The sequence below is a fragment of the Stegodyphus dumicola genome, chromosome 1 (assembly GCF_044657685.1).
Source record: "Stegodyphus dumicola isolate Sdum_Otavi_A_Nest chromosome 1, ASM4465768v1".
NCBI lineage: Eukaryota > Metazoa > Arthropoda > Arachnida > Araneae > Eresidae > Stegodyphus > Stegodyphus dumicola.
Window position 1 is genome coordinate 231746611 of NC_140768.1, and position 288358 is coordinate 232034968.

The 288358-nt window shown below is 33.7% G+C and overlaps 1 protein-coding gene and 1 long non-coding RNA gene across 6 annotated transcripts; both read left to right on the forward strand.

Annotated features, from left to right (window-relative positions):
- The first annotated feature begins 86512 nt into the window (after positions 1–86512).
- Positions 86513–194054, forward strand: LOC118201006 (uncharacterized). 4 transcript variants are annotated; one of them, XM_035373019.2, is made up of 14 exons: positions 86513–86624; positions 109943–110076; positions 121959–122959; positions 126732–126962; positions 139038–139251; positions 151994–152130; positions 156926–157102; positions 162046–162236; positions 163431–163502; positions 164971–165116; positions 176383–176477; positions 176590–176789; positions 177544–177719; positions 189570–194054. In XM_035373019.2, exons 2-14 carry the CDS (start codon positions 110058–110060, stop codon positions 189590–189592), a joined length of 2682 nt encoding a protein of 893 aa, XP_035228910.1. In that variant the 5' UTR covers positions 86513–86624; positions 109943–110057; the 3' UTR covers positions 189593–194054. The 4 variants fall into 4 exon arrangements, with proteins under 4 accessions (XP_035228910.1, XP_035228931.1, XP_035228924.1 ...); XM_035373040.2 differs by having other exon boundaries at positions 162046–162224; XM_035373033.2 differs by having other exon boundaries at positions 151997–152130.
- Positions 194055–251773: 57719 nt separating this feature from the next.
- Positions 251774–261994, forward strand: LOC146999510 (uncharacterized). Of its 2 annotated transcripts, XR_015043801.1 has the most exons (4): positions 252528–252619; positions 254970–255042; positions 255374–255463; positions 261814–261991. It is a non-coding gene; the product is annotated as an uncharacterized LOC146999510 (long non-coding RNA). The 2 variants fall into 2 exon arrangements; XR_015043800.1 differs by lacking the exon at positions 254970–255042 and having other exon boundaries at positions 251774–252619; positions 261814–261994.
- Positions 261995–288358: the final 26364 nt, after the last annotated feature.

Here is a 288358-nt window from a genome sequence, read left to right on the forward strand (position 1 = left end):
AATTACTACAAACACACCTACAGATATATTGATGACCTTATTACAATTAATAATTTTGATAAAATTGAACACTCCGAGATTTATCCGAATTGTCTTACACTTAATAAAACTAATAATTCACAAAATAGCATAGACTTTCTAGATCTTCAAATCATTAACTACAAAAAAATTTTACTTTTCGACAAAACAAGAAACTTCAATTTCAGTACTAACAAATTAATAAATTGGAACTCCAACATATCCAAAAAAGTAATTAACAATACTATAATTAATCAAATACAACGAATTAAAATTATATGGACAGATACAATAGATTTACAACGCGAAATTTTGCTCCTTATTAAAATTCTCAAAAATAATCTAATACCCATTCAATTTATCAACCATTGCCTTAAAAGAGCAGGCGTTAAATACTCACCCTAAATCATGTAACTGATAGGGATATGATAATTTGTTCCTAAACCTGAGAAGGCGGTATAAGTTGGATGACTATCAGTTGAAGGATTTGTATATAGTGTAATTACTCAATTGTATATATTGTAAAAACCTAATTGTCTTCAGACTCATGCTGTTACTATACTGTTACTAAAAAAATGGGCCTATTTCATGACTTTAGTCTGTCTAATAGCTCTTGGACAGTGAAAAATTCCTTTTTTCCTTTCTTAAATTCTTAATCATTGCGACACGACAATTAGCCAGAAATTAATTAATTTCCATTCACTAGTATTTTCAAAAAAAATCTTAACAGACATTCTCCCTCAAATAAGAACTCCACATAATACATCCCTCAAGAATTCCGAGTCCAACCCACTACCATAAATTACTTCACCCAAGTCTTACCGACTGATATTATTCAAAGCCCCCACTGCCGCTAAGAATTTTCGGACACCCAACACTTATGAGTCAGACATGAAGAGAATACTTTGCCAACTCCCCCACTAGAAAGAATGTAAGTTACTTAATACCTTTTCTGGCCTTTATATCTTCATGTACATTCACTGTTCTTATTATATATTATTTTTTACATTTTTTTATATTACTTTATATTGTCTTTGATTTGTTTTTACAAACTTTGCATTATTTATCTTATTTTGTAATCTTCTATGTTTATTTCAACTTTACTTTGAATTCGATTTCATAATAACAATTTCCAATGTTTAATTTTTACAAATAATATAGAACTCAAAAGCATAAACATGAAGGAGTCGGGGACGGTTACTCGGGTTATATCGGCTTTCTCTACAGATTTTGCTTTTTACTCCAAATTGAATTTCCAATGTTTAATTTTTAAAAATAATATAGAACTCAAATGCATAAACATGAAGGTGTCGGGGACGGTTACTCGGGTTATATCGAATTTCTCTACAGATTTTGCTTTTTACTCCAAATTGAATTGACTAAATTGCTTCATAAGAATAAGTTCTTTGAGTATAAGCATTGGATCATAATCCCTTCTATTCGCGGAGATATTTGGCCTGACTAGAATTGCCGGTTCGGCTTTAACTTATAACTCGAGTAAAGACGAAACACCTTCGTATTTACGTATTTTTATCAATTATTGTTCGTTGAATGGGAGTTGGTTTGTTCCCATTGAAAAGTCAATTAATTTCCGATCAATGACAATGATTACATGGTTTTAATTTTCCTTTTACAATTGAAATTTTATTCTTCATGATGATTTAACTCTAGTCCCCATTATTAACATTTTGCATTTTGCTAAACATTATTAACATTATTAACCAAAAACATTATTAACATTTTGCTTTCAAATTACTTCAAAACATATTTCGAAATATAACTTACCAGTATGGATTCACTCTTTTAAAATAATTCTACTTTAATTAAACATAGGAGATAATATAATCAATTAATCAATATTGTTTAGGAAATAAATTATATATATATATAATCGTTTATTGCAATGCATGGTCGGAAACGCTTTCCTGGCGCTATAGTGACGAGAGACAACACAAGAAAAATAGGGTACGAACAGTGTAAAGATATTTCTTTATTATTCTTAGCGCAGCGAAAACTAAGAAATAAGAACAAAAACATTGGATTGTCATCAAAGAAAGTATTCGAAAGTTCCTTAGGAAAGTATCCTAAACATGGGTTTGGTAGGGGTAGTCCAGTGCATTGTTCAGCAAGATCACGAGACCTCACTTGCATTATCACTTCCGCTCGGGGTAATTCAACACATTCGTGCACGAAACCCCTGTTAGAAGTCCAACAGGAACTTGTGGCACATATCGTGGCAGCTGCTGGGAAAGTCCTGAGGATGCACAGTATTTTCCAGAACATCTTATGGTCGATGTGCGAGAGATGTGATACCTGCATCAGGGTGCAGGTCGTAATTTCGAACACCTTCTTTGAGGTCCATAAGTGTCTAATTTTGTTCCTATTTTTTAATTTCTCTTGTGCTAAGCATAATTGGTGTCCGTTCTTTCTTGTGTTTTGTGTTGTTTGTACCGGCCAGGAAAGTTGTTTCGGCCCTGTTTTGCCATTTCATTTTTCCTCGATGTCGTCTCTCTCATATATGTGCATAATTACTTATGACTCAAGTGTTGCTACTATATGATGAAATTTACAAACACGGTGTTTACAATGCTACATATTCCCATCCGAAAATATCTTTTTTTTTTCCTCTTGCCCTTCAAATAAGAAATGTGTGTCCTTCATTGTAAAATCTCCTGGAACTTTAATACTTCTTTTTTCGAGGACAATGTAGAAAATATTTCAGTATAGGCAGCTGTCAATATTCAAACATTACATTGTGAAAGCCATTAAAGTGATTTCGGCCATTAGCCGAAACGCTCAGAAAGGCTTAATTCGCATAAGGATTTAGGAAATACATTTTGAAAAACTTAGCAAATTTTCCTTCAATAAATTTAATGGAACAGGCAAAAGAAATTACAGGGAACAATAAATATAGGAGAAAACTGATATTTCTTTTCCTAATTTGTTTTACTGTGTTTGATTTCTTTCTTTCTTCCTGTATAAATAATTAAAACTTAAAGAATGTAACTGAAGAATGAGAATAAAATTTTCAATTGAAAACAAATGGTGGCAAAACTCCTAGTGCTGCTCTGCTGGACGACGAAATAGACCAGCAATATTTTCCGAATTTGGAATAACAAGAGAAAATTTGAAACCTGTGCAGCCAGCGATGCAAAGGGATTCTTCTGAGAGAAAGATGACTTAAATGAGGAAACTCGGAGATAATGTAATGATGTGTAAGGTTACCTCTACTGGGATAATAATAAGAAAAGGTTAAAATACAAAATACGTAAGTAAATTATACAAAAATTGAAGAAATTTAAAATATCTAGCAAGCGTAAGAAATAGTAATTGATTCAAAACCTAAATGAATCTAAAGCTCTCAAACTTATACTCGTTTAAATACAGGTTTTTCTGATTCAGAAAGAACGTTACGTGTATATCTTCTAAGATGCTTTTTCCATCCTTTTTTTTTTTTTTTGTAGTTGTTTCATTTTTGATTTCAGTTTCCTTTTTTTCTCCTATTTTGCAATTTTCCCCATTGTTTCCCTCTGTTTTTAAGCCACCTGTTTATTATTACTATTATTATTATTACAACTTATGTAAAAATTAAGTAAGGAAAAGTAAGGCACTGAAACTTTGCAAATTATCACACTCTACGTGAGATTCATGGTGGTCGCTTATTGCATACAAATCACGCCAAATTCTTTAACTTCTCTGCTTGGCTTTAGGTCCTTATAACGAAAACAACAAATTCGCCCTTTGTAGAAAAATATTCTGTCAGGCAATAAATCTACGGGGAGATTTTTCCCTATGAAACTGAGCCCAAAGTGTTATATAGTATCTAAATATTAAAGTGTTGTACATGTTAAACGTGATCGTCGTTGCATTACTTTCACTTTTTTACTACTGAAATAAAGATATACTGATTATTTTGTAGATTGGAAAACCCTCCTTGTGATCATGAAAAGGAGCAAAAACTGGAAACCGATAGAGAACTAGAAAAGAAGCGAGAACCGGAAAAGATGCAAGAACTGGAAAAGAAACAAGAACTGAATAAAAAGGAAGAACCGGAAAAGAAGGAGAAACTGCAAAAGAAGGAGAAACTGGAAAAGAAGCAAGAACTGGAAAAGAAACAAGAACTGAATAAAAAGGAAGAACCGGAAAAGAAGGAGAAACTGGAAAAGAAGCAAGAACTGAAAAACAAGAAAAAACTGGAATTGATACAAAAACTAGAAAACAAGCAAGAAGTGAAAAAGAAGCAAAAGCTGGAAAAGATACAAAAACTAGAAAAGAAGCAAGAACCGGAGAAGATACAAGAACTGGAAAAGAAGCAAGAACTGAAAACGAAGCAAGAGCAGGAAGCGAAGCAAAAAATGGAAAAGAAGCAAGAACTGAAAATGAAACAAGAGCAGAAAAAGAAGCAAAAACTGGAAAAGAAGGAAGAACTGAAAAACAAACAAAAACTGGAGAAGCAACAGAAACTAGAAAAGAAGCAAGAACTGAAAAAGAAGCAAACACTGGAATGGATTCAAAAACTAGAAAAGAAAGAAGAACTGAAAAACAAGAAAAAACTGGAAGAGATACAAAAACTAGAAAAGAAAGAAGAACTGAAAATGGAGAAACTACTAGAAGAGATGCAAAAACAAGTGAACAAAGAAGAACTGAAAAGGCAGAAGGAACTGGAAAAAATGCAAAAACTAAAAAACAAAGAAGAACTGAAAAAGCAAAAAAAGAAGCAAAAAGTGGAAAAAAAGGAAGAACTGAAAAACAAACAAAACTGGAGAAGCAACAGAAACTAGAAAAGAAGCAAGAACTGAAAAAGAAGCAAACACTGGAATGGATTCAAAAACTAGAAAAGAAAGAAGAACTGAAAAACAAGAAAAAACTGGAAGAGATACAAAAACTAGAAAAGAAAGAAGAACTGAAAATAGAGAAACAACAGGAAGAGATACAAAAACAAGTGAACAAAGAAGAACTGAAAAGGCAGAAGAAACTGGAAAAAATGCAAAAACTAAAAAACAAAGAAGAACTGAAAAAGAAGAAGAAACTGGAAAAAATGCAAAAAATGGAAAAGAAGCAAGAGCCGGAAAAGATGCCAGAACTGGAAAGATAGATGAGTCAGAAAAGACGCAATACCTGGAAAAGAAGCAAAAAACGGAAAATAATCCAAATCTGCAAAACCAGCAGGAACCGGAAAAGAACTGTCAAACCCGAAAAGGAAACCGGATGAACTGCGAAAAGAGCCAGAACTGGATAACGACTGTAGAACGATTGATTTAATGACCAAACGAAGCAAGACCCGAAAAAGAAAAATAGAACAAATAAATCATATACCACTGCAAATAATACCACTGCAAGCATTAAATATCAACGTCAAAAGAATAAACACCTTTCTTCAAGGAAGCTTTGCAATACATTGTCATAAGCCAGAAGGTATAGAAAAAATCAGCTATAACCTCATTGCCAAAACAGTTGCAAAAGATATAGTTAACGTAAAACTTCCGGAAGCCACAATACCAAAATGCACAATTCATAATACTCCAAAAAATTTCAACTCTGATGAACTGATTCAAATTATAGCCCAAGAAACATAATCAAATATTTCCCACCTAAGACCTTTATTTAAACTGAATTATCAAAATAATATCGATAAATGGATCATAAAATGTCACGGTCAAACTTTCCAAAATTTTATGAGTAAAAAACAAATATATATTGGATGGCGCACCAATAAAATAACCGAGTTTATCGGTGTACGCAGATGTCAAGTCTATCAGGATTTCTCTCATAAGACAAACCAACCAAAATGCTCATTCTACGGCGGAAAATATGTTTCTTGCTGTTATTCCCAAACTCCGTACTGCATAATCTGTTGGATTAACAATAAAAAGTATGAAACAAAATTTGACTGTAAACATCCAGCTTTAGCTATTTCCTGGTCCACATATCAAACAGAAGTTAGACGAGTAAAATCCAATACATATTATCAACAATAATGCAAGATCCTGCAGACTATCTATAGACCCTTTCCATCAATAAAAAGAATAACAATGGCATCCGCTTTCTCAAAATAAATCTTCAAAGAGCAAAGACCGCCACCGACCAACTATGTCAGTATCAAGTAGATTATCTGGCAGATTTTATTATAAATCAAGAACATTATTGCATCACTGGCAAATTAGGAAGAAGTCCAAATAACTGGGCAATTATTCAACGTCATGCTTCAACGGGTGTTTTATCTCCTCGTACAGCCATATTCATTCCAAACAATAAATGGAATTCTACAATAATTATTAATACTCGAGATATAATCACAATTTCAATCAATACTAATGCATCTCAGCTTCTTATTACTAGTATCTATATATCTCCGTCAAAAATCCAAATCAAACCTTATCCATACTAAATGAAATCTTACAACAATAATAATAGTCCGCATGTTTTTTGTGGAGACTTTAACTCGCAAAGTACTTAATGGGGATACTTACAAACCGATCACAGAGGAAGAATACTTGAAGAATTTTTAAATGCAAACAATCTCATTCTACATAATCATTTTACTGACCGACCTACCTTTGATAATACCTACAATAATTATTGGACTGATCTTCTTATTTCTACAACACATCTTGATAATAAAATTAACAACAGATCAATACTAGATGAACATACCGAATCTTATAACAAATATATCTCTTTTGATATAACTGAATATACGTCCTTTACTGCACTTACCAGATTTAAAATCAATAATAACAAAAAAAAAGAAATTTCAACAAAAGTTCAATCCAATTTCAAATGACTTTCTAAATGCTATTATTCTGTGTACAACCAAAACAGAACTTAATAATATTACCAAGGAACTTATCAGAAAGTTTCAAGATACCTACGAACGTACCTTCTTCAAAAGATCATCAATACCCATTATAAAAATCAACTGGTGACGAAAGAACTCCGCTAAGTCAAACACAAAACACGAGCATTACGAAGAAAACTGAAATCATCGCAAACTAATGAAGAACGACTCAACCTACTTCAAAAATACAAAAAACGAAAAGCCCCATATAAAAAGCAAATAATGTCTGCAAAGCTTTAAGCATGGTGCAACTATTGTTCAAACAACCAGTATACGTATGGCTCATTGTACAAAATTGAAACCAACAAAATCTTCCACCCAACGCAACTTACAGTCACTAATAGGGGAAATAATGATAAAAATGTTACGAAGATCACTTTAGAAAACATTCTAGATGTTATTCTACCAAAAGAAAACATATATGATGATTTAACTGAACAAAGATTAATTCGTTGTAATCTACTTCCAAGAAAATGATAACACATTTACAGCCATGGAACTCAATCTATTTATTAAAAAACTCAATAACGAAAATGCTCCTGGACCAGATAGAATCTGCTATCAAATTATACATAAAAGTAATCCTAAGCTAATTCTAATCTGCAATAAATGTCTCCAACTTGGTATTTTTCAAGACTGCTATAAAACAAGACAAAACATACTCTTCCTCAAAAAGAACAAAGCTCATGAAAATCCTAATTCCTATCGGCCAATTAACCTTCTACCATCCCTTGGAGAAAATCTGAAAGTTGTATTATAGGAAGACTTGAATACCATTTTCACCATCATAAATTCATTAATGAAAATCAGTGTGGATTTAGGCAGCAAAAATCTACCATTCATGCAACCAGTGCAGTCCTAAACCAAATCCATGTTAATAAAATCAATAACCTACACTCCGCAATAATCAGCTTAGGTCTCAAATCAGCCTTTGATTCATTATGGCGGCCCTCAATTAAAGAAGCACTTAGAAATATTGAATGTACTTATAATATCTATTAAATTATCAATAATTTCCTTGATAATCGGCATAGTCTCATTTTATATAATAATTCTTTAATCAGAAGAAAACAAGTTCGTGGAGGTTCACAAGGCGCATGTATAAGCGCAGAATTATGGAATATTACATTTAATAAAATTATAAAAAGTGCTTGGCTTCCTTTTGCTAAAATTACTGCTTTCGCCGATGATGTCGCATTTGTTATGAGTGGAAGGTCCCATTTAATCCTTCGAAGAAATTGTCAAGAAATAATAGCCATATTCCAGCAAGAATGCAAGAAAATTAAACTTGAAATTTCATCCTCCAAATCTAGAATCATGACAAATAATAAACCTGGACAAAATCTTACTAAGCAACTTTCTGTTAAAATAAATGGCGAAAAAAATCAAGCATACTAAATTCTTTTCTATTACTTTTAGATCTTCCCGTTGCTTCAAAAACTACCTTATATTCACCTAACTGATTTTCTCATCAATTCGTCGACACATTCTTTTGTGACTTTTAAAGGTCATAGATTTATTGTTAGGTAACAGAATTTCAAATTTAAAGGATGGTGGCAATTCATATCGGCCATCGGAAAGAAAATTTAATATCTCTTTGAATTGCTTAACTGTGTTGGTGTGAGCAAGTTCTAGTTTAACATCTTCGGTTGGGTCTGTTATGTCAATGGCATCTAAATTCCAGAGTTCGGTTACACAAGATTAGAGGAATGCAACGACACTATATTGTTGAACAAATTATTTTCCAGTAATGCTAGAATAGTAGCTGAAGTAGATTTTTCAGATAAGCTGTTTACTTTACCAATCACAGTGTATCCGAATTCAGTCGCCACTACAGACACACCCGAGTGCAGTTTCAGAGAGCTGCCAGCAATAATGTCCCCGATGGCATCTGCTCCTAAAAGTAATTCAATGTTATATTCCTTAGCTTGCAAATCAGACAAGGTGATATTTCTACCTTTTAATTTAGGGTATTGTGATCAACTATTTTTGGAACAGATTCGCATATTTTGTTATGAGTAAGTACTTCAAAGTTATGTTCATACGTTCCCTCAAAATTTCTTAAATTAACATCAAACACTAAATGGCAATTAGGACTTGTCTCTCTCTCCCCAAGAATGGTTTGTTTCTATTTGGGACGCAGTTGCAAAAACGTGATGACCCTTTCTGAAAGATAAGATTATGTGAACTACTGTCGAAAATCGTACGAACTGTAAGTTGTGTACCTTCGAAAACTATTTTTAAATCAAATGTTTGCAAATACACATTTTTATTAACAGTTGGCTGATTAGACAATGCATTACTTGAAAAAACAGTACTTTCAGTTTCATTTCGCTTTACAGTTTCGCTATTAGAGCACATATTGGTATAGTGAAATTTATACACATGTTAAACATTTTACTTTTTTTCTGAAGGCCTGTGAGCTATGTCCAACTCGTAGGCGGCGAAAATAGACAGGCGTTTGCACCAAAGGCTTTAGTTTATCTTCTAAACACATTTTGCGAGCAGAAAAACATTCGGCAGAATTGTGGGATTTCTAACAAAAAATACAACCTAAATTCCGCCTACCTGTATTGCCTTGGAAATTTACGAAGGCAGCAGCTGTAGAGCAATAGGGAACATCAGAATGTGGACGTGAATGAGCAGAAAGGGAAGCTCCCGACCCGGCTACGTGCGAGCTTAATCCTTTCCTCCCTTTGCACTTGGTTTCGAAGAAAGCACAAACGTTTATCCAAAGAGCGCGCACTATCTTGCTGGGACGAAGCATCATCCATTGAACAGTTTCTGGTAAGCAGGACTCAACAAGTGGCTCCAAAAATTCAGCAAACTCTTCCTTAGTTCTACCTTTGAGCTTTCGAGGGCCATGAGCTTGCTCTCAAGTAAATCATAAAGTTCAGCTAAATCTCATTTAATCCGACCAGCAGCATTTTTCGTTACTATGGAAAATGGATCCCGTACATAAATCTGAACCAAACCATCATTAAATCAAACCATCTTTAAAACTTTCGTTTTCAATCTTCTGAGCTATATCTGGGCGACTAATATCTGTAACCTAAATGCGATTTTATTCTAAATCTGCACCCTAAATACGACTGAGCTATTTCTGTACCCTAAACGCGACTTTCGTTTTGCTTTCAAAATTTTGGTATCCGTACTTAACGAAAAATAAAATCGCGGACTCTATGTTCTCGAGATTCAATATATTGCAACCCACTAGGTTACAAAGTGCACGTTACAGTTGAAATAATCGGAGCACGGATCATTCAATGTCGAGATCTTTTTCGATATTTCACACAAGTGGAAATGTTACATTACTCTAATTTATACATAGACATAAAAAGGGATTTCCCCGTTTTGTTCGCAGAAAAGAAAAAAATGATAATAATGAAAACTAATCGAGTCACAAGCCTCTCTCCTTCTGTCGAATCCTCCGAGCAGATCATCCGTAATTATGGCAAAGCACACGAGAGCTATCTGCCTAAAGGGAGGGATGCCTTCGTGGAGGACTTTCTAAGGGAAACTGGCTCGTATGCACGTTACACATGGGGAAAACCACGAAAACGCCCATGCAGCCATCCCGTTCGCGGGATTTGAACCTTTAAATTTGCATCCGAGTTTTTATTTTAAATTAATTTTACGAAACACTCGTTGAAGTAGCACTCGTTCATAGTAATCTCATTCCTAAATATTTTATTTCTAAATCTTTGCTTCTGTCAAATTTTTCCTATTCACCACTGCATCGATACTGAAGGTAGCTTTTCTTATTTGTTTCCGCTCGACCACAATGTTTAGTGACTGAATTTCACTGACAGTTTTAGTTGAAATGGGAAGGAATAAAAATAATGCTTTAAAACTGCAATACGAGAGGAGGAAACTGGAAAGTGTAATAGTACTAGCTATTTCACTTTGTAAGAAAATTTTATCCCGGAATAAAACTACATCAATTTTCTACACAATTCCTGCTCGCTCTGCCACTTAGAATTTTGCATAAAAAATTCAGGTTTGCTGAATTATGCAATAAATAACTGCACCGGGATCCTGAATTTGGGAATAGTAAAGCATTCTTAAAGAAATTTAGTAGGAGTTTCATCTGTAAATTCAATGTCAGCGAAAATGTCAAAAATACGCTAGTAAACGGAAGTAGGCCGTTTGCAACACATCTCCCAAGGAATCTTTCACTGTTTATTCGGCTTCCCTCTTTCATGTAATTTTATTCAGACTTATGTTCATCCCATCATCTCTAATCTACACAGTTTAATTTTTCAGCGTCAATAAGCAAGGAAGAACAAGCACGGAGTCTAAATCGTGGGAGTGGAGAGTTCAAAATTAAGCAACTTTTATAGCAATTTATTGTCTGCCTTCTTCCTTTTCGCCATCGACACAACAGCTGGTTCACTGGGTTACGTGCTCATTAGCCTTCTTAATCCCCGTAAATGGAACAATAAAAAACTGGAGCTTGGTGCAATGTCCTCCGGGAAAGAACGTTTCGCAATAAAACGTTCAAATTGCTGAAATTTTTACTTCATGAAGCCGGTCTGGTTTACCCATATTTTTGAGAAAAATTTCCTTAGATAAGAATTTCGGAAGTTTCTTATAAGTTCACACATGTAACACTAAAAGGAGAAATGTCGGCACTCACCTTTCCAAAAAGTTCGGATATATGTTACATAAAATTAGTAATCACGGAAAAACATTTTCTCCACACCAAGACATTACAAAACCACCGCTTTACATCTAAGAAGCAATGCAGTTTCATTCAAAAAAGTAAAACAATTAAACTTAGAAACTAAATGTGTCCTGAGCAAGAAAGAGACAAACTTTTATACCGTATAGGCGGACGAGAAAACTGGTATGCAATAAGCGGGCAATACTTTCTATATATAGAGTACAAGATTTGTTTATTTAATATTAAAATACAATGCGTCTACGCTGTCTTCAGAAATTCCCTGTGTTGCCATCTACGGCTTTATATTCTTCGACTACAGATATTCACGGACACTTTACTTAAATTACCGTATTGGGTTTGGGGTGAGCATGGATATAATAACTATAAAAATATGCATTCTCAGAAATAAAAGCAATGCAATTGTAGAGCCATATACTAAGGCAAAAGTTTTGTTATTAACTGCAAAGGAAAATTAAATATTTATATTAAAATATCAAACGTGTGGATGTTGATGTAAACAGCGGCATAAAATCTTGTTTATAAAAACCTATAATATTGATAATTTCCTATAAAGGAACACTACTAATATAGTAGTGTCGTTTCGATGACATCGATTTATTGCATCATCATCTAGTTTCTGATAAAGTTCAGTTGAAGTGGAAAAATTAGAACACCATGAAATGAAAAAGAACAATGCCTGGTTTCCTATTTGTGAATTTCGATATGAGAAATGAAAATTAAATGTTAATTTTATCGGAGTCAGAGAAATGTTTAGCATTTTCTTAAATTCTTGACACTTCATTCGATCTTATCAAATCTATTTCAAAAAATTTTAATGAAATAATATAAGTTCCCATACAAAAGTTTTAAAAAAGATCATTAAAGGAAAAATAATTAAAAACATGCATTTTCGACTGGTAAGCAATCTCTTTCTTTCATGATTCGGCTTATTATGAAAAATGAAAACAAATTTAAACTATTTAACAGTACCTTAATAAACGTAAAAATTTAAAATATCGACTTAGTAGCCTAAACGATAAAATGAATTTAACAAATATTAATTCTCCTTTTCTACAAACATTTATAAAATAGCATCTCTGAAGGCTACTAATTTTTCCAAGAGCACTCGATACGTATAATTCTAATGTTGATCTTTGCAAGGCTCCTCTCTAAATGCGCTGTGGCTCTAAAAATATTTATTAAGTATTACGAAACCCATATTAATTTGGATATCAGACTTGCAAGTCAAGAAATACTCTTGTGAAACTGAAAGAGCCCTTTCCTGAAGAAACACTTTCATACCAAAAATCTTTTCGTATATTTCCGAAATTACTTAACTTATTGGTAAAATGTTTGCGAGTCGTTTGACACAAGGGACTGTTTAAATGATTAAATGCATTCTTGCACTGTTTACGAATTCTGCTTGTACAGATTGGATATTATACATACAACAATAGCTAATAACAGTTAATAAAGGAAATTTACCATTTCAAATATAAAAGTCAAAACATTCTCAACCTCGCCTGTAGCCTAATCACCTCCTCCGTAATTACACGTAATTTGGTGTCATCTCTTTTTGCGATTGAATCATTCTCTTTTTGCGATTGAATTCTCTACAATAGCTTTTTTTTGTTAATTTTGCAGTTGTTTCGCATATTGTACTTATTACCCCAAAATGGACGTTTATCTTGAACGGGATATCAGTCTCGAAACGACAGTTTGATTCGAAACATTTAAATGCGCTGTATCAGTTTTCAGATTATTCCCACCAAATATTATCGCACTGTATTTTATTTAAAGGAATTCAATAAGAAGAATCTGCGTGGATGTATGTAGGTTTTCCGCACTGTGAAGAAACAACTGTTCCGATAACCATCAGATTTAGAGTAGCGCTGCCCTTCACCCCAGCAAGGCCCCATGGAAAGCCGAATTTGGAATTATTACCTATTTCATATTTTGTAAAACAAATTTTTTATTAACAAACCCAGCGAGCAGTGGCAACACTGTACCGAATAAAACATTTTTATTTCCAGCACGCGAGACCGTTTATCGGATATTCTAAATTTATGCTGCTGTGAAATATATTGTAATTTTGTAGTTGAATCCAATTTTAGGTGGTTTAAGAGGCAAAAAGTATCATATTTAATAAATAAAGTAAACGCACAGAGTGTTAATATTAAGAAGGCAAAATAAGTTTTTAAAGCCATCTTAGTAAGAAAACTGAGCGTTGAGGTGATTAGCTGAAAAACGACTGAAAAGAAAAATGAAAAAAAAAAAAAAAATATATGCCACCAGTTAAGACTGCATCGCGATTTTTAAACGCATGTTTTTTTATTTTTTTTTTTTTTTTGCAATTTAAAAGTAAGGTATTTCTATTAAAAAAAATTAGCTAAATATTAAGCTAGCCCAAAGGCTGCAGAGAAATTATTAACGCGAAGTTCACTGAATCATATACGAGGAGGACAAGTACTATTGCCAAGAATATACAACAATAACGACAGACTGCTATCGTAGAATTCGAACTGGTAATGTGTCCTTCAGCAAGCCGTACACGTTCTAATCTAAAACCTCCCTTAATACTATTTTTTTCTACCTCATTTAAATACGCACGAACTAAGGTTTACATTTTGACAGGGAAGAGGTAAGAGAGAACTCACAGTAAAGATGCGTAACCATAAAATACCTGGTAAATTAAAATGAATAAATATTTTACAACTTTCATCTATTTTACCGAATCCCATGTCGACAAAGTGACTATATCTAACAGATTATGTTCTATCGTTTACAGATTAGGTCAAAAGTTTTCTTTGATGTAGAAAAAATTAGCTCTTGATTTAATGATTGACTTCAGTTTTTTCTTCTTTCCGAGAATCTGACAATTTCCATTTTCAGACAGCCATTTGGGTTCAGAATTACATTGGATTGCCCATGCCACCAGATCTGTAATAAAAGTTTCCCGGAAAATTACGTTTGTTTCAACGATATTATATCTTGCCAATTTATATACATCCAGCTTCATTTATTTCACGCTCTGATATAACTTCCGAGAAGTGAGTATCTAACTGCTACTGTTGATTTCATGAGTAAATACGTTTAGGTCATATTTTGAGCTTGCTTTATTTCATGCTCTAAAGCCAATATACCAAAATATGAAAATGATGGAAGATTTTTCATCACCCAGTCCAATTAAACCAGTTATTACATTTTCTGTAAATGGTTACAAAGAAGTTATCTTTCGATTCTTGTCCTTCATTCGCTCGTTGCTTTCTACATTTCTTTAACTCATACAGATATTAATTTAAAGTGACCGCAACATATATTAAAAAATCGAGCGCATACGTCAATGAATATTTTGAACGATACTTTTATATATTAACGTGTAATCTTAAAATATGGGCAGACAATGACCAATGTTTAGAAGAAAAAAATAAATGTAAAAGCCAGCCGTATTTACACGTAAATCATGTAAGAACCTGCCAAAAAGTACTAGCGGTATTTTTTAACAATGATCACTGTCTTTTCCACGCCGTTGTGGAAGGTACGGCGGTTTCAGAGGCAAACATTAAAACAGTTTTCGAGTTTTAGTGAATATTTAGTTGTCATGCAATTACCAAAACCGTTAGGTTTGTTAGGTAAACATTTAAATTTTCTTTCTTTGCAGTCAAAGTGAAATGGGCCAAATGTTATGCATACAGTTTTATTCTCTTATTAAGTTGCTTGCCATTGACATTAGCGGAATGATTGCTGAGGATATGTTTTGGATGCCAAGTTCTTGCTATTGCAAATCGAGCCCTTCAAATACGCCATGGAAACATTTCATTGCAATGGACATCTAAGTGTAAACAAGCCAACCACTGTACTGTTTCGAAAACTTGTTTTACAATTTGTGTTTGCAGGCTCTCAGTAATGTATTGTTGCGTGCGTACGAGTTCGTTATGAAATGAATGCACAAGTCCGATGAAAAATGAACAAAAATTTATTATTATCACAACAAAAATGCTTACATTTTCTCAAATTATCATTCAGTATTACAATATCTCACAGTAGTTATCTTTTAACTACTCAAATGTCCAGTAGAACGTAATTCAAAACAGCTAAAGAACGCTAATCCGCGAATTCGCTACAATCAACAAGAGTAGTTTTCTAAACAACAACAAACTTAGTAACTACTGCGAACTGAGATGTTTGCCTCCTTTTATAAGATTTTAAAATCACGCGCTAGAATTTTCCAGTACTTTCTCGAAATCAAAAAGAGATATTTATTTATTTAATGCACGCGCTCTTGTATTTTCAATTTTCCTGCTTAGCTTTCTTTTAATATTCGTCACGCGCTGCACTGCGCGAGAAATAAAACCATTTAATTTATAACTGAACTAACATTAGCTTTTTAAATACCAAATTCGTAACACTGCCCCCTTCCCAAGGACTGCACGTCCCGGGCAGTACAATCCCTGGACAGGAAGCTAAACTTACAACTGTGGCATACATGCATTAATAAGCATTACATTACAATAATGAACAACATGAACAATAAATGCAATAAATAAAACAAATCAAATGCTATCAAATACAAATCAAATACTAAATACAAATCAAATCAAATATACATTTAAAAACAAAAAGGACCATGGTCTTATACTATTTACAATTATTTACATTACGTACTATGGCCATAGTAATGAGCTAACCTGTCGTAATGAACGACTTTAGAGTTCGAAGGTTTTTTAGGTTTAGAGTTCGAAGACTTACGAATCCGAACCACGATGTCATTCAGCCTATTTAGGACTGTGTACGGGCCATCCCAAGGTGACTGTAATTTCGGACAAAGTCCTTTCCGTCGAGTCGGATTCCACAACCACACCTTGTCTCCTTCGTGGAATTGATGTTCAGTAACTCTTGTGTCGTAGCGGGTCTTAATCTTCTCTGTCGCCAATTTGACTCTCTCTCGTGCAAAGTTGTGCATCACTTCAAACCGCGCCTGGAGATCTTGAATATATTCCTCAGACGATGAAGGAGAATCCGGAGGGCGTCCAAACAATAGATCACAAGGCAGACGAAGGTCACGACCGAAGACCATCTGTGATGGGGAATAGCCGGTAGTCTCGTGAACAGCACTGCGGTAAGCCAGTAAAAAGAGTGGTAATTTCTTGTCCCAGTCCTGCTGGCTTCTGGAAACCACTAATGAGAGGTTATTAAGGATGGTTCGATTGAACCTCTCTACCATGCCGTCCGACTGGGGATGTAATGGCGTCGTTTGGGTTTTGTCAATGCCGAGTAGTTTGCATAGTTCTTTGATTACTACCGAGGTAAAATTCCTTCCCTGATCGGAATGTAACTGAAGAGGCACCCCGAACCTGGAAATCCAGTGCTGTATCATCACCTCAGCTACTGTAACAGCCTCTTGATCAGGAATAGGATACGCTTCAGGCCACTTGGTGAAGTAATCAATGACAACGAGTATGTATTTGTTACCATCAGCAGTTCGTGGCAGAGGTCCCACGTCTTCCCATCATCCGACTCGAATTTCCGGTATAAGACGCCGTTTCGAATGTGAAGTGAATCCCAGAGTGCCCAGTATTGTTTTGTTGTAGGACTACAGATAGAAATGTCCTGCCATGTAGGTTTTCTGTTTGATGAGTCTATTAAATCAAGTATGGGTTTAATGTCACGGTCTTCCAGCTGGTCTTTCCTGACTTCATCATCACTCCACGGGTCTCGATCAGCCGATGTTGATGTTGTAATTTGTCTTGCGACCGGAGTCAGCAGCTCGTATTTCGCTTCCACCCTGGAACAATATCGGCAGCTTTCTGGCAAAGGTCTTCTAGACAGGGCGTCGGCGTTCCCGTGTGATGATCCCTTTCGATGACGGATAGTGATGTCATATTCTTGCAGTCTCTGTATCCACCTGGCTATTTGACCCTCAAGATTCTTAAAATTTAAAAGCCAGGCTAATGATGCATGGTCCGTGCGGAGGAGGAGTTTTCTGCCGTATAGATAATGATGAAAATGTTCTACAGCTTTGACTATGGCGAGCAACTCTTTCCTGGTGACACAGTAATTCCTCTCCGGTTTAGACCAGCACTTGCTCCAGTACGCTACTACACGTTCTTGGCCGTCTATTTCTTAGGACAAAACCGCACCGACACTGTCATTGCTCGCGTCCGTGTCGAGAATAAATGGTCTGTCGAGCTGAGGATACGTCAGGATTGGAGCAGATGTTAAAGCTTCCTTTAAGTTGTTAAATGCATCCTCGCATTCTTTTGTCCACAAGAACGTTTGCTTGCTCTCTGTCAGCTTGTGAAGGGGTCTTGCGATGGAAGAAAAGTCCTTCACGAATCTCCTATAGTAGGTGCAAAGCCCTAGGAAGCTTCTCAGCTGATGGACATTTTCGGGACGTGTCCTGGATTTAACCGCTGATATCTTTTCAGGATCCGTGCGTACACCTTCTGCAGAGATGACATGTCCCAGATAAGTCACTTCCTTTCGGAACAATTTGCATTTAGCGGGGCTCAGCTTCAGATTGGCTTTTTTCAGTTTCTGAAGCACCTTCCTAAAATTTTCTAAATGTTCTTCAAAACTCTTTCCGACGATGATGATGTCGTCCAGGTATATCAGGCAGGCTTCGTAGGAAAGGCCTTTCAAAACAGTCTCCATAAGACGTTCGAATGTTGCCGGCGCATTACACAGTCCAAACGGCATCGCCTTTAATTGCCAAAGCCCTTGTCCCGTAGTAAATGCCGTCTTTTCTCGGTCATCAGGGTGTATTTCTACCTGCCAATACCCACTCTTTAAATCAAGTGTTGAGAACCACTTGCTTCCAGAAAGAGTGTCCAAAATGTCGTCAATTCTAGGAAGAGGGTAACTGTCTTTCTTCGTAACCTCATTCAACCGGCGATAGTCAACGCAAAATCTTGTTGAGCCGTCTTTCTTTCTGACAAGAACGATGGGAGATGCCCATGGACTTGCTGAAGGCTCGATAACATCGCTTTCTTCCATATCCTTTAAAAGTGTTCGTACCTCTTCCTGTTTAGCAAACGGTAGGCGTCTTGGATGTTGCTTGATCGGGTGATGATCGCCTGTATCGATTCTATGTTGCGTCAAACTAGTTCGACCCACGTCAGAAGACGAGCGGGAGAAAACAACTTGAAGATCTTTAATGACGCGATCGGCAGCATTCTTCTCTTCATCGTTTAATTGCGCATTCTGCAATAACTCCGATGTAATGCTCTCTGAGGACACGGGTTCTGGGATGTTGCTCTTTCTTTCAACGCTGGTTACTGGAGTACATGCTGCAACCACGTCGCCTTTCTTAATAACTCTCGCCTTCTCAGTTACATTGGCAACTCTCACAGGAATAACCATTCTCGATAAGTCGACGAGTGTTGAGGCTACTAGTACTCCTTTCGGGGTATTAGAGTTATTGGGATATTCTATGATGCCGTAGCGAAAATCTCTGTTTTCGGCTATAGATCCAGGGAGTAAAATTTCTGTTCTTGCCGGTATTGTGATATTGTCTTGTGCTATGATTCTGTGGACAGATTTAACTTCTTCATTATTAATTCCAAATAACGTTATGTCCTCAGACGCAGAATGCAATTCATTATTTTTAAAGTCCAAGGAAAAATTATATTTCCTTAAAAAGTCTAATCCGGGTATGCAAGGATCTGTAACGTCTGCTACATATGCTATGTGATGGTAAGCGGCACTTCCAAACCTGATATTAACGTTCACTTTCCCCGCGATATCGATCTTCTCACCGGACACAGTCTGGAGGGTAACGCAGGGCGGCGTCCAGATAAGTTTGCTTCCCAATTGTTGAGCCAAATCTTTTCGGATGATGGTAACGTTGGCTCCTGTATCTATTGTCATATTGCAGGGAACTCCATTAATATGTCCTATTACAAAAAGTCCATTACTGCCGCCTCTCACTGCAGAAATCTGAAGCGCTTTAAACTGGGGCTTTTCATTATCTGGCAACCTCCGCCCCACGAGATGGCCACTAATTAGTTTCCCTGCTGCTTGCTAGGAGCGGTCTTAACATCCGTGCCCTGGGGTGTTCTGAAGTTTCGTCGTATGTGTCCTTCAGCACCGCAGTTCCAGCACTTAACGGTCGGTTTCTTATCACCAATATTCCGTCTCAAGGCGTTGAGTTGTCTAGTTAAATCGTCTAGACGAGCAGTGACTTGATTCTCTGGCTGCTGGACTTGAGCAGCTCTCACGGGGTGGCGGTCTCGACGAGTGGCTTGCTGGGCTGCCTCGAATTTCATGGCGTACACTAAAGCACTTTTCAAATCTTTAACATCCGCCATTCGTAGAGCCTTCTGTATTTCGGGATCCCGGATGCCATCGATAAAGTACTGCAGGGACAGGATTTCCCTCGTTTCTCTCGGGCACTCCGTAAAGGCGAGGTGGGACAGCTTTTCAACATCTGTGGCGAGTTCCTGGAGTGATTCGGTGGGCTTCTGTTGACGGGATTTTAATTGAAGCCTGCTGTAGTCTTTTAAACATTTCTCGCCAAAGCGCAGTTCCAATGCGCCGGATAAAGCTTCGAAGTCAAGTCTTTGGTTTTCTGGAAGCGTCTGCAGGATATCTGCTGCGTCTGCTCTCAGAGAAGCGGCGAGATGGCAGGCCTTAGTTTGGGAATCCCATCCATTCGCATCCTAAACGATAGAAAATTGTGTTTTATACACTTGCCAGGATGTATTCCCATCATATGTGGATATCTTCAGAGATGGACGAGCAGGCATCGGTAAGAATTTAAAACCCTCAGAATTGCTTCTTTCGTTCGCTATGCTCTTCTTTAAAGTGTCAACTTCTTTCGCAACGGCTGAAACCCTATCATCAATTTGTTGCTCGACGGCAGAAACTCGCTCTTCTATATGGTCTTTTACAGAAGGAACTCTTTCTTCTATTTCTTCTTTCACCGAAGAAACTCTTTCTTCAATTTGACCTTTTACGGAAGAAACCTTTTCTTCAATTTGCCCAACTTTATTTTCAACCACATCTATTCTGCCTTCCATAGCATCGAATTTGGTTTCCATTATGCAGGCAATTTCTCTTTTCATTTCGTATTGACTTTTTTCAATCTTTACTTGTACGGCTTTTATTTCGTCTTTAAAAGTTAATTGACCAGCTTGAATGGCCTTTATCTCTTCCTTAACGGATTCTTGTCCCGCTTCAATCCTTTCCTGATTAGATTTCATATCTTCTTTCAACGAGGTAAAGGCTGAGATCAACTGCCTTAATTGCTCTTCCATCGCTCTTGTTATTGGCATTCAAATCCCACTTCTGACACCAAAAATTGTTGCGTGCGTACGAGTTCGTTATGAAATGAATGCACAAGTCCGATGAAAAATGAACAAAAATTTATTATTATCACAACAAAAATGCTTACATTTTCTCAAATTATCATGCAGTATTACAATATCTCACAGTAGTTATCTTTTAACTACTCAAATGTCCAATAGAACGTAATTCAAAACAGCTAAAGAACGCTAATCCGCGAATTCGCTACAATCAACAAGAGCAGTTTTCTAAACAACAACAAACTAAGCAACTACTTCGAACTGAGACGTTTTCCTCCTTTTATAAGATTTTAAAATCACGCGCTAGAATTTTCCAGTACTTTCTCGAAATCAAAAAGAGATATTTATTTATTTAATGCACGCCATCTTGTATTTTCAATTTTCCTGCTTAGCTTTCTTTTAATATTCGTCACTCCCTGCACTGCGCGAGAAATAAAACCATTTAATTTATAATTGAAGTAACATTAGCTTTTTAAATACCAAATTCGTAACAGTATCTTTGCTAACATTTCTACATAGAATTTATTCTATTTTGACATATTTATAGATTTTTGAACTAATAAATTGTCTTCGCCGCAAAAGTTCTCAGTTTAGTTACCAACTTTCTGTCTTTGTGTAGCAATTATTGCCTTAACGTCTTTATTTGGGAGCATATTTTATTTAGTTTTTTATTATTACCTCATATCTATTTTTCATTTCGTATACATGTAAATATGCTACTTCACAAAAATGTAAATATGTTAGTCAGTTTATAAAAAAAAATTATGCTTGAAAATTCGTTGCTATGTATTTTTATGCCGCGATGTTTCGATAAATTTTGGTTATAGTATTAGACGATCGCGTTTAGAATATACATGATTTGCTGAAAGAAAGAAATCAACTATAACTTAAGGCACATTTTTCTTTTTGTCACTTTTCTTTCCTGTATACCTTTTACTTTGAACATCGCTATAATCCCTACATATATCACACTCTACCTGGAACTCTATTACGGAACAGATAAGAGCAAAGAAACATTTATTTCCTCTCAACATTAGTGTAAAACTAAAGTACCAAAGTATAATACTTTGGTCAATTTACTGACTTGAGAAAATGTCAGCATAATCGACCTTGCCTATAACGATCTCACCTTAGTTGAGCAGTCTCGCGACATATTTATATAAATATTCAAAAAGGATGCTTCAATGTCATAAATGCTACCTTCGAACCATATATACCAAAATCATTCCAAAACTTTGACGAATAATTTCATATACTGGTCATGATTTTAATATAATTACATCACTTTACCATCATGATTATAACGTAAATCCTACGATAATCGTAATCCTGCTTTATTTCGCCTACTCACCACAAAAAACTTGAAAATATTTTCCGCTTAGCGGTTTTCTGGCATGGAGATAGGAAAGCCGGTTTCCACAACCTTCGTATTCGTCCTCGAATCTTAGGATTCTAGCTTCGGTGCTCGACAAGTGTTTAGTCTGTCTGTGCCACACAGGCAATTCTGGTGTTTGGTTTGATTTAGTTGATTATAACGAAGCACACTTGCGCTATCTGCCTAGGATGAAGGATGCCTTCGTGGAGAACATTCTAAGGGAATCTGGCTAATATACACGTTACACATAGGAAAAACTCCGAAACCTCCCATGCAGTCAACCTATTCGCCTAGAATCGAAACCAGTTTGAAACTACCAGTGCTCAGCGATTTTACCCCTCCGCCACTGTTGGGCGACAACTGCTGTCGAGCCGAAATTCTTCTAGAGAGCGTGATCTTAGGTCTTGGGAATGTGGGAGAAAGTTGTAGAGTACGTGGATAAAAATCAACGCGCGAAAATGTTGCAACTAGTCGTGCATCCTTGACACGGAGGAAGAAACAAACCTCCTTCGACAGTTTTTTAAACGATCTGCGGGTGAAAATGAGCAGAGCATGACGAAAAAAGCGAAGACCAGAGACAAAAATTAAGCGCTTCCGTAGGCACTTCACTTTTTCTTTTAATTATGTTTTTATAGAATATGTATTTGTTATTTATAAATAATTGTTTCTTCTTGTTTTTGAATAAGAAAATACATATTTCTTATTCGAAAACACTTAACAAAAACAACTGAGGTCGTGATTTGAGAGCTGGCACAGATTAATGGCATTTCGAATTATTTCAATGGGGAAAATTGCTTTGAGATACGAGCAAGGTTACGAAACGAATTAAACTCGTATGTCGAGGTACCACTGTACGTAATTATATAATAGTTAGCAAGCAGATAGTAATAAATAATTTTTAAAGTCTGATGCTATCAATATATAAATTATGTTGACTAGTATAATTAATTTAGAATTATGCGCCTACATATAATAAGATGATGTATTTTACTACAGATACGTATTAATATATACATATATAAGTCTGTGCATATATATGAAATCATAATTCGATTTAAACCAGTTAACAGTTAGAATTACTGAACAACCATGAAAGATTCCTCAAGAATGAAATATGGTGTAACAATGAACACTTAGTTTAGAAATTAGATTCTATTGTATATTGTTGTAAAAGCCATTGTAAGAGTGAAAATTCTTCATTCTGCCTTAATGCAATTTTTTGCGTTTAATGCGTTGTTTGGAGATTTTATGATCCAGAATTATATTAATGTGATATATTAATACTGCATTTGTAGATAAACGTTTTTGAGAAACGAGTCAAAGCGATTGATTTTTTGTGAAAATTTGGATTTATCCTTATTTTATTGACGTGCACCAGCACTGAATTGAGAATGGCTTGTGCTATGCTTCGATGGATGAAAAAGCGTTTGTAAGTAATGAATATTATGAAAGTTTCAGCATATTTAAATGAGTAGTATTAAAAGTATATATTTACTAATACCATATATTAATACTTTATGGTAAATTTTTCATTATAAATCTCATCATAGTTTCATTTCTCATTCTATTGCATTTCTATAGCGGAACCTAAATTTTTTGGTTTACATATTGTAGATTGCATCAGTTTTGCCGCGCAATTTATTCCTCGGTATGTTACTTGTAGTGTTATTAGAAATTCCATTATTTCTGTCTTTTTTCTGCAATTGGTAGAATCTGATTAGGAAATTTATGTTTTTCTTTCAAGATGTATATGAAATTGGTTATATCAAGTGTTAAATAAACGTTGTTATTCGGGCAATAGCGTTAGCTTTATCCAGATTGATAAATGCATTTCTTATTTCTTAAAATCTCAAGACATAAAGACACACTCGGATAGGACAGGACAGGACAGGAACAAGTACAGGGGGCACCACGCCATCGCCATTGACAAAAATGGTATAGCCCCCATGTACTAGCTCTCTGGACACAGGGGACCTGATTACAGTAAACATAGGACATAGCACTAACAACGTTTAGGACATAGCGCAACTTACTGTTACAACATACTTCAACACATAGGACATAGCATTATCATAATATTACAGATTATTTACAATGCAAGAAGTTATGTTCATAGGACATAGCATTATCATACTATTACAGATTATTTACAATGCAAAACGTTATGTTCATACGACATAGCATTATCATAATATTACAGATTATTTACAATGCAAGAAGTTATGTTCATACGACATAGCATTATCATACTATTACACACTCGGATAGTAGATTCACTCACTTTACGTTTTTTAAGGGTTATATATATATACATTTAGGGCGTGTTCAAAACAACCATTGACGGGTAGTCTTGGCGTAATTCGGATTCATACCAAGATTATCCATTTCTCAAGGCAATAATTTTTGTTATTTTTGCTAAACCGTTTACGAAAATATAATTTTCCGAATGCTGAACTCTTATGCATGAAAAGGCAGATTTTAAGATATTTGTTTTGCAATTTGATGCAAAATTCGTATTTTTAAAACACTGATGTATATGTTCTTATTTTAAAACTCGGCCAGTATATAACATTAAATACCATTCTTGTGTTATCACCATTTATACATGTCGCTTGCTGTACAGCCTGCTGAATACATTTTACTTTCTAGCTATCTACAATTACATCGTGTTGTTTCGGTATGAACAGGGGCGAAGTTTTCATTACTTAGATACATTTAAAGATAATTAATTAAATTTTTCTGATTTTGATATCTATAATAGATAGACAGGATTACTGATAAAAAATTTAAGAAAATAGTAAATGAAGAAGTAAATAGAAAAATTTCGTTCAGGTATTGTGAGATACCAATATAAACTTCATACATTTTACTAGGGGGGTGTTGCCAAAGCAAAATCTTTACTATATATGTCTACCAGTTCTATGTATACAGTGTGTTGCTCAAAGTAAACTTCCTGCATTGTGAAGAGTACTTAATGCGTTCTTGCGAAGCTTGTTTTCTCGTACAAGCTCTGCCTCTTCGAACCGAAATTGTTCGTAATCTGCAGCGTCTTGAGTTGTTTATGCAGGTTCTTGAGCTGTTCTGGTATTTCCTGTCGAATCTTACGGTGACGCGGAGAGTCTTGTATCCTTCGTTTACTTGCAACGTATCTTCATCGCGCAACTTATCTTCATCGCTTCTCTTCATCGCGCATATTCTGTTGACGTTCCACTTATCTAATGGGCCTCCGTTTCGCTTCGGCTTCCCTTTCCGAAGCACGCAGTGTTTCTTGGTTTTCTGAATGTCTTTTGTGTGTTCTACTAGTTTCTGATACAGTTTTAGCACGCGAAGTTTCTTGAGTTGCTGCTTGTCTGCTGGAACTCCTATTCGTTTCTTCTTCACTTTCTTGAATGTGTAAGCTTTCTTGTCACTATGCTTGCCTGCTGAGTTTCTAGTTGTATTTTCATTCATTTTTGAAGCTCGCAAGTTTTCTTGTACTTGCCTGCTGAGTTTCCCAGTGTTTCTTACTTCATTTTTATGTAGCTCGCTGTAACATTTGTGCTGTCTTCTTGCGTTCAGGCATTTTAGTAAATTAAAAAAAAAATTATGTAACTGTAGTAAAGTAACATTGCATCTAAATTACGTTAAATACCTACAGAAGTTTAAACTTCTACTCAGAAAGGAACTATACAATAAAAGAAATTAAATTTTTGTAAATAAAATTAGAATAGCATAAACTGCATAGAAACATTTCATTATGAAGAAAATGTATTCATTCTTTCCAAGCAACCAGCGATTCGTAAATAAATTTTTCTTGCCAACTCAGGAAACAAAGACCTTTGACACTTCAGGTAATACATTAGAGTTTATGATTTAAATTTATTTCAATATAACAAAATTTCAAAATCTCAATAAAGGAATTAACGTAGCGATAGCATATCGTGTCACGTATCCAAAAGTGAAACATAAAAGTTGCCAAAAGCAGCTATTCATTTAAAATACTGATATTAACGAAAGATTTTCGACATACAATGACGTTATATTCAGTTTCCTTTAAAAACATTAAGCTTCATTTAAACAAAAGGAAATTAAATTCAGACATTTTTCCTAGCTTTCAAGCTTTTATTGTATTTTAAAATCTTCTTTTTGTCACAATTGCGCAAGTTTTTCTCGGCGTCATTAGGAGCCGTAGGTCGAAATCATTTAAGAATCATTCCTGTAAATAATGATCATATGATAAATTGCAATACATATTCGATTGTTTTATTGAGAATTTGAGTACAATTCTTTATACATCAGCTATTATGCCCCTTTATGTAACGACAAAGATTATTTTCAATGATTATCCGATGAGAATAATTCTTTACAATGATTATTCGATGACAATGATTATTTGCAACGAATATTAAAAGCTGATGACTATGATTACTTAAATAGAATATGCATGTCATTCGATGACAGCGATTATTTCCAAAGAATCTTCGATCATGTCACTATTGTATATCGCTATACCCCTGGGTTTGGGGCCGGTTGGGAATTGTACTACGGCCCTGTAATTAAGCGTTTTAAATGACGTCAAAAAGTCACCGATCCAGATATTTTACTAGTAACTGCTGTGTATTGTGATCGAAACCGTTATTTAAATCTTCTGAATAAAATTTGGGATAATTCATTTTACATCAGAGAATAAAGCAATTTGTAACACGAATTTCAACAAAACTACATGCATCGAATAACAAGAATTATATAAACGGAAGTATCAGTACAACAAATCGCTCTTTGCAGCTCCGCTTTAGTCCGACACTTGTTTTTCAGCTATCGTATCTACCCATTTGAAGATACCATGTGAAGAATACTTTTTTTAAGTGTGTAAATTAATTACATGTATGTTATGTATATATATGGAGATATTTTTTGAATTAGGAAAGCACCAACTTCTTTTAACGAAAACAACCGAGACATTATCTCCAGTCCAATTTAATTTTTCATCTAAATCATTTCTTAATTACAAAAGTTAATATTAATTTTCTTTGCAAAGGAGACTAGGTGTTGCTGGAAACAAATGAAATACCAAACATTATTAAATTTATTGAAGTCAACAGCAGAAAACTGTTAAACATTTAATAGATCACTTCAATGAAATGTAGTTGCATTTAAACGTATTAAATTGTTTTCAGCAGATGTAATAATCAGGAACATAGGAAGATCCGAAGAGATATTGTGCGTTTAAATACTTTTTTTGTTTTCGCTAATTTTTTTATACATTTCAGTTAACGTGTAAATCTGAGTTTTGAACGCATGGCCCGTTAAGTGAAGAAGTCTGTAGGAAGGCAATTTTTAATCCTGTGCGGAAATTGTCCAAATGAATGATCAGTCATCGACTCAGCATACGCAGCCATCAGGTTGAGATCCCAAACATTGATTAATTGCGCTCGACTGGAAATTTCATCAGCATGGTCAACGGAAGCCACCGTTTAAAAAATTTTCTTGTTCTTAAATATATGCTTATTCACTTTTGTAATATGATTAGATACTTATAATCACAGTTCCTTCACTTTCAATAATATATTTCATAAATTGTTGAAGTGCAGACACACACTTCATATTGTAGAAACACGTTTCTCTGGAATTTTTGATGCAAATCCTGGTTATTTTTTCTAAGAAGGGAAAGTAAGGGAGAGTGCCATTTATAAAGCTTAGGTTTTCCAGATTTGCAGGTTCTTCGCGCTCGCATTTTACGTGCTTCTTAAGAATCTCTGGTAATAAAATGGGAACTTTCCATGACTTGTTGCCAATCTAATTGGAGAAAAAAATTTATTCTTTATAGGGATACTTGCGGGAGGTAACCGTCGAGCAATCTTCTTGTATCTGTCTCGTCCCATCCTGTTTGTTATTTTATTAAAACGTGTTTGGAAAATTTTTTCCTGATTGCATGGTTTGATTTGAGATGATAGATGTCAATCAGACCTTTTAATATGGCATCCTGAGCTGTTGGTGCCAGCAGCTTCATTTCCTTTTATACCTGTATATTCTCATAATGGAATTTAGGCTAATAAGAGGAATATTCATTTCCATATTTATTGTTTTTAAAAGATTTTGAATAAGTAAAGATATTTTCTTCGTGGAACATTGAGCGTTTAAAAATCTTTGACAATCTGTAAAAATGCTCGCAAACTGTAACTTACTACTTTTGACAAAAAACGTATAAGTAATCATTTATTAAATTAATGAATTCAAACATATGAACATATATATTTAACAAAATAAAAATATTTCAGCGCAAATAATTATCGACGTATATTTGAAGAAGAAGAAGGAGAAACAGGAATATACTACAGCGATCAACTACTAGAAGAATTGGATCCCCAATGTTTAAGATTGCAATACGTGTCGGAGACGTAAGTCTTTTCGGAAAAAATAATAAAACAAAACATAATGTTTCAGGTCCAGTTTAATTATATTTTTAATAATTTTTTGACAAAAACGCTGGTCTGGAAAATAATACGTTTTCGGATTTATAATGCTTAATGTTTTTTTCATTCCTTCATTACAAAAATATATTATAAATGTTTAAGATGGAAAATCCTATTGTGAAGAATTCAAATTTATTGTCATACCTTTTGATTATGAGGAAACGTTATTGCATTAACTAATGAAATATCTAAACAGAAAGCTAATATACAAAATACACGTGTTTAAACGGCCAGTTTGTAAAATTTGTGAATGAGAAGTTGTTATGAAGTTAGTTGTTGAATGTCAAATAGTTGATATAATTAGAGTAACAAAGACAAAAAGGACTTTATGTTTATAAATAATAATATATATGTATGTAAAACAAATTACGTAAACACTGAAATCCATCCTATACTCTATTCGGAACAAATCTAATATAAATTGTTCTCTTCATCTGTTTCTGTTAGACTATATATTTCTAGATTTACAGAGATTTAGAATATTATTTAGCTCGAGTTTTGAGAATGTACTCATCAAACATAATAAAAATTTCCAGATTCCAACTTTTCATTGTAATTATTTTTTTAATATATAATATTAAATAATTTTGAATTAATAGAAAATTAAAAAATAAAAATTAATTAATTAAAATATATTTATGTAGATATATATATCCCCATCACATGATTTACATAAAGATGATGACCTAGTTAAGTGGGAATTTAAATTTCCTGAATCAAATATTTCTCTTACTAAGCCACAATGTTGTCGAACTATGCACATTTTTTCTATCTCTGTCACCGCTGACACGAAGTCGTGCTACTTTCTTCCTATTCCAACAATATGAGAAATATAAATATTCTAGAAATAGGTAGGTTTAGAATTTCAAATGAATTGGGGCCGCAAATGTGAATTGAAATAAATCTGAATATTTTACCTTATTCATCTGCCAAATTTGCTCTGTATTATAGATCAATATGTGCGATCAGAATTCCTAACATTAATTCACACACACACACATATACATATATATCTATATATATACGTTTATCGTATATATGTTATGGTGAAACGCCCAAATCTGGAGAATGTCGACTTTCACCGGTGAATGTCAACATTCACATAGTCGCTTGTTGTATGTCCGAAATATTTTCCAAATACTCTTATTTCTGACTTACACCGGTAAATGTCAACATTCACCATCTACTAATGGTGAAAGTTGAACACATAAGAATATTATATTTTCTCCGTAATTCGGTCACGAAAAAACGCACTTAAATTAAGAACTTAAGAATATAAGAACTTAAAACACACTGTACATTCAAAATGAGAAAGGAAAATAATAGAAGTTTAAAACTTACAAAATTACGTGATTCAAATCTTATTTATTGCAAAAACTTAAACTCTTATGACACTTTCAATTGCACAAAAGGCCCTTGCTTTTACGACAGCATTTATTTGTGGAACACTTCCTTTTGCAATGACAGCGTGTACATATACTCCTCTCTTTTTAACCTACACCAGAACACATCCGTGAGTGTCGACATACACCGGTGAGGGTCCGAATGTACAAGAATGTAATGCAATATTCGATCTTTCACCGACGTATTTGGTGAATGTTGACATTCTCCGGTGAAAGTCGACATTCTCCAATTTCGGTCTTTCACAGTAACATATATATATATATATATATATATATATATAAAGATTTTATTTATATATATATATATATATATATATATATGATTTTCCTTTTACAATTGAAATTTTATTCTTCATGATGATTTAACTCTAGTCCCCGTTAAAACATTATTAACATTTTGCTTTCAAATTACTTCAAAACATCTTTCGAAATATAACTTACCAGTATGGATTCACTCTTTTAAAATAATTCTACTTTAATTAAACTTAGGAGATAATATAATCAATTAATCAATATTGTTTAGGAAATAAATTATTATTAACTAACTTTGCAGCAATTGCGCAAGTAATTGTAACTTCTTTTCGCACTTAATGAATTTAAGATCATACAACATTGGATATGCTAAATAGCAGGTATTAGCGCTATTTATCTCTTGCCTAATGTACCCACTTTATATATTACCACCATTCTTCTTTCTTAATATTTTAATTTTTAAGTTTTATAAAGTTCTTATGCAAAAACTTTACTGTATTGAAGGTTAGCAGCCTCCTTACTTTTATATCTTGCTAGTTTATCTGAAATTGAAATCATTTAATGTCATTCCACTAGATGAAAAACTTGAAAATTTAACGCCATGCCTGCTACAGATAAACCCAAAATACAATTTTTATGAAAAACATTTAACTGTATTTACATGATTACATGCGGCACTTGACATATAAAATATATAGGACAGACTAAAAACAATCTTAACTTTCGAATCAATAACCATAGAGCTTAAATCAAAACATTCAACGCACAAAAAATAGCATTAAAATAAGTACACCATCACAACTCAATACAGCAGAATTAGAGCACTTTAAACACCATGACTTCAACTCTATTCAACTTCAGATACTAGATATAATACCCAATCACAAAACACGAATTTTTCAGGAATCTCTCTATATACTAAAACAACGTTCACTTTATCCATATGGACTTAACACTTATATACATAGTCATAGAGATACTTCTAAGAAGTCTATTTTCAGCCAATTTAAGCACTACAGCAACAAAACGCAGAGAGGAATAAGAGGAAGCAAAATAAAAAATAATGCGAGATTTTTATCCACTTTGGATACATTTGCATTGAAAAAACAATTGAAATGTTTCTTTGACTCAGACAACTTTCCCAAGAAACTTCTCAACTGTTACACTCCTGTACTAATAAATTCCTTATCAAACTAAAAAAATTCATTCAATAAAGCTACGACGACACACAAATCATTAAAGACATGATTCTCGATTTTAGTTTTTTCGGACTCTCTAATAGTCTCACTCAACGCAAAATTTATTTTAAAGTCAATTTTCTACATCCGCAGTTTGACAATATTCATTTCTCAAGAATCATCAGAGATTGTAAAGATTACTTCCCCGCAGTTGATACATTAACTATGGTTGCATTTAAATATCAAAGGACCTTAAGCAACTTGCTGACTAACCACCATGAAATAGATGAAACAGCAGAATGACATTGTAAGACACCAATTTACAGCAATTACGTGGATTCTCATCACCAGCGCATAATTACTGGCAACCTGAATATCATACAGAACCATCAACTTAAAACACTAATGAGTTATGGTACAAAATTTAGACCAGTCAGAAACATGACTACAAATTTCTGTTACAAGACTTTCGAAAACAACATCAACAAAGTTATAGTTAAAGCAAGCTATCAACTGAATTTACCCATAGATACCTTATAAAAATGGAAAGCCAAAATTCTTCAACGCATATCCACCGAAATCAGTCACCTCAAGTTTAAAAGTACACTGAATTGGTCGCAACTTACATCAGATATCAAAAAATTAAAACAGCTCTTTACTATTACAAAAATAGTTAAACAACTAATAACTTTAGCATTATATGAAAACAATTCTACGCAGAAATTATTCATAAAGAACTTCTCAACGCGACTACTTATCAATTAGCCAACCTTACAGAAACATCTATAATAAACAGGTTTAAAACTTTTCATAAGAAACTCAATATTACTTTCAATGCAAACTACAACAGATTTACTAATCTTTATGCGATTCCCAAATTCCATAAAACACAATTAAAATTCAGATTTATTGCTAATGGAACTAATAAATTACAAGAAAAATGTAGACTATTATTTTTCAATTCAACTTAATAAAATCTGTAAATTTATTTTCAATGATTGTAACACTAATCATAACAATCCTGGATCATTCATAATAACACTCCTGTTATTAATACTATTCAAACCATTAACATCCAAAACATTAATTGCTATGACTTTGAAAACTTATATACCTCACTTCCTCTAGAAGAAATCTATACCAGTCTACTTGATCTAACTAAACTCTTCCCTGATATGCTCAATATCATGACTCTTGACAAATGGGAAACCTACCTAAAATGCACACTTTTTCATAACTACATCAAGTTTCAAAATCAAATTTTTAAACAAGTCAGAGGATTGCCAATGGGCTTACATTCCAGCACCTCGATCTGTAATATCTTTTTATTTGTCAAAGACTTTAACTTCCAAAAAAATCTACAACCACAAGAGTTAAATTACTACAAACACACCTACAGATATATTGATGACCTTATTACAATTAATAATTTTGATAAAATTGAACACTCCGAGATTTATCCGAATTGTCTTACACTTAATAAAACTAATAATTCACAAAATAGCATAGACTTTCTAGATCTTCAAATCATTAACTACAAAAAAATTTTACTTTTCGACAAAACAAGAAACTTCAATTTCAGTACTAACAAATTAATAAATTGGAACTCCAACATATCCAAAAAAGTAATTAACAATACTATAATTAATCAAATACAACGAATTAAAATTATATGGACAGATACAATAGATTTACAACGCGAAATTTTGCTCCTTATTAAAATTCTCAAAAATAATCTAATACCCATTCAATTTATCAACCATTGCCTTAAAAGAGCAGGCGTTAAATACTCACCCTAAATCATGTAACTGATAGGGATATGATAATTTGTTCCTAAACCTGAGAAGGCGGTATAAGTTGGATGACTATCAGTTGAAGGATTTGTATATAGTGTAATTACTCAATTGTATATATTGTAAAAACCTAATTGTCTTCAGACTCATGCTGTTACTATACTGTTACTAAAAAAATGGGCCTATTTCATGACTTTAGTCTGTCTAATAGCTCTTGGACAGTGAAAAATTCCTTTTTTCCTTTCTTAAATTCTTAATCATTGCGACACGACAATTAGCCAGAAATTAATTAATTTCCATTCACTAGTATTTTCAAAAAAAATCTTAACAGACATTCTCCCTCAAATAAGAACTCCACATAATACATCCCTCAAGAATTCCGAGTCCAACCCACTACCATAAATTACTTCACCCAAGTCTTACCGACTGATATTATTCAAAGCCCCCACTGCCGCTAAGAATTTTCGGACACCCAACACTTATGAGTCAGACATGAAGAGAATACTTTGCCAACTCCCCCACTAGAAAGAATGTAAGTTACTTAATACCTTTTCTGGCCTTTATATCTTCATGTACATTCACTGTTCTTATTATATATTATTTTTTACATTTTTTTATATTACTTTATATTGTCTTTGATTTGTTTTTACAAACTTTGCATTATTTATCTTATTTTGTAATCTTCTATGTTTATTTCAACTTTACTTTGAATTCGATTTCATAATAACAATTTCCAATGTTTAATTTTTACAAATAATATAGAACTCAAAAGCATAAACATGAAGTAGTCGGGGACGGTTACTCGGGTTATATCGGCTTTCTCTACAGATTTTGCTTTTTACTCCAAATTGAATTTCCAATGTTTAATTTTTAAAAATAATATAGAACTCAAATGCATAAACATGAAGGTGTCGGGGACGGTTACTCGGGTTATATCGAATTTCTCTACAGATTTTGCTTTTTACTCCAAATTGAATTGACTAAATTGCTTCATAAGAATAAGTTCTTTGAGTATAAGCATTGGATCATAATCCCTTCTATTCGCGGAGATATTTGGCCTGACTAGAATTGCCGGTTCGGCTTTAACTTATAACTCGAGTAAAGACGAAACACCTTCGTATTTACGTATTTTTATCAATTATTGTTCGTTGAATGGGAGTTGGTTTGTTCCCATTGAAAAGTCAATTAATTTCCGATCAATGACAATGATTACATGGTTTTAATTTTCCTTTTACAATTGAAATTTTATTCTTCATGATGATTTAACTCTAGTCCCCATTATTAACATTTTGCATTTTGCTAAACATTATTAACATTATTAACCAAAAACATTATTAACATTTTGCTTTCAAATTACTTCAAAACATATTTCGAAATATAACTTACCAGTATGGATTCACTCTTTTAAAATAATTCTACTTTAATTAAACATAGGAGATAATATAATCAATTAATCAATATTGTTTAGGAAATAAATTATATATATATATAATCGTTTATTGCAATGCATGGTCGGAAACGCTTTCCTGGCGCTATAGTGACGAGAGACAACACAAGAAAAATAGGGTACGAACAGTGTAAAGATATTTCTTTATTATTCTTAGCGCAGCGAAAACTAAGAAATAAGAACAAAAACATTGGATTGTCATCAAAGAAAGTATTCGAAAGTTCCTTAGGAAAGTATCCTAAACATGGGTTTGGTAGGGGTAGTCCAGTGCATTGTTCAGCAAGATCACGAGACCTCACTTGCATTATCACTTCCGCTCGGGGTAATTCAACACATTCGTGCACGAAACCCCTGTTAGAAGTCCAACAGGAACTTGTGGCACATATCGTGGCAGCTGCTGGGAAAGTCCTGAGGATGCACAGTATTTTCCAGAACATCTTATGGTCGATGTGCGAGAGATGTGATACCTGCATCAGGGTGCAGGTCGTAATTTCGAACACCTTCTTTGAGGTCCATAAGTGTCTAATTTTGTTCCTATTTTTTAATTTCTCTTGTGCTAAGCATAATTGGTGTCCGTTCTTTCTTGTGTTTTGTGTTGTTTGTACCGGCCAGGAAAGTTGTTTCGGCCCTGTTTTGCCATTTCATTTTTCCTCGATGTCGTCTCTCTCATATATGTGCATAATTACTTATGACTCAAGTGTTGCTACTATATGATGAAATTTACAAACACGGTGTTTACAATGCTACATATTCCCATCCGAAAATATCTTTTTTTTTTCCTCTTGCCCTTCAAATAAGAAATGTGTGTCCTTCATTGTAAAATCTCCTGGAACTTTAATACTTCTTTTTTCGAGGACAATGTAGAAAATATTTCAGTATAGGCAGCTGTCAATATTTAAACATTACATTGTGAAAGCCATTAAAGTGATTTCGGCCATTAGCCGAAACGCTCAGAAAGGCTTAATTCGCATAAGGATTTAGGAAATACATTTTGAAAAACTTAGCAAATTTTCCTTCAATAAATTTAATGGAACAGGCAAAAGAAATTACAGGGAACAATAAATATAGGAGAAAACTGATATTTCTTTTCCTAATTTGTTTTACTGTGTTTGATTTCTTTCTTTCTTCCTGTATAAATAATTAAAACTTAAAGAATGTAACTGAAGAATGAGAATAAAATTTTCAATTGAAAACAAATGGTGGCAAAACTCCTAGTGCTGCTCTGCTGGACGACGAAATAGACCAGCAATATTTTCCGAATTTGGAATAACAAGAGAAAATTTGAAACCTGTGCAGCCAGCGATACAAAGGGATTCTTCTGAGAGAAAGATGACTTAAATGAGGAAACTCGGAGATAATGTAATGATGTGTAAGGTTACCTCTACTGGAATAATAATAAGAAAAGGTTAAAATACAAAATACTTAAGTAAATTATACAAAAATTGAAGAAATTTAAAATATCTAGCAAGCGTAAGAAATAGTAATTGATTCAAAACCTAAATGAATCTAAAGCTCTCAAACTTATACTCGTTTAAATACAGGTTTTTCTGATTCAGAAAGAACGTTACGTGTATATCTTCTAAGATGCTTTTTCCATCCTTTTTTTTTTTTTTTTTTGTAGTTGTTTCATTTTTGATTTCAGTTTCCTTTCTTTCTCCTATTTTGCAATTTTCCCCATTGTTTCCCTCTGTTTTTAAGCCACCTGTTTATTATTACTATTATTATTATTACAACTTATGTAAAAATTAAGTAAGGAAAAGTAAGGCACTGAAACTTTGCAAATTATCACACTCTACGTGAGATTCATGGTGGTCGCTTATTGCATACAAATCACGCCAAATTCTTTAACTTCTCTGCTTGGCTTTAGGTCCTTATAACGAAAACAACAAATTCGCCCTTTGTAGAAAAATATTCTGTCAGGCAATAAATCTACGGGGAGATTTTTCCCTATGAAACTGAGCCCAAAGTGTTATATAGTATCTAAATATTAAAGTGTTGTACATGTTAAACGTGATCGTCGTTGCATTACTTTCACTTTTTTACTACTGAAATAAAGATATACTGATTATTTTGTAGATTGGAAAACCCTCCTTGTGATCATGAAAAGGAGCAAAAACTGGAAACCGAGAGAGAACTAGAAAAGAAGCGAGAACCGGAAAAGATGCAAGAACTGGAAAAGAAACAAGAACTGAATAAAAAGGAAGAACTGGAAAAGAAGGAGAAACTGCAAAAGAAGGAGAAACTGGAAAAGAAGCAAGAACTGGAAAAGAAACAAGAACTGAATAAAAAGGAAGAACCGGAAAAGAAGGAGAAACTGGAAAAGAAGCAAGAACTGAAAAACAAGAAAAAACTGGAATTGATACAAAAACTAGAAAAGAAGCAAGAAGTGAAAAAGAAGCAAAAACTGGAAAAGATACAAAAACTAGAAAAGAAGCAAGAACCGGAGAAGATACAAGAACTGGAAAAGAAGCAAGAACTGAAAACGAAGCAAGAGCAGGAAGCGAAGCAAAAAATGGAAAAGAAGCAAGAACTGAAAATGAAACAAGAGCAGAAAAAGAAGCAAAAACTGGAAAAGAAGGAAGAACTGAAAAACAAACAAAAACTGGAGAAGCAACAGAAACTAGAAAAGAAGCAAGAACTGAAAAAGAAGCAAACACTGGAATGGATTCAAAAACTAGAAAAGAAAGAAGAACTGAAAAACAAGAAAAAACTGGAAGAGATACAAAAACTAGAAAAGAAAGAAGAACTGAAAATGGAGAAACTACTAGAAGAGATGCAAAAACAAGTGAACAAAGAAGAACTGAAAAGGCAGAAGGAACTGGAAAAAATGCAAAAACTAAAAAACAAAGAAGAACTGAAAAAGCAAAAAAAGAAGCAAAAAGTGGAAAAAAAGGAAGAACTGAAAAACAAACAAAAACTGGAGAAGCAACAGAAACTAGAAAAGAAGCAAGAACTGAAAAAGAAGCAAACACTGGAATGGATTCAAAAACTAGAAAAGAAAGAAGAACTGAAAAACAAGAAAAAACTGGAAGAGATACAAAAACTAGAAAAGAAAGAAGAACTGAAAATAGAGAAACAACAGGAAGAGATACAAAAACAAGTGAACAAAGAAGAACTGAAAAGGCAGAAGAAACTGGAAAAAATGCAAAAACTAAAAAACAAAGAAGAACTGAAAAAGAAGAAGAAACTGGAAAAAATGCAAAAAATGGAAAAGAAGCAAGAGCCGGAAAAGATGCCAGAACTGGAAAGATAGATGAGTCAGAAAAGACGCAATACCTGGAAAAGAAGCAAAAAACGGAAAATAATCCAAATCTGCAAAACCAGCAGGAACCGGAAAAGAACTGTCAAACCCGAAAAGGAAACCGGATGAACTGCGAAAAGAGCCAGAACTGGATAACGACTGTAGAACGATTGATTTAATGACCAAACGAAGCAAGACCCGAAAAAGAAAAATAGAACAAATAAATCATATACCACTGCAAATAATACCACTGCAAGCATTAAATATCAACGTCAAAAGAATAAACACCTTTCTTCAAGGAAGCTTTGCAATACATTGTCATAAGCCAGAAGGTATAGAAAAAATCAGCTATAACCTCATTGCCAAAACAGTTGCAAAAGATATAGTTAACGTAAAACTTCCGGAAGCCACAATACCAAAATGCACAATTCATAATACTCCAAAAAATTTCAACTCTGATGAACTGATTCAAATTATAGCCCAAGAAACATAATCAAATATTTCCCACCTAAGACCTTTATTTAAACTGAATTATCAAAATAATATCGATAAATGGATCATAAAATGTCACGGTCAAACTTTCCAAAATTTTATGAGTAAAAAACAAATATATATTGGATGGCGCACCAATAAAATAACCGAGTTTATCGGTGTACGCAGATGTCAAGTCTATCAGGATTTCTCTCATAAGACAAACCAACCAAAATGCTCATTCTACGGCGGAAAATATGTTTCTTGCTGTTATTCCCAAACTCCGTACTGCATAATCTGTTGGATTAACAATAAAAAGTATGAAACAAAATTTGACTGTAAACATCCAGCTTTAGCTATTTCCTGGTCCACATATCAAACAGAAGTTAGACGAGTAAAGTCCAATACATATTATCAACAATAATGCAAGATCCTGCAGACTATCTATAGACCCTTTCCATCAATAAAAAGAATAACAATGGCATCCGCTTTCTCAAAATAAATCTTCAAAGAGCAAAGACCGCCACCGACCAACTATGTCAGTATCAAGTAGATTATCTGGCAGATTTTATTATAAATCAAGAACATTATTGCATCACTGGCAAATTAGGAAGAAGTCCAAATAACTGGGCAATTATTCAACGTCATGCTTCAACGGGTGTTTTATCTCCTCGTACAGCCATATTCATTCCAAACAATAAATGGAATTCTACAATAATTATTAATACTCGAGATATAATCACAATTTCAATCAATACTAATGCATCTCAGCTTCTTATTACTAGTATCTATATATCTCCGTCAAAAATCCAAATCAAACCTTATCCATACTAAATGAAATCTTACAACAATAATAATAGTCCGCATGTTTTTTGTGGAGACTTTAACTCGCAAAGTACTTAATGGGGATACTTACAAACCGATCACAGAGGAAGAATACTTGAAGAATTTTTAAATGCAAACAATCTCATTCTACATAATCATTTTACTGACCGACCTACCTTTGATAATACCTACAATAATTATTGGACTGATCTTCTTATTTCTACAACACATCTTGATAATAAAATTAACAACAGATCAATACTAGATGAACATACCGAATCTTATAACAAATATATCTCTTTTGATATAACTGAATATACGTCCTTTACTGCACTTACCAGATTTAAAATCAATAATAACAAAAAAAAAGAAATTTCAACAAAAGTTCAATCCAATTTCAAATGACTTTCTAAATGCTATTATTCTGTGTACAACCAAAACAGAACTTAATAATATTACCAAGGAACTTATCAGAAAGTTTCAAGATACCTACGAACGTACCTTCTTCAAAAGATCATCAATACCCATTATAAAAATCAACTGGTGACGAAAGAACTCCGCTAAGTCAAACACAAAACACGAGCATTACGAAGAAAACTGAAATCATCGCAAACTAATGAAGAACGACTCAACCTACTTCAAAAATACAAAAAACGAAAAGCCCCATATAAAAAGCAAATAATGTCTGCAAAGCTTTAAGCATGGTGCAACTATTGTTCAAACAACCAGTATACGTATGGCTCATTGTACAAAATTGAAACCAACAAAATCTTCCACCCAACGCAACTTACAGTCACTAATAGGGGAAATAATGATAAAAATGTTACGAAGATCACTTTAGAAAACATTCTAGATGTTATTCTACCAAAAGAAAACATATATGATGATTTAACTGAACAAAGATTAATTCGTTGTAATCTACTTCCAAGAAAATGATAACACATTTACAGCCATGGAACTCAATCTATTTATTAAAAAACTCAATAACGAAAATGCTCCTGGACCAGATAGAATCTGCTATCAAATTATACATAAAAGTAATCCTAAGCTAATTCTAATCTGCAATAAATGTCTCCAACTTGGTATTTTTCAAGACTGCTATAAAACAAGACAAAACATACTCTTCCTCAAAAAGAACAAAGCTCATGAAAATCCTAATTCCTATCGGCCAATTAACCTTCTACCATCCCTTGGAGAAAATCTGAAAGTTGTATTATAGGAAGACTTGAATACCATTTTCACCATCATAAATTCATTAATGAAAATCAGTGTGGATTTAGGCAGCAAAAATCTACCATTCATGCAACCAGTGCAGTCCTAAACCAAATCCATGTTAATAAAATCAATAACCTACACTCCGCAATAATCAGCTTAGGTCTCAAATCAGCCTTTGATTCATTATGGCGGCCCTCAATTAAAGAAGCACTTAGAAATATTGAATGTACTTATAATATCTATTAAATTATCAATAATTTCCTTGATAATCGGCATAGTCTCATTTTATATAATAATTCTTTAATCAGAAGAAAACAAGTTCGTGGAGGTTCACAAGGCGCATGTATAAGCGCAGAATTATGGAATATTACATTTAATAAAATTATAAAAAGTGCTTGGCTTCCTTTTGCTAAAATTACTGCTTTCGCCGATGATGTCGCATTTGTTATGAGTGGAAGGTCCCATTTAATCCTTCGAAGAAATTGTCAAGAAATAATAGCCATATTCCAGCAAGAATGCAAGAAAATTAAACTTGAAATTTCATCCTCCAAATCTAGAATCATGACAAATAATAAACCTGGACAAAATCTTACTAAGCAACTTTCTGTTAAAATAAATGGCGAAAAAAATCAAGCATACTAAATTCTTTTCTATTACTTTTAGATCTTCCCGTTGCTTCAAAAACTACCTTATATTCACCTAACTGATTTTCTCATCAATTCGTCGACACATTCTTTTGTGACTTTTAAAGGTCATAGATTTATTGTTAGGTAACAGAATTTCAAATTTAAAGGATGGTGGCAATTCATATCGGCCATCGGAAAGAAAATTTAATATCTCTTTGAATTGCTTAACTGTGTTGGTGTGAGCAAGTTCTAGTTTAACATCTTCGGTTGGGTCTGTTATGTCAATGGCATCTAAATTCCAGAGTTCGGTTACACAAGATTAGAGGAATGCAACGACACTATATTGTTGAACAAATTATTTTCCAGTAATGCTAGAATAGTAGCTGAAGTAGATTTTTCAGATAAGCTGTTTACTTTACCAATCACAGTGTATCCGAATTCAGTCGCCACTACAGACACACCCGAGTGCAGTTTCAGAGAGCTGCCAGCAATAATGTCCCCGATGGCATCTGCTCCTAAAAGTAATTCAATGTTATATTCCTTAGCTTGCAAATCAGACAAGGTGATATTTCTACCTTTTAATTTAGGGTATTGTGATCAACTATTTTTGGAACAGATTCGCATATTTTGTTATGAGTAAGTACTTCAAAGTTATGTTCATACGTTCCCTCAAAATTTCTTAAATTAACATCAAACACTAAATGGCAATTAGGACTTGTCTCTCTCTCCCCAAGAATGGTTTGTTTCTATTTGGGACGCAGTTGCAAAAACGTGATGACCCTTTCTGAAAGATAAGATTATGTGAACTACTGTCGAAAATCGTACGAACTGTAAGTTGTGTACCTTCGAAAACTATTTTTAAATCAAATGTTTGCAAATACACATTTTTATTAACAGTTGGCTGATTAGACAATGCATTACTTGAAAAAACAGTACTTTCAGTTTCATTTCGCTTTACAGTTTCGCTATTAGAGCACATATTGGTATAGTGAAATTTATACACATGTTAAACATTTTACTTTTTTTCTGAAGGCCTGTGAGCTATGTCCAACTCGTAGGCGGCGAAAATAGACAGGCGTTTGCACCAAAGGCTTTAGTTTATCTTCTAAACACATTTTGCGAGCAGAAAAACATTCGGCAGAATTGTGGGATTTCTAACAAAAAATACAACCTAAATTCCGCCTACCTGTATTGCCTTGGAAATTTACGATGGCAGCAGCTGTAGAGCAATAGGGAACATCAGAATGTGGACGTGAATGAGCAGAAAGGGAAGCTCCCGACCCGGCTACGTGCGAGCTTAATCCTTTCCTCCCTTTGCACTTGGTTTCGAAGAAAGCACAAACGTTTATCCAAAGAGCGCGCACTATCTTGCTGGGACGAAGCATCATCCATTGAACAGTTTCTGGTAAGCAGGACTCAACAAGTGGCTCCAAAAATTCAGCAAACTCTTCCTTAGTTCTACCTTTGAGCTTTCGAGGGCCATGAGCTTGCTCTCAAGTAAATCATAAAGTTCAGCTAAATCTCATTTAATCCGACCAGCAGCATTTTTCGTTACTATGGAAAATGGATCCCGTACATAAATCTGAACCAAACCATCATTAAATCAAACCATCTTTAAAACTTTCGTTTTCAATCTTCTGAGCTATATCTGGGCGACTAATATCTGTAACCTAAATGCGATTTTATTCTAAATCTGCACCCTAAATACGACTGAGCTATTTCTGTACCCTAAACGCGACTTTCGTTTTGCTTTCAAAATTTTGGTATCCGTACTTAACGAAAAATAAAATCGCGGACTCTATGTTCTCGAGATTCAATATATTGCAACCCACTAGGTTACAAAGTGCACGTTACAGTTGAAATAATCGGAGCACGGATCATTCAATGTCGAGATCTTTTTCGATATTTCACACAAGTGGAAATGTTACATTACTCTAATTTATACATAGACATAAAAAGGGATTTCCCCGTTTTGTTCGCAGAAAAGAAAAAAATGATAATAATGAAAACTAATCGAGTCACAAGCCTCTCTCCTTCTGTCGAATCCTCCGAGCAGATCATCCGTAATTATGGCAAAGCACACGAGAGCTATCTGCCTAAAGGGAGGGATGCCTTCGTGGAGGACTTTCTAAGGGAAACTGGCTCGTATGCACGTTACACATGGGGAAAACCACGAAAACGCCCATGCAGCCAGCCCGTTCGCGGGATTTGAACCTTTAAATTTGCATCCGAGTTTTTATTTTAAATTAATTTTACGAAACACTCGTTGAAGTAGCACTCGTTCATAGTAATCTCATTCCTAAATATTTTATTTCTAAATCTTTGCTTCTGTCAAATTTTTCCTATTCACCACTGCATCGATACTGAAGGTAGCTTTTCTTATTTGTTTCCGCTCGACCACAATGTTTAGTGACTGAATTTCACTGACAGTTTTAGTTGAAATGGGAAGGAATAAAAATAATGCTTTAAAACTGCAATACGAGAGGAGGAAACTGGAAAGTGTAATAGTACTAGCTATTTCACTTTGTAAGAAAATTTTATCCCGGAATAAAACTACATCAATTTTCTACACAATTCCTGCTCGCTCTGCCACTTAGAATTTTGCATAAAAAATTCAGGTTTGCTGAATTATGCAATAAATAACTGCACCGGGATCCTGAATTTGGGAATAGTAAAGCATTCTTAAAGAAATTTAGTAGGAGTTTCATCTGTAAATTCAATGTCAGCGAAAATGTCAAAAATACGCTAGTAAACGGAAGTAGGCCGTTTGCAACACATCTCCCAAGGAATCTTTCACTGTTTATTCGGCTTCCCTCTTTCATGTAATTTTATTCAGACTTATGTTCATCCCATCATCTCTAATCTACACAGTTTAATTTTTCAGCGTCAATAAGCAAGGAAGAACAAGCACGGAGTCTAAATCGTGGGAGTGGAGAGTTCAAAATTAAGCAACTTTTATAGCAATTTATTGTCTGCCTTCTTCCTTTTCGCCATCGACACAACAGCTGGTTCACTGGGTTACGTGCTCATTAGCCTTCTTAATCCCCGTAAATGGAACAATAAAAAACTGGAGCTTGGTGCAATGTCCTCCGGGAAAGAACGTTTCGCAATAAAACGTTCAAATTGCTGAATTTTTTACTTCATGAAGCCGGTCTGGTTTACCCATATTTTTACCATATATAAAAATTTCCTTAGATAAGAATTTCGGAAGTTTCTTATAAGTTCACACATGTAACACTAAAAGGAGAAATGTCGGCACTCACCTTTCCAAAAAGTTCGGATATATGTTACATAAAATTAGTAATCACGGAAAAACATTTTCTCCACACCAAGACATTACAAAACCACCGCTTTACATCTAAGAAGCAATGCAGTTTCATTCAAAAAAGTAAAACAATTAAACTTAGAAACTAAATGTGTCCTGAGCAAGAAAGAGACAAACTTTTATACCGTATAGGCGGACGAGAAAACTGGTATGCAATAAGCGGGCAATACTTTCTATATATAGAGTACAAGATTTGTTTATTTAATATTAAAATACAATGCGTCTACGCTGTCTTCAGAAATTCCCTGTGTTGCCATCTACGGCTTTATATTCTTCGACTACAGATATTCACGGACACTTTACTTAAATTACCGTATTGGGTTTGGGGTGAGCATGGATATAATAACTATAAAAATATGCATTCTCAGAAATAAAAGCAATGCAATTGTAGAGCCATATACTAAGGCAAAAGTTTTGTTATTAACTGCAAAGGAAAATTAAATATTTATATTAAAATATCAAACGTGTGGATGTTGATGTAAACAGCGGCATAAAATCTTGTTTATAAAAACCTATAATATTGATAATTTCCTATAAAGGAACACTACTAATATAGTAGTGTCGTTTCGATGACATCGATTTATTGCATCATCATCTAGTTTCTGATAAAGTTCAGTTGAAGTGGAAAAATTAGAACACCATGAAATGAAAAAGAACAATGCCTGGTTTCCTATTTGTGAATTTTGATATGAGAAATGAAAATTAAATGTTAATTTTATCGGAGTCAGAGAAATGTTTAGCATTTTCTTAAATTCTTGACACTTCATTCGATCTTATCAAATCTATTTCAAAAAATTTTAATGAAATAATATAAGTTCCCATACAAAAGTTTTAAAAAAGATCATTAAAGGAAAAATAATTAAAAACATGCATTTTCGACTGGTAAGCAATCTCTTTCTTTCATGATTCGGCTTATTATGAAAAATGAAAACAAATTTAAACTATTTAACAGTACCTTAATAAACGTAAAAATTTAAAATATCGACTTAGTAGCCTAAACGATAAAATGAATTTAACAAATATTAATTCTCCTTTTCTACAAACATTTATAAAATAGCATCTCTGAAGGCTACTAATTTTTCCAAGAGCACTCGATACGTATAATTCTAATGTTGATCTTTGCAAGGCTCCTCTCTAAATGCGCTGTGGCTCTAAAAATATTTATTAAGTATTACGAAACCCATATTAATTTGGATATCAGACTTGTAAGTCAAGAAATACTCTTGTGAAACTGAAAGAGCCCTTTCCTGAAGAAACACTTTCATACCAAAAATCTTTTCGTATATTTCCGAAATTACTTAACTTATTGGTAAAATGTTTGCGAGTCGTTTGACACAAGGGACTGTTTAAATGATTAAATGCATTCTTGCACTGTTTACGAATTCTGCTTGTACAGATTGGATATTATACATACAACAATAGCTAATAACCGTTAATAAAGGAAATTTACCATTTCAAATATAAAAGTCAAAACATTCTCAACCTCGCCTGTAGCCTAATCACCTCCTCCGTAATTACACGTAATTTGGTGTCATCTCTTTTTGCGATTGAATCATTCTCTTTTTGCGATTGAATTCTCTACAATAGCTTTTTTTTGTTAATTTTGCAGTTGTTTCGCATATTGTACTTATTACCCCAAAATGGACGTTTATCTTGAACGGGATATCAGTCTCGAAACGACAGTTTGATTCGAAACATTTAAATGCGCTGTATCAGTTTTCAGATTATTCCCACCAAATATTATCGCACTGTATTTTATTTAAAGGAATTCAATAAGAAGAATCTGCGTGGATGTATGTAGGTTTTCTGCACTGTGAAGAAACAACTGTTCCGATAACCATCAGATTTAGAGTAGCGCTGCCCTTCACCCCAGCAAGGCCCCATGGAAAGCCGAATTTGGAATTATTACCTATTTCATATTTTGTAAAACAAATTTTTTATTAACAAACCCAGCGAGCAGTGGCAACACTGTACCGAATAAAACATTTTTATTTCCAGCACGCGAGACCGTTTATCGGATATTCTAAATTTATGCTGCTGTGAAATATATTGTAATTTTGTAGTTGAATCCAATTTTAGGTGGTTTAAGAGGCAAAAAGTATCATATTTAATAAATAAAGTAAACGCACAGAGTGTTAATATTAAGAAGGCAAAATAAGTTTTTAAAGCCATCTTAGTAAGAAAACTGAGCGTTGAGGTGATTAGCTGAAAAACGACTGAATAGAAAAATGAAAAAAAAAAAATATATATATATATATATGCCACCAGTTAAGACTGCATCGCGATTTTTAAACGCATGTTTTTTTATTTTTTTTTTTTTTTTGCAATTTAAAAGTAAGGTATTTCTATTAAAAAAAATTAGCTAAATATTAAGCTAGCCCAAAGGCTGCAGAGAAATTATTAACGCGAAGTTCACTGAATCATATACGAGGAGGACAAGTACTATTGCCAAGAATATACAACAATAACGACAGACTGCTATCGTAGAATTCGAACTGGTAATGTGTCCTTCAGCAAGCCGTACACGTTCTAATCTAAAACCTCCCTTAATACTACCTTTTTCTACCTCATTTAAATACGCACGAACTAAGGTTTACATTTTGACAGGGAAGAGGTAAGAGAGAACTCACAGTAAAGATGCGTAACCATAAAATACCTGGTAAATTAAAATGAATAAATATTTTACAACTTTCATCTATTTTACCGAATCCCATGTCGACAAAGTGACTATATCTAACAGATTATGTTCTATCGTTTACAGATTAGGTCAAAAGTTTTCTTTGATGTAGAAAAAATTAGCTCTTGATTTAATGATTGACTTCAGTTTTTTCTTCTTTCCGAGAATCTGACAATTTCCATTTTCAGACAGCCATTTGGGTTCAGAATTACATTGGATTGCCCATGCCACCAGATCTGTAATAAAAGTTTCCCGGAAAATTACGTTTGTTTCAACGATATTATATCTCGCCAATTTATATACATCCAGCTTCATTTATTTCACGCTCTGATATAACTTCCGAGAAGTGAGTATCTAACTGCTACTGTTGATTTCATGAGTAAATACGTTTAGGTCATATTTTGAGCTTGCTTTATTTCATGCTCTAAAGCCAATATACCAAAATATGAAAATGATGGAAGATTTTTCATCACCCAGTCCAATTAAACCAGTTATTACATTTTCTGTAAATGGTTACAAAGAAGTTATCTTTCGATTCTTGTCCTTCATTCGCTCGTTGCTTTCTACATTTCTTTAACTCATACAGATATTAATTTAAAGTGACCGCAACATATATTAAAAAATCGAGCGCATACGTCAATGAATATTTTGAACGATACTTTTATATATTAACGTGTAATCTTAAAATATGGGCAGACAATGACCAATGTTTAGAAGAAAAAAATAAATGTAAAAGCCAGCCGTATTTACACGTAAATCATGTAAGAACCTGCCAAAAAGTACTAGCGGTATTTTTTAACAATGATCACTGTCTTTTCCACGCCGTTGTGGAAGGTACGGCGGTTTCAGAGCCAAACATTAAAACAGTTTTCGAGTTTTAGTGAATATTTAGTTGTCATGCAATTACCAAAACCGTTAGGTTTGTTAGGTAAACATTTAAATTTTCTTTCTTTGCAGTCAAAGTGAAATGGGCCAAATGTTATGCATACAGTTTTATTCTCTTATTAAGTTGCTTGCCATTGACATTAGCGGAATGATTGCTGAGGATATGTTTTGGATGCCAAGTTCTTGCTATTGCAAATCGAGCCCTTCAAATACGCCATGGAAACATTTCATTGCAATGGACATCTAAGTGTAAACAAGCCAACCACTGTACTGTTTCGAAAACTTGTTTTACAATTTGTGTTTGCAGGCTCTCAGTAATGTATTGTTGCGTGCGTACGAGTTCGTTATGAAATGAATGCACAAGTCCGATGAAAAATGAACAAAAATTTATTATTATCACAACAAAAATGCTTACATTTTCTCAAATTATCATTCAGTATTACAATATCTCACAGTAGTTATCTTTTAACTACTCAAATGTCCAGTAGAACGTAATTCAAAACAGCTAAAGAACGCTAATCCGCGAATTCGCTACAATCAACAAGAGTAGTTTTCTAAACAACAACAAACTTAGTAACTACTGCGAACTGAGATGTTTGCCTCCTTTTATAAGATTTTAAAATCACGCGCTAGAATTTTCCAGTACTTTCTCGAAATCAAAAAGAGATATTTATTTATTTAATGCACGCGCTCTTGTATTTTCAATTTTCCTGCTTAGCTTTCTTTTAATATTCGTCACGCGCTGCACTGCGCGAGAAATAAAACCATTTAATTTATAACTGAACTAACATTAGCTTTTTAAATACCAAATTCGTAACACTGCCCCCTTCCCAAGGACTGCACGTCCCGGGCAGTACAATCCCTGGACAGGAAGCTAAACTTACAACTGTGGCATACATGCATTAATAAGCATTACATTACAATAATGAACAACATGAACAATAAATGCAATAAATAAAACAAATCAAATGCTATCAAATACAAATCAAATACTAAATACAAATCAAATCAAATATACATTTAAAAACAAAAAGGACCATGGTCTTATACTATTTACAATTATTTACATTACGTACTATGGCCATAGTAATGAGCTAACCTGTCGTAATGAACGACTTTAGAGTTCGAAGGTTTTTTAGGTTTAGAGTTCGAAGACTTACGAATCCGAACCACGATGTCATTCAGCCTATTTAGGACTGTGTACGGGCCATCCCAAGGTGACTGTAATTTCGGACAAAGTCCTTTCCGTCGAGTCGGATTCCACAACCACACCTTGTCTCCTTCGTGGAATTGATGTTCAGTAACTCTTGTGTCGTAGCGGGTCTTAATCTTCTCTGTCGCCAATTTGACTCTCTCTCGTGCAAAGTTGTGCATCACTTCAAACCGCGCCTGGAGATCTTGAATATATTCCTCAGACGATGAAGGAGAATCCGGAGGGCGTCCAAACAATAGATCACAAGGCAGACGAAGGTCACGACCGAAGACCATCTGTGATGGGGAATAGCCGGTAGTCTCGTGAACAGCACTGCGGTAAGCCAGTAAAAAGAGTGGTAATTTCTTGTCCCAGTCCTGCTGGCTTCTGGAAACCACTAATGAGAGGTTATTAAGGATGGTTCGATTGAACCTCTCTACCATGCCGTCCGACTGGGGATGTAATGGCGTCGTTTGGGTTTTGTCAATGCCGAGTAGTTTGCATAGTTCTTTGATTACTACCGAGGTAAAATTCCTTCCCTGATCGGAATGTAACTGAAGAGGCACCCCGAACCTGGAAATCCAGTGCTGTATCATCACCTCAGCTACTGTAACAGCCTCTTGATCAGGAATAGGATACGCTTCAGGCCACTTGGTGAAGTAATCAATGACAACGAGTATGTATTTGTTACCATCAGCAGTTCGTGGCAGAGGTCCCACGTCTTCCCATCATCCGACTCGAATTTCCGGTATAAGACGCCGTTTCGAATGTGAAGTGAATCCCAGAGTGCCCAGTATTGTTTTGTTGTAGGACTACAGATAGAAATGTCCTGCCATGTAGGTTTTCTGTTTGATGAGTCTATTAAATCAAGTATGGGTTTAATGTCACGGTCTTCCAGCTGGTCTTTCCTGACTTCATCATCACTCCACGGGTCTCGATCAGCCGATGTTGATGTTGTAATTTGTCTTGCGACCGGAGTCAGCAGCTCGTATTTCGCTTCCACCCTGGAACAATATCGGCAGCTTTCTGGCAAAGGTCTTCTAGACAGGGCGTCGGCGTTCCCGTGTGATGATCCCTTTCGATGACGGATAGTGATGTCATATTCTTGCAGTCTCTGTATCCACCTGGCTATTTGACCCTCAAGATTCTTAAAATTTAAAAGCCAGGCTAATGATGCATGGTCCGTGCGGAGGAGGAGTTTTCTGCCGTATAGATAATGATGAAAATGTTCTACAGCTTTGACTATGGCGAGCAACTCTTTCCTGGTGACACAGTAATTCCTCTCCGGTTTAGACCAGCACTTGCTCCAGTACGCTACTACACGTTCTTGGCCGTCTATTTCTTAGGACAAAACCGCACCGACACTGTCATTGCTCGCGTCCGTGTCGAGAATAAATGGTCTGTCGAGCTGAGGATACGTCAGGATTGGAGCAGATGTTAAAGCTTCCTTTAAGTTGTTAAATGCATCCTCGCATTCTTTTGTCCACAAGAACGTTTGCTTGCTCTCTGTCAGCTTGTGAAGGGGTCTTGCGATGGAAGAAAAGTCCTTCACGAATCTCCTATAGTAGGTGCAAAGCCCTAGGAAGCTTCTCAGCTGATGGACATTTTCGGGACGTGTCCTGGATTTAACCGCTGATATCTTTTCAGGATCCGTGCGTACACCTTCTGCAGAGATGACATGTCCCAGATAAGTCACTTCCTTTCGGAACAATTTGCATTTAGCGGGGCTCAGCTTCAGATTGGCTTTTTTCAGTTTCTGAAGCACCTTCCTAAAATTTTCTAAATGTTCTTCAAAACTCTTTCCGACGATGATGATGTCGTCCAGGTATATCAGGCAGGCTTCGTAGGAAAGGCCTTTCAAAACAGTCTCCATAAGACGTTCGAATGTTGCCGGCGCATTACACAGTCCAAACGGCATCGCCTTGAATTGCCAAAGCCCTTGTCCCGTAGTAAATGCCGTCTTTTCTCGGTCATCAGGGTGTATTTCTACCTGCCAATACCCACTCTTTAAATCAAGTGTTGAGAACCACTTGCTTCCAGAAAGAGTGTCCAAAATGTCGTCAATTCTAGGAAGAGGGTAACTGTCTTTCTTCGTAACCTCATTCAACCGGCGATAGTCAACGCAAAATCTTGTTGAGCCGTCTTTCTTTCTGACAAGAACGATGGGAGATGCCCATGGACTTGCTGAAGGCTCGATAACATCGCTTTCTTCCATATCCTTTAAAAGTGTTCGTACCTCTTCCTGTTTAGCAAACGGTAGGCGTCTTGGATGTTGCTTGATCGGGTGATGATCGCCTGTATCGATTCTATGTTGCGTCAAACTAGTTCGACCCACGTCAGAAGACGAGCGGGAGAAAACAACTTGAAGATCTTTAATGACGCGATCGGCAGCATTCTTCTCTTCATCGTTTAATTGCGCATTCTGCAATAACTCCGATGTAATGCTCTCTGAGGACACGGGTTCTGGGATGTTGCTCTTTCTTTCAACGCTGGTTACTGGAGTACATGCTGCAACCACGTCGCCTTTCTTAATAACTCTCGCCTTCTCAGTTACATTGGCAACTCTCACAGGAATAACCATTCTCGATAAGTCGACGAGTGTTGAGGCTACTAGTACTCCTTTCGGGGTATTAGAGTTATTGGGATATTCTATGATGCCGTAGCGAAAATCTCTGTTTTCGGCTATAGATCCAGGGAGTAAAATTTCTGTTCTTGCCGGTATTGTGATATTGTCTTGTGCTATGATTCTGTGGACAGATTTAACTTCTTCATTATTAATTCCAAATAACGTTATGTCCTCAGACGCAGAATGCAATTCATTATTTTTAAAGTCCAAGGAAAAATTATATTTCCTTAAAAAGTCTAATCCGGGTATGCAAGGATCTGTAACGTCTGCTACATATGCTATGTGATGGTAAGCGGCACTTCCAAACCTGATATTAACGTTCACTTTCCCCGCGATATCGATCTTCTCACCGGACACAGTCTGGAGGGTAACGCAGGGCGGCGTCCAGATAAGTTTGCTTCCCAATTGTTGAGCCAAATCTTTTCGGATGATGGTAACGTTGGCTCCTGTATCTATTGTCATATTGCAGGGAACTCCATTAATATGTCCTATTACAAAAAGTCCATTACTGCCGCCTCTCACTGCAGAAATCTGAAGCGCTTTAAACTGGGGCTTTTCATTATCTGGCAACCTCCGCCCCACGAGATGGCCACTAATTAGTTTCCCTGCTGCTTGCTAGGAGCGGTCTTAACATCCGTGCCCTGGGGTGTTCTGAAGTTTCGTCGTATGTGTCCTTCAGCACCGCAGTTCCAGCACTTAACGGTCGGTTTCTTATCACCAATATTCCGTCTCAAGGCGTTGAGTTGTCTAGTTAAATCGTCTAGACGAGCAGTGACTTGATTCTCTGGCTGCTGGACTTGAGCAGCTCTCACGGGGTGGCGGTCTCGACGAGTGGCTTGCTGGGCTGCCTCGAATTTCATGGCGTACACTAAAGCACTTTTCAAATCTTTAACATCCGCCATTCGTAGAGCCTTCTGTATTTCGGGATCCCGGATGCCATCGATAAAGTACTGCAGGGACAGGATTTCCCTCGTTTCTCTCGGGCACTCCGTAAAGGCGAGGTGGGACAGCTTTTCAACATCTGTGGCGAGTTCCTGGAGTGATTCGGTGGGCTTCTGTTGACGGGATTTTAATTGAAGCCTGCTGTAGTCTTTTAAACATTTCTCGCCAAAGCGCAGTTCCAATGCGCCGGATAAAGCTTCGAAGTCAAGTCTTTGGTTTTCTGGAAGCGTCTGCAGGATATCTGCTGCGTCTGCTCTCAGAGAAGCGGCGAGATGGCAGGCCTTAGTTTGGGAATCCCATCCATTCGCATCCTAAACGATAGAAAATTGTGTTTTATACACTTGCCAGGATGTATTCCCATCATATGTGGATATCTTCAGAGATGGACGAGCAGGCATCGGTAAGAATTTAAAACCCTCAGAATTGCTTCTTTCGTTCGCTATGCTCTTCTTTAAAGTGTCAACTTCTTTCGCAACGGCTGAAACCCTATCATCAATTTGTTGCTCGACGGCAGAAACTCGCTCTTCTATATGGTCTTTTACAGAAGGAACTCTTTCTTCTATTTCTTCTTTCACCGAAGAAACTCTTTCTTCAATTTGACCTTTTACGGAAGAAACCTTTTCTTCAATTTGCCCAACTTTATTTTCAACCACATCTATTCTGCCTTCCATAGCATCGAATTTGGTTTCCATTATGCAGGCAATTTCTCTTTTCATTTCGTATTGACTTTTTTCAATCTTTACTTGTACGGCTTTTATTTCGTCTTTAAAAGTTAATTGACCAGCTTGAATGGCCTTTATCTCTTCCTTAACGGATTCTTGTCCCGCTTCAATCCTTTCCTGATTAGATTTCATATCTTCTTTCAACGAGGTAAAGGCTGAGATCAACTGCCTTAATTGCTCTTCCATCGCTCTTGTTATTGGCATTCAAATCCCACTTCTGACACCAAAAATTGTTGCGTGCGTACGAGTTCGTTATGAAATGAATGCACAAGTCCGATGAAAAATGAACAAAAATTTATTATTATCACAACAAAAATGCTTACATTTTCTCAAATTATCATGCAGTATTACAATATCTCACAGTAGTTATCTTTTAACTACTCAAATGTCCAATAGAACGTAATTCAAAACAGCTAAAGAACGCTAATCCGCGAATTCGCTACAATCAACAAGAGCAGTTTTCTAAACAACAACAAACTAAGCAACTACTTCGAACTGAGACGTTTTCCTCCTTTTATAAGATTTTAAAATCACGCGCTAGAATTTTCCAGTACTTTCTCGAAATCAAAAAGAGATATTTATTTATTTAATGCACGCCATCTTGTATTTTCAATTTTCCTGCTTAGCTTTCTTTTAATATTCGTCACTCCCTGCACTGCGCGAGAAATAAAACCATTTAATTTATAATTGAAGTAACATTAGCTTTTTAAATACCAAATTCGTAACAGTATCTTTGCTAACATTTCTACATAGAATTTATTCTATTTTGACATATTTATAGATTTTTGAACTAATAAATTGTCTTCGCCGCAAAAGTTCTCAGTTTAGTTACCAACTTTCTGTCTTTGTGTAGCAATTATTGCCTTAACGTCTTTATTTGGGAGCATATTTTATTTAGTTTTTTATTATTACCTCATATCTATTTTTCATTTCGTATACATGTAAATATGCTACTTCACAAAAATGTAAATATGTTAGTCAGTTTATAAAAAAAAATTATGCTTGAAAATTCGTTGCTATGTATTTTTATGCCGCGATGTTTCGATAAATTTTGGTTATAGTATTAGACGATCGCGTTTAGAATATACATGATTTGCTGAAAGAAAGAAATCAACTATAACTTAAGGCACATTTTTCTTTTTGTCACTTTTCTTTCCTGTATACCTTTTACTTTGAACATCGCTATAATCCCTACATATATCACACTCTACCTGGAACTCTATTACGGAACAGATAAGAGCAAAGAAACATTTATTTCCTCTCAACATTAGTGTAAAACTAAAGTACCAAAGTATAATACTTTGGTCAATTTACTGACTTGAGAAAATGTCAGCATAATCGACCTTGCCTATAACGATCTCACCTTAGTTGAGCAGTCTCGCGACATATTTATATAAATATTCAAAAAGGATGCTTCAATGTCATAAATGCTACCTTCGAACCATATATACCAAAATCATTCCAAAACTTTGACGAATAATTTCATATACTGGTCATGATTTTAATATAATTACATCACTTTACCATCATGATTATAACGTAAATCCTACGATAATCGTAATCCTGCTTTATTTCGCCTACTCACCACAAAAAACTTGAAAATATTTTCCGCTTAGCGGTTTTCTGGCATGGAGATAGGAAAGCCGGTTTCCACAACCTTCGTATTCGTCCTCGAATCTTAGGATTCTAGCTTCGGTGCTCGACAAGTGTTTAGTCTGTCTGTGCCACACAGGCAATTCTGGTGTTTGGTTTGATTTAGTTGATTATAACGAAGCACACTTGCGCTATCTGCCTAGGATGAAGGATGCCTTCGTGGAGAACATTCTAAGGGAATCTGGCTAATATACACGTTACACATAGGAAAAACTCCGAAACCTCCCATGCAGTCAACCTATTCGCCTAGAATCGAAACCAGTTTGAAACTACCAGTGCTCAGCGATTTTACCCCTCCGCCACTGTTGGGCGACAACTGCTGTCGAGCCGAAATTCTTCTAGAGAGCGTGATCTTAGGTCTTGGGAATGTGGGAGAAAGTTGTAGAGTACGTGGATAAAAATCAACGCGCGAAAATGTTGCAACTAGTCGTGCATCCTTGACACGGAGGAAGAAACAAACCTCCTTCGACAGTTTTTTAAACGATCTGCGGGTGAAAATGAGCAGAGCATGACGAAAAAAGCGAAGACCAGAGACAAAAATTAAGCGCTTCCGTAGGCACTTCACTTTTTCTTTTAATTATGTTTTTATAGAATATGTATTTGTTATTTATAAATAATTGTTTCTTCTTGTTTTTGAATAAGAAAATACATATTTCTTATTCGAAAACACTTAACAAAAACAACTGAGGTCGTGATTTGAGAGCTGGCACAGATTAATGGCATTTCGAATTATTTCAATGGGGAAAATTGCTTTGAGATACGAGCAAGGTTACGAAACGAATTAAACTCGTATGTCGAGGTACCACTGTACGTAATTATATAATAGTTAGCAAGCAGATAGTAATAAATAATTTTTAAAGTCTGATGCTATCAATATATAAATTATGTTGACTAGTATAATTAATTTAGAATTATGCGCCTACATATAATAAGATGATGTATTTTACTACAGATACGTATTAATATATACATATATAAGTCTGTGCATATATATGAAATCATAATTCGATTTAAACCAGTTAACAGTTAGAATTACTGAACAACCATGAAAGATTCCTCAAGAATGAAATATGGTGTAACAATGAACACTTAGTTTAGAAATTAGATTCTATTGTATATTGTTGTAAAAGCCATTGTAAGAGTGAAAATTCTTCATTCTGCCTTAATGCAATTTTTTGCGTTTAATGCGTTGTTTGGAGATTTTATGATCCAGAATTATATTAATGTGATATATTAATACTGCATTTGTAGATAAACGTTTTTGAGAAACGAGTCAAAGCGATTGATTTTTTGTGAAAATTTGGATTTATCCTTATTTTATTGACGTGCACCAGCACTGAATTGAGAATGGCTTGTGCTATGCTTCGATGGATGAAAAAGCGTTTGTAAGTAATGAATATTATGAAAGTTTCAGCATATTTAAATGAGTAGTATTAAAAGTATATATTTACTAATACCATATATTAATACTTTATGGTAAATTTTTCATTATAAATCTCATCATAGTTTCATTTCTCATTCTATTGCATTTCTATAGCGGAACCTAAATTTTTTGGTTTACATATTGTAGATTGCATCAGTTTTGCCGCGCAATTTATTCCTCGGTATGTTACTTGTAGTGTTATTAGAAATTCCATTATTTCTGTCTTTTTTCTGCAATTGGTAGAATCTGATTAGGAAATTTATGTTTTTCTTTCAAGATGTATATGAAATTGGTTATATCAAGTGTTAAATAAACGTTGTTATTCGGGCAATAGCGTTAGCTTTATCCAGATTGATAAATGCATTTCTTATTTCTTAAAATCTCAAGACATAAAGACACACTCGGATAGGACAGGAACAAGTACAGGGGGCACCACGCCATCGCCATTGACAAAAATGGTATAGCCCCCATGTACTAGCTCTCTGGACACAGGGGACCTGATTACAGTAAACATAGGACATAGCACTAACAACGTTTAGGACATAGCGCAACTTACTGTTACAACATACTTCAACACATAGGACATAGCATTATCATAATATTACAGATTATTTACAATGCAAGAAGTTATGTTCATAGGACATAGCATTATCATACTATTACAGATTATTTACAATGCAAAACGTTATGTTCATACGACATAGCATTATCATAATATTACAGATTATTTACAATGCAAGAAGTTATGTTCATACGACATAGCATTATCATACTATTACACACTCGGATAGTAGATTCACTCACTTTACGTTTTATAAGGGTTATATATATATACATTTAGGGCGTGTTCAAAACAACCATTGACGGGTAGTCTTGGCGTAATTCGGATTCATACCAAGATTATCCATTTCTCAAGGCAATAATTTTTGTTATTTTTGCTAAACCGTTTACGAAAATATAATTTTCCGAATGCTGAACTCTTATGCATGAAAAGGCAGATTTTAAGATATTTGTTTTGCAATTTGATGCAAAATTCGTATTTTTAAAACACTGATGTATATGTTCTTATTTTAAAACTCGGCCAGTATATAACATTAAATACCATTCTTGTGTTATCACCATTTATACATGTCGCTTGCTGTACAGCCTGCTGAATACATTTTACTTTCTAGCTATCTACAATTACATCGTGTTGTTTCGGTATGAACAGGGGCGAAGTTTTCATTACTTAGATACATTTAAAGATAATTAATTAAATTTTTCTGATTTTGATATCTATAATAGATAGACAGGATTACTGATAAAAATTTTAAGAAAATAGTAAATGAAGAAGTAAATAGAAAAATTTCGTTCAGGTATTGTGAGATACCAATATAAACTTCATACATTTTACTAGGGGGGTGTTGCCAAAGCAAAATCTTTACTATATATGTCTACCAGTTCTATGTATACAGTGTGTTGCTCAAAGTAAACTTCCTGCATTGTGAAGAGTACTTAATGCGTTCTTGCGAAGCTTGTTTTCTCGTACAAGCTCTGCCTCTTCGAACCGAAATTGTTCGTAATCTGCAGCGTCTTGAGTTGTTTATGCAGGTTCTTGAGCTGTTCTGGTATTTCCTGTCGAATCTTACGGTGACGCGGAGAGTCTTGTATCCTTCGTTTACTTGCAACGTATCTTCATCGCGCAACTTATCTTCATCGCTTCTCTTCATCGCGCATATTCTGTTGACGTTCCACTTATCTAATGGGCCTCCGTTTCGCTTCGGCTTCCCTTTCCGAAGCACGCAGTGTTTCTTGGTTTTCTGAATGTCTTTTGTGTGTTCTACTAGTTTCTGATACAGTTTTAGCACGCGAAGTTTCTTGAGTTGCTGCTTGTCTGCTGGAACTCCTATTCGTTTCTTCTTCACTTTCTTGAATGTGTAAGCTTTCTTGTCACTATGCTTGCCTGCTGAGTTTCTAGTTGTATTTTCATTCATTTTTGAAGCTCGCAAGTTTTCTTGTACTTGCCTGCTGAGTTTCCCAGTGTTTCTTACTTCATTTTTACGTAGCTCGCTGTAACATTTGTGCTGTCTTCTTGCGTTCAGGCATTTTAGTAAATTAAAAAAAAAATTATTTAACTGTAGTAAAGTAACATTGCATCTAAATTACGTTAAATACCTACAGAAGTTTAAACTTCTACTCAGAAAGGAACTATACAATAAAAGAAATTAAATTTTTATAAATAAAATTAGAATAGCATAAACTGCATAGAAACATTTCATTATGAAGAAAATGTATTCATTCTTTCCAAGCAACCAGCGATTCGTAAATAAATTTTTCTTGCCGACTCAGGAAACAAAGACCTTTGACACTTCAGGTAATACATTAGAGTTTATGATTTAAATTTATTTCAATATAACAAAATTTCAAAATCTCAATAAAGGAATTAACGTAGCGATAGCATATCGTGTCACGTATCCAAAGGTGAAACATAAAAGTTGCCAAAAGCAGCTATTCATTTAAAATACTGATATTAACGAAAGATTTTCGACATACAATGACGTTATATTCAGTTTCCTTTAAAAACATTAAGCTTCATTTAAACAAAAGGAAATTAAATTCAGACATTTTTCCTAGCTTTCAAGCTTTTATTGTGTTTTAAAATCTTCTTTTTGTCACAGTTGCGCAAGTTTTTCTCGGCGTCATTAGGAGCCGTAGGTCGAAATCATTTAAGAATCATTCCTGTAAATAATGATCATATGATAAATTGCAATACATATTCGATTGTTTTATTGAGAATTTGAGTACAATTCTTTATACATCAGCTATTACGCCACTTTATGTAACGACAAAGATTATTTTCAATGATTATCCGATGAGAATAATTCTTTACAATGATTATTCGATGACAATGATTATTTGCAACGAATATTAAAAGCTGATGACTATGATTACTTAAATAGAATATGCATGTCATTCGATGACAGCGATTATTTCCAAAGAATCTTCGATCATGTCACTATTGTATATCGCTATACCCCTGGGTTTGGGGCCGGTTGGGAATTGTACTACGGCCCTGTAATTAAGCGTTTTAAATGACGTCAAAAAGTCACTGATCCAGATATTTTACTAGTAACTGCTGTGTATTGTGATCGAAACCGTTATTTAAATCTTCTGAATAAAATTTGGGATAATTCATTTTACATCAGAGAATAAAGCAATTTGTAACACGAATTTCAACAAAACTACATGCATCGAATAACAAGAATTATATAAACGGAAGTATCAGTACAACAAATCGCTCTTTGCAGCTCCGCTTTAGTCCGACACTTGTTTTTCAGCTATCGTATCTACCCATTTGAAGATACCATGTGAAGAATACTTTTTTTAAGTGTGTAAATTAATTACATGTATGTTATGTATATATATGGAGATATTTTTTGAATTAGGAAAGCACCAACTTCTTTTAACGAAAACAACCGAGACATTATCTCCAGTCCAATTTAATTTTTCATCTAAATCATTTCTTAATTACAAAAGTTAATATTAATTTTCTTTGCAAAGGAGACTAGGTGTTGCTGGAAACAAATGAAATACCAAACATTATTAAATTTATTGAAGTCAACAGCAGAAAACTGTTAAACATTTAATAGATCACTTCAATGAAATGTAGTTGCATTTAAACGTATTAAATTGTTTTCAGCAGATGTAATAATCAGGAACATAGGAAGATCCGAAGAGATATTGTGCGTTTAAATACTTTTTTTGTTTTCGCTAATTTTTTTATACATTTCAGTTAACGTGTAAATCTGTGTTTTGAACGCATGGCCCGTTAAGTGAAGAAGTCTGTAGGAAGGCAATTTTTAATCCTGTGCGGAAATTGTCCAAATGAATGATCAGTCATCGACTCAGCATACGCAGCCATCAGGTTGAGATCCCAAACATTGATTAATTGCGCTCGACTGGAAATTTCATCAGCATGGTCAACGGAAGCCACCGTTTAAAAAATTTTCTTGTTCTTAAATATATGCTTATTCACTTTTGTAATATGATTAGATACTTATAATCACAGTTCCTTCACTTTCAATAATATATTTCATAAATTGTTGAAGTGCAGACACACACTTCATATTGTAGAAACACGTTTCTCTGGAATTTTTGATGCAAATCCTGGTTATTTTTTCTAAGAAGGGAAAGTAAGGGAGAGTGCCATTTATAAAGCTTAGGTTTTCCAGATTTGCAGGTTTTTCACGCTCGCATTTTACGTGCTTCTTAAGAATCTCTGGTAATAAAATGGGAACTTTCCATGACTTGTTGCCAATCTAATTGGAGAAAAAAATTTATTCTTTATAGGGATACTTGCGGGAGGTAACCGTCGAGCAATCTTCTTGTATCTGTCTCGTCCCATCCTGTTTGTTATTTTATTAAAACGTGTTTGGAAAATTTTTTCCTGATTGCATGGTTTGATTTGAGATGATAGATGACAATCAGACCTTTTAATATGGCATCCTGAGCTGTTGGTGCCAGCAGCTTCATTTCCTATTATACCTGTATATTCTCATAATGGAATTTAGGCTAATAAGAGGAATATTCATTTCCATATTTATTGTTTTTAAAAGATTTTGAATAAGTAAAGATATTTTCTTCGTGGAACATTGAGCGTTTAAAAATCTTTGACAATCTGTAAAAATGCTCGCAAACTGTAACTTACTACTTTTGACAAAAAACGTATAAGTAATCATTTATTAAATTAATGAATTCAAACATATGAACATATATATTTAACAAAATAAAAATATTTCAGCGCAAATAATTATCGACGTATATTTGAAGAAGAAGAAGAAGAAGCAGGAATATACTACAGCGATCAACTACTAGAAGAATTGGATCCCCAATGTTTAAGATTGCAATACGTGTCGGAGACGTAAGTCTTTTCGGAAAAAATAATAAAACAAAACATAATGTTTCAGGTCCAGTTTAATTATACCTTTAATAATTTTTTGACAAAAACGCTGGTCTGGAAAATAATACGTTTTCAGATTTATAATTAATTAACTTAATGTTTTTTTCATTCCTTCATTACAAAAATATATTATAAATGTTTAAGATGGAAAATCCTATTGTGCAGAATTCAAATTTATTGTCATACCTTTTGATTATGAGGAAACGTTATTGCATTAACTAATGAAATATCTAAACAGAAAGCTAATATACAAAATACACGTGTTTAAACGGCCAGTTTGTAAAATTTGTGAATGAGAAGTTGTTATGAAGTTAGTTGTTGAATGTCAAATAGTTGATATAATTAGAGTAACAAAGACAAAAAGGACTTTATGTTTATAAATAATAATATATATGTATGTAAAACAAATTACGTAAACACTGAAATCCATCCTATACTCTATTCGGAACAAATCTAATATAAATTGTTCTCTTCATCTGTTTCTGTTAGACTATATATTTCTAGATTTACAGAGATTTAGAATATTATTTAGCTCGAGTTTTGAGAATGTACTCATCAAACATAATAAAAATTTCCAGATTCCAACTTTTCATTGTAATTATTTTTTTAATATATAATATTAAATAATTTTGAATTAATAGAAAATTAAAAAATAAAAATTAATTAATTAAAATATATTTATGTAGATATATATATCCCCATCACATGATTTACATAAAGATGATGACCTAGCTAAGTGGGAATTTAAATTTCCTGAATCAAATATTTCTCTTACTAAGCCACAATGTTGTCGAACTATGCACATTTTTTCTATCTCTGTCACCGCTGACACGAAGTCGTGCTACTTTCTTCCTATTCCAACAATATGAGAAATATAAATATTCTAGAAATAGGTAGGTTTAGAATTTCAAATGAATTGGGGCCGCAAATGTGAATTGAAATAAATCTGAATATTTTACCTTATTCATCTGCCAAATTTGCTCTGTATTATAGATCAATATGTGCGATCAGAATTCCTAACATTAATTCACACACACACACATATACATATATATCTATATATATACGTTTATCGTATATATGTTATGGTGAAACGCCGAAATCTGGAGAATGTCGACTTTCACCGGTGAATGTCAACATTCACATAGTCGCTTGTTGTATGTCCGAAATATTTTCCAAATACTCTTATTTCTGACTTACACCGGTAAATGTCAACATTCACCATCTACTAATGGTGAATGTTGAACACATAAGAATATTATATTTTCTCCGTAATTCGGTCACGAAAAAACGCACTTAAATTAAGAACTTAAGAATATAAGAACTTAAAACACACTGTACATTCAAAATGAGAAAGGAAAATAATAGAAGTTTAAAACTTACAAAATTACGTGATTCAAATCTTATTTATTGCAAAAACTTAAACTCTTATGACACTTTCAATTGCACAAGAGGCCCTTGCTTTTACGACAGCATTTATTTGTGGAACACTTCCTTTTGCAATGACAGCGTGTACATATACTCCTCTCTTTTCAACCTACACCAGAACACATCCGTGAGTGTCGACATACACCGGTGAGGGTCCGAATGTACAAGAATGTAATGCAATATTCGATCTTTCACCGACGTATTTGGTGAATGTTGACATTCTCCGGTGAAAGTCGACATTCTCCAATTTCGGTCTTTCACAGTAACATATATATATATATATATATATATATATATGATTTTCCTTTTACAATTGAAATTTTATTCTTCATGATGATTTAACTCTAGTCCCCGTTAAAACATTATTAACATTTTGCTTTCAAATTACTTCAAAACATCTTTCGAAATATAACTTACCAGTATGGATTCACTCTTTTAAAATAATTCTACTTTAATTAAACTTAGGAGATAATATAATCAATTAATCAATATTGTTTAGGAAATAAATTATTATTAACTAACTTTGCAGCAATTGCGCAAGTAATTGTAACTTCTTTTCGCACTTAATGAATTTAAGATCATACAACATTGGATATGCTAAATAGCAGCTATTAGCGCTATTTATCTTTTGCCTAATGTACCCACTTTATATATTACCACCATTCTTCTTTCTTAATATTTTAATTTTTAAGTTTTATAAAGTTCTTATACAAAAACTTTACTGTATTGAAGGTTAGCAGCCTCCTTACTTTTATATCTTGCTAGTTTATCTGAAATTGAAATCATTTAATGTCATTCCACTAGATGAAAAACTTGAAAATTTAACGCCATGCCTGCTACAGATAAACCCAAAATACAATTTTTATGAAAAACATTTAACTGTATTTACATGATTACATGCGGCACTTGACATATAAAATATATAGGACAGACTAAAAACAATCTTAACTTTCGAATCAATAACCATAGAGCTTAAATCAAAACATTCAACGCACAAAAAATAGCATTAAAATAAGTACATCATCACAACTCAATACAGCAGAATTAGAGCACTTTAAACACCATGACTTCAACTCTATTCAACTTCAGATACTAGATATAATACCCAATCACAAAACACGAATTTTTCAGGAATCTCTCTATATACTAAAACAACGTTCACTTTATCCATATGGACTTAACACTTATATACATAGTCATAGAGATACTTCTAAGAAGTCTATTTTCAGCCAATTTAAGCACTACAGCAACAAAACGCAGAGAGGAATAAGAGGAAGCAAAATAAAAAATAATGCGAGATTTTTATCCACTTTGGATACATTTGCATTGAAAAAACAATTGAAATGTTTCTTTGACTCAGACAACTTTCCCAAGAAACTTCTCAACTGTTACACTCCTGTACTAATAAATTCCTTATCAAACTAAAAAAATTCATTCAATAAAGCTACGACGACACACAAATCATTAAAGACATGATTCTCGATTTTAGTTTTTTCGGACTCTCTAATAGTCTCACTCAACGCAAAATTTATTTTAAAGTCAATTTTCTACATCCGCAGTTTGACAATATTCATTTCTCAAGAATCATCAGAGATTGTAAAGATTACTTCCCCGCAGTTGATACATTAACTATGGTTGCATTTAAATATCAAAGGACCTTAAGCAACTTGCTGACTAACCACCATGAAATAGATGAAACAGCAGAATGACATTGTAAGACACCAATTTACAGCAATTACGTGGATTCTCATCACCAGCGCATAATTACTGGCAACCTGAATATCATACAGAACCATCAACTTAAAACACTAATGAGTTATGGTACAAAATTTAGACCAGTCAGAAACATGACTACAAATTTCTGTTACAAGACTTTCGAAAACAACATCAACAAAGTTATAGTTAAAGCAAGCTATCAACTGAATTTACCCATAGATACCTTATAAAAATGGAAAGCCAAAATTCTTCAACGCATATCCACCGAAATCAGTCACCTCAAGTTTAAAAGTACACTGAATTGGTCGCAACTTACATCAGATATTAAAAAATTAAAACAGCTCTTTACTATTACAAAAATAGTTAAACAACTAATAACTTTAGCATTATATGAAAACAATTCTACGCAGAAATTATTCATAAAGAACTTCTCAACGCGACTACTTATCAATTAGCCAACCTTACAGAAACATCTATAATAAACAGGTTTAAAACTTTTCATAAGAAACTCAATATTACTTTCAATGCAAACTACAACAGATTTACTAATCTTTATGCGATTCCCAAATTCCATAAAACACAATTAAAATTCAGATTTATTGCTAATGGAACTAATAAATTACAAGAAAAATGTAGACTATTATTTTTCAATTCAACTTAATAAAATCTGTAAATTTATTTTCAATGATTGTAACACTAATCATAACAATCCTGGATCATTCATAATAACACTCCTGTCATTAATACTATTCAAACCATTAACATCCAAAACATTAATTGCTATGACTTTGAAAACTTATATACCTCACTTCCTCTAGAAGAAATCTATACCAGTCTACTTGATCTAACTAAACTCTTCCCTGATATGCTCAATATCATGACTCTTGACAAATGGGAAACCTACCTAAAATGCACACTTTTTCATAACTACATCAAGTTTCAAAATCAAATTTTTAAACAAGTCAGAGGATTGCCAATGGGCTTACATTCCAGCACCTCGATCTGTAATATCTTTTTATTTGTCAAAGACTTTAACTTCCAAAAAAATCTACAACCACAAGAGTTAAATTACTACAAACACACCTACAGATATATTGATGACCTTATTACAATTAATAATTTTGATAAAATTGAACACTCCGAGATTTATCCGAATTGTCTTACACTTAATAAAACTAATAATTCACAAAATAGCATAGACTTTCTAGATCTTCAAATCATTAACTACAAAAAAATTTTACTTTTTGACAAAACAAGAAACTTCAATTTCAGTACTAACAAATTAATAAATTGGAACTCCAACATATCCAAAAAAGTAATTAACAATACTATAATTAATCAAATACAACGAATTAAAATTATATGGACAGATACAATAGATTTACAACGCGAAATTTTGCTCCTTATTAAAATTCTCAAAAATAATCTAATACCCATTCAATTTATCAACCATTGCCTTAAAAGAGCAGGCGTTAAATACTCACCCTAAATCATGTAACTGATAGGGATATGATAATTTGTTCCTAAACCTGAGAAGGCGGTATAAGTTGGATGACTATCAGTTGAAGGATTTGTATATAGTGTAATTACTCAATTGTATATATTGTAAAAACCTAATTGTCTTCAGACTCATGCTGTTACTATACTGTTACTAAAAAAATGGGCCTATTTCATGACTTTAGTCTGTCTAATAGCTCTTGGACAGTGAAAAATTCCTTTTTTCCTTTCTTAAATTCTTAATCATTGCGACACGACAATTAGCCAGAAATTAATTAATTTCCATTCACTAGTATTTTCAAAAAAATCTTAACAGACATTCTCCCTCAAATAAGAACTCCACATAATACATCCCTCAAGAATTCCGAGTCCAACCCACTACCATAAATTACTTCACCCAAGTCTTACCGACTGATATTATTCAAAGCCCCCACTGCCGCTAAGAATTTTCGGACACCCAACACTTATGAGTCAGACATGAAGAGAATACTTTGCCAACTCCCCCACTAGAAAGAATGTAAGTTACTTAATACCTTTTCTGGCCTTTATATCTTCATGTACATTCACTGTTCTTATTATATATTATTTTTTACATTTTTTTATATTACTTTATATTGTCTTTGATTTGTTTTTACAAACTTTGCATTATTTATCTTATTTTGTAATCTTCTATGTTTATTTCAACTTTACTTTGAATTCGATTTCATAATAACAATTTCCAATGTTTAATTTTTACAAATAATATAGAACTCAAAAGCATAAACATGAAGGAGTCGGGGACGGTTACTCGGGTTATATCGGCTTTCTCTACAGATTTTGCTTTTTACTCCAAATTGAATTTCCAATGTTTAATTTTTAAAAATAATATAGAACTCAAATGCATAAACATGAAGGTGTCGGGGACGGTTACTCGGGTTATATCGAATTTCTCTACAGATTTTGCTTTTTACTCCAAATTGAATTGACTAAATTGCTTCATAAGAATAAGTTCTTTGAGTATAAGCATTGGATCATAATCCCTTCTATTCGCGGAGATATTTGGCCTGACTAGAATTGCCGGTTCGGCTTTAACTTATAACTCGAGTAAAGACGAAACACCTTCGTATTTACGTATTTTTATCAATTATTGTTCGTTGAATGGGAGTTGGTTTGTTCCCATTGAAAAGTCAATTAATTTCCGATTAATGACAATGATTACATGGTTTTAATTTTCCTTTTACAATTGAAATTTTATTCTTCATGATGATTTAACTCTAGTCCCCATTATTAACATTTTGCATTTTGCTAAACATTATTAACATTATTAACCAAAAACATTATTAACAGTTTGCTTTCAAATTACTTCAAAACATATTTCGAAATATAACTTACCAGTATGGATTCACTCTTTTAAAATAATTCTACTTTAATTAAACATAGGAGATAATATAATCAATTAATCAATATTGTTTAGGAAATAAATTATATATATATATAATCGTTTATTGCAATGCATGGTCGGAAACGCTTTCCTGGCGCTATAGTGACGAGAGACAACACAAGAAAAATAGGGTACGAACAGTGTAAAGATATTTCTTTATTATTCTTAGCGCAGCGAAAACTAAGAAATAAGAACAAAAACATTGGATTGTCATCAAAGAAAGTATTCGAAAGTTCCTTAGGAAAGTATCCTAAACATGGGTTTGGTAGGGGTAGTCCAGTGCATTGTTCAGCAAGATCACGAGACCTCACTTGCATTATCACTTCCGCTCGGGGTAATTCAACACATTCGTGCACGAAACCCCTGTTAGAAGTCCAACAGGAACTTGTGGCACATATCGTGGTAGCTGCTGGGAAAGTCCTGAGGATGCACAGTATTTTCCAGAACATCTTATGGTCGATGTGTGAGAGATGTGATACCTGCATCAGGGTGCAGGTCGTAATTTCGAACACCTTCTTTGAGGTCCATAAGTGTCTAATTTTGTTCCTATTTTTTAATTTCTCTTGTGCTAAGCATAATTGGTGTCCGTTCTTTCTTGTGTTTTGTGTTGTTTGTACCGGCCAGGAAAGTTGTTTCGGCCCTGTTTTGCCATTTCATTTTTCCTCGATGTCGTCTCTCTCATATATGTGCATAATTACTTATGACTCAAGTGTTGCTACTATATGATGAAATTTACAAGCACGGTGTTTACAATGCTACATATTCCCATCCGAAAATATCTTTTTTTTTCCTCTTGCCCTTCAAATAAGAAATGTGTGTCCTTCATTGTAAAATCTCCTGGAACTTTAATACTTCTTTTTTCGAGGACAATGGAGAAAATATTTCAGTATAGGCAGCTGTCAATATTCAAACATTACATTGTGAAAGCCATTAAAGTGATTTCGGCCATTAGCCGAAACGCTCAGAAAGGCTTAATTCGCATAAGGATTTAGGAAATACATTTTGAAAAACTTAGCAAATTTTCCTTCAATAAATTTAATGGAACAGGCAAAAGAAATTACAGGGAACAATAAATATAGGAGAAAACAGATATTTCTTTTCCTAATTTGAGTCCTGCAAGAAACTTTTAAGGATTTCAAAATCATTTGGATTATAGTATTTTTTCACCTGGTCGGGACTTGCTTTACAGATTTCCCCTCTCTCGTTCTTAAGATATAAGACTACTCCTTTGATTTCCTGAATTACATAGGGGCCTTCAAACTTTGGAGCTAGCTTTGCCGTAAAATTGTCTGGGGCACTTGATAAAGAAAATTTCCGCTTCAATACTTTATCCCCAACTTTAAAATCTGCTTCACGGCGTTTTCTATCGTAATATAGTTTCTGCCTATTTCTTGCCGTATCCGAGCTTTTAAGCGCCTGATCAATCAACTTTTGCACATCTTTTTTTTTAAAACTCCTGCTCTCTTTGTTGCACAAAGAATAATTTATCTAAAGGCGTAATTAATTTTCGGCCTAAGAATAATTCTGCTGAAGTTTTTCCCGTAGTATCATGATGTGCCGTTCTTAAAGCATAAGCTAATTCATTTATGTAGCCATCCCAGCGCTTGTGATGTGTGCTCACGTAACTGCGAATTATTTTTACTATGTTTTTATTAACTCTTTCTGCTATGTTAGCCTGTGGTCTATACGGAACCATTTTGATATGGCGTATGCCAAGTCCATTGCATATGTTTTCAAATATTTGACTAATGAATTGTTTTCCGTTATCGCTAATGACTTGCACCGTATTTTAAAATGTACCGTATTTTAAAATACGGTGCACCGTATTTTAAAATGTATCTGTGTAAGAATGCATCTGCGACTGTTTTGGCTGACGCGCGTTTAAGAGGAACAATTTCTATCCATTTTGAAAAATGATCTACTATTACTAAAAGAAAACGATTTTTATTTAACTCGCTCTGGGGGAACGGACCAAGAAGATCTATGCCTAAAATTTCATTCGGAAATGTAGCGCGAATGCTATTTAAGTACCCGGCCGGGCTGTAATTAATATCATTTATTAACTGACATTGATTGCAGGACCTGACATACGCCGTTACTATTTTGTATAATTGCGAGAAATATACCGCCTCGCGTACCCTTTTTAAAGTCTTTCTGACCCCTAGGTGGCCCGCTGTTTTTGCTTCGTGCAACTCCTTCAAAATGCTTAATCGAAGCGAGGCTGGGATGACTGGCTTATACTCAAGATTTTCGTTTGTTGTTTTCGTATAGAATAATAAATTATCTATTCTTTCACAGTTTTTTGCTCTATTTCTTATCGCATCGATATCTGTATGCTCAAAGCTTTCGGGGTCTTTCAAATAAGCATAGATATTTCCAAATTCAGGATCAGCTTTCAGTTCAGTAATAACCGTATCTCTAGAATCTAAAATTTTTGAAGTCAACACAGCGCATTTAAGTTCATTTCCTTCATCGTCCAGTTTTATACGAGAAAATGCGTCAGCTACATTGTTTTCCTTACCCGGTTTCTATTTTATTGTGATATTATATTCTTGGAGTATTAAAGCCCATCTTATTAACCTGGGCGCTAGGTTTTTCCCCGAGTAAAGTCTACCAACAGCCACATGATCCGAAAAGACTGTTACTGGCAATTTGCCGAAATAAACTCGAAATTTGTGTACAGCCATTAATACGGCTAATGTTTCTCTTTCTGTAGCTGTATAATTCCTTTGTGTCTGATTCAACGTTTTACTAAAAAATGCCAGCGGATGGTTATTTTGCATAAGAACCGCACCCACCGCATAGTCTGACGCATCTGCTGCAATTTCCAGGTTTTCGTCCCCCTCAGGGAATTTTAAAACAGGGGCATTAATAAGCGCTTCTTTTAATCTTTCAAAAGCTGTGTTAGCTTCCGCTGTCCACGTAAATTTCCCCTTTTTTCTTTTGATTACTAAGAGTGGTTCAACAATATTAGCGAAATCTTTTATGAAAGATCGATAGTAAGAACATAACCCAAGGAAGGAAGAAAGTTTCTTGGCGGTGTTGGGCGGTGGGAAATTCTTAATAGCTTTTATTTTTGAATCTTGCGTTTCTATACCCTTTTGCGAAATTTTATAACCGAGATATTTAAGTTTCTTAGTTGCGAACTTGCATTTTGAGGCGTTAATTGTAAGACCGGCCTCTTTTAATAATTTAAAAACTTGTTCTAAATCATTAATATGTTGTTCCAACGTACTACTCGTTATAATTATATCATCTAGATAAATTAAAGTTGACTTTCCTAGGACAGGCTTTAGAACAATGTCCATAGTTCTCTGGAATGTTGATGGGGCCCCACACAACCCAAAAGGCATGCGTAAAAATGCATAAGTGCCCGATTTTGTTATAAACGCAGTTTTATGTATATCTTTGGGTCTCATAGCTATTTGATAGTAGCCAGACGTTAAGTCCAAAGTAGACATATATCTTGTCGATTTGATCTGTCTAATGATCTCGTCTATAACCGGCAAAGGGTAAACTGGAAATTTGGTAATATTATTTAGTTTTCTGTAATCAATAGCAAACCTCCAAGCCCTTTTATCCGAAGGAGGAAACTCGTTCTTTTTCCTACATAGTACGACTGGACTCGCGTACTCACTATTTATGGGCGTTATTATTTTATTCTTTAACATCTCCTGAATATGTTCTTCGATGATTAAGTCTTTTTGTTTGTCATAACGGTATGGTTTAGTCCTACACGGTTTTTCGGCATTTAATTGAATCTTGTGCGTCACTATTTGGCAGTTTCCTGGTTTTTCTGAAAACAAATGAGAAAAATTACTCACCACTTGCTGTATTGCTTTACTTTCATGGTCATTCAGATGGCTAAGTTCCAATTGCGGTGTCTCCACAGGTTCCACCACCCTCTGGTCCATCTCCAACACCACGGAACTATCTTGAAAATTTAATTTGGCCCTCGCGGCCCTTAAAAACTCCATACCTAAAATAAGAGAGTATTGCAGATCTTTCACCACAAAAATTAATACTTTGAGACTTTCCTCTTTTACCTGTAAGTTTAATGATAATTTCCCGATGCAGTGACATGTTTTTCCTTGCGCCGCTATAATTCCCGTATTTCTGGTTTTAAATAATCGTATCCTATAAAAATTCTTTTTGAAGAAATTTTCACTCATAAAATTTCCTTCTGCTCCTGTATCGATGAGGGCTTCTACTGGTACATCGCCAACAAGGACTTGTATAATTGGTAGCTGTGAGTTTTTTACGATGACCGTATTTAAATGTCTATTTGAGGGTTTTTTTTAAACTTCCGGGGTCTGGACCCTCCCTTTCACAGGCCCCTCTACTCGTTTAAAGCTTTCCTTTCAATCTGTGTCTTCTGGGTACGCGGATGCTTATTTTCAAATTTTCTTTTTGGGCCTTGACCTTCGAGTTTCGATGCGTTAGCTTGATAGCTTTTTCCCCCATAAGAGCGATTTCCATTTCTGGTTTCCTCCTTTGAAGATTTCCTTCGGGTAGTTTGAGAATATGTTTCCCCTCTCGCTTTTTCCTCTATTCTGCGATTTTGAAACTTCACCGCCAATTCGAAAAGTTCCTGCAATGTGCTTGGGTTTCTAATTTCAAAGTAGTCTTGAACAGCGGGTAACAATCTTGGTAATATTATTTCAATAATCTCCGCATCGGGTTTCTTTCCATACAGCATATCCGTTAGCTTGATTTTTCGTAGAATAAAGTCCGTCAATTCTGCTGTATCTTGTTGATAGAAACTATATAGTTCGGCTTCCAGCCGTGCGCGATCTTTCACTATGGGGAAGGCCTTTACTAACGATTTTTTGAAATTTTCAAATATATATGTCTGGCTTCCAACTTCCCCTAATAAAAATTTGCCTATGTTTTTCCACCATAGCGCGGCCTGTCCTCTTAGTGCTGATGAGGCGATGGCAACTTTTTGTCTTTCGGGAACAGGGTAGAGCTGAAAGTGGTTTTCTAGACCTTCTAGAAATACCGCCACCGAATTTTTTCCGTCGAAATGGACGTTTGGCTTGATTGACGCTCTCAAAGTCTGGACCAGGTATCCAAATCCTTCTAACTGGCTTGTCATTTCTTGGTGTTGTCCAGCGGCTTCCATCCAGTTTTCGGCCATTTCAGTTCGATAATTGTTCAGGCGCCAATGTAACGTTGCGCGCCTCCAACTTGCACGCAACCAAGGGGGGACTGTGAAAACAGGATAAAACACAGAGTCTTGTAAAGGGTTTAAGTCCCTTTTTATTCAACGTAATAAATTACAATTGCGTGCTCTTAACGCTTACAGACGGCGCCAACTCGGCGGTCAAATAAAAATAATAACCTGAAAAGAACTTAAAGACAAGACTCTAACTACGAGGCTCTCTAAAATAACTAACTCACCGCGTTTTACAATACCGCTGCTAATTCAGCAGACTTGAAGCTCACTTGAACGATTAACACTACTTCTCGCCAAGCACATAGGCCGAAACGCGGGGTTCTTCAATTTCTCGCTAACTACCTCCGCGCTCGTGAAGTAAGAATATCACACACCGAACTCGTTTCCATCCTATTTAAATCATAATACTTCCGCTGATAATTTGAATCCTTGCGCGTTCTACTCAAATTTACATATTCTGGCATTGGCAGTTCTAGGGGAAAATAAGGCTTGACAGGAAAGATAGTTTAAACTTAAAATAAATGTTAGTTAAAACAAATATAAACCCTATAAGCATTTAGCTGGCCCTAGACAAAATTTGAATTGGGGTCTTACAGATTGCTTCTAATGAAATCTTACGTAATGTCACTTAATCTTTTTTAATAAGTAGAATGCAATAATATTTATGTAATAAGATTTTTTTTTTATATCGTGGTATAATAAAAGTATATAAAAAATATACAATTAATTGTTATAAATCAACCTTTAAAAATTTAATTATTTTTATTTTGAATTTTTTTTTCGGAAAATTGATTAACATCTTTGCAAACGTACGGCTAACGACTTGTGTCAAAAGCCAGGCATTTGTAAATAAGTAAATAGATATATCATCTCAGACTAGCCGTTCGAGAATATCTTTTTTTTTTTTTTTTTTTTTTTTTTTTAACCCTACAGCAAGCATTGCTAAGGACCTCAGACTTTCCTGTCGTAAAAAATTTCTTAAATAATTAACTGGTTTTTAAATCTCTCTCTTGTTGCGTTACTTACTGGTAGAGTTAAGTAAATTTTTAGCATTGCTTCAGTATTAAGAAAAGAAGATGCAGTGTTGTTAGTTATTAGAAAATGGTGCATATCAATTATGTTTTGGCAATTTTTTCCCCGCCATTAAAAGAAATTGCGGCAGCTCATCGTCTAGTTATTCAACAACAATGCTATTTCAGTTTTTGTCGTCAATTTTTTTTTCTATAATCTGACACATTCTTTAAATCTTGAAACCCTGCCAAACACTATTGAAACATGTTGTTTTTTTAAATATTTTTTGTATTTCACATCAATTTCGTTACAGAATTTGTCACAAATCACAAAGAATGTACTTATTTGAAAATCTTCTTGACAAATGAAAATGATTTCTTCATTTGTTTGAATTTCACTAGAAAGTTATTTCCGTTTTTTTTAGGCCTTTCTAATATGCTAGCGTAAATTTGAATCCGCTATTACTAATGCTTCATTTTCAGTATCTTTATGTTTATCCCTAAATCATTGATATATATATTACTAGCAGCTTTGCTGCCAGCCTTCGTCTGGCTTTTAAATGTACCGGAAAAATGGCTGAAGGGAACACCAAACGTTAAATTTAAAACCTGCGTACAATTTTACTCTGCAGAACAACTTCATAAAATAAAGTTATTACGTATACCAAAATTACAATGAAATAAGCAATATCCCTTAATACAAATATCAATTATCCTAATAAATAAATTAACCAACTTCCCTTTGCAAAATCTTAAGAACTCAAATGGTATAAAGGAGATTAAGAACTTCGTTTCCTAAAAAAATCACTCAAAACTTTTCAGTATCTTAAAAGCAGTGAAATGAGCAATAAATAACATAAAAGAATACAAAAAATAAAAAATTCTGAAAAGCAAAGTATAATTAATGATATTTTATCTTATATTTTCAAGAGAAAAAAATTACAATGAAACAAGCTATGTCCCTTAATACAAATATTAATTATCCTAATAAAAATGAATCAACTTTCCGTTGAAGGAAAAAAATCATGGAAAACTTTTCTATAGCTTACAAACAGTGAAATAAGCAAAAAATAACATAAAAGCAACTCAAACAACGTAAAATTTCGAGCAGAATTTTACTCTGCAGAACAACTTTTTCAAAAAAAAAAAAAAATCAGTAAAAATGCATTATATATATATATATATATATATATAAATGACAATGAAATATGCCAATCTCTTAAAAACAGTGACATAAGAAATACGATGAAAAATTGTTGCCAAACCCATATTTCTAAAAGAATGAAACTATTCAAAATGATGCGATTTCATCAGAAATCTATCAACAACAATTAAGACAGGAAAATTGTTACCAAAATCACATTTTTAAAGATGTGAGATGTGAGAAGTGTACTCGGAAGCTTCATTTAAAAAATTCTTTAAAAATACAAAATATTATTATTTTTCCAAAATTCTTTTTGTAAAAGCAGTCGCAAGGATAAAAGTTTAACGTGTCCAAAAATCAAAGAAAAATAAACTGTTCATTTTTAAAAATAAACTATTTTAGAAAAAGTGCCGTTGAAAAGTGTTAAGCTCCCTTTATTAAATAAATTCGTATTGAATCGATTTATTGAAACACGAAATTTATTTTAAGTTCGTAAAATAGCTAAGTGCCTACGTTTCATGACGATGTGAAAGTGGAGTGTGTAGAGTAAAATCTCGCTTTCCTATAGCCCAATATGTCTCAAAATGACGCGATTTCGTCACTAAACATAAAATTAAAAAAATTCGAATTCGAATTTCGAAAAAATCGCTTCGAGGTGCACTGGCTCTTTTCTAGATGCACCTATGTGTACCAAATTTCGTAATCGTGGGTCTATTAGCTTACGCGCAGCGCGAACGAAAGACACACACACAGAGACAGACTCTTTCTTTTATTATATGTAGAGACGATGAGTTTTGACTACAAAGCTAAGTAATGCAGGTCATTAAATTATTACTAGGATCTTGTATAAATTTGTTGGGTGAATTCATCCTTGTCAGTATTTCATCCCAAATAACAGTCATTATAGAACCATGGAGGTAGGAAGTAAAAGAAGAGCCCCTAACCGGTTCCATTCCCCTTGCACTGCTTTGAAGCAGTGGTAGTCCCCTCTTTGGAGACCACACATGCAGTGACTATGGGTTTTGACATAATTGGATGTAAACATTTTGTAATTGCATCGTAAATGTACGTATGAAATATATATATTTTCTTTTTATAGAATATTTCAGTAAGTGTGTTAAAAGAATGCATTTTCAAACAACATTTCGCTCTGAACGGAAATTAAATGCAGAATTTAAATGCTTTTCCCAGAATACTTTTCTGGGAACAGTTTATTTTGAATGGAATATTTTCACAAATTTTCCTTATTTACCTAAAAAAAAAAAAAAAAAAAAAAAAAAAAAAAAAAAAAAAAAAAAAAAAAAAAAAAAAAAAAAAAATTAAGGTGATTCGATTTTATTCGTTTAAGGGTTACAAAAATTAAGATCAAAGTTTATTGTCTTATTAATATCAAAATTACGCATTATTTCTTCTCTATTTACAGAGCTTCTTCCTGAAATGCTTTCTCAAATGTGAGGTGATTTTTTAGCATTTGAGGCATCTTTTAAATCAAAAATCGGAGTCAGTTTATAATTAATGCTCTGTTCGGTTCATTTAAATTAGAGCACCTTTTACTTTATTAGTAAAATACATTAAACATTGGTACTGATTACCATGTACTTAACTTTCTATGAATATTCCTGAAAGAGAATAAAAAATGGATATTTTTAAATATTGTTTAAAACTTGTAATTGAGTTATTCTAAAATGTAAGGGAATAATAATAATTCTTTTAATACTTATCAAATTTTTTTAGTCTTAATTTCAACAATACATGTTCCAAAAATTCTTCTTGATTATTTCTTTAAGTTACGCATTTGTTTTTAAGTTTTGTCTTTAAGTTACGCATAGAATTTGCTTTACAACACTTTTCAACATATTGCTTTCCAGTACGAGCAATTCATGCTTAAACAGTTTTATAAACGTATTTGTCAACAGAATTTCATTTTATGTTAACAACTAAATCAAAATCGTAAAAACAACCTTGTATTTAGCATAAGTATATTGAAGCACTCAATCGATTTCTAGGGCAGCTAAAGGTCCCTCCTCATCAGGAGAAAGAAATACCTAGAAAGAAGAAAAATAAAGGAGAAGGAGTCTCAGAAACACGAGGTCCTTATCAGCACTGCACGTGGTTATAACAAGAGTTACACTGGCCGCCTACTTTTCCTGAGCCAGGCTATCTGATCAAACATGTAACACAAAGGACAAAAAAATTAGCGAAGTTAAAAATAGGGAGCGAGGGGCAACTGCACCTTCACGCTCAAAATCTGAACTTCGAATAATGGAAAGCAACCACTGAACGGATTTTTATACCCTCTGGTAGTACCAAACGCGAGTAGGTAACGCCATCTATCAGCAAAAATAGTAACTGAATTAAGATAGTAGAATTTTAAAGGCATTAGGAAGGACTGGATTGGACTTGAAATCATTAACTAAGTATACTAAATCTTTGTGAATATGAAAAGCCTCAAGAAAATCCAATTTACGTATGGAAGAAGCCTTTTGGATAATTTTTGCAGACCCAAAGTCAAAATTATGGTTAAATGTTCAACTGTGATGCTCTATTGAAGACTTGTTAATTTCGCCTTTTCTGACATAAGATAAATGTTCCTTGATACGAAACTTCAACGCTCTTTTTGTTTGGCCAAAATATCTTAAACCACACTGACACGATATACTATAAATTCCCCAAGAATTCAAGACAGAAACGCAATCTTTTAGAATCGAAGGGTGAATTTTATTAATAGGGCAGAAACCGACTTGAAAATTGAATTTCTGGAGAATCCGTGCAACTTTATAGCTAACAGAAGGATAAAATGGAAGCACGACAAGGTCATTAATATTATTTCTAACAGTGGAATGTCTTCTTTGATGGGAATCTGAAAATTTTTTAACGGCTTTATCAATAATCACGGGAGAAAATCCACGGTCAATCGCAACTGCTCTCAAATAATTAAGTTCATTGGTAAGCAAAGATTCAGAGGAATAAACTTTAAGCGCACGGAATACATATTAGTAAAAAGAAGCCATTTTTTGCTTAACAGGGTGGCATGACTTGGCATGAGGTGGTAAACAAACTGCAAAGTGTTATTAGTTAATTAGGTGGCGGATTGTATCCTTTTGCGTTTCGGAAATTTTGGAGAATTTAAAGGCTTTCTCTATAGGGGCGATGATTTGAGGAATTGAAGGTTTAGATGTCTTTGAAAAGTTGAAATTACATTTTAATACTCGTACTTTTAACTGATCCTCCGAAAGATTCCTATTGGAGATATTAACGATGGGGTTAACGTTTACAGTGCGAAGATAGGTGGACTATTTGACTAGATAGGTGGGACTATTTGACTGGTGTGTGAGCTTAAGGAATTTAGAACTAAGCACATTTTTATGCCTTTGACAAACGGTATCTGTTCTAGACCAGGATGTATGTTCAAATGAGGAACGATTTTCAATTGAATTAGGAATTTTTAAATGGAGGTAATATAATTCAAATTCAAATTTAGATAAACGTTTGCGCGTGTCCCTTATAATATGACGAAGAAGTGCCAATTTGAATTTATGCAAAATTTTTGAAACGTGAACGGAAGCTTTAAGGCTACATTTCACATGTATAAATTTGGGAATGATATTTTGATGTTTGCATTTAAGTAGAAACTGTAGATGGTTCAAGAATTTTATACGTTTAAGGCGTAACTTACAAAATCGGTTCCTGTCAGTGGACATATTGTGAAAAGGGTACAAGCAAGAAACCAGTGAACAAAAGAAATATAATTCCGAAAATCCAAAAAAGGAATTACTTATAACATGAAAAACCAATAAGTAATGAAGACAATTTTCATCAACATATGACAAAAACATTTCAAAAGGAGAGAAACATCCAATACTGAAAACCAATAGCCACGTGGAAAGAAGCAACGAAAGTCAAAATCGCGCACGTGGTATTTGGTCCTTTCAGGGTGGGAGAAGGTAATTATATTTAAACAAAAAGAATATCTCGAAGATTTTTATATCTCGATGAGATTTTCTCTAAGGCCTGAGAGAGTTTCTGTATGCTCATTGCATTCTTAGAACGACGGGTCCGTGACACTTAGCCGAAAACCACTTAGCCGATGGGACACTTAACCGACACCAGTTAGCCGACAGGACATTTAGCCGACACGGACACTTAGCCTACAGGACATTTAGCCGACACGGACACTTAGTCGACAGATCATTTAGCCGACACGGACAGTTAGCCGACAAGACATTTAGCCGACAAGGACAGTTAGCCGACAGGACATTTAGCTGACACGAACAGTTAGCCGACACAGAGAGTTAGCCCACAGGACGTTTAGCCGACAGGACATTTAGCCGACAAGGACACTTAGCCGACAGGACATTTAGCAGACACGGACAGTTAGCCGACACAGAGAGTTAGCTGTCAAGATATTTAGAGCTAAGGGACACTTACCTGTCAAGACATTTAGTCAACAGGTTACTAAGCCGACAGTTTTTTTCAAGCGTAATTCTTGTATAAATTTCTTTACTTTAGTAAACGGTTTAACTGACACGTACCCAAAAATTATTTAAACTATGAATTACAAAATTTCTCGACTACTCCACAAGTTCAATATATAAGTCGGAGAATAAACGTTTTTCACCTATCAGTAAAATTCATTTTTCGATTCTTAAAGATCTCATATGTGCTATTAATTATTGTGTTAATTTAGCATTGTTTGATATGTATCGTGCTGTTTGGTGTACATTGGCCAAATTGAAAAAGCGCTGAAATTTCTCGAAAATGAATAAAACAAAACCTTAAAGAATATTTTACTTCTAAATTAAACATTATGCACTAGTTTAGGGCTATAAACATTCACCTAAGTAAGTATTTTAAGCGAGAGGCGGGGTTAATAAAATGTTACAGAATTTTTATCTCAAGAATGGTGGCATGAACTGCAAATTATAGAGGTCATATATAATTTATACCTTTGCTTGTCTTAAAAATTCACTTTTTTAAAATTGTTTTTAATAACAAAATAAAATATATTTGCTAAACTAACCCTCACCACTATATGTTTCCATAAAAAGTATAATTCAAGGATAACAATAATTTTTATTGCATTGCATTTTGCGCATTTTTTTCCAGCGTAATTCTTGTATAAATTTCTTCCCTTTAGTAAAACGGTAAAAATTCTAAACGCAAAACTTATGAACTTATTTTTGTGTACAAATAAAGTAAAATTAAATAATACTGATAGCATATGATGCTTTGAAACAAATAAGGTAAAATTAAACAAGATCTGATAATTTTCTTTGGTTTTATGAGCATTGTCAAGCAGTAGTTTTTTAAATTATTATAACATAACAAGACGAGATCATTTATTTGATTATATGATCATTAATTATTAACATTACAAGATGATTATTTATTTTAGCAATTCATAAAATTCGGAGAATAAACGTTTTGAGTGTAATGAGGGAAAAAAAAAGATAAACTCTGGAAGCACTCAGCAATATAATTTTATATTACGCCCAAAGGAGCGTTTTTGTAACGCTTTGCGTATTACCTTTATTTATTAAACATCATGTTCTTCGCAAGTAAACCACATAAAATTCAATTCAAGAACAATATAAAAAAATATTTGAAAAGGACATATCTTTAGAATTTCCGCGTTGGAGATAAAAATGTTACTTTCTGTACAGGGTTGCCATTGCTTGCTTTGAACTCGTTGAGTTTGCTAATCAAAACTTTTTTAAAGTTACAAAATATGAAATGGATTAAAACAAATTCGAAATTAGGCCTTGCAGGTGCCCATGTTCGGGTGGAGGATTACGTTATTCAAAATTTTATGGTTCTAAATTCTGTTAATTTTTTCACAGTGCGAGAGAAACATACATGCATTCATCCAGATTATTCATTATTTAATTTCTTTAAATATAATACAGGGCGATAATATTTGGTAGCAACAGTTTGCAAAGTGAAACGGACATTTATAGTGAAACAAATCAAAATACTGTTTCGAAACTAATAGCTTTTCTGAGTTGCCGCCTCTTTGGGCTGATAAAATAAATTAACAATAAATAAGAAAACTTATGAAGAACTAGACATAAATTTAAAAAAATAATCACTATAAAATACTAGCACAATTAATTATTACAGTCAAATACAATTTTTAACTTTATAATAAATGCATAAAAATTATTAAAGTGTTAAAAGTGTTAATCACTATGATGTATTATGAAATATTATTGAAATAAAACTTCTTTGTATAATATTATGCTTTAATATTCAGATATAATTTTAAAAAAGCAGTACAAATAAGAATTTTAAGCAAAAACTTTCAAAAATCCCTTTTTTCAATTTTAGTATATTTTACTTATTTATACCAATAAAAGCATAAAAATTGTAAGAGAAAATTTTTTGCTTGAATTTTTCTATTAGTTTAGATTTAAAATATTATTTTTTAAAAGAAGGAGATACAAATTTCCTTACAGCATAGGAAAAGCTACAAAAATATCCAGACCTGAAAGCATGCAACAGCTTTATAATTATTTAGAACATAAATTATGCTGATAAACATGCTAAATTTTTAAAAATCTATCTCAGTTTCAAAAATAAAGATATCTAAAAATTCTAATTTGTGAAATGAGGTGCTATCACCAGCTTTTTCTTGAAAAGTACACGCGCTACATATTCCTCCGGATATGGGCAAGGTGACAGCCGGCAATACGCCAAGGCAAGGGAGAAAACCCATTTGGGTTGGTCTATTTCTTATAAGGTCCATGGATACATATCAAACAATGCTAAATTAACACAATAATTAAAAGTATATATGAGATCTTTAAGAATCGAAAAATGAATTTTACTGATAGTGAAAAAGTAACTTAAATATTGAACTTATGGTGTGGCGTGGTGGTGTATTTAATTATGGCACAGCACACTAGGGCTATCTGCCTAAGGGGAGTGATGCCTTCGTGGAGGACTTTCTAAGGGAAACTGGCTCGTATACACATGGGCAAAACCACGAAAACACCCATGCAGCCAGCCCGTTCGCGGGATTCGAACCTCAGACCGAATTACCAGTGTTTAGCGACTTTACCGCTCGGCCGCTGGTGGGCCTCCTTGAACTTATGGAGAAGTCGAGAAATTTTGTAATTGATAGTAAGTTTGAATAATTATTGGGCACGTGTGAGCTAAACGTTACTGTTAAATGTTGTGTCCTGCGGATTAAATGTGTTGACAGTTAAGTGTCCCGTAGCTAAATGTCTTGACGGCTAACTCTCTGTTTCAGCAAAATGTCCTGTCGGCTAAATGTCCTGTCAGCTAAGTATCCTTGTCGGCTAAGTGTCTTGTCGGCTAACTGTTCGTGTCGGCTAAATGACCTGTCAGTTAAGTGTCCGTGTCGGCTAAATGGCCTTTCGGCTAAGTGTCCGTGTCGGTTAAATGTCCTGTCGGCTATATGTCCTGTCGGTTAAGTGTCCCTGTGGGCTAAATGTCCTGTCGGCTAAATGTCTTGTCGGCTAACTGGTGTCGGTTAAGTGTCCTGTCGGCTAAGTGGTTGTCGGCTAAGTGTCCGCGACCGTAGAACGACATAGAAAGGACTGAAACGAATATAAAAGAGGGAGACACCACAGTCTTGTACAATGAGAGAGTATAATCTTCTACGTAGATTCTCATGGACTATACAAGATACGTTTTTTCATCGTCAAGGTTCACCTGATCAGATTTCTCAGTAATATTTCCAACAGAGTTTCAGCCCGCGTTTCAGTCCGAAGTGAACTGAGATATGGGAACCAATTTCCCTTAGATTTGTCTTTCATTTCTCATGAAAGCCCGAAATATAACATTTCTCAATGTATGCTACCCAGGTTCCCTTTGGAAGAATAAATGGAATTTCTTTGAGGACTACCCTGAAAGAAAAAGACACAGAAAGAGACATACCGAGCTGTGTCTTTACAAAATGTTAGAAAGGTTAAAAAATGATACTTACTATAACCATATTTAATGTTATTACATTGATTATTATAACCATGAATCACAGATTTTCGTTTTCTGACTGAAATTTTTTTCTTCTTCTCCCGAACAATTTTTCGCGTAGGCGAACTCTAATTTCCTTCAGACTTTAGGAGAAAAACAAAAACCAGGCCATGTTTTTCCAACCCGAATGATCTTTAGGATTTTTGCCGAAAGAGGTAATTATGTTTATGATTCTTTATTCATCAACACACACACGTACACAGAGAAGTAATCCATATTCGACCAACCGTTTACAAAAGTACTTCAATGGAGTTTATTTGAAGAGCAGTTAATCCTGCGTGATGTATCAGAATGGAAAGCTTTAAAGCATGCATAGACCTACGCAGACCACTTTCTAAGGCACTCAACTCATAGCCTACACAAACAATCCTTGAACACAGAACTCGGCTGCTTGTGGACCTACTCTACAGAGAGAGAGATGATACCCGTTTGGTTTACAGAAATGCCCTAATGGAATTTCTTTGAAGAATAACCAATCCACCCTGAAACTGAATGGACCTGCTGAAATTGTAGAAGAGCTCAATGGGTAAGACACAGAAATAAATGTACCTAGGTGTGCTCAATGGGTAAGCCTTAGAAAGAGACATACGGAGGTGTGTCTTTCGGAGTAATGTAATATATCAGGGGTGACTAAACTTCATGTCAGTAGCAAATGCATATTGGAATTCAGGAAAGCTACAACTAGATTTTCCAAAAGCAACATCATATTTACATAATTTTAAAAGTAATGAAACAGATTTCAATCGGGAAAAAATATCTGATTCTATATAATTATTTAATGATAACTTGCCTTCAACGTGTGATGATTTCTCGTCTTTTTTTTTTTTTTTTTTTTTTTTGTCTGATTACATCATGGTTCGGTAAAAAGTACTCTTTGTCAGTTTTTAAATATTCCGACACAACCGCAATAACTTTTCGTAAAAGTTGATTTATCATAGTATTGTAATGATCATGAGATTTCTATTACTTTTAAAATCTGCACTACGGGACTCAAATCATCCTTTTGTTTATATAAAATTATCCCGAAATTCGCCTGCCGGAATTCTCGAAATTTTCCTAAGGTAACTTCGTTTCTAAGTTGTCACCATCGTCATATTTATTAGAAATTTTCAGAGCTTTCCATTGTCATAAATTTCGCATCGGCTCTGACGTCCAATCGACATCTAAATTGTTTAAAACTTGCATCAAATTAAGTATAATATTAAACGTTTCTGATACATTATATGCGTTTTCCGTTCCTCTCACAGACCATCCTAATTTCCTGCTGCTAATTATTGAGAAATTCGGCAGACTTTTTTCGTAAAGCATCCACAAGCATCCCTTTATCAGTTCATAAAAAAGGCATTCACAAGGAATTTTAGCTTCTAAAGGTTTTCTTTGAAAACTTTTTTTGAAGTAACCAGCACACTATTTTAATTTATTTTTTAATGTTTTATTTTTAATGTCTTAACTTTCTTAAGTAACAAGAAATAAAATTATTATATTTGGACATTCATAAGCTTAAGTTTACAAATAACTTTCTAAAAGGAAATGAATAGCATTAACGACTTTCTTTTGAACATAAAAAAAAAGTATCACAATAAACCTGACGGTTATCGGCCGATCAGTTTTTAGAGACATTAAGATTTTTTGGAAGCCGAAGAGATGAAAAATGAGCAATTGCCTTCCCCGGGAAGCGAACCACGGACCTCTGGAATAACGGCCCAGCGTGCAGGACCACAACACCACGATGGCAAGCTAGGAAAGTGGGAGAAATACCTTATAAGTTTGCTACCAGCGCTAGGAAAAATCTATGAAAGGATTATTTTATTACGCATGCAACCTTATCTTAATTTACTACCACCTGAACAATTTGGTTTTTAAGCCAAGCTTTCGACGACCAAGCAACTAGTGCGAGATTACGGAGTTTGCAGGCTCAGCGCTCCATAATAAACAGTGTGTTGCTCTCCTCATTCTGGACGTGGAGAAAGCTTTTGACCACGTCTGGCATGAGGGACTTATCTCAAAATTTCCTGTCACTTTCATAGAGAGCTATTAATTACGATACATTCATTCATCACGAACAGGGATTTTTTTGTTTGTGTAAATGGTGCTGGCTCCTACAAAAGATTTTCAGAAATACCCCACAACAACTCTAATTTGGCTTGCAATGCAGATGACACCGTGTTAGCTATAAAATCTGCAAATGTAAATCACGCAGTCAAAAAACTTCAAGATCTTATTCCTTCTATTGAACAGTGGTGTGCACAATAGAAAATCCAAATGTCTCAAAGTCTCAAAGTCACAGCTCTTGATCATTCGGAAACGCAAAAGGAACGCTCCGATCAAAAAACAAATTTCTTTATTCAACGAAATTGTTCCAATAGTTTTCAAAGACAAATAAATACCTTGGTGTTTCATTTACTTGGACACATCATGTTAATAATGAGGGTGACAGGACGCTTAGAATCCTCAAATGCTTACACCCAATTATTGGGAAATACTCTTCACTGGACCCGAACAAGAAGAGACTTATTTACCTTTCCGTTATCAGACCAGTCATGACTCACGCTTTGCCGGCATGGACAACTATCTCCGATAAGGAACTTAAGAAGCTTAAAGTGAGGCAAAACAGATATCTTCGCATTATTACAAATGCCATTTCTATGTGCGTAACAAATGTCTTCACGACGACCATAAGATCGAACAGTCGGCGAAGTTTCTCAGAAAACTGAATGAACGCTGCTATCAGGAAGCACAAGAATGTAATATAATGAAGCACTTTGAACTTTTCAGCTAGGAGATTCTTCATGAGGACCGCCATCTTCGTCCTTTGGCAGCTTTCATGCTTACCGATAACCAAAATCTTCCTACATAAAACTCTATTGCGCTTTCGCATCTGTGCTCTGTCCAAAATCTCTGCTGAATATGTGTTTATAGCATGATTTTGACTTCATCCTCATCACTCATTTAATGAAAAGCAAATGGTTGTAAATATTGTGTATATAGTCTTTCAGTCTGTGAGAAAAATTTTTATTTTATGTATTTTATCTTGTCTCCAGGACTCACTTCGGCATTTTTTTCCTTGCATGGCTGCATGAAACAACCAAATGAAGATAGCTGGTATACAACTTGCAGTTTTGCAAGCTAGACGCTTCGGCAACGGCAAACGGAACGGAACGAATACTAAAGAAATTTTAGTTTACCATATTCCATACATATATTTTATTTGCATAAAAGCCATACCATAAGAGCCTATTGTATGCAAAAAATTTCAGTCTAAGTTTAACTATTATGCTTTTAATATTATGCGTTGTCATCTACATTATTTTCGATTTAGTATTAACTGATTGCTTTCATATTATTTAATTATAAGTTTATCTTTGATGTGATTATAATTATGAACAGTCATCAGTATTTTTTATGGGAAATGATTATTAATTTACTATCGTATTCCCGTCATTTTCGATTTGGCGCCATGTCACGGTTATTAACAGCGCCATGCTACTTTAATTACTTTTTCAACAAAAACATTTTGTGACAATTTCTTATTCTTCATATTTCATCATCATTTTAAATTTCTGTTGTTATATTCGTTTATTTTTCTATTTTATTGTAAAAATTAAAAAGTGGAAACTTGTTTGGTAACTTTGAAGTTTAATAAGGGAAGTATATGATTTTGGGAAGGGAGGGGGCTTTTATTCAGAATGGCAATGGTCGGCGCGTGATTTTGAAGTTAAACGGGATGCCTTCTAAGAGAATGGGTAATGTCGCAATAAATACTACTTCCTCCTCTCAAATTTGTTCCTAATACTTAAGGATCATTCATAGTAACCATACAATACGGAAATCAAATAAATTTCATGCACGGATGTCAAAAATGTGCGCGACGAAAAATGCGATGTATTTTCCAGTGCTGTACAGGCGCAGTGTGTGCTAATTCATGTAATCGTAGCCGCGGGGCAAAATATCGGTCCCCATATAAACAAATACACTTGCTTTAAATATCTTAGGCGTAATGCATCTGAGGAGTTATTATTATATAAGCGTGTCTTGAATTACATTACTAGAACCTATTCCTCGTTCAAATTTCCCAGTCTTGCACTGTGCAAATGGCGCGTCTTTTAAGAATTAATGGGAAATAAGGTATTCGTGGCAGAGGAATCGAAACTTTTTTTTGTTTATAATCATTACCTAGTATTTATATTCGAATATTTATAACTTTGAAGATGGTGGGTTGTTTTCATATTACTAATTTGTCTTGCGATTTGTTGTGAAATTTTTTGATTGCTGTTTGTTTACATTTTAAGAAATATGACATAGTCGCATTTGCGATGTATCGCGACAAGAAATTAATTTTTATCCAAATTAAAGCCCATATTTTATTATTTCTGTGATTTCATTGTACTGCCATGCATTATTTAAAATCACTGCTTTTGTATTGGCAGAACTGTAATTAAGAAAGTATATTAATGTTGTTTATCCTTTTGATTTCATACTTTCAAATTGATAACATTATTTTTCTTGAGAACTACTTTATAATATTAATCTGTTTCATTTTTATTTTATCAGGCCTTTTTCTTCGTGTGCATTATCTTTGATATAAAGGATTATGTATTCTATAGTCATTATACATCAGTGCATTAATTTTTGTATCTTCTCCAATATAATTAAGTAAAATTTCATGCTTATTGATACTGCACGAGTTTTAATGTTTTTATAAGTGTTTTACTTGTATGCAAGGTAAGTTGATGTTTGCAATGCATATTTAATTTTAAAAAAATAATTATAAGTGACATCTGTGGATTCTTATGAATTTTGTATTTGGAAGTTTTACAGATCGTTTTTAGCAATTACTTTGTTTTTAAATTATTAAAACTGAAATTTAAGTATGAATTTGAGATGGATATTGAAGTATCATTCTAAAGTTACATGTTAGAAGTAATTACATATTCTTACAGCAGTGGAGAAATGCATTAAAATCTGAATTGTGTTGTAAATTTGAATGCATGGTTATTTTCCTCCCTTAATGTGTATTTTGTTTCACCAAAGAGTGAATGCTTATTCCATTTCAAAAACAAAGGCTTTAATTTTGTATTAAACTGTTTCTTTCCTGTGTTTACATATTAGCAATCATTATTGCTTGCACACTTATCTTCCATGATATAGGCAATTCATTTTCTTATGTGCATATGTAGATTCTTTGGAATAGGTTGCCATGGTGAAGAGTTTATAAACTGTTTAGGTTAAAATTTTTCTGTTGTTTTTGTTGTACTAAATTAGGTATGGTACTTTGCTGTTATTGGGGCTGAATTCAGGAGTGCAAAATACATACATACGTACATCCGATTGCAATAACAGAAAAGTACCTGAGATCTTATATTTATCTGAACAGAAGATAATAAAATCTCAGTAAGATTTGTTGTTTTAAGGCAGAGTTGGTAATTATAAAAAAACAGGTTATTTCTAATGCAATTAATGATTAAGACTGTAGAGTGTTGTATGATAAGTACAAAATAAAGAGAAGCCATCATAAATTATCACTGGATGTTATTACGTGAATATAAAATATATTTTGATTGTCCTTTTTTTAATATGTACATTTGTACAATATGCCATCATATCAGTGGCCAGTAAGGAAACATGAATGTAATTATATTTTAGTCTATAATTGGATAATTGCTTTTCAAGTATTGTTATTTTTTATTCTAAATTAATATTGCCAAATAAGTTGCATTATCCTGGTAAAGCACATCTACTTGTTATGCGGATGCAATTTAATTTTCTTTGTTATATTAATAGCTTTCAAATTTATACCATGATATAAAAATTAGTATAGGAGTTTTAATGATGTGGTACATTACGAGAGAATTTCACTCATGTATTTAAAAATAGGGATTTTGATGTAGGAAATAACACGTTAGTTGTTATGTATTTAAAATTATCTGTTAGTTAAATGATAAATACAGTAACAAGTAAGTACAGAATTAAGTCGGGTATCATTTATAAGTCAGGTAAATCTTACAGGCTGTTAGTGATTTAATGTAAGAACTAAGACATTTATCATGTTTATGTATTTGACTCTTAGCTGGTAGAGCTCTCAATAGTGGCAGAGCTAAGGAGGCAAGAGGGTTATCTGTCCCTAGGCGCACCATCCGAGGGATACCAAATTTATGTTATGAAATTTTAGGATGAAATGTTCTTGGCAAACAGGAAGGGGGCATGAAATCATCAGCTGCCTTAGCATTTTCAAAGCACTGGAAATAGTACCTATGGCTCAGGCTATCAATAATTGGTAATCGTGGTAAGCTTTGAGCGAGATATATAAACAGATCGTATAAAATACCCTAAAATTTATTATTTTTTAAATGTGTTAATGTACAAAGATATTTTCTATCACATTGACTGAAGATATCAAAGAAACTGTTATTAACAACGTAATCTGTCTGTCTTATTTAGAAATTAAATTTTTAATTTCTTATTTTTGAAGGATTTATAGTATTTTAGATATCTATTATAATAAGCATAGATATGTATAGGATTTCTGTCAAATCAGTTTTGGTAACTTCCTAGCTGACAAATTTTTTCATACTTTTAACCACTTTAGAAAGCCATCTCAGAAAAACATATATATATATATAATAAAATTAAACGGAAAAGCTGGAACTTAAATGATAGATTATAAATTTTGCCCTGAAGGCTTTCAATATTATTTAGTAAATGAAGTAATTATATATATATAATTTATCATTAGAAAACTTTTGAGTACCACCTCCAAGGAACAGAAATTCAGTTGAAACCATAAATTATTATAATAAATATGTTTTTATACAGTATTTTAATTAGTATTTTAAATTATAAATATATATATATATATAAAGACATAAAGTAAGAAATTTAAAACTAATGTTTTAAAAAAAATTATTTTGTAATTTTATATACACTCACTTCCAAAAGTTAAGCACGGAGAGGAAAATAATAATTTCCGGAAGCCAATCAGAATTGAAGAGGATGCAATTTGCTGCAGAGGTGGATGGAAGTATGCAAATATGTTAGGTAACTAACAGCCAATCGCGCTTTCATGTCAAGAAATGTGCAAAATCACCAGTTTATAAGAAGCCAGCTTTATGAAGGGTTACAGAAGTTGATTGTAAGTGCTAATGGAAGGTGTTTAAAACTTTCATACAATTTGTTTTCAAGATATACGTGTTTCTATGACTTCCAGAAGACGAATGGAAGATTCTGAGCGCTGCCGTGCTGTGGGGCACATTGAAGCAGGGCAGTCGATCACAGATGTTGCTCTTTTCTTCCGTGTTCATCATTCTGTAATGTCACATTTATGGAAACAATTCCAAACCACACAGACAGTTGTTCAAAGAACCGTAGCCAGTCGCCCAAGGGTTACAACCCCCGCGAAAGATCGATATATTACTATTGTAGCCAAGCGGAATCACAGAGCGACCTCCACACGTGTGACATCTATGGTTACAGCGTCCATTCGTAAGGCGATATCTGCAGCTACTATATGCCGAAGAGTACATATGAGTGGACTGTATACCCGGGTACCTCGAGTTTTTGTTCCTCTATTCGTCCAATCAAAAAAAAAGAAAAAAATACGACGGGTGGTGCTGGGAAAATGTCAATTGGAATGTGTTTGACTGGGGCAATGTCATGTTTATTGATGAGTCAAGATTTGCTCTGGAGCCAGACGACAAGCGTATAAGAATATGGCGTGAACAACGAACACGCAATCAGTCCCGAAACATCACTGAACATCACGCATTCCGAGGTAGAAGCATTATGGCTTGGGCAGGGATTTCATTAGGATACCGTACCGACCTGCACACCTTTAAATGGGGTTGTTTGACGGCTGTCCGGTATTGAGATGAAGTCTTAGAACCCATTGTGAGATTGTACGCTGCAGCGGTTGGCCTTACTTTAGTTTTAATGGACAATAACGCATGTCCCCATAGAGCTGACATCATCGATGACTACCTGGAGAGTGAAGGGATTGTGCGTATGGTGTGGCCAGCATATTCGCCCGACCTTAATCCCATTGAAAATCTTTGGGATGCTCTTGGCCGTGCTGTATCTTCACGTTTCCCACCTCCAGCCGCTCTTATTGAGCTGGAAACTGCTCTACAAGAATGGTGATTGCTTAATTCTGCAATTGTTGACCACCTAATTGAAAGCATGGTCACAAGATGTAAACTTTGTATACAGATGAGGGAGATCATATACCCTATTAATGTTCTTTTTTTTTTTCATTTTATGCTGTTTATTTTCACTTTATACATAATTCTGTTTAAGTCTCCAGTATGTCATTATCTGATAACTTACAAAAATTTAATATTTTTCATTTCTGTATTTAATTGTTGATTTTGTTTTATGCATTAATATATATGCTACTTGCCTGCCGAATTTTGTGTCAATCAAAGCAGTACAGTCAAAAGTCTTTAATCCGGACTCGTCGGGACTTCGGCGATTCCTGATTATCAATTTTTCCGGATTATAGATCATCAGTTTAAATCTGGTAAGATTGCATGCAGAAATTATAAAATTAAAAATATGAAACCATAATTTATGAAATTAAAGAGCAATTATGATCTAAAGGGTATCAAAATTTACAAAAATAAGCTTAATATTTATTTGTTTACTTTATTAAACGTTTCTTTCAACGCGCGCATGCGTAAAGCATACATTACGCATAGTTGAAATTAGAAAATTGCAACCAGAAAACTGTTTGATGGGTACTCGTGATATTTATAATGACGAGGAATTTGATTTAAATCATATCAAAGATGGAATACATCGAGATGAAATACTACATTTAGTAAGGAATTATAAGCTGAATAAAATAAAAACATCTGCCCTGAAGATAAGGATAGTACCGACAGATCAACTTCCATTTCATTGCACACCACGACATTCCCTCCCCAGCAGAGCAGCGTGAAATTGATAAACAGATTTCGGAATGGTTAGAGAAACAAAGGATATGCCCTTATCCATTTTTTTTTTTTTTTTTTTTTTTTTTTTTTTGCGGCCATTCCACTTTTTGTTTGATGGACATCAAAACATACTTTTGCTTTGTAGATCCTTTACATATTAGTAAATATGTATCGGAAATTCTATTTGACATAATCGAAAGTTCAAGCTTACTTTTATAAAATTGCTGTAACAGTCTGCAAAAAATAATTAGCCGGATCCAATTCGAAGATTAAGGAACAACGCAATCTGCAACATTAACTGAAATAGATAATTTTAGCTTTGCTTATACCGTCCGTTATAAAATAAGCGCGCATGCGTAAACGTATTATGTGCATGCGCTCATGCATATGCACATGCGGGAAAGCATTATGCGTTGATGCATGCGCAGAAAGTTTGTACCTTTGAGGTCTGAATTATAGATCATTCCGGATTATGGGTGTCCGAATTAACGACTTTTGACTGTATTTGTTGATTTTTTTTGCATTTTACATCTTTGTGCTTAACTTTTGAAAGTGAGTGTATATAAAATTCCAATGACTAAGTAAGAGTAAAGTAAATAGTAAATTCAAGGCCTGTAGATATATATAACATTTAAATTTTAACTATGCATTCTTTACCTGTTGGTGGGTATTACTGTGTTTATTTAACTTTACTAATCTTCAACCTTCCAGCACATGCACATGTGCAACAGTTATGACAAATTGAGGTTTTAATGCACATTTTTCGCGTATCAAAGTTGAGACGTCTGAAAGTAATTTCTATTCATCCTTTCAACCCTTCCCCACATCATGGAGTGTGTGAACAGGAAGTTATTTGACTTCTTTTTTAACTGGGCTTTTGTGCTACATAGCAGCTTTTTCATAAAATTTATGACACATGCTTGGTCGTGTTTTAAAATTCGGAAAATATTTTTTCCTCAAATATTTTGTAATTTTGTGTTATTAATTGCCATGTATTATTTTAATTTGAATAAATTTGGCTCTGTAAATTTTATATCGGTTTTCATGGCAAAAAAAAATATGGGCAACCAGCTGATTTTGCTCGGATTCTTCAAGAATTATCTGATGAAGAAAGGAAGACAAGGAAACCTTTGGATGGGAGAACAAGAGCGATTTACATTTTTTATTTTCTTTCCATTCATTATTTTCTTTTATTTTTATTTTTTAGAAATAAATAAAAACACTAAAGTTAGTTTAAAATGCATTTTTGTAACCAGTAAGAAGTGAATTTCCTTGCAAAAGTAAGTAATGCTAAACTTAAATTTTTTCCTACCAAGGTGTTTTCCTTTTTTATTGTCTATACTTGTCTTTGGTGACTATTAAAATTAGCTTCGATTTTAAAATATAATTAAATAATAAATTAAAAATTTTCTTTAATGAAATACATCATTTCATTTCCATCTCACTAACATAAGAACTTAAAAATAATTTACTTATACAGTCAAAAGTCATTAATCCGGACTCGTTGGGACTTCGGAGATTCCGGATTATAGATCATCAGTTTAAATCAGGTAAGATGGCATGCAGAAATTATAAAATTAAAGATATGAAACCGTAATTTATGAAATAAAGAACGATTATGATTTAAAGGGTATCAAAATTAACAAAAAAGAAAAAAAAAGCTTAATATTTATTTGTTTACTTATTTGTTACATTTCTTTCAATGTAAGTTGTTTAAGTTGCTTCGTTTTTTATGTAATAATACTTTCTCTTTAATTCTATAAACAGACATAATTTCTTGTTCAGTTACGAAGTTCCGCTGTTCAAGTCCTATAATTGCTGTGTCGAGAATACCGACTAATTTGTCAATCGAAATTTTTTCGTTTTCAATAACATCTGTGTCACTTTCTTCGCTATTGGAAGCAAATTATAATGACGAGGAATTTGATTTAAATCATATCAAAGACGGAGTACATCGAGATGAAATACTACATTTAGTAAGGAATTATAAGCCAAATGAAATAAAAACATCTGCCCTGAAGCTAAGGATAGTGCTGACTGATCAATTTTCAATTCATTGCGCGCTGCGTCGTTTCCATCCCCCCGCAGAGCAGCGTAAAATTGATAGACAGATATTTCGGAATGATTAGACAATCAAAGGATATGCCTTTATCCATTTTTTGCAGCAATTCCACTTTCTGTTTAATAAACTTCGAAACATACTTTCGCTTTGTAGATCCTTTACATATTAGTAAATATATATCGAAAATTCTATTTGACATAATCGAAAGTTCAAGCTTACTTTTATAAAATTGCTCTAACGGTCTGCAAAAAATAATAAGCCGGATCCAATTCGAAGATTACGGAACAACGCAATCTGCAACATTAACTGAATTAGATAATTTTAGCTTAGCTTATACCGTCCGTTATACATTAAACGCTCATGCGCACACGCATATTCGCAGGCGTAAAGGTCTTATGCGGATGTGTAAGCGCCTATGCACGCGGCGCATGCGCAGAAAGTTTGTAGCTTTGAGGTCCGGATTATGGGTTTCCGAATTAATGACTTTTGACTGTATTTGAATGTGATATCATTTGTATTTTACAATAATAAGATTAATATTTTATTTCTTAAATTTATTATGAATGTTCACTAATTTCTGTCGTTTTTCGTGCCAAAAACAGTAAAATAACGGATGTCGTAAAAAATACGACGTGCGCTTGCTCATGTAAAATTGCCAAGTGCACGTGCTGGAAGGTTAAATTCAGATAAACAATACTGAATATGTTTAGAATGTTTGTATTTCATTATTTAAAATGTGTTAATTAAATCACTGTAGAACGTGCATAGTAAATATATGTTTTATTTATTATAATTATTTTATATTTATTGTAATTATATCATATTTATTATAAATGTTTATTTGTTCATTTAAATTTTCTACTGATCGAAAAATAAATTTGTGGAGTCTTTGGATCATATTGGAATTTTTACAAAATGGCTTTTGAATAATTTTAGATTTGAATGGCAATATGATAACAGTTTATAGTTTAGACACAATAACACGCCGAATTAATACTAATTCAGAAGTCAAACAACAAAAATCAGCGTTATACCTACAAAATTTTCACAGGACTAGTTTCGATGGTTTTACCGAACCATCATCTTCAGCTACAAAACCGCAAATGAACAAGATATATTTTAACTGCTTGATTAATAATGTTGGGTGAAAAGCCCCTGTCAATAGGTACTGCTTTTAAATAATTTAGTTCTTCATCAAAGGCTAGTTTGGAGGAGCAAACTTGAAGAGCACGGAAAACATAGGAATAAAATGAAGCTAACTTTTGTTTAGTCGGATGACATGATTTAAAGTGTGGTGGAAGGCAAACTGATGAAGGTTTACGGTAAACTGTAGTACTGAAGTTGGATGTGTTACGTGTAACCAGAATGTCGACAAACGGAAGAGAATTGCAAGTCTCAAGTTCAAAAGTGAACTGAATAGCAGGATCAATAGAATTCATTGTTGAAAGAACTTTATTTAAATCATCTTTATTACCTTCAAACAGGGTAAAAGTATCGTCTACATAGCGGAACCATGCCGGGAAGTTTAAAGTTTCAAACAATTTTGATTCATAATAATGCATGTAGATATCAGCCAGGATGGGACTGAGGGGGCTTCCCATGGCTAATCCCTCAGTTTGCTTGTAATATTTATTTTGGAAAACAAAATGTGTTTGTTTCAAACAGAGTTGAGTGAGAGAAATTAGCTCATCAATTTCGATGCAAGAGAAATGAAATTCGCGAAGTCTGGTTTCTAGACATCTTAATGCACCCTCCACTGGGACATTGGTGAATAATGATTTTACATCAAAAGAAACCATGAGTAAATTACTAGGAGAAATGTTTTTAACCTTTTTTACAAACTCTATTGAATTTTTTATGGTGTAAATGTTATTGTCTAATAGAGTGGAAAATCTAGAAACTAAATATTTAGCTAAAGGATACGAGGCAGTACCTAAATTTGATACAATAGGGCGGAAAGGAATACCACTTTTATGAATTTTGGGAAGAGCATATAATCTGGCACAATTCGCAACAGATGGGATAAGCGAATGTTTTAAGTTGCTTGAAATGATTTGCGAAGATTTGATCGCAGTTTTTATTTTGGATAAGTCCGAAGGTGAAGGATCTTTAGGGATCGGATTATATGGTCCTCCGTTTAAGAGTTTAGAACATATCTTGTTCATTTGCGGTTTTGCAGCTGAAGATGATGGTTCGGTAAAACCATCGAAACTAGTCCTGTGAAAATTTTGTAGGTATAACGCTGATTTTTGTTGTTTGACTTCTGAATTAGTTTATAGTTTGTTTCCAAAAACTTTTCTGAGCTGACGTTCGTAATTGAAAAATATCAAAGTTTTAATTCATCCTTTGAAATTTCAGTAGGAAATTTTACTGAAATTTAATGAAATTCAAATGCAGTTCACATAAGATGCATAAAAATAATTGAAGTTATTTTTTTTTCTTTTCTGTGGGTTGAAAGGAAATACAAGGTAGTTATAATTGAAATAACCTTACTCAGACTGTAGAGTCATTGGGATTTTTATGAAGCAGTAGTCATGAAAAATAAGCAATGTCCTTGGACCTATCAAATACGTGCTGAGTGTGCTGACCATTACTCCTTGAAGGCATGCTAAGAATGCGGGAGAAATACTTTAAATATTCCTTTTTAAAGGGCAACTGGGGATTAGGAGACCCAGTTGCCAAATCCTGGTGGTAGAGAATCATCATCCACCACCTTCTTTAGTTCGGGTGCCACTGTAGAGTCATTAGGATTTTTATGAAGCAGGAGTCATGAAAAATGAGCAGTGCCCTTGCTGGGACTCAAATCTCAGATCTCTCAAACATGTGCTGACCATTACACCACAAAGGCATGCTAAGAAGGCGACCTTATAGGAGAACACAGAGCTCATTTTGGTTCACTATTTTATTGAAACTTTGTATAATATGTTACATGGACCATTGAAAGGGGAAAAAAAATGCATAAATAATAGTTGAAATTTTGACCATTGCAAGAGCACTTTTCATGTAAAAGAAAAATGAAAGGATGTTATGCAAATTAGGAACTCTTTCAAATGGCTGTAGTCAGTGCTGTAAAATTATTCTTCATTATGCCTGACAAGAAAGATCGAGCTTCACTAGTCAGGTTGTTTTATCAGAAATACAGAACAGTAAAAGCTTGAGTATTCAGAAACCTTGGGAAATGTCATTCCGGATAGCTGAATGTATAAAAAACGGAATTCATATTAGAAAAGTCTAATGCAAATTATAAAAACAGTCATCTTATTTGTTATCAGTTTGAATATCAAAAGCCCACTCTTAAAAATTAAGATTTAAAGAAAAAACTGTATTTCAGTCTTACAAAAGCCAACCTATTTCGTAGGTCTCATCCCATTATGAAATCTTGCCGAACATGAAAGTTGGTAGAGATGTCACCAGTTAGTTAAGCAGAAGTATAAATGAAATACAGTACAAAGTCTTTAATCCGTACCTCAAAGCTACAAACTTTCTGCACATGCGTAGCGTTTATACATGCGCATAATACGTTTACGCATGCACGTTTAATAAGCTAAGCTAAAATTATCTAATTATCTATTTCAGTTAATGTTGCAGATTGCATTGTTCCTTGGATCTGGCTTATTATTTTTTGCAGACTGTTACAGCAATTTTATAAAAAGTAAGCTTGAATTTTCGATTATGTCAAAAAGAGTGTCAAATTCTGGAGCTGCCACAGGATCTACAAAGCGAAAGCATGTTTCGATGTCCATCAAACAAAAAGTGTTATTGCTGCAAAAAATGGATAAAGGCGTGAAGAAAGTGACAGAGAGTTAGTGAAAACGAAAAAAAATTTCGATTGATAAATTATTATTAAAAATCAGTATTCTCGGCACAGCAATTACAGGATTTGAACAGCGGAACTTTGTAACTGAACAAGAAATTATGTCTGTTTATAGAATTAAAGAGAAAGTTAGCACATAATATGAAGCAACTTATACAACTTGCATTGAAAGAAATGTTTAATAAAGTAAACAAATAAATATTAAGCTTTTTTTATTGTAAATTTTGATACCCTTTAGACCATAAATGCTCTTTATTTCATAAATTATGGTTTCATATTTTTAATTGTATAATTTCTGCATGCCATCTTACCAGTTTTAAATTGATGATTTGTAATCCAGAAAAACCCCTAATCCGGAATCGCCGAAGTCCCGACGAGTCCGGTTTAAAGACTTTGTACTGTATTGTTCTTTATTTAATTTAGTTAGATAATAAAAAGATACAAATTACAGATATAGCATATAAAAAACTTAAATCACATATCATAATTTTTCATGTTACGTTGCCATTGTTTACATATTTTTGGTCATGGCTTTCTTTGATGCTTGCTTTCCTGTAAGTTTGAAAATATTTCACTTCATACAGTCATAAATATTAATTTTTTTTAAATGCTAGAAGAAAATAGAACTGAAATCATTCTTTTTAAAAATTAAAGTTTATAGAGAGGTAATCGAATTTGAAGTTAATTGGTAAATACATATTTACGGGTACTCCTTGGCGATTTTTGGTGGTACAGGGATACCGAGTTTCTGCAATTCTTTGACTTAAGCCAAAATAACAGGACAAAGAATTGCACATACTCGGTATCCATGTACACATCGACCTATTTTCACTTCAAAAAGCATCAGAGAATTGCTCAAACTTACCATTGCACACTCCCTTGACTTTGTCCATGTACACATCGAACTATATTCACTTAAAAAGTCAAAGGAGCAGCCTACAAAAAAAAATATATATATATATATATATATATATATATATAATCTCAATAAACTACATTTTAAATCAAACAATGAAGTAACATAAAAAAGGAAATTCATCTTTGCACTACACAAAGGAAATCTCCACTAACCTTATTTACGAATTAACATGTCTTCAATCAAACAAAACTCCTTAACAGCATCCAAAAACTTCCTAAAATTATCTGAACTAGAATCTGTATACTGGCGTCGCCACGTAAATTCACAAAATAGGAGTAAAAAATGTCCTCCGTAGCACCGTTATCGCCCGAGGTTTGACCATACACATTTCCTTGCTACAAACAGGGCACATAATAATGGCTACTAAGTAAACTTTCATTTACACATCACTCAAGTAATGCTCTTTTCCCCTTTCTTTCCAAATCGTACTACAACTTCAAATTAATCTTACCACATTCAGCCATTTTACCGTCTAAACCACAAAACAAGCAGTATACTTCATAACCATCACAACACCACAAGCTCTTATAAATTTACCACAATCATGCAACTGATTACGTCATAATAGCATTTCCATAACCTTCAACTACTCAGGCTACCGTAAATGAAACAACAACTTTGCGAGTTGTTGTTTCAAGGTAATACAAGGTGTAGCCTACTCTCTATAACCAGGAAATTAAAATGAACTTATTTATTATTATTATTACTTGTGTTGTGACACCATACTTAATCATTATTGGCATTAAATCATACTATTCAGCTAGACTTTGTATAGCTAAATTATATGTATATTAATAGTATTTTGAGCTCTATTATGTCATTACAAATCTCTTGTGTGTTAAATGTTTCCCTGAAGATTGTTTTCTAAAATTCTAAAATATTCGAGTTAGTTCAATGCCGGATAGTTGGGCTTTTGGTGTGATAGTTTAGTAATAGTTTCTGTGAGAATAGCAATGTTTGAAACACTTGTGGAAAAACAGCTGTATAAAAAATATTAAAAAAAAGTACTTTTCCGTCATATTGGTGCCACAAAAAACACTTAAAAGGTGTAGTAACATGCCGAAGATAGCAACAATGGATCTGCCAAGTCATGTCTCTTTTATAAGTGAAATTCAGCCAAATATTCACGTGCTCTGAGTTGCAGCCTTTTTTAAGAACTGCACAAAAAATAATGTGATAGATGACGTTCTCCGTATACACTATTTGACTAGAAGTATTTTTTATAGTTTGAAAAAAAAAAAAAAGAAAGGAAATGGATTTTAGAATCTGGTATTTACCTGAAGTTGAAGAGGAGGTAGTAAAATTGCTACAGTATAAAGGTGGTCGTGGTAGGTGAAGATTTTGTAAAAGTAATCATGAAATGGTGTTATGTTTTACCAATTATGGTACACCAAAATGCCTTGCAACCTTAGATCGTGCTGAGAAAAAACAGATGCCAGATCTCACGCTTGGTTTGAAGCATCGCACCAAAATTTCCTTATAACCATAAAACTTATCTACTGTTGGTGCCCATGAACTGACCTTAGTTGAGTTTTGTAATCTGCAATTAAAAATTAACCACAATACCGTTAGCAAGTGGAACAGTTATATGCGGTAGGTTTGCGCTAACACTTTGTTGTGTAGACCTAAAGTTAAAATTGATGGAAATGACAGAATAGTGGAGGTTGGTGAAAGTCTTTTTATGAGAAGAAAAAGTAATGGTGGATGTGTTTTTCTTCCACAGTGGATTTTTGGAGGCACGTGTGCAGAAACAAAATGTTTTCTTGTAGCTGTTTCAGATTGCTTTGTTAAAACTTGACTTGGCACGACTGAAAAAAATGTCACAGAGGGTAATACATACAATTTTTTTAATTTCTGGAAAGCATACAAAACAGAGGATTTAAAAGAAACAGGCATTGATCATCTTGCTGTTAACTACAGATACAGTTTCGTAGACCGAAACACTGGATATCACATGCAAACAGTTGAAAGAATGTGGGGCAGTACAAAATGGCATAATAAATGCCAACGTGGCACCTCATGCCACCATCTGGAATCAGACTTAGAGTTTATGTTGCAACAATTACATAAAAAAAAAAAAAAAAAAAAAAAAAAATTTAAATGTTGCTAGACATCTCTAAATTCATAGACCTTGTTCAAATTTAAATTGTATTTCATTTAGAATGTGTTTAAAATTTATTAATTCTGTTATGTAAAAAATATCTTATGTTTTTTGTGACACCTGCATAATGGTACAAAAAACACAAAAACTATATACTAATTTGAACAGAATGGGCTGTTGGGTTACTGCTATTAAAAAAGACAAAAACAGATTTATTTGATGAAAATGTGAATGAAGTCACTGGTGTAATTTACAAAGCATGCTATTCCCAACATTTCTCAACAAGTTCTCAGGCAGGGTCACAATATTAGTCTATCCTTCGTTCTACATTATGAAAAGTTTTGAATTAAAGTAGTAACTATGCAAGATTCACATAGTGCAAAGGCTGTGCCCTTAAAATCCACATCAGTGCAGTGATATTGCTTGCTGATTTCTTGTTAGATTAGCCAATGGTAATGCATTGCGTTGGAACATTTTGTGGTTAATCTAGGCATATTGTGCCTTAGCCAAAGCAGTGAATACTCAGAATTGTCACGTAATGGATACTGTAAACCCCGATGTTGTGCATAAACAGACTCAGCGTTATTAGTATGTAACTGTAGGTTATTCCTGCCCACCTTTTTTTGAGGAGAATACATTTCCAGGACCCTTAATAGGTGAATTGTTACTACAAACTCTGGCTGCAGCAAGTCATTCCTGCTTTACAAGCGTAAGAATGTTTAGAGACTATTGTTTTCATGCAAGATGATGCAGCACTCCATATTAGCAGACTGAGAGTGACAGTAGCTTTAAGAAATTTTTCGAATGCCTCGTTCTCTGGACTTGAATCTTTGCAAGTTTTGGTTGTGGGGACTCCTAAATATTGCATCTGTGAAGGAAGCATATGGACTATGCCTGAACTGAAAGCAACATTCTGTGTTACAGCAATTGTTATATTGTATATTTCAGTGTTATAGTGTAACGCTGTGTATTCTAGCAGTTTCGCAAGAAAACCTTCGGCACTACTGTTGAACATTGCTGTAACATGCTTTCAACATGTGATTGAGGCAAACATAATGAGCATTGAACTGATGTTATGATTAAAAATATTTTTATTTTTCCAATTTTTGTTTCTTGTTCTTTATGTCCTATATTTTTTCATCTGCTGGTTGAAATTTGAACTGTTATTTTTGTATAAAAGTTCAAAGTTTTTCTTCTCTGTAGTCCATATATTGCAAGTACAGTACAAAGTCTGAAATCTGGAGTGATCTAAAATCTGAATCACTGACAACCTATTTTTTTTTTTTTTTTTTTTTTTTTTAATTTTAAAATACTTACGCTTACACATTTGATATTTTTTCATAATAAAACATGTTGAGAGTCCTGATTCTTAATTTCAATTCAGCACTGTCGCCAGCCTTGCGAATTATTATTGATTTTTTTTTGCTTTCATCATTGCATGACTGACAACACATTGCAGTTTCAGAAATAACTCACACAGTGATGTCTAAGCATTTTAAAAAATGTTTTTCATTTTTAAAATGTAATGTCTAAGTATTTTAATGTTAGTAATTGAATACCGAAGAGCGTGGTAACCTTTTATATTGATATTAGCTTGACGATGATTACAGACTTCAGCCAACTCAGTTGACAAGAAGAAATTTTTTTTCCATATGCAAAAAATAGATTTTTAAAGTGATACTCATGGGCCAAAAGATTACATTTAGTGCTGTTAAAATTGAGAATAACTTTTTTTTATTAAGCCCAGGACTGGTGCACCAGGCTTGTGAATGCACCTGATGGCAGAATTTTGACAGAATTTTTTTTTTTTTCATATGCAAAAAAATAGATTTTGTAAGTGATACTCATGGACCAAAAGATTACATTTAGTGCTGTTTAAATTGAGAATAATTTTTTTTTATTAAGCCCAGGACTGATTCACCAGGCTGGTGTGAATGCACCTGGTAGCAGAATTTATTGCAGGCAAAATTTTTAGAATTCAGAGAAGGACAAAACAATAAAATAATGGGATGGTAAAATGCTTAGAATTTAAGGAAGGTACTAGTAAGCAAAATTTTAGAATTTGGGGAGGTGCTTAGCAGCAGAATTTCGAACCCGCAGAGACTGTACCAAGCCGCAAAATGTCTAGCAGCAGTTCTGGAGAAGCCTTTATTTAGTATGTGAATTTATTTGGGACACAGATAATTATAACAAATAACTAATATAATTCAGGCTTAATTTAATCAGCATGGGATAGAAACAAGACAAAATTTAATGGAACTGCAGGTGTTTAGATTTGAAGGATTTCGGATATTGCAAATAAAAAGCAAAAATTTCCAGTTAATGGAATTAGTGAAGAAATGTAATAATATAATAAATGAAGATGACAAAGCAGTTTTTAATTTTAAATTTTAATGACAACACCCTAATCATTAGTCTAATGAATGGCAAAATCCTAACAATCCTAAAGCCTAACAAATGGCAATCATAAATCCTAACAATATTAGTGAAGAAAGTGACAGGGAGGTTCCTGAGAATGAAAAAATCTTGATTGACAACTTAACAGTAGTTTCAACGCGAATTACAGGACTTAAACATGTAACTTTGTAACTAATTATGTCTATGTATGGAATTAAAGAAAAAATGTTAGCACAAAGAAAAAGGAAACAAATTAAACAACTTGCATCGAAAGAGGTGTTTAATACAGCAAAGAAATAAATACTTTTCTTTTTTGTAAATTTTGATTCTCATAGGGTCATATATGTTTTATTATTTCATAAATCACTATTTTATATTATTAATTTTATAATTTTCACATATCATTTTACTAGATTTAATCTGATAATCTAATATCCACAATTATCAGAGTTCCAATGAGTCTGGATCTCTTACTTTGTACTGTACTAAGTTTCAGTGAAATATGTCATTGTGAACAACCTTTACATAAGTTTGAATAGGGTCACTTTAATTATAATCTCTCTATATGATTAAAGGTACGTAAGATATTTGATTATGATGGTTTAAATGTTACTAATTATAAAAGGCAAGCTCTAATTCATTTTGCATGATAAAAAGCAGTGATAAAAACCTTTTATCAACTGGCTGGTGTTCATACTGTATTGTAAATAGGCTAGTTTGAGTTTCCTTTAATAACTTATAGCTTTCTTTTTGATAATGCTGTATTGATATACAAATATAAGATCATTTCCCATATCGGATAATGTAACATTCTTGAAATTGTTTTACATAAAGGAAAATATATATATATATATATATACAAGGCTTCACATGTATGAGCTTGATATGTTGAATATATTCCTGAGGTAAAGGGCCATAGTTAAGATACTGATTTACAAAACTGAAGATATGTTAGTAAGGTAATGTAATTTTTTCTATATTATAGACGTAACTGATGTTAATTATATTTCATATAAAGTAGATTTGACGTAAATATTTTTAAGTAATAACCTCATAATTCAATATTTTCCTTTAAAAGTTATTTAAACAAAAAGGTAATTTCATCTTCTTTTGTGTTTTGTTTATATGGTTCTAGTTTGTGTTGCATAAAATAGGAACATACACATATTAAACCAGGATCTTGTCTCCACCCCAAAAGAAACTGAAAAAAAGGGGAGATATTCTAAAAATTCTCATTGATTTTGCTGTTAATAATAATTAAGGTTTAGAGATATGACCAAATTAATATAATTAAATATTTATCAATTAATAGTCAAGTATATGAATAAAATGTAGAAATGAAGAATTCTGTTTTTTTTTTTTTTTTTTTTTTTTTTTTTTTCAGACATAGAAGAATTCTTTTGATGTTTCATTCCATCATATTTATATCCTCCCATCATAAAAATTAATTTTGAAATATAAAAATCATTTCGTCTTGCTCAAATAAATTATAATTTAATGAACTGTAATTTTAAATGAAAATAATTAGTTTTTTCATTTTTATTTCTCTAATTAAGTAATGATTAGAATAAAAATTACTTCAGCAAGTTAAATATTTTAATAGAAAACTTTTAATTGAAAATTGGAATTGAATGAAATATTCTGGTTTCCTTTGCAACAGTTGGTTTTTATTTTATTGTGACACTTCACTTTCTTTAATCTGATCTCTGTTGACATAGATATATTATGATGAGACACTGTCTATAGTGTCTAATCACAGTGATGATTGGTCGTACAAATTAGCACAGCATATTTTGTTAATTGAGGATTCTAAATGATATCATTAGTCAAGAAGAAGGTGCAACAAAGACCCAATGTTCTGATTTCTTAAAGAAAGGAACACAAAATTACAGTGTGAAATAAAACATATTTTGTTCCTGTTTCTAATTTTAATTTTTAAAATTTAAAATTGAAAGAATGAATAAAATGCTAAATGTTTTAAATACTATAGAAAGATTTGAAGTTTCCTTGAAAGTGACAGCCAGGGATAGTCTCTTTTTGTGTCTGCAGAAATCAGGCTCTGACTGTATAAAATGCCATACCTTGAGTTAATGATGAATAAATATATTTTCTTTTAATGCAGAAATTGAGGCATAAGTCATAATTTATTGTAATATATTGTTTAAATGTTAAGTTGTGTTTGTAAGGTTGATATGATTTTTAGAAGCGCATGCATGTTAAATGGGTATGGTTTTTAAAAAGGTTTTGTAAGAAAAAGGCCTTTTATTCAGGTAGTATGGTAGTACCTCCTATAAGGTGACTCATCCGAACAATGCACAATTCTGTTGGTCATTTTAAATAGGGACCTTAATGTATTTACCTCTTAATTAAGGTACACACTATTTAAGGCATACTGAAAATCAGCTTTTCAAAAATAAGATAGAAGTAGAAAAATAAATAAAAATAGAAATACTCTTTCTTAGTAATCTTTCGAGATTTCAAAGGCAAATTTGTGCTCAGTGAAAGATAGTTTTGTGACAAAGGAACAATAAAATAAAAGGGTAATCCTTTTCTTGAAAACTGCTTTTCAGTTGGGAAAAAGCAAGTTGTGGTGGAATCAAACGTATATTTCACATTCATAGAATTCAAAATCCAGTGATTCTTGCTACAGTTCTCAGTAGATGAAAGAAACAGTATCAGCAAGTTGTGAAGCAATCCAAGTTAGGACCAATGGAAAAGAAAATATGGCGAGATGATTAGGCCACCTGCTGAAGAATAGGAATCGCAGAATGTGTTAAGAGTGAAAACCTCTATTATTATTAGCTATTGCTAGGACTGGGGAGCCAAAGAAGTGCAGTTTTGTACTTGTGTGTTATTTTGTTATGTGTTTGTATCATGTGTTATAGTATTACTCATGTACATGCGTTATTTATCATGGCTTCAAAAAGGAAAAGATAAGCATTAAAATAGATGGTTGATTAAATTTACCTCTTAATAACTGAAACAAATATGCAAAGTATAATGTTAGAATGACAGTAACAGAAACTGAGATGCTTAGTTTGAGAAATTTAGAGCAGACATTTCGTAAAAACCAAGTAAGTCATGAGCAAAAGAATAGAGTAGAAATAAAATTGCTTTGGATTACTAATATAAATGAACATTCCAAGAATGTAAAATTTAGAAAAACTGACACATGTGAAATTGATACATTAGTATTCTACTGGCTTTGTTCTGTAAGAGCAAACAATATTTCTGTAAGTAGAGTATTATTGCAAGAAAAGGAAAAAGAAGTTACAGAAAGTCTTGGACTACAGAACTCCAAAGCATTAATTGGTTGGTTAGACGAATTTAAGCAAAGACATAATATTACTTTTGAGACTATCTGTGGTAAAGAAAAATCAGTAGATGTGCAATATGTAACAGATGATATAAAAAAGTTAAATAAGTTTGTAAAGGACATGTGGCTAAAAACATCTACAGTGCAAATTAAACTGGATTGTTTTATCAAATCTTGCCAAATAAAACTCTATGCTTCAAAGGAGATAAGTGCTGTGGTGGTAAAAGCTCCAAGAATTTTCTCACTGTATTAATTTGTTGTAACATGGAATGAGAGTTTGAACAACCACTTGTAACTGGAAAGTCCAAAAAACTGAGATGCTTCAAACAGATCAGTCCATTGGTATCACAATAAAAAATCATGGATGATGCAAAGTATAATGTTAGAATGACAGTGCTGTTGATAAGACAGTGGAAAAAAAAAATCATTCTTTTATTTACTTATTCTTTTAGCCTTTCATGCATTAGCATTCTGTTACTGACAAAACTTCAAAAGTATATTCTAGGCTGGATAACTATATGTGGCATTGTGGTTAAAATTTTCTTTAATTCTCTCTCCTAAACTAGAAAGAGAGAAATTGTGGTGGAATTGTTTTGCAGAAGTTAAAACTTACAATTAAATGGTAACCTATTTTTATTCCTGTGGTTTGGTCAAATTTTTGGCATTTGAGCTTAATTTATTAAATAAATTTTAAAAAACAAACTAATTGTAAAGCAGTTTTAAATTATCATTAAGCATGCGAGTGTAAAATTTTAAATTAAGCAAAAAAGCAAAGGTGAAGGTCCGTCTTTTAAATGATCTTCCACAAAGACATCACTCCCTTTAGGCAAAGAGCACTCATGTGCTTTGCCAAATCAAAATTAACAAAATCTGAGACTTCAGCATGGCTAATCTTAACATTTTTCTTTCCTCGTTGTCCTCAGGATCACTGCAGTTTTTATTGTTCAAATCTATGCCATGAATGATTTCTTTATAACTTGGAAAATTTAGTTCACTGTTTTCATTAATTTATTTCAAAATGTCATCCTTTTATTTTTTTAAATATGCTTATGAATTATTTGTTAGTTAATGTTGCTTTCATTTTTAACACACGCAAACCACATTTTATGCCAGAATGTGCATTGGGAAGAGAGCGAATGACCCATTACTGATGAGAAAGCCTAAAAGTTAAACCACTGATAAAATTCATGAATGTTACCAATTTTTGCTGTACTTTTTTCTGGTATTTACACATTAACATGACCACCTTGGCATTATTTGGCAATTTTTTACAGATGAAAAGGAAAATGTTACTTATCGAGTGCAAGTGGGGGATTTCCATGACCTTTTTTTTTAGAAAGCTTTTCAAACTATTGATATTTATTGTAAATCAGTAAATATTATCGACATATGAAAATAAAGCATACTTTAGCAATTTAAAATACAAATTTGAATTATTAAACAATGATTATGCATTAAAAAAATTAAGCACATTTTTCTTGAAATCTTTCTGTATTTTTTTTTGCACTATTCTTCTCCTAAAGTACACAGCAATCTGTTTTTGCTTAAAAAAATCCAAGTATTGCGGAGACTTGGCTTCATGCAAACCTCAGCAACAGCGGCTATTGAAAAAACCCATTTCCTCGTTGTTACCTTTAGAAAAATTTCACCAAAATTCTGTATTCTTGCAGAAGCTAAAAAAAAATAGTTTGAAAAGCTAATTTCTCCCATTGCTGACAAATTTCACAAGCTCATATTTTAAAACTAACTTAAAAGTAAAAAATATCACAATTTGTTTATTAAATTAAAAACTGTTGGAACTTGAGATACAAAAGAGAACACACATGAAAATGAAGGCATTGCTTAACTGAATGACTAGTATGTGCATGGTTGTCAGAGTTTACACACTCAGGAAATTTGAACACTTCTAAAGTGGTTATGTTTATCAATATTTAATTAAATATTTTAAATTCTTTCTTCTTTTGCTAATTTCACTTTATAATTTTGTTAAACTTTAATGCTGAGAAAATCTTCAGGTAAGGAAGAAAAATTTTATTTATCGAAGTACTTTTAGGTAACTTTAAATTACATACTGATGTGTAGATAAACTTGGTAATAACCATTTATAGGTATAAAACAAAATTAAATAGTAATAGTTTTGATATCGAATCATTGTGATTGGTTAAATCATTTATGTAAGCACTTGCACTAGCAGGGTTATGTAATGTGGTATAGCATAGATTAATTTGGAAATGATGCAGTTGAGAGGGATTTAATATAAGCAGTTACTATTTTTTGAACAGAAGAGGGAAAGAGCTAAATAAAAAAGTAATGTTTAAGAATTGTTGCAAATTACAAGTAGAATTTTGATTTATGTATTTATTTATCTTGTATATAATTTTTACTTTTTGAAAAGAAAGCGTCCTTTATTAGGATTATTCAAAATGCATTGAGATTTTTCATAATAGCAGTATTAATCTAAAATTAAAATATGTATAATTTTATGTATTTGCTGCATGCTGAATTTTGCTTTCAGCTGGTGTAGGTGGTTTATCTTATGATGTTTTATATAAATTAAACCAATTATCTTATTATGTTGACTTTATTATAATCTATACTTATCTATCAGTGTGCAAACTGGTTAAAGTGCAGATTTCTTGTGTTTGAGAGAGAGCTTTTGGTGCTTTTTTTAACCTCCCACTTGCTTACATTATTTATCAGCTTTAGCTTTGACAAGCTGTATTTACTCTGCCAAATACTTAGGATGGATTCAAAACTTATTTAGGTGTATGCTAATTCCGTTTCACATTTTAATTTGACAGCATCTTGTTCTGCATTTTAACTGCTACAACTGCTACAAGTTGCAGAGATTTGTCAGTGTTTTATTTGGTACTCTTCTGTTATTGGGACTGGATTCAGAAATGCATGTATGTATTGTGTACATATATATATATATATGTATAGATGTATGTGTTCATGTATGTGTATACGCACATACATGCACACGTCATACATAGGCATATTTCTGAATCCGGTCCCCTTTTATTTTTTCAGTTATATGTAGTTGTTTAGTTGACATATTAATAAATATATCTTACTTTAAAACTTCAATTTGATTTGGCGTTATGGTAGTATAAAGGTAAAATGGAGTACAGTTCATTGTTTATCTTTAATAGTTTGGCTTTCAAGTGGTTTGGCCTTTTTAAAGTAATATAGAACCATACAAATTTTATTAAAATATAGAAATAAATTCCTATTTGAGAAAGGAATATATTTAAAGCTATTCCTTAAAATTTTCTTTTAAATGGAAAAATTGTATAAACTCCCCCTCCCCCTACTAATAAAAGAAACCAGCTCTCAGTTCACTTTTCACTTGAACCATAAGTAACTGTATGTCAAAGAGAAATCTTGTACTTTTATTTACATATTCTAGTGTTAAAAAATCTGATATGCATTTTTTTTTATAATAAAGATTAGTAGCTTTTGCAGTAAGTTTTGTATAGTTTCAAAAAGCTGTCATGCAGTTGCAAACTTTTTTTTCATTAGGCTACAGAATATCTTCCAGATATGTGCCTTGATTTTTCAAAACACTGTGCAAATCCTAGAAGAGAAACATTTTGAACATCAACTGAAAGCACGCAATTCCCGAAACTATTTAATTATGGAGCAAATTACAGTGGGTAAGAAATTGTCTAATATTCAGATTTATAAATTATTTTATTTTGTACAACTGACCTAAGAAATGCCTTTCGGAAAACTTTTGTATCTGAAATAGTCTTTTTCTTTATTTTGGTGTTCATTATATATAAACATGATTAAAATATATTAACCGAGTTACAAAGTGCAGTGGATGCAGTTTCAGAACCACTTCTAGTCACATTTGTGCCTTTCCAATAATGCTAAAATGATAAAATTTATGATAGAGAGATGTTTCCGCAGGACAACAAGCAAGAGCAGCTTAAGATTTTTTCTGAATGAATTGGTTTCAGTTCAGTTTATCCATATCAATTAAATGTTTCATCTATTTAAATATATTAAAAAAATATTAGTACAGTCAAAAGTCGTTAGTCCGGACTCGTCGGGACTTCGGCGATTCCGGATTTTCGATTTTTCCGGATTATAGATCATCAGTTTAAATCTGGTAAGATGGCATGCAGAAATTACAAAATTAAAAATATGAAACCATAATTTATGAAATAAAGAACAATTATGATCTAAAGGGTATCAAAATTTACAAAAAGAAAAAGCTTAATATTTATTTGTTTACTTTATTAAACATTTCTTTCAATGTCAATTGTTTAATTTGCTCCATTTCATGTGATAATACTTTCTCTTTAATTCTATTAAACAGACATAATTCCTTGTTTAGTTACGAAGTTCCGCTGTTTAAGTTCTATAATTGCTGTGTCGAGAGTACCGACTAATTTGTCAATCGAAATTTTTTCGTTTTCAGTTACCTTTGAGTCACTTTCTTCACTATCGGAGACGAATTATAATGACGAGGAACTTGATTTAAATCATATCAAAGACGGAGTACATCAAGATGAAATACTACACTTAGTAAGGAATTATAAGCCAAATAAAATAAAAACATCTGCCCTGAAGATAAGGATAGTGCTGACAGATCAACTTCCAATCCGTGGCGTGAAATTGATAAACAGATTTCGGATTTCAAAACATACTTTCGCTTTGCAGATACAAATTACATTTTAGTAAATATATATCGGAAATTCTATTTGACATAATCGAAAGTTCAAGCTTACTTTTATGAAATTGCTCTAACAGTCCGCAAAAAATAATAAGCCGGATCCAATTCAAAGATTAAGGAACAACGCAATCTGCAACATTAACTGAATTAAATAATTTTTGCTTAGATTATACCGTCCGTTACACATTAAACGCGCATGCGCAAAAACATATTCGCAGCCGTAAAGGTCTTATGCGCACTCGTAAACGCCTGTGCGCATGCGTGAACGCGACGCATGCGCAGAAAGTTTGCAGCTTTGAGGGCCGGATTATAGATCATTCTGGATTATGGGTGTCCGAATTAACTACTTTTGACTGTATAACCAAACTTATCGTAAACAAAAGACTCACTTGGCCTTTTTAATTAGTTTTAATGAACAAAACAATTAAGATAAAACATTACAATTAAGGGCATTATAATTATGCATTTAAGTTACAAAGTAAATCTCGAGGAAACAGCATGCTTAGTTCTTGACTCTAGTATACCGACTGAAAGCTATTGTCCTTTTTTTGGCCGGTGTTTCTTCCGGCGGCCGCTAGGTGACGCTTATTGAGCCATGGGCTTAGAGACTCCCCCTCTGGCTCGTACGACGTCTCGGCAAAGAGCCAGAAATAGGTTTCTTTGGACTGCAAATAGGATGTAACTTCACTCATACTCTGTCACCTGGTTCATAAGAAGCCTTTTGACGTCAACGACCATAATATTTTTTTTGCTTGTCATATTCTTCATTCAATTGGGATGATTCATCAGCAACATTGCATCAGAATGATTCCCTTCAAGCTTTATTGAATCAAGATGATTCATGGCACAGCATAGAATTAGGATGATTTATATAAAACTTCATAGAATGAAGATGATTCCCTCCATACTTCATTGAATCGAGATGATTCTTTTCAAACTTCTTTAAATCAGGATGGTTCATCAACAGCATAGAATTGGGATGATTCTCTTCAGACCTCATTGAATCAGGATGATTCATTCAAACATTTCTGAATCGGGATGATTCACTTCAAACTTTGTTGAATCGGGGCGATTCTTTTCAAACTTCATTGAATCTGATGATTCTTTTCAAATTTCATTGAATCAGGAGGATTCTTTTCATACTTTCATTGAATCAGAATGATTCATCAAACAGCATAGAATCAGGATGATTCTCTTCATACTTCATGGAATCGGTATGATTCACTCAAAATTCCATATAATCAGGAGGATTCTCTTCACACTTTACTGAATTGGGATGATTCTTTCCAAAACCCCATAGAATCAGAATGATTCTTTTCATACTTCTTGGAATCGGGATGATTCACTTGCAACTTCATTGAATTGGGATGATTCCTCACACGGCATATAATCAGGATGATTCTCCTCATACTTCATTGAATCGGGATGATTCTTTTCAAACTTCTTTAAATCAGGATGGTTCATCAACAGCATAGAATTGGGATGATTCTCTTCAGACCTCATTGAATCAGGATGATTCATTCAAACATTTCTGTATCGGGATGATTCACTTCAAACTTTGTTGAATCGGGGCGATTCTTTTCAAACTTCATTGAATCTGATGATTCTTTTCAAATTTCATTGAATCAGGAGGATTCTTTTCATACTTTCATTGAATCAGAATGATTCATCAAACAGCATAGAATCAGGATTATTCTCTTCATACTTCATGGAATCGGTATGATTCACTCAAAATTCCATATAATCAGGATGATTCTCTTCACACTTTACTGAATTGGGATGATTCTTTCCAAAACCCCATAGAATCAGGATGATTCTCTTCATACTTCTTGGAATCGGGATGATTCACTTGCAACTTCATTGAATTGGGATGTTTCCTCACACGGCATATAATCAGAATGATTCTCCTCGTACTTCATGGAATCGGGATGATTCACTCAAAACTTCAGAGAATCGTTCACTTGAAACTTCATTGAATCAGGATGATTCATTCAACAGCCCAGAATCAGGATGATTCTTTTCAAACCTTTAATGAATTTGGATGATTCATTCAACAATACAGAATCGGATGATTCATTCAACAATACAGATTCAGGATGATTCTCTTCATACTTTACTGAATTGGGATGATTCATTCAACAGTATAGAATCAGGATGATTCTAAAAAAGTTCACTACATGGGGTTGGCTCTCCCCCTGGTTCGACGCAATTCTCTTGAATTTTTGCAATAAGCGATTTAGTTGAGTACGCCGTTTTGTAGGCAGATGTTTACCTTCGTCACTTTGAAGATTCACTAAAGTGGATGTTTCAAAACTTAAGCTTAATTGGAAACTTATAGAATTTTTGTCTACGTGTGTAGTTAGCTCTTTGAGTTGAATCACTTTCAAATTATCTGAGAATGGCACAACCAGTTCTGTGACTAACACTTGTACATGCTTTTTTCTGGTTAGTCCCTAAAATTCACATTATTGTACTTTCAATGTCTGTTGAAAAGTTCAATATTTGTTTGAAGAAAAATTATATATTTAGAAATTTCATGAATTTCTTAATTACCCTTAACAATTATATAATATTTGAAAAACAACATCGAACAAAATCATTAACTTTGTAATGATTACTTTGTAAACGAAACTAACATTTTACAAAGATTGCTACACTTGCCAATGGACAATAAAATGCACAAATTTAGTAAACATAAAATCCCCGAAAATAGAATTTAACTTTGATGAATGTTCTACAGTCAAAAGTCGTTAATCCGGACTCGTCGGGACTTCGGCGATTCCGGATTATCGATTTTTCCAGATTTATAGATCATCAGTTTAAATCTGGTAAGATGGCATGCAGAAATTACAAAATTAAAAATATGAAACCGTAATTTATGAAATAAAGAACAATTATGATCTAAAGGGTATCAAAATTTACAAAAAGAAAAAGCTTAATATTTATTTGTTTACTTTATTAAACATTTCCTTCAATGTAAGTTGCTTCGTTTCATGTAATAACACTTTCTCTTTAATTCTATTAAACAGACATAATTTCTTGTTTAGTTACAAAGTTCCGCTGTTCAAGTCCTATAATTGCTGTGTTGAGAATACCGACTAATTTGTCAATCGAAATGTTTTTGTTTTCAATAACCTCTGGGTCACTTTCTTCACTATCGGAAGGGAATTATAATGAGGAGGAACTTGATTTAAATCATATCAAAGACGGAGTATATCGAGATGAAATACTACACTTAGTACCGAATTATAAACCAAATAAAATAAAAACATCTGCTCTGAAGATAAGGATAGTGCTGACAGATCAACTTCCAATCCGCAGCGTGAAATTGATAAACAGATTTCGGATTTCAAAACATACTTTCGCTTTGTAGATACAAATTACCTAATAGTAAATATATATCGGAAATTCTATTTGACATAATCTTTCTAATCTATCATAATCTAATAATGATGTTTCTGCCCCCCCCTCTACTGCAGAGCAGCGTGAAATTGATAAACAGATTTCGGATTTCAAAACATACTTTCGCTTTGTAGTAAATATATATCGGAAATTCTATTTGACATAATCGAAAGTTCAAGCTTACTTTTATAAAATTGCTCTAACAGTCTGCAAAAAATAATAAGCCGGATCCAATTCGAAGATTAAGGAACAACGCTATCTGCAACATTAACTGAATTAGATAACTTTAGCTTAGCGTATAATTCCGTTACACATTAAACGCACATGCGCACAAACATATTCGCAGTTGTAAGGGTCTTATGCGCTCTTGTAAACGCCTGTGCGCATGCGTGAACGCGACGCATGCGCAGAAAGTTTGTAGCTTTGAGGTCCGGATTATGGGTGTCCGAATTAACGACTTTTGACTGTATTAGTAATGCCTATGATGTCTACCAAATTCTAAGTGCTTTAAGAAATTAATTTTCGTCTATAGTTTTCTTTGGAAAACACAATTAGATGTATAAGTTGCTCTCAGATATTATGAAATAATAATTTAAAAATTTGATAAACACACAATTCCAAAATGCAGGGAGTTTTAGAATACCTTTTCAGAATACTGGCAACTAAAGTATTAATTCAGAAGAAGTATTCTTATTGAATAAAAACAAAACATTAGTGGCATGGTTTATATAATATACTAGATAAAACCCTTTTCACTTTTTAATCATTTCTATTCTCAAAGAGGACAAAAAGTATCCATTAATATTATTCATAAAATAAAGTAAAACAAAGCACACAACTCATTCATTGATAGCTATACAGTTATAAAATCTTAAAAGAATTATGCACACCGGAAACATATATCAATCAGAATAAAAATAACATTTTGCCACGTAAACAATTTTCGTTCAGAACCGAAACAAAATTTTACTTGTGTTGGCTTCGAATGAAAACAAAATTAATCTTCAATTAGAACATAGAATTAAAACTCTGGAAATTAAAATAGAAATCAATTAGTTAAACAATGTAAGACAATATAAATTCTTAAAGTGCAACATATTTAAAACGAAACACCTAGAGCTTATATATACTTTATATATGATTTTGTTTCATTTTTAACGACACATTCCATTCCATATTATTAAAGTATTAACAACATTATAATTAGAATTTTATATTGCTTAAGTGAAAATCTGTTATAATCTTATTAAGTTAAATGCTTATTAAGTAAAAATCTCTTATCTGTTATCTTCAGCAGAAGGGGGGGGAGATGAAACCAGTACTTCATACGTTTTCCAAAATTAATTTCGGGTGAAGATGAAACCGATACTTTATTCAATTTCAAAATAATCTTCGAGTGAGGGCTTTGCTGGTGGAAGTAGTACCTAAAACCTGGAAAAGAATATGAGTCAATGGCCTGGAGTCTAAACTAAACATTGTTTTTCTCAACTGGATAAATCATTCGAGCCCCACGTTGGGTGCCAAATATAACCAAACTTACCATAAACAAAAGACTCACTTGACCATTTTAAATAGTTTTAATTAACAAAACACAATTAAGGACATTATAATTACACATTTAAGTTACAAAGTAAATCCCGGGGAAACAGCATGCGTAGTTCTTGACTCCAGTACACAGACTGAAAGCTATTGTCTTTTTTTGGCCGATGTTTCTTTCGGCAGCCGCTAGGTGGCACTCGTTGAGCTGTGGGGTTACATTAGGAGTATTAGTGTAACTCTTCATTAATATCTGGCCATTAAAAAGGCTTATTGAAATTTTTGCTGATTCTGAATTATAGAAAACTCAGAAACTTCTGACTGAATTGGAATTCGGTGACAGGAAAGCATTCTGTCATTTAATTCCAATATTATCATATTCATTCTTTTGGAGAACTTGTAGTTAAGTGATTTAAAAGGCATCCTTAACTTTTTGTTTTGTTGCTGTTGTTTACATTTTACTGGCATCGAGTAACAGGGCTATATTTCTGATTTGAAACAATGTTTCAGGCAGCAAAAGGATTTAAGAAAGAGGATTTGTTGTATGTTGTAGAAGAAATTGGTGTGAAAATACTTCAGAAGATCGCAATAATGGAACTGAAAGAAATTATATTGCTGAGTAAACAGTATTTGGAAGATCCACAGTTCGTTACAGATTTTTTGCTAACGATTGCTAGTGAACGAAGACAAAAACAAATAGAATATGAAGAACAGGAAAAGTTAAGGCGACACAAACTGGCATTGGCGTGAATTCATGCAAAATCGCCAATGGCAGGTGAGTCTCAAAACTCTGTTACCTCTCACCAGTTCTAAAAAGAAAAATCAATTTACCAAAATTAGAGTTTAGGCAGTTTAGTCTCTGCCATTCGGGAGTCAATTCCAACAAATTCATGATGATGAAGACATTGCAAATGAAATTAAATTTTAGTACCTTGTTCAGGCTACTGTAAGTGGATTCAGAGCACGAGAAGTTGTAGAAAGCTTTCTGCCAACTATGCCAAAGCAGTTGATAGTCTAAAAACTTGGTTTGGAAGAGATGAACTTTTGGTAGAGGTTTATGTTTGAGAATTGTTAACACTGCTAATTTTGGTCTACAAGTATGGAAAAAAAAAAAAAAAAACCTGTGACATTTCTATGTGATAAACTCAAATCATATTATCTTAGAGCATTAGAGACACTGGGAGTGACTACTGTCAAATGTGCTTCACTACTTTATCGTATGGTTGGATCTTCTTTAAGAAAAGAGGAGGCATTTGACCGCAGGAAGAGTGCTTACGGCTGCCAGTTTACTTACTACATCTTCAATGGATGTGAAGAGAATTTTTTTTTCCGTGGAAAAACCCAAGCAGAGACTGTTTTTCTGCTCAAAACACGAGCAGAGTATTTTAGAGATAAGCAATGCTGTTTAGCATGCGTGACAGATGGACATCCAGTTCATAAGTGCAGAGTGCTTCTGAAATGTGTAGTATGTTTTTTAGTATGTGGTAAAAACATGTGCCACTTATATGTGATACTTTAGATCAGGAGTGGCCAACCTTTACGGGAAGACTGCCTCTAAAAAAGTAAGTTGTGCATGCCACTTCCAAGTTTTCCAACATATTAAAAAATATAAAAAGGTAAAAAAATGTTATTTATAGGCTGATTATTGGATTTTAATGCAAAAACCACATTTTTATTATGTTAGTCTGAGTAGCAAACAGTTAAAAAATAATATAATAAATAAAACGAACGTACAAACTAGGGTTTTATTGTTGTTAAACATTTGGTACTCTTCTGTTTTGCCGGCGCAGGCGATGAAATCGCCAATAATGGTACAACTGATGCCAAACGGAATATCCTCGCTTGTAACCTTTTACACCTCATTTTTCAAAACAAGTCGCAGACATTTCTTATCAGATTGATTGTTTCTTTCAATACTGGCATATAATTACATAGAATTTTTACCAGATAGTTGAGTTTTATGCTGTAAGGCCACTCGCAGTAATTAAGTCAACTAAGATGTCATCACACCGCTCACCCGAAGGCGAAAGTATAAAAAAGGCAAAGTCAAGGGTTAAATTCATCAATTCTAATGAGAATGCTCAAGCAAAATAAAGCACTGCGGTTTTACATAAGCTATTCGTATGAATTGAAGTAATTCTTATATTTAAACTTGTATTCCAAATTAAGATTTAACTTGAAATTAATGTAGATAATTACTGAATTAGATTTTTGTAGCGTAGTTTACGTGAGATGAGATCACTTGTGGTAATGTGATTCGAACCGGCGAATCAGAATGTTGAACTATGAAAGCATAGTAAATTCTTAAACTAATGTTATTTTACAAATTTATTGTCTTTATTTATTGGCGTTTTACAAAATTTTAAACAATATTAAAATTTTTATGCCTTCAACATTAAAAATTCTTAGAACTAGCATTTATTAAAATTTTTTATGTGTATACTGTATGTTGTCACCAATAAAGTCTTCTTGGCGAGATTTGCGGCGGCGAAACGGAAAAGTACCAAACATTTTTAAAGGTTCAGTCAGTTAGGTTATGTATAAAATAAAAATGAATAATTTGAAAGACTTAATTATTAATAACTATTAAGCAGTCGATACATACTTAATGTAGTTTTTGAATATGTAGTTTTCTTTTAACAAGTCATGTATATTAGGATTAGTTCTTGAAGATGCTAACAAAATGTTATAGTTGCATATCAGTTAATCCTGAACTATATTTTGATTTTATTGTGTTCATAATAGAAAACATTTTATTCACATAATATGTTGATCCAAACCTACAGCAGTATTGTGATGGAGTGTCGCTATAGTGAAATAAACTTAAAGTAAAATTCAAAGAGCTAAATATATATATATATATATACGGAGTTGACTCTTGACGGAGTTGACACAGACGATATTATTATTTTTTTCAAAAAGTCCGAGTGTGTAGTAGCCTGAGTCAAGGAACTAACTTTAGTGAAAGAGTGTAAGATTCCATGGAGACTTGTCTCAGGTCTATTTGAAGGCTGCCGAATAAATCTACACTGTTTCTATGATGCCAGTGAAGTTTCCTCTGCTGCTTGTATTTTCTTACGTTCTGACTTTAATGAGAAGATTTCAGTCAAGTTAGTAACGAGTAAGTCAAGCGTGGCAAATACCAAAGAGATTATAATTCCTAGATTAGAACTGTTGGGAGCATTGATCTGATCAAGACAATAAGGTCAGGTAGTAGAAAGACTTGAATTGAAAGACAATACAATGTATTTTTGGACTGCTTCAACTGTTCCTTTAACTTGAATCAAAAGAGAGAGTTCTTGAAATACATTTGTAAGAAACAGAGTCATAGAAATAAGAAAGAATACCTACCCGAATGACTGGCATTTTGTGCCAGGGTATATGAATCTAGCAGGTTTGCCTTCAGGAGGTTGTGGTGCTAAGAATTTATTGAAAAGCTAATGGTGGGAAGGTCCAGAATGATTATGGAAGTCACAGGAATTCTGGCCGTCAAGAGAAAAACCAAGTCATTGATGAAAATTTGGTTGAATCGGAGGAGAGAAGAACGATAGTCAGTAATGTGGAGCATAGATCAGTTAACTTCACTGACAATTTACTTTATTTCTCGAAATATAAGAAGATTCTTTGAATGCTTACCTGGATACTTCGTTTCATTAAAAACTGCCGACAAAAAGAAAAATTTAAGAAAACTAAGCTGAGCTTAAAACTGCTTGCTAAAATTAATTCAGCAGGAAAGTTTTGCCGGAAGAAAAATGAAAATCTTGAAAAACATGCAGACTTTCAGAGATGAAAATGATATTGTTCGATATAGAACAAAGCTTCTTTTGGGAGATGAAGAGGAAAATTTCAAGTGCCTCATTTTATTGGCCAGAAGCCATGAGATTATTCATCGATTGGTAAGGCAGAAGCATTGTGAACTACAACATGCACGACTTCCAACTCTGATTGCCAATTTAAGAGAAGATTACTGGATTATTTCGATCAATAGATTAGCAAAACAAGTTAGCTTTAATTGTATTTCATGTAAAAGATTCGAAGCCTAACAAACCGACACAATCACATTTTGCACCTCTTCCTAGGGACAGAATAAAGGCTGCTGCAGTTTTTGAAGCTTCAGGGATTGATCTCGCAGCTTGTATTTATGTTCTGGTGAAAAGAAATGGATTGTACTTTTTAGATGTGCCATTTAGAGGGCACATCTAGTTAATTACTTACTAGTTAATTACATCTAGTTAATTACTAACTTGAATTAGTTAATTACCTGTCCACAGAAGTTTTTATTATGGCTTTAAGAAGATTCTTTGCTCGAAGAGCTAGAGTAAATATAATCTACACTGATAATAGTACAAACTTCATTGATTCAAATTTAGATTGGGAGATGATCATTTCATTTTCCACTATCAAGAAAATCAATTGGAATTTTAACCTTCCAACAGCCGCATGGTGGGGAGGATGGTAGGAGCACATGATTAGAATATTGAAAGAGATGCTAAGAAGAATTTTGGGCAGAAAAAGTCTTGACTATGAAGAGTTGGAAACTTATTTTATGGGACTGCGGAGCTACAATAAACTCTAAGCTTCTTTCATATATTGAAGACAATTCCGAAGGTCTGAAGCCATCAACTCCTGCTTGTTTCTTACAAAGTATTCCTAACAGTGAAACAATTGATTTAGACGAAATTGACAGTAAAAGCCTAAATATAAGATTGTATTTTGAACAAAAATTAAGGCAGGATTTAAGAATGAGATTTCGGAATGAGTATTTAGCAATGTTGAGTCATAAAGGATTATTCATTTATGGCAAAGCACACGAGGGCTATCTGTCTAAAGGGAGGAATGCCTTCGTGGAGGACTTTCTAAGGGAAACTGGCTCGTATACACGTTACACATGGGGAAAACGCCCATGCAGCCAGCCCGTTCGTGGGATTCGAACCTCGGACCATACTACCAATGTTCAGCGTCTTTACCACTCGACCGCTGGTGGGCTGAGTCATAAACGTAAGAGTTGGGGAAGTTGTTCTAGAAACTGATGGCAAGTGTATCAGCTGGCCTTTAGGAATCGTCATTGAAGTCTTTTCTGGAGCAGATGGGCACTCAAGAGTCTCCAGAGTGAGAACAGCTGATGGAGAGAAGTTGAGACCATTCCAAAGATTTTATTCATTAGAAATCAACTGTTCAGAAAAGTTACCAATCATTGCTCAAAATACTCAAAGGGCTGAAAGTGCCTCTATGAAGACTCCGCTACGCCCTGCAACTAATGATTCAGATTCCAGTGAAGATGATGATTCATCAAAGTCCCAGATTTTGTCACTAGAGCTGTTCGACATGTTAAAATCCCCAATAGACTTGATTTATAAGTTTTGTTGCAATTTATAGGTATTCTATGAATTGCAAGGTGGGAGGTTGTTTGAGTAATATCAGCTACAACTCCGTTTAAGATTTTATGTTTTGAAAATAAGCTCTATCATTTTTGTAAATATACTGCTTCTAAATTTTGTAAATATGTGCAATTAAAGTATTTTTTCATATTAAATCCATAGTTATCTTCGAATCTTTTAAAACTCATATTGATATGAAGTTGACAAGTCTTGCATTAATTATTGCAACTAAACAAGTCATTGCAACTAAACAAATTGCAACTAGTCATTGCAACTAAACAAAATCTTTAAATATGTTAAGTTATGTGTAATGTTGACTTTTTCAAGGTTGAGATGGTGCAGTTGTGTGGATTTTGGGAAACTAGTATATATGATTTTCAATAAAAGTAAGTGTAAGTCACATTGTAAATGAAAATATAATTTTAGTATTATGATTGTCCAGTAATATACATTAATAATGTAGTTAAATGTAATGGTCTTTGTTCACATATGCATTTAATATATATATGCATATTAATTTTTCTTTTTCTTTTTCCAGACCTTTCACCAAAAGGAGATATGGATCTGAATGAGTCAAGCCTATCATTTATTTCCAGCTTATCATCTGGTAAAGATGAGGATTCAGTTATTTTACCTGATACTGTGAATGTGGATGTCAATAATCACATCATTAAAGGAAATATGATGAAAGCTGATTCAGTAGATTGTGCGCAAGATATATTCAGCATAGCCTTTGATAAAACTGGCTTAAATGCAGAGCAAACTGATAGTTTAATGAACACTTTATCCTCTGTAGAAAGTACTGCCAATTTACAAGACTTTGCTATTGTAAATAATTCTGATCTGACAACAAGTGTTGTGCAAACCACCACCTCTAATTTTATCACTTCAGTACCCTGTACTAAAACTGCTGATTTACCATCAGCAAAAGTTAATGTTTCAAATCTAAATAAACCTGGTGCAACTCAAGTTCTTATTTTTCAAAAACCACCTGGGAACTTATCTACTATGCTTGTTGGAACCAAAAGTGTTCCTGTTGCATCAGCATCAAATGTTGCTATTGTACAGACTTCAACAGGTGTTGCAAGTGGTACCAAAATTTTAACATTACCAACTCTAAACACTTCAGGAAATGTGATTAATGCAGTAAATCCAACATCTGCAGTGAAAACTAATGATGTTAAAATTTTATTAAGTCAGGTGCCAGGAACAGCATCATCTTTTGTAACTGCTAAACCTCTTGTTTCAACAAGTAATGCCAATTCAGGGCTTCAGGGTCCTTTAAAGCGGGCAGTAACTCCATCAACCAGTGGGCAGATGTTTACAAAAGTTATCATCACTAACAATACATCGTCCAATCAGTCACTGGTAACACCTGTTCCAGTGTCAGCTACTGCTACGACACCTATTGCTGGAACTCAGCCACAATCGATTTTATTAGCAAGTCCAAATAAAACATATACACTTTCCAGAAATTTAGTAAATATCAGTAGTTCTCAACAGATTCTCAAAGCAGTTCCGGGTACACCTCCAAAACAGGTATGTTAAAGAATAAAATTGCTTTTTATATGAAAGGTATTTTATTTCATTAATGCTGGTAAAGATTTTATTTCAGTGGCATATCTTGTATTCAACATCTGGGCTATCACAGCTCCTTCTTTTCAATCAATTAATGTTTTTAAAAACTATACATGTGTAAAAAACTATACATGTATAAACTATACATGTATATACTTGAATAAACTTTTTTTTTTTTTTATAAATTTAATTAATGGTGAGCTTAAAAAGTTTTAAGAACACTTTACTTACTTAAATGAGTTATACATATTCGAGTAAATATTAAAATTCAGATGGTACTTTGTGATTATATTCGCCCTCATCAAAAAGTTGGAACCTTGTTGCTAACTTTGGAGAAAAATATTTGTTAATGTATCTTTATGTCTAGTTTAGTTCAGCAATGCATCCAATACCACCAATTTTTTTTAACGTTATTTTTCTATGCAGGACAGGCACATTTTTCAGTTTTTGTGCTGTTATTTTTTTCATGTACACAGCAATCACTTTTCTCTAAAAAATATATCGGAGAATTACACAACCTTGACACCAAAATCCTAAAATGAGAAGGAAAAGAGAAATGTACGATGCCTTTAATTGAGTTACATTATGTTGTATGTGGTATTACTGTTGTATGCAGAAAGCCGAATCCAAGATCTCGACAAAGACAATTAAAACTGGTGAAAATGTAGGTGTGGAAAGGCATTTGGGGGATGATGCATAAATACTTTTGGGAGACATTGTGGATTGTTGCATAAATACTTATTGGCAACAAAGTGCAACATCATTAGTATTTTTCAATGAAGGTGCATATAATCAGATAATACCATTCAGATTTATCAAAAAAATTGTTAAATTAAAAATGTTAAGAACCTACCAAATTCCGTGACTGAATGTAATAATTAGATTTCATGTACATTGTAATGTTTTTATAAGTTGAGATCTTGGATTCTATATAATTTCTAAATGCACATTTTTAATTCAAGACATGAAACAAACAAATTAAATAATCTTAATGAAGTAATGGTATTTCCATCAATTTTTTTCATTGTCCAAATTGTTATTTTCTTCTATATATTTTAAGTTAGATTAGTTTTGTGTGTGTAGGTGAGAGAGAGAGTGTGCATGTGTATGTGTGTGAAGAATGGTTGACAGTGAGTATGTTAAATTACTGGAACGGTCTTATTCCTGTTTCAGTTGAAAGAAAACTTTATATTAAACTTTATATCATAGACAAGAATTTGTTATTTATAAGTCTTTTTTTCAATGGGAGAAAGTGTAGATCACATAAAAAATAACATCACATTAAAAAAAAAAAAAGGAGTTAACTTAAATATCATATTAGATCCATACAATGCAAAGCTAGAAGCCAAAAGGGGAGAAAAGTACTTTTGCACTTTGTAAGATTTGGTTGAATCTTCACTTTTCTTTGTAAAAACACTTTTCATAGTGTTAAATGAGTCCCTCCTTCCTTTTACATTGTTTTATCCAAAACTTGCTCAGTGGTTAGTTTTCATAGCAGGTAGTAAAGATAAAAGGCCTAAATTACAACTGAGTTCTTTATTTAAATGAAAACATGCCAGCACTACAGATTTTTAAATATCAAATTATTTTACCCTATTATTTTGCTTATAATTAAATTATGGTAATTATCAGCATTATAGTATATCTTTGTTTAACATCCAGCCTAGCTACACTAGAATATATGCCAATGATTTAACTCTCATTTGCAATTTATGTATGAGCAGATTGATATATTTTAAACACTTTTGTGCCCTCTTTCTTGTATAATTTATGCATAAACATCACATCTTCTTAACAATTTTGTGTTTTGCTAGCGGCTGAGCAATTAAAATCACTGAATACTGGTGTTTTAACATGGGTTCAAACCAGGCAAACAGGCTGGCTGCATGGTTGTTTTTTATATTTTTTTCCCATATTCAACTGGAATATGAGCCAGTTTCCCTCCATGAAGACATTCCTTCTGTTAGGCAGATAGCCCTCATGTGTTCTGCCAAATTCAAATAAATGAATGTAACCTTTAACATTTTTGTATCGACGTAGTGTAAATACACATATTTCCTTTTTTGTTTTTGGCCATCTCTCTTTTAGCTTCATTAGTAATAAAGTTGCAAAATGTTGAGCGCTTTCTAATTAGCTGTACTGCCACGAAAAGTATCAGCTCATTGTTGACTATGTGAATTTTCAAAAAATGCTCATTTCTTTACCTTCGGTTAATGTTGTGTAAGTGCTTCCTGTCCATTAATAATTATAAAAAGAAGTATTTTTTGCTTGCATATGCATATATTGGAAAGGCAGTTCTACTTAATGTTGAAACCGTGGAGTACGATAATCAGAAAACACCAAAAAGTGCTGCTCTTATTAAATTATTATTAAATAGCAATTCTATTATTTAATTTTAATCTTCTTTTGGGCAGGATTAATGGGCTGTCAAGTTATTATACTGTTATCGATTTTCAACCGGTGAAAATAAGAGAAAAATAGGTGGTACGCAAATAAGCAAAATGTTTTTAACTATTAATTTCAAAAATCTCGTGAAGAAAAAGAACAACTGATAGAAATATCATTTCATTGAACTATAACTGAAGATTTCTTGTTGACATTGGGCTGAACCGAAAAAAAGGAATTTAAAGGCATTTCAAATAAAGCTATTAAATTTTTATTGCCATTTTGTACAAACTTATTTGTGTGACCTATATTTACCAATTTTCTTCCATGTTATATTTGAAAAATAAAGACAGATTAAAATCAAAAGTGGATCCTAATTTACAGTTAAAACTAAGTGAAATTAGACTAGCCATAAACAAATTCATCTCTCTTAAACAGGCTGAAATTCCACAGCAAATTTTAGAATAAAAATATTATAACTTAAATTTTGAGAATTAAAATAGTAACCAATTTTTAATCTAATATTTTTTATGTGTGCATATTTAATACAAATAGCCAATAGGTTGTGCAAATCACAATATATATTTAGTATTTCTATTTAGAAACTAAAAAATAATCATTGTAAAGTGTAGTCTTGGTACTAAGGATTTTCAGTTTTTGTTTAAGTGGTACGTGTTAGTCAAACGGTTGAGAAAAGCTAGTATAACTCATTCATTTTTATAAGCAGAACAATTATTACCTATGTTGCCAGTATGCATTTTACATAAATACATTTGCAGTATTACTTTTATGATTCAAAAATTTAGTAATGCATTTTTTTCTATATCCCCTCTGTCATTCATAGACTGTTTTATTTTGTTATAAATATTTAAAATATAATCCAAAGTAAGAAACTTGCAAAATGATATTTTTTATATCAATGAAATTTGATAAATTTAATTTTAACATAAAGTGACATTTTTACTGCCTAATAACTGTTTTTAAAATGCAAATATTAACCACTTGCACTAAAAAGACGTGCCACGCATGTCCAGATGCTTTTGTCTCAAAGCCGCGAGTGACGTGAACACCATGTCGATAGGCTTTATCGCAAAAATGAAAATAATGTGGTGCACACGTCGCCTAACAACGAGATTGTTTATTTCTCAAGTTACTGCTCTGGATTGCACTCGCAGACGCGGAGCAGCGTAAATGAGACACTTTGCCGCTTGTTATATTGTAGAGCATGGCACGGCAACCGTGAAGTTTAGTCGTAGCGCAAATGGTTAATACTAATGTTTTAAATAAGTTTTATTAAAATAAAAAATATTATGAAGCATCATATGATTAAAATTTTTATCCTTTACAGTATGTGTTATCTCCAGTCAAACCCACACAGAAACTGGCATATGCACCAATTACGTATTCAAGATCGCCAAGAAGAATTGCTCCAGCTACAAATGCTGCTGTATCTACTGTAAATTCTGGTGCAAAAGTAGCTGCTGTTATGTGTCCAACAACAGTTACGTCAGGAATTTCTGGTGTTAAAATGTCTGTCCCTCAATCACCTACTAAGGTTATTCTTAAACCGGTCCCTCAGGTGAGTTTCTTATATTACTGTAATTTTTTTTTATCTTTGAAAATTTTGTTTCAGTTTAAATATTTATCCCCAGGGTGCTGTTGAAGCTCTCTTTTGTGTCTGTATCACATTTCAAATTGTAGTCACCAAATGTTATCACCAATGCTCCCTCAAATTTCTGAGTACCGATATACAGCTTTTTTTTTATTGCAAGAATTGTTTGTGCAGTTTTTATTTTTTGCTCTTGCTTTTATATTTAAATTAATTCTAATTTAATAACAATTACTTTTTTCAGAAACGCATATATTTTAAAAGAGTATTTATTCATTATAAAAAGCCCACCAGCAGCCGAGCGGTAAAGTCACTGAACACTGGTAGTTCGGTCCGAGGTTCGAATCCCGCAAATGGGCTGGCTGCATGGGCGTTTTCGTGGATTTCCCCATGTGTCCCCAGTTTCCTTTAGAAAGTCCTCCACGAAGGCATCCCTCCGCTTAGGCAGATAGCCCTCGAGGCTTTGCCATAATCACACACTATTCATTATAAAAAGTAATAAATTGTTATATATGTAAACATAGCAACTTTATTTACTAGTATATATATATAGCTCTAATAGTAATATCGTATACGCCCATGCAATGTCTGCACTTTTTAACTAAAATTACATCACTAGAATGCAGGTGTGGACATTACACAGATCATTCAAATGTCATGCTTTTTCTCGGGAGTAATTTTGGGTGCAAATTTCATTGCAAACAGCCAAGTTAAGTTCTAAATGGAAGAAAATGGCATAAGTAATAAAAGTATCAAATTTAAAGTTGTCTAATAGCTGCCTAAAATTTACAAACTCACTTTTTCCCTTTCACATATATAATATAAATTACCCTGCTTACGTTATCAATACTACCTCTATATTGTCACACAGGAACACAATATAGAGGCACAAATTAACCAACACTTGCAATTTTAATCTTTACTTTTTCACAAATTAAATAAGCGTTGGTTCTTTTAATATCTTGCACACATTATTAAAAAAAAAAATGTTCTGATGCACTGTATGAAAATCCATTTCGTTTCATCATTTGCCGCAATCAGCCTTGACTCCCCTTGAATTGCGATGTAAGAATGTCTTCTCATGCCACAGCAAGTGCTCTTATTTGGCACATTTCTCGTGTTACTTCATACCTTTGAGTATACTTATCACGAACATACGCAACTACTTTTTTCCTAAGTTTAGAAACTTGCATATCGAACCACGAAACACACGTCTTGTTTAGTTCTTTGCCGCCAGTTGATCATGCTGTTTGCTCCAATTTACACACTTTTCGTCCACCTTATACAGTCAAAAGTCTTTAATCCGGACTCGTCGGGACTTCGGCGATTCCGGATTATCGATTTTTCCGGCTTATAGATAATTAGTTTAAATCTGGTAAGATGGCATGCAGAAATTATAAAATTTAAAATATGAAACCGTAATTTATAAAATAATGAGCAATTATGATCTAAAGGGTATCAAAATTTACAAAAAAAGAAGCTTAATATTTATTTGTTTACTTTATTAAACATTTCTTTCAGCGTGCGCATGCATAAAGCATACCTTACGCATAGCCGAAATTAGAAAATTGCAACCAGAAAACTATTTGATTTGTATTCGTGATATTTATAATGATGAGGAATTTGATTTAAATCATATCAAAGACGGAGTACATCGAGATTAAATACTACATTTAGTAAGGAATTATAAGCCGAATAAAATAAAAACATCTGCCCTAAAGATAACGATAGTGCTGACAAATCAACTTCCAGTTTATTGCGCGCCGCGCCGGCCCCCCCCCCCCCCCACGCAGAGCAGCGTGAAATTGATAAACAGATTTCTGAACCGTTAGATAAAAAAAGGATATGCCTTTATCCATTTTTTATAGGAATTCGTTTTTTGTTTGATGGACATCGAAGCATACTTTTGTTTTCTAGATCCTTTGGGAGCTCCAGCATCGGAAATTCTATTTGACATAATCGAAAGTTCAAGCTTATTTTTATAAAATTGCTCTTACAGTCTGCAAAAAATAATAAGCCGGATCCAATTCGAAGATTAAGGAACAACGCAATCATCAACATTAACTGAAATAGATCATTTTAGCTTATACCGTCCGTTTTACATTAAACGCGCACACGAAAAAGTATTCTGTGCTTGTGCAGACACATATGCGCAGTCGTAAATGTCTTGCGCGCACGCGTAAAACGCCTATGGGCATGCGTCAATGCGGCGCATGCGCAGAAAGATTTTAGCTTTGAGGTCTGGATTATAGATCATTCCGGATTATGGGTGTCCGAATTAACGACTTTTGACTGTATACTCTTGCTGCTGCTCTTTTTTCCATTTTCCTGCACAAATTCTACAACTTTCAGTTTAAAAGCCGCTGTATACCTGCTGTATTTTCACATTTCAAGCGCGCTACTTGCTAACTACACGAATTCCAAATGATATTATGAATGAAAGAGAAAGCTTGAAATATGCGAATGCTCCCAGGAGAAAGGAGGGGAAAGTAATTTCATTACAAAACACTATTTTCTGGAAGCTAGTGTGGTGAACACCTGTTTGGAACTGCCCTCATTTATTTTCACTTCTGCCGAGTGAATTTCTAGTTCCGATGTTATGACTGTAAATAATAGTTTGCTTCAGAATGCAAAGAAAGTTTCTGCTTTCCATCCTGGTGCAAACCAAACACACAATAAATGCATATTCTTTCTTTAAAGATATTTATTGACTAACGTTATTGACAAAAGGGAAAAAGGCAATGTTAAAAAAACTAAATTTTAAAGTAAGAAATTCTTTAGTTTTTGATGTGCAGACATTGTGCGGATCACTTTTTTTACATAAATTTTATCTGTAAAGTTGGGGTACATGAGCGTATGCAGTAATGTTCAGATTTTTAAAAAAATGCTATGTTTATATAAGTATATATTAAATCTTTTCTCTTCTGTCTTTAAAATGTAACGATTCAGCATATGCACGATCCAAATTTATACTGTGTTTTCACTATTTAAATGCAATTTTATTCGCATTAACGTGTCTAAGTGATGATGTTTCAAACAATTTCTGTATTTTATTGAGGGGGGTGGTGGAAAGCACAAAACTGCGTGCAAACACACAACACTGTATCAGGAATTCTAAGCATATGCGGCTGTTAATAATTTTGTGATTTTGCTGTTGAATTTTATATATCGTAAGTGCGAAGAAAGCAGTGTTTAGCAGTAAAGCTTAAAAGACAAAAAAAGAAAAGTTGTGTTAGCAGGAGTGAGTCCAAGAGTAGATCAGTAAACTGCAAGCTTAGCTACAGCATAAAAAAACCTTAACAAACTCTGTGGTGCAACATTAAAGTTTGAATATTTTCAGATTTTCTCCCTGACCCTCTTAATTGTCTTTGTTATATCTTTTTCTGTGTTTTCGATTTTTCACTTTGTATAATTTAATTATCGTGACTAACTTCCCATCTTTTAATTCATTTTTGTATATACAGGGAGCAGAAATGTTATAGTGTACAGTGCAGTTATTTGAAAACAGGTGGCAAATAAAATCATTATATGAGTCTTGTATATCTATTATTTGACTTATTTAGTTCTACGCATTGTTACAGTTGTTTTAGTTACTGTCTTTTCTCTGTTATTCTCTAAAGTGGGGGCCTTCAACCAATGGTCTGCGTGCCACGAGTGGCCTACTGAAGGTATTTTAGTGGCCCCACATTTGAAATTGAAAAGTTTTGATTTCAAGAAAAATTGCCTTGTCAGCTTTTTGTCGTAAAAAAAAAATCATTTTCTCTTATTCTTGATGTTTAAAACATTTTATTGACATGCCTGATATTATTTGAGATAAAATTTTCTAAAAATGACGAGTTTTTCAAACATCTCGCTTTATCTTATGTAATATTAAAAATTTGACTATGCATAAAATCTGAATTCCATAAAAAGGGGAGATTCTTATCTTTGTTGTAAAAGTGGTTAATTTCATTCGGTCTAAAGGACTTAAACACAGACAATTTCGACAGTTCTCGAGTGATTTGGAAGCTGAATATTTTGATGTTGTGTATAACGTGGAGGTATGTTGTTGAGCCGAGGAAAGATGCTTCAGCATGTGTTTTCTTTGAAGAGTGAAATTGAACACTTTATTGAATCTAAAGAGAAATCTATTCGTGAGTTCAGTGATGAAAAATTGTAGAGAAACTTTGCATTTATTGTCGATATTACAGGTCATTTCAACTACTGCTTACTAAAAAAACATCTACTTGTTTCATAATCTTTATTACTTTGTGAAAGCTTTTGAGACAAAATTAATCCTGTGGAAAAGTAATTTGCTAAATACAAATTCCACTCACTTTCAAAAATTGTTGGAGGGTGTGAAGAACTCTACAATATGGAATTCAAATAATTTGTACAATGCATTTCAAAGTTGAAAGATGAATTCAAAAAGCAGATTTTCCGATTTTCGTGAAAATGAAATGCTCATGAGAATGTCACCATTTTCAGTGGACGTCGGAAGTATTTCACCCAAACTTCAATAAGAATTGTAAAGAACGCTCCTGAACTCTCTACTAGAAAGACCTATGCTGCTCTCGACTAGAGAGAACTTTGTTAGCACTACGAGTACTATAATTCATTTTAATACCTATTTTAAAGAACTGTGAATGGCAACGACGTAACTGAGTAATGCGCATGTGCAAAGAGGAGAAGAGACGCCTGTCAGAGGGAGTTTTGGGAAGCTCCGCAGGCGAGCTGAGGTGTGGAGACTTTGTTCGTCGAGTGATGATGAATGCCATCTTCGTTAACGTCTCTGATCGTGTCACCAGCTCGGATATCTACTATAGTTTTCTAAATGTATTAATTAAATGTTGTATCTGTGTTATGTTGTGTGAATAAAAGTGATGCATCACCACTACCAGTGTTGATTCCGTTCCCACTGAAGCATCCACGACGTCACAGACGAAAGAAATAAAAATTGGAGGTTCCACCGAGATCTGTGTGACAAGAGACCAGGTATGTGTTCTCCACAATATTCATTTCCAGGCCTGAAGTGTATAATAATGTAGTTATTTATTACTTATTCGGAAAATCAATTTCCAAAGCAGAAGTAGCACGTCAGTGCATATGAGTTTAAGCAATATGTTTGGTTTATAGTATATCTAGCAAGATATTTTTCTTTTGTGGTATATTCGGGAAAACATTTTCGCATTAACACGTAGCACATCAGTACAATTTATAGCACGTCAGTGCATAAGAGTTTTTTTTTTAAACAATCAAAGTGTTGCATTTATATATCTAACGAGATATTTTTCTTTTGTATGATAATGGCAAAAATCCATTCCCGTAAATAAACAGCACATCGGTGTATTTATGTTTAACGTTTCGTTATAAATTGGTGTGATAGAATCAGAACTGTTTATTTTGTGTATATGTGAAAGCACATCAGTGCAATATTGCAATTTTCATTTCTAAGTCATTAGAAGAAAATTTATGTTAAGTTGTTGAAGATATTAAAAACTTGTTACTTTGGTTTTCTCATGAAAGCACACCAGGGCTGTATTTTAATATATGATGTTTTTTCTGATGAGTAGAATGTTAAATTTTATCATTTCATTGTATAAAAATTTAAGCTTTGAGCAGTAAAGAAATGTTCTAATAGTGTTCTGATTTAAACCTGCGCCTATCGAATTTACGTAGTAATTGCTTTGGCCATGTGGTTGCCAACGGAAGTAGCTGTCATGGAAAACGATAGTTAATTAAAGGTGTTTATATTTATTGGCGCCACTCTGGTTTTTTTCTGTCTGGCTGTACTAAATGAAAAGAATTTGTTATTATTTTTTTATACGAAATATTCAGTAAGGATGTTTATTCGCTTTATGTTTGAATGGAAATAAATTCAAAATGATTAATGCGTTTATTAACCTTTTATTTTTATGTGCCTAATTTTGTAAGAAAGAAGAAAAGTTAGTGTTTTTATATCTCTGATATATTTTTATGTGTATTATTTATGAACAACTATTTGAGTTCTTATTTGTTTTGAAAAATTATTTTTGTGAAAATGGCATTTTTGGGGAAAGCTAAGAAAAGGGATCTATTCCTTGTCGCTTCAGAACTTGGGGAAATAGCTTTAGAAGATATGAAAGTGATAGATTTAAAACATTTAATAACAAATAGTAAAAATTATGAGGAAGAATTTGTTAAAAATTTGTTAGAAAATATTATGACTGATAGGATAGAAAAGGAAAACTGAGAGAAGCAAACAAGAGCAAAAGAACTATAGTTAGAACAGGAAGCTAGGGAGAGGAAATTTCAGATAATACAACAAAATAAAGAAATTGAAAAGCAACAGTTAGAACTAGAATGCCTTAAAGCAAGACAGAACACTGAATCTGCTAAACCTGCAGGTGAAACGGTATTTAATCAGAATTTTCAGAAACTTATGCCCAAGTTTAATTTAAAAACTGATGATATTAGTTTATTCTTAGAACTTTTTGAAAGGCAAGCTAAAGTTTTAAAATTGCCCAAGGATCAATGGGTGTCATATCCCATTGGTGTTCTTCCGGTTGAGGTAAATAATATAATTGCTAGGGAGCCTGAAGAACAGGCTAGAGATTACCAACATATTAAAGAATTACTACTTAAAAGATTTAAGTTAAGTGCGGAGAAGTTTCGGCAACTTCTTGTTAAGCCTCAGAAAAATCCGGATTCTACGTGGTACGATTTTTATCACGAAATTAAGACATTTTTAGATGGGTTGCTCAAGGGATTAAAAATCGAAACATTTGAGCAACTCAAGGATTTAATGTTGGTAGATCAGATTAAAAGACGCACGCCTAATGAGTTTAAGGAACATTTTATAGATGAATGGGCCACGATCACTTCATCAAAACATTTGGTGGGTAAAATAGAGGAATTTGAAGATGCGAAAAAGACGATGGTTGGGAAAACGAAATTGGGTGAACTGAAAACGAAAACATCGGGTAGACAAATGGGTGTTTTTCAGTCCACTGGTAACGTTTTCAAAAATAGAAAAAACCCTCAAGGCACACAATTTAAAAAAGATGATGATGCACGCAATGTTGGGAAAAGGTTGGACTCGAACTTTGATAGGAGAAAAAGACTCCAGTGCTATGGATGTGGATCTTTTGACCATTTACGTCCTCAGTGCCCCAAACTCAAAAGGCAGATTTGTATCGGATAAGCGGGAGATCAGAAAAGAATCTGTTAGATCCCTATACGTTAAATGGAAGAGTGAATAGTTTTGAAGTACTTATTCTAAGAGATACAGGAGCAACGGTAGATATTATTTGTCAGAAATATGTAGACAGAGATAGAATGAAGGGAGAACGTGTGTGGGTTCGACATTTGTTGGGTGATCATATGACTTGTTTACCTGTTGCTGAAGTAGATATTGAATGCGATTTGGGTACAGTAACCACCAAAGCAGCTGTTATAGGAGACCACTTAGACCAAGGACAATATATATTAGGCAACCAGACAGCAGCTCTTCTCAGAGGAACTGAGAAAAATTATTCGTCGTATGTCGGGAATGTTAATGCGGTCGTTACTCGATATCAAGCACGACAATTTAAGGAAGCGGAAAATTTAAGTGAGACGAATCAAAGTTCTGAGCAGAATGAGTTAGAACTGGAAGAGGAGGACGATGCTCATGAGAAGTCTGAAAACAGAGAGATATTGCCTCCTGTCGACCTTTGTGTCCCCATAAGTCCTGCTATTCAAATAGACTCAAGTACTTTTATTGATGAACAACAAAAAAGTAAAGAACTTGCGCCTTTATTAGAACTAGTAAAAAGCGGAAGTAAAACAAGTTATGGGATTAAAAATGGGGTTTTAGTAAAAAAGAAGGTAAATAAGTTAGGAGGAGAAGAACATTTAATTGTTGTTCCAGAAAACCTCAGAGAGCAAATTAAAGCAATTTGTCATGAAGGACCTTCAGATCACTTAGGAGTTCTGAAAACAAAAGACCGGTTACTAAGACATTTTTTCTGGCCAAATTGTTATAAAGACATTGAGGAATTCGTTAAAACATGCAACTCTGTCAACGTGTAGGAAAAGCAAGTGACAAAAAGAAAGCACCGTTGGTAATGGTACCTGTGATATCTGAAGTCTTTAGAAGGTTAATGCAGATGCTTGCGGACCTATGCCTACATCTACTGAAGGTAATAAATATCTTATTACAGTTATGTGCTTAGCATCTAAATATCCTGATGCCGTCCCGGTACCGGATATAATGTGAAAATCTGTTGTAAGTGCACTCTTGCAGGTATTTAGTCGGATGGGCTTTCCAAGGGAGGTTCAAACTGATCAAGGGAAATCTTTTATGAGTCGCTTAACCGTTGAATTTTTGAAGAGGTTTGGTATAAAAATTTCCAGAAGTTCGGTTTACCACCCCCAGAGCAATCCTGTGGAACGGTTATATAGGTCAATAAAAAGGGTCTTAAAGGTATTATGTATTGAAGCTGCCCCAAATTGGGAAGTACAAGTACCTACCGCTCTCTTTGCTCTGCGAACAGTAACGCATGATAGTACAGGATTTAGTCCAGCTGAATTAGTGTACGGGACCAACCTCAGAACACCTGTCGCATTATTGTATGAGAAATGGTTAGATCCTCAGGAAAAAGAAGATACCGTAATAGAATATGTTTTCGAATTAATCAATAGGCTAAAGAAAAGTAAAGAATTAGCTACAGAGAAAATGGAAGAGGTGAGGGACAAAAGGAAGAAATGGTATGACAAAAATGCCGTGAAAAGGGAATTCCAGCCAAGAGATTCCATATTAGTATTAGCAGTGAATCAACCACATAAACTCGCTCCTCAGTGGAAAGGACCGGGAAAAATAGAGAAAAGATTATCAGAAACAAACTATGTGGTTAGTTTTGAAGGGAATCAGGAAGGGAATAAAGTGTATCACATCAATATGTTAAAACCTTATCATAAGAGACCTGAATTTTTGAATATGGTGCTCCTTGACAACGAGGAGATAGTTGAACCCTCGGAATTAGAGGAGGATTTTCCTTATATGTTAACCGACCACAATGTGTTTGATTTTAATGAAATAATAGCAAAAGATAATCTTAAAGAAAGACTTAGTGATGAACAAATCCTGCAGTTGGGAAAGTTGTTGGTAAAGTTTTCTGCTATATTTTCGAATATTCCAGGGAAAACAAATTTAGTCTAACATGATATCGAACTAATCAGTGGCAAACGCATACAGCACAAGCCTTATAGAATGACAAATCGAGAGAATGAAATTCTTAAAGTCGAGATTGAAAAAATGTTAAAATACAAGATTATTGAACCAGGACCCTCTGAGTATGCTTCACCCATGATCCTTGTTGAAGCACCAGGTAGGGATCCTAGGCCATGTATTGATTACAGAAAGTTAAACGAAATAACGCGTACTGAGTACTACCCAATCCCCAATATAGAGCAACGTGTTGAAACTGTTGCAGCAGCCAAATTTATCACCTTGATAGACTTAACTAAAGGTTATTGGCAAATTCCGCTGACCCCTAGAGCGCAGAAAATTGCTGCATTTGCTACAAATTTTGGTGTATATAGGCCTTTGCGCATGCCATTTGGGCTTAAAAATGCGCCTTATTATTTTAGTAAAATGATGAGCGAAATATTGTGCAGATGTGAGAAATATGCTACCCCTTATTTAAATGATATTGCTATTTTTTCTGAAACGTGGGAGGACCATTTACAAAATTTACATGAAATTTTAGAAAGAATAAGAAAAGCCAATTTAACTATTAAACCCTCTAAGTGCAAGTTTGCACAAGAAGAAGTGCAATATCTCGGTCACATAGTAGGTCGAGGAAAACGTTCTCCAGCAGAACTAAAAATCGAAGCGGTTCAAAATTTTCCTGTTCCCACAACTAAAACTGAGATTAGAGCTTTTTTAGAGTTAGCTGGATACTACAGACAATATATACCTATGTTTTCTGCTATAGCCACACCTTTGACAGATTTGCTAAAAGGGAATAACAAAAAGGGTAAAATTGTTTGGAATGATGAATGTAATGAATCATTCAAATCGTTAAAAGAAAAGCTGTCTAGTAGGCCTGTGCTACATGCACCCGATTTTTCTAAACCATTTATACTACAGGCAGACACATCAGATCAAGGATATGCTGTTGTTTTAGTCCAGAAGGATGATAAAGGAAAAGAACATCCCATATTGTATCTCAGTAAAATATTTACTGATAGTGAGCGGAAGTATTCCACCACTGAAAAAGAGTGTGTCGCAATTCTGTATGGAATAAAAAAATTGAAAGGGTATATAGATGGGCAGACTAAATTTTCCATTCAAACAGACCATAATCCCCTAGTATGGCTAAAAAATAATGCAGGTAGAAATGGTCGATTATTACGCTGGGCCTTAGCCTTACAATCTTATAATTTTACGATACATCATAAAAAGGGAAGTGACAACTTAAATGTAGACTGCTTAAGTAGAAACTCTGTACATGCCAGTTAAATAGACTAGTTATTTCTTTTAAGTTGTCTTGTTATTTCATTATGTATATTGTATTTTTTTTAAAAAAATTCATACTATATAGTAAATTGTTAGCTTTATTCTTAAAGACAAAAATTTTTGTTTTGGTTTTTCATATATTGTATGTGTATTTTTAAATGTGTTCTTTTTATGATGGCCTGGTAATGAGAGTGGAGAGCCTTTGTAAAAGTGTGGTTTAAAATTAACTGGTAAAATGTTGAACAATCATATTGAAACCAGAAACTGTGAACTTAAAAAAGAAAAAAAGAAAAAAAAAAAAAAAAAAGTTTTACTTCTCCTGTGTCCGGAGAAACAAAAACTGGAGGCTGAAAGTTTTACTTCCTCTGTGTCCGAGGAAAACAAAATCTGGAGGCGGAAGGAGTTAGTCTGTAAAGAACACTCCTGAACTTTCTGCTAGAAAGACCTATGATGTTCTCGAATAGAGAGAACTTCGTTAGCACTACGAGTACTATAATTCATTTTAATACCTATTTTAAAGAACTGTGAATGGCAACGACGTAACTGAGTAATGCGCATGTGCAAAGAGGAGAAGAGACTTCTGTGAGACGCCTGTCAGAGAGAGTTTTGGGAAGCTCCGCCAGCGAGCTGAGGTGTGGGGACTTTGTTCGTCGAGTGATGACGAGTGCCATCTTCATTAACGTCTCTGATCGTGTCACCAGCCCGGATATCTACTATAGTTTTCTAAATGTATTAATTAAATGTTGTATCTGTGTTATGTTGTGTGAATTAAAGTGATGCATCACCACTACCAGTGTTGATTCCGTTCCCACTGAAGCATCCACGACGTCACAGAATTGATAGATTTATAGTGTAACTGCAGTAACATGCAAGTTTCTTGAAAATCCAGCATTAATTGATTTTTATTCCAAGTACGGTGACCAAAGAAAAGTATCCAAGAATTTGATAACATGCACTCTTCATGTTTTCTCTAACTTTAGCAGTACCTACATATGTCAACAACGTTTTAATCAAATGAAAATCCTAAAATCAAAAACAAGAACACGATTTGACAGACAGACATTTGAAGGAAACTTTACGAATTGCAACAACACAGGTTAAACATGATATTGAAGCTTTAATCAAGCAAAAATATTGTCAAATTTCACATTAAAATTAAAGTAATTACAATCTCCCACTAGTAATGTAAGTTTTTTTATTCTAAATGCATTATGTAAAATCGTTCTGTACAATCATCTTTATATTTTTTTCATAGTTAAAAATGTTGCAAAAGATTTTATTTCGATTTCCATTTGACTTTTGGGAACCAGTATATATTTACAAATATGTAACACTGTCTCTTTGCTTAAAATCAGTTGTAATCTTGCAAAACAAACCTCCCCTTTTTCATACAAATTTTTTTACTGCACTACTTTTTGACAGACATGTGGCCCGCGGATCTTTGTGAATTTATTGATGTGGAATTTATTGATGTGGCTCTCAAGCGAGAAAGGTTGAAGATCCCTACTCTAAAGTAATATTTGAAAATCATTGATAATGAATTTGTGTGATTTTAATTTAAATAATATTTTTTATTTATGCAGACTGTTTTGAAACCGTTAATTAGTGGAAGCAATACAAACTCAATATCTGGCACTTTCACAAGTGTTGCTAGTTCAGCTGTTACACCTATACAGCAAACTACTGTACCTGTATCTTCTGGACCTGCACCTCAAACAGCTTTGCAAGTTCCAGGAAGTAAATTTCACTATGTGAGACTTGTGAGTGCACCTACGACTTCAACTACTACAACAATGGGTAAAGTACATGTTTTTTAAGCACACAAATCTTTAAGTTCAGAATTTTTTAAAATTTTACAATTCATTCTTTCATTTATGTATCATTGATAAGCAATGTTATTGTAGTGTTATTGCTATTTTATTGTAGTGTTGATTTTATTTATAACTAAGAATATGTATCAAGAAAATTAAAATAATCATATATTATCCAGTGTTAATTCACAGTGTAAATGCAGAAATTTTTTTTAATTGTAAAGATTCATCCAGAAAATTCTGTGGTTTTTTTGCAAAATGAAGCAGTACAAAAAACATAAAAAAATTCAAAAAATCACATAACCATCAATTTGTTGTATGATTTTTTTCCATCTCTTCAGCAGCTAAAAAATTCCTTTTTTAAAAACATCATTAGGTTTTTTCAAAAAAACGTTATAGAGATGGTATTTATCAGTCTCTAAAGAAATGAACTCCATGCCAATCAAAGAATTTTGATGTGTCCAGAAGAGATTAAAATCCAAAGATGCAAGGTCTAGTGAATATAGAGGGTGACACAAAACATCTCAGCTATATTCAGTAAGTTCTTGTCTGACATTTATCAAAATGTGAAGTCGAGCATTATCGTGAATGAAGATAACATCTCAACAATTAGGCAGTTCTGGGGGCTTTGCTTCAATTTCTGCTTTTAAAACTGCCATTTGAAAACAGTATCTTTCCAAGTTTATAATCTGATTTAGTGACAGCAACTCCTAATATAAAATTTATTTATAGTCTGACCATATGAAAGCCCCTCTTGATGGTACTAAATGGGATTCTACTAACCGAGTTTTTTTCTTGTAACATTATTGCACCACTTCTCTACTCCAGTAATGACCCGTTAGAAAAGAAGCTTTATTTCTTTTCAACAAATAATACATGGCGAACCTCAAGTAAGCATATATGCTGTTTTAAGATATGGGGTACCCATACATCGAAGCAGTTTACGTACCATATTTTCTACAAATGGTGATGTACCATACTTTTTAAGCATGTAGTCTGTCTAATAGTTCCTCAACTGCATTGTGGTGGTGTTTCAGCAATAGTGTCTTTTAATAGTCCTTGCTTACATAGGGTAGACAACTGTCCTAAAACTATTCAGAGCTGGCATTATTTTCAATGCTGAAATTTTCAAGCTTAAATTTCTGAACCACCTTTAAGCTATGTCACCAGGACCAGCACTTTTGTTCATGTATAGCACAAATTTTACAAGGAATCTGACTATCAGTTTGTTTTCCTTTTTAACCGTTTCTCGATGGCGCTCCTTTGTTTAAGACGCTCGTGCAGGACAAAGGGAATCGAAGGCAGTTTTGCATCGCTAAGCCTAATTTTATTTAAAAAAATCAGAAAAAAAAGTTTAACTTCTAGCATCATAATTTTTGGTATCATTTTAGATTATTACTTGAGCTCTTATATTTGTTAAAATTAGAATTTAATAACCTTTTTTCTTTATTTTACATGAAAATATATTAAAAATATTGCTTTTCTTGTAAAATAATTTTCAGGAGCTCTATTCAAATTATTCCAAAGTTTTAATTGATAGAATCATCAATAAAGTTTAAAATTAATAAAAAAATACAATAAAGACTATTTAACAGTAAGAAGTAACAGAATTTAAAATGAAGACTGAGTGTAGTAAGTCTCGAAGCATGGAGAAGTATCATTTTTTAACGCTTAGAAATATATCACATTCTAACTCTTCAGAAAATGAATCACCACTCTCATCTGTGTTAGTAAATGTTTCATTAACCATACGACTTTATTCTTGTTTTGAAAAATAGCGCCTTCACGCCATAATAGACTGGGGGCGAGGCTTTCCGAAATAAAAGGAGAAGAACCAAAATATGTCTGGGGGCAATGCAAAATGTAATAGAGCCCCCTAAAAGACCGTACATTTCAGAGGAAAAAATAGAATAAAAAAAGGAATTGGATATAAATCAGACACGCCACAATGTTTATACAGTCAAATACCAAAAATCCACCAACTCCTGAAATCCACGTTGTCTCTCGGAATATAAACATTCAGTTTATAGGTTCTGGAAACCGCAACATTGAGTGCGAAATATCAAAGAAAAAAATACTTACTGAATAATGACGTCATAATTACAGAATAATAATGAGTCATAACAGAAATACCAAATTATTGACATCATAATAAAAGTTTTTTTCACCGCTAATTTGCATTAGAGGATAACGGAATATAAACATTCAGTTTATAGGTTCTGGAAACCGCAACATTGAGTGTAAAATATCGAAGAAAAAAATACTTACTGAATAATGATGTTATAATTACCGAATAATAATGAGTCATAACAGAAATACCAAATTATTGACATCATAATAAAAGTTTTTTTCACCGCTAATTTGCATTAGAGGATTAAGTAATTGCAGTAGAGGATTAATTAGTAAGAAAGCAGACGATTCACTCAACTCTTCTTTCAAATTCACGATTCACGTTATACTTTCTGAGCTTTGTTATTTCACGAGATTATTTAGTGGTGCCTTTTATTATCCGGATATTTTGTGGATAAATTAAGAATATTTTAAATTTCAGCCCTTTTTAATACAATGACAGATAAGAAACGCACTCATGATTTTACTGCTTGGAACGTTGAAAAACGTAAACACGTTGCATTGACGGTAATACAAAAAGTGCAAATTCTGCAAAAGATGGAGACAGGTGCTACTCCTCAGTTTATAGCAGAATTGTTTGGAATTGCGATTCGATTGTGTATGATATACAGAAAAATAAAGAAAAGCTGTTGAAATTTATTAGCAACAGTGATTCTAACACCGGAATTCGAAACCGCAAATCTGTGCATGAGGCGAAATCAGCAAACCTCGATGCTGTGTATATATATTACAATGAATAATATAATCAATTTATATATGTAATAATAATTTAATGCATATAATAAGTTATTGCAATAATGTTTATAATAGTTTAATTAAATGTATCTAATACGCCTTATTTATTTTGCACTTTTACTCTGAATATTATGATTTATCTTTTCTGTCCTGAAATTCGTAAAATCACAAAACCGTGCAACCTCTGGTCCCAAGCTTTGCGGATTTCTGGAATTCTACTGTATTAGCATGCTGCGATTTAAAGAGTCCACCTCTGTTTATGCTTTCCCTTCCCCCCCACCACCACCACCTTCGCAACAGTTAATGAGTAAAATACGAAAATCAGGCAGAATCAGGGGCGTAGCTAGAGGGGGACATCTGTCCCCGGGTGCAGAATCCAAGGGGCGCCAAACTGATGTTACGACATTTTAGAATTAAATGTTTTCCACCCTTGGCAAGCAGTAGGGCGCACGAAATCTTCAGTTGTCCCTGGGTGCTGAAAACCCTAGCTACGACTCTGGGCAGAATATATCAGACTCAAGGTCAGGAACCTAAACTGTGTTCATTTCAAAAGTAATGGACATAGGATGCCATCTAGTGGTCTTCAGAAAAACGTTCCAGCTTAAAATGCGTATATGCATCACCCGTCCTCTGAATGCAATCTCTAGTGATGCATGGATAGGACGCCCGGCTGTAAGAGATGATCTTAAGGAATGCGTATCTGTCCTGAAAGGGTTAAAGCAGAAGAGCATTATATAACAGAAATGAACTTCTTAGTTCTCCATTCTTAGCACTTCATTGAAACAAAAATGATGCTTCAATACATGCCAGAATTGCACAGTGTGAGCAGAAAATACTGTATTGTTGTGTGCGTACGGGTTCATAATAGATTGAATGCAGAAGTCCGATTAAATAAAGTTAATAAAATTTATTCTTTTCACAAGAAATATAACAAAGCTGGAATTTGCCTCAGAGATATTCATACAGTATCACACAATGTAATCAGTAGTTATGCTTTAAACTATTCAAACCTTAAATAGAACATAATCCACAGCGCAGAGATAGCTAATCTCATCAACAAAAAATTACAGCTGCTAAGTAAAGCAACTGAGATGAAATGTTCCGTCTCTGGCTTTTTTTATAGATTTTTAAATCGGCTGCGTGAGATAGTTCTAACAATTTCTGGAAAGCAAAAAGAGTAGAACTACTGTTACAGCTAACGTAGTAGTCAGTTACATTTATTCAAATTAAATATCAATTACAGATATAAACTTTTATTCAATGTTAAATGCTTTTGTTGTTTTACTTTTTCACTGTAGCTTTCTCTTAAAATTTGTCCTGCGCTGCATTGCACGAGGAAATAAGACAATTTTAATTATAATTCTGCTAACAAAAATCTAACTAAATTCAGAATTTATAACAATAGTTAAGCACTAGCTTTGATCAGGGTCACTCCCTATAATCGGCAATAAAATAATTAGAAGAAAATGCACTTGGATTTGAAAAACTGCGGAACTTTCTAGTTAACCCATTATTTTATCTTAATTTTTGGACTGACTTGTAAATTTCAGTTTTTTCAGCATGTCAGTCACTTGTTAAGTACATTTTTATGAATCCTTTGAGGGAAGGTGATGTTAAGCAAAATAACACTTTCTGATTTTTTGCTCAATATCTGGTATTTGTTTGATGCACAATAGTGTTTAAAATTAACTATTATTCCTTATTATTAAATGGAAATTGAATACAATGCAGTCTTTGTATGGTTTTTGTTATGGAGAGGTATATGTTTAGTGAATTATTTTCCGGTATTGAATTTCTTATTTAAATACTAATTTTGCTTTTTGCAAACTTCAGACATCCTCTTTATGCAATTATCCTTAACACGGGTACTCTTTTGCCAGTTTTCATTAAACTGTTCTCAGATGCATGTTTCATTGTTTGATAAAGACATTTTCATACTTTTGGTCTTTAAAGTTATAATCAGCAGAGTAAGGAATATGGAATTCTTCATCTGCTGGGAAACATTTTGAAACAAATCCAATTTTTTGGTAAGATTTATCAAAATTGATTAATATAAATTAAAATTTTGACAAGACTGACATTTGCAGTAGTAAAGAATAAGAAGAAATTCAAGCCATGGATTTTTAGCTCGCATATTAAATTAATCACAGACCATAATCCCCTCGCATTTATCATCAAAGTTGCAATACTGGGCATTAGCACTTCAAAGACAAGATATAATAGTTTTGCATTGCTCAGGAATTGACTTAACAGTGCTGATATTTTGCCTTGATTTTCTTTGAGAACTGATGTAGTGTAATCCGGACTAATTATACGTGTCACTACTGTGTTATTTACTGTGCATAACAAGGCTGCATACGAATTTAGTTTTTTTTTCTTTTCTTAAAGAAATGATTCAAGTGTCGGATAAATACAAGGGCTAGGACATTCTTTTGTTCGACTTCACGTTGACGCGAGCCTCATGGCAGGGCTTAACTGGAAGTAATCTGACGTGTCTGTGTTGCACCTGCTCTGATTTCGCGCTTTTAAAACTGTAGTTTCATTCAGTTGCAAGACGATTTTCTGGAGGTCGCATATCCCAAATTAATTTTAATCATACATATTTATTTTCTAATAATGCAAATATTAAAAATAATTTGTGTGTATATATATATAGGTTTAGTCAGTTTTCCTTTTAAATTCCTTTAAACTATCCTTTATGTAATATGGCAACGTGCCGTAACACTTATAGAAATACGAAAGGAAGAGATATTGTATTTCATGCTTTCCCAAAGGACAATTTACTTTTGAAGAAAGAATGGATACATAAATGTCGAAGACAAGATTCTATTAATGTGAAAAACGCGAGATTTTGCTGCGAACATTTTCTGTGCAGTGATTATGAAGATGACATGAGAAATCGCTTGCTTGGATTGCCGCAAAAGAAACTGTTGAAATGCGATACTGTGCCGAAAGTAAATTTATCATGTGCAGTAAACGAAATAACACCAAGAAATCGGAGACATTTCAAAAGAAAACTAATGCAGATTGCTTTTGAAAAACTACACGAATTGAGCCCAAAGAAAATTTATTTTGAGGCCGAGAACGAAATTGAAGCTGACAATAATAAATCAAATGTGAATGATTTTGAAATAAAACTCACAAGTGTCAATATCCTTGAATGCCCTAAGTGTAAAGATAAACAAGAATGTATTGATAATTTGAAGAACAAAATAACATCCTTAGAAAATTGTAATAAAATATTGAAAAATAGAGAAAAGGAAAATTTTAGATTGTTTGCTCAGCGACAAAGAAGGTGAGCGACATCTAGAAAGAAATTTGTATCGGACATTCAAAAATTAAAATCCCAAAGAGCAAAATTTAGGAAAAAACAGCACAGATAGGAAAATTTGGAAAAACGTCTAAAGCATATTTTTACAAAGATGCAGATTAATGCATTGTTAGAAAAAAGGGAAAAATCAGGTGGACTAGTAAAGATATTTCACGTTGCATTCTCATAAGAGCTCTGTCATCTAAAAGCTACGATTTTTGGAAAGAAAAAATAGGAATTCCTTTACCTAACACTAGAACATTAAAGAGATGGTGTGCTAAATTTCCATGTAGTCCAGGAATTCAGAGTGATGTTCTTGCTGTAATGAAGGAAAGATACAAATATTTGAATTTTGTAGAAAAAATATGCGTTCTCAGTTTCGACGAAATGCATATATAGATTCTAAACTCTGCTATGACTCTAAACTGGACTAAATTCACGGTCCTTTTCAAAAAATGCAGTTTGTTTTAATCAGAGGTCTCAATTCGCAGTGGAAACAACCAATATTTTTGGATTTTAACATTCCAATGAAGAAAGAACTTCTTTTTTTGCTCATAAGACATATTCAATCATCTGGAGTAGAAATGAAAGCAATAGTGTCTGATTTAGGAGGATCTAGTACTTTGTGGAAAGAGTTACAGATTTTGATTAATAGTTCTCAGTTTCCAAATACAGTATTGCAAACGAAAAAAATATTAGTTTTTGCAGATAATTAAGATTATCTGCAATATTATACCCATATTATTTTGCAGATAATATGGGTTTTTGCAGATTTGCGCACTGCCTCAAATTACTGAGAAACCACTTTTTAGATAAAGGATTTGTTTTAGAAGATGAAGCTGTTTTAAATGCTGATATTATTAAAGAGGTTTTAAATAGAGATTCAGGAGAAATTAAATTGTGTCACAAAATAAAACCAAATTATTTAATGGTCAAGAGAAACGAGAGACAAAAAGTCGCTCCAGCAAAAACATTATTTTCAAGAACTACCGCAAAAGGTATACTTCACCTCACAGGCAATCAAAAAGCATTTGACTTCTTTGAGTTAATCGACAATTTTTTCGATGTTATGAATAGTACCAAGCCATACCCTCCTTCAGATGAAATACTAAAAGCAGCATTTAGATTAAATGAACATCATGAAAAAAAAAAATCAAGTTTTGGAATTAATGAAGAAAGTCATTGGTGGATTAAGAGTTCAGTGAAAATCCAACATACTGCCTTTCCAAAAAGGAATAATAATTTCAATTCATTCCCTTTTTGGCTTGCACCAATTTGATTAAATACTATTGATGATTTGGATTTCATAGAGGAACCTTCTCCTATGGCTTGGGAATTAGAATTGAATTTCGCCAGACAATTTTCGCCCGCCAAAAAAGAAGCGTTAACATATGTTGCAGGTTATATTGCCTACCGTGTGCGAGACAAAAACCCATTATTGGGAACAGTATCTAAAAATAGTGCTGATGAACCAATATTTTAATTCAGAATGGATTAAATTATTGTCCTTAGGAGATTTGACTACACCTTCCCATTCATGGATAAATACAGTTTACGAGTTGTGCAGTTCATGGTACAGCTTACTTATAAAGTGAATCACGTAATTGGCTCTTTAATTAATGAACTGGAGAAACATTATCCTGAAGTTAACAGAGAAGCAATTTTTTTATTTTACAGAGTGCGAACTTTAATTAGAATATGTTTCTTAAATAGAAATGCATATGTTTTTTCCCAAAGAAAAGCAACCCCAGAGGGAAAAAAAAATTGATTGCTTCGAATGTGGCAGCCAATAAATAATATTTCAACAACTTGTAGTTGCATTGTGACTGTACAAATAAGCATATATAATATGTTTTGATTTGAAATATTTCTAGATGACATTTTAGAAGTTAATAGCGTAAAGCATATTTAAAATGAGAACTAATTTTTTAAGTTAAAGTTATTTTTATTGTACCCTGTGTTATTATTGATTCGATTTTGTGCTAGCTTAGCATTCTAGATAAAATATAATAACATTAAAGTAACTGGCATAAGAAGACCTGCCTCCTTGATCCCGACTTTTGAAAAATTAAATAATTTTTAGGTACTATGAGTAAAGTTGTATTGTCTAAATTAAGATAACAATCTTACATGTATTTATTTAAATGTAATATTGATATTAGCCTAAGTTACAAAATTATTTAAAAAAATACATGTTATTATATTGAATCAGGAAAAAAATATGCCAATGTAAAATTTACAACTAGGCTGAAACTCAAATTAGCAAAAATTTTGCCATATATAACCGTACATGTTTAAAATTATGACAATTTAAGGTTGTTTTTTGATTAATTTTAAATAGCTGTTATTATAGTTATCTTAAAAGCAGTAGTAGAGTTCTCTTAGTTAACATGCAGATAAAGAAATGATTAGAAATAAACAGGCATTTAAAGAAAAAAAAATCCCTGTAAATTAAAAAAAGAACTTTATGCTAAGAGTAGCGCATTTTATCTGTTATTTCAAAATTGAGTGAGTACTATTAAATTTTTTAATGCTCAGTGTAAAATGCATACTGCAGTAACATTGTCTCTTCTAAATTGTAGCTATCTTTCACACACAGCTCATTTCAAATGCTGGCTCTTCAAATTTGAAACGCTAATTTCTATGTTGTCAATTCCATCTCCGCGCTCAGTGTCATCATGGCTACGTCATCACTCCCCGCTGCTTGTTTCAGGGGGGAAAGCTCTAGTGTACCATATTTACTTGACTGCAAGATAATTTTTCTTTACTTTTGTTTATCATTGAATAAAGAGTCTGTCAGCTTAGAACCAGAACCATATACAGTGCTTGCCATTAAAATTGCAACACCATGAAGAAAAGCAAATACAAAAAAGTTATTTATTGCACATAAACAGTATGTCTTGAAGTCAAAATGATTAAATTTGTAAACACTTTGGAGGTTTACAGGGGAGCGAAATTAGTAGAAACAGCTGCCACACCTGGCAGCTAAAACGACCCTTACCCCATTAGGCTTGGAGTCAAACTGGGCTTGGATGACAGAAATGGGCAACTTATTCCTTGCTGTGTCAACTGTATTAGCTGGAGAGGGTGGCGGGCCAGTCTCTCAGCAACCCATGACCAGATGTTTTCAATGGGTGAAAGATCTGGAGACCGTGTAGGCCTGGGCTGCAATCGAATACTTTATGTATCTAGGGAGGTCAGAACACGACGTGCAGCATGTGGTCTTGTATTATCTTGTTGAAATATGACATTTGGGTGCCTCGAAGATAAGGCACAACCACTGGGCATAAGATGTCAGAAATGTACCCATCTGTGTTCAAATAACCATCGATCCGAACTAGAGATGTGTGTGTCGTATACCCAGTGACTGCCCAGACTGTCACATTAGGTTCAGAGCCCTATGCCCATATCGAATGCAAGCAGATGACGTATGGTCTCCTCGGAGCCTCCAGACATTTATACGGCCATGAGAATACTGCACCCAGAACTGGGACTGGTCTGAAAAGATGACTTTGTGCCACTCCTTTCTTCAGCTTTGTTGTTCGATGCACCAGATTTGCAGTCTCTCTCTATGCTTGCATTGTCAAGGGAAGCTGAAGTAATGATCGTAGTGCTGATGGTGCACGCTGCTGCAAACATTGACGCACCTTATTGAGCTGATATTGGGCATACTGCAAACATGCCCATTTCCTGACTAATGGTCCACGATGTGGTCGCACAGTTTTGAAGGGCTACCTCGCGATATGTCTGTGCTCTCTGACGTTAGTCCTGGGAGGGCGTTGAGATCCTTCATGCCATTCAGTATGGCCCTCAGCAATCCATTGATTACATATCTGCATGGCAGTAGTTAGATGTCGACCAATGCGTCCGGCTATATCACGGAACGATAATCTAAACTTTCGATAGGTGACAATCCTGCCTTTATCAAATTACGAAGCTTACTGGTAAGCATCTCCTCTTCTTATTCGAGACAGAACACAATATTCTGAGCAAATTCCAATCATACAATGCACTAATGATGCGAAATGCGAAATCCACTACACAACTTCTCTTTTATGCAGATGTCATATCTCCCTCCTGCATCATCTAAATGCACTGAAGTACTGATCATTTGAATATACCAACTTCTTCCTTTCATATGATTTTGACGTTCGTCAGATCATTCCTTTCTGGTATTGCAATTCTAATGGCCGTATTTGATATGATCTCCCCATTTTTGATTTCTAGGAGTAGGCAACAAACAGCATCAGTTTAGAATGAATAGGGTAATCGAATAGTGTGTAATAAAAAAGGTGGTAATTGCATCTACAGTCAACTTGTGATAAGTCTGAAAAGTCCAGTGAATGGTCTCAGAAAATAAAGGAAAGAAGAGTTACAACAAATTACCTCTACTGGCCTTCAAAGTAATCCCATTAGCTACAACACTTCTGACATTGGTCGTAAAGCTGTTGGAAACTGTCAGCAAACACATCTTGTGAAATCCCTCGGAGCGCGATGGTTACTTTGTTATTGGATATCCACAAAGTTTGCAAAGCGTAAAGCCTTTTAGAGCTAATTTAAGGCAAGGAAATAAAAAGAAAGTGTCTGCTGGAGATAAATCTGGAGATTAAGGAGAATGTTGACAAAGAGTCACCTTGCGTTGTAAGAGAAAGTTGAGCATACGTACCGTAGTGTACAAACAAGCATTGTCATGGAGGAAGTTCCACTGTCCACTCCAGTACAGTTCTGGCCATACCCGATGGATGCATTGCAACAGCTGTTTCAAAAGTCACAAATTTTAGTTGACACTCAAGTAGAAATTCGTGATAGATGAAACTCAAAACCCTCCAATAAGAAACATAATTGAAAGAGATGCAGTCCTTTTTTTATGAGAAACTGATTCACCTGCCCAACAATACTTTTTGGAGGGATTACGATATCAACACAGAGAGAAATCTCATAACTCAAAAGGGTTTATACAATACGCTTATTCTGTGGCCACTAACGTGAATGTCCACCTCAGTTCTCAACTTCTCTGTAGGCCTGTTTGCCCTTTGGAGTATGGAGGTATCTTGGTGTGTGTGAAGCTGAATATGCAGGTTAGAGAGTCATGTGAGCGAATAACAGGTTCATGCCATTGCTGTATCTACCATTGAAAACAAACACCTTAGAGACCATGGTTATATGTCTATACAGATGGATCAGTGTTTAATAATGAAGATGAAGTGGGAGCCCATGTGTTTGTGATCTTTTTTATGCACCAATAGGTGCTCATTCCACCATTACGATGGCAAAATCAAGGCTATTTATATTGCATTAAAGCAACTGATTACCCACCCTTTGTCATTCTGCAGAGCGGTTATTTTGTCAGATTACCTGTCTGCTCTTCAATCTCTTACAGATAGAGAATACACAAATAATACCCTGATACTGGAGTGCTGAGAGCTCTCAGTGTCAATCTCTGTTTCTTTCCAGTGGACCCCAGCTCACTGTGGGATTTCTGGGAACGAGGCTGCCGACTTTTTGGCCAAAAAGGGCGCAAGGGTCCTCCAGAGACCTTTAAAAAGTCTCTCATTTCATTCAGTCAAACTCCCAATAAAAAGAAGATATGCCTTCAGGTTAAATCAGAGTACTGTGTGATGCTGCTGATAAGCCATGGGCCTCATTGCTTGAAGACATACAGTTGATCTCAGATTTTCCTAGAAGTGCAGCTGTGGCACTTTTCCGCCTTACTACTGGCCATGACTGTTTGCACGCATACTTGTACTGTCTTGGGCATTGTGATTCTGCCTTATATCCTCTGTGGAGACAACATCAAATTTTTGATGGTACTGTTCTTGACTCATCCTGTGCACTTGTATTTTTAAACTGTAAAGCTAGATAATATTGGAAGACTGGAGATCTAATGGTACCATAACCAGTTTTCTGGCCATTTATAATAAAATAAAATAAATCTTTTATTAAATACATACTCAATATAACAATATCTCAAATATAACAATATTTTTCCCATTAGCCGTGTCAGATGCTCTGCCTAACATTTGAAAAATATAGTTTATCACATAATTTTTATTTTAAAAGAAACATGTTTAACACATTTCATCTCCAAATGCAGTATTTAGATTATGTAATCTTTCCCAGGAGAACTCTTTCAGCATATCAAGCTCATGTTTACAAGGTCAGCTTAACACAAGATTTTTTTTTTCTTTGTGGGAATATTTTCTGAAATGTGAGTGTCTTGTATGCAAGACGATTTTATGTGTTTGTTAGTATGGTAGTCTGAAAAATAAATTAAAAATATATTTTCTTCTGAAGTTAACTTTTTATAAATTAATTGTTTGATTGTTGTTTATTATTATTCATTTATTTAATTTAAAATTCAATTTTACTTGTTCTTGTGGAAATATAGGCATGAGTATTTTGTGTTATCCTGAATAAATAATTCAGAATATATAATTATAGAATATAAAAGGAATATATAATTATAGACTATAATAGAAATTTTTTATGATTTTGACCCTTTCTGTTACTGAAAAGTGTTTATATTTTTTGCTGAAATTAGTATTGTTTTTAGCAGTAAAAAAGGAATCTACTCTCATACCTGTTAGTAGTACAGCAGCCGTAGCTACAAATGTTGCTGTTACTACAGCAGCTATACATACTTCTGCATCACAGGTTCGTCCAACAGTGCCTATAGCTCCTGCTAAGTTGGTTAGTATAGCTTTTGTGTTATTTTAAAAAAAATGCAACTAGTATTTCCTACAATATAAATAAGCATCAGAATTTAACATTATTTCTTTAAGATAGTCATTTCCCTCAGATACCAAATTATCTGGGACAGTGAGCTTTCATCTTAGAAGGGTTTCTTTTCATGTTATACATTTAAATTTAAATCTTGAAAACAAACAATATTTTAAGTTTAATCAATTTAAAAGTAGCAAATTATGCTTTAATTGCATTAAAAGTTGTAAGCAATTGTAGGGATAAGTAGCAGATAGAGAAGTGAGTTTTTGTTATGGATCTTTAAATTTGCAAATATAATTAGACATTTTGTCTAAAGTGTATTTCCAGATTTTCAAAATTAGAATGTAACTTGAAAGATTATTAAAATTTTAAATATTCGAAATTACCTGCTGAAAGTTATTATTGGCTGAAAATTCATGTTGATTAACATCTTTCTGGGACTGGAGAAAAGTTCTTAACATTTCAAAGGTCTTCTGTTTTTCTTTTGGGATTATTTTAAATAGCATTATCTGCTTCTTCTTTTCCATATTCATATGAGACACATTTTTCATATTTTCTATGATTTCTGCATCTGTCAGCATTTTATGTATATTTGTGGTGGAATTATCCATAGCCAGTATGTCTTTGGGATGAAATATCTGTAATGTAAACTAAAAAGTATGTTCTTGATTGTCGTTTGCTGTTTGGGTTGTATTATTGCTATTTATCATTAATATCATTCGTACTGCATCCAGAGCATTGATAGTGTAAAAGTACTCCCTTATTAAGTGGCGTCTTCAAATTCTTGAACTAATTTATCTTTATATCCTAATTGATTTAAGTTATCTCTATATTTCAAAAGTAAGAGAAACTTCTGGTATCCAAGTTATCTTTTCTTTCTAAATGTTCTCAGTCTTAGCTTTCGAATAAAATGTGAAGGTAAGGGACACATCTGCTTGGCTTAGCTAAGTTAAATGGTAAAATATGCAGTTGACTTTATCAGGTTATTGTAAATTTGTCTTATGTTTGGGTTTTTAATATTTACTCACTTTTACAGTAAAATCTTACCTCACTGTGTATTCATGAATTGGCTTATACTTGATAATTTAAAGTACTTTATAGGAAAGTAAATTTGTAACATCAGAATTATGAGCAAAGCTTGTACAAATCACAGTGAAATTATTTTTTTTATGCTCGTTTCCTTGAATTTTTCAAACAAAATAAAACAAATCTTAACAAAAAGAGAGGAAAACTACTGATTGCTTATTATACAGAGTGGTTAAAATTAAAGTTCCACTGTGAAATGGTCATAAAAGGTAAACTATTGTTCCAAATGTTATCAAACTTGGTAATCGTGTAAAGGAGGTCATTGGAATTTATTTTCTGCGGGAAAAAATAAAAGTTCAAAACTCAACACCAGGGGGAAACGGTGCTATATGCAATATTGTTAAATGAAAATAAGACATGAAGACATTGATTTAAAACGTGTTTAATCATTTCTGAAACATATTACAAAGCATGTTCAATGTGCCATCCATCATTTTCTGAAAGCAAGTTAAATCGTATTACTGCATTCTCAACAGCAGTGCTTAGCATATCAAGAGGGATGTTACAGTCATATCATTGTATTGCATCTGTCAATTTCACCAAATTGTTTAGATTATTACCATAAACAGTGCTTTTGAAATAACCCCATACTCAAAAGTTGCAGGGGTTGAGGTCTGGTGACCAGGGTAGTCAAGACGTGTCGACCTATAATCTGTTCATTTGTGAAATATTGCCTATGTAAGTGTGTGGTACATGTATAGTGTGCTGTGTTTCCCCATCCTCCATACAAACCTTACTGTCTAAAATGCCACATCGCTGTAGTTCAGGTATCACGAAACATCTTAACATTGAGGCTAAGTGAGCTGCAGTCACAGTGCATGTAACAGGTCTAGCTGTCAGCTGCTCCTCAAAGAAAAATGGTCCAATTATTATTAAATTAACTGTCATACCACACCAAATGATGACTTTAGGAGAATGCAATGGAACTAGGTAGTTAACATGATGGATTTGTTTGGCCCAAATCTTGCAGTTATTGGTGTTGGCATCTCTATTTAAGTTAAAATGGGCATCATCTGTCCACAAAAAATGTTCCATAGCCAATGTTCATCCACTTCCATCCATGCAGGTAATTCCAAAGCAAAAGATATTCTTGCAGCAGGATTGATAAGTTCAAGTTTTGAACATGTTTGATTTTGTATGGGTAGAACTGCAGCACTTTACGGACAGTTTTGTACATTGTACTCCATGGTACGCTACGTACCACGCATGCTTCCGTTGTTTCTTCCTCCACTGCTAATGCAACAACCTTGGTTTCCTCAGAAGCAGGTTTCCTTGCTCTCCCAGGTGCAAGAGATAACAAACTCGTGGCTTCAAACTTTGCCATCATTTCCATCAAACCCTGAGGTGTTATTGGCCCTTGGCATTTACTCTACCTGAAAGATACTTTGCAAAGCACGTCGTTCAGTGCTATAGCATTCATAACATATCATGAGAAAAGCATGGTCTTGCATGGTTAGAGACATAATCGATTCATAACATTGAGAACTCTGACAAATACGCTTACTTTTATCTGAAAAATATGCTCACGTTTATCTTAAAAAATCAAAATGATGTGTAAAGTGTATTTGCATAAATCATTAGCTTCTTCCTTTTGTAAGCCAATTACAAGCCATTGCGATTTTGCATAACCCGACAAACAGTTTCGATTTTGAAATGATTAAAAACATTTTAAACTGATACCTTCATGTATTAGGCCTGAATTCAGGTTTGAAAATTGGTGATCTGTAAGAAATAAGCGATCTGTACAAAAACTATTTCCGGACTGGGCACACTTTTGTGAGTGATTTGCGATCTCACATTTAGTAATTTGGTTTTTTTCATGGACGGATTTCTCTGTTACACGGATGATGCACTTTTATCGCCTTTAACTCCTTTAAATGGTAATTTTGTTTAGGTTAATGTTTCTTAAGAGTATACAACATGTTTAACTGCCTGAAAGACTATTGTTTTTGTTTTGCGATTTTGGGTTGAATCATTCTGAATGTCCGTTTCACTTTTCAAACTGTTGCCACCAAATACTATTTCCCTGTATTATATTTGAAGAAATTAAATAATGAAGAATCTGCATAAATGTATGTATGTTTCTTGCATTGTAATAAAACAACGGTACCATCAAATTTTGAATGGCGTAATCCTACTGCGAATATGGGCATCTGGAAGACCAAATTTGAAATTTGGAATTTCTTTTATTATTGGTTTCATATTTTATAAAACTTTAACGAATTTTTTATTAATAAACTCGACGATTTAAAAGCGAGCAATAGCAACACTCTACGGGAGGGGAAAAAACCTTTTTTTCTCCAGCTCGCTGAACTGTGTATGGGAAATTCTAAAGATATGCTCATTTTAAAATTATTTCGCAACATTGCTGTTGAACTGAATTTTATGGTTTAAGTACTTTGGATTAAAAACTATTTCTGCTTTGGCTTAAAAACTATGAAATAAAATTTGTATGAAAAGCCTTTTAAGTAATACAGTTTTTGTTAACTGCATTAAAATGTCAAAATAACACTTGTTTTAAATCTACCATTGTATTCTTGAACTTATATGACTTAAAAGAAAATTTTTGGTTGCCTCCAAAAATCTTGAGGTGGGAGAATATTTGGTACTTTTGATTATCCACAACTCCACCGAAAAGTGGTAAAAATTTTCATGAGACAAAACAATATGATGCCAAACTAGCTATGTGGCAAGCTCATGATTTAACCAAAAAGTATTCATGTGGCAATCTGGGTATGCATGTAGAACATGTCTGTTTTGACCAGTGTGCAGTGCTGAATTTTAACGGCTGATCAGTTTGTACAGTTCTGTGATTTTTTTAAGGGAAAAATTTTTTGCTGTATACATGAGAGAACAACAATGTAAAAAAATCAGTAGTTCTTGAAAAAGGTAAGTGTTTTAGTATGCTTCATACTTTTTAATGCTATTGATTCATTGGATGCACCATCATTTTGAAAATGGCTGTTGCCTTTCTTATATTAGCTTGACCAAAAAATTAGCATAGAGTTTGCAAATACTCTCCAAAATTGGCAACAAGTTGGCAACTTTTTGGTGGGGGTGCAGATAATCAGAAAGCATTCAAATGACTGCATTCTATTTTTTAAAATTTATATTTGACAGTTTAAATTTAAAATCCATCTAATGGCTGATTTTAAATCAAAATCTTAGTCGTTTATGCTCAGTAATAATGTCATGATAGCTAAAAAATTGTTTTCCCATTTAGTGGGTGTAAGTAAAATGGTTTAACTAGAATTTTTTTTAATATTTATTTTATTTTTGGAGTACTTTTTCATTATCCGCATCTGGTTGATGTGGCAAAGGCAAGAGCCATTTTCAAACTGGTGGTGTACTATGAGAATTCCATATGATGACTGAATTCCAAAAGGACAAATTCATGTAAACAGACATGTGCTACATATGCCTGGATTTCCACTAAAGTACTTTTGAGTACATCATGTGTTGCCACATAACTGTTTTGCTGATATACTGCATTCCTTCATGAATATGTTTCATAACTTTTCGATAGGGGTTCAGACAATCAGATAGTACCATTCTTGTTTATTGCAGCAAAAGTGATTATTTATAAGACTTGAAGCTAAATAAAAGTTTAAATTTGTATTGACCTTTTCCATTTGATCATAAAACAAATTAATTTGCATTTGTTTGTAATTACTAGGTTGCTCCCAAACAGATTGGTCCTAAGTTTTTAATTCCTACTGCATCGGGTTCCCAAATACGTGGTGGTAATACAGTAACTTCTAATCAGTTGAGTCAGTTACCTGCCGGAACTTTAATTCCTGTTGGTGGAGGCTCACAAAGTTATGTAATGGTTCCAGCTCAGTATGTCACACAGGTAAAATATTGCTTTGAACTGGTGACCAAAAACAGATTTTGAAATTAATAATATATAAACAGTGTAATGAATTATATATACAATATATTTTATACCTGTATAATGAATAATATGAACTGTATGAATATAATGAATGTATGTATATAATGAACTGTATATGTATAAATCATATCTGTAAAATAAGAAATGTGAAATAAAATTATTAAACTTAATTGGAACCAATTGAGACCAACCTTTAAATTCATAATATTTATTTAAACACATCCTCTCTTCAGTGATAAGTTTTGCACCATTTTATGTCACTCTTTCCTTGAAATTTCTCTCCACTGCAAAGAAAAAAACTTTGTCCAATTGCTGAACAAAAAATTTTCGACCTTATAAATATGAATGCAGTTACTATGTATCACTTTTCGCCTGCTAGCAAAATAAACTTTGTCCAGTTGCTGCTCAGGATTCAAAAAGAGAACTTTCAAGCTTATAAATATGAATGCAGTTATTACTTATCACTTTTTCGCCTCGTGACTCTGCCTGGGATAGTCTCGTCTCTTCACTAACATCTTCTTTCTATTATCTAAAATGGTATATAGAAATTAGCACCTCTAATGCTGTACCAATTTTTAAAAAAATATATCTCTGAAGAATGTTTCCTGTTCATAACAAAAAATCATGTTTTAATGATCCAGCCAGTTGTGATTTTTGCATCTGCCAAATCTATGCAGTCGCTCTTCTCTACCACATCTGAAAAGTGATTGGTTTTATCTTCTCTAGTCAGCTATCTGCTAAATTCTATCAACCTACCACGACTGCAAATTCTCTGAAATATCACCATATATATGTTATATCGTTATTGGTATGATTCTCTGCAGTCATAATATAGTTTTAAGAAAGGAAGGCATATTTTGAATATTTATGTTTTAGTAATATAAGTTATGCAATAAATGGTTCATTGTATATATTTTGTTTTAAGAAGAGGAATAAAAAATTAAGTAGCATACTTTTTAAAAAAGGAACATTTTTGTGAAATTTTTTTTCTACTTAAAATTTTTAATGTCAGCAAAATTAAATGCAGAATCTGGATTTGATCTCATTTTTGTTTGAAAGTATATTTACCTTAAAGAAATGCTGCAGAAATTGGATAAGGTGATTTAATGGCACAATATTAAGGCAGTAAGGCATTTTGGATAACACTTCACATCATGATTTGCTGATCTTTTGAGTAACTCTTAAAAGTTTGAAATTTAATGTTATTGTAGAAAAGAATAAAAGGAGAATAACACCTTTCCTCTTTCAGTTTTGTTGCTTAAGCAGTTGCTTTAATTATAGACAGTAAATAGTAAATCTAATGTTACATTATACAAAAGAAATAAAGCAATTTCAGCTAGAATTCTACTAAAATTATGTGTCGATGTACAAAATTCATAACAATAATGTTTGAGAAATGTCTGTAAAGTGAACTGATTAGAATCTTTATAATTTTTTGTAGATACTGAATAATTATTAAAATATAACTAAATAATGAGAATAAAAGAGGAATTTTGCTTCATAATATTTTTTGGGCATTAATTTAGAAAGTCGTTTCATATAAACCTTAAAATACTTCAATGTCTGTCATTGATTTTATTAAATTATTATTTATATTTAGCTAGACCAAGCATTTAGAATTACAGAATATTATTGCTGTCAAAAATTATAAATATTTAACATAATAAACACTCATTCTCATAAGAAAAATTTGTAATTTTCAGAATTATCCATTTGTACATTTAATAGAAAAGGGGTAAAATGTAATCAAAGCACATACATGATGAAACTTTTCATACATATAGTTTTTCGCATGAAGATTACTATATTGAGTGGAAGCCTTGAATGACCAAGCATTTAGAATTACAGACTATTATTATTATTATTATTTTATTTTTTTTATCCAGTACACATTATCATTCCAACTTCTTAGTCCTTACATGCTAAAACAGAAATATACAGGGTGATTAGCTACCAGACCGACAAACTTGCAGGGGGGACAGAGGCGACTCGGAATCACATGGGAATGCAGGGTTGCAGATGCCGTAATTCCAAGATATGGTGCAATGAAGCAGAGAAAAAGAACAGAAATAGCAACACATTAATGGGACAGAAAATGGTTGAAAGGTTGTACTATAACAGGTGTTCGAAATTATGGTCAGAAGACATCAAGCAAGCCTGACAGCAGTTTTGTGGTAGATGGCACTGGGTGTAAGGTTGCGTGAACAGTAAGCCTGCTTTAAATTGTCATTTGTGGTCTGTTTTCCGAGGTAGTAGGATGAATGCAGATTCAAACGATGAACTGGTCAACATGTTGATTGTGTATGTAGCTGTGGATTGTAACAGGCACGTTGCTCAGCAGTTGTGCCATGAACATTACTCGAACAGGCGCCTGCCAATGAGGAAGCGATATTATGTCTGGCAGAAGACAATCTAAATACGAATATTCAAGCTATAGCCCAACAAGTAGGTTTATCTCAGTCCATTGTCTGGAGGACACTCGCAGCAAACTAAATGAGTACATGCCATCTTCATTGTGTACAGTTATTAGAGTCTAATGATTATCCACTCCAGAGAACGTTTGCTACATGGTTCCTGCAACAGCGTGCTACTGGCAGTCCATGTGTGGGCTTTGGAGAACCCTCATCGTACGCAACCACTTGCAGCTCAAGATCGTTTATCGGTCAATGTTTGGGCCAACATTCTTGGAGGCTACCTCATTGTACTGTACCTTCTGCCCAGTCCTTTGGATAGTAAAGCATGCGTGATCTTGCAACAAGTCCTGCTCGAACTTCTTGATGCAGCACATGTTCCCCCGTCATCACGCTGTTTCCTGTGGGACCAACATGACGGGTCTCCTCTGCATTACATGATTGACATCTGCTGACATCTCGGCATAGCCTTTAGACAGCAGTGGATAGGTCCTGGTGGCCTAGTTCATTGGCCTCCCAGATCGCTTGACTTATGCGTGGACTTCTTCTTTTAGGGTCACATGAAGAGATTGGTGTATGAGACACTTGTTCCTCCAGTTGAAGATCTCGTCGCTCGAATATCTGTAGCTGTCAGAAGGATATGTGATATGCCAAGAATCTTCCAGAATGTAAGGAATTCCATGTAGCGCCACTGTCAGGCCTACCAGACCACTTCTGTTCGTAATTTCAAACACCTGTTGTAGTACAAACTTTCAATAAAGTGTTTTCTGTCTCATTAATGTGTTGCTGTTTCTGTTCTTTTTCTCTGCTTCTTTGCACCAAAGCTATTACAACTACGGCATTTGCAACCCTGCATTTCTATGTGATTTCGAGTTGTCTCTGTTACCCCCTGCACACCCTGCAAGTTTGTCGGTTTGGTAGCGAAACACCCTGTATATTTCTGTTCTAGTAGTCCAGCCAAAGCCAAGTATGGGCATTTATATACTTCTTTATCTTTTTTAATCTCCCCCTCTTTCTTTTCCATTTCTAATTGCTCTTGTTTCTTTGTAATCTTCAGCTGAAATGTCACTGAACGTAACCAGAAAATTATGTAAGTATACAATGTCCATGTAGATTATTATCATACATTCTAATTCTTTTACATACTTTCTGCGTGCTGAATATTAGCTTTTTTAAGTAAGTAAACAATTTATTAGTTTTAACCGAAGCTGCCTCCCTTCTTTTTTTATGAATTTAGTATTGCCTTTAAATTTAATATCCAAAAGATTACGCCTGTCTGTTCATCATAAATTCTGTACTACTGAATTTTTTTGAAATGTCTTATTTATTATTTTTATAAAGAGCTTGAGTTACCTTTGTAACTAAGAAAGGAATATGGGAAATTTAAATAAAATTTTCTGTTTCCAGTTTTAATCATTATTCCTTTAAGCCCCATCAACGGCCGAGTTGTTAAGACAACTAAATACTTAGGGTTAGATCTTATGCAAATGGGCTACGTACTTGGTTTTTGTGGTTTTATTTTTTTCCCTTCCATGAATATGAGCCATTCCTGTAGAGAGTCCTCCAAGGAGGCATCCCTCCCCTCAGACGGATAGCCGTTGTGTGCTTTGCCATATTCCAACAAACCTACCTTAACTGTAAGTAAAAACAAATCTCTGAAGTAAAAATAAAGTGCAAAATTTTAACTACCCTGTTATCAGTAATAGATTAGATACTAATAAACTGGTTGTAAATTGTAGATAAGTTGGAATGTACATATATTTTGTGAATACTTTTCAGTTGTTAAATAATTAGTTAACTAATTGTTAAAAGGTGACACTACATTAATCACATAAAAGTATACACAAAGACTAAATTATTTTTACTATAACAACTTTATAACAATGGAAGAATCTAACATTAACATCTTGAAGAAATCCATTTTTTTTTAATTTGAAATTTTAATTTGTGTATATCTTTAAAAGTGAATTATTTGGAAAAAATTATAAGGACTTTTAGCATTTCATTAAATCTTAATGAAAAATTGAGTTAAAGTCAATTAATGTAATCATTTTCAATAAATATAGGTAAATGTTAAAAGTTTTGTTATTGATTCTTCATAATGTAAGTTTTATTTTGGTCTGCCTATTTCTAATGCTTTTTTTAATTCTCATTTTAAAAAAAGAATGATAATATTTTACAATTTGTAAACTATAGATAGTTAATATGCAATCACTTGAGATTAATCTTATTTTTAATTAAAGAAAACTTGTTATTCCTAATTTTTTTAAAGTAAAATTTGGGTAAATTGTAATTTTTGAAAGACAATGTTTTGTGTGCAAATTTATATGCTTTTTATAGAAATTTTTGTATACATTTCTTCTTGAGTACGTAAATTATAAGTTGCATTATAATCCTGTAAATATGAGTTATTATTTTGGTCACACTTGAAAAATAATTTATAGTAATTCGGGTGTATTTTATATCTTACTTATTTTAATGAAACTGCAGCTTCAGCAGCCGTCCACTGGGCAAGTGACCGGAACTCAAATGTTAAATATACTTCCTGCACCAGCAGCCCCTAATTCAGGAACTCAGTCAGCATATATTTCACTTTCATCTAATCCTCCTCAAAATTCTTTCCAGTCTTCAAATTCCTCATCAGGTCATGCTGCTCACCATTCTCCCAGGCATGTTAATGGGTAATTTCACATTTATTTAATGAGTGATATCTGTTTCAAATAATATTATTAAGGATTACTGAACCAATTCATTAATAAAGGATCGAAGCATGGATTTTAGTTTATTTGTAATAATAGGATAAATTTGTTTTATAGTTCATATGTAATATTTTATTCAGATATGTGGAAAACTTATTTAAATAAATAAAAAATTTTCAAGTATTTGACAGCGGTAGTGCATATATTGATATCATGCTTTTGTAAGCTACATATTGAGAAAAAAATATTGAAACAGTTTTTTAGTATGTTCAAAGCAAAAGCGAAAACAGAAAAGTAGCACCAAAAACAGATCTTGACAGAGAGTTCTAAAATTCCCTAAATGTATGACATGAAGGCATAGCTATACAGAATTTGATCTGGCTGCAAATCTCATGTACAGATGATATCTGTAGCAAAAGAAGCGTATCTTTTGTTCTTCATAAAGCATCATGTAATTAAAAATAAAAGGATGCTCGGCAAAGCTGGTTGATTTTCAGCTGGAGTAATTGTTCTACCTTTGTAAAAATCAAAATGGAAAGTGTACCTTGCTTTAGCAGTCATCAACTGTAATGAAATTATCACAAAGTGGTAGGCCTAGCTGCCACTCAAGGCAGAAATTTTGATTAAATCTACAGCTTAAAAACCAAAAACTACAGTGTGCTTGATGTGCATAGCTCAAGAAAGTTGCATTGTTTCTGATTGCACTATTTCCTTTTTGAGAGCTGCCATCAAGAATAATGTAAGGGCACAATATTTGCAATTTTTTCATAGCCCATGAGTATGTTGCCATAATTAGTTAAAAATAATTAGATATGATTTCCTTCTTTTTCTTTTGTGAAAAGAAAATGTTTTTTCATGAAATTTTGCACAATCATGTTATCATTCACGTCATCAAATAGTCAACAAATAACATGTTTTCATCAAGTTTGTTACTATTATTTCCTTCATTTTTTTAAGCCATGCAGTTTTAATGTATTATTAGTGGCCCACAATGTAAAAGTTATATAGAACTCAGTCTGAGTTCAGGAATGCATTTATATAAAAAAATAATTAATGATGTTTTAAAATCTTTTTGATTATTATTAATGAATATAAAAATATGAATTGTATGAAAAGTGTGCTTTCAGAATTAATGTAAAGTATTATAAATTATTTACTATTTCTCTTTCTTTGCAGAAGAGCTCCTGTGGAAAATGACTCTCGGCCAAGGAAACCATGTAATTGTACTAAATCACAGTGTCTAAAACTGTAAGTTTTTATTCAAAATCAAGTTTGTCTTTTATTTTTCTTTCTTTCTCTTTTTGTTATTTACGCGTTTAAAGAAATGTTTTGTAGTTAACTGATATTGTAAGTGGTAATGTTGCTGTTGTTAATATTTTTGCTAAATTTTGGTGCCATAGGCTTATTAAAAATATTTTCTAAAAATTTTAAATCTTAAAAAGTTATTAGGCTCTAGGAGTATTAAGTTTTTACTTCTAATAAGTGTAGATTGTTATGCTTTTATCATGTATGAAATGTAAAGAAAGGAACAGAAAAAGGAGAGATAATGAAATTCATCTGTAAGCGAAACACTATTATTATTTTTTTTTTTATTTATTTAATGCTAAAAAAGGCTGAAACTAAATCTAATTTAGTAATCTAAATTTAATATTTCTTATAATGTTTTCTTTAAATCCTTATTTTTTCACTTCTGAAGTTCTCTTTCATGTGCATCTCATTTGCCTAAGCATTGTGTTACCTAAAAGCCAAATTCAATAAAAATGCTGAATAATAAAAATTCGTCCCCACACCCCACCTTGGATTTTTTTTTTCCCAAATGGTGGGCACTTGCCTATAACGGCATTGGCCACTGCTAAGGCCAGAAGCGGTGACCATTTTATTATGAACGCACCTAGTAGGCGGTGACCATTTTATTATGAACGCACCTAGTAGGCGGCCACCGTTACCTCCTATGAAGAGACAGAAAATTTTACATCCATGCCTTCTCCGGGATTCAAACCCGTCCCCTTTGGTATCGCAGTCAGGGTACCCTAACCACTATACCGTCTGGGTGGCTTCCTTGGATAGTTTTAATTTTTGGCTTGTTTAACATGTTTTAAACTTCTGATTTATTTATTTATTTATTTTGTTTTTTGTTTTTTTGTTGTTGTAATTGGAAGCATAAAATTTTAATTGTCTTCTTTTTGCTAAGTTTTATAAGTAGATTTTCAAATTGCATTATTTTTTATTAAATTACCTGCATTTATGAGTCTTCATGTGTTTCTTGAACCTCGGTGCAGACTACATCAGAAGAAGGGGGGGGAAAATGCTATTAAATTGCTGAATTTTTTAGGTTAACTTCTGACATATTACATCCTTTATTAGTAATGCTTTGAGATGTTTTCAGCTTTTTGCTTTTTTTTTTTTTTTATTATTTAAATATAAAACCATAACTGTTCCTTTTGGATTACTTTTCTTTTTCTGTGTTCTTTGCAATCTCTTAATGTAACATACTTGATTGTGAAGTATTACAGTCTGTTTTATTCTAATAAATATTTTATCAGGGTAAAACAGATTGTAATCCTTCTGATAAAATTTTGTTAGAAGCTTAGCAAAAAATACAACTTTAGGTGTCATTTTAAGTGGTCTTTTCTTTTTGCAGATGTGTTTTAATTTTTACATTAAACATACTGTCCTTGTATGTGAACTGACATGTTAAATATTGTATTTGCTTTAGATATTGTGATTGTTTTGCAAATGGAGAATTTTGCAACAACTGTAACTGTAACAATTGTTATAACAACTTATCTCATGAAGAAGAAAGGCAAAAAGCAATCAAAGCCTGTCTTGATCGTAATCCACTTGCATTTCATCCTAAAATTGGTTTGTTACCTTTTGTTTAACTTTAATAATATTCCTTGATATATTAAACTTCTCTTTGAATTTAATTATTCTTTTTTCCTTTATGTAAATTTTCATTCATGATAGAACAAAATACTCTTCAATGTAAATGTTTCATTTTATAAAAGTAATTGTGTACATTTTTAATGTGTCCTAGTTTTAGAGATTCAATAATATATACCTGTATTGTTTGATTCATTTTACTTTCATGTTTCCTCAAATCTATATTGAGTACTATTCGGTTTCGAGGGCCGTAAAAAATCACCAAACTATTGTTGATGCCAATGCTGCCAAAAAAAATTGCGGCAAGAAAGGAAGTATAATAGTAAATAACTATCTAAGATTGATGTTTTAATTTAGATGAAAGGTTAATTTCATATAATACTTTTTTACATAAGAGTAAATAAATATTTCAAATCATTATTATAATTTATATAAAAATTGCTAAACATAACTGAATGGATACCTGCATCGCTATTTAGCTACCGACGTATCGCTAAAGCATAATTTCATCTCGTTGGTTGTTCAAACGTAATTTTCTATAATGAATGATGCCTTTTCTTTGAAAATATTCAGAATCGGAATTCAGAAGTGCAGAATCGTTGTCTGCTGCTTTTTACAAGAGTAAAAAAAATGGGATTTTTATCAATTTTATTTTACTTTTCAAATGAAAATAGGTCGATGTGTACATAGATAAAGTCAAGGGGGTCTGCAGTGCCACAATTCTGGGATTTTTTTTTAAGTGAAAATAGGTCGATGTGCACATGGATACCGAGTATGTGCAATTCTTAAAAACCCCTCAAGCAGTGCATGATTCTGCACTTTACCCAAAATTCTATTGCCGACTTTTCATCATGGGCAATTCCCAAATTGTTAAATCCATAGGAAAAAGCATTTAAAAATTAAACTAGTATTTCAGTGGCGTCTTAAGAAATATAGAACTATAAAAACTTACGCAATCTGAAACCAGTGCGTGCTCTAGATTTGGCGCGCTGTTAAATGGGCGCGTTTGCTGGATTTGGCACTTTTGCGTATACATTTTCGCTGCAATTTTTTTACTGCCCTCAAAACCGAAGAGTACCCTATATTGTTTTGACATTATTTGCTGTAATTGGTAAAGCACTTCCTCAGGAGTATTGTGTGCAGATAAATGTTTACTGGGTAAAATATCACAAACTTTTTTGCAGAGTTGCCAACTCTCCCGATTTAGGCGGGAGACTCCCGATTTTTGACCGTTCTCCCACCAACCCGATTTTTAATGGATTTCTTCTGACTGTTTTCTTATTTAATTTATTCTTAAAATTTCTCACGATGTTTATGTAGCTTGGCTTAATACTTCGTTCTTTGCACCAAAAAAGTGATTCTGGGCGTCACTTGTTTTTTCTCTAGATTACATCTAAAAGAAAACCAAATTCGTTTCGTCAGTGAGAAATTATGCGGCATTTCTGCTTTGTGAGTGAGACCACATGTGTTTAGAAACGTTGTGTTCCGGTTCTCCAATCAGCATCAAGCGCCAGTGCATATCATCTTGGCATATATTAGCCAATGAGCTCAAACCGAGGTCAAAGAATATGCATTAGACATTCTCTGGTTGTTATTTCGTTCATCTTGTCATTGACCGGTGTAAGCGCACATCGTTTCGAGAAATAGTTTAAGGAATTACGATCTTTTGTGCTAGTTATGTCTACGAAAACGGTAAAATACTCATGTACTGTTCAAAAATCATACACAGATCACTTTCCTTCTATTATTTCCTTAAGGAAATGTAATACATTTGGGATGTGTTCTGTTTGTCATTGCGATTTTTCGAATTTGCATAGTGTAAGCGTTGATGTCCTCAAACGTGTGCATATGGAAATACACAAGGACAACAGGAATTCTGTTGAAAAAAACAAACAATTAGATTTTACTGTGGAAACGAAAGACCAAAAAGTTATTAATGCTGAATGCCTGTTCTTTGCCTTTTTACTTGAGTACAACTTGCTACTGAATGCATTGGATCATGCTGCAGGTTTATTTAGAAAAATACTTTCCGATAGCGATACTTCCCGATAAGAAATATTCAAGTGCAAGGACCGAAACAGTTGTAATTGTTAAAGAAATAGGTATGAGAAATAAATCTTCGGTTATTGACTGCATTGAAACAGCTCCATTTTGCCTCTCTACAAATGGAAGCAATAATACCGATTCAAAACTCTATCCAATTGTTTCTTATTTTAATCCACTTTCTTCAGAAATTGAGTGTAGTTTACTTTCTGTTGCCAGCTTAGAAGGACATTCGACAGGCTTTAATATAGCACAGCTAATTATTAAAATTTTAAACAAAAATTCAATTCCTCTGGATAATTGCTTAGCATTTGGTACTGATAATGCACCAGTAATGGTAGGTTTGAAGACTGGTATTGCAGGTATCTTAAAAAAAGAAGCTTCAGATTTGCAAATTATGAGGTGCACCTGTCACTTCTTAAATTTACCAGCTGAAAAAGGAGCAGCTTCTTTACCAATAAATGTTGATGAACACATTGTTGATATTTATTATTATCTTGAAAGGAGTTCTAAAATCTGCCACTGTTAATAGTGTTTGCTCGAAAACTGATTAAAGTATTATTTTTTGTTAAAAGATGCAAATAATAAAAATGTTTTTTACAAGTAAGTATTTTTGTACTGTTTACGTTTAAGAATTAGTAACTGAACTTTCAGATATTTGTTTAAATTCGTTATTAAAAATATATTTTTACCATTTAAAAAGTCTTTTTGTTGTTCAGAAAAATCTCCTGATTTTTTATTCTTTTAGGTTGACGAGTCTGCTTTTGCAGCTTTGTGATAAAAGCAGTCTCTCTGTCTGTCTCTTTTTTTTTTAAATCTTCACTTTTTTAGTTATTTATTTTTTATTCTTTAAATTTCCATTCTAAAAAATATTTTCTTCTTTTCTATTTTTATTGAGTAATTATTTTCATTTTCTATTAATTATGTTTATTTTATATGGTATGGTTTTTGTCAATCTTACAATTATTTACAATTATTTTTACAATTATTTAGAATATTTTACAATTATTTTTTAATCGGTAAAGCCAATTATTACTATTATACTATAATGGCTTCCGAAAGTAAAGCATGCAGCTGTAAAATTCATCAAAAATGGGAAAGTAAAATTTTAAGTAACATCAAATTCTACATGAAAGTAGCAAACATATGTATGGTTGACCAAAAACAAGCGTTATGTACAAAGATGAAAATAATATTTAAATTTGTAAATTATGTGATGATGTAACATCTGGGTCATTAACAAATTGGTATTTAAAGCTAAAAACAAATAAATAGAACTTAACATTACTAAGGTATGTGACCATCACATAAACTTTACAGAAATTTCCCGTGTTTTTGATGAGATTAGCCATTGCTTAATTAGTCAGTTTCCAGCTGTCCAAGACTGGCTTGAGGAGGTAAACTTGTGGAGACATCAGGCTCAAAGACATCACTCCATACAAAAATGCCCTCCCCTCCAGGTACTTGTTAACAATGCTGGCTTATTGGGGATGCCATTATCATCCTTAAAGAGGAAATCAGCAAACTGCTGCAATGTGGAGTGTCATAATGGTGTGTAGAACTTCATAATAGGATGGGATAGCCATCACAACCATCTTTAGTGTGATATCCTATTAAAATTGCAGCCATCTCTGAATGCATGATGTTTGATGATGTCCTAGGTCTGGTTCCATTTGTCTTCAGACCCTTAGATGCAGATAATTTGATTCCAGGGCAGATGTTGTGCCTGTCTAAAACAGCCCAATTGAGGTGTTAATGATACTACTTTAATCTTTCCCCTCTGAATTGGGCATGTTAGTTGAACACGAAAACATGGTACTCAAATGTACAGTTACTTTATGTGAGGATTCCAGTGTACAGTATTGTCAGGTCTTATATTGCTGCAACCATGGATGTAATAGTTGTGGAAGTTGCTTGTCAGTTCTGCCTAGCTACTATAGCAACATAACAATCTTCAGAAGAGTTGGTAATACTTGTTTAGGTGAACTTGTAAGTTGTGAAGGGTAAAACTGAGATTATTAGCCAATATTTTGGAATGCCAGTGAAAAAAAGGATTCAATTACAATGGAGATCTTTAATGATTCATTCAAGAATTATTTTTCTCACAAAAATTAAATATACTTTTGAAAGACTTCTTATTAATTAATTGTACACCCCCTTTAATGTTTTTGCTATGGAAAATATATCAGTTATACGCCTTTAGATTAAAGATAAATATAGAAATCTGTTATTCGATTTGCAAATTTCTATTTGAAAGTTCTTTGGGAAGACTGGTTAGCATTGACAGTCACACAAAGCTTGGAAAATTATGACTATCAATAGCGGTATTTTCTGAATCTAGAACCATACTACAGATTTCACCGTCCGTTAATTGATTGATGATTGGGTCATTGTCATTGCAAGGAAAATCCTCTGTTATATCATCTTCATTTATTACCGCTTCTCCACATTTCTTTAATCCATTAATTAGAAAATTTCATCTTTGGTTTGTGATGTCCAAAAACCTTTAAATTCGTGGCTATCATCTTCATCATTCTCACCATGAAATATGGCACCTGGCCATAAATTATGCCAAGCATTTTTCAAAGTATCTGGAGACACATTCTGTCATGATCCTGCGATACTCTACATGGCAGATTGTGTGCTAAAATCTTTAAAAAATTCTTGAACAGTCTTGCTATTATTCAAGAAATTTAACATGGATTTTAAAAATGTTGCTCTATATTTACATTTTGGTGTGTACACTATTATGATACCCATAGGCTGAATGATAGATGTACAATTTATAGGAAAGAATAATATAGATACATTATCTTTCACTTAACCTGTAAGTGAAATATGAGCCGAACAGTTGTATATAGTCAGGGCAATTTTTCCGTCATCGGGTAAACAAACCAAATTCAAATATTGCTGAACCTCGGGTTAAAAATGATTTTTAAGCCAATCATTCAACAATCCTTGTATCATCCATGCTGTTTTATTTTCACTATATATAAAAAAGGGAAATTCTTTACTCCTTTAAATGCTCGAGGTCGTGTATTTTTTCCGATTACGAAAAGTTTACACCTGTGTGTTCCTGCAGTATTTGTGCATGCTAAAATTGTTAGTTTCACTTTGGAATCTTTAACACCAGTTGGAGCCTTTTCTGGGGAGGCTGCCAAGGTATTTTGCAGTACGTATTGTCCGAAAAGACCAGTTTCATTAGCGTTGTAAGTTTGTTCTGGAAGTAACCTTTCAGTATTAATAAGTTCAATGAATTCATCTGCAAATAGTGCAGCAGCTTCAGTATAAGCTGAAGCTTTTCACCTGAAATTTTTAATTGCCTTATACCATGGTGATTTTTAAATTTTTAACTAACTTGTCAAATATGTATACTCAGTCTTTATATTAATTTCTTCATGAAATATTTTGGCTTGAACCATTATTACTGTATCCGTCAATGGCATGCTCTCAATGTGACACTGTCTGACCCATTCAAACATCACTTGGTCATGATCGTCACGTCTAACATAATGAATAATTTTTCTGTTATTCATTGCGAGTGGAGTGTCAGAATCCAAAAAAAATAAATAAATAAATAAAATAAAAAATAAAAAAAATTTAAAAAAAAAATTAAATAAAATAAATAAAATAAAAAATAAAAAAATTCCTTTTTTTGTTATGTCATATGCAGCTGATTTTCCAGTGCCATACTCCTCACATTACTTATATATAAATAATAAAAATGGATATACCTTTATCCATTTTTTGTAGCAATTCTGCTTTTTATTTAATGGAATCGAAACATGCTTTTGCTTTGTAAATCCTTTTGCAGCTCCAGAATTAGAAACTCTTTTCGATATAATCAAAAGTTCAAACTTTAATTTTCATAAAATTGATGTAATAATAACTGTCTGCAAAAAATAATAAGCTGGATTAAATCAGAAAGTTATGGAAAAGGGCAATCCGGTATATTAAATGAAATTCCTTGGAATCAGTAAAATATAATTTTAGCCTGGCCTCGTAACATCTGCTATACATTATTGGCTATGTGTCATGAGATTGGTGAAGAAAGACAAGTTCTTCTGCTAAATTTTGTCTTTCTTCTATCGCACATTGAAGCAGTTAAGTCCGAATTGTATTAATTTAGTCATTTTTTATATTTACGTCTATTTTTTGCACATGCATAAGGCTTATTTGAGTCCTGAATAAATTAATTTGCACATGTACCTAAAGCTTATAGAGGGCTGTTGCTAGATGTCTGATCACCTGATGCAGTCTCTGTGGGATCCTAAATTGTGCTACCAAGAGCCTCGCTAAGTTCTAAATTTCTGCCACCCCTAAATTTTGGGCCCCGATGCTTTCCCTAAATTCTGCCACCCGGTGCGGTCATACAAGCTTTGACACTGGTTCTGGGTTTATCTGAATAACAAATTAGTTATTCTTAATTTAAGTAGCACTAAATGTAATCTTTTGGTCTATGAGTATCATTAACAAAATCTGTTTTTAGTATATGGAAAGAAATTTTTGTTAAATTTTTTCCTCATCAACATTTCTTAATACATTTAAGTTAAATTTGTAATTATGACCAAGCATAAGGTCAACATAAAAGGTTAGCATACTTTTTGCTATTCAATTTCTAATATAAAAAAATTATTTAGTCATCGCTGCATGCAACATTACTCAAGTAGTCATGTTGGTAAATATTTGGTGATGGAAGCAAAATATAATAAATAATGATTCGCCAGGTTGGGAAATAAGATTTAGTAGTGTAAAATTGATAATGTGTAAAGCATACAAAAAAAAAAAAAAAAAAAAAGTGAAAGCTTTCAGATTTTATATTTTTTTAACATTTTTCAGCATAATCTTCCTTTTTTTTTTTTTTTTTTTTTTTTTTTAAGTTTATGTACGATTTTAATGCTGTAGTTGTGCTCTTTATCAGTTCAGAAAAGGCTAATTTATTTACCTCTTTCTTTGCACCAACCCCTTCATGAAGATGTTATGAAAGATGTAAATTCCTTTTTCTGCTACTATTTTCATTTTTGGTTTTAACTGATTTTGCACCTTTCATGCAATTTATCACTGGACTTCTTGTTTTATTATTGCGTATGGTTTGTCTTGAATTAAATATGCGATTGATTTTGAATACTTTAATTAATTAATTTTGCATTATATATACATACATGCATACTGATAAAACATTAAAGCATTACATCAGCATCCCATGAAGTTTTAAAAAAAAATTGGACAAACTACAGCAGATCTGGAGCATTTTCAGCTTCAATAACATTGAAATTTCGATTTTGGATATAGGTCCCAATTAAAAGACAGGCTTTTTAGAGAATTGCTCTGTATTTTACAGCTTAAAACCCATTATTTGTGTGGGCTTAACAACCACATACAAAGTTCTACAGATTGTAATAACTGTTCTACCTATAGCCACTTAAACTTTTTACTACAAAACTGTAAGAGGAATAGGAGGAGGAAGTAAAATGTTTAAGTATTTTTCAACTTTAAACACTTCACAGCTTCAAAATAACTTTGATGTATTACATAATGCTGCTACAAAATACTTCCAAATTGTTTAAAAAAGGTTTCAAATTATAACAGATTTAATTATTATTTTTTGTAAATTAGCAACTAAAATAATGGCTAATAAAGCATACTGCAAAATTAACTTTCTTCATTCTGTATACAATAGAATTTAATTTCAGCAAAATCTGCAGGTCACATCAGCATCTGTTCCTAGCCCTCAGTTACAAAGCAGTGCTGTATTTTTAATACACTACAACTTTAAACAAATCTCTAATTAACCACTACACTTTAGATCCAAATGTTACTTCAATTTACTTGAATATCTTTCTTTTGTTAATTAGCACCATGGTCATAATTATTACCTGGAATATGAATGTAATGAAAGATTAAACTTGGGAGAACTTCTGAAATTTGGAACCAATTTTAGATCAGTTTACAATATTCAAAAAATGTATTGAATCACCACAATTGAAAAAGACTTGAGTGAATTTATTGTTTTTACTAGCTATAAAACTAATTTTCCTATTGCACATTTTTAGAATGGAAAGCTTCTGTTTTCAAGATCATCAAAAATAAAATTTCTCAGTTTCATAAATTATTTTTTTTTCCTCGAGAGGATGGAAATTAAAAATAAAATGCTTGAGCTTAAGCAGAACAACTTTACTATTACTAAAGTTGAAAAAGCTAGTAAATATATATATTGCAGCACATTGCGCAAAAAAATTTGACCAAAATTGGTCTGTTTTGTATTGTTCTTACAACTTTGCTTATAATAATAATATATATATACTATGTAAATTGTAAGTCTCACTTATTGGAAAAAGAACTTCAGTAACGTATTACTTACAGTGTGATAAATTTCAGTCCTTATAGATTGCAGCAAATTTTCAAACCTGTGTCTCTTTCTGACATTTCATAAATCTCCAATCAAATTCTGTTTTGTTGCTAATTATACTGAAAATTCCAAAAAAGCGATAGACTACATTTTAGCTCTCAAGCTTTTTTTTTTTTTTTAAAAAGTATGTACGGTTATTTTTTGAATCAATTAATAAAGAGCTTCATTACAATTCAATAATAAATAACAACACTCTACTTCTTTCTGCAATCAAAATTATTGATCAGTTGTTACAATTTTGAAAATTTCTACACCTCTTTTCTATTAACAGAAATCTACAACATTTTCATGACCACATTAAATTTAGATTCAGTTTTTCATCAAATAAATGATATTCCTATGGGTTTGAACTATTCAACACAAATTTGTGTACACTCAAAAAGAAATTAACAGTTTAGATTTACGTAATTTTTATTACAAAAAAAGGGGGGAGCTTTATAACAAAAGAAGAGATTTCAATTTTAACACAATGAAATTAATTCACTTGGAATCTAGCATTTTGGAAAGAGAATTTATTAATTAATATTAACTAAAGTTTACTTTAATCTAAGTTGATTAAAGTCAACTTCTTAGATTCAAAAATATTTATACTGAAGGTATTTACTTCAAGAAGAGATCTTTTCAATCAATTCATTAACAGAAAATGGAATTCCAAAATATTATGTTAATTTTCTCTGAAAAGAGAAGGCATTAATTATTAGTTTGTCCGGAAAATAATGCAGGTTTTTGACCTATATCTTTAAAGTACCATAACTCAACTCAAAAACAATTTTATTATTCAAAATAAGCACCAGCCGAATCAATGCATTTTTGCTAATGAGATATAAGTTTATTTATGCCGGTAGAATAAAATTCTGGAGTTCTGGATGCGATAAAGGTGTCAAAGGCGTTTTTGGCTTTGTCTTGGTTTCTGAAGCATTTCTTCTGCAGAATGTTATCCAGATGTTTGAAAAAGTGGTAATCGGTTGGCAAGAGGTCGGGCGAATATGGGGGAAGAGGGAGTGTCTCGTATCCCACTTTGTTCAATTTCTGTAGGGTCAGTTGCATGACGTGCAGTCGAGCATCGTCATGGAGAAGAACTGGCCCCTTTCTGTTGACCAATGCCGAGCACATGCGTTGCAATTTTGGGTGCATTTCGTTGATTTGCTGACAGTACTTATGTGTCGTAATCGTTTCGCCCAGATTTAGGAAGCTGTGATGGATGAGACCGGCCACCGTTGGTACCATTTGGTACCACCGTTGAACTATAGATTCATTAACCCTTTTCTCGCCCCATACTTCGCTGACATTTCAAGCCGTTCGTGCTGCTCTGCGGCCTAGCTTGTACTCCTAAAAGCAAATTTGCCGAAAATCCTGTTTTGACATCTAAAGAAAAACACCTAGTAAATATTTTAAAAAATAATTTTGGAACAAAATGATTATTATAAACATATAGATCAAAAATAGAGCTTCAAAATGATATATAAACCAATGTAATTCAAAATATTTTTGTTGCTAAAAATGTACAGGAAACATAAATAATTGCAAAAACCTGCATCTTTTTCTGGACAACCCGATACCAAATTTAATCTCTGTTTTATTGTGACATGATCATGTTATTGAAAAACTCAAAAAAGAGAATAAAGCAGGATGGCAATTAAAATTAGAGGCTTATATATACGTGTTAAAAGGAAATTTTAATAAGGATTTATGATTTATTTTTAACTATTTAATGTTATTAGGATTGTTACCTCACCATTTACTTTGATAATAGCTTAGAAGTTACAAAATTTTACTGCATTATTTCGCCAATAGTATTAGTTTATAGAATATACTTTTAGCCAAAATTGCTATGAGTCTTACAGCTGAAAATTAGTAAATTCAAAATTAGCCTTTTAGAGTAATTATCTGTTTTTTTTTTTTTTTTTTTTTTGTTATTATTATTATTATTATTGCGTAAAAGATGTGAATTTTTTAAATCTAGAGGTTTCTCATTTTTTACAGTAATGCATTTTTAAATTTTTTTTTTTTTTTTTTTTTTTTAAGAGAGAACTGAATTTAGTTTAGGATAGTCTTGACTCTTTGAGATGAGGAGTAAATATTTTTTAAAAGGATTTCTTTTGGGGAAAGAGGGAGACACGCAAATGATCTAGAAGGACAAAATGTTCATTCAGTATTTCTTAATGTTTTAAATAATTATTCCCGAGTCTATTTGAAGCATTAAGTTATGAATAATTAATATGCAGATTGTCATAAGTTTTAAAAAATTAAAATTTTGTTTTCATATTTTAAAGAAATCTTTACCTAATTCAAAATGCTTTATTAGTAACTAACTGTTTTCTTAATCTAAGTTTACAGTTAAAATGTTTCTCAAACTTTCCAGGATAATCTTTATGGTAAAAAAAATTATTTGGTAGAATTATATATATCTTATATATAAATCTGCGCTGCACTTCACTCTGAATAGAGTATGTAAAAGGTATGCAGCTAGTCGTTCAAAATATTATAATTAAATCATTGTAATGCTTGCATATTTTAATGCTGTTAATGTATTGAAGTGGGCCATTATCAATCTGAATTAGGTATGCTTCTTGATCACACAATTATCAGCCACACAGAAATCTTCAAAAAATATTTGCGAAAACCTTTCAGAGGTAAAGATGTTAATGGGAAAGTACTGATAATTTTTATTATCGAACAGTTCTTTTTTATTAGAAACTTTTTCTTGTAAATATTTTCATATATATAAGCATTAATATGGTGGTTGAAATTATTGGTATTTTCTTTTATATAATTTTTGAATATATCCCAAAGGTAAAAGTCGGGAAGGTGATCAGGAAAGAAGACATACAAAAGGCTGTAATTGTAAAAGATCTTACTGCCTGAAAAATTATTGTGAATGTTATGAGGTAAGAGTTTGAATTAACAGTGTTCGTTGAAGATATAACTTTTAATTTCATGCAAGTAAAAAAAACTGATTTTTTTTTCTTTTGATAATCTGATATCATATCCTATCTTTAGGCAAAAATACTGTGCACAAATTTATGCAAATGTATTGGGTGTAAGAATTTTGAAGACAGTTCAGAGAGGAAAACTCTGATGCATTTGGCAGATGCAGCTGAAGTAAGAGTACAGCAACAAGCTGCTGCAAAGACAAATTTGTCTTCACAGATTCTTGATATCCCTACAAAACCACCTGTTATGTCAAGAACTGGTGAAAGGTAATTTATATTTCTGATATTAAAATATAGAAATGTAGTATCTTGTCAGTTAGAACTTTTCTTTGTTGTTTTCATGAATACATTTACTGGTTTTAGATTTTTAATCAATTAGCATAAATTACCTGTAATTTCTTGCAAACTCCTTGTCATCAAAGTGTCCTTAGGCTGAATGAACTAGGTAAATTAATTTTTTATTTTAATTAGCTGCATGAAGGATACACATTGTTAAGCATGTTTGCTTATTTACTATGCATAGTTTTATTAAAAGTCTAAAATTATGTTTTAACAGAAAGAAATAATTAATAGGATATATTTCCTCAAGTTTCATAGCGAATTATTCCGTTTTAGAGGTGAAGGAGTTATCCTACTCCTAACAATAACTTATTTAAAATTAATATCGGAATCAAATTATTTTAACTTCTATATAAAAAATATTTGAATATCAGTACTTAGCGATTTACATATCTAATATTTCATAAAATTGCTGTTACTAACTAAAGCCATTATTTGGTGGGACAATCTGCAGATTTAACATGTGAATATTATTTTATTCTCTGGAGATATTTTCTTAAAATGAATTAGTTTGATTTTAGTTCATAATAATTTGAGAATGTAAAGGAAATGGTGTGTTTACTGCTGAAACTAATTTAGTATCTTTAATTTTGTTGATCAGTAAGAAAATTATCAGTCAATAAATGAAATTGCTAAACACATTTGAAGTTTATCATACATTATTTATGTTTATTTCATGCAGATTGCCTTTTGCATTTGTTACTGATGATGTTTTAGAAGCTACTTGTTTGTGTCTCTTGGCTCATGCCCATGATGCTGAGAAATGCCATGCGTCTGAAGAGGAAATTGAAAGATTAGTTTTACAAGAGTTTGGACGTTGTCTTATGCGAATTATTGATTGTGCAAACAAGACAAAAGGTAAACAAATATTGATTATTTTAAAATCTGAGAAAAGTTGTTGCTGATAATTAGAAATATTTTAAACCATTTGAATTTTTTTAAAGCCTTTTATTCGGTGGGGAAAATTACAATGCGGTATAGTTATTCCATAGTATAGTATTATTACTGCATCATATAGCCAGGCCAGATCTGAAGATTGATAAAATACTGTGAGAGGAAATTAATATTTATTCAAAAGCTTTATTTAGTCCTTTCTCATTACCTCATTTGGGGTTACAAAATAAACAAAGTCTGCAGTTATATCATACGTAAATGTGTTGCTGTTGTCCTCAAAGTTAATAGGTGTTTTCAGTGTGTGAATTAGTTAAACATTTAGTATAACTAAGGTAACCACCTTTTCCTGATGAAAACATAGAACTGTTGAATTATTTATGCATAATTTAAACCAGTGATTTCCGTTTATAAAATAAATGTCAGCCCCATTTTTACAACCATGCATTATTGTAGCCATTTTGTTAATCTTCTCTTCAATTTTGGTACTTACATATTATTTTGTAAACTGACAACAGTCAGAACAGGTTAGTCTCAGTTATGGATAAGGATGACAACACAACACACTTGTAATATCTGCAATCTCATTTAACCCTAACCGGTTCTTGATAAACCACCTTTTTTTTATGAAAAAGGATATAAATTATCTGTAATTGCTGTATTTTTCCCTGCCCTTTTTTGGAGGGGAGGAGTAATTAAATTTTGGATCTAGCTTCTGTAGCTATGAATTATTTTCAAGCTATGGATCATTTTCAAACTTATGGGTTCCTAAGATAAAAAAAGTATGTATTAATGAACACAGTGTGGTACTTTATTTGAAAACAAATAAATGATGGTGGTGCGACATGAGAAATTATGCCAGAAGACTGTTCATTCAAAAAAGAATGTGGTTTGAAGGCTGTAGAATCACATTTGTTATTGCCCACTTACAGCTGGTTGAGAGAATTAACATCTGCTGAATGGGAAAAAGAACAGCTGAATATGGGCGAAAAAACAGTAATAAATTGAAATCACCAATGAGAGGTTATTAACCCTTTGTTGCATACAAATAATCTAGAGAAAATGTTTATTAACGAAAATGTTTGTATTTTTTCTACTTAAAATAACCTTAGTAATAACAAACAAACAAAATAATAATAATAATAATAATAATAATTTTATTCAAATTTCATTTTAAATAATTGTTACAGTTTGTTCACTACAGTGGACAGCATGCATATACGTACTTGCATACAAATCTCTACCCAATGATTTACGGTCATTGCATATGAAATCATTTCCTGCTTTGTTTGCAGTGATCATTATTATCTTCTAAATGGTAAGTCTAAAATTGACATGTACATACAGATCCACCAAACTACCTTCATTTCATCGATTGTGACTGAATTCATTTTGCTACGATTTTGTAACCTGTACCTGTTGGATTCAAATGTTCTAGAAATTTCTTGCCAAACATAAACATTTCCAGTGGTGTTTTAGCTTGATAAGCAGTACATTCTAAACGGTCATTGCATATGAAATCATTTCCTGCCTTGCAGTGTAACTGAAAAGGCATTCCAAACCTGGAAATCTACTGCTGTATCATTACTGCTACTACCATGTTAGCCTCTTGATCAGATATAATATATGCTTCAAGCCACTTTGTGAAGTAATCATTGACAACAAAGGTGTATTTGTTGCCATCAGCTGTTCGTGACAGTGGTTGTATGATGTCAAAGATGTGATGTTCAAAAGGCACTCCTACATTGTATTGTTGTAGCTTCCCTGTGCTGCATTTCTTCAGTCTTCTGCCCCACACAGGCATCGCAAGATTAGCACCATTTCTGCATGTCTGCTTTTGCATTACTCCAGTAGAAATGCTTTTGAACTCTAAGGAAAGTCTTCATTAAGACGAAGTGGCCTCATATTGGACTGCTATGTAATTCTCTAAAAACTTCCAGGATCTTGGAAGTGTCTGCTGGCATCAGAAAGCCTTTCCATCAACCCATTCAAATTTCTTTTACAAGACGCCATTTCGAATATGGAGCGAGTCCCACAGAGCCCCATATTGTTTGTTGTAGAACTACAAATCACAATGTCCTGCCGAGTAGGTTTCTTAGTTGAAGACTCCATTAAATCAGTTATGTCAGTTATGGGTTTTTGTCTTCCAACTGGTCTTTCCTGACCTCTCCATCACTCCATGGGTCTCAATCAGCCAAAGTTGAAACTTAAATTGCAGCCAGATTAATATGCTCATATTTTGCTTTGACCTGGAACAATATATCGCAGCTTTCTGGGCAGGGTCTTCTAGGTAGGGTATCGGCATTTCTGCGTGTTGATCAATTCCTGTGACAGATAGTTAAGTCATATTCCTGGAATCCATATCCGTCTGTCTAATTGGCCTTGAGGACTCTTGGAATTTAATAGCCAGGTCAACGATGCACAGTCTATGCAGAGCAGGAATTTTCTGCCTTAGAGATAATGGTGGAAATGTTCCATAGCTTGAATTATGGCAGCATCTCTATTCTGGTGACATAATAATTCCCCTTCAGTTTAGATAGGCACTTGTTCCAGCATGCTATGACAGTTCTTGACCGTTTATTTTTTGTTACAAAACAGCACCAACACTTGTTGCTTGCATCCATGTAAAAAAAAAAAGTGGTTTGTCAAGCTGAGGATATGTCAGAATTGTCACAAATTTTAAAGCCTCCCTCAGTTTATTAAATGCATTCTTTTGTCTGCAAGAACTTGTGCTTGCTTTCTGTTAGTTTGTGAAGGGGTCTTGCGATGGAAGAAAAGTCCTTTGTAAATCTCCTACATAGTAGGTACAAACCCCAGGAAACTTCTCAGCTGATGGACATTTTCAGAGTATCTCCAATCTTTAATTGCAAAAACTTTTTCTGTATCTGTATGCATACCTTAGAGATGACATGTCCAAGGTAAATCGCTTCTGTTTGAACAATTTACATTTGGCAGGACTTAACTTCAGATTGGCTTCTTTAATTTCTGAAGTGCATTCCTAATATTTTCTAAATGCTCTTCAAAACTTTAAGGATGATGGTATCCCAGGTATATCAGACAGTATTTGTGGGAAAGACATTGTAGCATGGTATGCGTGAGGTGTTCAAATGTTACTGGCACATTACATAATCCAAAGAGCATCACCTTGAAGTGCTGGAGTCTTTGTGCGGTAGTACATACCATCTTTTTTTTTCATTCATCAGGGTGTATTTCTACCTGTCAATATTCCACTCTTTAAATCCAGTACCAAAAACCTTTTGCTTCGAGAAAGAGTGTCTAGAATGTCATCAATTCTGGGAAGAGGGTAGCTATCTTTCTTTGTAAGCCGGCAGTAGTCAACTCAAAATCTATTTCAACCATCTTTCTTTCTGACCAAGACAGTGGGAGAGGCACAAGGACTTGCTGATGGCTCGATAACGTCACTTTTCTTGCATAAAAGGTTTTCCTACCTCTTCTTGTTTATCAATTGCTAGACGTCTTGGATGTTGGTTGATTAGTGGATGATCCCTTGTATCAATTCTGAGCTGTGTCAGACTGGTTCAACCTACTTCAGAAGACGAGCGGGAGAAAAAAATCTTGAAATTCTTGTATCACATATTCAGCAGCACTCCTCTTTTCATCATTCAGTTGTGTATCCTGTAATAACTCCGTTGTTAGGCTCTCTGAAGATACAGTAATTGGAGGTCTATTGGCTTGTCACTGGAGTACTTGGTGCAACCATTTTGCCTTTTCTAATGGTTTTTGCTTTATCAGGAACATTGGCAACTCTCACTGGAATAACTGTCCTTGATAGGTTGAAAAGTGCTGAGGTTACTTGTACTCCTCGCAGGATATTGCAGTTCTTAGAATATTCGGTTATACTGTGCTAGATATTTCTATTTTCAGGTATGGATCCATGCAGTAAAAGTTCTGTTCTGGTTCCTGCTGTACCATTATCTTGAGCTATGATTTGGTGGACACATTTAAATTGTTCTTCTTTAATTTGAACCAGGGTTATGTCCTCAGTTGCAGAGTGCAGTTAGTCCAAGGAAAAATTGTATTTCCTTAGAAAGTCTTATCTGAATATGCAAGGATGTGTTATAACTGCCACATTAATCTTTATTGTAGCAAAGGCTAATGTAAGAGTTGCTCCTCCATTGCTCTTGTCGCTGGCTTTCAGTCCCATTTCTGACACCAAAAATTATTATAATAATAATAATTTTTGGTGTCAGATGTCAGTCGGGTTCATAATGGATTGAATGCACAAAGAACCCATGATAGCTGGATAATAATAGTGATTAAAAGAAATGCTTTAATGTTCCAGGACTTTCCACAAAAATACTCCAACAGCTCCTCTGAGTATCACAGAGCACAATCAGTAGTTACACTTCAGACAACTAAGAACACTAAACACAGATCTGTGGAAAGTGCATCTAAAGAGCAAAGCTCACACTGAAATAGCTCATTACTTTGAAGTAGACTCCGAATTGAAAAACAGAGCAGACGCTTGTTCTGGTTCTTATATTGTTTCACCTGGCCGTTGAGAAATCTCTAGTACCTTCCATTTCATGAAATTACTGGAAGGTATGTACACTGCGCCAAAAAAAAGGGGGGGAACAGTTCTATATCTCGCCTTCTACTGAGCTGATTGACGAAATTCAACTTGCGTTTTTCATGTTTCTAAAGCATGACTTAGGCTCTATATTAGATTTATATACAGCATTGTTCTAATACACTGGTGTGCAAAAATTAAGGACGAAGTCGAAAAATTAGCATATCAGCTGAACGAAGAGGCAGAGCGGACAGAAAGACCAATCAGGAGATTAAGTAAGGTGATGTATGGTAGCACATGTGCAGATATGCAGGTAGACGTAATGGGGGAGTGTCTGAGTAGTATAAAGCATGTTGTCAGTGTAAGATCAGTATTTCTGTCAAAGAGATTGTACGCCGTATAGCAGTTAAAATCACACCGAGTTGCTGCCTCAGCAAGAAATGGCGAATAATCAATCTGTTAGACGACATCTGGATGCTTTTACCCAAGGTCGAATCATTGGGAAGTTGGAGGAAAGCTGCAGTGTGACAAGTGTGGCTGCAGAGTTTGGAATTGCTCACAGCATCGTTTCACGACTTTGGAGACAATTTCAAACTACAGGAACAGCTATCCGGGGGTTTAGTAGTGGTCGTCCACGAGGAACCACACCCGCAGATGACCGGTATATTGCCTTACAGGCCAGAAGAAACAGGCGGCAGACAGCGAGAGAAACCGCTAGACACACGACACAGGCCACTGGACCACTGATATTGCATTTTACCGTGGCCAGAAGACTGCACGGTGGTGGTCTGTTTGCACGACGCCCTGTACGCTGTGTACCTCTAACGCCTGCCCATCGGAGAAGGCGTTCTCTATGGTGCCGGGAACACCGGAATCGGAGAGACAATGAATGGGGACGAGTACTCTTTACAGATGAGAGCAGATTCAGTCTGAGTAGCGATTCTCATCGCATACTCATCTGGAGAGAGCGGGGAAGCCACAATCATCCCTCGAACATCATGAAAGGGACAGGTATGGAGGTGGCGGTGTTCTCGTTTGGGAAGGCATCATGCTTGGTAGTCTTACAGACCTTCACATCTTCGATGCAGGTTCACTCAACGGGACCCGTTATTGTAACGAGGTTCTTCTTCCATATGTGCGTCTTTTTAGAGGCGCTATGGGTCCGCAGTTCCTTTTCATGGACGACAATGCACCATGTCATCGCACAGTAGCTGCCGAACAGCTCTTAGAGAGTGAGGATATTGAACGTATGGATTGGCCGGCAAGATCTCCGGATCTCAATCCCATCGAGCATGTATGGAAATTTCTAGGCAGACGCTTGGCAGCTCGTACCTTACCACCAGTAACGATTCCGGAGCTTCGATTGGCGCTGCAAGACGAATGGGCAGCAATGCCTCAACAACTCATTGACACCCTCATTCTCAGCATGGGCAGATGCTGTGAAACCTGCCTAGCAGTCAGGGGAGATCATATCCCCTATTAAAGACCGGATGTTTCTTGCTAGACACCCATCACAGGGATGTTTCGGCCTTCAGTCGCATTGCACTCCATGCTACCTTTTCAATAAAGCTTCTTTTTATCCCTCTGATTTCTCTTTTAGTAAGTGTTGCTTACATTACTCATGTCCTTATGTATTGGGGATCTTACGGTATTAAATGTATCAAACTTTTTCTGAAATGACATGCCAATATTTTTTTCCATATTTCAATTCTGCGACTCAAATTACGCCAAACTGCCAAGTTTTGTAAAGATCGCACAATTAGTTTTTTAAACATTAGCCTTCAAAATTTTAGCTCCTCAGTGTTGAGTTTGGTATATATTTATAAATATCTCTTTTTTTATTAAATTTATTTGATTCTTCCTTTCACATTTCGAAATTTAGGTTCATTCCAAATAACATTCGCCCCTTGTTTATGATTTGTATTTAAAATTTGTATTTTTAAATAATTTTTATAAATTTTTTGAAAAAAATTTTGAATTATAACCTATAAAATTTTTACAATCATCTTAAAGTAAATGTATTTCTAAGCATATCTGCAAAAAATTAGAATTTTTTATTCAAAATTTCCAAAGATATACGTGAATTTATATATTGGCACGTTTCTAAATTTGGCATATTTGTTGAAAGCGAAAATAACATCAAATATGGTTTACCCACTTAAGTTGAAATTATTTGAAAGTAAGAACAAATTGACTTTTTTTCCCGCTCATCCACAATGTAAAACGGTAGGAATGATGTGACCTTGTTTCCGCTCCTGCACAAATGAAGGGAAAGGAAAATAGGTTGCCATATATTAAGAAGTTCGGCAAGTGAAATTTTTGAGTTTTTCGTAAATTTCACACCAAATTTTACATTTAGGCATAATTTGGATCGTAAAATCGAAATATGAAAAAAAAATGGTATATTATTTCAGAAAAAGCCCCATTTTGTGTCAAAAAACATATGTTAGAGCAATGCTATATATAAATTCAATATATATTCTAAGTCGCGCTTTTGAGACATGAAAAACACAATTTCAATTTCGTCAATCGGCCCAGTAGAACGGGAGATATAGAACTGTCTTCTTCTTCCCCCCTCTCACACTGTACAGTTAAAGCTATATCTAAGGGCTGGATATGATTACAGTTACGTATAGGTATCAATTACAATTACAGTATATATTTATATTTACCAGTTACAGTTATACAGGAACCGAACCTCAATTTCGTCATATGGTCGCTTGGTTTAGCGAATTTCTATGTTTTCTTGGCGTATGGTGAAAAAAATCAGAGGCAAAAACCTATGCCAATTTGGCAATATCCTTGCTAATTTAGCAATGTAACCATTTACCTCAATATTAAGTAGACTCTCCAAGTAATCTTATTTTTCTGGCAGAACATCACTCCTTAGGACTTTTCATGTTACATTACACGAAATTTGTTATAATTATAAAAAGAAGTATTTTATGAGAAAGAACAAAAATATCAATGGCTGATATCTACATTTTTTACAGTCAGTGAATGCTATTAAATAAAATGAGAGTGGCCGGCTTTAGCTTCAGAATGTATAACTTAAATGTATAAAGTGTAAGCTAGAATGTAACAAATTGGTAGACTTCACAATTTCAGACAAACCTACCTACGTGTTGGGTGCAAAATGTCAGAATGGACGCAAAATTATGATACTTATGGGAAGTGTGCTTTTGTGGTTTAAAGTTTAATTTCAACTGATTCTGATGCATTTTGCTTTAAATTAATCTTAAAGATGTAAAACGTGTTTTAAAAAGGAATTTTAAAAAATTGATTTTTGAAATTTGAAATCTATTATCTCTCCTTATATAAGATGTAAACATTTTCTGTAATTTACATTGAATCTAAGAGCAGGAGCTGTTTTCCAAATATTTTTATTAACTTAGCTAAAAATACTGAAAAAGAAATATTAACTCATTCTGCACTTTGAAGTTATTAAAAAGTTTTTGGATGCTTTTTATGTCTGTATCTTTGTCATCCAATGAAGTGTTTGTAATTTCTGAAATTACTTTAAACTGTGAACAGCAGTAATCAGTTATAGACAGTTTTGTTGCCTGGTCTTCTAGTGATTTGGGTTTGGGTGGTAAAGAAAAATATCTAAGGCCTTTTTCCTTGAACACTTGGATTCTTTAAGGAATTCAAAGAAATTTATTTTTACATATTAAATAAAAAGATCAACTTCAGGAATAAGACATCTAATTTCTTGACAATTATGTGTAAAGCTAAGGGTATTAAACAAAGCATAAATAAAAAGAGGACTTTGAGTATATTTTTCCCCATATGTTTCTGTGTCAATTAAGGATAACAAAACTCTTTCATGTTTTATTGCATCTTATCATTGTTGATTTCTTTGTATCACTATTGATTATCAGCAACAGATCTCTCTGTTGCATTCGTCATTTCATCAATATCTCTGTACCCCATCCAAGTAGTTTTCATTTCAGTTTTTGTTCCTTTAAAAAAACAAAAACTTATTATAAGATCATCAAGATAATTTTTTTTGGGGGGGTATGTAGATTTTTAAAGAATTGTTTCTTGCATAAACTTTTTCGAAAAAATATTGGTCTTCTGCAGAAGGATACCAGCTTCAAGAAAGGCTTTATATACGAGGGTAATTTGAAAAATAAGTTTCCCCTGTCGACTGTGGTCAGAGTTGTGTATGGATGTCAAAAAATAGAATGAGACATTAAAGATATGACATACCTTTATTTTTCCACATGGGTACCAAGTACATTGAGATATTTGTCATATCGCTTGATAAGCTTCAAAAAGCCCTCCAGGAAAAAAATCAGGGCTTTGCATATGGAAGAAGTGTTGAACGGCTTGTTTCTGGCGTGAAATGGTGGACCCACGTTTCCTCCCCCGTCACAATCCGAAACAGAAAGTCATTGCCATCTTCATGGCAACGCACGAGATGTTCCAGGCTGACCCCCATGCATTGTTCCTTGTGTTTCGAGGTCAATTGTCGGGACACCCATCGTGCTGACACTTTTCTGTATCGAAGAATGTCGTGGATGATGTTTTGAGCTTACTCGTGTGAGATTCCAAGTTCTTCTGCTACTTCTTCGATGGTGATACGCCGGTTCGGTCTAATCATGTCATCCACCTTCCTGACATTTGCATCTGTAGTGGTCGTGCACGTCCGTCCAGCTCTCGGTATGTCCTCCACTTACTGTTGCCATCACTGAATGTGCGACACCATCTCCGCACCATTTGCTTCGACATCACACCTGGCCCATAGACTTCCACGAGGCGGTTATGAATTTCTGTTCCTGATACTTCACGTGCCCATTCATAGCGGATAACCGCTCTCACTTCCTCCTTTGACCACCTCCTTCGACACACAAGGAACAACGCATGGGGGTCAGCCTGGAACATCTCGTGCGTTGCCATGAAGATGGCAATGACTTTCTGTTTCGGATTGTGACGGGGGAGGAAACGTGGGTCCACCATTTCACGCCAGAAACAAGCCGTTCAACACTTCTTCCATATGCAAAGCCCTGATTTTTTTCCTGGAGGGCTTTTTGAAGCTTATCAAGCGATATGACAAATATCTCAATGTACTTGGTACCTATGTGGAAAAATAAAGGTATGTCATATCTTTAATGTCTCATTCTATTTTTTGACTTTCATACACAACTCTGACCACAGTCGACAAGGGAAACTTATTTTTCATCTTACCTGCGTACATCACTTGCAAATTCATATTTTTTTAGATAATGATTTATTACAATTGCACTTAAAATTTTATGCTTTCTTTTTTCTGTTCTTGATTAGCAGATTTATGCTTAAATATTTCTAAGTATTGCAATACAAAATACTTTATTTTTCAAAACATAAATTTTTCGCAAAACTTGCTGAATGGGACCCTTTTATCCATTGAGGAAATATCTGATCTGAATTCTTATGTAAAATCATTTAACTTTTTACTTGCAGTAGTTTTATTTTAAATATGGTATGCATGGTGAAACAAAAGACTCAAATCTCTGTTCTGTTACCTAATGATAACTTCCTTAGCGCTAAATATTTGAAAGGCAAACACATTTCTTGCACTATCCTTGGATTACTAGATACCCTTCTTCAGCTTCCATTCGCATAGGTAGTTCATGTACATCATCGCAGCCAGTGAGCAATCAACTCAGATTACATCATGTGATCAATACCATTCATTGATAAAATACTAAAGTAAAAGCACACATAATTAAATAATCATGTTTTTTTTTTTTTTTTTTTTTTTTTTTTTCAAAGAATGCAAAATTATTTTGTTTGGAAACATGGAGTCTATCATTAAATAGTGAAGAATCTGTATGTATGTTTCCTCACATTTTGAGAAAAACGTCAGCACCTAGAGGCACCAAATTATGAATACACATCATAGTCCTCCACCTGAGCATGTGCACCTTGAAGCCCAAATTTTGAATTTAAATTTTGTTTTTTATTTATTTCATGTTTTGACTTAAAAGATATGTATTGTCACTCAGCAAAATGTAGTAGATTTATCTTTCAAATTTAATTAACACAATAATATAAAAGAAATATGTTGCCACCCTGAAATAAAATATTTTTGTCTTCCACTCAGCAGTGCATTGTCATTCAGCAAAGGTGTAAGGAATTTGAAAGCAGTAAATGTAAATTTATTTCAATTATTATTAATTACTAGCTGGACACATGCAATTAAATTAACTAGATTCATTAAATATATGTATATAATTATGGTAACTAAGGAATTTGTGATAAGTTAATCCCTAAATTGTATTTGAAAAAATAAATTGTGAACTAAACAAAGTATGGCATTGCATGAGCATTTGGATTCTAATAATGAAATAAACTGATCGTGTGTCTGGCCAACACTGTATTTATTAATATTTTGCATTATAAATATTATTATGTGTTTGTTCCATGAATGTAAATTAGTCTAAAACTTTGACAAAATTTTGTCTTAGTAGTTGAATTTGTTGTATTTGATAAAAATTAACAAAATTACATGTATTGATGTGACTAATAAATGAATAAAGAAAATATGTGTAGCATTTTTCATGCCATACTTACACATGAATTGTATATTAAATGATTCTTGGGCCATAGCATGTGTTTCACACTTTTCTTAATCAGGAAAATTAGTTTTTTCATTTTCAGATATGATAAATATTTTATCATACATGTGAATTAAAATGGAATGAGGATTGTTGTTTTGATAAGTTCTCAGTGAAGTTAGAGGAGTAATATATAATATTTTGCTAAATGTAAATATGAAATGTAATTTTTTTGTTGGAAATATTAACTATTTTAATTTTAAAAAAATCATTTAACATTCAGTGTATGAAAAAACAATATGTTTTAAAAATTTAACAAGATGCTATTAAACTGTTATGTTTTGAAATCTTGAACAAAAATTAATATTAATCTCTAATTCCATAATTACTAAAAAACTTGATCTTGGGATTAATTTAATTTTGTATTCTTATTTATTTATTGTATCAAATATTAATGCCTGAATTATTCCGATCATAAAAATTAGAAGTTATAAAAATGTTAATTTGAAGCTTATTAAGGCACTTCACAGTGGATACTTGGTTTCATTAATTTTCTAATTTTTTACAGCAGTATAAATATCATTAATTTCATAATATTGCTTAACTTTTATTAATTATATTGATTGCACACAATGTACACATTTTTATCAGCATTGAAAATTTATCATGCTAGTAAAATGTGCATTGATTAGTGTTTGATTTATATTTATTTACAATTAACACATATATATCATATTTTTACAGTTTCTAAAATGGATGTTCAGTAATCCAGAAGCATGTAACTTATTCCATGGAGAAGTGTGCAAAGCAAAAATGCAACTAGTCATGAAATTTTTCATTTAACTGTTATAAATGTATCTTGTAAATAGCATTCATCAAAAATATTTTAAATGTCATTTTGTATATAGAGAGTTGTATCATCATTATAACATGTTACAAAATGCTGAGTTTTATCCTGTTTTTAATATTACTGCTGATTAATTTCTGAGATAATGCAGAGGTGAAGAAAATGTGAAAGATGTAGATTTATAGTCACAAGTTATATATTTGCTTTATTTAGTATTTTACAGTGATTGAGCAGTTTTAAAGGTTTTGGACAAATGAATTTTAATGTTATTTATAAATTATTATTAACTTCAAAAAATGCATGTTTTGTTTGCACCATACTTAAAGAGATGAACGCTAAAAATTAAAATGTGAAAGATATATTTGTTATTCTACTTCCTGTATCAGAAATGAGAAAAATGCTGCATTTAATCCTCCTTCCAGTTCTTATTGTATTGTAACCAATTTCGTGGATTAGGTGTTAATTTGCATGATTTAAAACACACTTGAACTTTCAGATTTTATATTTATTTGAGTAAAATTAATTATTTTAAATTAAAGCTAGTGTTCAGTTTAAATCTTATTTTTTCAATATTTTCATATATCCTAAAGTCATGCCCCCTTTTTTATTTAGATGTGTACATTCTCTCCCTCTTCCCCCCCCCCCATACATTACAGCAGTTCTACAGCACATTACAAATGTGTACATTTTTTAATTCTTTCATTTAAAAACTATTCCCATTTTCGATATATATATGTATTAAGACACAATAACACGCCGAATAAATACCAATTCAGAAGTCAAACAACAAAAATCAGCGTTAATTCGGTAAATATAACGCTGATTTTTGTTGTTTGACTTCTGAATTGATATATATGTATATTCATAGTTTGTAAATCTGTAATTGTATTATATTCTTTATTGTACTCGTAAAATATTCTAATGTTTATTAATATAAACTGAAAACCTGAAATATTTGCTGTGATAGTTCTTAATTCAGTACTGAAAAATAAGTACTTTATCTATTTATTTTCTGTTAAAAAATATTCATTAAATATTTTAAGCATTTTCAGCATAAATTTTAAATTTCTCAGTACTTTGTTTTGTTCTAGACCAATTTCATTATAACAATATTCATAAATACATGTATGCAAGTTATTATTGCTATGATTATAGTTAATGGAAGTTGACTGCATGTTATCTTTTATTGATATTGTTCTTATTACTTCTACTTTAAGAGATTAAATTTTAACTCACAACCAAACTATTAAAAATAAATTCCAAAACTATTTTCTTTTCAGAATCATTGCTGCATTGTCTTCACAATTGTTGTCTTTGAAGTATTTAAGTGATAATTAATATAAAATTTTTGTGTTGACTGTGTTAAAGTTCTATTGTATATGAATAATAAGAGAAAAAACCAGAGCTGAATAATCATTCTTAAATTTGTGTAGATTCACTTATACAGGATGCTTCCTAAAGGATAGGGTTCTATTATAGGAATTTTAATAATTTACACAAATGGAGAGATATGTAAACAGGCTGAGTAATTTGTGATAAAAATAATTTCCAGGATGCAGATTTGTAAAATTTGCAACTATCTTATGTATAGTTTGTAGTTTCTGTGTCTGCATTGCTGTTCACTTCGTCAAGAAACACATTATGTGTTAAATGTTCTGAAAGAAAAAATAAATAAAAAAAATACGTCCAAGATCCATAAAATAGGGAGATCAGCAAAGAATTTTAGTAACATGACTCATGGTCTTTTGTTATCCTTCTGCTTACAATGTTAAATGTTACAAATTTTCTCAATTATGTACGATATTATTGATTTTTTGAGTAGATAACAAAGGATATTTAATTTAAAACTCATTTTGTAATCATGTAATGAAGAAGCATAGCTGCCAACTTTTCCAGTTTTCCATCATGTCTCCCATTAGACCCAACCCTGATGATTTTCAGCATAATTTTCATACTAAATTTTATTTGATCTCAATTGTTTTAATCCATTGTAGGCATTTGTAGAATATATGATAATTTAATCAATGTTAAATCAGTTAATATTTATATTAAATCTTGGTTTATATCACCAATCGAGCTTATCCATGCAATCATATGTACATTAAATATTCATTTTATTTTTATCTTGTTTAAAAATTTTTAGATAAATTAAAGCTTTCATTCCATACTGAGGATTTTCTCGGGATAAAAGTGGAAGAAAATTGCAAAATATTATTAGCCAAGGAACATAAAATGTAGAATTTTTAATTAAATACCGATATATTTTGCACTATAATCATGTTGTATATAGTTGAATAACCTGAATCGTGCATTATAAAGCAAATTTAAGTCAGTTTGATGTTCTTTTGAAATGGTATCACCATTCAACACGAAAACCTCCCATAAACTCCTAAGAAAATCCCGGTGTTTCAAATTTCAAGGTTGGCAGCTATAAAATAGTAAAATTCCACAATAAACACAAATTTATTTTTAGAAAGCAAAAGGATGGCACTAGAAAATAATCTGAGTGATTGAATAAGACATGTGCTAATGTGATTTTTTAACTGCTTACCTTGGGTAACTTGCTGCCACAAAACGCTTCACATAATATTTGCATGCCCATAAAAGCTCTGACTAACTTTATGGTTAGCATTTTTATTTAAAATGCCCTGTATAGAATGTTTGGCTTTTAAAATTTTTATGTTTTTTATCAAGTGGATTTTCTGTATTTTTTTGGAAATGACTGTTTAATGATGTGATTGTTATGCATTGGTTTCTACTAATGTTTAACTCTTTATGATATTTATAAGTATTTTCATTCCTGTTTGTCTAATAAATTAATAATTTAATTGCTTTAGCAACTCGTGCATAATTTAATAATAAGTGATTAAGTTTTACAATGCATTTAATTGAGAAGTATTCAGAAAAGTCTTAGTAATGCATTTTAACATTTATAAAAGTTTTATGTAAAATTTGGGAATAGTGTTACATGATTTAGGTTATTTATATTTATTTATTTTTGTGTAAATGCCTAAGTATTTGACTGTGAAAATTTTACTAAAATAATTGTAAGATTTCCCATTTCTCATATTGTTATTAGAAATCTTTTGAGACCTCTTTCTTAGTATTTATTTGCTTTTGTTTTGTCTATGAGGGAACATATTGAAGCATCCTTATTTTAGGGTATAATTTTTGAAACATTATATATTAATATATCTGTAACAATATTGGTATTAAGATTTAAGTACATAATGCATTCTGAATGTAAATGATATATTTTTCTGCCATGAATTTTTTTTAAATCATGTTTGCGAATAATTTAATTGCTTTTAATGTACCTTTCTCTAAAGTGTCTCTTGCATTTTTTTACTGGAAATTTTAGAATACGTTTTTTTTTTTTTTTTTTTTTTTTTTTTTTTTTTTTTTTTTTTAATGCGTTGTTTGTATCAGATATGAAGTTTGTTTTATCCCTATTAATTTTTGTTTCAAGTGAGTTGTGTTAAATCAGACTTTTGCTAAAAAGTTGGGTTTAACTTCCTAAATTTTCTGTCTTGCTAAAAAATTTAAATTTTCCTACAATGGCCACCAAAGATGTGTTTGATCATCTGAGCAAGTTATGTTCAATAATGATATTTATTCTAAGAAATAGTTGTCTTTATATGTGACTACTTTTTTTTAAACAAATTAATTAAAAGTGCATGCATAAAAATTAAGTACAAATTGCTCTTTTCATTATTATTACTGAATATTTGTTTGAAAATTTTTTCCAATATTAAACCAAGAAAATATACCTGTAGATACATATATAATGTACCTTTACCTATAGATAAGTTCTTTATATGTCAATATTTTTCTTTCAGTAAAGTTCTTTAAATGTGGAAAGTTAAATAATTATTCATCTGTTGTTAGTCATGATGTTTTAACATCTTGTGGAAAGTAAACTTTATGTAGCAGAAGTGGTTTAAAAAAATTCTGATCCCCCAAGCTGTAATTAAGAATTGTATCATTAATTACTAAAATAATATTTCTAATAAGAATAGTAATCTGATTTATCAAACTGAAATTCAGTTGGGATGAAAAAATACTTTTTCTATTTTATCTAATTAAATTAACCTTCATTGTCTCTCTGTCTCTCTATATATAAAATACTAAGTGTATTCAATACAGCTTTTAAACAGATACCAAGAGTGATGTTCAGCTATGTTTACACAACTTTTTAAAAAATGAATTAAACATATTTTATTGAATTCTGTTTCCTGATTGGCAGTTGTGATCATTTTTGGTTAACTTTAGATTATTGAATGCATGTGTTTTTCATATACAAAAGATATTCTTAGTTATCATTATGTGTATTATATATTTATTCTAATGAAATGAAGTAATTAAAATCATGCTTTATACAATATGTGTTTATCATTATCTGTTTTAAAAATTATTAGGGGAAAAAATACCTGTCTGCCTTTATATAGGTACAAAGCAGTCAAGGGGGGGGTATTGTAAAACACTTTAAAATGAATTACATTTTGTATAGATTTTTATTGCAATTTTTACAGTACAAAAAAGTATTAAAAAAAGGAAAAAGAAAAATTGAACTTTTTATATAAATTTATTTTAAGCAAATTATGCTTTTTAAAAAATATTATGATTCCGTTTCATTACCAGTCCTTTACAGTTTTTATTTATTTTTTTTCATACATTCTATAAGAAAAGATCACATCTTTTAAATTGAATGAAATTATGTACAGATGGAGGACAAAATAATACGAACACCTGTAAAATAATGGAAAATCTTTATTAATAGACCACCCATTGACTGAAGTACAGATTGAATGTGACGTGGGATAGGTAAAGCATAAAGGTCATGGACAATATTTAAAGGAATATTAAGCCATTCCTCCTGCAGAGCAGTCTCTAATTGCGAAAGTCCGGATGGAGGTGGAAATCGGGAACAAAGTTTGGACTCCAAATATGTATATTCAATAATATTCAAGTCCGGAGACTGAGAGGGCCAAGCGAGATGTTCAATTGCATCGTCATGCTCTTCGAACCATTCTTGAATACACCTAGCAGTGTGGATAGGGTTGATGTCGTCTTGAAAAAGCTGTCATTCCTCAGGGAATGCAGTCTGGACAAAAAGATGGACATGGTCCCCTAAGAATGCTTAGATAGTGATTGGATGTGATACTCCCATGCAGAATAACAAGTGGCCCAAGACTGCACCAAGATATCGCACCCCATACCATAATGGCACCACCCCCATGCTTCACAATCGGCAAGAGGCAGTCAGGATGAAATGCTTCTTTGGGCAATCTCCAGACATAAACGCGTCCGGTCGTCTGAAATAGGATGAATGATGATTCATTTGACCATATTACTTGTTGCCGTTGCTGTGAGGGCCAGCCTGTGTGATATCTGCACCATTGGCGTTGCTTGAAAGCATTAGTTGCTTCACCAAGAGTTTACGAATAATATTTCATTATTGAATTTACATTTATGGCAGAATTGCCACCCTGCCATAAATGTTCGCAGCATGAAGTTCCCTTTTGACAGTTTTTGTTGAAACGGGATCCTGGAGATGACTGTTCATTTCGGATGTTATCTCGGATAACGATTGCTTGTGCTTTTGGGCTACTATGCACTTCATGACCCATCTATCCCTATCGGCCACTGTTGTGCTTTGAAGAAGTCATCTTACCCTCTTTCGTGTACGCTGTCATAACGGCTGATACTGTACTCCTTGCACACACCACAAGGTTTGCTATTTCCGTAACCAATGCGCATTAATGCGCTCCAACTATCATTCCTCTTTGGAACACTGACAGGTCTGACATTTCAACTTCTCACAGACAGTTTGATCAAAGCATGCAACGCAGGTAACTGCTGTTGAGAGACTGATACCTTCTTCTTCATGCTCACTAGGTGGCAGACTTCTGTTGCAGGTGTGGAATACATCATACTTTTTCACAGGTGTTTGCATTATTTTGTCCTCCATCTGTATTTGCAATAGTTACTGATTTCAAAATTGATGATTTTATTTTCTTGCTTTATATATTGGTATTTTTTTAATTCTTTAAATTTGTACAAACATTATTATGCAGAACTGGGCAAAACGTTTCCCTTTTCAAATATTTTTGCTTTCTGTATTAATTAGTAGAAATACTCATTTCCATGCAATGGTTAGAAACATATTGGTATTTTGTATGATTTAAACGTTTTTTGAGGGATGAGATATTTAATGATTTTACACTTAAAAGGTACTGATTACTGGTAAAATTAAAGCCATCTGGTATTTTTCATTTAATATAGCATTTATAAAAATTCCAAAAAAATATCCATAATATTTCTTCATATATAGTTTCTGTCAAATATACTGAATTAGCAGTTATCATTTTAAAATTTAACCTGTTTAATATTAGTTTTTTAAATGAATCTGAAGCGAAAACTATCAAAAACCAGACTGTTTTTAATTCTTATTTCTGTAAATATCAGTGCTTTCATTTATGCTTGTTTTTAATTTTTCGGGAGACTGGATGAATAAACAATGTTTATTACCGAAAGATCAATGTAATAACTTCAGGACAAATTGTTAAATTTTAAAATACATTATGATACATGTCAACAGTTTATAATCTGCATATCTTATTAATTCTTCTTGAATAATTGTTTCAAAACATGTTTTTATATATTTTATGTGAGATATTAAATGATAAGTTGCATGTTAATTGTAAAAAATTTGTTTTTTCAAAAAAAAGAACATAAATGTCTAAAAAAGAGATGCGAATGATAATTATTGTTATGTTCAGAATAACATCATGTGTTGCAATCTTTCCATATTTAGAAATCCTAGTTCTGGGAAAAGTAAAATTGGTTGAAGTTTTAATAAGTGAACATCGTTAATTTCCTAATTCTTCTAATTTTGGCATTATTAAGCCTCAAACAGAATAAAAATATTTTCTTTCATTATTTGTTTTAAAAGTTATCAAAATATGTAAAAGACAAATGTTTAATGTACTTGTAACATCTGATGAGAATTTTATTCTGCAAATTTTAGAAGGCTTCATTATTAATTTAAATGTAAATATCATTCAAATAGGATGTACTCAATATATGGATGAATTAAATGAATGATATATATATATGTGTGTGTTTAAGGAAAAAATATATAAATTAGATTCTATCTTTAATTTGCAGTAGTCTTTTAACTTGTCCATTTTAATTTGGTTATTTTTTCTTTCATCTTAAAAATAAGAAATGCGTGTATTAAATCACTCCTAAAAGCATTGTTTCAAAATTAATTTTTATCATATGACAATTACATATGCTAATAATGCAGATACTTGCATGCTATTTAGCAGTAATCTCAAATCTTGGTGCAAAAACTTAATCCATCGAAATAAAGCTGAACCAAAACTAAGTCATTCTATGGTGGTTCCATCTTGTTCACATTGTGTTCTCTCTTCGCTTTTTTACTGCAAACTTGCTGCTGCATGCTGTTCTTTCCTCGATTGAAATTAATTATCAGAAAGATGTAGAAAAGACACAGATGTGAACAAGAACAGATTCACAAATTGTGTATATATGCTTTCTGATGCATGTCAAAAGTCTGCTTCTTGAGAATTAAAAAAAAGTGAAGCATAACAAATCGGTCACTAACATCTTTTTTGCAGCATCTTGCATATGATGTTACTCCATAAATCATGTTATTTACTGCATCAGTGAATTCTAAATTATTACATATATATATTCTTCAGGTAGACTTTAATATTAAAATAATATAATAAATGCTGCATACTCGCATATTTTTATCCCTTTTTTTTTTACTAATTTTATCATATAAAAATTGAAAGGAGTAAGTTAAATGAGTAGTTTTATTTCCGGAAGATGCAATTACATTATGAGCATAATAAATTAAAAGTATTCATGGATAAACTACTGTTAATTATCACAGTATAATATATTTCAAAGAAGCTAACATTTCAATAAGAATGTGTAGTAATATTAACATTATTATATCCAATAAGATATCTTCATTTCTACTTACCTGTGTCTTAAATCTCACTGGCTATTTTTGTTGTTCACTGCTACTTCTTGGCTTCAAATCATTCGGTGCTGCTGGAACATCAGCCTGTGCTATCTGCCTGTAGGTCATCATTGTCTACATCACAGTTCAGTCTCTTTTTCTCATGTGCAGTGATTTTCAAAACCATCGAGATTAATAGATAATCTATTTCTTGAAGCTGTTCATTATTATTGGTCCGTCAATCACAGCCCATGCATCCAAAATCAGCAGTTCTGGTGAAATTACACAACCCTGCTGACATCTGCTCGTTATAAAACTTTCTGAGATAGTCTTTGAATGCTTTATTTACTGATACTTCCAATAATTGCAGAAGTAATGTAAGTCCTCCTGGAATGATGACAGGAATAGTGTTTGCTCTTGAGATTTTATGCCCTTAATCACTTTCTTTGATATCACTTCCTCATTAACCAATAGCCCATCCAAGTCTAATAAACATTCAGACATCTCTTGCACACAACTGTTGTCCACTTCTTTGATGTCATCCTTTCTGTATTGTTCTCCATTGTGTTGTAGCTCATGAGTCATGTTCATTGGACCTTCTGGTCTCTTTTGTTCAGTTGCTGACATCTTCGGCATTGTACTATGTGCTTGTACTGCATATAGAGAACATGCAGGGAAGTATTTCCTATCACAAGGGGACCACTGCATGCTTTGTGATGAAAGCAGCAAGTGTAGTGCTTGCTTTTTGCCATTCTTTGCTATAATTCTTCTGTAATTATTTATAAAAATTTGTCTGTATAATATAAAATGTTATCAAACATAGAAATATAGAAAACATCTGTTTTCTGATAAATTGTAACATTTTTGACATATTGAAAAGCTGTGGTCTTGCTCAAAAGTTTCATTTTGTGTTCGAAAATATTTAATTTAATTTTTAGAAAGCAAATGTTGAAGCTAAGAAAATCCAGTGAAAAATTCTGCAAATAAGTTCAAGAAATTTGAACTTGCATGGGGACACACTAAGGGTAAATATGGCCCAAAATAATATTTAAAGTAATTATTTAGCAAATAAAGAAACTAGACTACTGAAGTGATAGTGAACCATGGTTTAAGAAGGGCAGTCCATTTTATGGAATATCCTTGTGAATTAATATTATCAAAGTTTTATGGTAGAAAATCAATTACTGTTATGAGCAGAAGAATGATACTACCTGAAAATATTTTTAGCAGGTGATAAGACTTATTTATTATATGAGTTTATAGATGAAATATAGGCATAGCAATGGCATTCTTATATTTTTTGTTTACATTTTTTCAACAGCCATTTTTGTGTGCTTTCAGAAAGTTGATTTTAAGTATTTTTAAAAGTTTTAGCTGTTTAATAAGTTTCTATTTGCTTTATAATATAGAATAGTAGTGATGATAATAAGATTTTCCTAACAGGCATAATATAAATATCTATCAATTATTTTTTATCAACTTGAAACTGCATCTGGTTTGAATCTCATGTTTTCTTTTGTTACTTTATTCAGAAAAAGGAAGGCCCAGCTTTCTAATTAATCATTCCTTTAGCTTCAGCATCTCATGGATCCATTTACTGCTGCTATCACAGCTGCTATTGTCTGAGGTAAATTTTCCATGGGTTAGTACTAGGTATTTTCATAGTTTGTTTCAATAAAAGTTTTGATACTTCTGTAAGAAACATGAGATGCATTAACTTGGATTACATTGAGCAGCTTATTGGTCTCATGCTACTGTTCAAATTAAGACGAGTGGGACCAGTCTATTCAATGTACCTTATTGCTATTCCATTGCATACTTGTTATAAAAATATAGTACTTAGTTGTACTGTCTTCGAAGTAGCAAAAGTCTGTGTCATACAAATTCAGTTTTGTGTATAATATTTTACTAATCAGTTATGTTCAAATACAGTTTTCAGATCATAGTATCATAAAAAATTTTTAAAAAAATAACATTTTGATCGGTCCCATATTAGAAAGCAGCCGCATACCAGAAATTCACTGCAAAATATTTCACAATGGGGTAATAGTATGTGTGTAATCTTTAATTCTGCTGCTGTCAGGGTGATCATTTTTGGGTAGGTGTTAATTTTTCTGTGTCTGATTATCCCCTCCTCACAGGAGTTATTTACAATGTTTGATAATCAGTTTTTTAGGATCCTTTCTCATGGAGCATTGTAAAAATACTTGTGCATTTTCTGCTGGATAAATGCATAACTGATACGAGCTTGTTTTTAAATTCTGTGAGCTGTCACCATAGTATTCAGGAATGCTTCTATCTATACATGATTTGCAGGGTTGAAAATCAAACGATGAAGTCCACTACTTGGTTATGAGAATTTTGTGTTTTTTTTTTTTTTTAGCCCAGAAGGGCTATTAATTTTGTTTTGGCATTTCGCATTGAAAACTTTAAATGTCCATTTCACTTTTCAGATTGTTGCCACCCAGTATTATCGCCCTGTGTTATATTTAAAGAAATTAAATAATGAAGAATCTGCGCGAATGTATGCATGTTTCTCGCATTGTGATAAAACAACGGTACCTAGATCCATCAAATTTTGAATAGCATAATTCTCCACCGAATATGGCATCTAGAAGCCCGAATCTGTTTTATTGTCAATTTCATATTTTATAACATTTTAGCGAATTTTTTTATTAACAAACTCTATGATTTCAAAATGAGCAATGGCAACACTGCATGCCAAAAAAAATTATCTCCAGCGCATGAGACTGTGTATCAGAAATTCTAAAGATATGCTCATTTTAAAATTATTTTGCAATATCGCTGCTAAATTGAATTTTATGGTTTAAGTGCGAAGAACGTGATATTTAATAAATAAAAGTAATACACAAACATTAAAATAATGCACCTTTAGGCATAATATAAAATTTGAAAGCTTTCAGAAATTTTTTTTTTTTTTTTTTTTTTTTTTTTAGTAGTATTTTGTCATGCATAAGCAATACTTTTTTTTTCACAAAGCAGATGAAAATCAGGGCTGTGGCTCATACACACAAATGCATGTGAACAGGTAGAAATATCTACAGACATTTTTTAGCAGCATAGCAATGCATATTTAAGATTAATTAAAGAATGTTTGAAGTGTGAAATGATATGCTGTATGACACGGGTATCAGCAATAGTAATACTGGTAGTGCATGCAACTACTCAATTGCTATTGACAATGAATAAGGAGTCATTAAACACATAAATATGTGCCTTTTGACCGATAATAAAAATTTTGCCTCAGTGAGTGGTAAGTACTGTTATCATTTTAACTGCTTTAACACCTTCGAAAATGAGGGGAAAATTATTGTATATAGTTGGCAGGTTATCTGTGGTGTAGTAAAAGATTAAGGATGTGGCTTATGCGAGAATATGGTATATAAATTGTTTCTTTCAAGCTGGACCTGAATACCATAATACAAACATACAGTACAAAAATAATGAATACTGAAGAAACCATAGACTATTTTGATAAATAAAATTAATTTAAATTTCACTATCTAATAGTTATTATCAGAAGTTTTGAAAATTAGGATTCTGGCAGTTTCAAAGTCATATACTTAGAATGATTGTTTAATGTGTAGATATTGATTGATGATTATTTAATGTTATTTAATGTAACGTGTAGATTAATGTGTAGAGAAAGAAACCATGTTAGAAAAAGAACTAACCATTAGATAAAAACAAAAACTATGGCTTTTCATATCTTTTGAATTGTAAAAAAACTAATGTTAAAGATACTGCAGCAATAAGAAGCTAAGTAAATTTGCAGAACTGTGGTTTTGAATTTTAAATAAAATGACCTTATCTGTGCAAGTGAAAATGACAGTGTTTTTATTTAGTCGTGGTGAGATTGTTCAAAGACTGAAGACTGAAATAAATTCATAAATTGTATTTTTTTTTCAATATAACTCGGTTATATTTGTGTGATTTGAGCTTAATTGATTGTAAATTCTGAATTTCATTATATTCTGGTCCTTTTTATTTATTTATTTTTCTTTTTAACCATTCAAAATGTACTTAATAGAATCTTTTCAAAATTTTTGGGCTATTACATTTCATTGCAAAGGTTTTAATGTTATCTTCTTTGCAACTAAACTGTTATTTTCTTCAGTATGGCCATTTGATGTTAAGGTAAATAGTTAATTGATCTTTAAAATTATTACTGATTAACAAACTGAGTGGTTTAAAAAAAAATAATTAAGTTTTAATAACTTTATCAAATTTTAATGTCAGAAATACAGTACTTCTACATTTATTGAAGGTACTTAAGTACCTTCAATTTCCACAATACTTAGTTGATAATTATGAACATTTTTCAACATTATTATGATTGATAAAAGGTATTTCTACCATACATGTTATGTACTTCAGTGCAGAATCATCTCCTTCCCACGTACATTGCAATCTCCCTTAAATTATAACGAAAATATTAATTAGATTTTCTATTTATCACTTTTTGAATTTGTAACTGACTTGGGCTATATACTATGGGAAAGGCATTATATTTACAGCACCATTTTTATATAGCAAATAGTCCTTTAAAAATTCAGCAGAAGACAAATATTTAACTGATCTTTTAAAATTGGTATAGTTAATCCCTGTATCATTTGCTTATTAATTGTATTACTTTGATATTGATCTAAAGCTTGAAACTATAGATTTTTAATAAAGTAAATCATCCTTTAAATTTTAAAATAAGTTTTGATTGCATTTGAAGTAATGTATTAAAAATAATAATAAAATAAAATTTAGAAGAGCACAATGGAAATTCTTTAATAAAATAAAATATAGAGGAGCACAATGGAAATTCTTTTAAGTTTTCAATAAGCTCAAATAGTCATCTGGAAGAATGTCATTTAAAATAATACATTATTAAAATGCGCAAGTACTGCTAAAACTTCAGTATGCAAATTTTTAAGCTGATACGCATAGGTTTTTATATATATAAATAATAATTGAGTTATAATTGTAGGAATATATAAAATTATATTGGATTGTGAATTTGTTATTTAATGAAAATTTATTACTGTGTAAATTGATATTTCAAGCTTTAAATACACCCTAAATTATCTAATTGACTAATACATTGGGTTGATTTCTGTTATAGTATATACTAACGGAGTTAATCTTTGTATGAATTAAAAATGATTAATTATATATCAGTTCCAAATAAAATATTAACAAAAAGAAGACAATTATTCCTTATTAAAAAGTGAAAAAAAGAGGTGCTTTTCTATGCAAAATTCATCAAAGGAAAAAGTGACTGTTGTACTGCCAAAACATGTTAAAAATTTTTTGTAGGTAACACTTTTATTTAATTGATTCATTTGAAAAGCTTAAGATGCAGACCTAAAGTCAGTTATCTTCATGTGAAACTGAGTTGTCATTTTTTTTCCCTTTTATCTCCTCCCTTGCTATTGCACCGTCATATGGATCTTACGTGGTATTTCAATTATTGAAAGCTTCATATTCACTTTAAGTCTTCTGCAAGATAGTCATCATTATCTCCATTCATAGAGGATCAAATTACGTACTCAAAAATATCTAAAATTGTTGATTATTTAGATAAAATTTTTGTACTGACTTATTGGGCGAGAAAATATGGTTATGTCTTACAAATGCATTGATGCTTTTATGCATTGACAGACAAAATTACTTTTTTGAAATTAAGCTATAATAAAAGCATTTCCTCAAAACCTTTAATTTTTCATAATATTTTTTTAGTTTATTTTAAATAGAAATTAAAATTTTTAATTTTGAGTATACTGTATGTTGATTATAAATCATTTTTTAATGCAATTAAATACTGCTTTTAAATTTTACATTTGTTTTCTGCCCATCTTTTCTTTTTGTAATAATCTTTTCCCCCTTTTTAAAATCATTTCATAAAACACTTTAGTGGAACTAAAAATTGATAAATCCGAAAACCTCTAAACTGTCAGAATAATATTTCGTGTTTTGTTATCAGTATTAAATGATAAGTGCTATGTTATATCTTATGACAAGTGTTGTTATGTATAAAATACCATTAAAATGCCAGAGAAAATTGTAAAGGATCTGATGAAACTTTTAGATTTAGTAAATGAGTTTTCCCAGAGTCATAATTAATTTTTTTTTAATTTTATGTGTAATTATATTCTTCTTTATGTGATTTGCACCATTTATCTGTGTACTGTTCATTGTGTTATTTCAGTTCTGTTTTGGATTTGTTAAAATAACTGAATATTATGTAGTTCTGAAGTGTATTTCACTTTATCATGAAAATATAGCTTTTCATGGGATATGTATTTATTTGTCTTAACGCAAAACTAATTTTTATTCAGATTCACATTTAGTTCTGTAATATAAGTGTGTGCAGGAAATAAGCCAGAAAAGTCCTACTTAAAATTGCAGTTGGAGAACAGGTAAGACATAGCAAAGTATTTAAAATGTGATTCATCATATTTTAAATATATTGATATTGGTAGAGAACATGTCATTTTCCACATCTGCAAGGAAGCTTAATATTTTATCTATTAATATCACTCATATCCAAAACTTAGAAAAAGTACCTTTTTCAGATGCATTCTGTATGTTTCTGATCTATCCTAATATAAGATGATTCTCAGTATTTTGAACTTCCCTGTTCAAGAATTATGTATGATTTTAGCATGAAAGTAGTAGTTAATTTTGTGTAGCATCAAATACATTAATTTTAAATTTTAGATTTTTGTATATATTTTATTGTAAGTTTTGTCTCAGAAATGCATGAAATTTGTAACAAAAAGTGTTTTCATATTAGAAATCCAGAGAAACCGTATTTGCATACATAATATTTATCTTAAAATATTATTTTTCCACCCTTAACTTGAATACCCTATTATTTATTATCTTCTGAATGCTTTATCTCCATTATTAAGTAAGGAATTTCTATGTATGTTGTTTTCCTCACATTGTGGGCAAATGGTGGCATGTAGAACCGCTAGATTTTGAGCACATATTGCCCTTCACCTGAACATGAAGCCCTAGATTTTAAATTTCGAATTTGTTTTTGATTTATTTCCTAGTTTGTTTAGATTTAATTAACTTTTGATTAAAAACTAAGCAGTTTAAAAGATTTATATTGTTACTTTGCAAAGCACAAGATAATTTATTTTTTAAATTTAATCAGAAAGCTGAACAATATAAAACCTTTGTGTTGCTACTCAGCAAAATGCAATATATTTGACTTTCAAATCAACAGACTCATCAATATGAAAGAAACAGATCAAATTAAAATATTTTTATATTCTGCACAGCAGTGTGTTATCATTTAATTTTTCTTTTAAGTTTACTCTATTAGTAAGTAACAAATTAGGTGATCTAAAATCAATAAATGCAGATTCATTTTATTTATTATTAATTACTAGCTAGACTCGTGCAACATTGCAGCAGAATTTATTAAAATCAGTTATATGTATTTTTCTTTTTCATAATCACCATTTTAAGTGACTGGCTGCATGCACATCTAGTTTGCATAAATATAAAGAACAGTTGGCTTTGCCACTTTCTCTACAGTTCTAAATGTTGTGACTTGAATAAAATTTATATGTTGCTTTATGTAGAAAAGGCTATACAATGAAAAAGATTAAGTATTTCAGCTATGTAAAACAATAAGAAAGAAAGGGTTTGGTATCATGTAAATAGTCGGTAGTGTTCTAAATGTGTTGGGCAATATAGGAAAACACTGTTTGATATCAGATGCTATGCCAATGCCAATGATTTGAAAATTACGGAGTTCCTATGGTTCAAAACCATTTACCTCCTCATCAGAATTACTAAAAGCGAGCAGAAATGAGAAAAAATTTTGCATAAGTGAATTACTTGATGCACACTAGAGGGAGCCACTGGCTCAAGAAAGTTTAGGGATAGAGATGAGATAATAAAAACTTAAGAATCATAATATTTTTTTAAAAGTTTTTAGGTTTTATAATTTTTTTGTATTTTATATTTTATACTTTTTTTTGGTTTTTATAAATTTTTTATACACAATACAACACTAAAGCAGAAAGCGGAGAGGAAAGATTTTAAGATTAATAGGCTCATTGGCATGTGGCTTGTGTAGGATAGTGCAAATAATAAATATGAACGCGTTGAAAATATTCATAGGCAGATTTTAAAAAATCTGCGGGAGATGTGACTCTATGCGAACAGATTGATAACTTTGCTTGAAGATCTTGGTTGCAGGTAGAGATGGTAATAAGCAATTATATGGCAGCTCGCTGAAGAGACTTCCTTCCTTCCTGGCGCGGGAGCTGGAACTGATGTTGAGAGGGCGTGTCTTGCCCTTTTAGATGGAGGGTAGATGCCGAACTCTCGGCCAATCACGGCTCTTGGTCTCTTCTGTGAGCTGCGAATAGTAGGATCGTAGGCTGGCATCTGCTGAAGTGCTCGGTTATCAATCTGTTCAATTTTGAGGAATAAATTTTGACTATGTTTTTTGATAAGGTAATCAACAGGTTTAATGTTAAGGTCCGAATGAATCACATCTGTACGGACGTACCAAGCTGCGTTTAGGGCCATACGTAAGGTTTTACTTTGAAATAATTGAAGTTTTTGCAGCAGTACCCCAGATTGTACATGCATACATAAAGACAGGTCTTATTATGGAAGTATAGAGAAGGATTTTGTTTTTAATTGACAGATTGCTCTTTCGAGCTAAAAATGGGTAAAGTTGGGCTCTGGCACCTTTTGCTTTGTTGAGAACATTTTCAATGTGAAGGCGCCAGGTTAATTTTGAATCAAGTACAACTCCTAGGTACTTGTAAGAGTTTGACCAGGGAACATAGTCGTCAAAGAATTTAATATTAATGGAAGGGTACGGGAGGGGGCTACGTTTGAATATCATAGCAGCACATTTAGCAACATTAATTTTTATTTTCCAAGTGATGAGCCAGTGCTCAAGGCTAGAGAGATAACTCTGAATGTTTTGGACTAAGTTTTCCAGGCGTTTGTGTTGAGCTAGGATGGCCGTATCATCTGCATAAAGTGCAAGAGTGATACTTGGTGATTTTGGTATGTCATTTATGAAAATGTTGAACAAAATTGGGCCTAAAAGTGACCCTTGGGGGACGCCGCTTAGTATAGGACGGGGTGTCGAAATGATAGAATTAACTCGTACAGAAAAAGATCTATTAGTGAGGTACGAATTAATTATATGAATTAAATGGGCCGAAACGTCAAGTCGTATGAGCTTGATAATAATTCCTATATGCCAAGTCCTATCAAATGCTTTGGCTATGTCAAGAAATAAAGCGCCAGTAAGCATTTTGTTACGAAACCCTTCGTGAATGAACTCCACTGTCCTCAGCAGCTGGTGCGTGGTGCAGTGTTTTGCTCGAAATCCAAATTGTTCATCAATCAGAACGTTGTGATTTCGGAGAAAATCATTCAGGCGTTTAAGTAACACAAACTCGTATATCTTAGATAACGAGGATAGGAGGCTGATAGGTCTATAATTTTGAGGGTTAGAAAGGCTTTGGCCTGGTTTTGGAATAGGCACAATAAGTGCTTGTTTCCAGCTTTGAGGAAAATAGCAATGCTGTATCATAAAATTAATAAGCATTACTAAGAAAAATAGATAATGGGTGGGTAAATTTTTAATCATACGATTAGAAATAGAGTCCATACCAGGGGCTTTTTTGGGTTTGAGCTTGGTAATGTATTCACTTACCTCGCTCATGGATGTATATTGTATTTCTCTCGCAAAAGGCGAGGAGAGGAAACGTTCAACATCCTGTGGGAAAGAACTTGCGCTGTTCGCAAAAATTCCTTCATTATGTGGTGTAAATTGAGTTTGAAGAGAATCCGCAATTAATTCGGATTTCTCAGCGTCTGTGTGAGCCACCACTGCATCCGTAGCTAAGGACGGAATGTTAGATTTGTGTTTGCGTAGGCGGGCTGATGCGCGCCAAAGACTGTTATCATTGGTCGTTAGGGACTGAATGTAATTCGTGTATTGTGATTGGAAGAAATGGTCACATGATGCCTTGATCTCATTTTGGAGAGCACGGAGTTGAATTTTTAAACCAGGATTTCTATTTCTTTGCCAAAGTCTCCGTACTTTATTCTTTTCTTTAATTTTGAGTTTAATTTCTTGAGGTAATTTACGAAAATTGGGTCTGAGGGTGGGTTTTGATACTTCCTTATAAGTATCTGTTAAAATGGTCGTTAAGTGATCAACTGCCGAGTCTATATCATGGCTGGATTTAATTTCAAGGGAGGGCAAACTTTTACTTTTAAGTTTGAAACTAAAATTGTCCCAGTTTGTAGAGACGAGTGCCGGAGAATTTTGATTAAAGATAGTACAATTAAGGTCTATGATTACGGGGTTGTGATCTGAGGATAAACAGTTTTCCACAGTCACGTGATATCCAAAAGGGATGTTTCGAAAGAGTGCCAAATCGATGAATGAAGGGGCACCCCGTGAACCATATCTAGTAGGGGAATCCGGCGCAATAACTTTAATTTGGGCGCACTGAGCCCATTTTAGAAGGCCACGACCAGCAGGGTTTGATCTATGGCAACGCCAATGCTGGTGGTGACAATTTAAATCACCAGCTATGATTAGATTGTTGGAAAAGGTGAGCAATTTGTTAAAATCAACCACACGTAAATTTCCACCTGATGGAAGATAGGCAGAGATCATTACAAGGGAGGGCGAATTTTGAATGAAAATTTCGATGATTGTTGCCTCGAGTTTACTCATACTCGGAGTGTCAATTCTTTTGTGTGGTATTGAATTTTTGATATAGACACATGTGCCACCATGATAAACATCACGAGTATTAGAAGCTTGTCTGTCATTTTTATATAATGCATAATTTGCAAGCTTGGGAGCTCTCCCTGGCTGGAGTTTGGTCTCTTGGACAAAAATAATGTCAAAATCTTTCTCTTCCACATAGTCTCGAAACTCATGGAATTTGGATAGAATGCCATTTGCATTCCAGGTGCATAGTTTTAAGTTTTTCAATCCTTTCAAAGTATTGAATTTTACTGACTGGGGATATCAGAGAATTGGAGAGTAATATAACTCTCAAAGATATAGTAAGCCGCGTCAGCACCAGATGGAGCCACTCTGAGCTGCGGTAAGGCGTTTTTGAATGCCAAAAGAAGTCTGCTCTGGTCAATACCAGGTTGGTTTGAGATTTGAATAATTGCCAATAGGATTTCGGTGCAATTTAGCGTCGAATTAGCTCCTAAGGGGACCGATAAATTTGGAAGAATTTGGGGTGCAGCTTGTTGCATACCCGTAAGGGCAGCAGAGTATGATACTCCAGGGCGAGTATTATTTGCACTGGGAGTGTGTGCAGCCGGCAGAACTGGAAATGTATTATGTTGTAAGTTAAATTTGTTTGTGTTGTCAACGGTCTGACTGGGTTTGGTGCTTGGCCTTGGAGGTTGTCTGTTTTTGGAGCCTGGGAACTTCGGGCAGGAACGCCAGTTAGCAGCATGGTTTCCCGAACAATTTGCACATTTGTTCGGTTCTTCAAATGGTTTAGTACATTCTTTGGCTTGATGCGGCCCAGCGCATCTGACGCATCGTCTTGGTAAGGTGCAGACTTCAGATGAATGAAAGAATCCCTGACAACGCCAGCATTGGGAGGCACCTTTCTGACCTTTGAAGTGTTCCATGGATACCTCAGTTCCAAGGAGCTCGGTTATGGAATAGATTTCTTCGGCTTTGAGGCTGTTGAAGATTTGTAGATAAAAGAGAGGCATTGGCATTTTTGTCTTCCATTTCTTAAGTTGAGAGATCTTGTGGATTTTGAAGCCAAGCACTTCAACCGCAGTCTGCACAACGTTGAGCGGTGTATTTGAGGGTAATCCCCTAATTACCACTTTAAGTGGTCTATCTGATTTGAGTGTGTGAGACTTGAATTCAATATTATTGTCTGTGAGGAATCTAACAACTGTTCTATAGTCTGTTTCGTTAGTAGTTGTGAGTTTTAGAAAATCAACGTTTTGTTTGGAAAGAACAGTTGGTGCGTGTCGGCGAAGCTGATTGAGGAGAAAGAACCAATCAGCTCGCGGTTTTATGAAAATTGGAGGTGGTGCTTGAATTTTTGGTGTTTGAGTGACAGCCGGCTGCTGCGTCGAGTGTTCAGTGTTATCAGAGTTTATGTTTGTGAAAGAATTGGATGTTGTGATGGTTTCATTACTATTAGTGTTGGGAAGTGTTTTTTTGGCAATTAAATGTTTTGGAGGAACTACAAATCCTTCGTTTTCAGTTGGTCTGGTTCGTTTTTTAGAGTCAGTTTTAGGATTTTCTTTTGGAGGATTTTGATTGGCTGGGGATGAGGGTGGATTTGTATTTTGAATTTTAGGGTTAGAATTTTGAGTGTTGGAGTCCGAATCAGGGGTTTTAGAAGTCTTTTTACATTCTTTGAAGAATTCCTCTTCAGTGGCAGGGAGGGTGAATAAATTTATGCCGAGTTTAGAACATAGGGTATGTAGGGAAAATAAAACTTTCTCACCCTCATCCTGTAACTGTTTGATCATCTGGTCCTTATTCGGAGTGTCCGTTCGCTGTAGTCGCTGGATGTCGAAAATGAGGTCTGTGTGCCGATTCTTTAGAGAGTAAATCTGGATCGCGCTCTTGGATAGCTCTAGCGCTGAAGGAGAGGCAGGTGGAGTAGTTGCAGATATTTCCATTTCAGTTTGTATCATCAAAGGTGGTGGAGAAGAAGGTTGATTGCCCGCTGGCGGCGCCGTATTCAGGATACTATTCGCTTTGACATTACGGAGCTCAGAGCTCGTACGTCCGTCGCTGTTAGCAGCCATCGCTCATATATATCAGATGCTAAAAGTCACAATTAGTGTTCCAAAATATTATCACTTTCATAAAATTAATTGAGAATCTTCATGAAAAAAAAAAAAAAAAAAAAGTTCATCTAAGTTAAACTGAAACATACTTTTTTGCGTGCAAATTGCAAAACATATAAAGGTGTGAACATTTATGCTAAAATTCTGTGTGTTTGCATTTTTTTAGAGATCAGGAAATAGTGATAATTCATGGTAAATTAGCTTCAGACATCCTCAAGGGTGTTAGCCTGCTGCTGTAATAAAGATCTGTGCTGCTGTAAAAACAACAGTAAAATGGTTTAAAATATCATCTTGCCGTCACAATATATAAAACGAGTAACAGCAGTTATGGTTTGATGTTAATGATTATGTCTTGCACAGTAATCCTAGATTAAGAAGTTTATAGATGGCATCCAGGTTTAAAATTTACAATTATTGAGCTTTAAGCAAATATGAATTCATACCTAAGGACATGGTACCATTCATTCTGCTATTTTGCTCTGGTACATCATTCCTGTAGATTGATGCAACAAATTACAGCTGCATTTGTGACTGATGTTTCTTCTAATATGGTTTGCAATTGTTGCTTCGCAGTATATTGTTCCTATGTATAGTTCAAATTCTATGAATAATATTTGTCAAAATTTCTATGCTGTTTTGTCTTATCACTGAATATAATGTTTGATATGCCCTAGTGTGTGCCTAGCCAGTCTTGCTACAGTAATGCATAGGGCCTTTCCCTATTAGTGTGATTAGCACTGAGCAATGTTGTGTCGTCTTACATTGTGCATGTTACATGAATTAGCTTATTTCAAGTGGGCCTGGATTATACATGTGCAATGGCTAACTTGCGAAGTCTTATCGGGGCTCCTATTCATGCCAGCAGTAAGATCTTGAATTATTTTTAAACCACATGTACTACATTATCTCATATGATGAATGCTGAAGTGGATAAAGCTACAACTGGAGTTTATTGTGCATTAGGAGAATTTAACTTTGAAATCAAAATATAATGACATCATTTTGGCAGATCCGGATTTATTTATCTTTCCAAGATTTTTTTTTTTTTTTTTTTTTTTTTTTTTTTTTTTTTTTTGTAGTACATGCCATGTAAGTAGTTGTTTGCAAAGACAAAGCATATGCAGATTGTTCATGAAAATCTTAAAACATTTTTTCCTGTAAAGTCTTTGCCAGTAATGAGAATCTTGTAATTGGAGTACTAAGCATCTTGTCTCTTTAAAATTTTTCTACAAATATAAGTTTGTGAAGGTAATATTTCATGTAATATTTACAATCAATTATTCTTTCATTGATTTTGTTTTTAATTTCATTATTTTTGTTATAATATGAATTATTACTTTAGTTTGTAATTTAATAACAATAATAATTTTCAATCTATGTATTTAATGTGTGCCTTGCTTTCTAAATATATGTTATGTAATCTGGTCTTTTGACTTCAATAAATTTAAAAATTTTCCCATATCTGGCTTTGATAATGCTTCTAAAACTATGCATGCAGACATGTGATTTTTAGTAACTGAGATCAGTTATTTGTAGCTGATGAGAGGTTGATCAAACTCCTTCTGACAGGTAGTCTCATGCCTGTCAAAAATTATTTTATGATTGGTATCCTTTATCTTGAATAAAAAATAATTAATATCAAAATCCAGAGGACATCCTCCCTAAAAAATCTGATTCCTGTTTATTTTTAAGGACATGAAGTGAATTAACAATTAAAAACTTATATCTTGGAAGCTTGTGGCCTGCAGATTCACACTTCTCTATACTTATCTGGCATTTATCACGAATATTCCACTACTGTTTTTACTTAAACCTTTGACATTCCTGAAATGAGATAATATAGTTCAGTTTTTTTCATTTAAATTGTTATAAATAGTATTAAAAATGCTATATTCTGAATAATTTTAATAGATCAGTTTAATGAGATGTAAAATTTACTTCAGTATACACTGACAAAAAATAAATCCCCCCCCAAAAAAAAGTGTAATGAAATTTGAACTATACATTTGTCTAGGTAACATATGTAATTGATTAAATTTTCAAGATCACAGGTTAATGCAAGCACGAGAAGAGCCATTTCAAACATGAAATGCTGGTGCATTAATACCACCAGAATTTTGAATGCAAACATGCATTGTGTCGTACAGATGCGAGATGTCAGTTTGTAGGATGGAGTTTTCCATGCCTGTTGTACTTCATCTGTCAATACAGGGACAGTTAATGCTGGTTGTTATTACTGGAGTTAATTACTGGAGTTGTCCAATGATATCTCATATGTGCTTGACTGGAGAAAGATCTGATGATCTAGCAGGCCAAGGCAACACATCAACACTCTGTAAACCATGTTGGGTTACAACAGTGGTGTGAGAATGAGCATTATCCTGTTAGAAAACACCCCTTGAATGCTGCCCCATAAATGGCAGCAGAACAGGTTGAATCACCAGACTGACGTATAAATTTGCAGTCAGGGTGTGTGGGGTAACCACAAGAGTGTTCCTGCTGTCGGGTCTGGGTCATAATCCCGACTGTCCAAAACCCCGACAGGGCCGAAATCCCGACAACCCAAAGTCCCGACACGGTCAAAATCCCGACAAGTTAATATCTAAATACAAACACTCAATTTAGCTTAATAAAATACAATTTTTAACTAACTATTACATATTACTAATTAAAAGTTTAAATCATAAAAATTATGTCATTACTTAAATAATTTTTAACAAATTGAAATGACCATTAAAATTTGAAATGAAGATTTATAAAATTCTTTTTATTAAGAAAAAGAAAACATCACTTACACATGCAAACGACATATTTACAGTGACACATTGTGAGCGACAGCACGAAGATATTCCATCACAGGTCGATTATCACGATCGTCCGCAACAGTCATAATTCTCCTTTCTCTGTAATCATCTACCTTCCTACGTTTTGGTTGTTGTTCTCCTTGAAGAATGCATTGAACTTGGTATTCCACATGCTCCTGTTCTTTTTGAAATCCTTCTATGATGTTATAAACGCCAACATGCCCGTCCAATTAAGGTCTCCCATCTTCTGTGCCAATCCTCGACAGCATTTTGAGTGCGCGGAGCATTTATAGCTGCCTTTTCTAGATCACTATTGATTCTAGATGGCCTCAGTTCAATATTATTTTCTTCAGCGAAATCAATTAAATCTTGGAATAATCTTTTGTAATTTTCTTCAGATTTGCTAGTCATCAAAGCATATACTAGTTGCAGCTGTGAAAGTATGTTAAGGGGTCATTAGGCCTTATTGGGATTTCGCCCGTGTTGGTATTTTGACCCTGACGGGATATTGGACAATCGGGATTTTGGCTTGTCGGGATTTCGGCTGTCGGGATTATGTCCGGATACCCCTGCTGTCACATGAAGTTGCTGCTCAGACCACAACTCCAGATGTGGGTCCAATACGCCTAGGCCACAGACAGGTTGTTTGCAAGTGTTTACTGGTCTCCTTCTAACCAATACAAGATCATCACTGGCACCAAGGCAGAACCGGTTTTCATCAGAAAACACAACAGATCTCCACTCCGCCCTCCAGTGAGCTCTAGCTTAACATCACTGATGTCGTAAATGGCAGTGGTTTGGAGTCGGTGGAATGCACGCTACGAGGCATCTGGCTCGGAGCTGTCCTTCAAGTAGCTGATTTGTAATGCTTCATTGTTTCACTGGTACCAACTGCAGTGCAAATTTCTGCTGCACAAGCAGCACGATATGCTACAGCCATACGCTGAGCACAGCAACCTTGTGTCATGTGCCCGCCCAGAAACTAGTGTTCTTGAACCAGTACTTTTTGCCTTGACCAGTGCTGCCAACAATCATACACAGTGGATGCATTCCTGTTAAGTCATTCTGCAGTATTTGCAGAAAATCCTCCTCCTTGTAGGCCTATTACCAGTGGCAGCTCGTAGCTAAAATTAGTGGGGGTGAATTCCAAAAAAAATTTAACCATTGTGTTAAAATTGTGTAAAAGGAAACAAACATGTATAAAAAGAAAATTTATTTTGAAACTTCATGAAATCTTACAAGAAAAAAATTAAACATTTCTTAATTACTTTAACCTAAATTGTTACAGTCCAATCTTTATGTATTCATTTAAAAATGAAATGCATTCTTCTTGTTTTAATTTGCGCGAAAAGATCAGTAATTTTCTCCTTGGTCTCTGGATGACAACTGAGGAAATTTTTCTTTATTGAAAGCAATGCAAGTGCATTTAGTCTTTCCGAATTCCAAGTGCTTCTTAGAAAAGTTTTCATTCTTTTCAATGTTGAAAAGTAGCATTCTGCCTCTGATGTAGTCATGGGAACTCTCAAGAGAATTTTTATCAGTTTCGTAATTTCACTAAGAACATCATCTAGATTATTTTCAGTAGCTGAATTAATTTACAGTATTCATGGATATCAGACCTACAATAGAATACTTTTAGTTCACTTTCAAGCTTTTCTTTGTCAATCATTGGATATGCTTCAGTGGTCAGTACTAATATTTCTTCTATAGGATGTTCATTCCTAAAACTAGCGAAGCATAAACAATTTAGCAGCTGCAAGTGTTTAGTGGAAGAATATCTGTGCATTATATCAATACATAGCATAAAGTCGCATATTTCCTTGGCTTCTGCCATCAGTGTCTTTGAAAAATTCTCACAGTTCTTTGAGTTTCTTAATTCTAAAATAGCAGTTTTGAAATTTGTTATATGTTTATTAACTTTAAACACACTAATTTCTCTGGATTGCATTTAGTGATATATTATTTGTAAATGAGGCATAATCTGATAAAAATGCTCTAACCAAAACTTGAAATTGTCATCATTTAGATATTTTAAAATTCCTGTTGCTTTTGCAACAGTTTGATCTGCATTTGATGTTGATTGAATTTCAGTAAGGCAATTTTTTAAAGGTTGCAAATTTTCATGAGCTCTGTTTATGGTCCGTATGATGAAGTTCCATCTAGTGGAGGAATACCACATGCACGGAGTAAAAAGAAATCACGTTTCCAACAACACCCCAGAATTTCGGCACTGCGAGAGCAACAGTGCTCTTTTCTCTCGCTGGCTCGCATGCTGTTTTCTGTGTGCGCCTGTGCAGAACAGCTAAACATCACATCACCGGAACTGTGAAGCGTGCAGCTCCGAATGAAGACTTTCGTAACTTTTTGACCAACTAGGGGAGGGCTACTGACATTAAGCTTAAATATTATGTATTGTAAAAGTATAAAGAAAGAATTAAAGACTATATTAAATATTAAAAATAATAATAAGTGGAAATAGGGAGTGCTGCAGTTCCACAGTGCTAATTACAAGCCGCCACTGCCTATTAAACAACTTCATTCAAACTAACTGAGCTGTTGGTAATGGCTTCTTAGTCTTTTTTTTTTTTTTTTTTACTGACATCATCTTACTACATTAAATTTTAATAATAAATAATGCACAAGCTTTACAGCGCATATTTAAAGTGAACCTGATTTGCATAGCACGAAATTTGGATAGACGTTGTCTTGCAGATCTGCAAACATGCCTACTAAATTTTGTTTTTATCTAGCATAACTCCTTCTTGATGTTTGGATTTTTTCCCACCTGTCAATGTATATTCTAAATACTGTAAGGAATTTTTACATTTCACTCTGTGTATGCTGTTATGATGTAAGTGGTTAGCATGTCCAGCTAGCATTGAGGTTTGTGATCTGAATCCTGGCAAGGGGGCAGTTGATATTTCATGTTATCTGGCTTTGCCAGATCTAATAGTTTCTACAGTGCAAAAACTGTTTTTATTATATCTTTCATTCAAGAGTAGAGTTGAAGTGGTACATTTTTCCTCACTTAATAATTTTCTGATCCCTATGCTCTTTTCTTTTGTTTGTTAAATAGCTTGTTACACCAGTATCCAAATGTGTGGTAAAGAAGAATAATAAAAGAAAGTGCTGAGGTTAAATAATAAAAGAAAGTGCTGAGGTTAATAAAAGAAAGTGCTGAGGTTAAATAATAAAAGAAAGTGCTGAGGTTAATAAAAGAAAGTGCTGAGGTGCTGAAAAGAAAGTGCTCAACAATAATAAAAGTGCAGGCTGCTTGGCAATAATAATAAAAGAAAGTGCTGAGGCCTTTTTAATTTAATTTATACTAATCATGCCTTTATTATATAAAACTGTGGAGATGGTATTCATTGAATTGTGTTTTTGTTGTTAGTGCTTTTTAAATCCATTAATCTTTTGTCATGTAATTCCTTCTCTGGAACCCTCCCCCCCCCATGATATTTGAAGATAGTGTCAATTTGAAAATATGAGATAGCAAGAGAAATCTAGGTACTTACGAATTCATTTATGCAGAATTCTGAAGGAACTTATGTCTCTTTATTAAATAAACAATCAGTGTTAAACCCACCTCTTTTTTTTTTTTTTTTTTTTTTTTTTTTTTTGTGTGTGTGTGTGTGTGTGTGTGTGTGTGTGTGTGTGTGCTCATCGTAAATTGGCTCTGGCCGATTTCTACTATTTTATTGGACCCTCTGATATTACCGGAAACTTTGCTTAGAGCAGTATGAGTACAAACTTTCCATATGTAATTGTTCTTATCTGTTACTGTTTTGTTAACCATATTCATCTGTTTTTTTCCCTTTATTTAACAGATGTTAGTTCTCTTGACCAGCTTTAAATGAACCAGAGTACAATCACAAATGTGATTTTATTGCCCTTAAGTAGTGTTCCTCTTTAAATGGATATCCTCTTGTCACAATTTTACATGTAGCATCACGATTGTTCATCTGTTTTCAAAAACAAAAAGTAGCTCATCAAGAACAATTGGGATAGCATCAGATGAAAGCGCAGATGTCACAAGTATGTTGTTTTGTCACGCTTATTCATAACTGGTGCTAAATCAGGCTGCTTGGCAACAGTTTCACAGTCAGTGGGATAATACATTAAGTACTGAAATGAAAAATAAGATCTTTTTTAACTGAAAATTCTTTGTGTAAATTTTAACTAAGCATCAAATGTTATTATGTTCTTGGGGCTTCTACCAGATCCCAAACAGTATACAGTCAAAAGTCTTTAATCCGGACTCGTCGGGACTTCGGCGATTCCGGATTATCGATTTTTCCGGATTATAGATCATCAGTTTAAATCTGGTAAGATGGCATGCAGAAATTATAAAACTAAAAATATGAAACCGTAATTTATAAAATAATGCGCAATTATGATCTAAAGGGTATCCAAATTTACCAAAAAAGAAGCCTAATATTTATTTGTTTACTTTATTAAGCATTTCTTTTAACGCGCGGATGCGTAAAGCATACCTTACTCATAGCCGAAATTAGAAAATTGCAACCAGAAAACTATTTCATTTGTATTCGTGATATTTATAATGACGAGGAATTTGATTTAAATCATATCAAAGACGGAGTACATCGAAATTAAATACTACATTTAGTAAGGAATTATAAGCCGACTAAAATAAAAACATCTGCCCTGAAGATAACGATAGTGTTGACAGATCAACTTCCAGTTCATTGCGCGCCGCGACGTGCCCCCCCCCCCGCGCAGAGCAGCGTGAAATTGATAAACAGATTTCGGAACGGTTAGATAAACAAAGGATATGCTTTTATTCATTTTTTGTAGCAATTCGTTTTTTGTTTGATGAACATCGAAACATACTTTCGTTTTCTAGATCCTTTGGGAGCTCCAGCATCGGAAATTCTATTTGACATAATCGAAAGTTCAAGCTTACTTTTAGAAAATTGCTCTTACAGTCTGCAAAAAATAATAAGCCGGATCCAATTTGAAGATTAAGGAACAACGCAATTATCAACATTAACTGAAATAGATAATTAGATAATTTTAGCTTATACCGTCCGTCATACATTAAACGCGCACGCGAAAACGTATTCTGCACTTGCGCAGATGCATATGCGCAGTCGTAAATGTCTTGCGCACACGAGTAAAACGCCTATGCGCATGCGTCAATGCGGCGCATGCGCAGAAAGATTTTACCTTTGAGGTCCGGATTATAGATCATTCCGGATTACGGGTGTCCGAATTAACGACTTTTGACTGTATCATGTTTCTATTATAATTATTTTTAATTTCAATTTGTTTCTTTCATTATTTGTTTTCATTGAGAGGTAAGACTTGGTTAGCTGTAAACTCAGCTCTGATAACACAGTTATATTTTCAGAGTTGTGATTGGTAAAATGTAGAGCTAATTGATTTTTTTAGTCCTAGTGTGTGTGAAATAATATTTGACTGTTTAAGCACCATACTGCGTTACAATTTGCTGAATAAGACAGTTTATCTTTATTGAATAATTTAACTTACTTCTGAATGATCATATTACAGTAAACAAGGTAACTACTTGCAGTAACTTCTTTGCATTTTAATTTAAGGTGACTTTTCTTATGTAAAAATAAACTGTTTTTAAAATTGCTGTTTTTTTTTTTTTTTTTTTTTTTTTTTTTTTTTTTTTTTTTTTTTTTTTTACACTTTGAGGATATAGGGAAACTTACTTTGTGCATGAAATTTATGTAACTTTTTAAATTATGTGATCTGAAACATTTAAATAGTTTTTGTGTAATTTATTTATTTATTGTTATATTTTGTGTATAGTATTGTTATCCACACATGTTTGTAATATTCTTTATATTAGATTTATGTAGATAACAATTTATTTATTCATTCATTAAATCCAATGAACAACTATATTTGAATTTTCTTTTTCTCCAAGTCTGCAACTTTGGAGTAATTGTCTTTATTTATATGTTACTGCCTGATGCAATTTTAAATCATTTTATTGATAAATTGAAGAACAGTATGTATGTCTAGATTACAGTTTGTTCTACAAACATTTTTGTAATATATTGTGATCTAATTATTTGACTGTGTTTAAATATATTTAGATCCCCCCCCCTCCATTTGATATATGCTTTACAGTATCAAATTAAAGTTATTGAAATATATTTATTTAACAGAAGTTAGGAAATTTTACTAATATTGTAAATTTCATGTACAAAAATTCTGTTTAGTTTAGGTAAAGAAAACATTTTGTGCATATTTATGCTATCTTATAAACATATTAAATTACTTTGTGTGAATTTATGCTGAAGGGAAAATGTGAGGGAATAAAAATTGCATACCGTGTATTCGTTGTGCATGCAAAATATTTTTGTGTTAAATATACATAAGAAAAATATTTTATTGCATCAACAGTGTGTTGTATTTTATAGCTTAATTTTTCAGAGTATTTTTCAGATTTTTTATAAGAAGGGGATGTACTTTTGATTTTTTTCAATGAGTTGGTTTTAATCTTAGAGATTGAATTATCAAGAATGTAAGGATCTAATTTTGCAGTGTTGGGAAAAGAGTTTTATGGGAGTTATAAACCATTTTTAATGAACTTTAACAGCTTAATGCATTATTTTCTACATTTCAAGTCCTAATTAAATAATAACTGGATTTTTAATATATGCTTTTGTCTGTGTATGTATGAATTCTCATTAAATGAGGATCTTAATAAATATAGAGTTCTTTTTAAAAAATTGTACATTGTGTAGTTTAATTCACTTTAAGTCCATCTACTATAAAACATTAGCTAATATTTAGAATTTGGAGACATAATATTGCATTTGCCTTTAAATAGATATTTTCAAAATAATAACTTGATTGATTGAAATTGAAGGCTTAATGAAAGAGAGATTTCTGATTTTAACAAATATATCCCAAAAAAAGAAAGAAAAAAAAAAAAAAGTTGTATACTTAAAGATCATCTATCATAAAATACATATGTTAGCTATATTCAGACTTTAGGAATATTAATATTGCATTTATTTTTATTACATATTTCAAAAATTGTAGTAATTCATTTATAAAGTCTAAATTTTATTCGGGTTTCGTTTGTGCGATGTGTTATTGCCTCCTAAATGATAAGAGATGACATCCCCATAAAATTAAACAGAAGGTATTTAAAGTAAATTGGATATTTACTATCTTATATGCACTTTTTGGTCAAGTATGGCTTGCTCACTTTTAAAAAATACACAAGTTTTACATTATATATGTATTATCCATACTACACAAGAATTTCACTCACAGAAATATCAATGGCTGTGATTGTTTATTGTTTGGATATTTATTTTAATCTTTGGCTTCTCAGATCCAATTGAAGAGCTTAAAAAACTATAAACAATTGAATTGCTTCATATTCAATCATAAAACTACTCATCATTTTTCTGTTATTGTAAAATTAAAATGAAATTTTATGGAAAGTACAATCTCTTTAATATTTACAGAATTTTGAATTTAAGAATGGAAAATGCTGTTTTTTACTAAGTGTTACATTTATCGCTCTTAAAACCAACTTGCATATGTCAATAGAGAACTAAAAATCATGCAGGCTTTTCTTTTTAATTCTCGACTGAAGTAATGCATATTGATTTTAAAAGAGAAAAGAAAATTATATTGAATTAGATGTATCATAATTTTAATCATGGAGCAATTTTTGTGAATTTTTTTTACCATAATAATTTGTAGTATGATAAATATTGTAGCAGTATTTCGTATCTCTTATCTCTCTAGTTAGTAGTAGTATCTTAGTTTCTCTTTTTTAAAACTTTTCCTTTTAAATACAGTTTTCTAAAACAAAAATCAGTTATATTAAGGTTGTTTCAAAAACTGTAGCATAAATGAGCTTTTTGATATTTTTTAAATGAATGCAATCGCTCAGTATGGAAATCACAAGTTGATGCTGTTCACACACTGATATGATCCAAATTCTGCACAAGAATTAACTGAAAATATTTTAAAGAATTTTATGTACTTACAACATGTTTCCTTTTGCATCAGTTTTATCTTACTCATTTTGTACCATATAGAAGTTATATAAATTACATATATGATACAATAGACTTATTATTAAAATTTTAGTACCTGTTAGTCACTTGGATATTGTTTTTAATGTCTAATTTCCGATATTGTATTGGAAAAACAAGAAGAGTATCAACAATTCCAGTCATAAAAAGGAAGCTGTTAATGTATAATTAAAATTAAATGAAATTTTCTCAACTTGGAACCAAGACGGAGTGACACTTGAAATATTTTAGCACGCATACTCACTTCTTAGAAGTTTTCCTATTTGTGAAGGAGTTCTGTGATCCAGGCCAAAGGTCTAGATAAAGCACTGCACTGTAACAGGAGTTTTGCAAGTTTCTTTTCATTACTCCCATTTCTTGAAATAGCATACCAATGCCACTGTGAAATCTTTACATCTAGTACTTTCTGTGGAATTAATTAGGATATACACAACACAGGGACTGTACTTTGTTATAAGCTTATCATCTGTCAGTAGAGAAAGTCATGTCAAATATTCCTTGAAGTTTTATTCAAAATCTATAATGGCCTAAATTTGCTTTTTGCCTAATTTTAAAATTTATATTGGTACGTTTCTCTTCCAATTAATTATATGGATTTTAAAAGAATATTTCCCATTTTTTAAAATGGAACACTTTTTCTCCACGAAATTCAAACCTTTATATTATAAATAAATAATTTACTCCTCAATCCAAAATCCAAGAAAAAGCACTGCAAAATAGTGGAAGAAAGCTAGAAAAATATGGCTTATAACTTAAGTAATGTTACTCTTAACTTAGGAACTGATGTGTAGATTGACAGAGATTGAATGATCAGACATACTATTTGAGAAATGGATAGTGTGACGCAAAGTACTAAATACCACTGATTCATCTAAAAGCAATACACAAAAGTAGAACTGTAGATCAAATTTTCATAAAATCTAGTAATTATAAGCATAAACCAACAGAAGTACACAATTAGCACTGATGAAATGTACAGAACTAAATGAGGGGAAGCATGTAGAGTAATTTTAAATAAAATTTCTTAAATATCTAGAAGCCTACAAGCCCTTGTCCTTCTCTATGCATGTCAGTGCCTATAAACATATTATTAAATACTATTTGTATAAATTCTCTATACAAAATTTGAAACGACCTTTATATAATTTTGAAAATAAAATGAATAGAAGGATAATAAAATCATGATTCTCAACCATCGAATGACGTATATATATATCTGTGGCGTTCCGACAGATACTTCAACTTCTATTCATGAGATGGCGCCACGTGTAAAATCCAGTTCTTAATCGGAGCAGCAAAGCCAAAGAATCTGGGCAAAGCGACGTCATTTACTCACTCAGACTTCTCGTCAGACAACTGTACGCGACGGTAGCATGAACTGTGTTCCGAGCTCTGCGTTGATCTCTGCAATGTAATTTAAATTGTAATTTAGTACTTAATATATTCTTTTGTTATAGGAGATTGTCTACTCTTATTTTCTTTAATTATATCATGCATTAAGCACACACGACCACCAAAAGTGGTGACCTTTTGACTGAGCACGCTACTGACAATGGATTTTCAACGACCCTAAGCCACGTGCATCCAAGGCATTCTGAAGAACTGACTAAAAATAACAACGAATATGGACATTAAACGTATGCTACAACGTACCCCTTCAATTATTTCTAGAAGTATTGATATATATTGCTTGTGTTTTTTTCAAAGTCGTGCATATCATCGCAAGGAGCTTCAGCAAATCATCAATGTGATCTGTTCCGTTCCGCTGACTTCGCCAGTCGTGCAATAATTCTTCGATCATTCAACTTTTGTGACAATAGTGATTTTCCTAAATGTGCTACATCAGTAATTTTTCTGCAACGTACTACGGCAAAATTCTTCCCTCAGTGTTCGAAAGTAGTGAATGTGCTACAGGAGTGATTTCCTTTTTCCTTCGAAAGTGCCTTAGCAGTGTGAAGTGGTGATTTTGTGTGTGCGCAATACAAAATGAACGCATCATTTTTTCTCAAATATGGTTTTTTTTTTTCAAATACATTTCGGTAAAATATTATTTGTGTGTGTAATTGCTGACCCTGTCTTATTTGTGTGTGTATCGTTACGTAAATTTTTTCTGCATGGTTAAAATATTTATTGTTATCATGGTAAACTATCAACAGTGTATCCTCATGCTACCTTATTTGTGCTGTTAAGTGTTTTTTAATTAAAGTGAAAATTATCTATCAGTATGCCCGACGATATTCCACCAGAGCCACAAATCACACGCGTTGCGGTGAAGCCACCGCCTTTCTGGAAAAATAATCCTTCATTGTGGTTCGCTCAGATCGAAGCACAATTTTCTATAGCTCGCATTAGTGAGGATTCTACAAAATTCACCCATGTAGTTGCAGCAATTGAGTCTGATATTCTGAATTCAGTGCATGACTTAATTCTCAAACCACCTGATTGTGATAAATACTCCAAACTGAAACAGCGGCTCATTGAAATCTATTCAGAAAGTGAATCTTCAAAAATACGTGTTTTACTACAAGAACTTGAACTTGGAGATCAGCGACCTTCATACTTGCTGTCACGAATGCGTGATCTGGCAGGAAGCCATTTTAGTGACGACTTGTTGAAGTCACTATGGCTTTCGCGTTTCCCTAATAACATACAAATAATTCTTGCTGCTTCCAATGAAGATCTAACCCGTTTAGCAGCAATGGCTGACAAAATTAATGAACTTGTTACTCTAGCTTATGTCAGTGCTGCTAGTGCTGCACTTTCCAGTTCATCCCTCGAACAACAAGTAGCTGAATTGACCAAAAAAGTATCTGAACTCTCTACAAGTCTTCATGCTTCACGGAGATACAATCGATCAAATCAGGGCCCACGTAATAAATTTCGTGCCCGAAGCAGGAGTCAATCTCGTTACAATACTCGAACGCAGTACAAAGAACCCACAAGTGGCATATGTTTGTATCATATGAATTTTGGCTCTCACGCTCGCAAGTGTGCCCCTCCATGCACTTTTGAACAAGCGGGAAACTAAATGGGCGGTCTTCTGCTGGCCAACAGAATGTCCGCCACATCGACAGAATAATACTGGCTGATCGTTCAACTCAGTTATGTTTTCTAGTAGATACTGGAGCTGACATATCAGTGCTCCCGAGAACTAAAACAAATGCTCACCAACTTAATAAACATGTACTGTATGCAGCCAATGGTACCCAAATTGCAACCTACGGCACCAAACTATTGACACTTGATTTAAACTTGCGCCGGACTTTCAACTGGCCTTTTATTATTGCGGATGTAACTCAAGCAATTATTGGTGTTGACTTCTTGACACATTTCCACCTTCTAGTGGATGTCAAGAATAATTGCTTAATTGATGCTACAACTCAGCTGACATCACAGGGCCAAGCTTCTCACATATCGAACGTACCTACCAACATAAGTGTTGTATCGGGCAGCACACGCTTTCATCGGTTATTAGCAGAATTCCCTGACATTTTAAACCCATCCAAATCAGGGCAGCATACTCATCAGCCAGAAGTGTATCATCACATTGAAACGCATGGCCCACCTGTATTTTCCAAGCCTCGTCGTCTTTCTCCAGAGATGCTAAAAGCTGCTCGCAAAGAATTTGAATTCATGCTAGCACAGGGAACCATTCGCCCATCTAAAAGTCCATGGGCCAGTCCACTTCACATGGTTAAAACGTCTAATGGTGACTGGCGGCCTTGTGGAGATTATCGTCGACTTAATGCCGTCACAGTCCCTGACAGATATCCAGTCCCACATATCCAAGACTGTACCCATCTTTTTCCTGGAACAAACATATTTTCTACCCTCGATCTTGCCATAGCATATCATCAGATCCCAGTGCATGCTGAAGATGTGCCCAAGACCGCAGTGACTACACCATTTGGTCTCTTTGAGTACTTATATATGCCATTTGGCCTTCGCAATGCTGGCCAAACATTTCAGCGTTTCATACACCAAGTACTGTCTGGCCTCGATTTCTGCATCCCATATTTTGATGATATCCTGGTTGCATCTACAGATGCGGAAGAACATTTTCAACATCTGCGTCAGATTTTCACTCGCCTTAAAGATCATGGATTAAAACTAAATCCATCCAAATGTGTACTTGGTCAACCCTCAGTTTCCTTTCTTGGATGTCTTATCACCCAGAATGGAGTCAAAACTTTACCGGAAAGAGTCAAAGCAATTAACGACCTACCTCAGCCCAAAACCATCTCTGAACTGAAGCGTTTTCTAGCAATGTTAAATTTCTACCGACGCTTTCTGCCAAATGCCGCAAAAACACAAGCCTGCCTACATGAGTTTCTAAAGAATAACAAACAAACAAAAAAAAAAGATCAACGAGCTGTCCCTTGGACTGAATCTGCATCTGCAGCATTCGTGCAATGCAAACACGATCTGGCAAATGCAGCCACACTTTCTTATCACTCACCTAGTGATCAGCTCTCTATAATGGTAGATGCATCTGACACGGCCATAGGAGCAGTGCTTCAAGCCCATACCACAATAGGACTTTCCCCAATGGCATTCTTCTCCAGAAAACTTACTACTGCAGAAAGGAAGTACAGCACATATGACAGGGAGCTACTTGCTGTGTACTGTGCTGTTAAATACTTTCGGCACAACTTGGAAGGACACGACTTCATCATTTTCACCGATCATCGACCGTTAACCTTCGCTTTTAGAAAAAACTCTGACTCATGTTCTCCTCGTCAGCTTCGACATCTGGATTTCATCGCCCAGTTTAGTACAGATATCAGATATGTCTCTGGTACTGATAATTGTGTCGCTGATGCCTTGTCTCGGGTAAACAATATCAACCTCACTACCCCAGATTTCTCTGAAATTGCAAAAGCTCAATTGCATGATGAGGAACTCAAGAACCTAATCTCAAATCCACAAACCTCCCCTCAGTTACAACCGCTGCACATTGACCCAACGCTTAAAATTTACTGTGACATAGAGAACAATAGAATACGTCCCTATGTTCCTGTCAATTTTAGACGTGAAGTGTTTAATGCCTTGTACAATTTGGCACATCCTGGAATCCGTACCACCAAAAAGCTGATTGCAGACAGATTTGTCTGGCCAGCAATGAATCAAGACATCGCAGAATGGACTCGTTCATGTATTAGATGTCAACGGTGTAAAGTATCCCGTCACACTCACAGCCCCATTCAACAATTTAACCTTCCAGCAAGACGCTTTGATCATGTGCACTTAGACTTGGTTGGCCCATTGCCTCCTTCAAATGGTTACACTTACCTCCTCACTTGTATTGATCGGTACACAAGATGGCCTGAAGCCATTCCTATTGAAAATATATCCGCTGAAACTGTAGCTCGAGCATTCATCTCCCAGTGGCTTTCAAGATTTGGCATACCTACCACCATCACTACTGACCAAGGCCGACAATTTCAATGTCACTTGTTCGCATCCCTCACCTCTCTTCTTGGCATTCGCCATATTCGCACAACACCATACCATCCATCTGGAAATGGGATGGTGGAACGCTTTCACCGATCTCTCAAACAAGGTCTGAAGAGCCACAGTAGCACACACTGGACAGAAGCCTTACCCCTAGTCTTGCTTGGTCTTCGCACAGCACTCAAAGAAGACATTGGTAGCACTTGTGCTGAAATGTTATATGGTGCAACCCTCCGTCTGCCAGGTGAATTCTTTCACCCAGAATCTACTCCAGTTATCGACCCTCCAACATTAATTCGACGTTTACGTGAGACCATGAGCAATATCTCGCCAACCCCAGCATCTTCGCATAACCAGCCAAGCTATTTTGTACATCCTGCGCTTGAGACATCTTCGCACGTATTCGTGCGCAACGATGCAATTAAGCCAACTTTAACACCTTCATATGATGGTCCATTCAAAGTTGTCAAACGAACACCGAAACATTTCACCATCGTCTGCAATGGCAAACAATCAGTGATTGGAATCGGTCGTCTCAAACCAGCATTTCTAACGCAAGATCCAACAACTTCCTCATCAACATCACTCCCGGAAGAAAGCTTACATCCCGTTAAAGAGCAACCTAAAACTACCAGATCTGGAAGAAAGGTTAAATTTAACCCAAAGTACTTATAACGTACCGATGGTACTTGGGGGGGAGTACTGTGGCGTTCCGACAGATACTTCAACTTCTATTCATGAGATGGCGCCACGTGTAAAATCCAGTTCTTAATCGGAGCAGCAAAGCGACGTCATTTACTCACTCAGACTTCTCGTCAGACAACTGTACGCGACGGTAGCATAAACTGTGTTCCGAGCTCTGCGTTGATCTCTGCAATGTAATTTAAATTGTAATTTAGTACTTAATATATTCTTTTGTTATAGGAGATTGTCTACTCTTATTTTCTTTAATTATATCATGCATTAAGCACACACGATCACCAAATATCTACACTCATGTCCAAAATTATGTTTACATGCATAAATTCACGGATTTCTCAGAGACTATGACTTATAATTTAATGAATTTTCGTGGAATCATACATAACATGATGACACAGAAATGCAAAAGAAAAAATTGAAGATCACCTCATATGATATAAAATTGTAGCATGAAACAATAAAAATGGTAATAAAGTGTGACAAAGAGAGTTAAGAAAAAAAGGAATGATTCAGAAAAAGAATTAAGTCTTACGAATTTAATATGGAATATGATCTCCCCTGACTTGTACACACATATCACAACGTGTTTTAAGGCTGGAAATAACGTTGTTAACCACAGTTTGGGGAATTAATCTCCACTCTTCCAGCAATGCCGTCTTCAGAGCATTTACATCTCTAGGAGGAGGATGTATACGTGCAATTGCTCTTCCAAGGTAGTCCCATAAGTTCTCTATCGGGTTAAGGTCAGGAGAGTTTGGTGGCCGAGGTATTCGCTTAATGTTTTCACTTTCAAGGAATTCATCAACGAGGCTTTTCTCGATGTGGACGGGTATTATCATCCATAAATAAAAAGTCAGGTCCATATGCACCCCTGAAAAGTCTTACATAAGGATCTAAGACCTCATCTCGATATATCTGGCCTGTCACAGATCCGCTGCTGAACACGTGTAGGAGCGTACGTCCATCGATCATTATTCCACCCCATACCATGACACCTCTACTACCGAAACGGTCACGTTCCACAATGTTCGAGGGATCATTTCGTGTTCCTGACTCCCTCCAGATGTAAACACGTTTAGAATCACCAGTTAAACTAAACCACGACTCATCAGTAAAGAGAACATGGGACCATTGATGTTCAGTCCAGTTTTGATGTTCTTTACACCAATTAAAGCGATCCCTCTTTTTCTGTGAAGACAGTAAAACACATACCCTTGGCTTTCTGGCATACAGGCCTTTTTCATTAAGCCTTCTGTATATTGTTTGCCGTGATGCAAGAGTTCCAGTGGCGGCTGCAAGCTCTGAATTTAATAGGCGAGCAGTAGCCTTTCTGTTACGACGGGCAGTTAATGCCAGATACCGATCTTCAGAAGAAGTTGTCATTCGTTTCCGACCTTGTCCAGGCCTTCTTACAACACTTCCATCATTTTGAAACTGTTTCCATAGCGTAGAGACTGTCTGTCTTGAAATATTCAAACATGTGGCTGTTTCCATGATTGACTGCCCTGCTTTTAAACGGCCGATAATTCGCCACTTTACAGATTCTTCCAAATGATACTTCGAAGCCATAACAAACCGCTATGAGTCCCTACACACTGAAATCAAACGCTATGTTGCAGAAATTCACTCAAATATTCAGTTTGCGCAAAGCGCTTGATTCACCCTTGGATGACGTAACGCCTAGATTTGCATATCACAAACCGTTTGATTACTTTTGATTGGATAATGCTAATTAGGCTTGGTTTTCACACATTCCCTGCAAATACGAATCACATTGATTCGATATTTCATTGAATATCATCATTTTTGGGTATGTAAAGATAATTTTGGACATGAGTGTATATACATACATGTATCATTTGATGGTTGCCAATACCAATAATAATGAATTAGTGTTGGTTCATCGCGCGTACCAGCTCTGCTGAAATATAGCTGTGAGAGCGGCAATTAAGATGGTAATCTACGGGAAGGGTATTGTGTCCGTGGGAGGGTGACTTGAGTCCGGGAGGCGTAATGGCAGACCGCACATTGAGTTGAACAGTGTTAAGGGAATTTCGCTTACTGCGCATGCTTGATGGTGTACCTTTTAGTGCGGGGAGAAATATTGGCGACTAAGCAACCCTACGTTAGCTTATTCGTGATCTCCATGGCTGTCGAGTGCGTTCGAGTGATGTTTAAAACTGCATGTTGTGGAACTTTGTTTATTAGTTATTTTAACGTCCATGCCGATTGCACTTGCTTTTTTTGAAATGATTTTTCTAATATTATATGTTTCATTTTAATTTGTCAATAACAGTGCATTTAATATTTGTTAACATATTTCGTAATAATTCGTTATTTAAATGTAATTTGTCTACATGTTATAATTCAGTAATTGTAAACTAGAGTATCTCGCTTAGTTTGTTATCATATATTCGCGCTTTTATTTTCTCATTTCCAAGAATTTAATAACTAGCATTAAAGAATTGTAAAATTTCTTCAGTGTTATTTGCAAGCACTTGTTATATTCCTCATTGTTTCTTTATGTATGTACGAATGGAACGTATGGTAAATCCTGAATTGTTTCTATTGCTTAAAAGTATAATGAATAAATTTTCAACTAATATATCCTAAATTTCAGTCTTTTTCTGAACGAAAATTTGTACAGTTCCAAAGGAATGTGCAGAATTTCATAAATATTATATTTTACATTTTGAATGTAAACACTGCTTCACATTACTTCGCAATAATTTCAGCTTTCCAGTTGTTGGAACAATACAGGAAAAAAATCTAATTTTACACAGTAATTACTTTACATCGCACGTATATTCTACGAAGACTTAAACGCCGGATGTGTTCACAATCAGATGGCGGTACATCTACCACATACCGTATTTATCTACTTTTCAAATCGCGCCAACATAATAATTACGCCAAATTTGTTTCTGGGCATAAGCAGTATGCGACATCCGTTTAACACTGTTCAACTCAATGTGCGGTCTGCCATTACGCGTCCGGGAGAAGAAGGGGGTGTCGATGTTACATCATGAGGTGACGATCAGGCTACACCTGTCGTCGTTCAGGAGAAACTGAAGCTCTGGCAAAAAACGTTAACAAATACTAAGACAGTTGAAAATAATTACAAATAAATGATAGAATGAAAAACTATGTGCATTATATAAAGATACGATGTATAAATTATCCAGCAGACCTTAATTTATGTGACAAAGTTTTTATTTACCAGTAAATGGGCGTCGAAAGGTCGAAGTAATTTGTCGTTTTCAAGAATCTCATAAACGAAAATTTCTGAATAGTTGACAGTCCGACAATTTATAGTCTTGGTGAAAAATCTGTCGTTCAGATCATTAAGTAGTGTATGCATTCTCGGGATCTTAAGATCTCGGTGCAGAATGTCCATGCTTACTACGAAATGTGCGTTTGTGATTATTCTTAACACACTATTTTGGAGGATCTGCATAATTTTTTTTTGTTGGCTGGTGTGTGGGCAGTCTATACTGGTGATGCATAAGTAATAACCGGTCTGATAACCGAAACGTTAATATGACGTTTGCATTTCAGACTTACGGTTGAATTTCTACCAAGCAGGGAATATAAACTGTGGATTATGTTATTCATTTTTCTTCTTATATTCTGAATATGATCCGCCCATGTTAGCTTTTGATTTAGGATAATTCCAAGATAGTTGACTGTTTTTACCCTTGGCACAGTTTCATCGATGAGTTTGATGTCACATTCTAGTTGTTTCTTAATTTTATGTTTCTGAATGATAAGTTGGGATTTTACAACATTTATGCTAATTCTCCATTGCGTGCACCAGAACTCAATATCCGTGATCTTGTTTTGGAGTGCAAATTTGACATTTGCAGACTTTATAGCAATTGTGGTAGCATGCGAGGAGTGAGTTATTATCTGCTCCTGGTTTGGGAAGTCGTAAACATAGTACAGATAAAGAATCGGGCCAAGGATCGAACCTTGGGGAATACCTTCTCTGATTGGTCGAGTCTTTACCTTGTTTGACGATGAAAATTCTTTGACTTAGGAAAGAGTGAATAAGTTTGACAAATTCATTCGCAAAGTTCAGCTTAATTAGTTTATATAAAAGTCCATAATGCCAAACTCGGTCGAAAGCTTTAGAAACATCTAATAGTAGAAGTGCAATACATTGTTTCTTGTGAATTGCTTCTCCGGCAAATTCTGTTATCCGTACTAGTTGTTTTACCGTACGTAAGTTGCGGCGAAAACCAAACTGTTCATCAGGTAGCAAATCGAAATATTGCTGCAATCTACTGTAGATAATTCTTTCGTATATTTTGCTTAGTCCAGATAGCATGTTGATTGGTTTGTAACTTTCAGGTTTTATATAATCCTTTTTTTGGTTTTTGAAGTAAAATAACAATAGCCGTTTGCCATGGGGTGGGAAAGTAGGATTTTGAAATGCTGGCGTTGATCACACTCGTAATTTTTGTGATGCAGTTCATTGGTAGGTTTCTTAACATGAGGTTGGTAATTTTATCAATTGCATGAACTTTTTTAACTTTGGGATTTATAATTACTTGAGATATTTCTTTAGGGTTGGTGAGCTTTAAGTGGGTATCCATGGAGTAGTTGCTAAGCCATGAGTAGACAGAAAAATTAATTTCATCAATAAAAGTGGAATCACTGGGTATTTCATTCGGCGAAAATTGGTTATATAGATGGTTTGCGAAAACTTCTGCATTTTCAGCATTCGAGTATGCAAGTTTGTTATCTGCTTCTATAGGTTTGTTATCCGTGGATTTCTGCTTGAGATTGAGGATAGACCTCCAAAAAGAGCCGTCCATGGTTTCAAGTGACTCGATTTTTGATTCCCAGGAGTCTTTTCTATGCTCTGCAATTAATTTCTTAATGAGCTTGTTAAGTTTATTAATTTCTTTTTTCGTGTCAGGATTCCATATAATCTACCATCTTTTCCTGAGATGGTTACGTAATTTAATTGTCTCAGGAATATCAGTGGGACGTTTGACAATTTTATTCTTGGTATTTATGGTATTTGAAGCGGAATGATGCGCTGCTGTGATGCAGTGAGTAATGTTATTAACCGCTTCATCAATCAGTTCTGGAGAAGACAAGATCTGGGTGCTTGACAGGTTAGTAGCACCCAGCTCTTGTCTTCTCCAGATTAGTAAGTTATAAAATAATTTCCAGTTCGTAAAAATTTTGAGAGTTTTTGGCTGCTTGCGGAATTCCAAGAGATGCCAGCACAGGAATGTTGTCAGAAGAGAGTTCAATTTTGGTTTCTAATGCCATCGGTATTGAGGTGCTGGATAAAATTAAGTCTAAGATATCTGGCCTTTGGCGAAGATTGTTAGGACGGTAAGTAGGCTCTTCTGGTGCGTGAAGTGCAATGGGATGATTTTGGAGAAAGTCGTAAAGAATCTTCTCGTTGTTGTTCGTGCTTCGGCATCCCCATTCCGTGTGTTTGGAATTGAGGTCGCCTGCGAGAATAATGTTTGAATTATCCGGAATCAGCTCTGTTAATATATTTTCTGAGAGGTTATAGATTGCACTGAAAAAGATATTTCCATAGTAAGGGAGAATCACAGACACATTCACTATTTCTAGCCCTCGCGAGTTATCTGCGGAAATGAGATTTGACTGAAATGCACATTTTACGTAAATTGCTACTCCTTCTCCTCTATGTCGGATTCTGTTACATCTGTACATACGATAGTTCATTATTTTCAGGCTTTGCGAATGATTATCAAAAGTTTCTGAAATTAAAGCAATGGCTATATCGTAGTCCAGGAGAAATTGATGAAATTCATCGAGCTTATTAGTAATGCAGCAGGCGTTCCACACCATCATCCTGATTGGACGCGCGTTCGGAGGTTATTTATCCATGATTGGTTGACAATGGGTTGACTGGATTTGGAGTAAAAACTCCTTGCATTTTAATGAGCTGAGCAGCCAGTTCTAGGATGCCAGAGTTTTTAAGATTGGAAACTAAAGTTTGCAGTTCGTGATATATTTTCTTGGCTTCTGTAACCTCATTAAACTGAGTTTTTGAGTTACTCATTGAGGCTAATGCTGCAGCGTAGGATTTATTAACCACGAGTCTTTCTTGATAAGATTTAACTGGGTCCTTTGCCACTTTTTTCTCAGCAGTAGGAAATTTCACACAACCTCGAAAGTTCGAGGTATGTTGCCCAAAGCAGTTGGCACAAGTCAGTTCCACTTCTTTCGGTTCTTCACATTTATATGAAAAATGTTCACCTCCACATTTAACACATCGCGGATCGTGATAACAGTGTGCCTGAGAATGAAAAAATCCCTGACACTTGTAGCATTGAATTGGTCCACAGCGTCCTTTATATAACCTTCCACGAATATTTTTAAATTTTCTAAAAATTCCAGTTTGCGGATGTTTTTAGCTTTATCCGTTTTGTCAGTGACTAAGAATAGGGGTAATGGGATTTTGTCCCCATTTTTCCTTCTGATGAGTTGTTTTACGTGGTTGACTGGGAATCCCAGTTTTATAAAGTCATGCATAATTTCTTCCGGAGCGGTTGTGGCTGGAAGGCTTCTGATAACTATTTTAAGCTTCCGCTCTTCAGAAAGAGGAAAGCAGTGGAATTTAATGTCTTTGCCTTTAAGCATAGCGATGAGTGTTTCGTAGATTCTGGGGTCGTCTACGTTTATAATGTAGTGGCCTTCTGTGAGCATTTTTCCAAGCCACTCATTTTTGTAGATTTTTTCCTCGTATATCAATTTCCTGATATCTTTCCAGCTAAATTTGGTATCCTGGATTGTATGGATGGTGGATGGGTGGTTGAAAAGGAGGAGGGGCGAAGGCACTCTTGGTTGCTCGTTGCGACTCTGTTGATCGTGAGCCGGGTGTTGTTGTGAATGCGTATGGGCAATCTCACAACACAGGAGGGTTGATGTGCTAACTCTTATTTCAGCTTTATCAGCCTTGATTATATTATCAAGGCCTGCGAGAGATAATTTTTGTAGAGCTGCAAGTCATCCTAGCAGCTGCTCCCTTAGATCTGTTGGGAGGAGGTATTTGTTTCCACGATATGTGGTTGAAATTTGGCTCTATGGTAGCATTCCCTATTGCCGATGCATAACTCAACGGGTTAACACCACTGCGGCGAGCATGTGCGTGACGTCATGGTGGTTCGGCTTTTGCCGTGGTGGTTTTAGTGCCCTGAGTTGGAGCTGCCGAGGCAGCGGCCCTATTCCTAGGCGTGGATTTGTTACCACGAGTCCGTTGATTGCCTGGGAAACGAAGACAAACTCGAGGTACCCGTGCATACAGTCCACTCATATGTAATCTTCGGCGTACAGTAGCTGCAGATATCGCCTTACCAATGCTGTAACCATAGATATCACACGTGTGAGGATCGCTCTGCGATTTCGCTTGGCTACAGTAGCAATATATCGATCTTCCGCGGGGATTGTAACCCTTGGGCGACTGGCTACGGGCCTTTGGACAACTGTCTGTGTGGTTTGGAATTGTTTCCATAAACAAGAAATTACAGAAGGATGAACGCCGAAGGAAAGAACAAAATCTGTGATCGACTGTCCTGCTTCAATGCGCCCCACAGCACGCCAACGCTCAGAATCTTCCATTCGTTTTCTGGAAGTCATAGAAACACGTATGTCTTGAAGACAAATTGTACGAAAGTTTTAAACACCTTCTATCAGCACTTACAATCAACTTCTGTAACCCTTCATAAAGTTGGCTTCTTATAATACTGCCTTTTTTGCATATTTCTTGACATGAAAGCGCGATTGGCTGTTACCTAACATATTTGCATATTTCCATCTGCCTCTGCAGCGAATTGCATCCTCTTCAGTTCTGATTGGCTTCCGGAAATTAGCATTTTCCTCTCCGTGCTTAACTTTTGGAAGTGAGTGTATATTAGATTTATATATAGCACTATTCTAACATAGGTATTTTGACACAAAATCTGACTTTTTCTGAAATAACACCAATTTTTTTACATATTTCGATTCTACGACTCAAATTATGAAATATTAAATTTTGTAATATTTGGTGGGAAATTTACGGAGAAATTCAACAATTTATGTTGGAGCTTTTTATTCAGTGTGCACCAAAAATAGTTCACTTGGCAAACTTCTTAATATATGGCAACCTAATTTTATTTCCATTTTTACATAGTGCGTGAGCGGGAAAAAAGGCACAATCGTTCCTTCTTTCAAATAATATTCTTTATATTATATTTTTAATTATGATTTTTATTAATTTTAAGCAATTTTTTCTTCTTCGAATTTCATTTTAATTGTTTAAGTTGCATAGTTTCTTTCGAATAACTGTTTAAAAAATTGCTATTTACTCATTCGAACTGCGTAGTTCAAATAAAGGTGCATCGTTTATTTATTTATTTATTTATTTTTTCCCAAATAGTTTTCTCTATACTATATTTTTTAGTCATAGTAATAATTTTAAGTAATTTTTAATTTTTTAGACTATTATTTTAATTGTTTGTGTTGCCTTATCTCTTCAGAGAATTGTTTTAAAATTTTCTATTTATTCATTAGAACTGAGCATTTAAAATATATTTATTAAAATAAATCTTCCAGAGTTTGATTTTATTTATTTGATTTGCGTTTCTTTCGAAAGTATAGTTTGTGACACAGACTACGATGCATTTGAAAACTGCATATATTAAAAAAAGAAAATACAGTAAGAAACAGTTAACACGCCTTTGAATGTTCCGTTCAAAACGATATATAAATAAGAGAGATATATAACCGACATTTTAACTTAAGATGACTTGCATACATTGCTTTAAACCCGTTTTATCTTTGTGCCCATTGCTTTACACAGTATTATCATTCTACATTTAGTTTCTTAAAATGATATTCATATTTTAGTCAAATAATTTATTTTTGAAATCGCAAGAATAAAATATCATAAGATAAAAAAAAAAAAAAATACTAAATTTTATGCAAAAATTTATTTTTCTCATTAATGGCTTACCCTTTTACTTCAGGCATTCTGCAAGTATATTAAAAGGCATCCAACTTTTCGAAATATCTTGGTATTTCTGACATTCATTTTAAATAAAGATATCGTCTTCCATTTCATAAAGGCCCACAAACGGCCAAGCGGTTAAGTCGCTGAACAGATAGCCCAGCTTTGCCATAACTTAATAATCCAATTAAATCCATTTCATCAATATTTGGTCAGAGCCCTAATCAGTCTTTAGTGGCTAAGCATTTTGAAGGCATGAGATGAAAGGAAAGACTAGTTTCATCAAGAGCGAAAACGTCTTTAAATGATATCCATATACATTTTAGAGACATTAGGATTTTTTGAGAAGACTTGAAAAATGAGCAATGCTCTCTCCGGGAATCGAACCACGGACCTCTCGAATACGCGCCAGCGTGCAGACCACTACACCACGAAGGCACACTAAGAAGGCCGGAGAAATACCTTATATACTCCCCCCTTTTAAAGGGTGATTGGGAATTATGGGACCCAATCACCAAATCCTGGTGATGAAGAATCATCATTCAGTACCAGGCTTTCGCGACTGTAGTTCGGGCACTGTACAAACATTAGGTATTTTTAGGGGGGGAAGCAGAGAAAATGAAAAATGAGCAATGCCCTCGTCGGGAATCGAACCACGGACCTCTCGAATACGCACCGAGCGGGCAGACCACTACACCACGATGGCACGCTAAGAAGGCGGGAGTAATACCTTATAACGTCACAGGATAAATTCCTGAATCTTCAAATAATTCGACTGAGAACTTATGCGATGTTTCGTTTATGATACGATATGATGTTCTATGGCTTAATTTAAATTTATACAACCATATAGTCGCAAACCAGTCGCTCTTCAATTTAATCTGCAATGATGTGGTTTTCGTCTTTTCTGTTAGTACTAACTCAATTGCTGCTATTAGCTGGTACGCACGTCCAAGCGTTTTCTCTTTAAACACCCAACTTCCTTGAAGTAGATTCGCCTTTAAATTTTTGCTTCCCCTCCCCCAATTTCTGTCTTTACTTCTACATTTGCATTCTACATTTGACGCAAGACAATTAAGATTTTTCGATTGTTTAAATGAGAAAGAAATAAACCACTCCAACAGCGCTTATCCTGTACCGCTGAGTGGCCCGAATTTTATATCGGGTGCAAACAATCTAAATCATATTATTTAGAGTTTTTAAGCCTAATAATTTAATAAAGAGCATGTTTTTTTATATATATAATCTACAACACGAGACAAAATTATTACTTAAAACATGCTTTCTAAAAGAATTAATGTAAAAACTTATATATATGTATTTTTAAAGCTGGTACATGATCCAAACTGTCAACGTCCTGTTTGCTTAAAAACATTGTGAAAATAAACACCAAACGAACTTTCTCAGTTTTAGACAATTCAATTTAAATGAAATTAAAGCAAAATAGCAGACAATTACACGGCGAAGGTAAAAATTTACTCTTACAAATATTCAAAAGAAAAAAAAAAAAAAAAAAAAAAAATTAAAAAAGTTAAAAATTTGAATAATATCATCTGTAATTGAGGAAAAAAATAGCTTTTCATATAGTATTAATAAATATTTATCACTCATCATTGAGGAAAAAGATTTCATATAAATTAATTTTCCATAAAAAATTATTTGAAATTTAAGGTTAAAAATAGCTGTGGCAATCCCCTCTAACAAAATTCATAAACCACATTTGGCGTTATTATCGCTCAGAAAGATACCAATTTTCAAAACGCGAAAATATGTAAATTCATGTTTATCTTAGAAAATTTTGAATAAAAACACTGAATAAAAACAAAATTTTTTGTAGATATGCTTAGAAATACACCTACTTTAAGATAATGGTAAAAATTTTATAGGTTATAATAGAAAATGTCTTTCGAAAGAATTATAAAAATTGTTTCAAAATACAAATTTTTAAAATAAATCATAAAAAATGGGTGAATTTTATTTAGAAGGAATTTACATTTCTAAATGCGAAAGGAAGAATCAAATTTTCTGCATCCGCAGTTTGACAATATTCGATTCTCTAGAATCTTCAACGATTGTAAAGTTTACTTCCCAGCTGTACACACCATACCAGTAGTTGCATTTTAATATCAAAAGACGTTAAGCAACTTGCTTACTAATCACCATGAAATAGATGAGTCAGCAGAATGACATTGCAGATTACCAGTTTACAGTACTTACATAGATACTCATCACCAGCACATAATTACTGGCAACCTGGACTATCATACAAAACGATCAACTAAAAACACTAATGAGTTATGGTGTAAAATTTAGACCAGTCAGACATATAAATAAAAATTACTGTAAAAAGACTTTCGAAAACAGCATCAACGAATTTATAGTTAAAGCAAGCTATCAACTGAATTTACCTATAGATACCTTTTTAAAATGGAAAGATGAAATACTTCAACGCATATCCACCGAAATCAATCACATCAAATTTAAAAGTACATTAAATTGGTCACAACTTCCATCAGATATTAAAAATTTGAAAAAAAAAAAACTTTTTACTATTAGAAAAATAGATAAAGCAAATAATAATATTTTTTGCATTATATGAAAACAATTCTACGCAGCAATTATTCATAAAGAACTTTTCAACGCAACTACTTATGAAATTTATAATAAGAAATCTTTCCATATACCATCTCCAAGGAACACAAATTAAATTTAAAACCATGTAAGAAAATTTTTTTTGAAATGTAAAAAGCATTTTAAATAGTAGTTTCAACTCTTGTTTAAAAATCGGCTAAGAAAAGTCTTTAATCGCAAAAATCCAAAACCAAAAGAAAATTTTAAATATTCAATAAGCAGCTGTTGTCATTGATCGCAGATTAATCGACTTATCAAGGGAATAAACCAATCTACCATCAATTAACAACTAAATTAAGAGAGTGTTTCATCTTACTTCCATGTAAGCATCAAAGTATTTGCTAGATTCAAACCATAAGTGCAACTAATACTCAATCCAAATAAAGACATTAGTCCAATTAAGCCATAAGAATCTTGTAAAACAAAATAGCAAATAACCTTAAAATTAAAGTTTCTCATTAAGAACACAATTAATCTGTACGAGATGCTTACTTTAGAAGACATATCCCTTACACTCTCATTGAAATTAAAAAACAGAAGTAAACAATTAAAAGTTTATTCAATATCATAAGAAGATAAGAAAATGATACAATCTTAAATAAAATTTCAAATTTTTAAAACTAAATGGCTGGAAATTCAAGTATTAAGTGATGGAAGTAAAAAGGGTTGTCGTAAAAGTGCAGTTTTTCTATTTAAGAAAGTTTAGCCTAAATTGGCGAGAAAATTGGAATTCTTGGAGATAATACATAGAGAGTAGGCTGTTACTAAAATAGCGCTAAAAGCTGCTATTAGCTAGAATATAAATTCAAAATACAGTAATTAAAAAGTCTAAAACTTGCGCTAAAGCTGCAAAGTAATAAACCAATAATTCATAATAAGAAAACTTTCCATCAAACGGTTTCCGCCCTCTTTCATGTGTCGCCATCTGTCTTTTAGAATATGAATCACTAATTCATTACACCAACACCTTGTATGTTACAAAATATCTTATTTTAATACTTAGTTCAGAACGCATTACAATTAGGCCAACTTATTTCAGCCCAGGATCCCTTTACTTGACATTATTGTATTTTAACTTGATAACTTTCTTATTATTATATCAAATAAATGTACTCAGGATTTCAACCAAGTTAAAACTTTAAAATTTCCTCCCACCAATGCCTGACGAGCAAGAAAATGCACTCTCTTCCAGGATCACATGACCAGTAACTCCTCCCATCCAGCCATGGACCTGCCCTGCTACCTGTTTGCCAATGCCAATGATTTGCAATTTTCGGAGTGCCTATGGTTCAAAACCATGTACCTCCACATCAGAATTACTAAAAGTGAGCAGAAATAGGAAAAATTTGGCATAAGTGATTTACTTGATGCTCAATAGAGGGAGCCACAGGCTCGAGAAAGTTTAGGGATAGAGATGAGAAAATAAAAACTTAAGTATCATAATTTTTTATAAGTTTTTAGGTTTTTATATTTTTTTTTTGTATTTTATATTTTATACTTTTTTTGGTTTTTATAATTTTTTATACACAATACAAACACTAAAGCAAAAAGCGGATAGGAAAGAGTTTACGATTAATAGGCTCATTGGCATGTGGCTTGTGTAGGAGAGTGCAAATAATTAATGGGATCGCGATGAAAATATTCTTAGGCAGATTTGGAATCTGCGGGAGACGTGATTCTTAAGTAAACAGATTGATAACTTTGCTTGAAGATCTTGGATTGCAGTTGTAGATTCCAAGTACCGCTGGATGCGCCGCTGATTAACTTGCAGGATTTGCAAGTTTTGTTCCGGCTGTCTGAGTTAGTTGCTATAGAGCGCTGAAAGTAGGAGAATACATGAGTGAGACCTAAGTCAGGATTGCAGATGTTGAGAGGGCGTGACTACCTTTTCACGTGAGGTGTGAAGAAGTCGTTAATACGTTGCGAGATTTCAGGTTAGAAATGCTGAAGAAAACCTTAAATGTACAAATTTGCAGAAATAATTACATAAAAAGGAAATTTTTCTAGTAATCATCAGAGTAACAATATATGGAATAAACTAAATTTCATCACATAATACAGTCTAGCAGTCCTGTAAGTTGAAATTCTGAGTCCATGATAACGTGATAAAAAGAATCATGTAAACAGAAGGTGTAAACAGAATCATGGTTTCATTATAACAGTCGAAGATGTTTCAGGAAAGCAATAATTTTAGTAAGAGTTACAAAATAACAAAATAAATCCAGAACAAATGTTAACACAAAATACATATATTACAAATTCAAAATGTCTATCCCAGAGTATACTTAGAATAAGTCACATATCACGTGAGCGGAATCAGGCATTCTGATTCGCTTAGCGTAAACTTGTCCAAAACTGATGAAAAGAGTAAAATAATTAAATAATGGGTTGCAGTAGCGAAAAATCACTATTTTTCTCATGTTCTTCAATATGATAAATATAAGGAACACCAGAAATTTCAGTCCTAAAAAATGCAGAAAGTCCTACAACAAGGCTGAACATAGAACTCAAGTTCTTAGGTCACTCTCCCAGGCGCTGACTTTTAAAAGTGCTTCTTGAATATTGAAGAAAAGCAATATTCTGGAGTAAAGTAAAAGAAAATAAGAGTAAAATCACTATGTACAGATCAAAATTTCCACTAACTTGGTATTAGGTGGGGAAATTTTCGTTTCCACTGAGTATGTAAGCTGCGAAAGGTCGAAGAAATCGATCATCGGTGAGAACTTCATAATGAAACATGTTGAAATGATTCATAAAGTTACATTCCTGCGAATTTTTGAAGAATTTATCGTTAAGTTTCCGCAGATGTACCGCGATGGTATCAATTTTGAGGTCCTCATGGAGGGTCTTGTTGCGGACATAATAGTGTGCGTTCGTGATAATATGCAGGAGTTTATTTTGAACGATTTGGAGTTTGTTCACATCTGAGTCTTTGGCTGCCGCCCAGGCAGGAGATGCATAAGTCAAAATAGGTCTAATTGTGGAGAGATAAACAAGTCTTTTCTTCCCCAAATCCATTCTAGAGTATTTACCGAGTATAGGAAGCAAACACTTGATAATTTGTAGTGCAGTGGTTCGAACATTGTTGATATGGTCAGTCCAAGTAAGACGATCATTAAGAGTGACTCCGAGATATTTGGTACTTTTCACTATAGGAACTCTTTCATTAAAGAGGAGAAGGTGATTCTTCAGTTGCTTATTTCTTTTCCTTCTGCGAATAATCAATAATTGAGATTTTTGAGCATTAATCTTCACTTTCCAATTCGCGCACCATGACTCTATACTTGGAATGAAGGCTTGTAGTTTCTTAATAGCGAAGTTAATGTTCGCAGACTTAATTGCCAGGGCAGTATCATCTGCGTAACATGCAAAGATAGAGTCGTTACTGTTGGGTTTAGGGAAGTCTGCAGCATAAAATAAATAGAGTACAGGGCCTAAACAAGACCCTTGAGGTAGTCCACTTTGCATATTACGTTCTGAGGAGTAAGCTCCTTTCACGTACACTTTAAAAGTCCTGTCCGAGATGAATGAGAGGATGATCAGAAGAATTTCTCTTTCAAAATTAAGGTTGATTAGTTTTGCAATGAGTTCCTCATGCCAAACGCGGTCGAAAGCTTGCAGTTGTAGAAGATGAATAAGCAATTATATGGCAGCTCGCTGAAGAGACGTCCTTCCTTCATGGCGCGGGGGCTGGAACTGATTTTGAAGAAGATCATATGCTTTGTAATAGTGTCAGAGCGCGAAGCGCTCTTTTACTATGTTTCATATTAAAACTATCAGGAGTTAGAGTTCGTTAATGAGCTGTCCGAGACTGGTGTTTGAGTATAGAATTGAGGTGAGCCGTTCTTCAACCGGCGAGGCGGTGGTGGCGGGGCCACACTACTCTAGCAGTGACGTGAAAGGTAATGTAGTGTTTTTGTATAGTGGTAGCAGTAGTGACGGTGTCAGTATAAATGCCTGTGTTATGGGGCAAGTATATGTGCTGGGTACCTGTGTTTTTCAACAGGGAGTGGAGTATATCGAAGGTTTGATATTTCTGGATTATGATGAAATTGGACTGATTGAAAGAAGTTGGTGGAGAGTTTGCGTATATATTCTGCAATGGTATTGATATTGAGATCTGTGTGAATGGTGTTATTTGGGATAAACCAAGGTGCATTTACAATTTCACGAAGCATTTTGTTTTGAAGAATTTGTAGTTTTTTTATGGGCATTTTTGCCGCTTGTCCCCATATAGGGCAGGCATAGAGTAGAGCAGGTCTTAGTATCATTTTGTAAAGTATGACTTTGTTGGATATGGAAAGTACACTGTGTCTGCCTAAGAGAGGCCGCATAGTGGCCGCTGTCATTTTAAATTTTTCTGTGACAGTACTGAAGTGTTGCCTAAAGGTGAGTTTGCTATCCGGAGTAATCCCTAGGTATTTCACCTCGGAGACCCATTCTATATCATCATCAAAAATTTGGGGTGGTGCTGGGGTGTAATTCGAGGTACCTTTACGAAAGATGATTGCTTTTGATTTATTAGTGTTGATTGCTATTCTCCAAAGTGTGAACCAGTGCTCGAGTGCTATGAGGTAATGCTGTAATTGAAGTCGAATGTGATTTGTATGTATTGCCCTCGTGAGAATGGCCGTATCATCGGCGAACAGTGCTAGTGTGATAGTGTCATCTTTGGGTATGTCATATGTATAGATATTATAGAGTAGGGGGGAAAGAACTGCTCCCTGGGGGACGCCAGCTGTGATGGGTCGTATGGAGGAGTGCGTATTGCGAATTTTGATGGTAAATGTGCGATTACTAAGATATGAAGCTACAAGTCGAATAAGATGATCTGGGAAGTCCAACTTGATAAGTTTGTAGATGAGTCCTTTATGCCATACTCTGTCAAATGCTTTTGACACGTCTAAGAAAATTGCTCCTGTGGGGATTTTGGCATTGTAACCATCTGTAATGTAATTGATGACTCTTAGAAGCTGATGTGTAGTGCTGTGTGAATGACGAAAACCAAACTGTTCTGAGGGTGTGTAATGGCTGACTGGAATGTTTTTGTGAATGAAATACAAAATAATTTTTTCCGTGATTTTAGATAGGCTGCTAAGCAGGCTTATTGGCCTGTAGTTCTGTGGAAATGTATTATTCTGTTTGGGTTTTGGGAATACTATGATAGATGCATTTTTCCAGGCTGATGGGAAATATGAATATTTGATAATAGCATTGATGAGTTTAGTAATGTATGTAATCCCATTTATGGGGAGATTTTTTAATGTCTTATTTGGGATCCTGTCTTGGCCAGAGGCTTTCTTATTTTTAAGTGCACTGATAAATTGTGCAACAAGTGTTGGTGTGGCAAGAAAGGTGAAATTTAGTGGAGCTGGAATGCCAAGATAGCTATCAACCACTGTGTTGACGTGATCAATATGATCATTGTCATAAGGGGCTGGATTTGGTGTAAAAGAGTCTTGAATGACATCTGCTATTGTGTTGGCTTTGTCAAGATCAGAGTAAACTATTCCCGACGGTCCATGTAAGACGGGGATTTGCTTATAAGAGTTTTTGAGTTTACGAGAGATGTCGTACAGTGAGTTATCTTCAGTGGATAGTGTATTTAGAAAATTTGTCCATTTGCTGCTTTTGTACTCCTTGATTGCTCTTTTTATACTGTTTTGGAGTGAATTTAGTCTGCGTTTGGCCTGAGGGTCTCGGATGTTTTTCCAGAATTTGCGTACTCTATTTTTTATGATAATCTGCTCCCTTATGTTGCGTGGAAGGGGTTGGAAACGTCTGTTGACATAGAATGTATTAGTAGCGTCATTAATGGCTGCTTTGATCTGATTGGTGAATTGTTCAATTTCCTTATCAATATCCTCTTTATTATTAATGAGGGGGTTGCCTGGGACTGTACTGGAAATAATATTAGTAAATTTGGGCCAGTTTGTAACACCAATTGAGCGTAGTAGTGAAGGAGGGCTAGCATTTGTAAAAATTTTCAGTAATACTGGATTGTGATCTGAAGAAAGTGCTGGGATTGAGGTAATTTCATGCTGGTATGGAAAATTCCTTGCAATGAAGAAATCAATAATTGTCGATCTGTTTAGGGAGAAATGCGTGGGTTCTTCTGGTGCTAGCAGTGAGTAATGATTTTGATTAATGAGATCAAAAAGTAAGTTGCCGTTTCTGTTTGCTCGTCCAGGATTCCAGCCAGGGTGCTTTGCATTATAGTCATTTCCTGCTATTGAATTGGGGCGTATAGTGATCAGGCTATTGAGTTCTGTAACGTTTAGGTGATTTGTGGGTGGTATGTAAATATTGGTAATTGCAAATGAGGTATTGTCAATTGTAATAATGACGTTGACGTTTTCAAAGCTGTTTCTGAGCACTGGCTTGTGGAAGTGTGAGATACTGCTTTTAACATACGTGATGACCCCGCCGCCTCGTCCTGAGAGTCTATCACATCTGTAGGCAAAGTAATTTGGAAAGAGGACCGTCCTGGCTGGCTTGAGATGAGTTTCCTGCACTAAAATTACATCCGGCTCGCATTCTAATATGAGATCGCTTAATTCATCTTTTCTGGAGTAAAGTCCATTGGCATTCCAAGTGAGAATGCTGTAGTATCTGCTATTATTTGCTGCTGGAGTGTTAAATGTGACTAGTGATTTTTTCAATAATGTCCACTATTATTTCTATTTTGTCAAATATTGAAGTTTTTGTTTGATTGTTTTTATTCCGTTTTTGATGTCATTCCATATGACTTTTAGCGATTTGAGACTGAAGAGGTCATCAGAGCTTTGCATTATCTCTGAGGTTTCTGTCTGGGCTGCAGCAGCTGATTCTGTGAGTGGCGGGAAATTTTCTGAATTGCTTGTCCAGGGGTTATTGGCAGGCGGCTGGCTTGGGATGAAATTGTCAGTTTTCCTTTTTGTCTTTGGTATAGCCGGGCAACCGGAAAAGGACGCAGGATGTGGCCCCCCGCAGTGACAGCACCTTGCAGGTTCTTCTGGTTTTAGTTTACATTCGCCGGACGTCGATCGATGTGGGCCCCCACATCTCACACACACCCATTCTCTTGTGCATAATAATGAGTTGTGGAAGAACCCCTGGCACCTATAGCACTGTGGAGGTCCTGGTTTTCTTTTAAGTGCCTCTACGGTAACTCTGAGATAGCCAGTGTAAGTGAGGTTGTAAATGGTTTTATTTTGCTCGTTTCTTGGCAAATGCACTAGAAAGAGCGGCATTGGTTTGTTTTCGCGTCTATTTCTAAGATTAGTTATGTAGGTAGCTCCATATCCTTGATTTCTTAATTCTTGTACTATGTACTGATGGTCCATAGTAACAGGAAGTCCTCGTATGACAATTTTTAAAACCTTTTCATCTTGAAGTTGGTAAGTGTGTGATTTTAACTTTTTCTCCTTAATGACTTCTCTCACATATCTGTGAGCATCTGCATCAGGGAGAGTCACATGCAATTTGGTGCCTTTTAATTGGCCTGTAATTGTTTTCCCTGTTTGAACACTGAGCTCAGCCAGGAATTTATCAGCTTGAGGGACATCATCTATAATAATTGGTGGGACTCTGATTTTTCTACTGTTCGAGGGCTCAGGGGCCGCCGGATTATGTGTACCCTCACTTTCATTATCCATTTTTTCCTCATTGTTGTCTATATTAATTTCGCTCATTTCTGTTTCTAGTCCACTGTATCTGTTAGTGGTTTTAATGGCAGGTTCAAGTTGTTCTGTGTCGGAGTTTGTAGAAGCCGAAGAACGGCGCCTATGTCTTTTACGTTGCTCCTTAAATGGTTCTCCATGTAAGGCGTTCATTAAGTGGTCGACTTTTTGTTCTAATTCTTTAATTTTTTGGTCACGATATTCAATTTCAGTAATTGCTTGGTTTTCTTCTAATACACGTGTTTTGTTTAAGATGCATATTAGAAAGTGTTGCAGTCTATGTGAAGCATGATAAGTAATTGTTTCACTAGTTAATATGTCTTGAGCTAGTGCAGAGAGTCTAGCGCATTCCTCAACAGTGGAGAGGATGTGTAATTGTTTTTCCAGATACGTGATTAACTGATCAGTTTCTGCTTCATTTTGGAAAAGCTTTTTTCTTTCTTCCGGATAAGCAATGATCTTTGAAATTGGTGAGCTAGGTGGTGAGTGCGACATTTTTTCTCTATTCTTTTCTGGGCTGATATCTGGTGGAATTGCAGCAGAATCCTTAAAATGATCTGTCATTGTGTATCATGTAATACTCAAAAAGAGTATCGACCGCAGGAACAGGAGAAAAAAAACAAAAAATCGAAGAGCCACTTTGCCCGCACCGCGCCGGGTGTGCAATAGGTGGAATCTCCGATGAATACAACCAGTGCCTCTGTCAAGCGCCGACACGCAAGCTTGGAGGGTACTCTGGTTGCAGAACGACCAAAATTCTAAGTTGCACAGAGTGATTCTGTGCGATAAGCATATATGGCACAATTGCTTCGTCGATACCAAAGCTGCCACGTGTTAGTCCTAGTAATTCCACGAGACGAGCGAGGGGACAGAGCACCTTCACACTCGGAAGTCAGGAGGCGAAATCCGAATGAGATCAACTGATGAACTGGGACTGATGTTGAGAGGGCATGTCTTGCCCTTTTGGACTGCGGATAGATGCCGAACTCTCGGCCAATCACGGCTCTCGGTCTCTTCTGTGAGCTGCGAATAGCAGGGTCGTATGCTGGTATCTGCTGGAGTGCTCGGTTATCAATCTGTTCAATTTTGAGGAATAAATTTTGACTAAACTTTTTAATATAGTAATCTACAGGTTTAATATTAAGATCCGAATGAATCACATCTGTACGGACGTACCAGGCTGCATTCAGGGCCATACGTAAGATCTTACTTTGAAAAGATTGAAGTTTTTTCACATGAGTTTTTGCAGCAGTACCCCAGATTGTACATGCATACATGAAGACAGGTCTTATAATTGATGTATAGAGAAGAATTTTGTTTTTAATTGACAGGTGGCTCTTTCGAGCTAAGAGAGGGTAAAGTTGGGCTCTAGCACCTTTTGCTTTATTGAGAACATTTTCAATGTGAAGGTGCCAGCGTAATTTTGAATCAAGTACAACTCCTAGGTACTTGTAAGAATTTGACCAGGGAACATAATCGTCGAAAAACTTTAAATTAATGGAAGGGTACGGGAGGGGGCTACGTTTGAAAATCATAGCAGCACATTTAGCAACATTAATTTTAATTTTCCAAGTGATGAGCCAGTGCTCAAGGCTGGAGAGATATCTCTGAATGGTGTGAACCAAGTTTTCAAGGCGTTTGTGTTGAGCTAGGACCCCCATAGCACAAAACATCCTCAGGATGTCCTATTTAAGTCGCAATATCCCGGGACATACTTAGGATGTCCTACGGATACTGATTCTCAGATGTCCTGAGGACATCGTAATTTAACATCCTGAGGATGTCTTATTTAAGTCGCTATGTCCCGGGATATGACAGGATGTCCTGAAGATGTTGATTCTCAGATGTTCTGAGGAGTTCACCAATTTCACATCCTGAGGACATTCATTCTGCATTGTCCGGAGGACTTTCGTTGTCAAATATTTTGAGGATATTTGTTCTCAAATTTACCAGTTTTAATTTTTTGACATTGCACATCTGAAACTTGCACATTATTTTATTTTTCATATGTATTTTACTAAGTTGTTTCTAAATGCTGTACATTAAAAATATTGATATGATTGATGATTTATTCTTGTTATTTTGTTATTAATTTTAACTGTTATTTTTTCTGACATTTTTAAAAATTTATTTAGTCATGGAAAAGATTTTTTTCAATGGATTAGCATTTTCTAGAATATTTGCAAAATTCTAAATAACATATATTTTTTTATAAAAAATGAATAAATTACATGTATAATTACTTACAGATTACAAACCTTAGTACAAATATAGGTAAAATTAGATATATATATATATTTAATTACGGAAACGAATTTTTTTTTAAATTTGGGTATAGAGACATTAGGTATTTTTTTGGAAGCAGGAAACATGAAAAATTAGCAACTGCCTTCGCCGGGAATCGAAGGACGGACCTCTGGAATATCGGCCCAGTGTGCAGAACCACTACACCACGAAGACACGCTAGGTGTGGTGGTGGTGTATTTAATTATGGCAAAGCACACTAGGGCTATCTGCCTAAGGGGAGGGATGTCTTCGTGGAGGACTTTCTAAGGGAAACTGGCTCGTATACACGTTACACATGGGGAAAACCACGAAAACACCCATGCAGCCAGCCCGTTCGCGGGATTCGAACCTCGGATCGCACTACCAGGGTTCAGCGACTTTACCGCTCGGCCGCTGGTGGGCCGAAGACACGCTAGGAAAGCGGAAGAAATACCTTATATTACTTCTCTTTTTAAAGGCCGACTTTTTTTAAGGGGATCCAATCACTAAATCCTGGGTGTGGATATACCTCATCCAACACCTTTTTAGTTCGGACGCCACTGTAGAGACATTAGGATTTTTTGGGGAAGCCGTAGAGATGAAAAATTAGCAACCGCCTTCGCCGTGAATCGAACCACGGACCTCTGAAATACCGGCCCAACGTGCAGAACTATTACACCACGAAGGCACGCTAGGAAAGCGGGAGAAATACCTCATAAGGAAAATTTTTTCCCTCTAATTACAGGACAGAAAATGTTTTTCAATCGCGCGATCTGTTATTGATATTGAATTACAGTTGTGCGATAATTTCGCAGTAAAGATACATCTCTGATGACTATCCAAGATTCTAGAAACTTTGGTCTTATATAGAGATGGTCGTCTTATAGAAATAATGCTTAATATCAATATTTATTTATAATCTCAGAACTATTGGTCACTTTCAGAAGTGGTCGTTTGAGAGGCGATATTCTATATATTTATTTACTGATACTCTCAGATACCAAAATTTTTTTATATTCTCAGAAATATTGGATGGAAGGTGGTCGTCCCATACATGCAAAATTTTACATTTCATTAAAAATGAATTCGGCATTATTTAACTATTTCCTTATTAATTAATTAATTAGATAAAGAAAAAATTAGGAAATAGTTCTGTTTATTAAGTTCTACAGAACTATATTCTTTCGCGTCATTGCACATTGTACCCGGCAAACTACTAGTTCCTCGTATTCTTCCGCAAATCCATAAACATCTGTCTGCAGGGGGGGCCCAAGAGCGATGCGCAGTGCAGGGAGAAAGTTATACCACATACGCATGACGTCATGTGGGTGACAGCGTTAGTTCTTGGCGTTTGTTTACTTTCGTTGCATCAACAGTTTGATTTGATTTGTGTTGTTAATTTGCTATTATACCTAGGCGGAAGTGGCAAATTGTGCTATAGCGTTGTGTCAGAATTATACACGTTAATACGTTTTTTGGCGGAAAACACTCTTTACAACCAGATAAAATAACTATTTTTTAATGAATTTATGTAGTTTTCATACATAACTGTGATGTAATTTTACATTTATTTTTCATTTTACTGCTATTTTACATTTAAATTGAAAAAATTTCTCATTTTAAATCATTTTTTATCATAATCTTCATTTTGTGTATGAGACTTACATCGTAGTGAGATATTTAAATTCAGTGTCATGTTTAACAAAACTGAGTACCTGAATGATTAGTTAATAAATTCGCGTATCCAACTTCATTCACATGTTTTGGTTACTTTCTTTACATCCCAAACGTAATTCTATGTATTGAAGCAGCGTCTGGGTTAAGCTTTGCAAACTAAGTAAACTGATACATGCCTCACCGTGAGGAAAGAACAATTTCTCGACCACACTATGATGCAAACATCGAATGAGTGAGTGACATATTTCCTTCAGTGTTATTTAACTGATGCATACAGGTATGTGTGGTGTAATTTAATTGATGTAACTTACACATGCTTGAACCTGAAGGAAAACAAATCTGTGTATAATGCTAGAATACAAATAGCGAAAGAGTAAGTAAAACATTCTCTTCAGTGTTATTTAACTGCTGCATATATTTTAATTTTAATTCCATATAACTTGTTTTTAATTATAAGAGAAGGAAAAATAATTCAATATTGAACACATATTTCGAGTATAACAAAATTATTTTACGAAACAACCTGATAAAAATACATTAGTAATTAAAAATATTTAATTTGTGTACAGACTGAATTGAAATTAAGATGTGGTGGTGTATTTAATTATGGCAAAGCCCACTAGGGCTATCTGCGTAATAGGTGTGATGCCTTCGTGGAGGACCTTCTCAGGGAAACTGGCTCGTATACACGTTACACATGAGGAAAACCACGAAAACGCCCATGCAGCCAGCCCGTTCGCGGGATTCGGACCGAACTACCAGTGTTCAGCGACTTTACCGCTCGGCCGCTGGTGGGCCGAAACTAAGATGTAGGGCAAGTTTATTATTATTATTATTGTGCGTATATGTGTAAGAAAATGTATTTTAATTGTTCCATTTTTAATGTATGGAAGGAAGAATAGGATGCCAATATCGAAGATTATTTACTATAGCAAATAATCACGTCAGTATAAATGTTATATAGAAATCTTGGGAGTGTAAGGGATTATAAGAGTACTTTTAGATTATACTGAAAATATATGCACTTCTGCTAAAATCTGAAGTGAATCAGTATGAAGTGACTTTAAAAAGAATGCGATAAGTATACTATTTAAAAGTATAATGACGGATATTAAGAAATTTGTAGAATTTTATGGTATTTAAATATGAATTTGTTAAGTCAAATCTTTTTATATAGATTTTTGGTTGAGATATGTAATTTAAACTGAAAAACACGATCATATATTTCTCATGGAATGTCAAAGTTCATTTGTATTAAAAAAAGGTGCATGAGCAATGAAAATAAATAGAATAATACTTTTTGATTATGTTTTTACCATGGTCTTAGCAGTTATGCCATCATGTGTTCTTTTCAACAAGATTTATTTAGTGCAAACAATACTACGAAAAAATATTGAAAAATACCTTGTTTTACAATATTTATTTCCCTTAATTAACTTAAATATCGTTTTTCATTTTCTAATGCTTTCCTTTACGAGAAGAATTTAATGCTTACAATTATTTTCAGCATTCGTACGAATTCTGTGCATAAAATAAACATTTTCTTTAACAAAATACTTAATCGGAAAGTATATACCCGGTATTTCCGGTGTATCTACCACATATAAAATGATCATTTTGCTTTAGTTTACATTTTTTCCATTACCAAAATCATGTAGCAGACGCGTCGGCCGATGCATCTTGTCTCTCGGGTGACGTCACTACCAGCAACCAATGGCACGCTTTTTCCGTTCCTGGCCTAACCTTAGTATATTAAAGAACCTTGATCTGTCTGATTTGAAACGAAATCCAAAATGGCTGCGCCATGAGGTTAACTTGTATGGATATTTTTTGTTGCATGAAAGGTAAGTTCAGTTGCAATACTTGTCTGTTTACTTTTTTTGCTTTTCGAATTTATGTCATTTTGACAGTTAAATGTTTCACAGCTTTATGAATTGTTACCATTCTGTCGTGAATTACGTGTATCTCAATGGCTGGCTGTCTTTTCAAATATCTAATTTGCCCTGCTATCCAAATGTTTATGACTGAATTTTTTTTAGTCTAGTTTATGCATTCAGTTTCAAAATAATATGTGTGATCAGATTGCTTATTATTTTATTGCAGCAATAAATTTATGTTAAATAGTTTGAACAATTGTATAAAAATGAGAGTTTGCATTGTTTTGCCCAAAATATGTATGGTTGAAACATTATCTTAATCTAGTTTGTAATTCAAGTTTTTTCGGGGGTACTGTTCTGTTATTGGGACCAGAATCGGAAATGTATGAACCTGTGTTCGTAAGTATGTGCATAGATGTTTGAATGTAGACACACACACATACAAATATACAAGCATACATAAATACATTTCTGAACCCGGTCCTGATAACAGAACAGTATCTTTTTTTAATCTTTTTTGAATATTTTATAAAATGATTAAGCATTTTTCAAACTGCATATCATTTTAAGATTCGACTTGCAGGAAGACAAAATATGGTCATTCAATCAAATGCTTATGATTGCTTTTAACATTTTCTTATAAATATTGTTTGCATTTTTATTGTATTTTAGATACTTTAGTTATGTAAAGTGAACATGAGAATATTAGGAAAGCTGAAGAATATGAATAGCTACCATAATACATGTATTTTTTCATCAAGCCCATTGTTTTAGAAACCAATGCACCATTATTATATGCTGGCTTATTTTATAGTTATATGCAGTTTAATTTTATGTTCATGTTATTGTAGTATTGTCATTATAATAAAAGTATTGATAATTTTTGTTGAATCTTGCAAGTTGCCTAACATTCAGAATTATTGCTACCGAATTTTACTGATAGGTTTTTTCGAGTTGACATAATCTGTCTGATAAATAAAATAAACTGGTGTTTAAATTATATGCATTTCTCTTAATGTTTCATTGAAAGTGAGATGGAAATACAAATGCTATCCAGAAAAGTGAATTCTTTTTGCCTGAAATAACAAACTGTACTAAATGATTAATGTTTATATCATTTTAGAAATGTCAATATTAAAGTTTCTCCCCCTTCTCTTCTTTGATTTTGAAATAATTTATAATAAAATAATATATGCATAAGTGTAATTAATGTAAAGTGTTATTCAATAATATAATTTATTTTTGCTGATATTTTTATATTTCTTATCTGGGTTTTCTTTTGGTGTTAGGGGCCCACCAGCGGCCGAGCGGTAAAGTCGCTGAACGCTGGTAGTTTGGTCCGAGGTTCGAATCCCGTGAACGGGCTGGCTGCATGGGTGTTTTCGTGGTTTTCCCCATGTGTAACGTGTATACGAGCCAGTTTCCCTTAGAAAGTCCTCCACGAAAGGCATCCCTCCTCTTAGGCAGATAGCCCTAGTGTGCTTTGCCATAATTAAATACACACACTTTTGGTGTTAGAAGGAGGAAAAGACTGTAATGTTTTAATTAAGGAAATAATTAAAACATTACAGTCTTTTAAATAACACAGTTACAGTAATATTTATTGAAGCAATCAGTACTGTGTGATTGAATAATGCTAAAATGCATTGTTCATAAGGAAATTTGCATATCTTTGTGTTATAGATTTTATTTTGACACAAGCTGAAATTTGAATTATTGGAAGCACTTTGAAAACCTGAATTATTTCCTGAATCATTAATCAGGCCAATATATAACAAATTTTCATACAAAATTATTTCTTTGAGCATATTATAAAGAGCTCATTTAATTTTATTATTTGTACAAATTTTAGACAAAAGTAGCATGTAACAGTTAAAGATTTATTGAAGCCTACTTGTTACTTGTGGTAACAAAGAAGTGTGAAAGATATTGCCACATTAGCGAACATGACTATCATTGATGCTTAGTTTAATAATATATTGAGAAATGCTGGGAACTTTCAGAAGTAGACATTTTGGAAATGATGGGCTTGATAAGAAATTTACATGGTTTTATTATTTATTCTTTAGTTAAGAATGGATTTTAGATGTTCATGTGAAAGAATTCTGTTTAATTAGTGAAAGAATTGTTAAAGTTTAGCATTTAAAAAAATGAATTAATAATATGCAATTATCTTTTTATTATACATATATTACTATATATTTCTAATGCGCTATGTAAATGTTAGTGCTAAACAATTGAGATACTATTGTCAGGGCAATCTTTTCTTATACATGAATGAAAAATTCTGATACTTTCTTATCATCTACCCTCACAGCTTCAACTTAAGCTAAAACAGCAAGAGTATGCACACGATAATAGCAAACTATGAATATGCATACCACACACAGGTATTTACATGCTTTATATTTAATCTTTATTTCTGAATAGTATTCCATTCGATGAAAAATATGTGAATATTGACCCAATATATATATTTTTGTGTGTGTGCATCCTAAAATTTCTTGTTTCTTATAAAGTGCTTATTTGAATTACTACTTGTGAACAACAGAGCAGTAGATATGAACCATTAACTAACCATTTTGCCAATTTTCACAGCTTTGCAGATAGTCAGAAAGCACCAAAATTTGTAATAATGTTAAGTTTAAATGATGTTCTATACTTTTGTGTTAATTTTTCTATTCTATTAATTCTATTACTGTGTTATCAAACTTTCTGCAGGAATTTCAACTGGTTGAGATGTTATTACCATGTGGAGAAGAATTTGGTTTTCAAGCTAGAAAAAATTGCAGCTGAAGGATTTTGTAGAAGGTCAGTCAAACTGGTTTTAGTTAATTATAATTTAATTTTGGGTGAAGAATTCTCAAATTTATTTATCATAAGTGTCTAAAGGTCTTCTAACTTAAATTCTGCTTGTTTTTGAACTTTTTCATGACATTCATTCTTTATTATTTTTTTTTAATTTACTAACTTATGACCAGGCACATAATGTTGTATTTAATGCCATACCTTAAATATTGTAAAATGTTAAAATAATACATTTCACTTAAAAATGTGGTTATGACAGTAAATTTTCTGTTACATTTAATCATATCTATAAACATTGGTATACATCATTTTTCAATAATCTGTATATTATTTTGTGCATTTCTTTTACATCCAAGATCTGGCATATGACTTGCTTTTCAAACTGATAACATGGTGTAATAATGTAATCTAATGGTTAAAGTTTACTATGGAATGGGCCAAATTTAATAAATTATTCTTTGATAGAAATTTATTCATGTGTTCAGTGTGTCTCATCTCTTTAAATTGCTAAAGTAAATTTTATGTACTTGCATTTAGGAATTTTGACTGTATCAGAGTAATTTTATTTCAGTTATGATAACATGCAAGGGAAAAAATTCATTCATAGCTCCGTATTTAAAATGAGTTAATCAAAGTCCTTAATAAAGAGGGATGTTTTGTTGTTTTTAATGTTGATAGAGTTTAATTCAAAAATATGCCACATTAAGGGTTACTTTTTAACCTAATTTAAAATTTTCATTACTTTAACATGTCCAATAATTGTTATTTTAACTCCGATATTGTAATAATATCAAAATTCCTTACTTTTTGATAGGTAATCCAAATGTAAAACAAGAAAAGAAAAAATTTAAATCTAGAAGTATATTTATTTCATACCTCTAACAAATAAAAACAACACAAGCACTTTTTACTGTCTATCTGCATAGTGTGGCATGTCCCGTAAGACTGAGATTTGTATGGTCAAATCCATGTTTCAGTTAAAGGAAAATGTATGCACAGTCTTCTGATTTTCCCTTCAATTAAGGATTCTGTATATACTAGCATAAGAAATGTATTAGTTAATGCAGTGTTATACATCAATATTTATAGACAATTATTGTGGCTATGTTTATTATAATTTTGTTCACTGTAATGGCTGGAGTGCCTAAACCATCATGCTGTGTAAACAAAACTCAAATCTTCATCTCTGCATACTGCTCCACTAGTGTTTAAACCACTGAAATGGTGATTATGGTAGAACATCTTTGATAAAAATTTACTCTAATGTAACCCTTGGCGAATCGTTTCTTTTTTTTATATCAAGATGGTCACCTGAGAGGATCGGCACCAATTTCAAGGTGGCCGCTACACAAAACCAAAATAAGAAGTCAAAGACATACACAAACTCTGTGTCCATGTACACATCGACCTATTAAAACAGAGAACTGCACAAACTGGGCATTGTGCACTGCCTTAACTTTGTCCATGTACACATTGATCTATTTTCACTTTAAGAAAATCAGAAAGTTAAAAATATCATAGTTACCAGAAAAAATTCGCCACTGCCTAACACACAGACAACCAAAAATACACAAACAGAGAGGAATAAGTTACCAAAAATACATATTTCCTAACATAAAAACATTAAACAACAAATCTTCTAACAAAAATTAACACACAGAGACAAAAAAATAAATGAAACATCATTTTTTTAACATACCTTTTTTTTTCACATGCATATGTTTAGGCTTCCCACCACCATCCTCCAGGTAAGCAATTCAATTAAATTTTTCGTCTCTTAGTCACCTCAGACATACTGAAACGATGGTACCCACACCAAAATAATAAATAGCATGTTCAAAATACAAGACCATACCACTTCCATGCAACCAAACACAGCAATTGAAAAGAATGGTAAGAACCAAAAACCTGGGTCCGTACAAAAGGTTTACTATTAAAAAAAGTAGCCCAAAACTAAATTTATCACAACACATTGGCAATATTTGCAGAAATAACTCCTTTTTATTGACACAAAAAAAAAAAAAAAAAAAAAGCGGTTAAATTCAAAAGTTTAAAATTGCATTAACATGATCAGATTTTATTTTCTGCACGTAGCTAACAATTACTTATGAGTTGTCAGATAAATGTTACCAGATGCAGTTAATTATTTTTTACTTGCCAATCTCATGAGACAAGTTTTTTTTTTGCTCCTGCAAGACTTTACTTTGTGTTGCAAAATAAATTCATTCTCACTCTCTTTGGACTTGCCTACACATTAAATTTAAAATAGTTTTATGAATAGGTAAGATGTGATTATCATAATTTTGTTTCTCTCTTTATCTTGGCAACTTTATATGTTGATTCAGTATCCAGGTTACCTACCAGTGGCTGATTGATAAAACTGCTCATATGTTCAGCTGGTGGTTTGAGTTTATTTTCTGACATAAAAAATTTTAAAAGGCTTCCCCCATGTTTATTTTACTATAATCGAAAAATCAAATAATTGCTACTCTGTTTATAGGTGCTAAATGTTAAAATATTGTTGCGTGCGTACGGGTTTGTTATGAAATGAATGCACAAGTCCGATGAAAAATGAACAAAAATTTATTATCACAACAAAAATGCTTAAATTTTCTCAAATTATCATGCAGTATTACAATATCTCACAGTAGTTATCTTTTAACTACTCAAATGTCCAATAGAACGTAATTCAAAACAGCTAAAGAACGCTAATCCGCGAATTCGCTACAATCAACAAGAGCAGTTTTCTAAACGACAACAAACTAAGCAACTACTACAAACTGAGATGTTTTCCTCCTTTTATAAGATTTTAAAATCACGCGCTAGAATTTTCCAGTACTTTCTCGAAATCAAAAACAGATATTTATATATTTATTTAATGCACGCGCTCTTGTATTTTCAATTTTCCGGCTTAGCTTTCTTTTAATATTCGTCACGCGCTGCACTGCACGAGAAATAAAACCAATTAATTTATAATTGAACTAATATTAGCTTTTTAAATACCAAATTCGTAACACTGCCCCCTTCCCAAGGATTGCACGTCCCGGGCAGTACAATCCCTGGACAGCTAAATTTACAACTGTGGCATAAATGCATTAATAAGCATTACATTACAATAATAAACAACATGAACAATAAGTGCAATACATAAAACAAATCAAATGCTATCAAATTCAAATCAAATACTAAATACAAATCAAATCAAAGACACATTTAAAAACAAAATGGACCATGGTCTTATACTATTTACAATTATTTACATTATGTACTATGGCCATAGTAATAAGCTAACCTGTCGTAAGAGTTCGAAGACTCACGGATCCGAACCACGACGTCATTCGTGTTCAGCACTGTATATGGACCATCCGAAGGTGACTGTAATTTAGGACTCAGTCCTTTTCGTTGAATCGGGTTCCACAACCACACCTTGTCTCCTTTGTTGGATCTATGTCTAGTAGCTCTTGTGTCGCATCTGGTCTTCATTTTCTCCGTCGCCAAGTTGACTCGCTTTCGTGCAGAACGATGCATCCTCTCAAACCGGGGCTGGGCATCTTGGATGTGTTTCTCAGGCGATGAAGGCGCATCCGCAGGGTGACTAAACAGGCGGTCACAAGGCAGACGAAGGTCTTGACCGAAGAGCTTCTGAGATGGAGAGTAGCTGGTAGTCTTGCGTTTCTTTTCGACCCTGGTATGATTTCGGCAGCTTCCCGAGCTCGATCTTTCGGACAAGGCGTCGACATTTCCAGGCGAGGATCCCTTTTCAGGATGGATAGTCATGCCATCAGATGCTGAAAGCAGCTTATTGTTTTGGAAATCTAAGGAAAAATTGTATTTCCTTAAAAAGTCCAATCCGAGTATGCATGGATCTGTAATATCCGCCACATATGCCGTGTGATGGTAGGCGACACTTCCAAACGTGATGTTTACGTTTAACTTCCCAGTTATGTCGATCTTGTCACCAGACGCAGTCTGAAGGGTAACACAGGATGGCGTCCAAATAAGTTTATCTTTAAAATGCTCAGCTAAATCTTTCCTAATGATGGTAACATTAGCTCCTGTGTCAATGATCATATTGCAAGGAACTCCATCGATATTCCCATTGATGGACAGTCCGTTATTGTTGCCACTCACTATAGAGATCTTAAGCGCTTTAAAACAGGGTTTTTCATTATCTGGCAACCTCCGTTCCTTGATATGGTCATTAATTTGTTTCCTGCGTCGTTGCTCAGAAATTGTCTCAATTTTCGTACCCTGGGGTGTTCTGCAATTTTTTCGTACGTGGCCTTCAGCTCCACAGTTCCAGCACTTTGGTTTCTTGTCAGTCCTTTTCCTTCCCGTGGCATTTAATTGTCTGCTTAAATTGTATGCCTTATTTTCCGTGCTCTGGGGAGTTCTGCAGTTCCTTCTTAGGTGGCCTTCAACACCGCAATTCCAGCACTTTAGAGTCAGTTTCGTTTCACCACTATTCCGTCTTAAAGCATTCACTGGTCTTGTCAACTCATCCGTTTTATTATCCGTGCCCTGGGGTGTTCTGCAATGCCGTCGTAGGTGACCTTCAGAACCACATTTCCAACATCTTACAGCCACTTTGTTCTCACTGCTACTCCGTATCAAAGCATCGACTTGTCTGGATAAATCATCTAAATGAGCCATCAATTGGTCCCCTGGGTCGTGGACTTGCACAGCTCTGACTGGGTAGCGATCTCTAAGAGTTGCCTGCTGGGCTGCCTCCAATTTCACGGCGTACAACAGAGCGCTTTTTACATCCTTTACATCTGCCATTCGTAGGGCCTTCTGTATTTCGGGATCCCGGATCCCATCGATGAAATATTGCAGGGACAGGATTTCCCTTGTTTCTGTCGGGCACTCCGAAAAGGCGTGATGTGACAGCCTTTCAACATCCGTGGCGAGCTCCTGAAGTGATTCGGTGGGCTTCTGTTGACGGGATTTTAATTGAAGCCTGCTGTAGTCTTTTAAACATTTCTCACCAAAGCGCCGGACAGAGCTTCGAAATCCAACCTTTTGTTTTCGGGAAGAGTCTGAAGGATATCCGCTGCGTCGGCTCTTAAAGAAGCGGCGAGATAGCAGGCCTTAGTTTGGGAATCCCATCCATTCGCATCCACAACGATAGAAAACTGGGTCTTGTACACTTGCCAGGATGTCTTCCCATCATATGTGGATAGCTTCAGAAATGGACGAGCAGGCATCGGTAAGAATTTAAAATCATCATTCTTGCTCCCTGCCGTCGCTACGAATTTCTTTAACGTTTCCATTTCTTTGGCAACTGCAGAAACTCTCTCATCAATTTGTTGTTCGACTTGGTGTTGGATGGCACAAACTCTTCCTTCAATTAGTTCTTCCACAGCCGAAACTCTCCCTTCTATATGTTCTTTTACAGAAGAAACTTTTTTTTCTATTTCTTCTTTCACCGAAGAAACTCTTTCTTCAATTTGATCTTTTACGAAAGAAACTTTTTCTTCAATTTGTCCAACTTTATTTTCAACTGTGTCAATTCTGCCTTCTATAGCTTCAAATTTATTTTCTATTATGCAGGTAATTTCTCTTTTCATTTCTTCTTGACATGCTTCAATCTTTTCTTGACCAGCTTGAACGGCTTTCATTTCGTCCTTAACGGATTCCTGGCCCAATTTCATTTCTTCTTTTAATGAGGCAAAGGCTGATATTAACTGCCTTAATTGCTCTTCCATCGCTCTTGTTATTGGCATTCAAACCCCACTCCTGACACCAAAAATTGTTGCGTGCGTACGGGTTCGTTATGAAATGAATGCACAAGTCCGATGAAAAATGAACAAAAATTTATTATTATCACAACAAAAATGCTTAAATTTTCTCAAATTATCATGCAGTATTACAATATCTCACAGTAGTTATCTTTTAACTACTCAAATGTCCAATAGAACGTAATTCAAAACAGCTAAAGAACGCTAATCCGCGAATTCGCTACAATCAACAAGAGCAGTTTTCTAAACGACAACAAACTAAGCAACTACTACAAACTGAGATGTTTTCCTCCTTTTATAAGATTTTAAAATCACGCGCTAGAATTTTCCAGTACTTTCTCGAAATCAAAAAGAGATATTTATTTATTTAATGCACGCGCTCTTGTATTTTCAATTTTCCGGCTTAGCTTTCTTTTAATATTCGTCACGCGCTGCACTGCGCGAGAAATAAAACCAATTAATTTATAATTGAACTAATATTAGCTTTTTAAATACCAAATTCGTAACAATATTTTAAATGCTTCCTTTAATTTGCATTCTAATAGTCATTTGTTTAGATTTAATTATGAATTATATTCACATATAGTAATTGTGAGTATTTTTTTATTTTAGGTGCTGTGAAAGACAATGACAGAGATCCAATTTATCAAGAGTTCTTATATACATAAGAATACATGGATATAAGATTGTTTATCATGAATTCAAATAAAATATGATAAATTGGATTAATAAAAACTATTTTGAATTTTGAAAAGTGTTTTTCCTCTGTTAATCATAATATAGTGCCATAAATTTCTGAATGTGTTTATTTTTCATCCAAATAAATAGTTTTACAAAAATTTGCATATTAATAGATATTGCATAATTTAGCGTTATTATACATATTTATTATAGCAGATTTAGCTGAACTACTTTTTTAGTCTCTCTGCAGATGAAGTCACAAAGGTAAGTGGTTAGATATTTTTCTGTATTCCCCAGTAAGTAATTTTATCTGGTAAATTACCATTACTTATATACTAAAGGTGAAAGAATAAGCTGTCCTTGAAAATACAAAAATTTGCAGATATTTCAAAAAATTGGTATACGTAAAGTTCTTAAATTGCCTCATATGCGAAACTGAAAATGTTATATATGAAATAGTTCATAAATATAAATATTTTCACAATTTTTTAACTATAATTCACTGCATTTGTTATATAATCACAGTTTAAGGTAGCAGTGCTTTTCTCACTGTGATTTCTCATGTATTTTGATTCATAAATACATGTACATAAATCCACGTATTTTGATTTCTCTTTTGAGACCGAATAAAAAATGAACTAAACATTCTCGTTGCCATTGAGAGTTGAATAAAAGCTCACCTCAAAATAAAATGAATTAATAAATTTATGGAAAATTTTACATAGCATATATTGAGCAGAAAGTGTAAACTGAATATACTTAATGGAATTAATAATTGGTGGAGTTGATTGCAGAATAAAATGCCTTAATTGTATGGTAAACAGTAGATCTTTTGAAGTTTTTCTATGTTGCGTAAAATGCAGATTTAAATTTTTGATATTGATTGTCATATAAATGGTAATTACTGTTTTATTTTGCTCTGAAATGAATGGTTAGTAATAAAATTATGGATGAGACAACCTTTAACATGCGCTAGAATTTACAAAGTTTAATTTGGTGCTGATTTCAACGGGTAAATTTCATTTTACTGAATTTTGCATAAAATAATACCAATGAACCATTGCAAATTATTTTCAGAACTTTTTTTTTAATCTAAAAGGGCTATTAGTTTTGAAATGTGACTTCATATTGTCAATCGTAAACTTGTTTCGCTTTTCATTCAAGTCTTGCCATTTGGCAAAATTTAACATATTTACCTTTAAAATCTAATATATTATTGACTAACAAGCTAAGCTATTTAAAAGCATTACACACAATTCTTAACAATGCTTTTTTTAATTTTTAATCTGATTGGTTTAAAATGCATTTAATTCATGATATATCTAATTGAAAACATTTTAATATTTTTACATAATTACATGATATATTTCTTCATTTTTCAAATATATAGAAGATTTATAACTTTCTGGTGTCAGTATCTTATAAAATGTTATGCTATTTCCACTGCCCCATCTGTATTGATAATCTATGCATTCATAAACTTTTAACCTCTTTGAGTGACTGCTAAAATCTGAGGCCTTTCAGATTTTTTTTTTAATTGTGTGAGCAAAAAGAATTTTAGAAGAGCTTCTTGAGCTACCTTTTGAATGATATAAAGAATTGTTAACATAATGTCAAATTTTTACAACTAAATATTAAATATATAAAAAAGCCTGCAGCATTCTCATGTTACAAAAACATTTATTTATTCTGAGGCTAGGAATTGATTTAGTTTTAAAAATACAATTTATTTCTTTTAACAATTTCCCAACAGTGTCATCAAAACACTATAAATTCCTTACATGTTTTAAAGAAAGATGATTCATTTATGTAAAGATTATTAAATGGCTAATTTTATTATTCAATTTTTAATACAAATTAACTGAAATTAGAAACTGATTTTGTAAAATAATTCAATTTGGGGTCTATTGGATGTTTAAAAATGATCAAAAGATTTTTAATATCTTAAAAATAAAAGCAAAATTTTCAGTTTTAATATTTTTTATTAATAATTCATTTTAAATTCCTTGCTCAGTTTTAATACATTCACAAATTCAGATTTAAAAACAAAAGTTGTATAAATATTTTCAACATTTCTGATTTTTCCATAGCAACCATAGGAAAAGGATTTGAGACTATCTGTGTAAAAAAAGTAGGTTTTAGATCATCACACCTTCACATACTTTCACTGGAATTTTCCTCTGTATATATACTGGGATGTGACACTAAGCAGTTGAGAGTATGTATTTAAGAGGTTAAAGGGATATTGTAACTAGTGTTTCAAATCCTGATAACATTCCATACGCTGTCGGTGAGACGTAGATAGGATGTCGTAAGGATATACTGGGATGTGACATTAAGCGCTCAGGAGGATGAGTTTAGGAGGAAATTGGGATATTACGGGATGTCCTGAGGATGTAGTAAGTAGGGCTTTAAATCCTAATAACCTCCCATATGCTGTCGATGGGACATAGATAGGATGTTTTTAGGATATAATGGGATGTGCTTAGGAGGTTTGTGGGATGTCCTGAGGATGTAGTAAGTAGGAGTTCATATCCTAATAACATCCCGCACGCTGTCGATGGGACTTGGTTAGGATGTCCTGAGGATATCCCGGGATGTGACATTAAGCACTCGGGAGGAGGTTCACGGGATATTCCGGGATGTCCTAAGGATGTGCGCATATCCCGCGATGTTTTTGTGCTATGTGGGGATGGCCGTATCATCTGCATAAAGTGCAAGAGTGATACTAGGTGATTTTGGTATGTCATTTATGAAAATGTTGAACAAAATTGGGCCTAAAAGTGACCCTTGGGGGACGCCGCTTAGTATAGGACGGGGTGCCGAAATGAAAGAATTAACTCGTACAGAAAAAGATCTATTAGTGAGGAACGAGTTAATTATATGAATTAAATGGGCCGAAACGTCAAGTCGTATGAGCTTGATAATGATTCCTATATGCCAAGTCCTATCAAATGCTTTGGCTATGTCAAGAGATAAAGCGCCAGTAAGCATATTGTTACGAAACCCTTCGTGAATGAACTCCTGTCCTCAGCAGCTGGTGCGTAGTGCAGTGTTTTGCTCGAAATCCAAATTGTTCATCAATCAGAACGTTGTGATTTCGGAGAAAATCATTCAGGCGTTTAAGTAACACAAATTCGTATATCTTTGATAACGAAGATAGGAGGCTGATAGGTCTATAATTTTGAGGATTAGAGAGGCTTTGGCCTGGTTTTGGAATAGGCACAATGAGTGCTTGTTTCCAGCTTTGAGGAAAATAGCAATGCTGTATCATAAAATTTACTAGGAAAAATAGATAACTGGTGGGTAAATTTTTAATCATACGATTAGAGATAGAGTCCATACCAGGGGCTTTTTTGGGTTTGAGCTTGGTAATGTATTCACTTCTCTCGCGAAAGGTGAGGAGAGGAAACGTTCAACATCTTGTGGGAAAGAATTTGCGTTGTTCGCAAAAATTCCTTCATTATGTGGTGTAAATTGAGTTTGAAGAGAATCCGCAATTAATTCAGATTTCTCAGCGTCTGTGTGAGCCACCGCTGCGTCCGTAGCTAAGGACGGAATGTGAGATTTGTGTTTGCGTAGGCGGGCTGATGCGCGCCAAAGACTGTTATCATTGGTCGTTAGGGACTGAATGTAATTCGTGTATTGTGATTGGAAGAACTGGTCACATGATGCCTTGATCTCATTTTGGAGAGTACGGAGTTGAATTTTTAAGCCAGGATTTCTATTTCTTTGCCAAAGTCTCCGTACTTTATTCTTTTCTTTAATTTTGAGTTTAATTTCTTGAGGTAATTTACGAAAATTGGGTCTGAGGGTGGGTTTTGATACTTCCTTATAAGTATCAGTTAAGGTGTTCGTTAATTGATCTACTGCCTTGTCTATATCATGGCTGGATTTAATTTCGAGGGAGGGTAAGCTCTTAGAATTAAGTTTAAAACGAAAATTGTCCCAATTTGTTGAGACGAGTGCCGGAAAATTTTGAGTAAAAATAGTACAGCTAAGGTCGATGATCACGGGGTTGTGATCTGATGATAAACAATTATCAACAGTCACTTTGTATCCAAAAGGGATGTTTCTAAAAAGTGCCAAGTCAATGAAAGAGGGGCACCCCGTGAACCATATCTAGTGGGGGAATCCGGCGCAATAATTTTAATTTGGGCGCACTGAGCCCATTTTAGGAGGCCACGACCAGCAGGGTTTGATCTGTGACAACGCCAATGCTGATGGTGACAATTTAAATCACCAGCTATGATAAGATTATTTGAAAAATTGAGCAGTTTGTTAAAATCTACCACAGGAAAATTTCCACCTGGTGGGAGATAGGCAGAGATCATAACTAGGGAAGGCGAATTTTGAATAAAAATTTCGATAATTGTTGCTTCAAGTTTGCTCATATTTGGTGTGTCAATTCTTCGATGGGGTATTGAATTTTTTATGTAGACACAAGTGCCACCATGATAAACATCACGTGAATCTGAAGCTTGTCTGTCATTTTTATATAATGCATAGTTTACAAGCTTGGGAGCTCTCCCTGGCTGGAGTTTGGTCTCTTGGACAAAAATGATATCAAAATCCTTCTCTTCTACATAGTCTCTAAACTCATGGAATTTGGAAAGAATGTCATTTGCATTCCAGGTGCATAGTTTAAGATTTTTCAACCCTTTCAAAGTATTGGATTTTAATGATTGGGGGAATCAGAAAATTGGAGAGTGATATAACTCTCAAAGATGTAGTAAGCCGCGTCAGCACCAGATGGAGCCACTCTGAAGCTGCGGTAAGGCGTTTTTGAATGCCAAAAGTAATTTGCTCTGGTCAATACCAGGCTGGTTAGAAATTTGAATTATAGCCAAAAGGATTTCGGTACAATTTAGGTTCGAATTGACTCCTATGGGGACCGATAAATTTGGAATAAGTTGGGGTGCAGTCTGCTGCATACCCTTAAGGGCAGCGGAGTAGGAAACTCCAGGGCGAGTATTATTTGCACTGGGTATGTGTGCAGCCGGCAGTGTTGGAAATGTTGTGTTTTTTAGGTTAAATTTGTTAGTGTTGTCAACGGTCTGACTGGGCTTGGTACTTGGCTTTGGAGGTTGTCTGTTTTTGGAGCCGGGAAACTTCGGGCAGGAACGCCAGTTTGCTGCATGGTTTCCTGAGCAATTTGCGCATTTGTTTGGCTCTTCGTAAGGCTTTGTACAATCTTTTGCTTGATGCGGCCCAGCACATTTGACGCATCGTCTTGGTAAGGTGCAGACTTTAGACGAATGAAAAAATCCCTGGCAACGCCAGCATTGGAAGGGACCCTTCTGTTCTTTGAAGTGCTACATGGAGACTTCAGTTCCAAGGAGTTCGGTTATTGAGTAGATTACATCAGCTTTTAGGCTATTGTAGATTTGCAAATAAAACAGGGGCATTGGCATCTTAGTTTTCCACTTTTTCAGTTGAGAAATTTTATGAATTTTGAAGCCAAGCACTTCAACCGTAGTCTGTACAACGTTGAGTGGTGTATTGGAGGGTAATCCCCTAATGACAACTTTGAGTGGTCTGTCTGCTTTAAGTGTATGTGATTTGAATTCAATGTTATTTTCTGTGAGGAATCTTACAACTGTTCTATAATCAGTTTCGTTAGTGGTTGTGAGTCGTAGAAAGTCTATGTCTTGTTTGGAAAGAACAGTTGGTGCGTGTCTGCGTAACTGATTGAGGAGAACTGCTACCTGTTTCTCACTCATTTGAGCGCCGGATGTCGAAGCAGTAACTATTACGCTTATCTCTCTTGATGGACGTTCTGACTGTACGATTTGTATGTACGCAAGGCTCATGAATTGACTATCGTTCGGAATTGCTTATCTTTACCTATGCCATGATACAACGACCACTGAATTCTCTTGAGGAAAAATTAATTTTTCCTCAATTACATTCTCCAATGTGTTATGCCAGGAAAGATATGCCTATTTACAATGAATTCTGCACAGGATGTGGATGTCCCAGCCTAGAAGCCTGCTGAAGTGCCCAGCACCTGAGCCTTCCGCCCTCTTCCTAGTAGCACACTCAAGTCTCCAATCTCTTCAAATTTAGTAATCGTCTTCTTCAAGCCATTATTTGACATCGGCTCTTTTCGCAATCCCTTAAAACGACGATATTCACGTAATGCAGCTAAGCTATTGCTGCCGTTCTGATAAGACAGTTTTACCAGTAAAGATCGATCTTTCTTCTGTAGGGGCATGATTAACGGTGACAAAGGCACGCAGAATGATTTTCTGGCTTTGATTGCAAGTCTCTTTATAGGTTTGACTAATTTTGCATAAAGAATTTCTGAAAACTGCCATCTGGTGGTCAAAATTTGAACTATTTTTTATTTCAGAAATCTTTTCCTCATAGTCCATATAGCGTATATACTAAGTTTTATCAAAATCTGATTGGCAGAACGGGTTCTACAGGGGTCTGAATGGGGTGTAATTATAACCACCCACCTTCATAGAAGTATTTTGAATTTGCATTTATGATTGGAGTAGACATAAATCCAAGTGAACCTATTTTTATTCTAATATGAGTAGCATACAAATTTATAAAAAGTTTTGAATATAGGAGATTTTGAGAACAAATGGAAGCATATCTTTAAATAAAATCAGTGAGTCAATGATTAAGTTCTTGAAGGTAAATTTAAAACGTTCACTTAGTGAATTTATAGGTATTCCTCCCGCCTTCTTACCATGCCTTCGTGATGTAATGGTCAGCCCCCTCGGCGCGTATTCGTGACGTCCGATGTTCGAGTCCCGGCGACCGCATTGCTCATTTTTCACATGTCCTACTTCAAACTAACCTAATGTCTCTACAGTGGCGTTCGAACTAAAAATGTTGTGGATGATGATTCTCCACCACCAGGATCTGGCGATTGGGTCCCCTGTATTTCTCCCACTTTCTTCCCATGCCATCGCGGTGTAATGGTCAGCACACTCGGTGCATATTCGAGAGGTCCGAGGTTCAAGTTTCGGCGATGCATTGCTCATTTTTCACACCTTCTGCTTCAAAATAACCTAGTGCTTCTACAAATTTAATGTTATAATCTAAAATTTCAGATTTATACGTCGGATAGAATTTTATAGAAACATATGTTAGTACTGAAAAACCACTTTATCATTCTATTACTTTTTCCACATCTCCAGTTTTTAATTTTTTTAGCTTCCCTACACTATAATCACGTTGCGATTATTGCATCATCTCATTTTCTTTCCAGTTTTATCTTTTAATTCTTCCTTCCTGGGTGAATTTTTTTAAAATATTTTTTTCGAATTTAAAAAACGGATTTTGTTGATTATTTGAATGATTTTATGTATATTAATAACCTGCATTAATCTTTGAAGCTTTCAGCTCTTCAGTTCGACAAAAATTAGGCACTTTGAAACATATAACTGTATGCACCTCTCTAATTTTCAGCACAGTTATATTATACTAGAAAGCCTGGCGGTCATACGAAATGACCGCTGTTCTAGATATTATAAATTGCAATTAAAATTATTTGTGCAAAGGTGTCTGCTAATTCAAACTTAATTACCCAGGGTGGGCGGCGAGGACGCCCGTTTGCTTACTGTCCCACGGGTTTTCCTACTTCTACTTGCTTGATTGCTTAAAGTAGAGTACAATGAAGGAAACTACTAGCGGTACATTTCTAAAGAGCCCACCACTAGCTCAATAAATAAAGGCGATTTAAATAATAAAATGTTAATTCACATGTCAAAGACCTCTTTGTACACAACATTTCTTGTGTAGATCTTTTCATCATTTTTAAGCTCACCTTGCAGAGGAACATCAATTATTTTTAACTTTACGTCTGTTCTTTCACGAACTCTTGAACAGGCAACATAAAATTGACCGCGTCCAAATCCAGGCTCAGATAAAAAAGTGCCAACACGCTTAAGCGTTTGGCCCTGAGACTTATTGATGGCTAGTTAGCAAAGGCTAGTTTTTCAGGAAATTGTCTACGTGTCAATTGAAACGGCAACCCTGTGCCGTGGCAACTCCACTCCATTGGCTAGTACAATTACGCAAGCAACCAATAAATTATCGGCGAGAAACAGACACTTAAGCCGCATATATATATGGGATGAAGTAACATCATCTCCTCCTTTGTCATTTCTGTGAATTGTCATGGATCCATTCGGAATTGCTTCATCTTGTCAAGTTCCGTTCACCTGCCAAATGACTTAGAATAACATATCAACAGTTCAAGACCTTGTTCCTTTTGGTACCCCTCTCACGTTTACTTTCTCCGTTTTCTCTTCTGAAATGTCTTCCATTTCCAGAATTCATTATGTCATTAGCCTTTGGGCTTAATTTAAGGAACCAGCAACGTTGCGTCTGCAATTGCTCGGTAATATAGATGTATCTAAGTCATCTCCTCCGAAACGGCTGGCTCCCGGGCTTAGCGAAGCACATCGTTGGATTCCGCAGATCCGTGGCACGCCATTTTGAACATTCGCGTCTTCGTGGGACTTTAATTAGCCAAGATATTAGTTAAAAAACTAATTTCCCCCCCTACTTTTCCCTACATTTTCCACTATCTTTCTTGGGTTTTCCCCATTAGAGAGATTTGACAACGTGCCAAATTCTTTTTCTCGAATATCTACGGAACGGCGCCGAGTGGAAATTTGAGACGCGTATCCTCGGATTCCAAAAAATTCTCCGAATCCATCGATACCGTTCTCATCGTCGTACGACTTTAATCGATTGAGATATTAATTAAAAACTGCGGAAACGTTAATTTCCGTGCTCATTTTTCAGAGTGGCAACAATAAATTATCGGCGACACACACTTTAGCCGCTTATATATGTAATTAGAAAGCCTGGCGGTCATACGAAATGACCGTTGTTCTAGATATTAGAAATTGTAATTTAAATGATTTGTGCAAAGGTGTCTCCTAATTCAAACTGAATTACCCAGGGCAGTCGGCGAGGACGCCCGTTTGCTTACTGCCACACGGGGTTTCCCCCTTCTACTTGCTTAATTGCTTAAAGTAGAGTGCAATGAAGGAAACAACTGGCGGTACATTTCTTAAGAGCCCACCGCTAGCTCAATCAATAAAGGTAACTTAAATAATGATATGTTAATTCACATGTCAAAGATCTCTTTGTACACAACATTTCTTGTGTAGATCTTTCCATCATTTTTAAGCTCGCCTTGCAGAGGGCCATCCATTTTTTTTAATTTTACGTCCGTTCTTCCACAAACTCTTGAACACTGAAACGGCAATTTCACGCCATTGGCTAGTACAGTTACGCAAGCAAGCAATAAACTATCGGCGACAAACAGACATTTAAGACATATATATATATGGGTTGAAGTACCATCATCTCCTCCGAAAAGGCTGGCTTCCGGGCTTAGCGAAGCACACCGTTGGATTCCGCAGGTCCGTGGCACGCCATTTTGATCATTCGCGACTTCTTGGGAATTTAATTAGCCGAGATATTAATTAAAAACTAATCTTTCCCTACGTTTTCCACTTTCTTTCTTGGGTTTTCCCAAGATTCGAGACGCGTATCCTCGGATTCCGAAAAATTCTCCGAATCCATCGATACCATTCTCAGCTTCGTACGACTTTAATCGGCCGAGATATTAATTAAGAACTGCAGAAACGTTAATTTTCGCGCTCATTTTTCCGAATGGCAACAATAAACTATCGGCGACACACACTTTAGCCGCTTATATACCGGGTGGCCATAATTAAACTGACAGTGCTCATAGTGTTCTGTAGCGCGATCTATTTGCGAGAATACGCCACATTTTGTAGGAAGATTAAACAAGACGGGGGACGAAGGATTCCGCGAAAAAAAATAGTTCCAAAAGTCACCGCTAGGCGAATATTTGGCGCTGTGTAGTAGAAAATAGAGTGTTAGCAAATGCAAATTAATACGGAATAAAATTTATCGTAGGTCCATTCTTCTATGAGAACATTACCCCGACAGGACCGGAAACCTGTTCTGTTACCGGAGAGAAATATCCCCACATGTTGAACAGCTTTGTCATTCCGGCACTTCAGCAAAGACAATGCCTGGGGGGAAATCATTTTCATGCAAGATGGAGCCCCTCTACACGTTGCTGTATGGTTGCAACAGATGCTACGACAGAAATTCACAACAGAAAGAGTCATTAGCCGCTACTTGGCAACTGTATGGCCACCTTGGTCGCCTGATCTTACCCCATGCGACTTCTGGCTATGGGGTTACCTTAAGTCCAAGGTCTATCAAGGAGTGGTCCAGGACCTGGCTACGTTGAAGGATAACATATCACGGACTGTACAGGAGATTCCTGCAGACATGTTACTTTCTGCTGATGTGCATACTGTGCACAGAATGCAATATGTGGTCCACAACAACGGCACTCACATTGAACCTCATTTGAATGCAAAATAAAAGGTAATTTCCGTATTAATTTGCATTTGTTAACACTCTATTTTCTATTACACAGCGCCAAATATTCTCCTAGCGGTGACTTTTGGAACTAATTTTTTTTCGCGGAATCCTTCGTCCCCCGTCTTGTTTAATCTTCCTACAAAATGTGGCGTCATTCTCGAAAATAGATCGCGCTACAGAACACTGTGAGCACTGTCAGTTTAATTATGGCCACCCGGTATATAAAGAAGATTTAGAAGGCGTGTATCCATCGACACATTCAAATAAATGTTCCTTCGAACTCGAATCACTGTAATCTTTGTTTAATAAATCAATTCTTCGAACTGTCCTGTGAAATAGGGACGAATAAATTGTATTTTGATTCTTCATCAAGAGATGCTTTAAGGTCAATCATTATTGTAAATAGATCTGATTCTGCAAGGAAATGCTTATGCGTATTACTATTCAAAAAATTTTTGAAATTTTCTATTCTTTTATGAAATTCATGATTTATCCTTCCTCAAGCAAAGTCTTACATAGTACTTCTACAGTAAAACTACATTTTTTTACTAACCTGTGCAACGAAATAAGATAAAAAGTGACCTCTTTTGAAAGTATTTTAAATGATAACTGATGCATTTGATTAATATTGCATTCAAATATATTATTATTTAGAATGAAGGCCCGAAATTAAATTAGCAGATAGCAATGAACTTTCATGCTAGCATTAAATTTATGAATCAGTGCTTAATCTATTTTAAACATTTAAGGTTGCTTATGAGTAGCATCCATGTATGATTTTACAGTCTCATTATTTCATGAATTTATTTGCAAAAAAGTGAGAAGAAAGCTACCTGTGAGTTTTCCTTTTGACATCATTTTTCAGGCAAAACAAATCAACCAAAATACCATGTGAAAATAAATATCACTTATATAATTCAGTTAAAGAAATATAATGGAAATATGCCTAACAGTTATTTGCATTATGGCAAATCACGAGAACGGATTTTTCTCTACGCGCAGTCGGAGGGAAATAAACTGCGCATTCGTTGCCATGGTTATGATGTGCCTTGAAGTGCCTGTTCTATAGTGCGGTCTATATGCTGCATATATATGTAGTTCTCCAATTAGCAAGCGAATTGGCTTTCAAATACATTTGTGATTCGGTGAAGGGAGACGGATCACAGACTCATCTGTCATACGCCTGTAGAAACTTTGGGCTGACGTGGTGAAAGAGAAGCTGTCAGTTGGTATCAACAAAAAATTACGGCGACAGAAAAAGAGATGGGCTCCAAGGAAAAAATGCATTTTTCAAAATGCTTACTTTTAAATTAAAAAAAATATATATATATTGACATTACAGCGAGAAATCTACGTATTGAAGAACATAGGAATAAACTTAATTTACTCAGTAAAAAGGATAGTTGCATCTTCGCTGCTTATTAGCATATTATATGCGGCTGAAGTGTATGTTCGTCGCCGATAGTTTATTGGCTGCTTGCGCAAATGTACTAGCTAATGGAGTGAAGTTGTCACAGCATTCAAATAGTCCATATACGCTTATACCACATGCAGTTATCATTGTTTTAATTAAATTATCATGATATTTAAGAACATTTAAATATTTTTAATTCATACAATTGTTGCTTATTATGCATTTAACTATATTTACAAATGAATTACCTAGAAACTTGCAAACGTTGAGAAATTAAGGGAAACGAAACCAACAAAGGAGTTGTGCGTAGTACATCTCATTAGGTAGGTTTACCCAAAATCCTATGCTAAATATCCTTTCGCGTAAAGAGTTTAAAATTTTGCCCTATTTTATTCCGATTTTGTATTTTAAACTGAATTTTCAGCTGAACGCAAATTGAGCGTGTCAGGGGGAACGTTAACATTTGTTTGCATTAGCAATCATCTGTTTTGAAATGGTTTACAACTGAACGCAAATCCTTTTAATATAATTTATAATATTTAGAACAGCGGTCATTTCGTGTGACCGCCGGGCTTTCTAGTTAGCATATAGCAGTGATTAATGTTAAGAAATTCAAGTATAAGAAATATAATTCATGTCCAGTGACGAATTAACCTATTTTAGAGCTAAAGGCATTTTTTTTCTTCCAGGCCCCCTACACCCTGGGTGCTAAACTTTTACCAGAACAACTAGCAAAATAATAAATGATATAGGTGTATAATAATAATTAACAAAAATAGTTAGTTTTTCAAAAATCTTTAACACGATGTCCATTGTTAGTTTAATTATATAAATGTGCGTTTGATTGTGTATCAATCCAATCAATAGAATTTTAACTTTTTGTTTGTATGTGATATATTAAGAAAGCGAAATTAATTCTATTAAATGTCAAAACCATAGTTTTGAAAAAATGATTATGAAATTAATTCAAAAATCCTTTCTTCTAGCTTTCAATTCTGCAAGTTATCAGTTATTTCTTCTTAATTAATACTGTTACGAAATGTTAAGATGCGGTAAGGTAGCTTCCCCGCAAAGCAGTTTTAGGGTTGCCATAAAATAGCAAAGAAGGTAAAGTTTGGCGAGAAATCGCCCATTTGGCGACAAAATTGGCGATATATCATGGACGGATAGAGAACCTTCTGGAACGAATTCTTACCGGTTTAGCTCGAACACAAGCCAAAAGCTATATAAACCCTGCTGGCCCGCAGTCAGTTAGTGAGAGTCCGTCGAGTTGATAGACAGTCAGTGAATATTGAGTCTGTGTTTCGTCTAGTGAGCAATCGAGTTGACAGCCAAGTTTAATTTTTGTTAGTGCACGTGTTGTTCAATTATGATTTAGTCAGTACAAATACAGTGAGCATTTTCTATTTCTCCAGAAATGAATTTTAACAGAGTATAAAAGTAATAACACTCATTTGGGAATTCGGAAATGCTTTTTAAATGACACTTGTTGTGAAGTATGCTCCTTCAAAATTGCTCCACATTTTAAATAAATACATTTAATTACATTATATTACATAGTACAGTTACATATCAAATACGCGTTACACAGCTCTTCACACTACATTCTCAAAACACACGCCAACTCTCGCTAAAATCGAAACTTTTCTCACATAGTTGAGGGGTGCTACAACGCCCTCCCCAAGCAGCACCGGAACGTTCCAAAAACGTTCACAGACCGTGTCATACCGTTCTATAACGGTGTTAGGTGTATTAAGAACGTTCTACATAACGTGCTAAAGTGGTGCGTGTAACAAACGTGTATTTAGTACGTACATTTCGACGTACAACAATCGTGTTTTTTTTAAACGTTCCCAGATTGCGTTATAAAATACGTTCGACATAACGTGCTAAAGTTGTGTATGTTAGAACCGTGTTCTTAGGACGTACATTTCAACGTAAAATACTGGTACTTTTCGAAACGTTCTCAACATGTAATAGAAAATACGTTGTAAACGACGTGCTAAAGCCGTGCGTATTATAACCGTGTTCTTAAAACGCACATTTCAACGTACATAGATCTATGGGAGATCTCAACATACTCTCCACGGATGACCGTTCAGGACATCAAACTACCTCTTACATGAAATTATTACGTAACATTATTCTTAGTAAACATATAATTTCTAGATTAAATAGTTCTTGCTTATAAATGAGTAACTAAGCCTAAACAACATATAAATGTAAACAATGAATTACGCAAAATTAATAACATAAATAAGTAAGTGATAACATAATAACATTAAAACGTCAAGAATTCAAATGCATATCGATGAATATCATGTTAAAGTTCAAAATTTTTCACGATACTTAACTGTCTATTGGTAACACACACAGTTTGTGAATGGGTCTCTTGATTTCACAATCAGCAGTTTTTACTTTTATAACACGAACTCTGTAATCATTACCTGGGTAAATTTCGGTGATACGTCCCAGTTTCCATTTTAAGGAAGGTGTATTATCTTCCTTAAGGATTACTATGTCATTTACTTTAATATATGAAGCGCGATGCCATTTTATGCGAACTTGCAGTTGAGTCAAATAGTCCTTAGACCATTTCCTCCAGAAGGACTGCGACATTTGCAGAACTAGTTTCCAACGATTGCGAAATGTTAGTGTCTCGTCGCACACATTTCGTTCCGGAATAGCCTTTAATGATGTTCCTATTAAAAAATGACCTGGTATAATCACGGGAAAATCATCTGGATCACTTGAAATCGCTACTAATGGTCTTGAGTTCAGACATGCCTCGACTTCTGCTAGATAAGTAGCAAATTCTTCAAAAGTTAGAACTTGAGAACCAATTGCTCTTCTCATATGATATTTCATAGCCTTTACTGCGGTTTCCCACAGTCCACCAAAGCGCGGCGCAGAAGGCGGATTGAAATTCCACTTAATTTCTTCCTCTATTAAGTATCTAGCTACCCTTTGGTCCGAACGATATGATTTCAGTTCTCTGTTGGCACCTATAAAATTAGTGCCGCAAACACTTTACATTTTCTCCGGTCTTCCACGTCTAGCAATGAATCGTTTTAGCAATGAATCGCTCTGAAGGAATCTGTCGTCATGTCTCCAACTTGTTTTAAATGCACTGCCTTAGTACTACAACATACGAAAACACAATCGTAGATCTTCACTGTCCGAACACCGCGCTCTTTCCTCGGTTTAACTTGGAAAGGACTCGAAACATCCACACCACATTTCGAAAAAGCTCTTGCGGGATTCACTCTGGATGCTGGAAGATCGCCCATTGCTTGATATGACAGCTCACTTCTGTGTCGACAGCATGTTACACATTTACGAATGATCTTGCGAATGACTGCTTGTGCATTAATAATCCAGTATCTCTGCTTGATTTCTGAATGGAGCATTTGTGCTACTCCGTGAAGATATTTGTAGTGATAATATCGTATTATCAGTTCTGTAATATAATGTGATTTAGGCAGAATGACTGGATATTTTACATTCTGTGCAATGCTAGCATTTCTTAGTCGTCCTCCCACTCTTAGAATACCCTCGTCGTCTAAGAATGGATTCAACATATTCAGTTTACTGCGAGGACTCACCAGTTTTCTCTTTTTCAAATGATCGATTTCTTCACTAAATTCTTGCATTTGCACAGACTTGATTACCCAAGAATATGCTACGGCTAGCTCTCCACTAGGTAGAAAATTTGATTTTGTCCTTGTTATTGATGATCGTTTCACATTGGCAATAAATCTGAGACACCAAGCTATAACTCGTAAAAGTTTTGTCCAAGAAGAATATTTATGAAGCAGTTCATCGATCACAAAATTCTTAATCACAGAAGTATGCACAACGCATCCCTTTTTCTCAGTTTCTACTACTTCCAGTGGGATATCTTCAGCGGATGCTTAGGGAAAAAATTATCTTTTCTTTTTAGCCAATGTGGACAACACCACCAACGATCACCTTCCAACAAACATTGAGCTGGCACACCCCTACTAACTAAATCAGCAGGATTTTCCCTTTCACTGCAATGATTCCAAGACCTGGGATCTGATTTTTCCTGCACTTCAACCACTCTATTACCGACAAACTGTTTCCATTGTTTCGCAGAACCCTTTATCCAAAACAAGACAATTAAGAAATCAGTCCAATACACAAATTTATCAATAAGATTCTTAAAAACCTCTCCCAGACACTTTCCTATTCTAGCTCTTATGACTGCTACCATTAGTTCCAATCGTGGCAACGTCAATTTCTTCAAAGGAGTTACTCTGCTTTTCGACATGACAAACGACACGGAAATGTCACCCTTATCATTTAAGTAACGACAATATTTAACGACTTATTTAATTATTTAATTAATAACAATATTTAATTAGTAACGACAGCACCATAAGCTATAGGAGACGCATCGCAAAATACGTGTAGTTCCATTTTTGAATTTAAGTTACCACAACACACAAATAAATTTCTCGGAACTGAAATATCCTTCAGATATTTAACCTCAGAATACCAACTCTAGTCCACTTGATTTTAAGGTCATCTGGCAATTTCTCATCCCAACCAATACCACGATCCCAAATTTCATTTTCTGTAGCAAACACTTAATCCTAATTACAAATGGAACTGCAAAACCAATTGGATTAAAAATCATTGCTGCAACATGCAAGACATAACGCTTTGTGCTCTTCAAACTCTATAACTATACATTAATCTTGCTATATCTACAGAAAATTTATCATTTGCTGGGTTTCAGTTCAAGCCTAAAACCTTCAACTGACAATCAGAAGTAGAAGTATCATCGCTAAGTCCATTCTGCATCCACAATGACCTCAGTTTCTCAGAATTAGTTTTTAATCTTCGCAAAGTCATACTTGCATCCTTTAAAATCGACACAGCTTCAGAAGACAGCTTAAATGCCTCTTCAACACTATTTCCCCCAAAATATAAATCATCTACATACAGTGAAGAGTTCAACATTTCAACACATTCGGGTTTATTATTCCTGTACTGCTTTAAGTGCTTTTTGTATTGTTGCACTTAAAATAAATAGCAATGACTTACAATCAAACGGCAAACGTGTCATACGCATTATTTTGTAGTCTTCATTTGTATTTTCTGATAACCACACGAATTTTAAAAATTTCCTATCCTCTTCTGAAATTCCAATCATCAAAAATGCTTTCTCTATATCAGCACAAAATGCAATTTTGAATTTCCTAAAATTTAAAATAACATCCAGTACATTGGGATTCAAATTCGGCCCAGTCTCTAAATAATCATTCAAAGAGAGATTTAGTTTCGCTTTCGAACTACAATTGAAAACCACGCGAACTTTAGTAGCATCCTTATCGGTTCTCACAATTGCTCTATGTGGCATGAAATATTCCTTCGCATCCCTAGAACATTCTTCAATTATTCCTTTACTCTGTTGATATTTAATTATGTCCTTGTATTCATTCGCCAACCACTCATTATTTTCGAAATTGTTTTTCCAGTCCTCAAGTCTTTTTTTAGCAAGACAAAAGTTCTTTTTTTAAATCCGTTGGCTTTATTCCCCATAACAAAGAAGTTTCGTATCTTCCATCTACAAACCTCAGATTATCTTCAAATTGTTTTATCAAATTCTCATCTGCAATTGATAACTTATAAGAATCTGTGATTTCTAACGCTTCTAAATTCCATAGCATCTGCATATCGGTGGCAACGCAAAAATTTGTTGATACTATGTTTCCCCAAATTTTATCCTCAGAATTATTTTGTATGCCCTGGAGTGTAAGGCCAAAAATATTTTGTATGCAGTTTAGCGTTTTGGTTATTTTTTCTACTTTCGACTCTTTAATGACGTCCCGAAAACAATCTGCTCCTATTAAAATGTGAATACCTTCATCTGAATCCATGCATGCCTCAGCTAAATTTAAACCCCTTTGCTCAAAAATATTTTGAATATTTATATTGAGAAATTCAATGGGTGCGGCAGTAATCATTTCAGTAATGCTTCTATCTCAATATATTTCTTAGGATCGTTCCTATTCCTCAGTGTTAACTTTACTACACTGTAAGTTTTATTTATGGCTTTCGTAGACCCAAAAGCATAAACTGACAATCTTTCCTTTCGAATGGTTTTAAGGCTAAGGGCATCTGCTGAAGATTTTGTTATCCAAGATCTTTCACTCCCGTTATCCATTAACACTCGACATAGTTTAAAGTTTCCTTTCGAACAAGCCAAGACAGTACAAGTTTGCAGTAAAGCACTGCCATTTGACCCCCGCTGAGAGGAGCTGCACTGAGTCACCGCGTTTAAATTCTCTTTTCCCCCTTCGACTTCAGCTGATTTATTACTTTTTTCGCATAGCAAGGAGTGGTGAGCTAAGCTGTTGCAGTTCTTGCATGGGTCGAGTTTAGTTTCACAGAATCGCGCTAAATGGAATTTTGAGAAACAGCGAAAACATCGATTATCTCTTTTTAATCTATTTTTCCTTTCCGCAACACTTTCAAATTCGCAAAATTCATGTTCTTTGCTATTACAAAATATGCAGTTTCTTTTAACATTTGTAGTATAACTAGCAGTTGATATATTCCTGTTAGTATTAACCTTTTTATTTTCAAATTTCCTAGAATTACTTTTATATTCATTACCCAAATTATGATAATTTTCAGTTTTGCTATTAAATAAATATGTTCTTTCCCTAGACCGCATCTCTTTATCTAAAAAGGTAAATAAATCCTTAAAATTCCAATCACTATCTCGATACGCTCTATTGAATTCTGAAACAAATTCCTTTGGAATTGTTTCTAACAAAATGGGAATCAATAATGTGCTGAAAGATTTTGTTTCAACTCCTAACGACTCTAAACTTCAAATTTGAGTATCAGCTTTGTCAAACAACCTTCTCAATCCAGGTAAATCATTTATACTTCTAATAATAGGAATTTTAAGTAACTCATTCAAATGTGTCTGTATAAGGTTATTCTTATTAGCAAATCTACCTTTTAATATATCCAAAGCAGCATCATAATTTTCTTCAGTTAACCCAAAACCACTTATACAATTAGATGCCGTACCCCCTAAATATGACCTTAAATAATTAAATTTATCTATCTTTGTAAGATTACTGTTATTGTGAATAACGCTTTCAAACTGGTTATAAAATTCTAACCAAGAAGCAGGATCACCGTAATACTTACTGATTATCAATTTAGGAAGTTTAACTTTTTTGGTTTTCTAGTGTACCATGAGCAGTAGCGGGAATAGAAAAGGATACGTTACTAATATTCATATCATCTTTCATTAATCTATCAATTACATTAGTTATCTTTTGTTTCCAGAGGATAATTTTTTCTGAATATTCCTCTGACATAGTAATTTCCTCTTCTACATCATCACAATTACAAAGATTTTTCATTTCATCGTTTAATCGTTTTAAATTAGTTTCCTTATCTATTATTTGGGCTCGAAATTCCTTTAAAGTATCTACCTTATTCGTAACATTTATCTCGCTAGAATCTTCCATAATAAAAGCTTCAACTTTGTTAATTAACTTAGTTAACGTAGACCTAACTGCGCTACGCTCTTTTCTCAACTTAGGTAGTTTCGATATTTTAGAGCAATTCAAATTTCAAACAAAACATCAAAACAAAGACTACCTTCACTTCCTGTAAAATTCCACAAATTCCCAAACAAAGCTTGCAACCAAATCACTAGAATTCATAGCTTCCAAGACCGACTCTGACCTCACTGGTGGCTCCATAAAAATGTGAAGTATGCTCCTTCGAAATTGCTCCACATTTTAAATAACTACATTTAATTACATAGTACAGTTACATAGCAAATACGCGTTACACAGCTCTTCACACTACATTCTCAAAACGCACGCCAACTCTCGCTAATATCGAAACCTTTCTCACATAGTTGAGGAGTGCTACAACGCTCTCTATGGGAGATCTCACCTCTTGTAATAAATAAACTCTATTTAATTTGCTCTTCAATATCAGAATAATTATACTACTAAAAGTGAAAATGTCTATATTGTTTGAATATTTTAAATTACTGAATTCTCGATACTATGACAAGTGAATATATTTAACTCTGATTGCGTGGCTTATTTTTCAGTAAGTGCAAGTTAAAAAAACTAATTTAATCATAAAAGAGAATATTTTTTCAGAATAAAATTTTCTAGCTGTAGTATACATTTCACCTGAAGATAAAATAATAAATTTTTTCTTGGGAAAACTGCATTCATCTAACTGTAGTGTGAAAGCAATTAGAGTACGTCCCGCATTCTAATGCATAGAGCTGGACTGAAGGGAAATTCTGACCGTTTCCCTGCCTGCCCGACAAAAGAGCACTAATCACCTCATCGTTATGGCTCGATCCAATAAATTTTTCCGCCTTTCATAACCGCTTTGCCAAGAGCCCCCAGTGAAGGAACACAACTGTTTTTCGAGCTCACGCGAAAAGGGTGAAAGAATTCTGCAAGCTGCTCGGCATTGACAAATCCCAAATGGCACCTTCACATCCTCAGTCAGACGGCATGGTACGGAGGTTTAATCAAACCATCCTTGACAACCTCTCGTTGGTGGTTTCCAGAAACCAACAGGACTGGGACAAGAAGTTACCTCTGTTTTATTGCCGCTGTGCTGCCAACAAGACTACCGGCTATTCCAGATCTCAGATGCTTCTCCGTTATGACTTTTGCCTGTCTTGTGATCTTCTGTTTGGTCGCCCTCCTGATGCGCCTTTATCACCTGAGAAGTACATCCAAGATCTCCAACACGAGAGCTACAGGAAATCATTCAATGGAGAGACTACATTCACCTTGGGATGGTCCTTAAACAGTCCTAAACAGGCTGAAAGACGTCGTACTTCGTATCCGTATGTCATCAAATCTTAAGCCTAAAGTCGTTCGTTGCGACAGGCTAGCTCCTTATTATGGCCATAGTACGCAGTGTATATATTGTAAATAGTATAAGACCGTGGTCCTTTTTGTTTTTAAATTTGTAAGTTTGTGCACTCATTTGTTGATTTAGGATTTGGTTTGTTTTATGTTACTTATTGCAATTATTGTTTATGTTGTTTGTCATTGTATTGTAATGTTTATTATTGTAGTGATGCCTTAGTTGTAAGTTTGGCTTCCTCTCCAGCGGTTGTTTTGCCCGGGACGTGCAGTCCTTGGGAAGGAGACAGAGTTACGAATTTTGTATTTAGATAGCTAATTTTAGTGGAATGATAATTAAAATCAAATTGTTTTATTTCCCTGTGCAGTGCAACGCGTGATAAATTTAAAGAGAAAACTACGCCGAAAAAGTAAAAATTAAAGAGCACGTGCACTTTACATCTAATAAATGGATATCTCTTTTATTTGTGTTGAAATTGAATAAATGTAATTGACTATTGTGTTAGCTGTAACCGTAATTCCATCATCTTGTTGGGTTCCAGAAATTTTGAGAAGCAAAGAAATTTCTACATCTTTCTCGCGCTCGAATGAAAGCTTAAATAAGCCAGAGAGAGACATCTCAGCTCATTTGTGTTAGCTGCTGTTGTTATTGCGCCGATGCTATTCGTATCAGAGGGGCGATTAGCCGCTTCAGCTATTCGCACCAACATTAACCACGCATGCTCTTTGAGTTGTCGGATCCGTCATTTGAACCGAATCGAAAAGAAGGAATCCTAAGTACGCGAACTGCTAAGTTTGTTGTATTAAGTCTCTTAAAAAAAAAGAAAGAAAAGGGGGAAAAAAAAAAAGAAAAAGAAAAGAAAAAGGCAGGTTAATATTTTGACGTAGTTTATTATTTTCTAAGCGTTAGCGACTTTCAAAAGATTAGAAAGGGAAATGTGTTACTTTTTCTTATATATATATATAAAGAAGGAACATATTTCTTTTATACATAAAAAAGGGCAGATTTTTATGTTCGCATTAACTATTCTAGAAGTTCGTTCTTCTGAAGGGTTGGAATAGTTTAAATGACTGGTTTTGGAGGGGGGGACTAAACCTCGTTTACATTTTTTGTACGTCTTAGAATACACTTAGCTTCAAATATGTGTTTTGCACAATCAATATTTTTATTCATTCCTCTTTGAAATTTTTCGTCTGAGAAAAGGTAATAAAAATTAGACAGAGTATGTCTGCGTAGAAAATTTAGACATGTAATAAGTTATAAGCAATAAAATAAACTATTAAATTAACAATTAGTCATATAATACTGGTCATTAACAATTTTGTATGCCTGTTTAATTTTTCTATGGAAATAGTCTTCATTTTCAGAACACAAAAAATATTTCCAAAGGACTTTGAAATATTAGTACAAACACATTAATAAATTAAATTTTTATAAATAATGGGATATAATTTAAAAGACAATAATTTGATGTAAGAGATTTAGATTGATAAGTTTGCACACACAAATGAATTATCAGATTTTATAAGGTTTTATTTCATGAATAACTTTGATTTTGAAATATGGCATTTGAATTTATGAACATGTGTGGACACTGAAAAGTGATGGATATATAAGAACATTATAATTTTCAATAAGTTTTATTATTGAAAAAAAATTCTCACATTTCTATGCTATAAGGCTAGGGTCTAAGTTTGCAAAAAAGCTCCTATGTTAAATAAAAGAGTTTAACTCTTTATGAATATGAATATAACTTTTTATGATGACTGTTTATGAATATGTCCTTTCTTACATTCAAAGATAACATATTTGCACAATACCGTTTCACGATGTTTATGGGTCGATGCTATTCGCACTAGTGGTGCGATTAGCCGCTTGAGCTATTTGCACCAACATTAACCACGCATGCATATTGAGTAGTAGGATCTGTCATTTGAACCCAGTCGAAAAGAACGGATTCGGTACGCGAACTACCTAAGTTTGTTGTAGTGAATTTTTTTTTTTTTTTTTTTTTTTTTTTTTTTTTTTTTTTTTTTTTTTTTTTTTAAAGGCGAGTTACTACCTTGGCGTAATTTATCATTTTTAAGCGTTGGCGACTTTCGAAAGAGTAGAAAGGAAAATGGGTTCCTTTTCTTATATACATAAAAAGAAGGAACACATTTCCTTTTATTAAACTATATATAAAAAAGGGCTGATTTTTATGTTCTCAATGTTTATCATTTTCCTGAACGGTTGGAATAGTTTAAATGACTGATTTGGGGTGGGGACAAAATCTTGTTTACAATTTTTGTACTTCTTAGAATACATGTAGCTTCAAAAATGTGTTTTGCACAATCAAGACTTTAATTCATTCCTCTTTGAAAATTTTCGTCTGAGAAAAGATAGTAAAAATTAGACAGAGGATTTCTGTGCTGAAAATTTAGACATGAAATAAGTTAAAAGCGATTAAATCAACTATTAAATGAACATTTAATAATATAATACTGGTTATTAAGAATTTTGTATGCCTGTTTATTTTTTGTTATGGAAAAACTTGGCATTTTCAGGACACAAAGTATTTCAAAGAACTTTGAAATATTAGTACAAACGCATTAATAAATTAAATTTAAATAAATAATGGGATGTAATATAAAAGACAGAAGAGATGTCAGACATTTAGATTTAAAAATTTGCACACACAAATGATTTATCAGATTTTATAAGGTTTTATTTCATAAATAACTTTGATTTTGAAATATGGCATTTGAACTTATAAACATGTGTGGATATTGAAAAAGTGATGAATATATAAGAATATTATAATTTTCAGTAAGTTTTCTTATTGAATAATAAATTCTGACAGTCCTATGCTATAAGTCTAGGGTCTAAGTTTGCATAAAAATTCCTATGTTAAATAAAAGAATTTAAGTAAGTTTTGTAGTCTTTTTGTCCATAGATTAAACATTTTTTAACTAATTACACGTCTTCACTTGCAATTAGAACCATCATTAATTCCCTATTTTATCTAATCCTTTTCTGAACATTATCATGCATATAGATTGACCTCGTCTTTGTAACTGATAATTATTACTTGCAAATTATTCTCTTGTTGGTGAACTAATAACAACCCTTTCTATTGCTGAGTTAGGGTTAACAACCTTCGCTCTCGTTACCGCCTACCTCACGGAAATCGGCATAAAATGCTGGTACCTGGGCTGATTGTGCGCATGCTCGAAAGTAGGTGATGTGAATAGCCTCTTAGCTATTCGCACCGTCGGTGCGATTAGCCATTGCGATGTTTATGACCCTCGTAAAATTTTGCGATCTCGTTTCAATCAAAACAGCAAAATTTTGATTTTCACACAGTTCTTTTGCCCTTTCAAATTCAAAATATGGGGAAAACTTGTGGCCACTCTCAAAAGGCAAGAAATTTGTTTTTGTCACATCCATCGTCCTCAAGTTATGTCAAACAAATAACACGTAAATTACAATAACAATAACTAAAAATTAATTAACAAAGAAACCGCATAGAAGGAAGATAAGCAGAAAGTGTTAACAACCCTCACTCCCCCTATCGTCTGTCTTATGGCAAATCGTTGTAAAATGCTTCTACCTGGGCTGATTGTGCGCATGTTCTAACGTAGGTGGTGCGATTAGCCCCTGCGGTTGTTATAGTTGATCCGATTAGCTTCCTCTGTGTTGTCCGTTGCTTTCTATTTAACGTTTGTAGTAGTTTAAGGTATAAATACTAATTATTATTGCGTGATATTGTGCACACTTGTACAAATATTTCTGGGAAATATTCCAGCTTTCTGCAATATTTCTTTTGATAATAATAAGTTTTATTAACCTTTTATCGGACTTGTGCATTCATTCTCTTAAGACCCATCCACACGAGGACGCTCGCGACGTAGTTGACGCAACATTTTTGACGCCGGCGTAAATTCGCGTGACGCAGAAGACGTAAAACTGAGTACGCTCCTGTTCAGCTTTTTAGCCCGCGACGCGCGCGTATAGGCAATAGCTGACGGAGTTCTTATCACGTGTCATAATCAGAAAACCTTCTTGCTTACCCGTTTCAATATGGCGTCAGAACCACACAGAGATGAGTTTTTTGCTTAGAAACAGCATAACTGTATACAGCAATAAAATTATCAGCATTGTTCACGCCATCTTCAGATTTCTCAAACAGAATATATATTGGTATAAATTTAAAATTCTTATTAAAAGGGAAAACTGTATATTTATAAAGCAATGATCCGACCAGTATATTCATATGCTTCACCTATTTGTAACACCGTAAGTAATAGGTACCTAAATAAATTACAGTTTCTACGAAATCAAAGTTTCTGCCTTACAAAATTCTCCTTAATTATTATAAATATTGGCTATATCATGTGTAATGAAAAGCTCTATAAATATCCCAATATTAAATACACCAAAAACTAACTTCAGCAATATAACAACTTCTAAAATAAAGCAGTTGACTGTGAAAGAGTATTCAATAAAATACAATTACGAAATTTTGGAGGAAAGTTACAACTTGTGTCATACAGCAATCATTTATTGAAGTTTAATTAAATTACCTTTGCAGCGACTTCTACTTGTTACATTATTTTTTACGAGTGCTCTTATCACATATAGCTGAGTGGTCAGCGCGCTGCTTTACAAATGGAATGGTGGCGAGTTCGAACCTCACGCTAACTGAAGTTAGCTTTTCTCATTTTGAAACGTGTTTCTTATATTTAATCATGAATCATTATATTCTTATTTTACCTATTATTATTGTTTTCATTTCTTATTTTATTCACTATTATTATTGTTTTTACTTTAGTTTAAAAATGTGCATTGCAAATAGAAATTCTTATGTAATAATATATCTGCATCTTTTTACCATATATCATCTATAAATTCTCTCTTTATTTTTACTTTATTGCATATTTTATCATGCACATAATTTCTCATAACTGTACAAAGTTTGAACCTCATTCTAAATTCAAAAATAAATAACAAGAAAAACAAAAGACCAACGGAGGGAGAGTTTAAAAAATATTAAGTTCGTTTTATTATATGGTGGATGGTGTATATAAAGAGAATTAAGTAATTTAATTCTCTTTATATACTGTATTCCAAACCAATTTTATAAATCCTAATTTTCATACAATATAGAATCTGCAAGTCTGTCAAACTGGTCGATACTCATCCTGAAGTAATTAAAAAACACGTAATATTAAAAAAAAAAAAAAAAAAAAAAAAAAAAAAAAAAATCAATAAAAATCAATTAAAAAAAAATCTGAAATGTTTCAGATTTTAAATTACGTCCAAAGGGGCGTTTTTTTAACGTTTTGAGTGTTACCTTTATTTATTAAATATCATGTTCTTTGCACTTAAACGATAAAATTCAGTTCAAGAGCAATATCGCAAAATAATGTTAAATTTAGCATATCTTTAGAATTTCCGATATACGCAGTCTCGCGAGCTGGAGATAAAAGTATTTTTTTTTCTATATAACGTTGCCATTTCTCGCTTTTAAAGCACTGAGTTTGTAAATCAAAAATTCGCTAAAGTTTTACAAAATATAAAATCTATAATAAAACAAATTCCAAATTTGGGATTTCAGATGCCCATATTCGCAGTAGGATTTCGTCATTCAAAATTTGATGGCTCTATGTACCATTGTTTTATCACAATGCGAGAAATAGACAATCATTTATGCAGATTTTTCATTATTTAATTTCTTCAAATATAATGCAGGACTCTAACATTTTGTGGCAA

Coding starts and splice junctions, on each gene's coding strand:
- LOC118201006 (XM_035373019.2), top strand. Junction 126,963..139,037: donor TTCTTAAACCGGTCCCTCAG/GTGAGTTTCTTA, acceptor TTATTTATGCAG/ACTGTTTTGAAACCGTTAAT. Junction 176,790..177,543: donor ATGTCAAGAACTGGTGAAAG/GTAATTTATATT, acceptor TATTTCATGCAG/ATTGCCTTTTGCATTTGTTA.